General features: G+C 48.4%; 5 protein-coding genes, 2 long non-coding RNA genes and 1 pseudogene across 20 annotated transcripts; 4 read left to right on the top strand and 4 right to left on the bottom strand.

The window, feature by feature from the left end:
* Nucleotides 1–24,298: 24,298 nt before the first annotated feature.
* Nucleotides 24,299–25,999, bottom strand: HELT (helt bHLH transcription factor; the record flags this gene model as incomplete). The annotated part of the gene is made up of 4 exons (XM_084880225.1): nucleotides 24,299–24,768; nucleotides 25,133–25,229; nucleotides 25,420–25,524; nucleotides 25,973–25,999. 4 exons carry the CDS (start codon nucleotides 25,997–25,999, stop codon nucleotides 24,299–24,301), a joined length of 699 nt encoding a protein of 232 aa, XP_084736351.1.
* Nucleotides 26,000–41,834: 15,835 nt separating this feature from the next.
* On the bottom strand, nucleotides 41,835–44,946 carry LOC311619433. 2 transcript variants are annotated; one of them, XR_014794500.1, is made up of 3 exons: nucleotides 44,151–44,946; nucleotides 42,537–42,660; nucleotides 41,835–42,259 (listed from the first exon to the last, which is right to left on the bottom strand). It is a non-coding gene; the product is annotated as an uncharacterized lncRNA (long non-coding RNA). The 2 variants fall into 2 exon arrangements; XR_014794501.1 differs by lacking the exon at nucleotides 41,835–42,259 and having other exon boundaries at nucleotides 42,536–42,660.
* A 63,635-nt stretch (nucleotides 44,947–108,581) lies between these two features.
* Nucleotides 108,582–168,473, top strand: ACSL1 (acyl-CoA synthetase long chain family member 1). Of its 8 annotated transcripts, none has more exons than XM_084877762.1 (21): nucleotides 108,582–108,736; nucleotides 129,297–129,518; nucleotides 140,043–140,157; nucleotides 143,516–143,580; nucleotides 146,374–146,475; nucleotides 147,380–147,479; nucleotides 148,284–148,462; nucleotides 150,094–150,126; nucleotides 150,276–150,327; nucleotides 150,855–150,928; nucleotides 153,017–153,094; nucleotides 156,003–156,137; nucleotides 157,436–157,570; nucleotides 158,146–158,241; nucleotides 159,267–159,339; nucleotides 160,689–160,777; nucleotides 161,650–161,766; nucleotides 165,066–165,209; nucleotides 165,329–165,430; nucleotides 165,994–166,065; nucleotides 166,980–168,473. In XM_084877762.1, exons 2-21 carry the CDS (start codon nucleotides 129,324–129,326, stop codon nucleotides 167,118–167,120), a joined length of 2,097 nt encoding a protein of 698 aa, XP_084733888.1. In that variant the 5' UTR covers nucleotides 108,582–108,736; nucleotides 129,297–129,323; the 3' UTR covers nucleotides 167,121–168,473. The 8 variants fall into 8 exon arrangements, with proteins under 8 accessions (XP_084733888.1, XP_084733881.1, XP_084733882.1 ...); XM_084877755.1 differs by lacking the exon at nucleotides 153,017–153,094 and adding an exon at nucleotides 152,871–152,948; XM_084877756.1 differs by lacking the exon at nucleotides 153,017–153,094 and adding an exon at nucleotides 152,871–152,948 and having other exon boundaries at nucleotides 108,586–108,740; nucleotides 129,300–129,518.
* Nucleotides 168,474–178,362: 9,889 nt separating this feature from the next.
* Nucleotides 178,363–198,297, top strand: CENPU (centromere protein U). 2 transcript variants are annotated; one of them, XM_084879633.1, is made up of 13 exons: nucleotides 178,363–178,478; nucleotides 179,845–179,893; nucleotides 181,466–181,583; nucleotides 184,650–184,755; nucleotides 187,937–187,997; nucleotides 188,697–188,843; nucleotides 191,817–191,883; nucleotides 192,417–192,525; nucleotides 194,332–194,410; nucleotides 194,628–194,675; nucleotides 195,165–195,226; nucleotides 196,268–196,424; nucleotides 196,467–196,582. In XM_084879633.1, the coding sequence occupies exons 1-13, from the start codon at nucleotides 178,438–178,440 to the stop codon at nucleotides 196,485–196,487; spliced, it is 1,065 nt and encodes a 354-aa protein (XP_084735759.1). In that variant the 5' UTR covers nucleotides 178,363–178,437; the 3' UTR covers nucleotides 196,488–196,582. The 2 variants fall into 2 exon arrangements, with proteins under 2 accessions (XP_084735759.1, XP_084735758.1); XM_084879632.1 differs by lacking the exon at nucleotides 196,467–196,582 and adding an exon at nucleotides 197,805–198,297 and having other exon boundaries at nucleotides 178,364–178,478.
* An 87-nt stretch (nucleotides 198,298–198,384) lies between these two features.
* On the bottom strand, nucleotides 198,385–230,002 carry PRIMPOL (primase and DNA directed polymerase; the record flags this gene model as incomplete). Of its 4 annotated transcripts, none has more annotated exons than XM_084879628.1 (13): nucleotides 229,905–230,002; nucleotides 226,260–226,498; nucleotides 222,294–222,391; nucleotides 220,254–220,383; nucleotides 218,418–218,565; nucleotides 215,308–215,604; nucleotides 207,361–207,523; nucleotides 204,652–204,740; nucleotides 202,625–202,714; nucleotides 202,439–202,547; nucleotides 200,684–200,766; nucleotides 200,558–200,604; nucleotides 198,385–198,633 (listed from the first exon to the last, which is right to left on the bottom strand). In XM_084879628.1, the coding sequence occupies exons 2-13, from the start codon at nucleotides 226,437–226,439 to the stop codon at nucleotides 198,385–198,387; spliced, it is 1,683 nt and encodes a 560-aa protein (XP_084735754.1). In that variant the 5' UTR covers nucleotides 226,440–226,498; nucleotides 229,905–230,002. The 4 variants fall into 4 exon arrangements, with proteins under 4 accessions (XP_084735754.1, XP_084735756.1, XP_084735757.1 ...); XM_084879630.1 differs by having other exon boundaries at nucleotides 202,625–202,711; XM_084879631.1 differs by lacking the exon at nucleotides 229,905–230,002 and adding an exon at nucleotides 229,719–229,832.
* A 175-nt stretch (nucleotides 230,003–230,177) lies between these two features.
* Nucleotides 230,178–248,736, top strand: CASP3 (caspase 3). The gene is made up of 8 exons (XM_084877767.1): nucleotides 230,178–230,319; nucleotides 238,334–238,401; nucleotides 240,456–240,586; nucleotides 244,708–244,836; nucleotides 245,285–245,460; nucleotides 245,747–245,867; nucleotides 246,994–248,275; nucleotides 248,460–248,736. Exons 2-7 carry the CDS (start codon nucleotides 238,349–238,351, stop codon nucleotides 247,221–247,223), a joined length of 840 nt encoding a protein of 279 aa, XP_084733893.1. The 5' UTR covers nucleotides 230,178–230,319; nucleotides 238,334–238,348; the 3' UTR covers nucleotides 247,224–248,275; nucleotides 248,460–248,736.
* A 16,141-nt stretch (nucleotides 248,737–264,877) lies between these two features.
* On the top strand, nucleotides 264,878–269,812 carry LOC311618537 (large ribosomal subunit protein eL15-like; annotated as a pseudogene). The gene is made up of 3 exons: nucleotides 264,878–264,883; nucleotides 267,223–267,851; nucleotides 269,705–269,812. The product of its transcript is annotated as a large ribosomal subunit protein eL15-like (transcript).
* Nucleotides 269,813–273,171: 3,359 nt separating this feature from the next.
* LOC311619432 lies at nucleotides 273,172–280,329 on the bottom strand. The gene is made up of 4 exons (XR_014794499.1): nucleotides 279,490–280,329; nucleotides 279,125–279,257; nucleotides 277,684–278,482; nucleotides 273,172–273,417 (listed from the first exon to the last, which is right to left on the bottom strand). It is a non-coding gene; the product is annotated as an uncharacterized lncRNA (long non-coding RNA).
* Between the last annotated feature and the right edge of the window lie 4,779 nt (nucleotides 280,330–285,108).

The following is a 285,108-nucleotide window of genomic DNA, read 5'->3' as shown; positions in this document are numbered from 1 at the left end:
GGTCAAATTGTCCATCTTTCTGATACAAGGAAGGAGTCTGAGACTCAAGTGACTTCCTGAGGTCTCTGGAAGAAAGATTAATGTCAGGCATTAACTTTTATATGGATCTAAGTCTTTTTCTTAGTCATTTAATATTTCTAAGCCTAAATTAGCAATACATTTGCACCAGAGCCTAACTACCAACCCACACTTAGTCCACCAGTCAGAAAGCCTTATTTTAGAACAGTTCTTCCTGAGCACATGGACATACACATTATCTGTCCTACACGACCACCACCTCCCCACTGTATGAGCATAAAACCATCAAATTGTTTCATCAAACGTATTCACTAAATGTTATCTGCACAGAATAAAAATATAACATAATGATTGTGTTCATTGGAGAACACGGGGAAGTGGTCACACAGTAGGACAGAGCAGGTAATGAGACTAAGTCTGAATACACATAATTTAGACTTAGAAAAACCACAAAGACATGATATATATTTACCTTATATATAGTCAATAAATACTGTATTTTTAAGAATTTTAAGGCCTAGCCAGGTGCTTCAATTGGTTTGAGCATCATTCTGATACCCCAAGATTGTGGGTTCCATCTCCAGTCAGGGCACATACAAGAATCAACCGATGAACATATAACAATGGAACAATAAATTGGTCTTTCTCTATTTCTCTCCCTCCCTTCTTTCCTCTCCCTCTAATATAAATGAAAAGAATTTTAAGGAACTGCAATTGTTTGAGAGTTTCGTATTGTGAGAGAATTGTTTTTCTGATTAGATCAGCATTTCAGGAAGAATTGCACTGACTTAGCTTTCACCTTATGAGAAGTCTCTAATCTTTTGAAAAGTTAAGTCAGATTTAGGAAATGATCATGTGTGTGTGTGTGTGTGTGTGTGTGTGTGTGTGTGTGTGTTTGCCATTTGCTGCCTCACTAGGCAGCAATCATTAAGTATAGTTCTAGAAATCCTATTATTGGGATGACTTCCAGTATAGCAGCTGTAGTTGTTGTTACCATGGCTACTGAGTATCACTGTATCCCCTCTGCTGGCCTCAGTGCCATGTTGCTGACAGCTCTGGAACTTTACTTCCCTGCTTTCCTGTCTCTTCTCATTCCTTAAAGGAGAGTTCATTTATCTCAATATCCAAATCATTTATACTTACCAAATCGTGACTTTCTGATTCCCAGAACAATTCCATTGGATTCTCATGTTAGACAGCGTGTTGATTAGGATAAGATTCTGAGTCAATAATAGAAACACGGCCCCTGTGTGTTAAATAAGGTAGAGGTGTGTTTTCCATCCCTCAAAAGGAGGATGGAGCATGTAGCCCAAGGGCTGATGAGGCATCTTCCTGGTATTATCAGGGGGCAGGCCGCTCACCCATTCTAAAGCTTGGTTTTCATGTTAAAGGTTACTTCATGGTTCTGACACTTGTTGAAGCTCTGGCCTGCGTGTTCTAGTGGCATGCCTGAAATAGGGAGAAGGCAGAAGGGGGTTCCTTTCACCTGAGTCTGTTCACTGTAAGCAACATTCTCAGAAATCTCACACACTTCTAATTATAACAAGTGGCCAGAGTTCAGTCACATGGACAGGCCCAGCTGCAAGGATGCCTGGGAAATGTAGTCTTTTATCCTGCATAGCAATGTGCCCAGCTAGGAAGGAGAGAGTGAGGAGAAGCAGATAGATGTTGTGGTAGATACCTAAGTCTCTACCACAGGTAATTTAGGTGGAATATTCTGTCATTTCCATGACGTCTTAATTGCTCATAAGTAGTGGTTACTACTTTACAGAAATAGTATCTGTGGATATGTGATAGATGAGATATGTCATATGAGCATCCATATGTCATATGAGCATATCCATAGTCAGTGTTTGCTCTTTATTAGAATACTTTCCATTACAGGAATTCAAATAAGACAAAGTTTCAAATAGAATCACAAAAATATATCCACTACCAAATACTTAACAGAATCTCAGGAAATAAATAAATCTTAAGGAAAACTGGGAGAAATTCAAAACACAATAAAAGGCTGTAAAAATAATCAATGGCTCCTTGTGAAAGGAGCACCACAAGTATGACTGCATAGGATAACCCCCCAAATAAGCTTTTGTTAAAAATTTTTAAGGAGGTTGAAGAAGTCTAGTACCAAGTTATATTCTACTTGTACTTCTTTGCCTAGGTTTATTCATCATAGCTCTTTTAAGATAACTTTTCTTGATATTTACCTACTGTGTGATTTTAAAAAACCATATTTATTGAGATATAAATTACATATTTACTCATTTAAAAATTTAATCATTTTTAAAAAATATATTTTATTGATTTTTTTACAGAGAGGAAGGGAGAGTGATAGAGAGCTAGAAACGTCGATGAGAAAGAAACATCGACAAGCTGCCTCTTGCACACCCCCTACTGGGGATATGCCCGCAACCAATGTACATGCCCTTGACCAGAATCGAACCTGGGACCTTTCAGTCCACAGACTGATGCTCTATCCACTGAGCCAAACCGGTTTCGGCTAAAAATTTAATCATTTACAAACCCATCCACTGTAAGCTTGTAACTCAGTGATTTGAATAAATGCATTGAGTTGTGAACTATCACCACAGTCCAGTTTTAGAACAGTTGTATCTTCTCTCTGTATCTATAAATTCGTTCTTTCTAGACATTTTCTATAAATGTGATCACGTAATATATATATTCTGTGTCTAGTTTGTTTTACTTAGCATAATGTTTTTCAAATTCATCCATGTTGTAGCATGTATTAAGAATGAATTTCTTTTAATTGCCAAATAGTATTCCAGATTATAGATATACCATTTTTGTTTATTCATTTATCAGTTGATGGACATTTAGAATGTTTTAAGTTTTTTGTTGCTATGGATAACAGTCCTACGAACATTTGTGTACATGTCATTGTGTGAACATGCCTTTTCATTTCTCTGATAGATTTATAGGAGTGGGATTGCTGGATTGTATTGTAAGTTTATGTTTAACTTTTTAAAAATATATATTTTATTGATTTTTTACAGAGAGGAAGAGAGAGTGATAGAGAGGTAGAAACATCGATGAGAAGAATCATCGATCAGCTGCCTCTTGCACACCCCCTACTGGGTATGTGCCCGCAACCAAGGTACATGCCCTTGACCGGAATCAAACCCGGGACCTTCCAGTCCACAGGCGACACTCTTATCAATTGAGCCAAACCAGTTCTTGCTATGTTTAACTTTTTAAGAAATTGGACTGTATTTCAAAATGGTTGTGCCATTTTACATTACCTCTAGCAATGCATGAAGGTTTCTGTTTCTCTATTTCCTCTCCAACATTTGTTAATATGTATCTTTTTTATTATAGTCATTCTAATGGATGCCTAGTGGTATTTCATTGTGGTTTAATTTGCATTTCCCTAATTATTCTTTAAAAATATGTTTTTATTGCCGAAACCGGTTTGGCTCAGTGGTAGAGCGTCCGTCTGCGGACTGAGGGGTCCCAGGTTCAATTCCGGTCAAGGGCATGTACATTGGTTGCGGGCACATCCCCAGTAGGGGGTGTGCAGGAGGCGGCTGGTCGATGTTTCTCTCTCATTGACGTTTCTGGCTCTCTATCTCTCTCCCTTCCTCTCTGTAAAAAATCAACAAAATATATTTTAAAAATATGTTTTTATTGATTTTTAGATAGAGAGGAAAGGAGAGGGAAAGAGAAACATCAATGAGACACATCGATCAGCTGCCTCCTGCACTCCCCCTGCTGGGGATAGAGCCTGCACCCCGGGCATGTGCCCTGACCTGGGATCAAATCCGGGACCTCTTGGGTCCATGGGATGCCACACCAGTTGGGTGATTTTGAGAATCTTTTTGTGCATTAATAGATGTAGGTATAGCTATCAGCGGGTGTGAGCCATTCACTTGTGGGAGCAGTGGTGGCAGGAGTGGGGCTGCCAGCAGACAGGGGACAAAGGATCACAGTGGGAGGGGCCAGGCTGGGGCATAGAGGATGGGCCAAGACCCACCACTGTGCCCACTGCAGCCTCTCAGCCCACAGTTCCTTTCAAGGTGCATGAACTCATGCACTGGGCCCCTAGTTAAATAATAAACATGATACAGAGAATGTCTGATAAAATCTCCTCATTTCTTCTAGTAGTCACACACGAGTCTGTATCAGGCATGTGCAGGATCAAGTATCCATTAGACCTTTTTCATTTTTTGTACTTCTGTGGGGTTTAGTAGAACTCTAGAAGTGCTGTGACCTTTTAAAAACTAAATTAAATTAGCCAAAAAGGGAAAGAAGACGAGCCTGCATTTTCTGGAGTTCCCCCAGAGGCTTTTTATCGGTGTGGATGAGGCAGGGCTTTTTCACATATTGACATAAGCATTCATTTGCTAATTTGGTGGACATGAAGCCGCATGGAGCCTTCCCCAGAATCTTGAATGAAGTGAAATCCTGGGGTCCTCCGGGCTGCTCTGGTCCTGCCGCTCCGTCTGCACACAGCCGGTCCCCTCCAGCTCCGCCGATAAAAGTCAGTGCTGATCGCCTTAAGGAAAGAATGAGTTAAATGGACCAACATTCTGGGCCTGGATCTGAAACTCCTGGCCCTTTCAGAGGCGCCCGAGCACCTGCAGCAGCAAGGTCATTTGCACATACATACATAAATAAATTAACAATGAATAAATAATTTAATCCCGGCCACACAATGCCACCTTGCAGATTTGATCCCTGGCAGCTCCCAGCGAATTTGTCCATTTCTAATTCTTTTTGATAAAGTCCTCAGATACTCGCTGACTGTCAGCCTTGTTTTCTTATTGTTTTCACTTGATTAGTTCTGTGTGACCTAAGGTCACCCTTAAAATCCACATCTCTCAGGAAGACTCCAAAAGGCCCTCTTTTTAGTACCAGAGAGGGTGGAAAGTGCCTGCCTTTCTCCGTACAATGGCCTGCAAAGTTTTTTGTCCCCAGCCTCCCGAAGCAGCCCTTAGGTTACCCAAGCGCAGAAATAACTCATTAAGGGGCACCATGTTTTCTCAGCCGCTTTGTCCAGTGCCCTTGGCCGTGCCCCTGTCGGCTCTCCCGGGTCCTGGAGGAAGGGGCCACCTCCCCTTGAACCTGCTAGGCAGCCCTGGCCGTGACAGCACCAGGCCGTGGCGTCTGCCCGCCCACCCCGGTGCCCAGGCTGTGCGCCACGTCCATGATCTTTGGGAAAAGATGCTGGCCTTCTTTGGGGAAGTGGGGGGCGCGGGTAAGAGGGGGGACTTTTTTCCTTCCTTTGCTTTTTAAGCTGGCAGGAAGTTGCTGCCACATCCTCATTTTCAGGCCACACATTCAGTGTAGGGCCGGACCCAACGGCAGGAATCCTTTCGAATGCTCAATCTCTGTGATCCCCATCTCCAGGCCTCCTCACACTGTGTCAGCTCTGCCCACCCACTGCTCATGCCCTCCTCCGCCAAGGTAGCTCCTCGAAAGGGAGGGAGAACGAGACCCTGTCTTGGCTGACTGGAATAGCCTTAATGAATGGCCACCAAATTCCTGGCTTCTGTTTTCACTAAAAAATTTACAGACTGTTTCCACAGTTCTGATAAAGCTTTCCATGATTCCTGACTGCCAAGTCTTTGGGATTTTCAAGGAAATTTTCTTTGTCATACTTTTCTCCTTCCTTCTTCTGGACCATCAGCTAAAAACTTGCTGTATGAAACAGAGTCTTGCGATACTTAGTGTCCTTTGAGGGGGGGGGTGTCCCTGGGAGCTGTAGTCCCACGTGGAAGTCTGAAAAGCAGGCTCCACAGCCCACATGGAAATGGACTACACGATTATGTTTTAGAATCTCATCACATACTCCCTTTTACCTGATACTGTTTTAAGGTGGATTTTTCTAAATTTGGGAGCCTTTCAGCAGTTCTCCAGAAGGACAGATGACCTAGGCTGACCTGTCAAAGCCCTCCAAGAGTTTGGTTCCACCATCTGAGTTGTGAAAAGGCAGAGTGTCTCGGCCCCAGATGAAGTCAAGAGACGTTGTCAGCGAGACCCTAGCGCAGGCCCTGAAGGAGCATGCTGGCATGCGCCATGCCCAGGGGGTGAGCTCTCTGACCTCAGTGGTGTTTGTGTGCCGACTGCGCTCTAGCTCTAGCAACCTCCAGGCAGCAGGCACCAAAAGTGATGAATTTATATCCATGTGTGTCATATCTGAGCCACTAAAGCAAAACTTGCATCCTCCCAAAGATCCATCACCTGGGGATGTGACGGCAAAGAGAAAACGCAGCTTCAGATGCTGGTGTTACCATGTGGTGGGCAGTGCTCATGGCCCCAGGTGTGCTCTCTGGACCCTGGGACAGTTGAAACTTTGCTACTGACGAAGGAGGGAGGGGCTTTAAATGATTGTACCTTCTCTGTATGAGAGTTATCAGTCTTTTTAATGAGAACTCTCTATTGGAGGTCAGAGCTCAGGAGAGCAATTTATGAAAAGCCAGAAGAGCAATTTATGAAAAGCCAGAAGTGTCTATACTCCCAGCAAGAAGACTGCCGTAAGAGAGACCCCCCCAAAATAGGAAAACTGCCACACACGTCACATGCGAGGTCATAACACAAGTCTAGCCTTTCCTTACCTTGGAAGTTAGGAAGCATTTCAAACTTACAGAAAAACATAGGGAGTAGCATAACAAACACTTGCTCACCTACTACCCAGATGCAATAGGTGTTAACTCACTTTTGCTGTGGTTGCTTCAGCTCTTTCCTTGGAAAGGTTTAGTCCTCCTTCCTGGTCACAGTCCCTCTGAGCCACCCCAGAATACTCTCCTGTTGTTGTCTCACAATGTACCTGACAGAATGAAAATATAATCTCAAAAACAAACATATTGCATACACTCAGAGCAGAGAGTGAAGAATATACGTGAAAAGATTAGCAGTTGATTTTTTAAAATAATTTTTAAAAATATATTTTATTGATTTTTCACAGAGAGGAAGGGAGAAGGATAGAGAGCTAGAAACATCGATGAGAGAGAGGCATGGACCAGTTGCCTCCTGCACACCCCCCACCGGAGATGTGCCCGCAACCAATGTACATGCCCTTGACTGGAATCGAACCTGGGACCCTTGAGTCCACAGACCGATGCTCTACCACTGAGCCAAACGGGTTTCGGCAGTTAGCAGTTGATTTTTATAAAATTGTTTTTTTTTTCTTCTTTGTACTTCGCACATTTACGTGTTCTCGTTGATGACATATTTAAATGATGACAAGTAATGATAAAGGATGAAGAGCAGTATGCAGCTTGTTAATGCTAAAGATCGATGCCTGTTGCCCAGGAAGGTTCAAAGGTCAGCACAGCAAGTTGTACCAATGTCACTTGTGATTTCTCCCCAATAGGAAATGCTTTTCTGTTCATGTTCTCATGTCACTCCTGTGCTCACAGGAGTCACTTCTTATCCAAACCCCAACTTCCTGCTTTCCTCACTCTTTGCAAGGCCTATATTTCATATATTTTCATTATTCTGTGGTTTACAACCCATTTTTTTAAAAATACAATTTAAGCTGTTCTTCAAAGAGAATTTCACAGAATGTTTTAAAAACATGTTTAGAAAATGTAAGCACAATCGTTTTGAAGACAGCTTCCTAGAAACTTTGATACATAAGAAAGATGGTAAGGGTTCAGTGCAGTGACGGGGTCTTGGGCACCTAGGGATACACTGGGTTTGGGGTAAGGATAGTCGGAGACTTGGGTTTGTAGGTTTGAGCTAAGGGTTAGTTTCTATCAGTCCTTTGTTATACAATTGATTTTAGCCATTTTTACTTTTCTTTGGAAGACATTCTATTTTATTATTCTTTTCTTTTCTTTTTTTCTCCGTGTTTGGGTTCCTCTTGGTACTGTTCATTTTATACTTAATGCACTGTTTTTTGGAGGGAGCCAGAGGCTGGTAATAGCTGCCTTAAAAACCTCATGAGCGCCCTCTGCCGTTACACAGTTGACAATACAGGCCCTATTCAATGATAATTCCCAGAAGCATACAAGTACATAAAAGAATTAGAGACTCCCTTGTAGATTTGCTTGATCTAAGAGGCAGATAAATACTTGTTAAATTCCCCGAGAATATTTACAAAATAAGAAAGGAAAGGAAGGCTATTTTAGCATTTTATCTGGGCTAACACTCAGATTAGCACCAGGCAACTGTACCCCTCATTTGATGTAAGAAGCAGGTGTGTGCCACTTTTGAGAAACTACCAGTGAAGAATGAAGAAATATATCACGAAGTTAATTAGATCTCAAATGGATTGACTAACACTTGGAAGATGGGTTTCTAGTCATTTCATTTTGAGCTGTAAAGTTTCTTGAATATGTTTTTGTTGACTTTAGAGAGAGAGGAAAGTGGAAGAAGAGAGAGGAAACTAGAGAGAGAGAGAGAGGGTGAAACATCGATGAGAGAAACATCGGTTGGCTGCTTCTTTCATGTGCCCTACTGGGGATCGAGCCTGCAACCCAGGCATGTGCCCTGACCAGGAATTGAACCAGGGACCTCTTGGTGCATGGGACAAAACTCAACCAACTGAGCCACACCAGCCAGGGCATGATCTGTAAAGTTTTGATCTGAAAAAAATAATATGCTTTCAAAATAAGCCATTGATACAATTTCTGTTGTATTTAATATTAATACTTATTGAAACTGTACATGGGATTTGATTTAAATTATATGCCATAATTGAGTGAATTTTCATGCTAAAGATATATAATGAAACACATAGTTACTAGCCCCAGTGAAAGCAGTGGGGATAGGAATGTGAGCAAAACAGATGGTATAGCTCAGTGGCTGAGCATCGACACAGGCACCTAAGGTCGCCATTCGATTCCCGGTCAGGGCACATGCCCGGGTTGTGGGCTCGATCCTCAGTGGGGGGTGTGCAGGATGCAGCTGATGGGTGTTTCTTTCTCACTGGTGTTTCTATCTCTCGCTCCCTCTCTTTTCCTCTCTCTTTACAATCAGTTTCTTTAAAAACAGAGGTTTCTGCCTTTGTGTAAATTACAGTCTATTATGATAGACATTTGTGATATAAAACATTCAGATGAGTCTATAATTAAGAATTGTAAATTGTTTTTTGGATATGGCATCAAAAACACAGACAACAATAAAAAATAAATTTGGCTTCATCAAAATTTAAAACTTTTGTGTCTGAAAGGACACAGCAACAGAGTGAAAAGACAACAGAAGGAATGGGAGAAAGTGTTTGAAAACCATATATCTGATAAAGGGTTAATATCCTATAACTCAACAACAAAAAGCATATAAGCCAATCTAGAAATAGGCAAAGAATTTGAATAGACATGTCTCCAAAGATATAAAAATAAGCACAGGAAAAGATACTCAGCATCACTAACCATGAGAGAAATGCAAATCAAATCCATAGTGAGTCACTACTTCATACCTATTAGGATGGCAATTATTAAACAACCAAAACAGAGACTAACAAGTATTGGTGAGAATGTGGAGAAATTGCAAGCCTGTGCATTGCTGGTGGGAATAGAAAATGATATAGGTGCCATGGAAATAGTATGTGATTCCTCACAAAATTAAAAATAGAATTACCTTATGACCTAGCAGTTCAGCTTTTGGGTATATACCCAAAAGAATTGAAAGCAGGGACTTGAACATATATTTGTAACCCAAGTTCATGGCAGCATTTTTTTTACACAAGCCGAAGGTGGAAGTAACCCAAGTACCCATCAGCAGATGAATGGATAAACAAAATGTGGTGTGTACATGTAACCGAATACTACTCAGCCTTAAAAAGAAAGTTTTAAGGAAATTCTGGCGCATGCTACAACATGGAAATAAGCCAGACACAAAGGACAAATACTGACTGATCCTGCTTTCATGAGATGGCTAGAATAGTCAATTCATAGAGACAGAAAGTAGAATCGTGTTGCTTGTGACCAGGGCCAGGGATTGAGCTTACAAACGAGGTACCTGCCCTTGACCGAAATCAAACCTGGGACCTTTCAGTCTGAGGGTCGATGCTCTATCCACTGAGCCAGACCAGCTAGGGCAAGAATGGGGAATTATTTAACGGGGACAGAGTTTTAGTAAGTTCTGGAGATAGTTGCACAGCAATGTAAGTGTACTGAATGACACAGAACTGTGCACTTTAAGATGGTTACAGTGGTAAATTTTATTTTCTGTATATTTTACCGCAATTTAAAATAATTATGGTAAGTAATTTGAAGAGCGAAAACCACCGGCAGCATACTAGGGTTCTTTTAACTCCACATCCTCCCCAGCACTTGTTTGTTGATTTATTGATGGTGTGAGGTGGTACCTCATTGTCATTTTAATTTGAAAAACAACAGATTTTTTTTTTTTTTTTTTTACCACTAGTGTTTAGGGAATGAGGGAGGGACAGTCTGAATGAAGAGGGTGGTCCAGGAAGCTAGTGCTGACAGTAGAGTGAGGAGTGCACGGGGCAGAGTATTGGGAGGCCCCTAGGGGATGTGAGCTCTGAGGGGAGACCAGGTGGTTTGCGCATAGATCCAGGAGAACGGAAGGCAGTGAGGTTGGAGGGGTTGGTAAGAGCCTGGAGCAGAGTCTTGCTGACTATGGTAAGTGGTTTGGATTTTATTGCAGTGATGACAGGTTATTGAAGAAATTAGTGGAGAGGAAAATATGATCTAAATTCTATTTTAACAGCCATGCAGACTGTTGTGGAAATAGATTTTGAGGAGCCGGAAGTATAGGCTGAGACACCAGTTAGGAAACTGGTAACACTGCGGGTGAGAATAGTGGTTTGGACTAGGAGTGAGTCTGGGACATGAGGAAAGTGGATCTAAGAATTTGGTGATGGATTGTATGTGAAGGTAAGAAGGAAAGTACCAAGGACGACTCCCTAATTAGATGCTATGCCACTGCCATGCTAGGCACAAGTGGCCATGTGACTCAGTCTGATCTGAAAAATAGGATCCAGTATTTCACCTCAAGACAAGTGAAGTGCTAAGGGACTTTTAATTCTTGAAAGATTAGTGCTCCATAAATTTTGATTATTAGAATGGCCATTCTGAGCTATCCCTTACAGGATCTAACTTATCATAGCATGCGATGATGGCAGTGCTGGGTAATTATCGTATTGTTTTAAATGACTTTGGGCTAGAAGTGCATTCAGAAGATAAAAGCTGACAGAAAGCTACACTTCAGAATTTTAAATGAGGTCTCACTGGACCAGTTAAACTTTAAAGATAGTTTTTTTCCTTTGATGTGATTGAGAACACTATTTGGGCTACAGATGGGGAAGAGGCCGAGGTCTGAGTGAAGGAGGAATGTCCCTCCGTCCCATGTCCCTTTGTAAGTGTCAGTGAGTAAACTGGACTGGAGACTCCAGCGCAGCGGGCCAGGGAACTCTGCCTCCACAGAGGTGCCCGTCACTCTTCTCCGGGTCAGAGGAGCTGGTGAGCTCAGGGACTCTTAGAGCCCAAAGGAGGGCGTGTGCGCACACAGGAGCATCTCCATGACTGCCGACCATCTCCATGACTGAGGGCCTGTGCGCACACAGGAGCATCTCCATGACTGCCGACCATCTCCATGACTGAGGGCCTGTGCGCACACAGGAGCATCTCCATGACTGCCGACCATCTCCATGACTGAGGGCCTGTGCGCACACAGGAGCATCTCCATGACTGCGGGCCGTGAACAGAGCCGACAGGCAGAGCCCAGAACAGCTCTGAAGGGGTGCATGGTGAAATGTGAGACATTTCATTCTGACTTTGAAAAAATGCTTGATTTTGTCAAAGGAATCAAACCTGAGTCTGATCGAGCCTCTGGGTCCAGCTGCAGGACATAGAAGCCAGAAGAGCATGTTGAGTTGCACATACATTTACCACCAGCAAAACCCAACCTCTGCAAACCTCCTCAGGCCAGATAGCCTGGATTTCCCAACAAATTGTCAGGGAAAGGGACGGAGGGGAAACTGTATAGGTTAAAAGAGACTTAAAAGCATTTTTAAATAAGCAAGACGCAAGCTAAACACTGTTGCCCAGGGTTGCACATTTGGGTGACAATTTTTATTTTATTTTTTTAGAAATCCCAGGAAGTGGTTACTGTAAAAGTCTGGATAGTGATCACTTAGTTGGGGAGAAAGGGACTGGAACTGAGCTGAGGCTACAGGAGATGGCAAAGTTTTAGTTCGTGATCTGTGTGGTAGTTACAAGAGTGTTCACCTTAAACTCAGTCATTAAACCAGTATTTGTTTTATGTGGTTTCTGTATCTTTGTTTAATTTTATAATAAAACTAGAGGTCTGACGCATGAAATTTGTGCAAGTAGGTCTTCACAGCCCCTGCTGCCTCATGGCCCCACCCCCCACCCACTGGTAGTTCCAGAAGGTCATTTTGGAAGGTGGTTCTGCTGTCTGGTCTAATTAGCATATTAGCTCTTTAATATATAGGAAGATTTGTAAAAAGCGTTTTTGTTTTTTTTTTGTATTTTATTATCTTTAGTCTCTTCTCTAACATTCATTTTTTTTCTTAAATAAATTTTTATTGTTCATATTATTACAAATGTTCCTTTTCCCCCCTTCCCACCCCACCCTCTACCCTTTCCCCACCCCCCATTGTCCTCATCCATAGGTGCACAGTTTATGTTCAGTCTCTTCCCACATCCCCCTCTCCTCTTTTCCCCAAGAATCATTAGTTCACTCCCCTTCCATACCTCTGATTCTATTATATTCAACAGTTAATATTGTTCATCAGATTTTTTTTTAATTTCCTTGGTTTTTAGATTCACTTGTTGATAGTTATGTATTTGTTGTTCATAATTTTTATCTTTATTTACTTTCTCTTCTGAAAGAACCCCCTTCAGCAATTCATATAATTCTGGTTTGGTGGTGATGAACTCCTTTAGCTTTTTTTTATTAGTGAAGCTCTATCTGACCTTTGATTCTGAGTGATAGCTTTGCTGGGTAGAGTATTTTTGGCTGTAGGTTCTTACTATTCATCACCTTGAATATTTCTTGCCATTCCCGTCTGGCCTGCATGGTTTCTGTTGAGAAATCAGCTGACAATTGTATAGGTGCTCCTTTATAGGTAACTACCTTCTTTGCTCTTGCTGCTTTTAATATTCTCTCTTTGTCTTTTGCTCTTGGAATCTTAATTATGATTTGTCTTGGTGTGGTCCTCTTTGGATTCCTTTTGTTTGGAGTTCTGTGCGCTTCCTGGACTTGTAAGTCTAATTCTTTCTCCAGGTGGGGGAAGTTTTCTGTCACTATTTCTTTCAATATGTTTTCGATATCTTGCTCTCTCTCATCTTCTGGGACCCCCATAATTCTGATGTTGGTTCGCTTGAAGTTGTCCCAGAGGTTTCTTACATTATCTTCAATTTTCTGGATTCTCTTGGCTTCTAGCTTCTGCAGAGGAGTGTCTTCTGGCTCTTTATGTTCCAAATCTTTGACTTGATTCTTGTGATCTTCTATTCTGTTTTTAGGACTCTGTATAATATTTTTTATTTCAGACAATGTATTCTTTATTTCTTGTTGATCCCTTTTCATATCCTCATAGGTCTCATTTATTTTATCGGCCTTTTCTATGAAACTCTTGAAAAACCTTATAAGTGTGGTTTTGAACTCTATATCCAGTCACTTTTTGTCCTCCATTTCTTTCATTTGTGATCTATTTGGTTTAGGCATTTTCCCAGGCAGATTTCCTGATGGGGCAGGGTTTCAGGGTGGAGCCTACAGCTTTGGCTTCCGTCAGCCCCACCCTATGTGACTCCTGAGACTCAGGGTCCTTCAGTACTTGTTGCAAGTGCCTCTGAGAGAAAGGTGCCCCGATTTTCGCCTGCTACCAAACAGTGTAGGCTCTCCCCCACTGGGGTTCAGTTCAGTTGGAAGTGGAGTTGGAGGTGGCGTTCAGAGCAGTCTGAAGCCCCTGTCTCCTTCCCGCTAGGGCAATCCCGAGGCACAGCCGGCCGTCCCTTCTCTGTACGCAATGTGCGCACCTCCGGGACCTCCTTTCACCGCTTCCCCAGGGTTCCGCCTTATGGCCCAGCTCCCTCTGTGTGAGCCTGGGTCCCCGGGGTCTGGCCTAGAACTGGGGTTCAGAGCAGTCGGAACTGGGGCCCAACACAGTCGGAGCTTTTATCTCCTTCCTGCTAGGGAACGCCAGCCAGGCACTCAGCCTCCCTCCTCTCTGGCTCCGTCCTCTCTGCGTGCCGCGTGTCTCCGTACCTTAGGCTTTTACAGCTCCTCCGCGCTTCCTTCTGGTTTTCTCCTTGCTTCTCGTTGTAGAATTTCCAGTCAGTCGACTTTCCTGTAGTTCTGGGTAATGTCCATTTTATATTTTCGTTGTATTTTATCGAAATTGTTGCGTGCAGCTGCGGCTAGGTGCCTACCCGAGCAGCCATCTTGGATTCTCTCTCTTCTCTAACATTCATGATTCTGTCACAATTTAGTAATGCAATTGGGCATGTTTGCATCCATCAGATCGATATTCATTCGTACACATACCACACACTATTGAAACCAATACTAATTTCCACATCAAGCATTGCCTTAAAGATCCATTTTGGTGGCTGTCTACAGACACCTCAGCCTGTGATTGGATCTTTGGGGTGCTTCCACATTGTAGGTAGTACTTGTAAACTGTAAGTTTGAAAATCAGTGTTTGCTTAATAAAGATGCTGTTGTTTTAATGAAATAATGCATTAATAGGAAGAGAAAGATACTCCACTTTGTGTTGTTTTACTAAAAAAAAAAAAAAAAAACCAAAAAAAACCCTAATCTTAGAGCTTAAGCTACTCTGAGGAAGTACTACCATTTGTCTTTTGTAGACATTTCTCACACTCTCTGCTAACCTCTGCTAGGTTCTGGTGCTAAAAAGATGAATGTAATGTAGTGACCTTTTTAAAAGCTCAGAAGTTAGTCAGCAATCAATAACAATGCAGAATTATAAAACTCTAGCTGTTATTGGGCTTTTTAAAATTTATTTGAGAGAGGAAGGGAGAGGGTAAAGGAGAGAGAGTTAGAAACATCAATTATGAGAGAGAATAATTGATTGGCTGCCTCCTGTGCAACCCACACTAGGGATTCAGCCCGAAACCCAGGCATGTGCCCTGAATTGAACTGGGACCTCTTGGTTCGTAGGTCAAAGCTCAACTGCTGAGCCACACCACCAGCCAGGCTGGACTTCAACTCTTTATAGGGAAATCCTATGTAAATGTTCCAGACACAGGTCCCTCTCTTGCCAGTCTTCCTCCTCTCCCCACTGAAACCAGAATGGTCTTCTAATTAAGTCTTAAAACAGTTCCCTGGCCATACAGACAGCCATTGATTTCTCAAAAGCTCCTGTTTCCTGCTTTTGAGCCTTCACACAGGATGTTTTCTACCTGAAGCTGTCTTCCTTTTATTCCCCACTTCACCTGGTTAATTCCTGTACTTCCTTCAGATGTCAGCTAAATGTCACTTTCACTGCTCCTTTGGACCAGTTGGGAGGCTCTGCTCTGGACTCTTTCCCTGCCCCCACCCCCAGCGCCTGGAATGTTTCTTTTTAGCATTTATCAGACCTTAGTAATTGCTTCCTCATTGCTTCCCATGTGACTATATGACTGCTATCAGGATATCACGAGGCTCACCCCCCATTTCCTCAGCCCCTGGCATGTATAGGCACTTCATTGGTATTTGTCCAATGGATAATAGGGGGTTTGCACAGATGCAATGAGTAACACAGAGAAGTGCCTGATGATATTGGGGGGGCGGGGGCTGGGAAGATGGAGGTATCAGGGAAAGCTTTCCAAAAGAGCCATGCCTACATCATTCAGGGGAAGGTGGGATTTGCCAGGTAAGGAAGAGAGGGGAGGCAATTGGGATGGTGGTGGAATGAACTAGAAGAAAGGAAAGAGCCTATGCCAAGCAAGGGAGAGCTTGGCAAGTTTAGGCAATGACAAGCATTTTGGAAGACAGAATTGTAAGGGGTCAGAAGAGGCAAGTTAGTTAGACCCAGTAACCCTTACTGTGCAGGAAGGCCGAGTTTACAGGAAGGGTGTTGTACATACGGAGAGCGGTGATGTAGCAGCACACGTCTCGAAACACGGGTAGCCCCGCTGAAGACTCACATCCCAGGCTTCCGATTCTTCTCTTAGGGGGGCAGTTACGGGATGATGAGGGAAGAATTCAGGAACTTGATGCCTCTCACGCCGCATGGATCAGCAGGGCAGACGTGAAGGCGCTTTGATTGGCCTGTGCATCAGCCTGAATGAATGTGGCGGGAGAGCCGGGAAGCAGGTGGGAGGTGAATCAGCTGTAGGGACTAAGGAGAATGAGATACATGCTTGTGCTCACTCCTACCAGGACCCATGTTTTAAAAAGAGGAGATTAAAAATTACTCAGGTTGTGTGTATGCCTGGACTGTCTTTCAAAGAGAACATTTAAATACTGGAAATGGTGGTTGTTTCCTAGGAGGGGCACTGGGTGGGTGGGCAGAAGGGGCAGGGGACTCCTCACTACGGACCCTTCGTACTTCTAACATTTTACACCATATTCATGGGTTAGTATTTAAAACTTGTTTTAAATAGTGTGTCCATAGAAAGGTTTTAAGGAACACATTCAGAATCTTAGAGCTGATATCTAGATGGTGGGATTATAGGTGCTTTTGTATTCTCTTTGTACTTTTCATTGTGTTTCCAACTTTCTCCAGTGAGCATATACTGCTTCTGTCATTAGTTTGTGACAGTTATTTTTTAAACCTGAATTTTAGGGACTGTATTTTGGGACCTCCAACTGTCCAATTTTGAGGTCCTGGAGGACCTCAACTTTATACAGGTAGAGGAGAGTATTCCTAAACTTGGATCCAAACCATATGTTCTAAGAAAGTGTGAACATATTCCTGATGATGGCAGCTGTTGCCTAGGAGGAGGGGAACTGGACTTAAAAGCAAACATATTCTAGTTCAAATCCTAGGCCTGCCAGAGTATAGTCACATGACTTTGGAGGAACTCTCAGTATGACTGATGTGCATCTTGGGTGGTGTTGAGGAACGAGGCCTGAGAAGTATGCAGTGGGAAGACCTGAAAAAGAGCTCTGCCTTTGTCCTGAGAGTAATGGGCAGGCATTGAATTATTCCAAACAGAGGCCTTTCAGATATGTTGTAGGAAAAAGCCACCCTTGCGGCTATGTTGAAAATGAATTCGAAGAAGCAAAATGGAGGCTGGCGGATTGATAGGAAGCTGAAGAGGGACATTGGCAGCCTGGTCTGTGGCAAAAGAGATGGAAATGAATGGATCCAATAGATAGGAGGTAAAATCAACAAGACGATGACTCTTTGGATATGGAGTTTTGGAGAAGGGAGAGAGGCTGCTCAAGGGATAGGGGTGAATCAAGGAGTGGCAGATTGAGTCCACCTGGAGTGAGGATAGATCTGGAAATAAGGCCACAGTGGTTTCCTTTCTATTGCAGTGGCATGGCTTTGCCTCGATTAATGGCCCCAAAAGAATCCTTCAGGATAACTGCAGCCTAACCTAAAACAGAGAGAAAAAAGCTGGTGATTAGGTGAAAGAGAGCAGGTAGAGAAAGGAGAGAAGGTGAGGAAACATTTATGGTTTGATTAATTTATTTGGGAAGGAGGAGTTTGTACAATAATTTTCTCTCCTGTTAGCACCAGAGGGTTTTTAAGAAGCTAACATGTCGATAGTAGTGGCTGTCTTTCCTCCCCAGAATTCAGGTCAGCGCTTAAGGTCAGCCAAGTCCTCCTTTATGACGATGAGGCTTATCAGGACCTGTCAAAGTATGGCCAGAAGTTAGATGGGAAAATAGACCCCAAATCCTTTTTGGAAAGAAGCTTGCAAACCACAGCCCATACCTGATGCCCCAAACCTCTACCAGGTGCAAACAGAAGGCCATCATATTAGTATATCCTCTTTACCTCAATCACTTGGTTATTCTCTGCAGAACTGTCCTCATAGAGAGTCATTTAATGCTTTCTGGGCATACCTGTTTCCTAAACCCCATTATCCAACCCAGAGCACCTTCAGCCTTCCAGTGTCTCTTCCTGTCACTCATAATTGGAAGGCTTTGGCATTGTGGTCTCACTGTTGTGTGTTCTTTTATACCAAGGAACCAGCTATAAAATCCTACTTCCGGTAGTTTTTAGAGATTACCTTTCTTCTTTCAATTATAGTTTAAGAACTTCTTATATCACCTTCTTCCTTCTGGAATTCATGATACAGCGATGACATGCCTTTCCCCGCAGCCTCTCCTCACCACACATATTTGGGCCATCATCAGACTCAGGTTCAGGTTCAGAATAATTATTATTCAGTTCTAATTTGACAGTTCCAGGGCTTCCAGAAATATGGTAGTCAGAACATCTCATTATAGTCATAAAGCTTGAAGTAATATATTTTATTGACTCTTGCTTTTAAGCTACACATAATAAATGAGGCTAGTTGGGAATAGAGAGAGCGAAAGGTGCCCAGATGCCCATTTCTTTTGTGGTCCTTTCACCTGGCACCCTCTCCGCATAGCTCAGCCCAGAGTTCCTGCTCCAAGTTCCCACCTTCTATGGTTTGGGTGACTTTCCTGCTATCTCCCCGATCCCATAACACTGTCTGCTGCCTCCCTAATGCTCTGCTTCAGCTCTTCCTACGGGGAGAGGCTTTGTCCAAGTTTATAATGGGACAGATGTGCAGACCTTCATCATGACAGCTGCCCATCTTCCAAGCGAGCTGGAAATAGAAGGGTCCCTCGAGCTATAGCCTAGCAGTGATTTTGTGTGGGCAGCCCTTTCCTTGGCCTAGTTTGTCCATCATGTGCACACTTGTGTACACTGGCAGGCATCCTGTGCACACACACATGTAGGCAGTCCTGGACCTGTGCCACCTGATGGATGCAGGCAAATGCCTGTGTCTTCCTCCCAGCTGCACACGTGTAGGCACCCAGGTCCTGGGGTTTAGGATATTCAATAAATAAAGTAAATTTTTCTCCCGTCAGTGCTTAGAATTATTAGAGATGTAGAAATCAGGTGGAGATAAAAATGTCTATTTTTGCGACTGAGTGGGGGCTGTGACTTCACTCTGCAGAGAGAGAGAGATTGCAGCATTTCATGTCAGATTAAACGCAATCTTAAAAAAGCACAGGAAGCTGGAAATCTCCCCAGCAGCCCAGAGGGAACTCTTGCTTGCTTCCTGTGGGCAGGTTCGCACCCAGAGAGGAAGGGGCCGAGGTGAGCATGCCTGGGTCTGCCTTCTGAACACCCCAGTCAGGTAGCTGAGGAATAGAGGAGGGCTGCTGAGGGATGCTAAGAGTTATTGCTGTAGTGATCTCTGTCCACATGGGACACATACAACTACATGGATAAATCCCTACACCAGGCCCCAGGTACATGGGGAATCAGGTGTCTGGAACTGAGCAATCAGAAATGAGTTAGAATCAGAGCTGAAGGCCAAGCGGAAAGGGAGTGAGACTTAGGGGACAGGCTCCGGAGCTGGACTTCTGCAGCCGAGTTTCACCCTCACCAAGACTTGGGTCTAGAGCCCAGAGTGGAGCAGCCAGCTGATGAATGGAATAGATAAAAAGGACCCGAGTGGGGGAAATTGAGAGAAAGCTGAAAAGAGCATGCAGCTGCCATAGGAAGTATCATTAGTAAATATTGAATTAGTTCCTTTACTCCATCCTATATAATAAAAGCCTAATATGCTGAATGTTTGGTCATCTGGTCAGTCGTTCAGCCAATCAAAGCATACTATGCTAAGGCAGCTCAACTGCTTGCTGTGATGTGCACTGACCACCAGGGGGCAGACAGTTGACCAGTCGGCCAGCTGACCAGTCACTATGAATGCACTGACCACCAGGGGGCAGATACTCCGACTGGTAGATTACCTTGCTGCTGGGGTCTGGCCAATCAGGACTGAGCGAGATGGGCCAGACTCACTCTGGAGCCCTCCTGTGGTCCCTCCCCAGCTGGCCAACCTCCCATGGCCCCAATTGTGCACTGGTGGGGGTCCCTCGGCCTGGCCTGCACCTTCTCTCAATCCGGGCTGAGAGATCTCCCCCACACACATGCTCCCCAAGTGCATGAATTTCGTGCACTGGGCCTCTAGTGCTTCAAGAAAGAATTTGCGATGGTCAAGATTTGTGTGTGAAAAGGGGAGTGGTGGATGCGGGAAGAGACTGAACATAAACTGTGCACCTATGGATGAGGACAATGTGGGGTGGGGAAAGGGCAGAGGGTGGGGTGGGAACCTGGTGGAGGGGGGAAGAAATGAGGAACCTTTATAATAATATGAACAATAAAGATTGATTAAAAAAAAAAAAGATTTGTGTGTGAAAAGGCATTGGAATATGTACCCAGAGAGAGAATGTAGGAGTGCAGGTGTATGAGCTAGTGCCAGATAACATGAGGCCAGGTTCCTGTATGAGAAAGAGTGGGGAGAGAGCCTCCCACAGTACAGAGGGGCTCTGACGACCAACCATCACTTGGAGGACGAATTGACCTGGGTGGAGGATGAAGTTAGAGTTCCCAACCCCCACTTGCCTTGGGGGTGTAAGAACAAGCCCTGAGGTTTAAAATTTTTTCATGATTTGCCTTCGAATTTTGTTTTTTAGTTTGAGGTGGCTCCAAGGATCTGACTCTTTGGGAGAAGGGAGGAAGAATAGATAATTATAACAGCTAACATGTATTGAACATTCACTGTGTCTCAAGCACTGTCTAGAGTGCTTTGAATGTCCCAGTTCACTTAATCCTCGTAGCAACCCTATCAGGTATATGTGCTTTTAATAGCTCCATGTTATGGATGTTGAAACAGACATGAAGAGGCTCAGCAATTTGCCTCATGGCACCCAGCTAGTACCCAGCAGAGCTGGTACAAACCTGGGCATTCTGGCTACAGAAGCCACAGGTTGAACAACTAGGGTGGCAGAAAAGAGGGTAGAATCAGCCCAGTCTTGGATCTTTCCCATATGAAAGGATCTGAGCCCCCATCAGGCTAGTTCTGAATTCACATCCTATGGTTGGGGTCTCTATTTCGGTGGGCCTGCACCTTAACCGTGCAGGCCAAGCGAGCGTCATCTCCTGCTCAGAACACGGGTGGATGCTGCAGAGAGAAGCAGGGCCGCTGCTCCCTCTGACGACAACTCAGAATGTGCAGACTGTTCAGCAGATGACTGGGTGGCTGCACGAGTACTTCCCAGTCTCTGCTGAAGAGGGGAGGGAACAGAGGCCAGAAACAAGAGGTCCACGGGAGATGCAGGATCCTAAGCCCAGCACCACTGGGCACTGTATTCAGCCGTTGCACAAGTCTATTTATTGGGCTCCTAACTGCACGCCCCTTCTCTCCTTCCCTTTCTTGGTGTGTTACTCTGTGCAGACACCCATCCCAGGTTTCTGGGAATCCGTACCTGTGGGGGGTCAGGTAGGCACTTACATCCCTGCTTCTCCACCTTCCTTGCCTGGCATCTCGCAGCCTAGACCGGAGGCCCCGCCATATGCGATATGTGCGCTGTGTTTGTCCAACACGCTTGGAAGCGCAAGTGAGCTCTGTATTACTGCCCTTCGGCCCGCCCTCGGCTGGGGTGCCTGGCAGCGCCTCCTCCTCGCCCTGCGGAGCCACAGGACACACCCAGAGCCAGCCCTCTGCTTTGTTCCTCCGGCCCCCGGAGAAAACCTTTGATTTCATGGGGCGATTATTTTTCTTCCTGCCCACTCAAGGATGAAGCTCAAGAAGCAAGAGGTCGCCCCTTTCAGAGGCGCCACAATGGTCACCTCCAGCCAAAGCCAGGGTTTTTGTTAGTTCTGGGTTCGGCGGAGCCTCTCTTGGAAACCATTACTATACAACTTACTTAAAAGAAAGAGTGGAGGGATTGGGCCTGAGAGACTCAGACGGAGGGGGAGGAGCTGGGGGGCTTGGGACCGCAAGGCTGGAAGCAATGTGTTGTCCAAGAAAGTACAGGAAGGACACGTTAAAGCGTCTCCAATTTGAATCAAGGCCGTTTCGTAGTTACATTTTGAGCCTTTTGCAAAGTAAAAGTACTTCACGTTTGACTTTTAGGCAAGCCTGGAGAATTGGAACTTTGGATGAAGGTTTCAGAAAAGGACAACACACACACACACACACACACACACACACACACACACGAAGGGGGAAGGAAGGGGAGGGAGACTTTTATCCTAAAGTCATTGTAAATCCAAAGCAGGGTTTATCCTCCACAGTTAAATGAGAAAGAAAAAAAAAATCAAGAATACCAACATTGGAGGTACAAAGACTGTCATGGGCCAGTGGAAGTTTGCAGAATTATATGTAAATGGCCCCAGTTTCTTACTGTGGTGGCCTGTGCGTTTCCAGAGCTAATCCCAGAGAGAAAATCTACTTAGCAAAAGGAAGTTTTGTCTAATTTGGTTAACAGTTGAGAAGTGACAAAAATGCTGAATATATTAATAATTTATATTTCCAGGGTAACACTATATCGGTAATGCTTCGCTGCCAGGGGAATTCAGACGGGCTTAATGCTCAGAGGAGAAAAGCCTGAGAGGCCCTCCTCGGATTCTGTGCCCCGCGCCGAGGAAAATGGGTGTAAGACATGTGTCCCAATAATAGGCGCCGAGCATGCTCCCGTTTTGCTGGATCTGTGTCCGCCCCATATTGCTCCATGTGTGTTTGTTATCCAGAAGGCCTCCCGGCCTTACACTCACTGTCGGGCTCCAGCTGTATCAGTTCACGAAGGAGGAGATATTGGTTTGCACATCACAGTTTTTAGGGAAGTGCTGCAGCGACATGGAGTGTGTGGAAGGACAAGAACCACTTATAAGACCTTTTCTAAAGTTTATCATTTCCCCGCCCCGCCCCCAACAAAAACAACAACAACACATACACTCTTAGGTTTCAGTGTATGGGCAAAGGGGTGTAATGAGGCGGTTTGTTTGGTCCTGCCTCTGTATAATCAAGGTTGATGGTTTACAAATTGCAGGTCATCCTCTTCCATGACCTCAGTAAACAGCGCAGGTCAGAGCTCCCTTAAGCCCTGTCCACAGAGACGGAATAATAAGCTAATTATCGTCCTCCAGCTAATCTGGGAGGAGACGGACCATCCCAGTGGAGCTACATGGCCCCTGGACACAGGAAAACCTGCTACATCATTTCGAATTCTTTATGTAATTGGCATCGAAGCTGAAGCTAACGGGGACAAAAAGAAAAGATGGAACAAAGAAAAGGATCAATAACAGGGAAACATTTAAACAAACACAACTCTAGCTGATTGGGCACCTTATTGAATTCTGTCCATTTACATAAAACCACAGCCAGGCTTACTCTGCTTGGCTTAGAAAAATGTGATCCTATTTTGCTATTTTAGACGAATCCCTGTTTTGTGGGTGAGGTGTAGATCCAACTGGAATTGAAAATCATAATCCCTAAAAGGTATATACTAACCAAGTCTCCCCCAGAAGGTCTAGTCCCAGACTTGCCAGTGTTCTGGGTGGAGCGGGAAGGTTAAATCCCCCTCCTCCCCACCCCCCTTTCTCTCCCACTTTGCTTACAGGCCTGAGAACCTGAGCCCCAGGCCGTGGCACAGAGGGGGGATCCACATGGTGGGGTGTGCAGAGGGGACAGCCCCTGGGAGCTCAGCTCCCAGCCTAGCGGTGCTGGCCTCTCCCTCCCCTCCGCCCCCCAATGCCCAGCTCCCTGGAAGCGAGCCCTCTGTGCGTAAAAGGCAATGCCAGCTTCCCTAAGCCCTCCGGAGCAGGGCTTAAAACAGCGAAACAAAAATCTTCCTTGGATGTTGTAGAGACGGGTTACGGCTGTAAATCTCGTCGCCCATTCAGGGGGCCTGGGTGTCACCACTCTCCGGACCAGCGGGTGCCTACATCCAGGGCCTTGTCGTGGGGTGGGCAGGGCGGTCAGTGTGAGCTGGGCCAGTCCCCCAAAGCCAGTTCGGGGAGAGTCCTTGGACTTGCATTACCTGAGAGCCCAGTGCCCTGTTACTGTGTCTGCCCTTCTCCTCAGCAAATGCCCAGGATACATGTGGGGTGGGAGCGGTCTGCAGCCTCAGGGGAGCCTCAAAACCCAGTCCCCAAGCGACACCTCCATTTACCCCCACCCCCCAGCTTCCCAAATCACTGAGGGCCATCGCCTTGGCCCCTGGGAGTCCCACCTCCGAGGATGGGATTGTGGAGGAGCAGGAGGTAAAGAGATCCATCTCTGTGGGCTTTAACAGAAAACGTTTATTGCCAGGAGATCTTTAGAAGACTTGTTTGCCCTTGGCCTTCCCCATCCCGTTTGCTGGCGCCCTATATACATCTGTACAACATGCAGCGTCTCCTGAGCTGCACAGCCCGGGCCCAGGGAAAGGGGCGGGGCTGTCAGAGAGCCTGGGGGTGCTGGGGCGGGTGCAGGCTGAGGCCGTTGGGGTGCGAGTGGCCGATCAGGCTGAGGTAGTGGCGGTCCAGGCCCTGCCCCGGCGCCAGGAAGGGGCTGTGCGGCTGCGGGGGGCTGGGCAGCGCCGCGGGCGCGCCGGGCAGGTAGGGCGGCCAGGGGAGGGGCGCCGGGGCCGCCCCCTGCGGGAACGCGGCGGCCTCCCCGGGGCCGTGGCCCCCGAGCTCGGGCCCCGCGGGGTGCAGCGGGCAGGACAGATCGGGCTCTGGGAGGGGCCCCGGCGGCGGGAGGGCGGGCGCGGCGCCCAGGCGCGCCTTGGACTGCAGGAAGCCGAGGATGCGCGCGTACTCCGTGTCCCTGGCCTCCGGGCGCTCCACCGTGGTGAGGTAGTGCACCAGGTTCCGCATGCACTCGCGGTAGCCGTAGTGGAAGTAGTTGGCAAACTCGGCCAGCAGTTCTGCCGGAGGGGCGGGAGGTCACAGGCAGGAAGGACACTGAGCAGCCCCTTCCCGGCCGGGAGCCCCGGGCGGGCGCAGGCACCTCCCGCCACACGGTCTGGCCAGAGTCCCCATGGGTGCGCCTCCTCCCGCTCCCCCGTCCGGAGAAGGAAGAGAAGCAGCGGAGGCCTTTCTCCTGAGTCCGGCTCTTCCTCTCCACCTGAGAGGAGGCCACGGGAGCCAACCAGCCCAGAAACTCCAGCCCTGCCCGCTAGCTTCTGCAGGACCCGCCGCTCTGCTCCTGCGCCCTCTGACTCCTCCCGCCTCCCCGGGTGCGTGTGGCGCGCTTCCTGCCAGGCCTGGCTCTGCCCAGCCCGTGCCCACCTTTCTCCCTTCCCCGGGGAAAGTCCGCCGAGTGCAGCGCCCGCAGGTACTGGACGGTCATCTCCAGGATCTCCGCCTTCTCCAGCTTCCCGGAGGTCTGCAGGGGAGAGGGGTTCACCGCAGGCAGGCGCAGGCCGGCCCGACGGCGCGGGTCGCTCCGGAGAGGACTGGGAGGGCCCGGGAGGGAGGCTCCCGAACAGGCCCCCTCTGTCCCCGACCCCGGCATCAGGTGGCGGGCGGCCGCAGCGGGTCCCGGCCTCTGGTGCCTGCTCAGTGCCATACGTTACCTGCTTCGCCAGGGCCATGGGCACCGTCTTGCCCAGCTCGTTCAAACAGCGGTTAATGCGGTCCCTCCTCCGCTTTTCGATCACTTTGTGCGAAACTCGGGTTCTCTGCGAACAGAAGTTTGTGAATCTCCGATGGCGTTACCCAGGGAGTGGGGATCCTATGGAAACCCCCTGACCACCGTCTGCCCAGCTCCCCTGCTGCCCAGGAGCTCGCCCCGCCCCGGGCGGGTCCCTGCCTCTCACACTGGGATGGAACGAGCTCTGCCCTCTTCCTGCACCTGTGTGGGCGCTCCCTTCCAGCCTCCCTGCTCGCCGGGCTAGCCCGAGCTGAGGGCCAAGGCTGTGGGGAGGTGGCCACTAGGCCTGGGCTCTTCCCTCCATCCTCATCCCCTCCCCAGACCACTCAGAATTTCTCTCCAGGAGAGGTCACGCGTGGTCTGGTCCCTGCCCTCCGCCCAGCCGGGTGGCCACCCCTGCCCTCTGCCCAGCCAGTGGCCGCGGGGGAGCCAGTGCCTGGCATCGGAGCGCAGGAGCCTCAGCCGCAGCCACTCACTCTGCGCTCCTTGAGCTGGTGAGACATGCTGGGGAGCGCGCTCTGGAGAGGCAGGCCGGGCGCACCGGCCACTCTCCCCACTCTCCCCACTCCCCACTCCCCACTCTCCGCCTCTGCGCCTCTCCGGGCCCCCGGTGGACTGCCGCTCCCCGCTCCGAGGGGCTGCTTATAAGGTGGCCCTCCGGGCTCCCGGCGCATTCACAGGATTAGGGAGCTGCGTCGGAGGGATGTATGCATTCAAGATCAGTTTTAAAGAAGTTAAGGAAAAAAAAATTAGCAGCCGAGGGGGGCCAGCTGGGGGTGGATCAGCTTTGTTAATCCACGTGGCCCTCCCAAGGACACGTGATTGGCGGGGAGTGCCATTTGCATGGCAGCAGCGCGGCTGGAAAAGGAGGCGGCGGCTGGTGAGCGCCGGTGGCCAGGGGCGCGGGGCGCAGGGGCGCAGCCGGGGGGTGGGGACCCGCACACAACGGCGCCCCTCCTTCCGCCCCGCCGCCGGGGCTCACACCACGGCCTGTTTGCACATCCCGGCGCGCCGTGAAGCCTGTCCAGAGCCATTAGAGTAATTAAGTAAGCCTTTAATAGGCTGTTCCGCTGGGCTCCAGGCGGAGCCCCTGGAGACGGAGGCGCCCCGTTTGTTCCCAGGCTTTTCTCACACGACTCGGTGACACGGCCGTCGCCCCCCTTTCTGAGGACGCCGCTTTATTCGCCCGGACGCCCCGGCAGGTGTGGCCGCGGCTGGCACACGAGGCCCGGGCGCCGCCGCCCCTCCCGTCCGGTCCGCCTCTGGCACGCGGCGCGCCCCTGCTCCCCGGCCCGGTCCCCCGTCCCCCGCTTTCTTTCCTCCCCTCTTCGCGGGGATGGGGGCCCGGGGGAGGGAGAGGAACAGGCTCAATTTGTAGCCTCTTATCCTGTACGAAAATGTCCATTGAAAAGTGTGAATGGTTTCCATCGGGCTCCATTTTAATAATGCCCGAGGGCGGGGGAGGAGAGGCGGGCGGGCGGGCCTGTGTGTGCGGTGGGAGGGGGGTGGGGGAGGATTGGGGGGCAGCCCAGAGCAGGGGAGGAGGCCGAGAAGAAAAGGGGGCACGCAGCTGGCCCGCGCGAGCATTATGCGACGTCACCTGCGAGCGGGGGCGCCCGCAGACCCCTCTATTCATTTGCCTAATTTTGGTCAATTTAACAAACTTGAGGAGACATGGTTGCGGCTTTGTCAGGGAGGGCGAAGCCTTCTGATCGAATTACCAGCGTGTTTTGATCCGGTAAATGTCATTAGAAAGGAAGAAACAATCGCGCTCCCAGGGCTCTGAGCCATGCGCCCAAGTGGAGACGCCGGAGCGCACGGCTCCCTTTGTGAGCCAGGGGCTGCCACAGGGAAACTTTTGTGCCCGCCCCTCGCCCACGTTTTTGACACAAAAAGGCATTATTTCATACTTGAATACGTCTAATCCAACGATTGTCTATGTTCTGCAAACATATTTTCGCAGCATTGTTCACTTTTTATGTCCCCCTTGCGCGGGCGCCTCTTCTGAGCGTTTGAGGGCCGCGGAGCGCAGACACTTTGGGCATCAATATTTGTCACCGCAAAGGGCCCCGCGGACGTGGGGACGTTGATCTCTTTTTTATGGCTTTAGAGAGCGCCTCCATGGGGAGGGGGGCGGAGGGAGGCACCGACAGGAGCCGGGGAGGGCCCAAGGGGAGGGAGGGGAGGCTCTCTGGCTGCGCCTCCGCCTCCGCCTCTGCAGATCCTCCGCCAGGGGCCGGCTGGCCCCCCGCCGGCAGGGCTGGCTCCCAGGCTGCTGCCTCGGAGCCGCATTCTGGGGGCTCCCAGCTTGCAGTGAGTGTGTGTGTTGTTGTGGGGGTGTGGGGGTACGGGGGGGGGCTTTCTTGCAGATGAAAGCTGTGAAAATGGCTTTGGTTTCATGACCTGACTTGGAGCCTGGGAGCTCTCGCGTCTTTCTAATCGCTTCCATTTGAGAAACCAGATATCTCCGTAGACATTTCCCCCTGCTTTTCTGCTCTCCACCTCCCCTTCAGTCCTCTCTGCTGCTGACGGAGGGCCAAGCCCAGGCTCTCCCCTGAGCGTGGTCCGTTCTTTGCAGAGTCTGGTTTGGGGGAGCTCCCAGAGCGCAGAGGCCACCCCGGTGCCATGGCGGGCGCTGGGCCAGCGGGCATCCTGCCTGCCTGCCACCGGCCCGGGCATCCTGCCTGCCTGCCACCGGCCCGGAGGTGCTGGGCCCAGTCCGCACCCCAGGGTGCCCTCTCGGTCTGGCTTTCAGTCTCCTGGCGCAGTTTCTTTTCTCCTCGGTGCCAGGCCGGACACACCGCACCCTTCCGCAGGTTGCTCTGCCCGCACGCCCGGGTGCCCGCTCAGGGGTTGTCCGTTTCTGTGTATTCACTGGCACACAAAGGGATTAAACCGGAACCCCTATCGTCCAAATTAACCAACGTGAATGGGTAAAAGGGAACGCGCACGCCTCACCCCACCCCCCTGTGAAGCCAGCGGACGGCCGGGGCGTTGATCCTCTTACCGCTGGTGTTAACCGCCAGCTGCAGGCACCGTCCATGCCCACGTCTCATTCTGTGCAAACTGGTTAATTTCCCTGTTTGCTGGGAGCTGGGCTCCGGGCTAGCCCAGGGCTGCGAGTCCCCGTGTGTGTTTGGGGCTCAAGGGAACAGAAGGAGATGTGTGGGCGGAGGTGGGGTGGAGAGGTGGGTGCCCTGGTGATGGTGATGGTGATGTTCTCTGGGGCTGCGGCTCTTCCTGGGGGACTGAGGACTCCCCCTCCCGGGCAGGTGAGGGGAAGCGTATTCCGTTTCTCCCTCCCCAGCCTGCAGGCTGAAGCCACAGGCAGTGCCGCCAGGGTCCCTCCTAGCCATCTCCTCCTTAGCCCTCCTCCTCGGATGGTGATAGTGTTCCCGACCTTAACCTTGTTTCCGCCCCAAATGAGAGCAGAGCAATGAGGAGCGGTTCAAATTCCAGCTCCACCACTTACAGGGCGAAGCTTTGGGCTGGTCACTGGATCTTGCTCTGCCTCAGTTTCCTCTTCTGTAAAATGGAGATAATTACTGTACCTACAGGTCACAGGTGGCCACTGGCATGAAGTCAGCAAACATAGGCAAGACACCTAAAACCAGGTGTCCCTGCTCAACCAATGGTGTTATTTTGCATGGAAATCTCTTCCTGTTACATAAGCGGCTCTACTAGAGCAGTATCTGTGGGGTTTTCAGTGTTGTATGGTATTTTCATATTTTTGAAGAAATATTTCTATTGATGTCAGAGAGGAAGGGAGAGAGGGAGAGAGAGAGAAACATCAATGATGACAGAGAATCATTGATCGACTGCTTCCTGCATGCCCCACACCAAGGATAGAGCCTGCAACCGGGGCATGTGCCCTCACCAGGAATCGAACTTGGAACCCTTCAGTCTGCAGGCCGACGCTCCATCCACTGTACCAAACCAGCTAGGGCTATTTTCCTATCTTTATCTCATCACCAGGAACGCTTCACTCTCCCTGAAAAAGTCACAGTAATTTCTTAAATTGACCAAAATCGGGCAATGGAGCCTCTGGAAGCCCTTCCACTGGTGCCATCACCCAGTGCTGGCTGGCCAGCGGCGTTCTCCCAGCGCGAGAGCCTGAGGAAGGCTCTCTGTGTAGCCTCTCCCCAGCATGGTCACCTCAAGTGATTCAAACGATAAGCATCAATGCCAAAGCGAAGCTGGGAAGGAAGACTACGTAGAAATTAGACAACGCTGATGAAACGTTAGTCAGCGTTTACACTCCTGGAGAGACGTGCATGCAGTTGTTGCTTTTCTTTTCTTCTTCTTTTTTTTTTTTTAATGTTAACATCACTTAGAAGTATTGCATTCTGGAAGGGGCCGTGCCATAAATCCCTTGTACAGAATTGGAACAAGCAGGGCCAGCAAGCCCTCTTGTTGGGGGAAGCCTTTCAATGAGGCAGTTAACCCATCCCACTAGTTCAGCCCGGAAGTCCGCACCTTGGCTCTCTTGCTGCCATTGCGGGATGGCCATTCCCACCTGGGATTTGCCCATCAGGTAGCCATCAGCTGTCCAATGCCAAATGGCGGCCTCCAGCTTTGGCTTGAGCAGGGCTTTTCACGATTTGAAGTACCTGAATCAACCGGGGATCTTGGTAAGTGCAGATCCTGATTCCCCGAGGCCACATTTATGCAGCTCAGTGTGGTTGTGCTGAAGGAAGGAAAACGGGGACCAGAGCCTCCAGGATTGTCTGGGCAGCGATGCTGGAGCTAATTCAATAGGAGTCTCCCACATGGCTCCTTCGGGTCATAGTTCGCCATTTACTTTTGGACTTTTAATGAACGAGGGGAGCCCCCCCCCCCCCCCCGGCGTGGTTCAATGGCTGAGCATCAACCTATGATCCAGGAGCTCATGGTTCGATCCCCGGGCAGTGCCCATGCCTGGGTTGCAGACTTGATCCTCAGTGGGAGACACGCAGGAGGCAGCTGATCAATGATTACCTATCATTATTGATGTTTCTAACTGTCCCTCCCTCTCTGAAATCTATTTTAAAAATATTTAAAGAACTAGGGAAGTGTAACTATAACCACTGAGAGAAAAAGAATACTCTCACGGAGATTGCAGGATAGATGAAGGTCTTGCTCCCCCCCCCCTTTTTTTTTCTTTAATGTTAACATCACTTACAAGTATCGAACAGATGCTGTGAATGTCCATAATGGGCTCTGATTATTCTAGGCACCTGGCTTTCTTTGGGAGCTGATAATCACAGCTTTTGCTCTGTGCTAATCTGCGTGGCCATCCAGAAGTGATCACTGAGGAGTTTTGGCTTAGAATTAAGGGAAGTTCTTTTCACAGGATACAGGTCTTATCTGCTTTCCAGGGGCAAAGTTGCACAGAAAAATGGATATATGTTACCGAAAAGAAGAGGTAATGGCAGTAAGTAACACAGACCGTGGGGAAGAGATTCATGCTGAGGAGAAATCTAAGTTGCAGGAATGTTAACAGCAGGTTCCCCTGTTTGGGCAGCGAGCAAGGTCTGACAGGCACCGATCTGTGTGCGCAGGTGTGGCCAGGCTCCGCCCCTCGGGCCCTGCCATTCTCACTCACTCACCCCCAGATTCATCGTTTACTCTGTGCCCGGTGGGGCACTGGGCGGGCAGCACTGGAGCCCCTGAGGAAAATCCCAGAGCTTTTGGAGAATCTCCAAGTTTCTGTGAGTGAAAAAAGAACCTGGCTAAGGGGGTGGCTCTGAGGCCTGACCCGCACCCTCATTTACCTGTTTGCTGGCTCACCTCCCTGAACTTGCCCCCGTGGCTTGGAGTTTTAGTTCACGTTGTTTCTTTCTATGAATCTGAGCAATTAGACATTAATCCAAGGGTTGGCAAATCCTCACCTTTAAGAACTGTGTTGCCTCTGTGAGCACGAGGGGCTCTCGTTGGGCTGAATCGGTATAACTGGTTTTGTTCCTCTTGAACGCAGAGGAGGCAGCCAAGGAGGCAGGGTTTGATTAAGATGGAGTAAAACCGGGTGTATTTGTCTCCTGGGACTGCTATAAAAAATTACCGTAAACTTGTGGCTTAAGACAACAGAAATTTCCCTCTCACAAGCTGGAGGTCGGAAGTCTGCAGGCAGGAGCACGGGCTGCGATCAGGTGTCTGCAGACGCATGCTTCCTGCGGGGTGAGAGGAGAATCCGGTTTTGTCTTTCTGGCTCCATGGTGGCCAGCGTTCCTTGGCTTGTGGGCGCCTCCCTCTAGTCCCTGCCTCCGCAGTCACATGGCCTTCTCTTCTCTGGGTCAGATCTCCTGCTTCTTGTAGGGGCGCTTGCAGTTGCATTTAGGGCCGTCTGGATAATCTCTCTGACTCTGGGTACTTCCCTTCGTCAAATCTGCAAAGTCCTCGTTTGCCACATAAAGTAACGTGTCTGGGTTCCAGGAATGGGACCGTGGATGTCTTTGGGGGACCATTATTTTTAAAAATATATATTTTATTGATTTTTTACAGAGAGGAAGAGAGAGGGATAGAGTTAGAAACATCAATGAGATTCATCGATCAGCTGCCTCTTGCATACCCCCTACTGAGGGTGTGCCCACAACCAATGTACATGCCTTTGACTGGAATCGAACCTGGGACCTTTCAGTCTGCAGGCCGACGCTCTATCCACTGAGCCAAACCGGTTTCGGCGAGGGGGACCATTATTTAGCCTCCCACTCCTGGCTAAATGCCACAGTGGGTGCTCAGACAGCACCTCTGTTGTGCACTCTCTGATGTCTTGGCAACGAGGCGGGCAGAGGCCTGGGCAGGAGGAAAGGGGAGAGTAAAAGGAAAACATGTTCTGCTTCCCAGCTTAGCAGAGCTCTGCCCCCAGCCCTCCCATACTCAGTTTTCTTCCTTCTTTTTTCTGCTGCTTCCCCTTCTCCTTTCTTACCCCCTTCATCACAGGGCCCCTCCTCGCAGGCCTCAGAATTGAAGTTGCTGTGATACATTAATGCCACATGATGAGTTAATTGGGTGTTTGCTAACCTAGGACCCTCATTTCCATTTACACACACACACACACACACACACACACACACACACACACTGGCTCTGTCTCAAAACTAGATAATTAAGCCAGGCCTGCATGGCTCAGTGGTTGAGCATTGACCCAACAAGTAGGTCTAGGTTTGATTCTTGATCAGGGCACATGCCCAGGTTGTGGGCTCTATCCCCAGTGTGGGGAGTGCAGGAGGCAGCCAATCAATGATTCTCTCTCATCATTGATGTTTCAATTTTTCCCTCTCCCTTCCTCTATGTAATCAATACAAATATATCTAAAAACAAACAAACAAACAACAACAACAACAACAAACTAGCTAATTAAGACCCCACCTTCTTCCCACTCTTACCCAATACCCCCTCTTCTAGTTGGCTACCAGTCTTTTGAAAATGTCATGCTCATGCTTACTGGGACCTGTGACTTAGAGAGCTCTGGACATAGATGCTAACTCTGCTAACGGATGGTCTTGGGCAAGTTGCTGCCCTCAGCTTCTGCCTCTATAAAACAGAGATGATGGTTCCTACCTCCTAGGCCTGCTGAGGGGATGCAATGAGGTAATGTGTGGTAGTCCCTGGCATGATGTCCACACCATAGGAGGTGCACAGGGGATGAGATCTTAATGCGTGGGTGTGGATATGCACCTGATCCATTCCTGGAGCAGTGCTCATATTATAGTTGGGAACAGAACCCCATGTGCTGTCTTTTAGGAGTTTATTGAGTGAGACAGCGTCAAACAGGGAATCCTATGTAATAAAAGCCTCATATGCTAAGTGTCTGACCATTCTTTAGACCAGTCGCTATAACATGCACTGACCACCAGGGGGCAGCCACTCTGACTGGTAGGTTATCTTGGGGCTGGGCAAGATGGGCTGAACACACACTGGAGCTCTCCTGCAGTCCCTTCCCATCCCTATAGTGCACCGGTGGCGTCCCTCAGCCTGGCCTGCACCTTCTTGCAATCCAGGACCTCTCAGGGGATGTCGGAGAGCCAGTTTCGACCCGATCCCCGCAGGCCAGGCCAAGGGATGTGCACCAAGCCTCTAATTTTATATAAGCTGACAGGGGTGTGATGGCAGGAGAAACTCGGGAGGACTGCCTGGAGGAGATGATGTATCAACCAAGCCCTGAAGGATGAGTGTATCAGCTCCCTAGGGCTGCCATACCAAATTACCGCAAACCCAGACCCCTTAAAACAAAGGACATTTATTTTCCCACGGTCTGGAGGCCAGAAGTCCAAATCAGGGTGTCAGCAGAACCAGGCTCCCCCCTAAGGCTCTAGGGGAGAGCCTCCTGCATGTGCTCTGATCAAGGCTGCAAACATGGTACATGCTCTAAACCAGAATCAAACCCAGGACCCTTCAGTATTTGAGCCAACACTCTATCCACAGAGTCAAACAGGCCAGGGCCTGATCTGTTCTTAATAAGGCCATCTGTGGCCCCTTTTTGGATTATGGTACTTGACTCCCTCACCCCTACCTTCTTATTACTTTTCCTGATTTGCGAGGCTCATTTTGAGAAGGTAAAAGGTATTCGTGTTATGAGTTTGGGAGCAGTGCAATCCCCCTAGCGCTGACTCTCCAGGATGTGGGAGGACTTGGAGGGATGGGGGTTGGCTGCTGCCCTCTAGTGGATAGAAGTGTTCAGCCCCTTCTCAGACTTGAGCCACTTAAAAAACAAAGTGGATTCAGTTGAATTTACTGTTTGGAGACCTGCTGTGTCTTGCCTGGGCGACTCACCTCTCTGGCTGCAGCATTCTTATGTATACATTGGAGGGTTGGACAAAGATGTCAGTGAATGGGGCGTCAGCTCGTCCAGAGGGCTGCGTGAAGCGGAGGCAAGGACACAGGTGTGACAGCCCCACACCATCACACAAGACGCTCCCCTGGGAGACCGGGCCTCGGCACCTGGCACAGTGCAGAGTGGACAAGGTGTTCTGTAAACGCTGTTGAAGGAGGAAGGCAAAGGGAGGGAAGGAAGATTGCTGGACTTGCTTCTGTTGGCTCAGGAGGTGGCAGATCAAGATTGAGTCCTGTGAAGTGGGCGGGTGGTGGTGGGGGGGGGCACTGCAGCCTTTCACGTCGGAAGCCTGGCTGAGAGGTGAAGGCAGAGCTGCTGTGGGGGTCACGCTGCTCCCCCACCTCCACCCCGAGGGTGAGGAAACACCTGGATTCTGACTCCAGAGGCTGGAACCTCCTGAGTTCTTTGACTCACAGTGTGAGCTGGTGTCCTGGCTGATGGAGCTGGGCAGGGGTCAGCGCGACATGGTTTCCCTGTAGGGAAGTTTGTGGGGAGGTGCCTGCCAGGGGCCTTTTCTGACTCCTAAGCCAGTGCCCGAGCAGGTCTCCTTCCCCACCAAGCAGGAGGCTGTGTGGCCGATGGCCACAGCCAGGGGCTATTGCCCACCTACCTCCTTGTGAATCTCTGTATTGAGGGGATCCCAGCTTGTGAGGAACCACAGGGGAAAGACACACATAAGGAAAGAAAGTGAAAGGTTTGGGAAGGGCATTAAAAGGAAAGCCAACTAGGGAAGGAGAAAAGAGAAGAAAAATAGTGTAAGATTAGCATATTTTATTAACTAGAGTCCCAGTGCACGAATTCATGCATGGGTGGGGTCCAGCCAGACCGGCCCCAATCGTGGTGGATTGGGGTCGAACCTGTCGGGAGGAGGAGATGGTGGGAGTTTGGCTGGCTGCCCCATCCCAATCCGGGCCCAGGCAGGGCTGGGCTGGCTGGTGGGGAGGGACCATGGGCATTGGCTGACGGGCCCCACTACCAATTGGGGTGGGGGGGGCCAATTGGTGGGGCCAGTGGGGGGGAGAGGCTTCAGGCAGTAGCCACTGGCCTTGCCCCTAATTGGAGTGGGGGAGGGCCAATCAGGGGCGGAGCTGGCTGAGAGGAGGGGCATGGGCCTATTGGGGTGGTGGAGGCCTATCAGGGGTGGGGCCAGTGGAAGGAGGGGCTGAGGGTGGTTGGCTGGCAGGCCCTGCCCCTGATCAAAGTGGGGGTACCTATTGGGGGCGGAGCTGGCTAGGGGGAGGGGCCATGAACCTATTGAGGTGGTGGGGGCCCATCAGGGGTAGGGCCAGCCAGGGCAAGGGGCCACAGGAGGTTGGCCACTGGCCCCACCTACAATCAGCTGGTTCACTGGCTCAGTGGGCGTCATAGTGACGGGTCATTCTGGTCATTACAGCGTTCAGGTCACTGGCTTTTTATATATATAGGTTCCGCAAAAATTTGCCAAGCACCTCTTTTTATTTGTGTGAAGGTTAATTTTATGTGTCAACTTGGTTAGGTCTTGGTACCCAGATGTTTGGTCAAATACTAGTGTAGATGTTGCTGTGAAGGTATTTTGCTAGATTTCATTAACATTTAACTCTGCATACTTTGGGTAAAGCACATTATAGGGTAATATAGTCCTTTTGTGAATAAATGTATGTAGAATCCTGTAAAGCAGACTCGGAACCCCAATTTCAGGATTTTCTATGTTAGCTTTTTAGCATTTTATTTTTTGTTTCTTCATTTCCATCTTTGTGGTTATGGTATAGATTTTTACATCTGAGGCAGGAATCATATAGTCTTTTGTAGTAATACCTTGGACATCACCACTTTGAAAGGTTTTACCAGGTGTACCGGTTAATAATGCAGATTTTATAATCAAAGAAAACACAATAATTTCAAGAGTGAAATATGGTAGCAATCATATTTGAGTAAAAACTGCTGTTTGAATTTTAACCTTGCTATCTGACTTCGACCTTTGATTACTTGCTTAAACAATAGGGTAGTTACAGGAGATTGATTCCCACTGACTCAGTAGCTTCAGGGGTAGAAACTGTAGATAACCTTTAGTTCTGCTTTTGTATTATGGGCAAGATAGGGCCACATTCCAATGTTCAGCAGGGTGTGACTGGGAACCAACCCTGCCTGCTGTCCCCAGTCTTTAGAATTTAGTCTTTAGGATTTAGAAACAGATATGGACGGCCAGTTCTTTGTCCTGAGGGGCCAATCAGGGTTAGCCGAGGCAGTGACATCACCACCGACCTGAGTAAAACCCCTGGACTGGGCGATATTCGCTCTCTTCCGCCATGCTGCCGGCGTGAGTGGGACAGCCCATGCTAGCATGGAGAAGGCTCTTTTGTTTATTGCATCGGACTCGGCTCCCTGGTGGTCCTTGGGGATCATGAATTCATCTGGAATCCCCAGCCAGGACCATGAGGGACCCCAATCCGGAGAGCCTGACTGGCCGTGGTAGGTGTGTGTTTGTGTTTTTGTGTGAGCACTCTGGAGGGACTGCCCCTCCATCGGGGCTCTCGCCTGGGTGTTTGCCGGCTGCTGCGTCAGCCAAGGTTTGAGCCCGGATTCGAATCTGTAATAAACTCTAGCATGCTTAATCAAATTGGCTCCGGTGGTCCATCTCTTGGGGACTCGCTTCGTGACAAAGAGAAACATCAAAAGTGCTTTATTCAAAGTAATGCTCATCACTAGCTACACATTTCCTCCATCTTTCAGGTAATTGGGTACTCTTCCAATGGAACTTTTCTTGTTTTGAGGCAAACCATTCAGAGACCCAATTTTGCACTTATTCGTACATTTTGAAGTGCTGCTCAGAAAGTGCGTGTGCCATCGATCGGAACAAGTGGTAATCTGAAGGAGCAAGGTCTAAATATGGTGGGTGGGTTAATACTTCCCAGGCAAGATCTTTTAATGTGTCTTTAACTGGTTTTGAGGTGTGTGATGGTGCGTTATCATGAAGCAAAATTACTTTGCTGTGCCTTCTGGAACATTCTGGTCATTTTATGACCAAATCCTGATTCAAATTGATCGGTAGCGATCAGTATTAACAGTTTCACCTGGTTTTAAAAGCTCATAATACACCACACCTTCCTGATCCCACCAAACGTAGAGCATTGTCTTCTTTCCTAAGCGATTTGGCCTTGCAGTTGATGTTGATGGTTGACCTGGTGTGAGGCCTCTGTCAGCATTGCCTGAGTTCAAAGACCTGGAGAAAGGGCTGACACGCAAATTAATACACAAGAAGTATAAATTTGGAAATTATGGGTGAAGCCAGTTGTGAACTTGGTTTGAGGGACCAAGTTCCACTGAGCCTCTGTTCCCTATGCCTTTTATTTACTAGAATACACAACTGCCTTTTAGTATGCAAACAGACATATCAAAGGTGATGTTTAGTAAACAGTAAAGAGATCATCAGTTTTGGGAGGTTGCCTTTGGCTATTGAGTCAGCCACAGGTAATAACAATGCAGACATTCAGCCTTCTGATTATTAAAAGCCCCTTTCAGTCTTCTGATGGACTTCTTGAATTTATATTAATTACTGCTGATCTTGGCTTCCGGCACCTGCATCAACCCATGATTTTGTGCGTTTGGGATTCTCAAAATAAATCCACTTTTCATCGCCAGTCACAATTCGATGCAAAAAAGACTCTCTTTTGTGCCGCTGAAGCAACATTTTACTGATGACTTTTCAGTTTTCCATTTGTCTTTTGTTCAGTTGATGTGGCATCCATTTTCCTTCCTTTAAAATCTTTCCCAATGCTTTAACTATCGGAAATTGTTTGCTGAGCAACGTTTAATCTTTCTACAAGTTGTTTTTGAGTTTGACAGGCAGCTTCATCCAATAATGCTTGTAATTGTTGGTCTTCAAACTTTTTCAGTTGACGTGGATGTTCTTTGTCTTTCACAGTGAAATCATCACTTTTAAAGCGATTAAAGCAGCATTCACAAGTATCTTGAGATGGAGCATGTTCACCATAAGCTTCCCAAAGTATTTAGCAGCAATTTTTGTCAAAATAAAGTAATGAATTAAAACTTCCCGAAAATGCTCTTTTTTTGCACAAAATTTGACATTTTTAAGCGTAAAAATATCTATGATGTTAACACCTTCAGAAAATTTGACATATGAATTTTTGAAGCTTGCTGTCAATACAACAAAATAACATACATATCAAATTGCATATATATCAACATATGTGTAACTCCACCTATTGAAAGAAATCCGCATTATTAACCAGTACACCTGGTACTTGTTCATAGTGCATGTTTCTGCAAACCATTATAAATCTCCACATCCTCATTGCTCCCTGTTAGAGACCAAAGCATTAGCATTTTAAAAAATTAACCATTTATAAAAACAACATAGCTGTTTGTAAAGTCAAGAATAAATTGTTGATGGTTTCAATGGCTTTTGAGTCCGTTTTATTGTTCTAGTTATCATTTAGTAATTTAGTTGTGATTTAGAAGTACGCATTTCACACCAGCCACTTTGTAGCCAGAGTCATTGAATGTCAGTTTCTTGTGTGTTTCACATTTTAGATTCTGGGAGACTTTTCCTTCTGGATCAAATACTAGTGTAAGCCAACTATTCACTTGATGAAATATTTCAACAAACGTACGAATCAAGGAGTATCAAAAGACAATTAAGCTGAAAATAAGAGAGAAAATTCAACTTTTCATTTATAGAATTCTGGATGCTTGGGAAATAGTCAACACTTGTAATGTGAAATATATAAGGAATTATTCCCCAGTGTGTATCCTAAATCCAGAAGACACTGGAATATACTGAACTTTGAGTGGGCTAGGGCTAGGGAGAAATTAAAACTAATCTAGAAACCAAAACCAAATTCATATTCGGGGAAAATTTTGAAGGCAGTGCAATCCTCTCATAAGAATGTTTTGATAAAGGGTGGCAGAGACGGCAGCTGTTCACTTCCCAGAATCCTCGGCAGTTAGGTGTGGCCATGGGCAGGGTCCTTGCCAGAGGATTGTGGGTCCCCTGAGACCCACCTGTGGGCCTGGCCCATGAAATGCCCTCCCCCCCCCCCCCCACTCTTTCCAGTTTCCCCTCTGAGTGGCTCCAATGGGGACCAGCTTCTTTGGAAGGAGGTTGTGACGATGTGGAGCCTGGAGGCGGAAGGGAGCCGGGCTCCTGCAGGGACCCCTTGGAGGAGGGCTGCCTGCCAACCAGGACATGCGCTTTCACTGGAACCCAGCGGAAACAGGCCTTTAGTGGGAGAAGCTAATGACGTGGGGATTGGTCACCACAGCAGTTGACTGCAACGTAAAGATTATAGGAATGATCCATTTTAAATGTTGTCACTCAGGGAATCATCCTTTAGCCTTTAGCTCAGTGGTCGGCAAACTGCGGCTCACGAGCCACATGTGGCTCTTTGGCCCCTTGAGTTTTTTAGCAAAGGTCAGCTTAAGAGCACCCTAATTAAGTTAATAACAATGTACCTACCTATATTGTTTAAGTTAAAAAAATTTGGCTCTCAAAAGAAATTTCAATCGTTGTGCTGTTGATATTTGGCTCTGTTGACTAATGAGTTTGCCGACCATTGCTTTAGCTCATCTTTGATAATAAAATAATAACCAACCTTTATTGACGTTCATTCCAGGAACTGTTGGAGCATTGAACAATGTCTAATGTTCACCATGGTCCTTTGAGGTAGGTCATATTTTTATCTTCTTTTCACAGATGAGGAGACCAAGGCAGAGATGTTAAAGTAGCTTGCTGTGGTCACAGGGCTTGCCCATGGGTGAGCTGGGTTCAAAGGCAGGCTCTGTAATCTCTCTACTGATTGGCTGTTAGTGACTGTGAGAGTTTCGCAGGAGACCCCTGCAGGTGGGTTGACAGGAAGAGCATCCCAGTGCTTCAGAAATCAAGGCTTGGGTATGGAATGAAGGGGTTTAAGTTGTGCAACTCAACACCCTCGTTCTGAAAGCCCCCCTAGTCCCAGACCCGGGGGCCTGCAGGAGGTGGATCCCTACCTTCTGTGCAGGGCTTTGTGAATGTGTCCACCCTGCAGGAGAAGCAGCAAAAGAGGCCGAAAGCCACGTCCTGAGAGTTGCTGCGCTGACATTATTTGCCCAGGTCATGTTTAATCCCGGCGGTGCGATTACATCTAGGAGGCCCGTGTGATTTTCACACTCTGCGTTAAACAATAATTAGCATCATCGATCTGTCTGGAGCTTGGGTAACTCACTGGGCCTTGTTTTTTCATTGGCTGAGCAGCATCACCAGGAGTCACCCCAGATGCCCACGCCCTCCCCTCTAGCACCCACTTTGGGGAGTGACAGGAAAACAGCAGCATGTGGCAGCGTTATCACTGAGCTGGGTTTGCCCACTTATCTCATTAAATGTTGCCCAATATCCTATCTTCAAAAATAGCAGCCAAGCCAGAGACGCTGTCTTCAGCGGCCTCGGCCTATAAGAAATTCTTTCCGCCGTGAGATGCTTCCTGATGGTTTCAGGTGAAATCAGGCCTCAGATTTGCTGGTGAGATGTCATGTTATGAAGTATCAGTGCAGGCCATGCAGGAATGAGAGCGATGTCAGAAAGTATTCCGGGACGGGTGGGAGAAAACACACCCTGGAAATGTGGAAATGCTGCAGGAGCCAGTGCAGCCCGTTCCCAAGCAGACCCAACTGGCTGGACCTGCATTCTGCCCATTGGCTAAGTTGTGATGCTGCCAAGGAAAACCCTCATTGGAGGCCGCACAGCGAGGTGTGGTGCCACACACCCACCCCTGCCCACTTCTTGCATCAGGGACAGATTGAGGACTCTGCAGGAGGCGCGGATGATCTGTCTGAGCAGGGAGCCCCGCCCCTTCTGCATGAAGCTGTGTCAGAGGGCAATGCTCGGAGGAGACCTCTGGGTGGCTGCGAGCAGTGTGGGGTGACTGAGCTGCCACCTGAGCCTGTCACACCACCCAGTGGAATGTGGCCAGCACTCACCTTATCTGGGTGGCACAACCTTCTCAGCGTGAGCTGGGATGTTTGCATCACCCTGGATGTGCATTAATTTCCTACTACTGCTGTAACCCATTGCCACGAGCGTAGGGGCTCAAAGCAACACAAGCATATTCTCTTCTGGTTCTGGAGGTCAGAAATCCCAAATCATTTTCACGGGAGCTGATGTCCAGGTGTGGACAAGGGCACTTCCTTCTGAAGGCGTCATCGGAGAATCTGCTTCCTTGCCTCTCTCAGTATCTGTGGACACTTTGATTCTGTGGCTTGTGGTCCCTTCCTCTGCCTTCACCATCATCACTTCCCCCTCTGCCTTCCTCTTAGAAGGATACTTGTGATTTCATGCAGGGTCCACCCAGGTAATACCGGGTAATTTCTCCCTCTCAGGCCTTAATGTAATCACATCTGTACAGTGCCCTCTGCGTATGCAGTGACATGGCCAAGTTCTGGGGATTGTGACACAGGTATCTGTGGGGGCCATTGCTCAGCCTTCACCCTGGGCCAGGTGGGGTAGAGTTGACCAGTTTTTAGAATGTCAACATGTGGGGAGAAAACTCAGTGGTTCATCCATTATTCATGTTCAGTAACAACATAAGGAACGTCTTCAATGTTTCGTTGCTGGGTCCAAGATTCCAGGGGGTGGGGCCTTCACCCCTGGTCAGACTCTGCGTCTGAGAAACAAATGATCTCGTAGGCATTGTCTCTCCCCTCTCTCTCCTGCTCTCTCAAGGACGTCTGGGCGTCTGCTCATGACTGACATGCACAGAGCAGTGGCTTTTCGTATTTGTCACATTTGTATGTTGTATCACATGACTCTTGTGAAGATTAACATGGAATGTTCACACTGCCCCCGGATGTGTTGGGCGATAATATCAGGAGTTTCTTCCTCTTGAGAAGGAGTCCCTCTCAGTGGACTGTTCTGACTTTGCAGCTAACCAGCTGTGATCTTGACCCCGTCACGTGAGTCCATGTGAGGCTGGTTTCTTTCCTGGACGCGGGTGAGTGTAGATTAGATGACCTGTGAAGTCCCTTTCCTTCCGCAAAGCCCTTGGTCTGCCCTCTCTGGCAAACAACATGTCCTTCCCAGCAGGGCTCCTCTCAGAGGTCAAACCAGCAATTAACACCCCCCACCAACACCCCCTAACTCCCACACACAGACTTTTTTGCTCGTAAAACATGAATAATTCATAAGTGGGCTTGCAAAGTGGGACTGGAGGTCGCTTTGGTCAATTCCCCTGTGGCCCACATGACCAGAGCTCACATACCAGAAAGGTTACCGAGGACAGATTCCAATTTCCTCTCTCGCTCAGCCTCTCTCTCCTAAGATGGCTGAAAATAATCCGACACATGATTGTGCAGGGTGGGCAGACGTGGCTCACAGCTGTTCACCTGGAAAACAGGACCATCATTCATTAATAATACAAGAATAAACTGTATTTATGAATCACTTTTGCCCCACCCTGGATCTCACCGATTCATCATTTTAGAGCTGGCAGGCTCTTAGAGACCCTGCAGTTCAACATCTTCGTCTGACAGCAGGAAGCCGGTCTGGGAGGTCAGTGGCTTGCCCTCGGAGGGAATGCGGGATGGGGCCGAGCAGGACCAGAATCCTGCCCTCTAGCTCCTGCTGAGGCCCCTTCCCTCGCCTCCTGTGGCTTCTGTTCTGCCAAGTGCTGACCCTGACCCTCAAACGATGAGTTGTCTCAAGATGTTTCTGGGGGAAGGTGAGGAAGAGCTTTGAAAGTAAGAAGTTTTTGTTTTGTTTTTAAAAATGCATTCATAGACCCAGGGCAGTTGAAAGGCCAGCCCATGTCCCTGAAAAGGGAAAACATTCCATCTTAAATGATACACTTTGCATACATAATATTCTCCTCTACCAGTCCGAAGTTTCTGTTTTGCAAGATGAATAAATAATTGATCTAATGTAAGCATGATGACTATAGTTAATACTGTATACCGCTACTTGAAATGTGCTTAGCAATTCTTCAATTACGGCTTCTCAACACACACACACACACACACACACACACACCAAAAGGACAATGGTAGCTATGTGGAGACAGTGGATGTATTAATCAGCTTGATTTTGGTGATCACTTCACAATGTGTATGTGCCAAAACATCAAGTTGTACACCTTAAACACACGCAGTGTATATATGTCAATGATACCTCCATAAGGCTGTTAAAAAAAAAAAAGGAAAAGGAATATTCTTATCCTTCACCGCTGCATTTCATCTCCTTCATCACTAGGTGGCCCCCTGGCTAGCAAACTGTGTGGAGAAGGCTGCTTTCCTGCGCATCCTTTTTGGAGCGAAGGTAGAAGGCAGGAGTGTGCCCAGATGCAGTGCTTTCCTGCCTCTGGGAGGGGCTGGGGGAGGCGAGGGAGGGGCTTTCCCAGGGCCCCTGTGTTCTGGCAGCACCAGTCCTGTGACGCAGAGGCAGAGCCGAAGGGACTGGCTGCAGTGAGGATGAGCAGATTAAGTGTGAAAGGGACACTGTCAACGCCTCATTCCACCCCCGGAAATGAGCGCGGCCCAGAATAGACGCGGAGCGGAGCGTGATTGAGCTCAGGGTGGGCCTCCGGAGAGAGGAGAGAGGAGAGAGGGAGAGCTGGTACCCATCGCGCCCGGGGCTGCTCCCGGGAGACGCTCAGGGCTGATGGATGGAGTGTCCTCTACAGGCGACACTTTACAGGATGGCGTGTCCTTTACGCAGAGACACAGAACATAGGAGTCTTCCCGGGAGGGTCCTGCCCTGACAGCCCGCCAGTCCACTGAGCTCACAGCGTCTGGAGGCCGTGGCGTCTCTCTCTGTCCCAGTGGCTTCCCCGGATGGCCAGTCCCCTCCCGCCAGCCGCTGCGCGGCCCGGCCCGCTGACCTGCGCGCTGTGATGTTGCAGTTCTGCCTTTTCCCACGTCACATGGACGGGGTTGGGTGTGCAGTCTTTCGCGTTTGGCTGCTCCCATTTTGCATGATGATTCCGAGGACACCGCGGTCCTGCGCTCACCAGTGGCTTGTTCTTTGCGTTGCTGAGCGGCATTCGCTGTGTGGACGTACCGGGCTTTGCTTTTCCATCTTCCCGCCAGGCGTTCGATTGTGTCCAGTGCTTAGTCAGCCAGGAAGAAAGCTGCCACAGACTTCACATCAGAGGGCATTATTGACAAAGTGAGCTTTCAGAAACAACCTAAGTGTCTAACGCCTAACACCTCATCCCCCTACGCGTAGCCACTGAAATCACGTTTTAGAAAGCTTACCCTGGGCCCAGGATGCTTTTACTATTTCACTTGTTAAGACTAAAAAAGCGGAACAAGACAGCATGTTTTCAGGATGAAAGCGAACAGTCATCATCTTTGGCTCCTGGAGGACGTTTGCTTTGTGCTGTTTACCTTTCTCTGTCGGACCCTGAGCTCTCAGGAACAACAACAAAAAGGTCCCTTACACACTGAGGCTTCCCGTCAGGAACCGTGGGGCAGCGAGGGGAGGGGAGCCTCGTGGGCACAGGAGGCTGGAATCGGGACCCGGGGGGTCAGGTGGAGACGGCGCCTGCTTAGGCTCTGCAGATGCCACAGGTGACCCCTCAGGGGCGCCACGTGTGCTTCCTCACGTGTCTGCCAGGCGGTCCACACTCTCCCTTTGGGTGACTTCCCAGAGCCCCTGGCACTGCTCACCTCATGGCACAGTCCCAGCAGGGGCCCTTCCCCAGGAAGCTAAGAGCCTAATGCCACTGGGTCCCTCTCCCCATAACTGTCTCTCTCCCCCTCCTTTCCCCCTACCTCCCTTTCCTCCTCTCTCTTCCCTCCCTCTCTTCCCTCCCTCTCTTCCCCTCCCTCCCTTCCCCTGACTGCAGCTAAGTTCTGTCTGCTCCCCTTGTGGCTCCTTTGTGGGCGGGTCCTGCGGTGTCCAGCTCTTCCTCCCTCCATCCTCTGCATGTCCTCAGGCCAATGCTGCGCCCACCCACGTTCACTCCTGGGCCCTCACATTTAAAGTGCCCGAGAGCATCTGACCGGCTCAGCAGTCACCGTGAAGCTGGCGGAACACACTGTGGTTTGGCTGCTCTTGAGGCAGGTGTTGCCCGTCCAGCAGCTGTGGCCTGGAGGGAGGGTGGGGGGACAGACGCTGAGCAGCCAGCACAGCGCACATATGTAAGACCCCCTGGGAACCACTGTGGGTTGTTCCCCAGTGTCACTTATGAAATTAGAAATGCTTTGCAATAGGCACCTGTTACTGTTAAAATTAGAGGTGAGGGGGAGAAAATAATATTGTACTAGAAAACAAATATTTCCTAAGAAGGATAACAAACACTGGTATGGTCTGACTGGTTATATAAGCCGCGGTTAACTCACTGTGTTGGCTATCCCCCGAGGAGCCAAGGGCAAGGCTGAGAGAGTGGGCCAAGGAACTTGGTCTGTGTAAAGACGGGAGAGAGAGAGAGAGAGAGAGAGAGAGAGAGAGAGAGAGAGAGAGAGAGAGAGAGAGAGAGAGAGAGAGAGAGACCTGGGAGAGAGAGAGAGAGAGAGAGAGAGAGAGAGAGAGAGAGAGATCTGGGACCCTGGGGGTGTTAGGGAGGGCAGAGCTAGGAGGAGGGTTGCCGCATAGACTGACTTCTTAGGTTCTTGTGCCCAGAACAGCCCTTAAGACTTGAGCCTTGGGGAGACGTGACCACACAGACCCTACGAGAGGCCACACCACCAGCTTTGCTTTATTCAAACAATTCCCTGTGGGGACTCACTCATCACTCCTCCCCAAACACACAACCCTTTCATGTGAAAACACCACCTATCAGCTTAACTCTGTTGTTTTTCATTCTTATCACTGTCTAAACATGATTTCCCATGGTAGCCATCCGTGAGTGTGTGTGTGTTTCTTTTCTCTCTTTATTCCTACCAGCTCTGCTATGTGCTGACACAGGCCATGCATTTATTATTTTAATGGCTCTATAGTCTTTCTAATTAATATATGACAATATCTCAAAGGCTGGGCATTAGGATTGTTTACTTTTTTTTGGCTATTATGAAAAACCTAATAATTTAGAAATTGGGCTTGTTCCTTTTTTCTCAATAGTGACTATTTGTCTTCTTTTATAATAAAAACGATCTCAATATGTTCATTTCCCCATTAGTTGCTGGAGACCTAGCAGTAGGCCTCTCCCTTCAGTTGACTAGTAATCCCAGGGCCAGAGGCTCAGTTCTTCCTCCCAATGCAAGAGGGATGGGATGTTGGAGAGTCTGCGCAGCCCCCGGGTTCCGGGTGGTCTGCTCTCCTTGTCTGCTCACTGGCTGGAGTGTCACTGCAGAAAACGGATTGGATCGCAATGGACCAGATTCCCACACAAGCAATGGTGATGCCTGCAATCAGGCGCTGAAGCTAATGCTTTAAAAAAAAAAAACACTTAGAAACTTAGCCATTGCTTCCGAAAGCGGGGGAGTCCCTGTGGTCTTTGCTTCCCGCAAATTCTGTCACTAAAGAAGAGACGGAAAACCCAGCCCATAAATGTCATGTCCTCTGCTGCAGCCGACTTAGGCCCGTTGCAGAGCTGTTCCAGCAGTGTGACAGTCTGGGGAGGGGATTCCAGAAAAGACCAGGGGGGTTGTCCCCCCATATCCAGGTCCCAAACGGTTGGGTGGTGTTGGTGTGTATTTCTGGCCATTAGACTCGAAAGCCTAGCGTAGCAGAAAGTGGTTGCTGCGAACGGGTAGTGTTTTTGACAACGTGCCCTTGAGCAGAGACCCGTGCCCTGGCACTTCCCCTTGCCCATTCAATCGGTAACATGTATTCAGTGCCTGCCGTGTGCTGGGCGTGGGGTGCAGGGCACACCACAGTAAACAGAACTGTGCCTGACTCCGGGCCACTTAGTGTTTTGCACCCAGAGGGGGCTCTTAATCGCATGGACAAATGCTGCAGTCATATCCCATTACTGATCGAGATAAATCCGAAGGGAAGAAGCACAGTTTTATACAAATAAAGAACCTAGATTAGAGTAGGATTCAGAAAGAGTTTGGATCTTACACCTTGAGAGGAAGATGGGCACTCAAACAAAAACAAGAACCTCAACAACAGAGCTATCTTTTCTTCAAATGAGTACTGACGGGTAATGTCCTGGTGGACCCTGCGGGAGGGGGAGAGGATGAGAACGGCAGAGGGTGAAGCAGAAGCGGGCCTCCTCCTCCTGCTCCTGCCCTCTGCGTCCTCTGTGCCCCTTCCTGGGGCCGGCACTCCCTGAGCTTCCTATGCTTAGGAGGCACGTTGGTTCTCAGCCGCTGGGAAATACTGTGTGCACTCCAAACTTTTCGTAATAGTATCTGCTCCTCGGGCTCCGCTCTCTATAAAGACTGTGATTTCACTGCTGTGTTGTTAGAGGATTGAACATCACTGTGAAAGCACCCTACTATTGTCCAGCCGGTGTGGCTCAATGGTTGAGTTGTCAACTTACATGAACCAGGAGGTCACGGTTCGATTCCCGGTCAGGGCCCCTGCCCCCAGTGGCACCCTACCATGTTCCAGTATTCTCAATGCTGTGCTGCCAAGTGAGGGTTTAGGAGGTACCAACCCACCCCGCCGAGCAGCTCCTGGAGGCGGGCAGTGAGCAGCCCCCGGGGGAGATGAGCATTTCTTTGAAGCCTGTGGTGCTGGCGCTAGGAGTGAGGCCTCCTGGTGCTCCTTCAGTCGTCCCCACCTCGGTGGCACCTGGTGACAGCACACCGTCCGAGCTGAGCGGTGGGACTGAGAGAGGAGAGAGTCCTTTCTGTGGGGCTGAGTGTGGGTGGCATTGAGCCCCCTGGGACAGATGCCACATAAAACGGCAGAGAGGAAAGGCTCTGTGATGGCCGCTCCTTCAAGAGGAAAGGGCGATGAAGGCCAAGTGGCGGGGCTTGGGACATGGTGAAGCGATGCTCTTGGGAAGCCTCAGATGCCCTGGCGAGCAGCCAGCCGTGAGCGCATGGCTTTATAGCTTGAATATTCAAGGAGAATTATTGCCGGCTGGTGTGGCCCCGTGGTTGAGCGTTGACCTGTGAACCAGGAGGTCACGGTTCTACTTCAGGTCAGGGTCTTGTGCTCCAAATGTGGGAAGCATCCATGTAGAGGGTGCCGTAGTTCTTGTCTTTGTGTGGCTGAAGTCAGAGCAGACATCGCGAGGACCCTATTCTCCTGCCTCCGAGCAGTGGGTCAGGAGCCGCTTGGAAGGAGATGCAGGATTCGGGCAAGTGATGGACTAAAGCAGTGGGTGGCAGTGGACAGTAAAACCATGGAGACGGCATGAGCTCCAGCGCCCGGCAGGGCTGACGATAAAGCGCCCACAGAGAATTCACAGCTTCTAGACCCTTCCTGGGGCCGTTAGACAGAGCGACCGTGAACCGCAAAACTATGAGGCTAATAGCTGCTTCCTACTCCTTGTTATTATCCCAACCATTAGCTATCAGCTCCTTTCTCTCTCCCCTGTGCCCCGGGAGATGTTGGCATAAATTATTAGCCCTCTTTTATGAGTGAAAACATTCGCGCCCAGAGATTAAACGACATGGCTGAGGCCCTAGAATCAGAAGACAGCTTAGATCCCCCGCTGTCTCCCAAGGTTACGCTGCTCCTTTGGATGCCGTAGGTATCAAACTTCCATCTCTGCCACCCTCACAGACATCCTACATCTCCGAGGCCTGCTGCTCTCTGGCCTGTTTCTGTCTCAGGTCAGCACATCTTTTGAGCGCCATCTCCGAGCCCTGTCTTCTGAGCAGTTCCTAACCACCTGAGGCCAGGCTGGGCCCTCTGCACACGGAGCCACCCTCATAACACCACCTGCACCCCACCACCCGCACCCACCACCCCCATCACACCACCGCCCCCCGCCGCCTGCATGGAGCACAGAGATGCGCTTCATGCTACTCGCTCGCCAGTGGAAGGGTGACTTTGCTGAAGAGTCGGCGCCCAGCTGTGTCCCACACGTCTCTGGTGCAAGTCAGGCAGGGACATGTGCCCGGTGAGCTTGCTGAGTGATGTGGGCACTGGGGCACTGCCCACAGCTGGGCGAGGCCCTTTGTCTTTAACCGGATGGCTCCCCTGTTTGTTCAACCCCCCGGCCCCCCTGCTCCTGTAGTTGTCACTGTGGCTGCGTTTTGTCATTTACTTACTTCCATGTTTATACTCCAGTGCAAACTCCAGGGCAGCAGCCCCTTCCTGCTTCTCCAGCTCCTGGGACGTGTCGCAGGCGTGCAGTGAGTGTCTGCTGTGAGATGGGTGAAGATCTAAACCGTGCTCCGCTCGGCTTGGCTGCCGACCCTCTGGCAGCAGAGTCACTGACACTCTCAACAATGCAGGTTCTGGGCTCAGCTCTGAGCCACCTGTTGGCCATCTGAAGCGGGACCTGGGACACAGCGACGCTGACTTTTATGTGCATTCAAGTTGAGAAGTGGCTCTTCCTTCTTTAGGTGAGAAAATTGACCCTCAGAGATGTGAAGGGTTTGTTCAGGTCACCATGTAGATGATCCCCTGGCTGTTTGTCAGAACCCAGACTTCGTTCTCAGGCCAGAGCTCGGCCACGCCAGGCTGCTTAAGCCACACTATTGGCAGCATTTCCCGAAGGACTTAGCCTATCGCTTAGATGGCCCTTTGATTTTCAAATCAGCCCCACGCGGGAGGCATTGCTGTCACCTTCAGCAAGACTAGGACTCGGGATGGCAGATGGCGACATGCTTGTTTAACGACCCTCAGCCTCCCGACCGAGTGGGACCTGGGCCCGGCTCTTGCAAATACACATCCCTGCTCTTGCCACGCAACTTTCCTTCCTTTCAGTGACGTCACATGCATTTCTGAAAGGTTGAAGGTAATGGAAAAGAGCTTACAGTCAGATTTTGTGACAGCTGAGACAGAGGTTTTCAGCTGGGTGCGCAGTAAGTGTGTGAGAAAAGGGAAGTAGCCAGGACCAGCAACACCCACAGTAGCAAACAAGCTTTCACTCACCAATTGCCTCCAGATGGCCCAGTGAGCGGATCCAGGCAGATGTGAATCATTGTGGAGCTGCCACAGACCGGGGGCAAAGCCTGGCCGGTACATCTGGGGCCGATCTGTTACGCACTCTGAGCGACAGCAGGGGACATCCTAGTGAGGGTTGTGCCCGAAGTGAAGAAGCGAGACCTGTTGGCATGAGATTTTATTGAACAAGGAACAGAAAGTCTCCCCTCGTCCCTTCCTCCTTCCTTCCTTCTTTGTGAAAATAAAATGTACGAAAAGAGACAACACAAACGACCAATATCAATACTGAGAATCTACCACTGTAGATTCTGCATATCTTAACATGGTGGTTCTCCACTGGGGGCTGCTCTCCCTGACCCCGGCCCACCCGAGGGCACTTGGCAGGGCCAGCACTGGCCTCGGGTCCGCACGGCACTCTGTCCGCTGCCTCCTGTGCTGTGTGCTTCGTCAGCATGTAAGAATGTTGGCAGACGACCCTGCTCTTCTGTCCAGCGCGAGGGTGGTTATTGCTGTGAGCACAGCTTTTTTGTTCCAGCAGGACCCGTGACATCTGGGGATCTAACGTTTGTGTTTCTCACTGTTTAAGGACAACCCTCTTATGAGAGCTCCCAGGTCCTGTCTCACCCACAATGCACCCCGATGAAGACAGAGCAATTCTTTCACTTCAGGGAAACCGGCGTGAGAGCTAATTCATTCTCTTGACATGCTGTCAGGGGTCCGGGGAGGGGTCTAGAGAAGGAGGACTTGTTGAAATTGGGGGTGCAGCTTCGTTCCCCGGGCCTCGGCTCCGTTTCTTGCAGTGGGACAGCAGGCCTTGAAGATTGTTCCGGGCAGAGGGGACGCAGAAGGTCTCTGGATTGGAGCAGGAGGCAGAGATGGAGGTGGGCGCTGTAGGGGAAACAGGGAGGTAAAACAGAGCATTCTTACTGGATTCTGAGGCCCAGCCCTCTCTGCTCGTAGAATCCTGCCCTGGCCCCGGGTCCTCGGGGTGGGAGACTGGAGAGTCCTCGGGGAATCGGAGCGGCCCATGAAAAAAGTCCAGAAACTGAGTTTCCCAGGGAAGCAGCCCAGCCAGCCCCCTGGCGGGAAGCTTGCTATTGCAAAGCCCCAGGCACTATTTTTACTTACAAGCATGTGATCCAGGGTTACCAACCACCTGGGAGGCAAGCCCTGGTGCGAAAGATCCAGACCAAGGCAGACCAACATAAAACAAACAAACAAACAAAAAAACAACAACACGAAGATATTCAAAGAGAAAAAGCTTTTTAAAAAACCTATCAGTAACATCTTCTGGGATATAAGAAAAGATATTTTGACCTTGAAACAGTGACGATGATAATAAAACATAATATGCTAATTAGACCAGACAGTGGAACAGCCTTCCTGACATCATTTAGAAAGGAGAGCTCTACACATTTAGAAACATGGGAACAGGCGTTTTAAGAAATATGATAGCTCTGGTCGGAGTGGCTTAGTTGGTTGGAATGTCATTCCATACACCCAGGGGTGGTGGGTTCTGTTCCCAGGGGGGGAACATGGTCAGGTTGTGGGTCGATCTCCAGTCGGGGTTCCCCATGCAGGAGGCAACTGATCCATGTTTCTCTCACATTGATGTTTCTCTCTGCCTTCCTCTCTCTAAAATCAATAAAGAAAAAAAAAATTAAAATTAAACATAAATTGGAAGATAAAATTGAAGAAGTCTCTCAAAAAGTAGAGCAATGCCCAAAAACTATGTAAAAGCAAAATAAAATAAAATAAAGAAACAAGGACTAATATTGCCTTGGGAAAGGGAAACAAAAGAGAAAATAAACAAACGGGACTACATCAAACTAAAAAGTCTTTGCACAGCAAAGGAAACCATCAACAAAATGAAGAGACAACCGACTGAATGAGAGAACATATTCGCCAATAATACATCTGAAAAGGGGTTAATATCTAAATGTTATAAAGAATTTCTAAAACCTGCCCTAGCTGGTTTGGCTCAGTGAATAGAGTGCTGGCCTGCAGACCAAAGGGTCCCAGGTTTGATTCCGGCCAAGGGCATGTACCTTGGTTGCAGGCTTCTCCCCAGCCTGGCCCTGGTCGGGGTGGATGTAGGAGGCAACCAATCAATGTGTTGCTCTCAACATCGATGTTTCTCTCTGTCTTCCCCTCTCTTTTCCACTCCCACTAAAAGATCAATGGAAAAAATATCCTTAGGTGAAGATTAACAACAATAACAACAAAAAGGAATGTATAAAACTCAACACCAACCATTAAAAATGGGCAAAGGACCTGAATAGACACTTTTCCAAAGATGGGCAATAGAGAGTAAAAAGATGCTCAACATTGCTAATCATCAAAGAAATGCAAATTAAAACCACAGTGGAGATATCACTTCACACCTGGCAGAATGACTATCATCACTAAATCAGCAAACAAGTGTTGGCAAGGATATGGAGAAAAGGGCAGAATGCAGATTGATGCAGCCACTGTGCAAAGCAGTATGGAGTTACCTCAAAAAAGTAAAAATGGAATGCTCTATGAGCCAGCAATTCCACTTCTGGGAATATATCCAAGGAAGCCTGAAACACTAGTTTGAAAGAATACACACACCCCCATGTTTATGGTAGCATTATTTACAATAGCCAAGATTTGGAAGCAGCCCAAGTGCCTGTCAGTAGATGAGTGGATAAAAAAGCTGTGCTACATTTGCACAATGGAATACTACTCAGATATATATATATATATAAATAAATCTTATCCTTTGCCCAGGTTGTGGATGGATCTGGAGAACATTATGTTACATGAAATAAGCCAATCAGAGAAAGACTGATTTCACTCATGTGAATCTAAAGAACAAAATAAACTAACAAAATAGAAGCAGATCATAGAGCAGGCTGACAGCTGTCAGAAGGGAGGGGTGGTTTTGGAGCTGGGTGAAAAAGGTGAAATGATTAAGGAAAAAAACAATAACTCAAAGACACAGAAAACAATATGGTGATTATCAGAGGGGAAGGAGGCTGGAGGGAGGTAGAAGAGGGTATGATGGGATAAATGGTGATGAAAGGAGACTTAATTTGGGGTGGTGAACACACAATACAATATACTGATGATATATTATAGGATTGTGTACCTGAAACTTATATTTTATTAACCAATGTCATCCCAATAAATTCAATAAAAAATAAAAGGAAATAAAACTAGAGGACTAGTCCAGGAGATCTAATTTATACTAACCTATACTAATAAAAGCATAATATGCTAATTAGACCGGACAGTGGAACAACCTTCCTGACATCATTCTGAACATCCTTCTGGATGAAGCTGTCGCAGTAGGGACTGAGGCAGAGGTGGTTAGAGGCAATCAGGCAGGCAGAGTGGTTAAGGATGATCCAGCAGGCAGGCAAGTGGTTAGGGGCAGTCAGACAGGCAGGCAGAGTGTTAAGGGCGATCAGGCAGGCAGGCAAATGGTTAGGAGCCATCGGTCCCAGATTGTGAGAGGGTGCAGGTGGGGCTGATGGGCCCTTCTACCCCCATGCATGAATTTTGTGCACTGGGCCTCTAGTATCTAAATAATAGGAGATTCAGAGAGAAAGGGAAAGAAGGAAGGAGAGAGAGGGGGAAGGAGGGAGGAAGGCAGAGAACATAAAAAAGAAGGGAAAGAAATCATTGACAAAACAATTTCCCATATAAGAATGGTTTAAGTTTCTAGACTCACTCAGTAGATAAAAACATACAAACCAGTATGTCATTGTAACACTTTAAATCTCCCAGGATAAAGACAGATCTTAGTAGAATTCAGAGGATCAAATTATAATACTCGATGGGCTCTGGCTGGTTTGGCTCAGTGGATAGAGTGTCAGCCTATAGACTGGAGGGTCCCTGGTTCAATTCCAGTCAAGGGCACATGCCTGGGTTGCAGGCTAAATCCCCAGTGGGGGGTGTGCAGGAGGCAGCGATTCTCTCTTCATTGGTGTTTCTATCTCTCTTTCCCTTTCCCTTCCTTTATGGAATCAATAAAAATGTATTTAAAAAATTTTTTTTCCTGGTTTTTAAAACAATGATACTAGAGGCTAGATAATTCAATACATTCAAAATGTTGAAGAAAAATGACTTGTACCTTAGAATTCTATGCATAGGTAAAACACCAATTATGTATGGGGATTGAATGAAGACATTTTAAAAAGGCAGTGTTTCAAAAATTGCATTTTTCCATGTGCCTTACTCAGAAAGCTACTAAAGGATATGCTTCACCAAAACAAGGGGGTGAACCAAGAAAGAAGACATAAGATACGGGAAACAGGAGATCCAACAGAAGAGAGGAGTGAAGGGAATCTTCTGGAAGGTGGTGAAGGACATATCAAGATGACAGGTCTACACCAGATGCTGAAAACAAACAGTCCAGACTGGACCAGGTCAGAGGATGTGGGAGACCCTTCTTCAAGATGAACAAATGGATTAAGCATGTGATGCTGTGAATGCTTTGAGAGGAAATTTATATAATTGAATGAGAGTTGGTGTTTGAAATAGTTTTAAGCAATAACAACGACAATACTAGTAATAATAAAAATTTTTATCCGGGGAAACCAAAAGTAGTTCAGGATAGGAAAAGCCATTACAGTTTACTACATGGCTTAGTTCAGAGTAATATTTATATGATCATAATGATAGAAACACCAAATAAAGATATAACAAAAATTATTATCTGTGTGGGAAGGATAAAGGGATGGGGAGGTCATGTGTGTTACATAGGGGTAAGGGAGGAGAGAAAGCCAAGTCCCTAACTTGAAAACTGGTGAGTCAATAGATAATGCCTGAAAATGAAAAATCAAGGAACCTGTGGAGGGTGGGGGGGAGAGATAATTTTCCCTGTGCTCTTCTGAGATCTTAGCTGAGACCCCTGTAATAAAAGGCCGATTAGCAAGAGGAAAACAAACAGAAGTTTATTAACAAGTATGCCTCAGATACGCATGGGAGACACCCAGGGAAAAAGAAATAACTCCCCAAGTGGCTTAGAATTTAAAATTAAATCCCATCCTCATAGGGAAAGGGGTGGGGATGTGGGCCCCTCAAGGGAGAGGAAATGATTTTTAGGAACGATGAACAGGCCCATAGGAGAATAGATGGGAGGTGTGATGGTTTCTGACAAAATGGTATTGACTTCTAGTCTCTTCTCTTCTGCTAAGTCTCTCTAAGTCTTCCCTGATGGATGAAACTCCTGGGAGGGGATTTATGGCAATTGAGTTCCCCTTGGAGGTTCTGTCTTTAAGCAAATAGGGAGCACAGAGGAAGCCTCTTCTTGCATTTGCTATCTTTCAAGTGCCTACAGCTCAAAATAATCAATATAGACCAGAGTGGCTTATTGGGGGGAGTAAGGGGTGGGTGTCCTGAACTCCTACAGTCATATTTCAGGGTGGCATATTCTACTGCCTTCAAAAGCAAAACAAATACTTTATTTAGAGATACAGAGGTTAATACTAAAAGCATCAGCTCAGCCTGGCTGGTGTGGGTCAGCGGTTGAGTGTTGACCTATGAACCAGGAGGTCAGGGTTCGATTCCTGCTCTGGGCACATGCCCAGGTTGCAGGCTTGATCCCCAGCAGGGGGCATGCAGGAGGCAGCTGATCCATGATTCTCTCTCATCATTGATGCTTCTTTCTCCCTCTCCTTTTCTCCCTCTAAAAAACAACAACAACAAAAAAAAAAAAACACTAACAAATATATATCAGCTTCAGACACTTGAAAGTGGTTCATCTGGAGAAGAGGCTGTGGGGAACTGTCTGTCTTCACAAATATTGTAGACTCAAATTAGCCTCACCTAATGCTGACTCACCCAACTCCTCCTCCCTTCTTAATCATCCAGCCCTTGGGACAGTGAGGTTCTGGTCGGCAGCCAGTAGCCTTAGAAACAAGGTCTACTGACTATTGAGACAGTTTTCAATTCAACTAAACATAACATCTAGTCTCAGTGGTGTTTTAGCTCCGGACCCGGGAGAGCAGATGGACCCCACAGAACAAGTCCTTGTGAGACTGGACAGAGCAGCGCCATGGCTGCCCTCAGGACCAAAGGCTAGGATCAGTTTCCCCTACCATAGCACCAAAGGATCCGCAGTCACCATGATTACTGCTCTCTCCTGTGTAATCCATGTCTGGGAAGCCATGGGGAGCCAGGTCTGTGAGCTGAAGCCACCTGTGCCTCAGGCATGGCGCCATGCCCTTAAGAAATCCTGACTTTCTTGGGGCAAACTCCTGTTGGTGTCTGATTGGGCTTTCATGCGCGCAGGCCGTTCGTACTGTTCAGCTTGGTAGCAGCATTACTTCAGTAACAATTAAAGTAAAAAAGTATAAACAAACAGAAAAGGCCCACATGGCCTGTCTCTCTGAACTAGTAAATTAAACTAAGTGATGAATGTTTTATAGCATGGTAGCATGTGATTCTAGCCAGTACTGCTCGAGGCACTTTGAGCTCAGAGCCAGAATGTCCTGTTTTTACACACGAAGGGAAGTTCAGCATGAGCTCACTGATGGACACTTCCCAGGGGTGGGAAGGTCGCAGCCACATAAGAGATGCCGTTCTTTTTTGGTGATGAAATTCCAGATGCAACTTGAAATTTCGGTTTTTCCTGCGCATATGCAATGATGCAGAGAAAGAAATCTTGAGAACCACAATGAGAAGATGATCGAACAATTCAACGGGCGTCAAAAGAGTAGCTGATTTTTTCTTAAAAGCGATGTATCTGCAACATCAAGTTTAAACTTCCTGGTGTAGAACCCAGCCAAAGATAACATCAAGAAAAACTAAGCACAGAGTAGCAACTTGAAATTCAAAGGTGTTGTTGACCTGTTAGTCACCTGTACCCATTGATATCAGCTTTTAGTTGCACACATTCCAGTCTTAATCATTGTTGATATACTCAGTTGAGTGGGTATTCAACAGTCACTGAAGAAACCTGCTGAAAGAAGACTCACGGGGTGGGGTGGGGTGGAGAGCAAACTATTACATTCCACACTCCAAATGGGCCCAAAGAATCAACTGCTGAATGTGAAATGGACACCTGAGCCCGTGAGAGCAAGCTGAAAACATTTTCAAGGAAACAGGAAATGAATTCAAATATTACAACTCATTCCCAAGCCTCTCTCTCTCTCTCTCTCTCTCTCTCTCTCTCTCTCTCTCTCTCTCTCTCTCTCTTTCTTTTTCTCTTTCTTCCCAAATCTTGTTTTGGCTTCAAGTTACCTTTCCACCAGTCTGTTCAGATTTTAATTTCATGGTGTGATCAGTCAAGCTTTGGTGAGCACCCAGCAATAATTTGAGCTGGCCAGTCAACACACCAAACCCGTTACAACTTCTCATTTGCATCGCTCCCATCTAAAGCACTGAACAGATCCAATGTAAAGGTAGTCCTTTACACACACAGTCTCAGGGAATTCCCCTTCCCACTACCCTTCGAGTAGAGTCATTATGGACATTTAAATTGTGAAAACCAAATGTGTAATTTATGCAATCACAGTAGTTCATTGAAAGGTGAGGTGTTCTGTGTTTTACTGACTTTATTTCCTGAAGTTTATTTTTAAATTTATATACAGTAAAATTCACTCTTTTTCAGTATAAACTTCCATGAGTTTTAACACACGGTCAACCTTAAAAATTGAGCAGCCAGTTATTTTGCCAGCAAAATGGGTTTATTAGGGAATAGCAGAGAATTGCAATTGGTACAAGCAAGCCATAGCAAAATTCACAGGCAAGTCCCATGAGCTAGGGAGAGGAGCATGATTTTATAGAGAGAAGGGAGGACGTGGGTGGGGTTGTTTGAAGGAAAGTCTATTGGAGGAAGGTGAGTGTTCAGGGTGATGGTGGTTTTTCACTGGCTGAGATGCTGGGCAAGGGAAGTAGTATTGGCATGTAAGTCTCCTCCTGTCCAGCTCTGTATCTGACAATTCTCCCTGTTGGCGTCTGTAATTGATGTCCAGTGGTAGTGCCTGTGGGCCCCCCTTTAGCCCCCCAACACTGTTTTAAATGAGGTTTCCCTTTATTGATCTCACATGTATAGATTCCTGTGACCCCATAGCGAACAGGACACAGAACAGTTCCATCATTCCGGAGTCCCTCGTGCTGCCTGGAAGCCACGAACTTGCTCTACGCCCCTGAAGCCTGGCCTTTTCCAGAATGCCATATAAATGAGCTCATTCGGAAAGCAGCCTTTTGTGCCTAGCTTCTGTCACTTGACATAATGTGTTTGAGAGTCATCCGTGTTGTTGCCTGCAGCATGCACGTGTGTCTACACATTTCATTTTAAAATAACTATAGAGTCACAAGAAGTTGCCAAGGTAGTACCAAGTGGTTTCCTGGATGCTCAGCCAGTTAGTTTCCTCCAGTGGGTGCACCTGACATAGCTAAAGGGCAGGATAGGTTTCAAGAAAGTGACACCACTGGCAGGTGTGCCATTCATTCTATCACATGCACAGACACGTGTGGCCACCATGTCAGCCAGCACACAGAGCTCTCCCCTTCCCTCCCCTCCCCGACAGATCTCCCCAGTGCCACTACTCTGTGGTCACCTACTCCTGCCCCCCTCACCCACCCCTACATCCTTCACCTGTGGCAACCACTGGTCTCTTCCCCGTCTCTATGATATTGTCATTTCAAGAAGGTTACATGAATCGTACAGTACATGACCCTTTGCAATTAGTTTCTCCCGAAGCACAACGCCCTTGAGACGCTGTTCATTCCTTCTTATTACTAAGGTGTATTCCATTGTGGATATGTGTCAGTTTGTTTACGTATTCACCTGTTGATGGACGTTTGGATTATTTCCAACGTTTGGCAAGTATGAACAAAGCTTCTATAAATATTTGCATATAGATTTTCTGTTTCTTTTGAATAATACCTTTGAGAGGAATGGCTGAGTCATCTGGCAAGTGAATGTTTATAAGAAACTGCCACACTGTTTTCCAAAGTGCTGGCCTCATTTGCATTCCCATCAGCAATGCATGAGGATTCTAAGTAGCTGTTCTTCATCCTTGCCAGGTGGGTGTTTCTTTGGGGGCAGAGAGAGAGTGTTGTTAGCCATTCTAATAGATGTGAAGTGGTATCTCATTGTTTTAATTTGCATTTTTCAGGATAGATTTGGAGAAGAAAAAAGGAAAACTCTGTTTAAAGAAACATTACTTTGATTTCTCTACCTCATAGACTTGTATTTTCTTTTTCTTTTTAAAAAATATATTTTATTGATTTTCTTACGGAGAGGAAGGGAGAGGGATAGAGTTAGAAACATTGATCAGCTGCCTCCTGCACATCCTAGGGATGTGCCCACAACCGAGGTACATGCCTTGACCAGAATCGAACCTGGGGCCCTTCAGTCTGCGGGCCGACGCTCTACCCACTGAGCCAAACCGGTTAGGGCACCTTCTGTTTTAAATGATTGACAACTCTGGTTGTCAACTAGTCCCTGTGCTGAGTGATAAAAGTTAATCTAGTCGCCATTAATTACTTCAAGTAATTATGCACAATGTATGTTACAGAGGCACTGTGCTGATACAAACTGCGTTCCTTGGACTCGTTTCCAAGGGCACTGAGAGCGCGTGGTGTCTAAGGACTCCCAGTGGCGTCGTTGGTTGAAAAGGCATCAGCAGGGCTTCGTGGGAAGGGCACGGGGTGCACATTTGAAAGTCGGATCTCCTCTGCAGAAGGATGGTTTGGGTTCCCTTCAACCTCATTCCCTGGTCCTTGGCGGGAAGGGACCCTGCCTCCACTGTCCTCCTCCGCCCCTCCCCAGGGCCAGCTGGACAGGGGTGGTCCCTCCTGTAGGTTTGGGGTTATTCCGTGGCCTTAGGAATTTAGTCTGGGGCGGCTTGATGTCATGAAGAGAGTGTCGATCAGGAATAAGAGGCCTAGCTGAGCTGTGGATTTCCTCATTCGTTAGGCAAAGTTTTCTTCTGCTCACAGGCACCGAGATTCCAGGAGCTGTTTCTGAGTTTGGGAGGGACAGCCGCATCCCATCCTAGACACAGAGGTGAGAGGGGCCTCCTCCCTCTTCTAGTTCCACATCGCTGGCCTGCCCTCCCCGCGCACCGGGCCTTGTTTGCAGGTTTGTGGGTGAGGAGACCAGCTGGCCGTGGTGGCAGCGTTACAGGGCAGACACCTTGGGATGGAGCTCTTGGGGAGGAATGGCGGGGGGGGGGGGGGGGGGGGGCAGAGCCAGGGGAGGCTGGGGAGGGCAGGGCAGTGCCGGGGGCAGGGCTGACCAGGCTGCCAAGGAAGTATCAGACACAGACAGACAGCTCTGGGCGGTGGGATAAGCAGACGGCGTGCCCTCACCCTCACCTCGTTATCAGGGGACGTCCCTCCAGATGGCTCGGCCCAGGAACTGGAAGGAGAGGAGAGTCTTGAAATTAAAACGGCACAGGAGGTGCCAGCGACGTTCATGAGAGGAAGGCACATTCCCATGTGACACTCCAGGCCGTGGCTGTCTGAAGCGGGTGGCACACAGCGGGCTTGTATTGGAAGAGGTGCCACAGCGCAGGTCACCGGCCAGGGAAACCCCCGCTGGCCCCCAGGACACCCACTGGTGGGTGTGCCAGAGGCTCTGTCTACAAGATGGATGAGATCTGGTTCTATTTGAGGAACTGAAATGCATCATTTAGTCAGGGACTGTGATACAAATAGCCCTTCTGTGGGAGCACGATTAAGAATAGGCATTTGGAGAAATTTTTCAGCTCTTGAGAGATTAATTGGTGTAGAGTTTTAAAAAATAGACCTTCCTTCCCTCGTCTTCCCATTGGTGACATGAGCGGGCAGACATGGCTGCTTTTTTGCTGCCTCCGCAGACAGAAGAGCACAGTGGGGCGGGAGCATTTCTCAGCTAACTGACCCCACCGTGCGGTCGTTGCATCTGTGAATGGTCCTGAGTGACCGATACCTGCCCAGACCCGAGTACGTTTCATTCTTTGAGTTTGGTGCCTGGATTTTTGTGTGAGCAGCAAGGAGCAGCCGAGTTCCCCCTTGCACCTTCTAGGTCAGGGGACAGAAATCTCTTTCCGTAAAGATCAGACAGCAGGTGTTTTAGGCTCCGTGGACCATCCATCCTCTGTGGCAGCTACTCAACTCTGCACGATGGTGGTGGGCAGGCAGCCACAGAGAGTATGCAGATAAAGGGCTCGGCTGAGGTTCCAATAAAGCTTTATTTACAAAAGCCGGTGGCAGGCTCACTTGGCGGCTGCAGTCTGCCCACTCCTGCTGAGGAGTCAGAGGGATGAGGACATTCTCTCCCTCTCCCTCACCGTTTCCAGGTGCTGCCTGGGAATAGTGTGTCCATTCCTGCATTCATTCAGCACACACTGCCTGAGCGGTCTGCTACTAGGCCAGGCTCTGTGATGTGGGTTCAGGAGAAAACAGGATATACAAAGGTTCCTGATTCCTGGGACTTACATTGTAGCAAGGAGACCAGTGTGGCTGGAGAGAAGAGTGTGAAGGAGGAGCCACTGGCGAATTTTGAACTGAGAACTACATGATCTAACAAGTTCTGTTGAAAATAAACATAAACTGTCTTGATAATAGAATAAAGACAGATGCAAGGAGACCTGTTAGGAAGGGAAAGCAGTAATCCAGGAGGGAGACGGTGGTAGCATGAACTGGAGTGGTGTCAGGGAAGACAGTGAGGAGTACTTGGATTTGGGGATATTTTGAAGGCAGAGCCCGCTTGATTTCCTACTGGACATATGTCTGAGATAAAGGAGTCACAGGTATTTGAGACCCAGCAATTGGCCAGTGGGAATACTCAGGGTGGAAGCAGTGCTGCGCATGCTAACTCTGACGTTTCTCTCAGTCACCCAAGAGCAGGGGTCTTCAAACTACGGCCCGCGGGCCACATGCGGCCCGCAGAGGAGTCTGATCCGGCCCGCCAGGTTTTTTGGGCAGTGAGCGCAGCTGAGGTGTTACAGTAGGAATTAGTAGTTCATATAGTCCGGCCCTCCAGCTCTCTGAGGGACCGTGATCTGGCCCCCACTTTAAAAAGTTTGAGGACCCCTGCCCAAGAGGATATATTCAAGCCTGGCATTTGGGAGAGAGGTCTGAGCTGCAGAGGACACATTTATATGTCGTCATCATGGGATAATGTCCTTGAAGTGATGGGATCAGGTGTGATCACCATGGAAACGAGATTGGATAGAGAAGAGAGGAGAGCCAAGACCCTGGGGCACCCCAGTATTAAGAAGTTGGAGAGAGGAAGAGCGACCTGCAAAGGGGATAGAAAGGGGTGATGAGAGAGGCGAGAAAAGGAAACCAAAAGAAGGCAGTGTCCTGGAGGCCAAGCGAAGAAAATAAATCAAGGAGGACGGAGGGATCTCCTGGACCAAATCCTGTTGTAGGTCTGGGATTCACTGTAAGATGAAGACTGAATGCTGACCGTTGGGTTTGGCAGTTTGGTGGTTCTTACTGACTTTGACGAGAACAGTTTATCAGTTTATGCGGAGGGGAAGATGGCCTGATTGGAGGGGTTTGGCTACACAGAGGAGCAACTTAATGGTGGGGGGAGGAGGGAAATAGGATTAAAATAAGTTTTTTTGTTGTTTTTTAAAAAAATGTTTCTGTTGATTTTTAGAGAGAGAGGAAGGGGAAGAGACAGAGATAGAAACATCAATGAGAGAGAAACATTGATAGGCTGCCTCCTGCATGGCCCCCACTGGGGATGGAGCCTGCAACCTGGACATGTACCCTGACCAGGAATAGAACCAGCAACCTCTTGGCGCATGGGTCGACACCCAGCCACTGAGCCATGCCGGCCGTGCTTTGTTGTTGTTTCTGCTATGGGAGAAGCAATGCATGTTTGTACGATGGAAATACTCCAGCAGAGAACAGAAGTTTGATAATGAGGGAGAGACAGGGAAGACCCGCCAGAAAGGGACCCTTTAGTAGGTGAGAAAGATGGGTCTGTGCGCAAAGGGAAACAGCTGCTTGGGGACTTTAGCTTCTGGCCATGAGGGAGCACTTGGTTCTGGACTCTCCATAGACAACTAGAAACCCAGGAAAGATGGTATGGCTTCCTGTTCCCTGAGGCCGCCCGCAAAGAGCTTCCGGCGGTCCCCACCATCACCCCTCCAGCGTCCACGCCCGCACGCTCTGCTGCTCTCTGGGCCTCGTCTAGACCAGCTTCTGGCTCCCTGGTTGGCTGCCTCTGGGCTGTCCCTTTTCTCTGTAGACTTCTGCTCTGATCTGTAATATTTCTCCTTTCTGGTCAGTTTTTTCTTTCTTATTTTTAGCTTCATAAGGTCGATGTTTAAATCATTTTTAGACTTTCTCCTTTTTAGTGTGTTACATTATACATTTCCTTCTAAGCACAAATTTGGCATCACTTCACAAATATAAATAGGTAGTGCTTTTATTTTTCAGCTGAGAGTGAGGACAGGGAAGATGGATGGGGGAAGAGGGCAAGGGTCACAGGAAGCAAACAAGCTGTGACCCGGCCTCTGGGAAGAGAGTGGTCTCAGCTGTATGCTCGCATGGCCCCATTAGGGCTCCCTTAGCTTTAGAGACCTTCGCGTCTGCTGCTTAATGATATTTAATAACATCCTTGGACAGTCTACAGGGTGGGCGTCATTGTCCCATTTATGGATTAAGAACCTGAGATACCAAAAGACTAAATGGCTACCCTGCGGTCATGACAGCGATTAGTGGTAAACAGAGGTATAGAGTCCTTACAAACACTGCTTCATGTAACCACAACTGAAGCTGTCTTGTAGGTGTGAAGGGATCTGAAGCTCTTAGAAGTTAAAGAGTGTGCCAAGCACACAGCTGATCCCCGCTGGAGCCCAACCTTGAACTCAGGTCTGCTAAGGTCAAAAGATCTTTTCACCTCACCCACCTCAACTGCCAGGAAAAGGATGCATGGAAATGTGCACGGTAAGCGGATTCAATGAAAACTTTTAAAGTTAGTTTTCATTCTGTATTCGTGGGACAGCTACGACTCTTTTGACCCAAGGAGGCATTTGTATTTCTCCAGTGGGTTCAAGCAGGCTAGTTTGATGGCACAGGCTGCTTTTCTAAATAAGGGCAACAGTTTGCTTTAGATCCTCCAGACCATCTTATAGAAACACCGACTCAAAACTAACCAGTTTACTAGATTGTTTACCCAGCCTGCTTTGTGCACATGCCCGGCCTCTGTGTGTGCTGTGTGCAGTGTCTAAAGGTGACATATGCAGATGGTGTACCTGCTGCAGAGCAGAGTCTGCGCCAGCTCCAGGGCGCCCCACATAATAAGTAACCCTCAGGTACTGGTCATTCATGTGGATTAATTAATCTCCGAATTGAAGTTTCTGATCCTGAAATTCAGAGGATGGTAGGTCCTGTAAGATCCATGAAGATCACAGTCATCTAGTTCTTTTAAAGGTTTAGGTTGTAAAAGTAACTTTTGAGGTTTTATGTGTGTGTGTGTTTTAATTTGGAAAATTTGGTTAATATTGTCTCTAAAACGAGCAATCTTTTTTTTTTTTTTAATATATTTAATTGATTTTTTACAGAGAGGAAGAGAGAGGGATAGAGAGTTAGAAACATCGATGAGAGAGAATCATCGATCAGCTGCCTCTTGCACACCCCCTACTGGGGATGTGCCCGCAACCAAGGTACATGCCCTTGACCGGAATCGAACCCGGGACCCTTGAGTCCGCAGGCCGACGCTAAAACGAGCAATCTTAAGAAGGCTTTAAAAAATGCCCATAGATCGCATTAAACGTTACAAAGGACTTTTAAAGCAAGCATGTGAGGTCAGTGTGTGACTCCCACCTTCTGGGGGTGTCTGAGGTTCGGATGAGAACTCCGTGCCGATCGGATGAGGGGAGGCCGGGACCCCACCGCTCAGCCCAGTGCCCTCATCACAGTGACACCCCTTTTCCAGAAGCACCAGGCCAGGCCAGGGCTCAGGCCAACCTGCTCTTCCAGCTGTTTGCTTCCGGTGAGCCCTGCTTTGTCAGCACGGCCGCCCAGAGCGGTCATTGGAGCAGCGGTCGCCAGCCTTTCGGACCTCACGGACCACCAGTGGGCTGCAGACCACCAATGGCGACTGCTGCATGGGAGCGAATTTGTCCTTTAAGAGAGGAAAAGCGATAGGATCCCAGCTGGTGTGGTTGAGGAGATGCCTCAATAAAATACGTCTCCCCAGCCGAAACCGGTTTGGCTCAGGGGATAGAGTGTCAGCCTGCAGACTGAAGGGTCCCAGGTTCAATTCTGGTCAAGGGCATGTACCTTGGTTGTGGGTACATCCCTAGTAGGGGATGTGCAAGAGGCAGCTGATCAATGACTCTCATCGATGTTTCTAACTCTCTATCTCTCTCCCTTCCTCTCTGTAAAAAAATCAATAAAATATATTTTTTTTAAAAAAAGAAAGAAAGAAAGAAAGATGAAAGATAGATAGATAGAAATACGAGTCCCAGAGGGGGTCTTTGGGTAAGTCAGACACAAACTGAGAGAGATTGGCCTGCTGGAAGTGCACCGGGACATCGGCCACTTAGGGTGGGACCATGGGTTCATCATCCCCACGAGCCCTGCTCCGGCCTGGCCTCTGGCGGTCCGTGGGTTTGTGAGGCTCAGACGACCCTCCTCCACGGAGCACCTGCCAGCTCTGCCCGGGCTGGTGTGCAGCGTCAGGTCACGAGCTGTGGATGCGAGTCGTCTGCGTATTCGTCAAAAGGCCAGAGCGGCTCACGGAGGACGGCTGGTTGCCCTGGCAACCTCCCAGCCCTGTAGACAGGGCTCCGCGCAGACAAGAGGGAGGACAGCAGGCGGCGTCTGCGGGATGGTGTTCTGTGCCCCAGCCGGCCCTGGCAGCCATCACAGCTCCAGCCTGGGCAGGGCAAGCCGTGCTGGGAGCCCGTGTGTCGCAGACAATCCCGAGCCAATCCCGTGTGACCGGGTCACTGCTGCTCTTCCCGGACACGGCCCACCCCCTCAGGCTCCGGGGCTGCCCGGAAACCAGGGACACAGCGGAGCTGGCCCGGCCGGCGGGTGCTTGGTGCCTGGAGGGGAGGGGCTCTTGACTCCCCCTGCGGCCACCATACTCCGCGATTTTAGGGCAACGACCTCATCCTGCCTCAGTTTCCTCACCCGTCACGTGTGGCTGAGGACACATGCTCTTGCTTTATAAAGGCAGCTGTGAAAAGCAGGTGTGTGTGACAAGAGCGGAGGTCACAGGTACAATTCCCCAAACACGCCGTGATGCGACATCCTCTGGGCACAGAAGCGGGGACCCGGGATGACTGCGTTTGCGAATTGTGAGTTGAAAACATTTCATGCTCCCCACCCCCACCCCCACCCCCTCGCCGGTATGACTGCAGGGATCAGTTCTTCCTCCTGTGCGAGGGCTTGCTGTGGATAGGTTAGCGTATCGCCTCAGGCCGAGGTCAGCGGAACGATTCCAGCTTGCAAACCAAATGATTCGACTCTGGCGTGTTGTGGTTGTTTTGAAATTTGAGTTGGCTGATGGCAAAAATCCAGATTTTTACCTTCGTTCATAAAAAATCAGAGATCATCGCCACCTGCAACAGCTGGCGGGTACCCCAGCAGGCTCCCGGGCCCCCAGCTCCAGTTTGTGGCGTCTATACAGCTCCTTCCTTTCAGCCCTCTCCGCCCTCTCACCGGCCAGTGTCAGCGTCATGTCATAAACGCATCCGCTCCCTCAGACACCCTGGCTGCCGAAGCCTTTTCAGTCTGTCCCTCGTACGAAGCCTTTTCAGTCTGTCACCTCGTATCTCTAACGCGCCAGGGAAAATCCTGCCCGTGGCCCCGATGCCCGCGGCCCCCAGTGCGGGGGGCCGTGCAGGTCCGTCCCGAGCTGAGGTCTGGGAGCCTGAAGGGTATAGGCTGCTCACAGTCCTGGTGACCCAGCTCTGCGACATCCTCAGGTGCCCTGGGAGCACCTGCTGCGTCCAGGCGGCCGGTGCCTACAGCACACACCTCTTCCGCCGAGTGTCTGAAGCCAGTAACGTCTCAGAACGGTCTCTGGAGCCCTGGCTGTTTCCTCCCGCCTCCTGTTCCTGGTCGTAACCAACACCTGGTCTTAGCGCTGGTCTTCTGGTCTCTTTTCTCCGGTCTGTCTGTTTTACTTCCCACAAAACAAACACAATCTGCTTTCCCCTCCGCCCGGAAGGCCCTGCTCTGCAGAGGATGAGGTCAGAGCTGATGAAGGGGTTTCCATCGAATGTAAAGCACCGCTCCGTCCCCGCTCCCGCCCCACCGGGCGGCCTCCCAGTCCTCCACAGACCCTCCCCGGTCCCCCAGATGGCCTTGGCCTTCCTCAGCCCTCTCCTCGGCCCGGAACGCACTGCCCGGCTCGCAGACCAGCTCTTAAATGTGGGTGATGGGTGCTGCTGCCTTAGGCCAAGTAAGAGAGGCTGTAAGTTATAGTAACGCCGTCTTTGACCACCCTGATTTCACCAGAGAAAGGAAAATGGCAGCACTTCACCAGTGGAAAGTGTGTCATCTCAAACCACAGCTGCTTTCAGTGGGTTAAACCTCGCTCTCTGAAAAACGTACCCCCTTATCTCTCTCATTTCCCCTCGGATCACTGAAATCTCACCTGTGCCTCTCCCGGGCGTGCTTTTGAGACCCCTGCCCTCCCCATCTCTTTCTTTCTAGCTACCCCCACCCCTCCTTCCAGGTCAGTGTTGCTCGCTGGTGTTTGAGTGGAGTCTTCCGTGACGCCCCACGTTCCCGGTGGCCCTCTCCCCGCGTGTGTATCCTGTGACAGTGACAGACACAGAGGTTTAGTGGGAGCTCTTGGGCACATGGAAAAGGGAGTGAGGCCACAGACCTGAGAGCCTGCTGAACATCTTCTTAAATTACCCCTTCTCCCAGATTTCCATCCCCGGGCAGCTGTGCTCCCCTCCATTTTCCTTTTTAAAATTTCTCCTTCGGCCTCTCCCAGCCTCCCCCTGCACCCTCACTGCCTACACGTGACTGGGAGAGTTCAGTCAGCCCAAATCTGCCCAATCCAACCATGTGCCTCAGGCAGTGCTTGAGTCCAGCTGGCCACGTATTTATCGACACAGAGTCTTCCAATTTTATTTTATTTTATTTTATTTTATTTTATTTTATTTTATTTTATTTTATTTTAAATTGATTGGGGTAGCATTGGTCAACATGAACATATAGGTTTCAGGTGTGGGTTTTTGTTACAAGATTGTTTATTGCACCATGTGCCCACCACCCCAAATCAAATATCCTCCTGTCGCTTTATATCATATTATGACCCCCTTTCCTCCCCCACCCCAACTCCCTTCCCTCTGGCAGGCATCACACTGCTGTTTATGTTCATGAGTTTCAGTTTTGTTTGTTTTAATATAGTTTATTGATTTTTTTTTTTTTTATAGAGAGGAAAGGAGAGGAAGAGAGAGTTCGAAACATCAGTGAGAGAGAAACATCGATCAGCTGCCTCCTGCACACCCCCTACAGGGGATGTGCCCGCAACCAAGGTGCATGCCATTGATCAGAATCGAACCTGAGACCCTTGAATCCACAGGCTGACGCTCTATCCACTGAGCCAAACCTATTAGGGTGAGTTTCAGTTTTATATCCCACCTCTGAGTGAATTTATATGGTTCTTAGTTTTTTCTGACTGACTTATTTCACTTAGCATAATATTCTCAAGGTCTATCCATGTTGTTGCAAATGGCGCTATTTCATCCTTTCTCATGGCTGAGTAGTATTCCATTGTGTGTATGGACCACATCTTCTTTATCCAGTCTGCTATCTCAGGACTTTGGTTGCTTCCATGTCTTGGCCACCATGAGTAATGCTTCTGTGAACATAGGGGTGCATATATCTTTGCAAAGAAATGATGTTGAAATTTTCACATATATACCCAGGGAGGAGGATTGCTGGGTTTTACGGTAGCTCTGTTCTCAATTTTCTGTCTACTCAAAGTCTTATGGCCCCACATAAACTGATAAACTGTGATATACTCAGGGTAGAACGAAGTCACCTTTGCATGCTTTGCCTTACACACACACACACACACACACACACACACACACACACATGCACACATTTCTATAAACAAAACAATGAGCAAATAAAAGTTCTGTGGTCAGTAGTCACACAGCCCATGAGGGACATCCCTCATATCTTCTCTCATTTGACACATTTCTTGTTCCTAGAACCACAGCCCGCATCTTCTTTAGAATGAGGAATCAAACGTTTTTAAGAAATTGGGGCCACTGCATTGGAACGCCAGCATCTGGCAGCCCAGTGGTTACAGGAGATACGATGCTGAAACACAGGTGAAAGCCATGCTCTCTGGAGTCCCAATCAGGGCGGGGGTCTCTGACAGTGGCAGGGAATGGCCCCGGTGTGCTTGCCAAGTGGGCTCAGTGTGCACAGGCTTGTAGCAACTGCGCACATTGCTTGTCCCTGTGACCCCTTGGCAAGCTTCCTGGGCCTGGCTGGCAGTCCCGTCTGAGAATTCGGAGAAGAGAGGCCCCGTGCTGGCACCAGCCTGGGACCTAGCAGATCAGCACACCGTACCCTGAGCTTTCTAGAAACTGCCTTCAACTTAGCCAGATCTGCTGTGGGCAGGGTCTCATGCCAGCCACGTCCAGAGCAATGAAATTTGGGGAAGAAACCAGGCCCTCTGTGCTCTTTCCTCTTTATAGAGGAGGTTCCCTGGGGCCTCCCTCATTACACTGCTGGTTCCCTGGGGCCTCCCTCATTACACAAAAACTGTTCCTCATTGGGTGAAGGGATTAAGCAGAAAAAGGGGAAAAAAGGGCTCATAGATAGCAGGATGGTGATTTCCAGAGGGAGGGAGGTAAATGGTGATGGAAGGAGACTTGACTTGGGGTGGTGAGCACACAATACAATATACAGACGATGCATTACTAGAATTATACACCTGAAAACTGTATCTTTTTAAATTATTACTTATTTATTTGAGAGAGTGAGAGAAACATTGATTGGTTGTTCCACTTACGCATTCATTGGTTGATTCTTGTATGTGCTCTGACCGGGAATTGAACCCACAACCTTGTCATATAGGGGAAATGCTCTAACCAACTGAGCTTCCTGGCCAGGGTATGAAATCAGTGTCATTTTATTAACCAATGTCATCCCAATAAATTCAGTAAACATTAAACAAACAAACAAACAAAAAAACCCTGCTCTTTATCTGCCTGAGGACAGAACTGCCAACACCATGGCATGCGACGCGTGTGACACTGTGCTGAGACCAGAGGGAGCAGAGCCCACAGCCTGTCCGAAGGCTCTGCCCACCGACTACCCCTCACGTGGCTCCCTGCCTCCTGGGGCCTCCTCAGGGCTGCCCACAGCGGCCGTCTGTCCTCAGGGGGCTGAGAGAAGACATGCGTCCCCCGTTAAGAACAGCGAATTGGCCGAAACCGGTTTGGCTCAGTGGATAGAGCGTCGGCCTGGGAACTGAAGGGTCCCGGGTTCGATTCCGGTCAAGGGCATGTACCTTGGTTGCGGGCACATCTCCAGTGGGGGGTGTGCAAGAGGCAGCTAATCGATGATTCTCTCTCATTGATGTTTCTAACTCTCTATCCCTCTCTCTTCCTCTCTGTAAAAAATCAATAAAATATATTTAAAAAAAAAAAAAAAAAGAACAGCGAATCTCTCCCCTGGGGTTGTGTGTACAAACCCACACATGAGCAGGAGCATCTTTTATCTTCCAAACAGGATGAGACCGTAGAGGAAGCACCGTGTCTGACGGCGACTGGAGGGTAGTGTCCAGGCCACAGTGATTTGGATGGCAGAGATGCTGAGGGTTGATAGAGGCCATGCTCCCTGTGGAAGAGCCAAGATTAGATCTCTAATGTGCCAGATTTGCTGTTACCACTTGTTTTTCTTTGTTTGAATGGATAAAGGGAAGAGAATTGAAGGATCTTTAGTTTTTATCAAAATTAAAGCCACTGAAATGACATAGATAATATAAACCCAATTATGTGACATACATATACATACATATTATATATACAAATACGTGAAAGCAGGAAAGAGATGTATAAAGTATAATTTGCCTTTGAGAGATGGATTGAGAAATGAATTTGTCTTTTTAAAAATTTCCATGAGCTTTTGTTGTTACAGTAAGCATAACTAGGGAAAAAGCACCTTATATGTATGCATTAAAGCAAAATATACACATCTGTGTGTATATATTCTGTTTTCCAAGAGGTCTGTGTGTATATATCTGGCCAGAGAATCCCAGGTCATTTTATACTCAACCTTGATGGTCGCCTCTCTCAGGGTTGAGCCAAAAAGAACCTTCACAAAACACATGCTCTGCCAATCTCTGCCCAACCCAGTGCCACGGAGGAGAGGGAGGAACCTTGTCACTAGACAAATAGGAGTGGCGCCTGGCCTAGCCAATGTGGCTCGGTGGTTGAGCATCAAGCTATGAACCAGGAGGTCACAGTTTGATTCCTGGTCAGGGCACAGGCCTGGGTTGCAGGCTCAATCCCCAGTGTGGGGCATGCAGGAGACAGCCAATCAATAACTCTCATCATTGATGTTTCTATCTCTCCCTCCCTTCCTCTCTAAAGTGAATTTAAAAAAATTATATGTATATATAATTATATATATACATCTATATATATATATAGATGTATATATAATTATATATCTATATATATCTATATAGATATATTGTGTATATATATATATATATATATATATATATATATATATATATATATATATAAAATTATATAGGCTGTGCCCATACTCACAGTGACCATTTTTTTCTGCTGTTACAAGATCTTTAAAAATGTGCTTAACCTGTCTTCTCAATTATCTCCTCTCTGCCCCTCCCCACTCCACTTCCCTTTGGGGGAAGGTTTTCATTGTTTGTGTTGAAGGAAACCTGTTGGTTAGGCTGGGTCCCCTTGTCTGGCTCAAAGGAGATCCCCTTTGAGACCTGTCCCTGTGGCTCCCTGGGCGGGGAGCTGGGTGGGAGGTGTCACCGCACCCTCTGGGAGAAGAACCCGGTGTTGTCAGGGGTAAAAGCAGCACAGCAGAGGCCGGCAGGGCGCTGTGGGCCCCTCTCTGGGTGCAGCAGGAGTGTGCTTCCTTTTCACGCTCTTACGTAGGCATCTTGTGCTTCATTAGAAAAGGCTTTGAGATTAAATAACAGCATTCATATTCTTACAGATTTAGAATTTTGAGTTTACCATCATTTATACATTGATAAGTGTGTTGTTTTTGTTTTGAGGAAAGGAGGAAGGAAATGATGGAAGACCAAATCAGAGAAAAGGGAAAATGGAAGTAAAGAAGGAGATCAGAGGGAAAGCTCAGGCAGAGACTGTGTGTGGAGAGGTCCTGAGGGGTTTCCAATACCGGGGTTGGGGGGGAAAGGTGGGGAGGGAGCAGGAGGACAATTCGGCCAGAGCCCCTTATGAGTTAAAGAGGCTCCGGACAGCAGACTCCTTTTATAGCTGGCTCAGCGAGGCGAGAACCAGGAAGCAATCTGGCTTTATGGTTTAATCATTTTAAAGTGCTGCTCAGAGATCCGTTCCTGTGTGGAGACTGGTGGTGGAAGATGGCAGCTGAAAAATGGAAAGAGACTGAGAGCTAGAATCACAGCTGGGGCGAGGGGGGGGGGGGGAAAGCTGCCCACCCACCAGAAATTTCTATGAACAGTTGGGAGTGTGTGTGTTACAGCAGTTAACCTGTCCAAAGTAATACACCCCGAGAAGGGGACTTAGGATTGCATCGATGGGTTTCATTGCTTTTTTCTATGTTTGCGTACCCTCTCTTCAATGAGACTGCAAGGTGCTCTGGAACACATGTAAATGGCATTATATCCCCAGGGAGCCTAACATAGAGCCACGTACATGGTGAGCCTTCAGGAGATGCTGAATGATTGATTCGACAAGCTCCTCAAGGGATGAAACTGAGGTTCTGTGGCCTGTCTCCAGTAGTAATTAGTACAGGGCTATGTGCTACTGGCTACTTGTAATAAACACTCTGCTATTAAGGAATTTGAGTCCTAGTATATTCCTAGAGAGTGGGGCTCTGGGGAAAGAAATAATATAGAAATGCCCCCAAAATCCACTTACAATTTCACTGAGAGATATTTATCGCTTTAATCCTGAGGTTATTGAATGTAACGGAAGCTTCAGAAGAATGGAAACAGAACTGTGATTGGGAGGAGGTTGGGTCTCTTGGCCCAACAGCCACAAATGGTGTGACTTTCCATTTCCTTGCCTAGGAGAGGAAGCCAGTGGTTCCCAATGGAAATTCTATGCATTAATGGCACGCCGGCTTTCATTCGATCACATATCTATTACTAGTATGCACTCCATGTGGTTTTGATACACAGCCAGATTTGGGAACCACTGGACTAGGGTATTCCTAACTCATGAGTCTGCCTTTTATAACACGGAAATACAATTTTATTTTTCTGGCCTAAGGTTATAGACCTTAGACCTGAAAAGAGACATAGGATTGACCAATCCATCTCTTGGGGGCAGGGGTGGGGAGGAAATGAACAAATACAAAAAGAACACCTTTCGGTAGTCCAAGAATAAGATGGAAAGGTAAACACGATTTAAGATGGTTGGGTAGGGGACATGCTTTCTTTGATTGGATATTAGAGAATTCGTCAAGAGTTATTAAACAGAGAAGGCAAAGGCTCCACTGCAAGGAATTTAATAAATATTTGTTATTTCACCAATCGGTGTGCTCATTCAAGCAGAGAAGGAATCTGTTGCTGTTTCAGAGTCAGAACTTCCAATTGCCCTATTCAGGATAAAAATATGCTTTGTGTTCACCTGAGCAACGCAAACTATCTACTCCCTTATCCAAATACCCAGGAGGATTTAATGTGTTCTTTGGCAACCAAAGGTAGGACTCCTATCAGACAGCTAGTAACGGTTACTGCTAGTTATTGGGAAATATTACATTATCCACATCCTATGCTCGATAAAGTAGGTTTAAATCCTGGACCCTCAGGCATTTCAGAACTCCTTCTCTTTGGGTGGCCTCTGTACGCTTTACCATACCTCTCTCCCAGTGTTGGCATGGTGCCCTGGCATCCGGGCCCCTATTCTGGATCTGCCTGTCCCTGGGAGGGTGTCCAACACTAGAAAGTTAGACAGTCAGCCCCTCTGGCACTGAAGAGGTTGGCAACAGACAAAACTATATATTCAAGTTTAAGAACCAGGACAGAACCCAGCTATTGGGTCAAACAGGGGAAAGATTGGGGAGAGAAGCGAGAGCAGGGGCTAGAAAAGGGTGTTGGCTAAAACACTGGGCTGAGGGCAGGACTGGCCCCCAAGGCTGGACTGAGGTTGGGCCTGGGGACTTGGGATGTTCAGAGGGGATGGTGCAGGGACAAAGGTGAAGGCTGCTGGTGAGCAGACTGAACTTCACACTGACTTTTAGCCCAGTGTCCTTTTCAATACTTACCTGTTGTAAATTCTGCAGATCAGGGGACTCACCACCCTTGAACCTGAAAAATGCAAATGAAAGGAAGGCAAAAGCTGTGATTGGCTCCTGCTCTTTCGGGGAAAGCAGTTGTGTTTACCCAGATTTGGCAATTGCATGTTGGAGAACTCAGGCAAAGGAAAGCCACAGCTTTCCCTCAGACAGACTCTCCAGGGCCGGGTTTCCAGTTCTCCATAAACTCTAGGAAAATGGGCACTTACATAGGTGTGACACAGGTCATCCTTATAAAGTCAAGCAGAGCACAAAAAGTGGGATTCAGTCAGAGAGGTAACTTGCGAATACTCATGCAGGACAAGGAGGGTTGAGACCCATCTCCAGGCAGGAGAGGTGGGGCAGGCGGGGGTTGGAATACTGATCTCAGAGTCAGAAAACCTGGGTTCTAAGCATAACTCTGCTACTGAAGTTGCTCTAGCCCAGTGTTTTTCAACCTTTTTTGGGCAAAGGCACACTTGTTTCATGAAAAAATCACGAGGCACACCACCATTAGAAAGTGTTAAAAAATTTAACTCTGTGCCTACATTGACTATATATAAAGTAATTCTCTTGAATAGGAATCAAATAAACACAAAGAAAGTATTTTATAATTACTTTATTATGAAATATTAAGTAAACAAAATAGTGAAAAATTATAAAATTCTTGTCTTGTCTGAACCTACGACACACCAGGCAACATCTCGCGGCACACTAGTGTGCCGCGGAACAGCGGTTGAAAAATGCTGCTCTAGCCAGTGTCCTCGTCTATGACCTGGCTGCGACAAAACTAGATATTCAATAGAATCATATCTTTGCAAGTTCACGGGAGAGAGTTGCAGAGAATCTTCTCCTGTGACTGAAGCCCACAACCCTTCCTTCTCCCTCAGCCCCTCAGATATTCTTGGCTGAGTTGAGGGGTAAACACTCCACTTGATTTGGCCAGTATAGACTGAGCCTGGTGACTAACTCCACTGTCCCTCCGGAGCTTGGTGGCTGGTCCTCTAGCTACACCTCACCTAGTGTCTAATCGCACCCCATCTGAGAGCTGTAGAGAGAGGCAGTAAGAGTTACATGGAAGGGGCGCTTCCTCTTGGCCAGCAAACAGCCTGCTGTGGCAGAAAGTGGAAAACGCAGACCCTGTCACCCCATCTGCCTGCTGCTGACGGGCGTGGAGAGGGCCTGGGGCCAACAAGGCAGGACGCGGGCCTGACGCTGAGGAGCAGGGGAGCTGCCTGCAGTTGCTGGGCACCGCAGGCCAGCATGTTGGTTCCCCCTCTACATCCTGGCCCTGTGGGGCGGGCTAACCACTCCACCACCCAGGCCCCCACAGCGTCCCCTGCAAAGGGAATTTTTGGAGCAGGGCTTGTCCACAGCCCCAGTGAGCACTCCTCGTTCTGAGCCATCCTCGGAGCTCTCACAGCGGCAGAAGGCGAGAGAAGAGGACATCTGATTAAACCGTGAAAACACTATCTATCAAAAGGACTATTACTTTGCAGAGCCCGACTAGATGATGAAAACGCTTCGTACGTTCCCCCCGAGCTGGCTTTTTGCAGCATTTATTTCTGGCCTGGGCTGATGTCACGGGTGGGATGAATGGGGGGATGAGTCAGGGCCTGTGGGAGGCAGAGCCCTCAGCGGCGGTGACAACATAAAGCTGGTGTGGCCTCTCACGGTCCATTAAAAAGCAGAAAGGGGAAGGAAGCAGCCCGGAGGAAGGTCATTTCGGTCTGTCAGGGAATAGATTGGCCGAGAGCCCAGCCCGTACACGGCTGGAAGGCTTCCTATGGGCCCTGCCGCCTCGGTCCCAGCAGAAGCACGTGTCCGCTGTGTCCAGGGCTGTACATGATGACGGGCTTTGCACAGAGCGCCTCCCGGCAGCAGCCCATGTCCTGTGGGACAGCCGGGTTTGGAAACAGGATCGCCCGCCCCCGAAACCTGCGCCCGCACTCTGCAATCAGGAAAGCGTTGAGCAACCCAAGTTCAAGCACTCACGGCCCAGAAATGGGGGTGTGTTTGGGGGAGATGCCGCCACATTAGCCTGGACATGACACGGCTATTACGTGAGCTGGAAATAGGGACGTTAGAGGTCATGGGTGGGAGCGTCCACTCAACCCAGGAAGTTCATTCGACATAACCTGCTCCTTCCCGGGCGACAGGCCCTGGAGACACAAGTCAGGTGATGTTCTGCGCTGAAAGCTCACACTTTGAGAGGCACTGTCTGGGAAATACGACAACAACAGGGCACCTCGCCTCTTTCCCGAACCCAGTCTGGCTCCCCGGACCTGCCCCCCAAAATCCTCACATAGTAATGTTTTGTTCCAATAAGTGATTTCGGTTTTTAGACAAATTCTGTACATCAAGTGCTTTTATTCCTACTCAGAGATGGCAGTATTTTGCTGTCTTTATTGCTCCTGTGGCCTGGCGCATGGGCGAGAGCACAAGAAGTCGGGGCGGCTGCCTGTTAATAGTTATGCTGGGTGCAGTGGTTAGGTGTGTGGCCTCTGGGAAGCAGTGACCCATCATCACCCTTCTCAGACCCTGGGGGCTGAGGTGAGCTAAGTTCATGCCCACAGCCTACGGGGGGAGCGGCCTCGCTGGAGTAAAGGAAGCTAAAAGCCAGGCTAACGCGTGAGTGGAGACTTGTTCAGGCTGTGGGCCTAGGGCCGCTGCGGCGGAGGCATCCGAAGTGCTGGTTTGCCCATGTGTCCCTCTGAGTTTCTCCAGTCTCCGTCATTGTGGTGATGGGTCATTGTCACTGCTGTCCATACTTTCTGACCAGAAGCCCGGGCAGGACACGCCAGTGCTCTGAAGGAACCGCCTCGCTCCTCTCCTCCTGATTCCTCGAGATTGCTTTTTTGGTTATTGTTCATTTACGGTCTCACGATTTTTTTTACATTTGTTTATTTGTTAGTTGTTCTACTGTTGACAGTATTACTGATGTCTCTCATTTTCTCCCTTTTTGCCCCCCTCCAACCAACCCCTGCCTCACCCTAGGCCAGTGGTGGGCAAACTCATTAGTCCACAGAGCCAAATATCAACAGCACAACGATTGAAATTTCTTTGGAGAGCCAAGTTTTTTAAACTTAAACTTCTTCTAACGCCACTTCTTCAAAATGGACTCGCCCAGGCAGTGGTATTTTGTGGAAGAGCCACACTCAAGGGGCCAAAGAGCCCCATGTGGCTCTAGGCCTTTCCCAGGCTATGGCCTGCGTTCATGGATTATGCGCATATGTTCTTTGGTGTTACTGTCTCATGGTTTTTAAAACACATTTTATTATGAAAGTTTTCCCAAGGATGAAAGGAAGGAACTGTAGTCGGTGATATTGTAATAGCTATGCAGGGTGTCAGATGCACGCTAGACTTAACCAGGGGGATCACTTCGTAAGTGATATGTTTCTAATCACCGTATTGTGTATCTGAAACTAATACAATACGGTATATCAACTGTAGTTGAAAAACTCTAATTAAAAAGAAATAGATGAAAGTAGATAGAATGGTGAAATAACTGCACGTGTCCATCATTGGCTTTAACACATCAACTCCTAACTCATTTTGTTTTTACTGTGTCCCCACTAATGTCTCCCACCCCTGGAAATCCCAGACATCCTGCATTTCATCTGGAAATATATGTGCCAAGTGCTCCTTCTGCTCCCGGAGAGGGGCAGCCCCGAGGGGAGGGGCTTGAGAGGCCCTGGGGTGGGTGGCCCCGCTGGGTGTAGCCGGACCGCCCCTGACTCTGCTCTGGAGAGTTCGTCCTGCGCACACTCCGGGGGCTCTCATGGCTCTCACGTTCCGGTCTCGGGAAGGGCTGTCCCTCCTGGGCTGCCGGAGGGCCAGACGTGAGAGCATTCGCTGAGGCCACACACTGGGCTGGGGAGGAGGACACATCCTGGTGTGGACACAGCTGAACTGGGGCTGAGGTGAAGTGCTTTGTTATGGTTTGGACATTTTGCCAGACTTTTTCCGCCCTTCAGCGGGTTTGGTTTCTGAATTTCCTCAGCATTTTGTCCTCACTCCCCTGCCCCCTGCAAATGCTTACTTTCAAAAAGCGTTCACTCCTCTGCAGGGGTACATGAGCCAGCAGGTTGCCTGTTGGATTCCCAGTCAGAGCACATGCCCGGATTGTAGGCTCAAAACCTGGTGGGGGTGAAAGAGGCAGCCAGTCCATGTTTCTATCTCTCTATCCCTCTCTCTTCTTCTGTCTCTCGGGGGGGGGGGGGGGGAGTAGAAACTTTTCTCCATTTTTTAAAATATATATATATTTTTTACTTTGTACAGAGAGGAAGGGAGAAGGATAGAGAGTTAGAAACATCGATGAGAGAGAAACATCTATCAGCTGCCTCCTGCTCACCCCCTACTGGGGATGTGCCCGCTACCAAGGTACATGCCTCCGACTGGAATCGAACCTGGGACCTTTCAGTCCGCAGGCCGACGCTCTATCCACTGAGCCAAGCCGGTTTCGACCTCTTCTCCATTTTTAAAGAAAAAGATGGCTATGTGCAGAATAACAATTTCTGTTTTTATAGAGAAAATCCAAGCACTTCATCGACTGCGTGCTACAATGCCACTTTACGCTTCTGTAGCCACGACAGGCTCTTGTTTGTGATCCTTCACGGTCCCCAAAAGCCTTCGGTCCTCTGTGCTACTGACCCGGCACACTGGGCGCATCCCAGACACTGAGCAAGCCAGGGCCCCCACCTCGTCGTATCAGTGACGGAGATTCCGAGTAAACCACACCCCACCGCAGGCCCTGAAAGAAGCTTCTCCTCAGCTCCGCATCAGAAAGTTTCCGCTGCGTTCTTCCGGGGGATGCGTGCTGATGGGATCGTGGTTGATCTTTGGTCCAGAAAGCGGAGGGCTTTTGCTGTTGGCACCGCTCTGCGTGAAGTTGGCAATTTCACATTCTGAGTCCTACTCTAACACGCGCCCCGTAGCAAAGGTCTCTGGGCATTAGGCAAACGCGGTGGAAAAGAGCGGTATTTCTTCAGCGTTAGGACACCGCTCTGCTGCTTGCGAAAGACCCCGCTTCCCACGCAAGGAGCAAAGGCTTGGGAAACAGGCTCCGATGCCCCAGCCTTGTCAGTGCCTTGTTGCTCCCCAGCCTCCTGGGTCCCCTAAGGGTAGAAGCTGTGGGTGAAATCAGCCACTGACCAAGGCACCCCAGGAAAAAAGGAGAAGCACCAGGTTCCAGTTTTCTGGTTGCTTGTTTGACAGTTTGATAAATGGGACCCGAGTAAATATGTGGAAAATGTAAATTATAACCTTTTCACCCATATCATTGACAAATACTTCAAAGAATAATACCCTAAAGAGCAATGGTAGGAAAAGGGGTCACTGATAATGGGAGTATAAGTTAGCACAACATTTCCTTTTGTTCTTGTTAATCCTTGCCTGAAGATATTTTTACTATTGATTATTTTTTTTTTTTTTAAAGATAGAAAGAAACATCGATGTGAGAGAGAGACACATCAATTGGCTGTCTCCTGCACACGCCCCAACAGGGGCCAGGGATCAAAGCTGCAACTCAGGTACCTGCCCTTGACTGGGAATCGAACCTGGGACCCTTAATCTGAAACACATACAGGAGAAGGTAGCTATGGAGTCAGGAGAGCTTCTGGGAGAATTCCAAGCTCAGAGTCAAGGGAGATGGAGAAGTAACTGAGGAAATAAGTAACTTTACAACAGAGTACCCAAGGGAGGTGGGTTCCTCCTCCTCCCCATCGCCACCTCTTTCCCCCCCCTCCCCTCCCCCGCCCCTGGGGGAGCAACAGTATCATCAGTTTAGTGCCAGCCGCAGCCTCTGGCCAGCAGGGAATGTTAACATAGCTTTGCTCTAGGCTTTTCTTTCCTGGGGGAGAGGAAGGGGTTAGGGAGACAAGTTTTGAGTCATCCTATCTAATAAAGAGGTAATATGCTAATCGACCCTCTCGCCCCCGCAAAGATGGCAATGCCCACAGCCAATAAGGAGGGAATATGCTAATTGACTGCCCCACCCTCAAAGATGGCCTCGCCGTGTACTTGCCTCTGGAGTCCCCCAGTTCCCTCAGCCCCCCAGCTGCCGAGGGCTGGCCTGAGGCGCAGGCAAACCTCGGATGGCAGCTGCCTAGCCATCGCCCGAGGTGCAGGCAAGCCAGCCTCGGTGGTGGCTGCTCAGCCCCCCAGGGCCGCTCAAGGCTCAGGTAACCAGGGCTGGCCAAGGCTTGCGCTGCCGGCAGTGGCAGCAGCAGAGGTGTGATGGGGTGTCGCCTTCCCCTGATCACTGGATCGCCTCCCGCCCCTGAGGGCTCCCGGACTGTGAGAGCGGGTAGGCCAGGCTGAGGGACCCTCCCTCCAATGCATGAATTTTCATGCACTGAGCCTCTAGTAATATATAGATGATATTCAAAGCCATGGGACCACATGGGATCACCTTGGGAAAGAAAGCAGATAAAGGAAGGAAAGGAGCCCATGACTGAGCCCCAGGAACCCCCAATATGGGGAGGCCAGGTTTTGTCTATGGACACTGGATTATCTGCTCCTGTGTGTACTTGCATGCATGTCTGGGAGTGTAACCAGCTGTATTACACATAGATACTGGCATGGAGATGAATCTGTATGCCTGTGAGCATATCTGTGTGCATCCATGAATATGTATACATCTCCACAGATATCCACAGGCACAACACATATGTGCATCTGTTACATATACCCTTTGTCTACCTATGAAAAACACACATTGAGATTAATTACCCTGTTTCCCCGAAGATAAGACAGTGTCTTATATTAATTTTTGCTCCCAAAGATGCGCTAGATCTTATTTTCAGGGGATGTCTTATTTTTCCACGTGCTAGGTCTTATTTTAGGAGGATGTCTTATTTTCGGAGAAACACGGTAGGAAGGGTAGTATGGAACACTGAAAGTAAAATTGCTTTGAGCAGCATTGGCAATTATAATTTAAGGGCATGATGCAACATTGTGTGTGCAGGAGAGAGTTCGCTTATTAAGCATGTAGAACAATAGTAGGAGTTTTAAAGAAAAAAGTTTCCCAAATTATTTCTTTCTAAATATGTGATGTGTTAACCTTGAAACAAAGTAAAATTGAGTTTAAGCTGAGAGCCTACATCTGAAGAGAGCATTATCTAATTTAGTGCTCAAATTGCCCTGTTATTTTCAGGGGATAGGAGGGAAAAAGAGCCTAGAGCAAAGGTATGTACTTTCTGATGTACTACTGGATCTAATTTGCTAGAATTTTGTTGAGGATTTTGGCATCTATGTTCATGAGGGATATTGGCCTGTAATTCCCTTTCATTGAGTTGTCTTTATCTGGTTTTGATATTAGGATGATGCTGGCTTCATAGAAGGAGCTTGGAAGTGTTCCTTCCTCTTGAATTTTTTGGAATAGTCTGAGGAGGATAGGTTTTAGTTCTTCCTTGAATGTTTCATAAAACTCCCCTGTGAAGCCGTCTGGCCCTGGGCTTTTGTTTGCTGGAAGCCTTTTGATGACTGCTTCAATTTCTTCCATAGTTATTGGCCTATTGAGATGTTTAGATTCTTCCTGATAGTTTTTGAAAGTTGTATTTTTCTAGGAATATGTCCATTTCCTCCAGGTTGTCCAGTTTGTTGGAATAGAGTTGTTCATAGTATTTTTTTTTTTTTTAAACAATCCTTTGTATTTCAGTGGGGTCTGTTGTTATTTCTCCTCTTTCATTTCTGATTTTGTTTATTTGGGTCCTCTCTCTTTGCTTCTTTGTGAGCCTGGCTAGATGTTCATCAATCTTGTTTATCCTTTCAAAGAACCAGCTCTTGGTTTTGTTGATCTTTTTTTTTTTTTTTTTTTTTTTTTTTTGTCTCTATGTCATTTATCTCCACTCCGATCTTTATTATTTCCTTCCTTCTGCTTACACCAGGCTTTTCTTGTTGCTCTCTTTCTAACTCTTTGAGTTGTAGGGTTAGGTAATTTATTACCATTGTTTCTTGTTTTTGCAGTAAGCTTGTAGAGCTATGAACTTCCCTTACAAGACTGCTTTCATAGTGTCCCATAGATTTTGGATTATTGTGTTTTCATTGTCCCTTGTTGTCATGATGTTTTTTATTTCTTCTTTAATCTCTCTGATAACCCTGTCATTGTTTAATAGCATGTTATTTAGTCTCCATGTGTTTGATTTTTTTGGATTGTTTTTATTTTAGTTGATTTCCAGTTTTATGCCACTGTGATCTGAGAAGATGCTTGATATGATTTCTATCTTCTTGTGTTTGAAGAGACTTTGCCTGTGACTCAATATATGGTCTGTCTTTGAAAATGATCCATGTGCACTTGAGAAGAATGTATATTCTGTGGCTTTGGGGTGAAATGTTCTGAAAATGTCAATTAATTCTATCTGGTCTGGAGTTTTATTTACAGTTCTTAAGATATTTGAAGGAAACCTCTTATTATTTCCTTCCATAGTAATTTTTAGGTCAGCTTTCAGAGTTTCTCTTAAAAGTTTTCATCTTTTTTTTTTTTTTTTTTTTTTTTTTTTTTTTTTTTTATACCAAGCAACCAACAGGGCTGCTGTTGACTACTATTATTGTCATATTTGGTACTTTATTTTTTAATTTTTTTCAGTAAAGCAGATCAGAAACTTTATTTTTTGGTCCAGGAATGGAGTAGCATTATCTTTTTTTTTTTTTTTTTTTTAATAAATCTTTATTGTTCAGCTAATTACATCTGTTCCTCTTTTTAACCCCCATAGCTCCCCTCCACCCAGTTCCCACCCCACCATCTGCCCTTACCGCCCCCCCCACTGTCCTTATCCATAGATGTATGATTTTTGTCCAGTCTCTTCCTGCACCCTCATATCCCCTTTCCCCCAAGAATTGTCAGTCCACTCCCCTTCTAAGCCCCTGATTCTATTATATTCACCAATTTATTCTGTTCATCAGATGTTTTATTCACTTGATTTTTAGATTCACTTATTGATAGATATCTTTGCTGTTCATAATTTTTATCTTTGCCTTTTTCTTCTTCTTCCTCTTCTTACAGAATAGCCTTCAGCATTTCATATAATAATGATTTGGTAGTGATGAATTCCTTTAACTTTTTATTATCTGTGAAGCTCTTTATCTGACCTTCAATTCTGAATGATAGCTTTGCTGGGTAGAGTAATATTGGTTGTACTTCTTGCTATTCATCACTTTGAATATTTTTTGCCACTCCCTTCTGGCCTGCAAGGTTTCTGTTGAGAAATCAGCTGACATTCATAGGGGTACTCCCTTGTAGATAACTGTTTTTCTCTTGCTGATTTTAATATTCTCTCTTTGTCTTTTACTCTTGGCATTGTAATTATGATGTGCCTTGGTATGGTCCTCTTTGGATTCCTTTTTTGGGGGTTTCTCTGTGCTTCCTGGACTTGTAAGTCTATTTCTTTCACCAGGTAGGGAAAGTTTTCTGTCATTATTTCTTCAAATAATTTTTTCAATATCTTGATCTCTTTCTTTTTCTGGCACCCCCATAATTCTGATGTTGCTATGCTTGAAGTTGTCCCAGAGGCTCCTTACACTATCTTCATATTTATGGATTCTTTTTTCTTTTTGCTTTTCCTGTTGGGTGTTTTTTGCTTCTTCATATTTCAAATCTTTGACTTGATTCTTGCAATCCTCTAGTCTGCTATTGGATCTCTGTATATTATTCTTTATTTCAGTCATATACTTAATTTCTAGTTGGTCCTTTCTCATATCCTCAAGGGTCTCACTAAATTTATTGACCTTTTCTAGAAAATTCTTGAAAAACCTTATAACCGTGGTTTTGAACTGTATAGCTAGTAGTTTGCTTTCCTCCATTTCTGTCACTCGTGACCTGTTTCTTTGTCTCCGCATTTTTGGCTGCTTCTGTGTGTTGATAGAGTGCTAAGTGTCCTGTAGGACCCAGTGGCTCAGCCTCTCCAATTACCTGAGGTGGACACTCTTGGTGCACCCATTTGTGGGCTGTGTGCACAGTCTTGTTGTAGGTAAGTCTTAATTGTTGTTGGTATCACTGGGAGGAATTGACCTCCAGGCCAATAGGCTGTGAGAATCAGTTGTGTCTATGATGGGAGAACTTCTGTGCTGGAGACACCCTTATGAGGCAAGACTTGCTTCAGTGGGACTTTGGTACTCACTGAGTCTGCCTCCTAGTGTGTCCCTTATGGATTTGAGGAGTTGTAATCTGGATGGTCCCACTCTGACCACTATGTACACTGGCTCTTGGATCTCCAAGGAGGTATAAATTTAGCTCTGCCTAAGGCCACCCAGCAGGAGAGATCTGCAGATCCTTCTTCTTTGTTTGGGGTTTGGAGATGCCCAGATGAGGCTCAACTGTGAAGCAATTCAGGCTGTTGTGAAGCCTTCTTTTGGATGTTCTTGGGCCTTCTTTTGTTTGTTTTGGGGCTCTCTGACCCAGTTGCAATTTGTTAGGTAATTTTAGATTGCAAAAGGCCAGGTCATTCATATGCAAAAGCCTCTGCGCACAGTTGGGGTGGGATTGTAAATTGGGTGGGTTATCAGGGAATCAACCGGGCTCTGGCCTTGCCAGCCATTATTCAATTTGGGATACACCTTAGGCAGGCAATTTCCAGGAACAGGCAGCCTATCTTATCAGTAAGGATTTATATTACTGTCTGGTAGGGAAGTTGCTTCAGCTACCATTGTCTAGACTAGGGGTGTCGAACTCAATCAGAGAAGGGGCCAAAATCTAAAATCCAGCCTAAATCGCAGGCCGAATGGTTTACTGAACAGTCATAAACTGACAATGTCATAAACTGACAGCAGAGTACAGTGATGACAGTGCGGTGCGGGCCACATTGCAAGGCCTGGCGGGCTGGATTTGGCCCGCGGGCCTTGTGTTTGACACATGTGGTCTAGACTAAACAGTGGGTACATAGCTCTGACCTTTGCCAGAGCTCAAGGGTCACCAGCCTTCAGGGTTCCTAGTCCACACCTCTCTGCTAGTAAAGACAACGGGCGGTTTCCCACACAATCACACACTTGGACAAAGACTATGCCCAAGGGTGTTACAGCCTTATTTACTATGGCAAAAGTCTGTCCAAACATAGAACAGTGAATCTATTGTATGCCTATCAGGAGACTACTACTCCATCAGATAAAAATGTGTCCCAAAATAAAACAAAAACATAAGTAAATATATAATAATTATAGTAATGATGTTTATTGTATATTTATAACACACAAATATATGTTTATGATATATAAAAAAGGAAATGCAAAACTGTATATACTGGAAAAGCTCAAATGTCCATCAATAAATAGATGAATGGATAAACAAAATGTGTTAGTATTCAGTCTTAAAAGGAATGAAATTCTGATATAAGTTACAACATGGATGAAGATTGAAAATATGCTATGGTAAGTGAAATATGCTAAATTAAATATTATGCTAAGTGAATACTGTATGATTTTATTTATATGAAGTACTTAGAATATGTAAATTCATTGAGAGAAAGTAGGATAGAGGTCGTCAGGGATGGGGAGAAATGAGTGATGTGCTGTTGTTTAATGGGTACAGAGTTTCAGTTTGGGATGATGAAAACGTTCTGAAAATGGATGGTGGTAAAGGTTGCACAACATTGTGTTGTGGGGTCGAACCCTGGGTTCAAAATAAGACCACCAGAGGCTGAAGATTGATTAAAAAAGCAGGCAAGGGTTTATTGAAAAACTGGCCAGGACTGCCACGGAGCACCAAACGCAGGTGGGCCCCACAAGACGGCACTGATCCAGGTGTAGGCAATCCCTTTTAAAGCTTCAAACCACAGGAATTTCCCTGTGTTCTAAATTCTAAAGGCTGGGAACATTGGAATGTGGCCCTATCTTGCCCATAATACAAAAGCGGAACTCAGAGATTAATCTCTAAAGGTTATCTATAGTTTCTACCCCTGAAACTACTGAGTCAGTGGGAATCAATCTCCTGTAACTACCCTATTGTTTAAGCAAGTAATCGAAGGTCAAAGTCAGAATAGTGGGGTTAAAATTCAAACAGCAGTTTTTACCAAAGTATGGTTGCTATCATATTTCATTGTGAATGTACTTAATGCCACTAAACTGTACATTTAAAATGCTTACTGATAAATTTTGTTAGGTGTATTTTGCCACCATAAAAAATGCATAGGAAAAAATTATATACACAAGTTTACAAAAAAATTCATGCTTTGAGATATAGGATAATATATAAATAGATATTAAAATGTAATCTCTGGACACTGATTGGTTCATTTAAAAACATAGATTCAAAAATATATGCAATGACTCATTCAGAAAAAGAATACTTACTATGTGCTAGTTACTATTCTAGAGTCTGGAGATAAATTTTGGTAAAAAGGCATATGGCCCCTCACTCTAGAGCAGGGGATAAGAGATACTGAGATGATAAGAAATTCTTTTTCTTTCTTCTTTTTTTTTACCCTTTCTATATTTTCCAAATTCTTTTCCATGAATATGCTATTTTTATATAGAGGGGAAAGCACAAGTGGAAGAAGGGAAATCATTAAGAAAAGCGATATTGACTTGAGACGGACTTTCTTCCTTGGTGTAAACTCATATCCATCAATACTGAGAACAGGCCTGATGATGATGGGGGAGGGGAACCTGTGGTGTGCGTTCAGTCTACCTTCCCCCTCTTTGCCTCGTTATGTTTTGGGCTTTCTGGCTTCCAGAAGTGTCTAGAATGTGGCCATTCTGTTAATCCACTTGCTCTATCAATGATAGTTTACATCGGTGTTCAAAAGATTAAGAGCTTTGCTTTCCTGGTGTGAGGATTTTATTTCTTTAAAAATAGCCCTGCAGTAACTTTTGAGTAATTGTTTTTGGCCCTCTCTCGACTCACCCTAAGCCATTACACGTCTTCTAGAGACTCACAAAGCTGACCTGAAAATACGAGGCAGAGGTTAGTAGACTTACTGACTCAGTGCCTCTCTGCCAAGAAATGGTTGCTCATCGTGGGCTTCTCTTACAACAGAGCAAAACTGAAACTAATTTCATGGCTTTTCAATGTAAAAAGTCCCCAGTTGCCTCATTTCTACACCCCCTTTCCACCCCCACGTAACTGGACCTGAATTTTTGTTCATTCTTGTTTGATCGGCTGCGATTGGAGGAGGGAATGCGTGGAGCTGGGCCTTCCTGAACCCCTGCTCTGTGCTTCCTTCTGTGATGACAGAGCAAGAAGAGGCAGCCCTCCTGTAATTCTTCTGTCACCTTGGCCCAGGGATCTGTTTTAGGCGGTCTTTTCCACAATCCCTCTGTCAGCAACCTCTAGCCCTGGCACTAGATTTTGAAGGTGTGTGAACCATGGTTTTTAGAGTGTGAATCTCCTAAAGGCTGATATCATGTTTGATTCCAGCTGTTCAGCGAATGTTTAATTTATAAGTACATGATGCATGAATAAAACCAGCCTTGATGGCTTCATTTCAGTCATATTCCCAAGACAAATTTTATTTTCTCTATTTTCCCCACAAAAACTACCCTTTTTTTCTCCTTCATTCTTTCCATCTCCCTCTCCCCCAAATCTGCAGGTATCAGTTCTTCCCATTGAAAATTCCTTCTCTACTCTCTGTTCCTACCTGTTCATGAATGACCTAGTACTGTAGCTTTATCTAGGAAAGACTGTGTGTTTGGTGGTTAGACAGATTCTGATCCCACCACTTGTTTGTAAGCTCTGTGGGCCTCCGTGTCTTCACCTGTAAACTGGGCCTAATGTAGAAACTACGTGATGGGGTAGTGCACGTAAAGAGCTCAGCATGGGACCTGACAGCTGAGGCAGGGTTAAGTAAATGTTCATTGTTAGCGATGTTGCCTAAATGGATTTAGGTAGGCGGTTCTTTCTTCGTGGTCTTTGTCCAAATCTAGACTTGATCATCTGAGGAGAAAATGGATAATTGGCCTGTGAAGAACAACCTGGAAAATGGGCTGTTTGCCCAAGAGAAGAGGTGACTGAGAAGGAGATGAGCTCCCACCAGCCCAGCACCTTTCCAGCTCTGTGAGTGCTTCCTGTGACTCAGCGCCGTGGCTCCCACAGCAACCTGACCTTCTGCTCAGAGTGTCCAGGCAAATCACCGAGATTCAGTGTCCCTCCTTATTAGCTATACCATTTCAATACAGGAGAAGCTGCAGCCTCGGTATACACACAATTTGTCCAGGGCCAGACAGCAAGTAGTGACAAAGCTGCGTTGAGATTCCAGTCTCAGGAGGTCAATCTAGGACCTTTCAGAGACAGAGAGCTGCTGGTTCTTTATTTCCACCTAATCCACCTGCTCTGGGTCCTTGCCTTCCTAATCAACGCCCAGCCACATCCTTTCCCACCCTGGACACAGTCCTGGACACCAAGGGAGAAAGCCAAGTGACTTTACCCCTCCTCACGTAGCTGGCGGGGCTTGAGAATAAGTCACCAGCCCAGACCAGGTCTGGCCACGGCTGTGAGGGACCTTGTTGTCACACCTAAAGAAGTGATGCCTCTCTCTCCCAGCTCTCATATCTAGCTGGCCACTTCCTCCCTGGGTCCCATCCCTTGCCCTGTGTCGTCTCCAGGCCATGGGGAGACTAGCCTGATTCGGAATCTCAGTTGTCCATGACCTTGGCACCCAGCCTGGCCCCAGCTCTTGGACTTTAGCTGACCCATGGTGTCATTTCCTCCCATAAACAGACAGATTTCAGGGAACAGAGCTTCCCCTTCTTGGCTTCTAAGCATTAGAAGGCTGCCTGCACTCCCCCACATGCCCCCCCCCATCCCCCTCCTCCACCCCTTCTCCCCGCCCCCCCCCCCCCCCCCGCCCCCGTCCTAGACCTTGACTGTGTGGTTATTGATTCTCTTTTCTCCACCACTTCAAAAACAAGAGCCTACCTTCTTTCTTACTCCCCACCACCCATTTCATCAAAGGGCCTGTGATATTTTGCACCCAAAGTAGCCTTGATTTCAACACAACCTTGAGATTGCTAATGCTTCTTTATGGAGTAGAATTGCACTATCTATTCCAACTGTGACATTGGGCAAATCATTCTACTGCTCTGAGGCTTTCCTTCTAGTTAAAATGGGCGTTAAACTAGATGACATCTTTCTGACATAAAACTGTGAATTTAGAGCTGAAATTCTCTTTATTTTCTGTCACCTGATGACTGGGGGAGAAAGCATGGCTATAGGGCTAAGGACTTAAGTAAGTCTGGCTATCTTCCAGGAGGAGATTCTGAAAACTTTGTCCACCATGGACAAAGAGCAGGAGTTCTAGTCCTTTTCTAGTCCTTATTTTCAACTCATATCCCGTATGCTATTGCTTGAGAATGACCTTTCTATCTACATAAGCTATATTATACTGGTATTTGTGTGTGTACTTTCAAAACTACCTTTAATACATTTGTAAACCACCCTCAACTTTGTCCATTCAGCTACTTGCATGAAAAACATGCTAATTTATTTCAATCTGAAAGTGGTTTGAAGATCTACAACAATGACAGTAACCTCTACAATGCAATGTCACCTTGATGCTAATATGGAACGTTAAAGTCATAAGATTTCCACAATTACCATGTTGCCTCAATATATACTGTAATTGTTGGCTAAATGAATAATTTCTTTTTTTTCTTTCAGTTTTCTAGTTATTTCTTTATTTAGTGCCTGAATAGCTGATTGTTGTCATAAAGATTTTTTGATCCCCATTTCCCTTTGATATCTTCAATTACATGATTCTTAAGAAATTTCCTCAATAGTTGGATAGTCTGTTGCCTTGTTACTTCAGGACCAAAATTATTATTATTTCTTTTTCTTTTTTTTTTTTTTTTTTTTTTTGGCCAATGCAAAAATTAAATTACATACATGTTATTTTCAAAACTTGAATGTCAAGAGCAAAACTCTGGCTATTAAATAATAACAATGCCAATGAAAAACAACAAAATGAGAAGTCAGAATTATGGATATATTAATATTTTTATTTTTTATTTATTTATTTTTTTAAAATATATTTTATTGATTTTGTACAGAGAGGAAGGGAGAGAGATAGAGAGCCAGAAACATCGATGAGAGAGAGTCATCGATCAGCTGCCTCTTGCACACCCCCTACTGGGGATATGCCCGCAACCAAGGTACATGCCCTTGACCGGAATCGAACCCGGGACCCTTCGGTCCCCAAGCCGACGCTCTATCCATTGAGCCAAACCGGTCCCGGCGATATATTAATATTTTTAGCTACTAAATGAGTCTCCTTTGTTGCTGGTGTAGATTTACTCAGAGTCCTTGGACCTGCTGCACAAGACTTTGCAGAAGACTGGAAGCTAACAGATGCTAGCATGAGCAGGAACATGATTAAAGAAGCAGCTTCCACTTCAGTCTTTAATTTCTTCAGAGGACTCCATGCTGGCACCTCAGTCCCTTGCGTAGCTTTCAGTTTTCTTCTCCCACTTTGCTGTTGTCTGGGCAACTCTCAGTCCTTTTGGGTGAAAGGACACAGGAGCTTCTCTGAGTCCATTGTGATGACGGACATAACACTCTGGCACCCGAATTGGTTGCATTGCTCCTTCTTTCCTTTTATTTTGAACCCAGGGTTTGACCCACAACACTCTGGGCCTGGCTGCTCCGGGCCTGGCTGCTCAAGGCCTGGATGCTGCTGCTCTGGGCCTGGCTGCTGCTGCTCCGGGCCTGGCTGCTTCGGGCCTGGCTGCTCCAGACCCAGCTGTAAATGATTAATTTTCATGGTTCCTCTCTCATTTAAGCTTCTTAGGTATCTTCCACTATAACTGTATAGAAGCTTCATTCATTTAGTAACACACCAATTCAACAAATAAACTTTTGCAATCCTCATTTACTCCTATGCTTTTTTTAAAATATATTTTTATTGATTTCAGAGAGGAAAGGAGAGGGAGAGAGAGATAGAAAAATCAGCGATGAGAGAGAATCTCTGATCAGCTGCCTCCTGCATGCCCCCTATTGGGGATTGAGCCCGCAACCCTGGGCATGTGCCTCTGACAAGAATCGAACCTGGGACCCTTTGGTCCGCAGACTGAGGCTCTATCTACTGAGCTAAACCAGCTAGGGCTTACCCCTATGCTTTTACCAAAAAATGAGACCCACATACCTTTTTGGTCTTCACAACACAGAGCATCTGTTTGACATGGAAAATTAAATCATCCCGTGTTTATAGGCATGTCAGTTGGTAAAAAAAAAAAAAACAAACACACACACACACAAAAAAAACACAAAACAAACAAACAAACAAACAAAAAAAAACCACCTATGAATCACTGCTTAGATTTCTTTATCCAGATTAATACTATATTCTCTTCTACAGAGGTTGACTCACCAATCCTAGGAACACAACCAAATTAATTTCCCGCTCCCTGCTGCATCTTGGGGAGGCCCTCTGACTAGTTCTCAGCAATGGAACATGGAGCAAAGATACTTCCACTGAGAAACTAAGAAGTTCTCGTCCCATTTCCCCTTCTTGCTGATTGGCTGGTAATGCCAGGATGATCTTGAGACCTCGTGTTGAGACGGCAGAACTACATGAAAGGAATTATCCCACAAGGCCACCTGCCTAACACCTGCTTGGACTGTGCGGACAGTCATGTGAGTTCTGGATTGCCTGACACAGAAGCTAGCAAGCCTGGCTAAATGCATTCCTCTTATCCTGTCAGTGAACCAATTAGCAAGTACAGAGACCCTAGCGTAAGGAGGTGGCTACATGGCACAGCCAGAGACGAGGCCATGCAGGTGACTCAGGAAACTTCCTCTCACTCTGCCTTTACTGTGAGTAATATAACTGCCATCCCCGGCAGAACAAGAAGGGGGCACAGAGCCATGAATGGACACTCTCCTTTCAGGCACCTTCGCTGCTCACCCCCGGGGCTGTCCCACCTGCCAGAGCTCAGGAGCCTGCCCAGATCTCTCTCTGTGTTGGCGTTTTTGAATGCAGCACGAGGGCTCTCCCGTGTGACATAATCTCAGAACCAAAACAAAGCCTCCCTATCTGGCCTGTCTCGCTTCTTTCAGACCATTCAGTAAACAGAGCCTGGTTTCTTTCAAAATAACACAGTTATCCAATTTTCTCCATGAGTAGCGAGGTAAGCGATGCTGCCTGCTCTCCATGACCCAGTTTCCTGGGTGCATTTAAGGCTTTTCCTCTCGCGCCTGTTTCAGCCACAATCTCACTTCTCCATGTGGCCTCTGGCTCTTCTGTTTCATGCGCTTCCTGTTTTTTCTGTGTTGCTTACAAACGTGAATGCCTGGGGTCCTCCCCTTCACTGCGTCTGGCCCATCGCATCTTCAATCCCATCCGGGCCTCTTTCCCTGCGGCTCCCTGGAAATATCACTGGGATCTTTCCTCTCGGATCTATCTCTTCTCTAAGAGAAGGGTTCAAAGAAAGAGTGCAATAATCCCGAGGCCTACCGTTTCTCTTGCCTTTACCACTGTTGGCACCGGATGTCTCTCTGAACCTCCCCTCCTAGTCCACGCCTCTTACAAGATAATCCAGACACAGACCTCTGGTTGCTAAATCAAATCAAACAACATCGTAGCCAGTTTTCCTTTATTTTCTCATACTTCTTCTAACGTTCGAATTTCTCCACCAGTCAGTTAATAAATCACTTTGGAACACTTTTCCAGGAGCTTTGAGATGAGAGCAGAAGAAATACTAACAAGCTCACAAGTGAGCCTCATTTATATGAAACCGTTGGAGAATAAGATAGTGTATAATATTAGCCACCGAGGGCACATAAAAAGCGCATTCCGAATTGTGGAGGGGAGAGCCCAGTGCGCTGGAGGAAAGGGAGTGTTTCATGAAGATGGGCCTTGGCCTTTAATAACTGTGAGGTTAGAGCAACAAGAAGGACACGCATTACACATGAGGGGAATATCGTGAAAAAGGCAGAGAGGCCGAAAAAAATAGGAATGGCCACAGTGGGTCCTATTTATTGTGCACCTATTATGTACCTTGCGCCATGCTGTGCTTCCTGTAATCATTATGTTTAATCCTCACAACAATCCTGGGATTGTGCGCTGGGTATTTCGCAAGTAAGAGGACGCAGGGCTAAAGTACACAGGTCAGGCTCATGACTCAGTGCCGCGCTCCACCCACTGCTCACGGAGGTGGGGCCGTTAAGAGGAAGGGTACCACTCCGGGCAGAAGGAGGCAGTCAGGTGGGCGGATTGGTGTAGCTGATTTAGGAGACACTGGGTGTTGAACAAGGATGCTGGACCTGAGAAGTAGGAGGAGACTGCTGTTGGTTTTTTAGCACGCATGCAGCACGATAAACATCGGAGTTGACTAGATATGAGTTCAAGGCCATATTCCACGTTAGCTGTATGACTCTGGGACGCAGAGGTAAACTTGCTGAGATTCAGTCTTCCCATTTGTGAAATGTGTTTAACGGTAGTGTTGATTCATAGGGTTGAGAGGCTTACGTGAGGGAGTGTATTTAAAGCTTCTACTAAAGTACCTGGCATATAGTAAGCACTTGCTTTAGGAAGCTACTGCCACCACGGCAGTGTTTAAGGAAGATAATTCAGAGAGAAACAGCTACCAGACTCTCCCCTGGAGAGATGTGATGAGATGGCTTTCGATTTTTGCGATGAGAAGAGACAGATAGGAATGAATTTACGCACATGGCAAGGATGAGTCCACAGGACTTGGTGACTGATGGAGGGACAGAAAAGCCCACTGGCACACATTTAGGAGGATTTGAGAAGTGTGACGACATGACCAGAAATAAGGAAGTGAGGGACGATGTTAGGCTTGTGGGGGAGGGGGTAAATTAAGTTTTGGGTATTTTGAGTTTGAAATGATGACAACACATCAGGAGCATATACTAGAAGCTTTGGCAAAAACGGTTGGCTTTTTTTTGAAATGTAGCTTTGGGGATTCTTTTAGTAAGTGTATTTATTGGAAAAATAAAAGTGAGCTGGTGTGCCCTAACCGGTTTAGCTCAGTTAGTGTGCCCTAAGTGTCAACTTGCAGACTAAAGGGTCCCAGGTTCAATTCCAGTCAAGGGCATGTACCTTGGTTGTGGGCATATCCCCAGTAGAGAGTGTGCAGGAGGCAGCTAATCAATCAATGTTTTTCTCTCATCAATGTTTCTAACTCTCTATCCCTCTTTGTAAAAAAAATCAATAATATATATATATATATATATATATATATATATATATATATATACACACACACACACACACACACATATATATATATATATTGTATATATATATATTTTTAAGTGAGCTGGTGCCCAGTATAAAGCAAGAAGACCAGAGGACTTGGACTGACACCTGGGGTGCCCACGTCAAGAAGCTTGAAATGGGCGAGGAGTCATGGGAAGTCATAGGAAAGGAGCAGAGGAGAGATTGGGCAAAAACGTAGATCACAGAAGTCATAACAGGGAAGGGACTTTCCAACAGGAGGAGGGACCCACCAGGCCCAGGGCTGCTGAGGGCAGAGGAGACTGAGGGGACTGGGAGGGCACTTCTGCGTGTGACTGGCATGGGACCCAGCCTGGGAGGCACCAGCGGGAGTGAAAGCCAGCAGGCAGTGCCCGTTTATCTGAGATGTAAGTACCTGGGAGAACCAGGCTGGGCTGAGAGGCCAGGACCACCGGCAGCCCTCTGAGGGAGCTTCAGTTCAGACCACCCTTCCCATGGCCCATTCGTCACCGACAGGCCTCCTTCCCATGATCACTGCCACAGTCTTGGTCTGACCTCCATTAACCCTTGTCTTCTCCTTTCGGTTTCACTGTGGCTACTACACTCACCAGCCTGACTCATTGAACCTCAGCCCCACCATTTCTGATGATGTCATGGCCCTTTCACAAACACAGCTAAGAGGCTCTGTTTCTCTTTCAAAGGCGTCGTCAGGAACGCAAGTTATTTTACCTTGCATCAACAAGTAAAATGGATTTATCTTTTTGTTTGACACAGGTATCTAACAGATGACAGTGATTATTATTATCCCTGTGGGTTTCAGGTCACTCACTCCTCACTAACGCTAAGTTCCTTCATCTCTTCGCCGCAATTCCATCATGAGCCACACCCAGCTGTTACTTGGACCGGGCACGGGAAATAGCCTCCCTGCCCAGCCCAGTCGAGAATCAGCCTTCCTCCACGGAGCCTGTCCAGGTGGGTTCTTCCCCTTTGCCCTGGGTAAGCCTAGGACTTCCACAGTTATTTCTCTCTCTCTCCTTCCCAAGCTTGCTCCCTGCATTCCACCTCCTCCAGCAAATGCTGTGTGCCAATCAACGGAGTAGATACAGGTGCTGCATTGTATAAGTAATGCCTTCTTTTCCTTCTTTTGTTGGTTCTGCCTGGTAAGTTGGCCTGAGTTAACTTCATTTCACATTACCTCATATCATACAGATGTGACACCCTGTCTAATTCCATGCGTCTAACTAGCGGTCACCCTCTGCACGCCAGTATCCCCACAGTGTCCTGGGAAACTTGGGGCTTTATAAATGCTTTTTGTTGCTGAGTTGGTCATTGGGGTCACAAACAGCCTCATTTTTCTCCCATTTCCTGCAAACACATCTCAGGTAGCAACTTTCTTCGCTGTGAGCAGTTCCGAGTTCTACTCTTCCTTCCCGAGAGTTTCAGGAAAGAGCCTCTTTCTTAATAGCTTGTATCATGATGTCTTCCTGCTTTCCTTGCACTCACTCTGCCTTTGGGCAGGTCCAACGACTACATCTTGATTGGAAGAATTCTCCGCAGATAGCTTCTGGTGAGACACATGCCAAACTAATTCATTCTGGTTCCGTATACCACAAGATGTAGTCATGTCACAATGTGACCTCTCGTCCTGGCCTCTAGCATCGCAGCGCTGGCTGAGTCAGCCAGGAAGCCAGAGCAGTATTCTTGGAAGTCACTTCCACCTCGGGATGCCCAGTAATAGCTTCACTGTCTGCTGAAGTTACTGAAAACTACACCAGTATTTCCCCGTCCACCAGGAATTGTATCTTGTGACTTCACTTCCCCTTCACAGGATCTCCAAAGTGCCCATCACCATTCCAATGACACCTGACACAGGAGAAATGTGATGGAGGGGAGGTTGAAGTGGTAGAGCACAGTAGACTTAACCAATTGCAGCGAAGCTATCTTGCCCCTGGGAATGTACAGAACGTGTTCACGTGCATATGAACACTTTCTGGTCCCTGCTGGTGCCTTGAAAGAAGGTGTCATTGCTAGTGCGGGGCTCTAAAGCAAAAGCTACATTAAATACATAGAAAACTCCATCTCTTTCATTAAATACATAGAAAACTCCATACCTTTCCACTCCATCTCTCTAAGCTCTGTTGCCTCATCTGCAAAAGAAGAGTGATGTTTGCTTTGCCTATTTGAAACTAATGAAATCATCTAGTTTTTAAAAACCACTTTATCTTATGCTTAATGCATCACTAGGGCTTGCTGTCACATATATTTACCCAAATTGACTTAAACAAACAGTTTCTTCTTACAAAATACTTTGCTGCTCCTCCCATTGACAGGTAGATTCTCTGATCCCTGCCTTTGTGTTTGGGTGGGCTTGTGACCACAGCAGAAGGGGTAATCTGACTCTCAATCCTAGGTCATAAAAGGTGATACATCTTCTACCCGGCCCTCTTGGGATGCTTATTTTTGCAACCCAATAGCTGTGAGGAGGCCCATGCTGGAGAGAAGGCCACATAAAGAAGAACAGACAGCTCGGCCAGAGTGGCTTAGTGGTTGAATACTGATCTATGAACCAGAAGGACATGGTTCGATTCCCACTCATGGCACATACCTGGGTTGTAGGCTCGATCCCCACTGTGGGATCAATGATGTTTCTATCTCTCTGCCCTCTCCCTTCCTCTCTGAAATCAATAAAAAATATTAAAAAAGAAGAAGAAGAAGAACAGACAGCCACCTCCAATTTCCCAGCTGGATGATGGCGGCATCTTGAAAGTGAATCCCCAGTTCCAGTTAAGCTGACAGTGAGGAGAGGCAAGCTATAGATTCAGGAGCAGGATAAGTGACTGCTGTTGTTTTAAGCCTCTACAGTCTGGAGAGGTTTGTTCCACAACAATAGATAACTGATACACCACCCGTCCTTCCCCTCTCTCCGGGACCACACCTCACAGTTCCTGCCTCTGTGCCTTTTCTCATCCCATTCCTTCCATCAGCGTGTCTTCTCCCCGTTGAAATCTTACGGCTCCTCAAGGTCTCATTCAATTGGCACTTCCTCTAGGAAGCTCTCCTCGTTGCTCCAGTTGGTTGTGATCTCTTCCCCCTCAGAACTCTTGGGAAACTTCGTTTCTACCACTTGTATAGTACTTATTGCCAGGATTCATATCCAACATATTTATCAACTGGCTAAGCCACGTACCGACCAATCAGAAGGGAGGCCTCCTGAGTTTGCAGCCCTGTGATTTCCTTGCCCTGCAGCCAGGCTGGTTCCACACAGACTCAGCTCCTCTTCCAGCCTGTAAGGCGGGGCACTCATCTCTGTAAGTGTCCCCTCCCACAAGGGTCTTTCATGTAATATACTGTATATATTTATTATTGTATCAGTAAGTTGTTGAGACTTAAAAAAAAAAAAAAAATCTGGCCAAAACCGGTTTGGCTCAATGGATAGAGCATTGGCCTGTGGACTGAAAGGTCCCACGTTCGATTCCCGTCAAGGGCATGTACCCTGGTTGTGGGCTCATTCCCCAGTAGGGGGTGTGCAAGAAGCAGCTGATCGATGTTTCTAACTCTCTATCCCTCTCTCTTCCTCTCTGTAAAAAATCAATAAAATATATATATATATTTTTAAAAACTGAAGGTTCAGAGAGAATACCTAGGGAGCAAAAGAAGTTTAAAACTTTAAAACTACTGAACAAAAACTGTGCACCTATGGATGAGGACAATGGGGGGTGGGGAAAGGGCAGAGGGAGGGGTGGGAACCTGGTGGAGGGGAGCAATTGAGTGGGGGAGGGGAGAGAAAAAGGAACATTTGTAATAATCTGAATGATAAAGATTTATTTTTTAAAAAAACTACAAATAACTGAGAATTAAGGCAAATCTCCTCAAACCAGGGCTATGAAGCCCCAGGATCTTTGGTCTGAGAGCTTTCCGATCCCTTCATTGGTTCTCACACTTTGGTGTGCAAAAGGATCTCTTGGGGAGAATGAGAGTGGGTGGGGCTGGGGAGAGAATGTGCATTCTGGGTCCCGCCCCCTGACATTCTAGAGAAGTAGGTCTGGGTGGGGCTGACGGAATCTCCTCCCTAACCAGCTCTCCGGGTGGCTCTGATGCTGGCGTCTGAGGACCACACTTTCAGGAGCCCTGCTTCCTCAGACCCCCTCCGTGTCCCGCCTGTTCCCCTTGCTGTGGTCCTGCGCCCTTTGAACTGCAGCCCTGAGCCCTTTGAACTGGCTGTGGGTGCTGGACTGCTGAGAGTGGAAGAGGCAACATGGCTGGAAGGACAGAGGTTGGGAAAGCCACACTTCAGGGCTGTCTTTAGGGAGAATTGCTGCTGTAATCTTTGGGTGGTGGCAACACGAAACAAACACTGCGTGGAGATCAGCAGACAGACAAGGAGCTGGTTGGCTGGGGAGTCTTCTGTCCGGGGGCGTCCTGATGTGGGGTGACCTGTTTCCTCACGGATGAGTAAATTGTTAAGGGTGTGGCTCACTCTGTGAGTTCAGCCTCCACCCTCGGCTACCTGGTTCCTGCCAGTCCGACGTCTAATTTCATCCACTCATAAGCCCAGAGCTCACATCAGAACCACAGATTCTAGTATCAGATTATCTACTTCAACTCTTCTCTCCCCCCCCCCCCCCCCCCCAATAAAATCTAGACAGTTCTGAGTCCTTCAGCTATTTAGGAAGTCTTTCCAGTTTTGTTCTTCCAGCTTCAGGCTCCTCATCATCCTTCAGCACAGAGTGAGTCTGCCCTGGAATCTGAGTGTCGGATGAGGTCTCAGAGCCACTGCTTATGCCTGGGACCTCACCCTGGGATTCCTAAGAGGTGCTCCCCAGCCTTTGAAATCTCAGCATCTTCCAGGAATAGAAACTGAGAGGTGTTCTTTAACTAAACAGCTCTCCACCATCAGCATCTTCCCCTTTTAGGAAAGGAAGCAGTGAGCAGTGAGCAGGTACCACTCAATTGTCAACCTTGAATTATTCAGGAGCTGCAGAATATCTATCTTATGTAAGCTTTTGGGCCTTTCAGAAATATTCTTCATCTTCCTCAATCTTTGTGCATTGAAAAATTTTTATAAATATCTGCTTAGAACATAATTTTAAAATCTGACTTGCCTTGGGGTGGTAAACACAATGCAAATGATGATGTATTGTAGAACTGGATACCTGAAATCTATATACTTTTATTAACCAATGTCACCATAACGAATTCAATTAAAAACCTAACATTTCTGATGTGGTTGAGATGCTGTGGAATTCGAATGCTGGAATAGTGTGCAGTGTTGTTCAAACGGAACCACAAAGATGGACAGTCCTATCATTGCCACAGACTTTCCTTATGACAGAATCCAGACTTCCTGTCATTGGTCTTCCATAAAGGTGCTTTGTTAATTTTGTTCACAACGTGAGCATTCGTATCAACATTGTACAAAGTACGCAAGTTCATTTCCTTCTACACAACACTGTGAGGCAGGCTTGTGTTTCAGATCTGCCTCACCATGGAAGACCAGTTCTTTCTGTTTGACCTTCTGTAACCCTCTTGTTTCCTCAAGACCTGCTCTTGTTGACCTTGGCTCTACATGTGAGGTAGAAGAAGCAAGCAGCTATGATGAATACTGGCTAAAGAAACATCTGTGTTGAGTCCTCCTGAGAGGAGATGTCAGAAAAGGCATTATCTGTCATTTGAAGAAGGAACCAATTTCAAAATCATATCCCACACTTTCTCCTCCCCTGAGTCATGGAGCAAGCTTACCGTTCCTGTGCTCACTCACTGAGCACGTACTGAGCCCTGCAGTGCCCGGGGGCTGGGATTCAGAGAAGACATCCTGTCCATGGAGCCACTATCACACGTCAGGGAAAGAGGGCAACAGGGGGCATCTAGGGAGACTCTGGGATTGAGACAACTTGATTCACCGAGCACCAACTTCTTTTAAACTTTGCCAATAAATTTATTTACCACAGTGGCGGTGCTCTCATTTTAGAAGCACATAGCAATTACCTTGTGGATCCCTAATTAACCCAGGTGTGGCCTAGGACAGCCAGATGCCGATCGGGGCGATGATGGCACCTGCATCATCAGGCTGCCTTTGCTGGCCCTCAGGTTGTGTGGACGGATACTGGGCTCTGGGGCTGTGATCCTGAGATTCCCCTTCACCATTCTCCAGCTCCCCGGAGCTCCAAATGGTCCCCAGCGTCTTGAGATGACCCGTGGGGCAGAGGGGATGGGTTTGCCCCTCAAGAAGCAAAGTTGCATTACACCCTTTAGACTGTCCCGTCCAAGAGCCATATGGGGCTGTTGAACACTTGAAATGTCATTAGTCTGAACGGAGATGTGCTGTATGTATAAAACACAATGGATTTTGGAGACCAAGTTTTTAAAAAAAAGAATGCAAAACATCGCTCTAAAGTTTGGATATGGATTGCACGTTGAAATGTTATTTTTGGACACACTGGGTTCAATAACATATATTAAAATTAACTTCATCCGCTTCTTTGTATTTTCTTTGTAATCTGGGCCATTTTAATGACTGCAGACTTGTGCACCATTTAATGACTGCAGACTTGTGCACCATTTAATGACTGCAGACTGTGCACCAATCAGGAAAGCACCTGTACTGTGGTGTTTCTGAGTGATAGCACTCAGAAACACCACAGTACAGGTGCTTTCCTGATTGGTGCACAGTCTTTGATAATTATAAGGAGTTACTTGCAGTCAAACCAGTAAGACGGCATTTATGCATCCATCATTTTCGGGACTGCTGGTAACCCAGGCATATTTTCATGTCACAAGGCCCAACTGCTCACCTTCACCTTGAGGACAGTGCCTTTGCTAATAACAGCCAACGTTGTATAAAGTGGGGATGAGGGGTTCTTCTTTACATAAAATGCTGGCAGGCAAAAGGTGGCCTCCAGTGTGTGGGCTTAATGAATCTTTCATATTCAGGTGGTTTTCAAGGAAAGCCATCTCCAACAAAGCAGGCCTTGGTAACCAGCCTCTTCGAGACTTTCTTTTTTCTCTTTCCTGTTCGAATAACTTTTAATGCCCAAGTGTTAACCTAGAGCAGTGTTTCCCAACCTTCTCTCATGATGAGAATCACCTGGTGGAGCTGTTAAAACACAGATTCCTGAATCCCAACTAAGAAGTGCTAAACTAGGATTTTTGGGATCATATAGGTAAAATTGTATACTTAACTAGTGCTCTAAGACAGATTTTATATACAGAGCACTAAGTTAGGTATGCAATTTTACCTATATGTTCCCAAAAATCCTAGTTTAGCACTTCTTAGTTGGGATTCAGGAATCTGTGTTTTAACAACTCCACCAGGTGATTCTCATCATGAGAGAAGGTTGGGAAACACTGACCTAGAGAATCACAAATTAATAAGCGACGGTGATTTTTTTTTTTTTTATGCAGTAAAAGCTAATCAATCTAGGGTGCATCTTCCCATTAATGATGTTTTACTATTTTGAAGGGTAGAATTTATTTTCTCTCTCAGGGATACATAAGATAATGGTGCACCTTGCAATTGATTGTGATTTAGATTGGATGCAATACAATATTGTACTCACTTGGCAGGTAAGAAAGCTAGGGATTAGAGGGGCTCTTCCCCTAGCTCTGTAACCTGAGAGATTGGAATGTGAATCCAAGCAATCTGACTCCAGGACTTGGCTCTTAATCTGCAGGTAGTTCTATCCGGCTGGAGAGGTGTGGCTGGAGAGTTGGCTGGTGAGGAAAGCAGGAACAAGTAATGAAGGACATCCTAGAAATTCTCGTAAAGAGTTTGAATTTTACCGTTGACATTGAGAAACTAGTTGAATTGGAAGGCTGGCAGTACTTATAATTTACTAGAGGCCTGATGCATGAAATTTGTGCAAGAGTAGGCCTGCCTTCCCCCGGCTGCTGGCACTGGCTTCCCTCTGGCACCCAGGACCCGGGCTTCCCACCCACCTGCTGCAGTCCACTGATTGGGCCTCCCTCTGCGGGGTGATTGTGGGGTGATGGCCAGGCCCCCAACCAATCACATTGCACTCGCCTGAGCTGGCCTGGCACCAGTTGGTGTCATAGTGTGGTTCAGCTGTTCAGCTGTCCGGTCAATTTGTGTATTACACTTTTATTATATAGGATATCCAACATCGACTAAATAAAGTCATATCATCTCAAGACACAGAAAGTCAGGTGTTGTGGGGGAGCAGGATGAATTCTGGAATCCCTGACTTTATCCAGCAACTATGCTGGAGCAGCACTGCATGCTGGGAGAGGGCCTGACCAGTGAGGCTGGGAGAACTCATGGACTCCATTATAAAGTTAATGAAGCCAGTGGATCAAGTGCACTTAAAAAAGAAGAAGGATGTGAGAAGGAAGTGCCATAGCTTAAATATAGAAGACCATGTGATAAACATCAGTACTTACAAAAAAGTGTTCTTTTGTTGGAAATATCCTTCTTCCTTATTGCTAGATGTCTGAGAGCTCTAATAGCAAATCTGAGCAGTAGTACAATAATGCTGAAAGAGTCCTGCCGACTATGGATGCTACCATAGCTTCACTGGGGCCCTCATTCACCAAAGGTTCTAGCCACATATTCACATAAATGTTTCCACAAAATTTGCAAAAGATAATTTAGCTGTAATAGGTTTACCTGTTGCCATTCTCTGCTCCAAGACCCCTCTATCACCATCCCCCCCCACCCGTGGTAGTGCTAAAATGGCCAGCTCATTTTTTTTTTTTTAGAACCCAGCTAAGGGAACTGGAGTTGGGAATGTATTACTTTGGGGTTGGGGAGATATATTTATGGGCTTTCCAATTCTTGCATCTATATTTCTAACTTCCCATGTCCCCAGAACTACCTCTTGAATCTCAACTCCCCAGCATCTCATGCCAGAGGGCCTGCAGTCATATCTCCTTATCAGCCTGTCCTAAGGCATCTGGAAGTATGTGGGGAGTAAAAGAGAAACCGGAATGCAAGGTACATAGTCAGAAGTTATATGATTGAAAATTCTGCTGATCAGCACTTATTTACAGTGAAAAGCAATGGATTCAGTTCTCATCAATGTCTTATTAAAACCGTCCATTAAAAAAATTCCATCAACCCTATGGAAGGAAAGAATGCATTTTCCTTCTCTTCTCTCTATAGAAAATTGTAAAAATGTCTTCCTCCCAAAAATCCATACCCCAGGCTTATCGTGAGAAGAACATCAGTCAAACCCCATTAGGACATTTTACGAAATTAAATGTCCAGTAGGTACCCTTCTAAGCGGTCAAGCTTCCCCCAAAACAAGGATAATCTGACTAACTGTCACAGCCAAGAGGAGCCTAATGAGATATGACAACAGAATGTAATATAGTGCCAGTAAATGTAATATACAGTGTTTCCTCGAAAATAAGATCCTCCGAAAATAAGACCTACTTACAGGGTTCCTTCTGAGTGAAATATAAGGCATCCCCCCCGAAAATAAGGCCCCCCTAGGCTAAACATGAAAGATTTGGTCCACTGATTCTGAAAGAAATGGAGTCATAAGAAATTCACCAGGAAATTCAGGAATTGGATTGTTATGATGATGTTCCAGAAGATGATGACATGATTGTCACTGAATAAATGAGTAAATTCTTGATACTGTAGGATTCACAGTTTGTCTGGTTGTGTTGACAACTACCTTACTACTGTACCATATACAGATAATAAATTTCCTTTATTTTCATTTAACAATAAATGTGTACCATATTCTTCTTGATGGAAAAATAAGACATCCCCTGAAAATAAGACCTAGTGCATTTTTGGGAACAAAAATTAATATAAGACACTGTCTTATTTTCGGGGAAACAGGGTAGGAACAGTAAAGGATATTAGGTAAAAACTTATTTGGCTAACGAGATGCTTGGATAAAAGAAAGTAGGAAAAGGGTTTACTTCTTTCCAAGTCCCCACAACGGAATCCCCCCCACCTATGGAGTCTGGAACCTTCATTAATGAGAACATTGAGGCCTTGGGCTGTCGGTCCTTTCAACAGCCTTCTGTGTTAGGTTATTATTATAGGAATAAGACTATTATTATAACAATACTAAAACTATTATATTATCCCTGTCTTACAGAGGATGAAGTGGAGCTTACTGCAAAGTAGCTCAACTCCCACACCTGTGTTCTTAACCACTGTGCAGTACTGCTTCCCACCATACCCTCTGTCTGATGGTCACAGGACTGTGAATCTGCCGAAACTGGCTTGGCTCAGTGGATAGAGTGTCAGCCTGCGGACTGAAAGGTCCCGTGTTCGGTTCCGGTCAAGGGCATGTACCTGGGTTGTGGACACATTCCCAGTAGGAGGTGTGCAAGAGGTGGCTGATGGATGATTCTCTCTCATTGATGTTTCTAACTCTCTATCTCTCTCCTTTCCTCTCTGTAAAAAATCAATAAAATATTTATATATTTTTTTAAATGACAAACTGTGAAACTTCTGTACATATAAAAGGCTGATATGCAAAGTGTCCCCCCAGGAGTTCGACCGTGAGTTCAATCGCTCACTATGACATGCACTGACCACCAGGGGGTGGCACAAAACATGGTGGGCAACCAGCAGCAGCAGTGGCACGTGCGTGGCGAGGGAAGGAGGTGGCGGGGAGGCGGAGAACCTGATCAGCCCTGATCCCTGGCCATGGCCAGGGACCCTGCCCATTTTTGAATTTCGTGCACTGGACCTCTAGTTTTGAAATAATGAGGGAGAAACGTGTGTGTTTTTTTAAAGTGTTAGGCCGAAAGGAACCTGAGAAAATATTTAGTCTAGCCCTCTATTTCCAGAAGAGGAACCAAGCCTCTGGGGAGTGAGGCTGCCTCCCAATGCCAGGACGGCTCTGCCGGAGGGGACAGAACCCAGCCCAGCTGCAATGCCTGGTGGTGTGCCTTTCCCACTCCAGAGCTGCCAACCACCGCCCTGAGGCTGAGCCCAGGGAGGCACGCGTTTGGGAGAAACGTGTTTTGGAGGAGGGAGGGGGACAGGGGGAGAGCCAGTGATGGTTGTCACTGTTGGGAGTTGAATTGTGTCCCCCTCCTGTCCAGATTCATATGGTGAAGTCATAACCCCCAGTCCCTCAGAATGGGTTCTTATTTGGAGACAGAGTATTTACTGAGGTAATCCAGTTAAAACGAGGTCCTTAGGGTGAACCCTAATACAGTATGACTGGAGGAATCTGGACACGGACACACGCAGAGGGGAAGCCATGTGAGGAGACGTAGGGAGAAGATGACCATTTCCCAAGCCCCAAAGAGATGCCTGGGCCAGATGCTGCCCACACGGCCTTCCGAAGGCTCCACCGTTCACGCCTCCATTTTGAACTTGTGCAATGACAGTATTTTTCTGTGTTTAAGCCATCCAGTCTGTGGTCCTCTGTTAGGGCCGCCCCGCAAACTGATCCAGCACAGAACTGGGGAAGTGCCCGAGGAGGCAGCAGGCTGCAGGACTGGTTGGAGAGGAGGAAGAAGGAGAGGCTAACATGATGAAACCCTGGGCGGGGAGAAAGAGACCTGGGCAGAGAAACCAAGGATTAGCCAAGTGGAAACCAATCAAAATGGAAGGTGAGACCATTTCTTCTTTTATTTTTTAATTTTTTAAAAATAATTTTTATTGATTTTTTACAGAGAGGAAGAGAGAGGGATAGAGAGTTAGAAACATCGATGAGAGAGAATCATTGATCGGCTGCTTCTTGCACGGCCCCCCCCTCCCCCCGCACCTGGGGATGTGCCCACAACCAAGGTACATGCCCTTGACCGGAATCAAACCTAGGACCTTTCAGTCCGCAGGCTGATGCTCTATCCACTGAGCCAAACCGGTTTCAGCCATTCCTTCTTTTAATGGATGCGTCTCGATCTGGACCATCTCCATTCACAAGGGGATCTAGGAGAACACAGCTGTTACAGAGGCCATTGGCGTGTGGGCTGCCCTCACATTCACGGTACCATGGTGCCAGCACACTGAGGAGGACACATGTACTGCCTCCACGTCCAGATGTTCTCAGAGGAGAGGAGAGCCAGGGGAAGTCCTTGGTGTCTTGCAGGGTGGAGCCAACTTGAGTGTGCTTCCTGTCTCTGTGAGCACAGTCGTTCTCAGGTACCCGTGGGGGATTGCTGCCACTGAGGATACCAAAATCTGCGATGCTCAAGTGGCATGGTGTTTGCCTAAAACCTGCACACATCCTCTCATCTACTTTAAATCACCTCTAGATGACTGATAATACCAAATGCAATGGAAATGCTATGGAAATAGTTATTATGCTGTATTATTTGGGGAATAATGACAAGAAAAAAACGTCTGTACAGATGCACCCATTTTAGGCCTAACCACACAGTACGCATCAGCAACATAATTTTATTCTCCCAAAATATTTTTTTAAATATATTTTATTGTTTTGTTTTTGTTTTTTTAGAGAGAGGGATAGAGAGCTAGAAACATCGATGAGAGAGAAACATCGATCAGCTGCCTCTGCACACCCCCCACTGGGGATGTGCCAACAACCAAACACATGCCCCCGACCAGAACCAAACCCGGACCTTTCAATCCGCAGGCTGACACTCTATCCACTGAGCCACACCGGTTTTGGCCCCCCAGAATATTTTTAATCCATGGTTGACTGAACCTGCTGAACCGCTTACACCAAGGCAATATGTTTTCTTTTTTATTCATCATAAGAAAAAAAAATAAATAAAACTTTTATTATACTTATTTTACAGTTTACTATTGCTTTTATTTTGAAACACAAATATATTTTCGGGGTTATTTTCTATGTGCATACTCTGGAGGCAGGTTGCCTGAGTTCCAGGTGTAGCTTTTCCCTCACTAGCATTCAATCTTTCTGTGCCTCAGTTTTCTCATCTGTAAAAGGGGAATGATGACAGCACCTACTTTGTAAGATTATGAAGATTCAGTGAGATAATGTGAGTGAAGGGTTTCAATAAATGGAATCTGCCATTACCAGAGGCGTTTATTATAACAAGAATTCCTCTTAAGACTCAGATTCAAAGTGCACTAGATAACAGCCCTCTGCCCGATGCTGGCCACAAGCATCGCTGAGACTGGGACCCCCGTGATGAGAGGGTAAGGCTACTAGCAGGCCTCAGGCGCCAAGAGGAACAATAACATTTGGGGTCCCAGCCTGAAAACACATTGCATTGGCCTCTGAAAACCCCCAAGTAGGTATCGCATGGACATAGAACCCGTGCAAACCTCACAGCCAGGAAGAGGAGAGGAGGGTGGAGGGACCCCAGGAACTTGGAGGGTGAAGACTGCTCTTGAGCAACGTCGTCAGCTCTAACTATACCCCCGCTGATACGTCGCCCAGGGTTGCTTCATGTCCAGGGCGTTGCAGAAGCCCAGACCAGTCCTCCTGGCCAGCGGCTGTGTCAAAACCCTGCTGGGGGATGTGGTGAAATCGGGTTAAAAGGGGTCGTGCACGTGGGTGCCAAAGCAAATAAGGAAAGGAAAGCTTCGGGGCCCCCGCCAGGGTCCCTTGTGCAGAAGTCAGGAGGGCACGCCCCGGTGGGTGAAAGATGCGCAAGAGCTCTCCGCCCCCCCATTCCCCCCCCCCCTCCCGCAGACCCCAGAGCTGGCCGGGCTCCAGTGCCGAGGCACCACCATTCTCCTTTTCCCCTTTGCCCTTCCTCGGGTTCCTTACGTAACCGGGCAAGTTCAGGGGACTCGAGCGCACCCGCCCGCCCATTCCCCCGCACCCTCCCGCCGGCCGCACGCCGGCTGCCTGCGCGACACACGCGCGCCTGCGTGGGAAAGCGGGCACGCGGGGGGCGGGGCCTGGGCGGGGCGGGGGCTGGGCCCGGGTCTGGGGCGGGGCCGGGGCGGGCGGGCGCGGCTCGCGCAGCCCCAGCAGCCCGCCCCCGCGGCAGCAGAGGCCGGTGCGCAGCCAGCGCGCAGGGGTGACGGCGGCGCCTTTAAATAGCATCCGGAGCAGGCGCGGGGCAGCCAGTGGTCTGCGGTGACAGCCGGCGGCGCAGCGCGGGCCAGCGAGAGGTGAGTGCTCCCGCCGCCCTCCCGCCGCCGGCAGCTGCGTGCGCCCCGGCCGCGGCGCCCGCCGTGGGCTCCTCCGGGAGGTGCGGGCTCAGCCTCAGACCCGCCCCGCCGCCCGAGCCCGAGCCCGAGTGGCGGCGGCCGCCGCGGAGACGCGGGAGCCGGCCGCTCGGCTCGTCTCGTCGGGACGTTCGCTTTCACGGCCTCTGCCCGGCGGCTGCCCTGCCCGCGGCGGGCGGAGGAGGCCTGGGGCCGTGGGGGCCGCCGCCGCCTCCGGAGCCTGAGGCGGGGATGCCCGCCGGGCGAGGCGCTGGTGCCCCCGGGGTCCGGTGACGCGCGCCGCGGTCCGGCCCCGGGTCTGTGCGGCGGCGGCGGGCACCGGCCCGGCCTGGGCGAGCCCGGGCTTCAGGCGCAGGGAGCGGATCCCGAGGCGCAGGGAGCGGATCCCGGAGGCGCAGGGAGCGGATCCCGGGAGGCGCAGGGAGCGGATCCCGGAGGCGCGGGGAGCGGATCCGGGAGGCGCAGGGAGCGGATCCCGGAGGCGCAGGGAGCGGATCCCGGAGGCGCGGGGAGCGGATCCCGGAGGCGCGGGGAGCGGATCCCGGGAGGCAGGTGCCGGCGGTCCCTGGGCCGCGCCATCCCTCCCTCCTGCGGCCGGGGATGCGCTCGGGCCCGCGGGGAGCGCCGCAGCCGGAGCCCGCCGGGCTGCCCGCCTCTCCGGCCGCGGCTGCCGGCCCCGGGGAGCGCCTGGGAGGGTCACACGCAGCATCCAAGCCGGCTGCCATGTGCAGCACCGCGCGGCGTCTCCGAGGATGCGGGAAGCCCTCATTGATTTAAGGAGTCTGGCTTTTTTTTTTTTTTTTTTTTTTTTCCTTTTTTTCAAATTAACTACCAAGCAGAGATGATGTTTACTCCACGGCATCGCGGACGGAGGGTGCTGATGGAGGACTTGAGTGAACGGAGCTAGCACCACCTCCAGCCAGACAGGCGCTGGGGTGACCGGGTGTCATGCATAGCAAGCCCCTTCCCACCCACTCACGTTCAAGGTGACGGCGCTTAATGAAGGCTATTGTCCAAGTGCCCTTTGTCTCCTGAAGTTAAGACCGAAGGGCCTTTTGGGGCAGAGCTATCCCAAATGTCCCCGCTGAGTCAATACCCTTCCTTTTATTTAGGGACCTTTGCCCGGCATGAGAGAAGCTGGTTAAAGCTCACAGTGTCTGACACAGATCTCACCTCTGTTTTCCCCAGTGTAAACAAACACTTATTCCTAAACACACAGCCAGCCTTCTGGTTGGTTCTGCAGGTGGAGGCGGAGGTGGCCGGTTAGGGTGGCTGAAAACTTAAGGTTGGAGTTGACAGTCTGCTTTGGGTGTGCTTGAGAAGGTGGGGAGATGACAGGGAGGGGCTTTTTAAAGGAACCCCGCTTCCCTTCCTTCCCTTCAGTGTGGCTGTCTGGTCCTGACTCAACTGGGAGAGGCCCTTCCCAGCCTGAATCTCGGCTCCTCGTTTGTGAAAAGACGAATGTGCATTAGACCGACGTCCTTCAGGAGCTGAAATTCTGGATTAGAAAAAAAAAAATAATCCTTAAAAGCAGCACATCTCACCTCCATCCCTTAAAATAATATAGATATATTATAGGCCATATACTATAGACCTCTATTTTCTGCACTTACTGTAAACAGAAAAGACTGAAAGAAAGAAAGAAAGAAAGAGAGAAAGAAAATCACCCTTCCCCCAGAGTTAGAAGTATTTTGGTATATTTCCTTCCTGTCTCTATGAATGCCTGTTTTTATTATTATTATTACAGGCAGCCCGACTAGAGAGAAAGCCCTTGGCTTTTTAGATTTTGGCGTTTAATTGACGGACAGTCGTGACATACGCAGGGGGACAGGTGTCTGGTTATACCGCACAGGCAGAGTGTCCATGGCTGTGTCCGCTTTTGGATGAAGCCTGGAATGACTGAAAGGGAACCAGCTGGCCACAGTGCCACGGTGAAGGCCCAGGTCTTGCCACGTCTGTCTTTTGGGTGTTGCTGTCCCGTGGACAACATCTGTGTGTTTGAGGAGGGCTTTGGGGAAAGATCACATGGTTTTGTCATTACAGCCGGGAATTTCCCCATCATCTCTCTCCCTTCACGGTTTCACTTTTCTGGAAAGAGCAAGGCTATAGGGATAGGAGTCATTTCTAGATGCTGATACCCTATAACCTTAAGAGAAAGGGATATTTTTGTCCATTATTCTTTTGCATTTACTGTCTCTTCTGACCCAATCCTGTTGTGTTAGAACGCATTTACAGTATTTTAGGAATGGTCTCTCTCAGATGATGCCATGAACTAGAGAACTGTGCTACAAAACACAAAAGAACATGGTTGTTGTTTTTTAAGGCAACTCAAAGCGGTTGGTATGCTAAGGCCATTCAGGCCTTCGTCCCTGACAGGTGTGGTTGGTCAGGCGGTAGGTTGAAGGTGCCAGAGTTTTTACTAAGCACTGTAGTCCCACTGGCGGTCAGACAAACACATGGGGTCACTTTGACACTTGCGCCGGGAGACCAGGTCTCAGCGGACAGAGCTGCTGGTAGCTGAGTTTCCACATTCTAGTACTTGAGGGGCTTCTGAGGGCTTTTAAAGAAATACAAGCCCCGAAGCAGTAGCTGGACTTTGTGAACTATACGTAGAGGCAGTTTTATCAGCGTCTGTGGCCACGACTCTGAGATTGTCATTGTACCTGCACTTCCTTACCCGACATGCTGGATGCCAACTCGGAAAGTTTGGGCTGTGGAAGGCCAGGGTGACACACGCTTTGAAACAACTGCTCATACCATAGTGACCGGAGAAAACTAGCACAAAAGCTCAGTTGCAGCCATTTCTCTGCTTTTTTACCTCCTGATCTGTAGAGGTTCTCGAGTGTGGTGTGACCTTTGTGGAGTGTAGAGGGGAGAAATGCGATGGGGCGGTCCTGGTGGCGTGGCTGGCAGGAGGGGTGGATGCATGTTCTTGGGACAGAGATTTTGGGGGGGTGAGGACCCCACCCCCCTGTGCTGCCTGCCTCCCGGGAAGACACACGGCTGGAGGCACACGTCCTGTCTCCAGAACCTGAGATCTCAGAACCCGTGGCTCGGGCTAGGGATCCTGGCTAATGCTCTCCGTGAATTAGTTGCCAGTCTTCTCTCCACATTTTAAATAAAAACGTGAACACTCCCCATTATCTAAATCAAAACCATTTGCCTCAGAAAAGCTACATCTAACATATAATTTTATATTACATACATTTTAATAGGAATCTATGCTTATTATAGAAAATTGGGGAACTATAAAATTAAGGTCTTAAAGATTCAATACTATTAACGTTTCTGTGTATTTCCTTTTTGTTTCTCTAAATATATTTTTTTAATTTTAAACATATATTTTATGTTGAAGATAAAATTTTGACAAATTAATTTTAATGGCCTAAAGTGTATTGTGAATATTTTTTTGAATGTTTTAATCTATCTTTTAGAAATTAGGGCACTTTCTGCTTTAAAGCTGTTGAAATTGACTGTTTTGAACATTTTTTTTTATTATTATTAATGAATGGTTTTTATGTGCTTTTGGGTTCCTGTGTTCTAGTCAAAAGCTGTGAAAATAAAGCTTTTCTTTTCATGGTTTGGAAAGATAAGTAGTAAGAAGTGAGGGCCTCATAGGAATTGCCTTTGCACCATTTCCTCTCCCCGGAGGGATTTCTGACACATGTATTACCTGTGCACTTGCACAGTCTGGCTCTTGGCCCTCGGGTTTGTTGAGGGAGCCATGTCCCTATACATAAGGCTGATATGCCCTGAATACGCCCTTTGCTTTATTATCCAAAAAGGGAAAGTTGCCGCAGGAGCTGGTTTCTCCCTCAGCTGACCGACACGGTGGCCACAGGCCGAGCCTGGGCAGCCCGGGACAGGGCAGGTGGTGATAGCACAGACCGTACCAGGTGCTGTGCGCGGGGCTTCCGAGGCGCTCACGCAGGGACTCAGTCCTGTCGGTGGGTCCTCCTGTTGCCCATCGTTTACAAAAGGTAAAGGAACAGGTGCAGAGGCCAGATCGCCCCACCCGGCTTGGACCCCGGTGTCCGGCTTCAGGTTCTTCCTGTGAGCCGGCAGGCGGCAGGACTGAGGACGGCTGCCTCCTCCCTGCCACCGCCCCTTGGCTTTGCCGGCCTCGTTTGCACCCTGTCTTGGACCACGAGACGGGTGTGACCCACCCCCGAGGTGGACCAGCTTGGTTCTGGGAGGGATAAGATCTGCTGCACGCGGTTTACTTTCTGGGGAGCTCAGGAGGGAAGGGCTGGGCCTGCCTGGGAGTCGGTCCTGGGAGGCTGGAGGCCGGCGGAGACCGGTGATGGATGCGTCGTGTGCGGACGGAGAGCACGTGGCTGGGAGCAGGGCCCCGGCTTGGCAGGGACGGAGGAGCGTCGCTCACTGACATAGGAGATCGGCCCTGCCGTGCACATGGGATTGCTTTCTGCTGCCTCCCTTGGGGGGAGTTTTTGTTGTTGTTTTGTGGTCAAATATTCAAATATTTATTTATTTATTTATTTATTTATTTATTTATTTATATGGTACATATCTTACCATTGCCCCCACTCCACTCCTTAGGTTTGTTTGTTGTTGTTGTTGTTGTTGTTGTTTACCAGAAACAGACCTTCTCAACTAGTTGTAAGTCATGCTGAAACGTCTCATAGTGAGAGCCGGGACGGAGAATCTCCCGGTTTAAAGGTAGGGTGGTAGGGCCGCTTTTCCCCAGTGCCATTCTCAGCAGAACCCGGTGTGTGAATAAGTGAAGGTGGGGCTGGGAGCCCAGACCACACGGACTTGGGGCCACTCAGGACAGCCCGACTTCCTCCACTGAGCCGTCCCTGGCGAGGGGCCGGGGGCCTCAGCCCATCTGACACGGCCGTGTCCCCCGGGCAGGACACAGGGGCGGTTGTTCCTGAGCCTGGTGACTGTCTGAGGACTGGCTGGACCTGGCGTTATCTACCTATCTATCTATATAACATATATATTGATTTATATATATATATATATAAAATATATAATATATATTTATTTTATATATATATATATTGATTTTTTACAGAGAGGAAGATAGAGCAGTGTTTTTCAACCTTTTTTTGGGCAAAGGCACACTTGTTTCATGAAAAAAATCACGAGGCACACCACCATTAGAAAATGTTAAAAAATTTAACTCTGTGCCTATATTGACTATATATAAAGTAATTCTCTTGAATAGGAATCAAATAAACACAAAGAAAGTATTTTATAATTACTTTATTATGAAATATTAAGTAGACAAAATAGTGAAAAATTATAAAATTCTTGTCTTGTCTGCACCTACGGCACACCAGGCAACACTAGTGTGCCGCGGAACAGCGGTTGAAAAACGCTGAGATAGAGGGATAGAGTTAGAAACATCAATGAGAGAGAATCATCGATCAGCTGCCTCTTGCACACCCCCTAGTGGGGATGTGCCCACAACCAAGGTGCATGCCCTTGACCGGAATCGAACCTGGGACCTTTCAGTCCGCAGACTGACGCTTTCCCCGCTGAGCCACACCGGTTTGGCCTGGTGTTGTCTTTATTTGTGCCCGGACACCCAGCCCGTCAGCAGGCTCTGCTCATTCTCGCTCGCGCTCTGCACCAAACTGCTGCCTGCACGCCCCCTTCTCCCTCTCGTCCTCAGGGTCGCCATCCTCCACCAGAGTCTGTCACTTCTAACAAAGGCCCTCAGTTTCAGTGCTTTTCCACGCAGAGCTCCGGTCAGACACCGCTCTGCACAGAGCCGCCCAGGGCTCCTGTGAGGCCCCACGTCTTCAATGAGCGTGGCGGTCGGGGCTCTACGTTTAGTTCCCTTGCTTCCCAAACCACCATATCCTGGGCCTTTGGAGCACGGAGTCTCCAGCACAAGGCCCGCCAAGGCCTCTGCACCCCTGGGGGTCTATCCCTCCCCCTCCCCCCCAGCCTTCCTGTGTCCTGGAAGGGCCTCCCGGGCCCTGCGTGCCCACCACCACCTGTCAGCAGGGCCGTCCCGCATTGCGCCTCATTCGGCCTCCCAGATGGCCCAGGTGAGGAGCTGGCAGGACCTTACCTGCCATGCAGTCCCATCAGCCACCTCACCGAGGATGGCACCGAGACCCAGAGGGTGTGGTGAGCCGGCCAGGAACAGGCTAGATGGCGAACGCAGTGCCAGTCTGCTCTCTGCTGACAGAGTCAGAGATGAACGCCGCCGCCCAGGCCAGGGCCTCGCTAGCATTCAGGCAGTCTGATGATGCTCAGCCCTGAGGCCGGAGCTGGCGCTACGGGGTCCCCGGGGCACCCCTCAGCCGAGGCCAGCCCCAGGGCCGCGGCTCTCCTTCCCCCAGAGCATCCACAGGCCACGGGGGCAGGGGGCAGGCACAGGCAGTGTCCCGCACGCTCCCCTCCGGGCTGGGGCAGTGCCGAAGAGCTTTGTCCCCTCTCGGTGGAGAGCCTGTTTGCAGGCCTTGGCGGGCGCTGCTGCCTGCCCAGCTAGCGGTTCTGTGTATTATGGCCGTGGGGGGAGCAGCCAGAGACTAGCCAGGCCAGGGATCAGAGAGGTTGCAGGAGATGGGGGCCATCCCTACAGTGGGGGGATGAGGGGTGCCCCCAGTGGGTAGGGGTAGACCATCCATTAGAGTACAGGGTGGATATACTAGGATTTCTATAGATCCTTATTTTTTTAGCTTTCTTTTTAAATTTATAGTTTATAGAAATATATGTGTATAGTTTATATGTAACTGCACTTATATATTAGGGATGCATTTTACTTATTATTTTGGGTGCACTGTCAAAAGTTTAGGGAATCAGAAAATTACCTCCTTCTCTACTATTTTTCCAAGAAGACTCAGTTTGTCCGTTTAGGGCCGTGGTCGGCAAACTCATTAGTCAACAGGGCCAAATATCAACAGTACAACGATTGAATTTTCTTTTGAGAGCCAAAAGTTTTAAACTTAAACTTCTTCTAACACCACTTCTTCAAAATAGACTCGCCCAGGCCGTGGTATTTTATGGAAGAGCCACACTCAAGGGGCCAAAGAGCCTCCTGGGGCTCGCGAGCCGCAGTTTGCCGACACGGCTCTAGGGGACACAAACTGCTCTGTGAAACTAGGCTGTGCTCTTTGTTCGTGTGGTCTCTGACCTTAGGTGAGTCAGGTGACATCCAGAGTGTGCTTTGCTTTTGGATCCAAAAACTTGACAATACGGAAGCCTCATTTGGACACGATTGTTTTTTCTGTGTTGACACAGACTGGGAACTCTGTAATATACATATTTGCAGTGTGAATACATGGACTTTTTCTTAGATGACAATGAAATGCCAGGCTGGTTGGCCATGCTTAGTCAATATTTAAGTTGGCTTTCTTTGCGTAGACCTTCAGGCAGCTGGTGGGAGGCAGAGTGTGCACTGGTCCGATCTGCTCCCCACAGGTGAGCGCTCAGCTCGGGCCGTGGGAGCCTGGAGCTGGAGCTGCCTCAGAGGTAATGATCGGATGTTTGGGATTTGCCTTAAAACCCTTTTTTAAAAATGGATCAAGTGAAACAATATTAGCAAAATGTTGATTTTTTTAAATATATATTTTTTTATTTCAGAGAGAAAGGGAGAGGGAGAGATAGAAACATCAATGTTGAGAGAGAATCACCAATCCGCATGCCTTCTACTGGGGATCGAGGCCTCAACTCAGGCATGTGCCCTTGACCAGAATCGAACTCGGGACCCTTCTCTGCAGGTTGATGCTCTATCCACTGAGTCAAACCAGCCAGAGCAAAATGTTGGTTGTTATTAAAGCTGAGGCCATGGCTGCATGGTGGCTTATTATACTGCTCTGGCTCCTTTTTTGAATAGATTTGGAAATTTCCGTAATGAAAGTTTTAACCAAACATAAAGGAAAAGAGACTCCAACTAGTGTCACCCAAGTAGGTAACAGCCAGACCGGATAATCTCTTTTTCCTCCTTTAAACAAACACTGGCCTATTATTCTATAACTCTCTCCGCTGAGTAGACCTGTTTTGTGTTAACGCCCCCCCTGGGGCCGGCCCCGTCACCTTATAGTTACCTGAACGCTTAGTGTAACCCTAGCTCCTGTCCCGTGGTTGTCACCAGCGCCTCCCTTATCCCTGCTCATACAATGAGCTAAACCCTGGCTAACCTCTCCTCCGCCCCGCGGCCCTCCTCCAGCGCCTCCGAGGGCCGGGGCAGGGCTGCTGGGCTTAGAGGTCACCGGTCCAGGCCCCGTGGATCCCGAGGCGCTGCGCAGCCTGAGGAGACTTTGTGGGTCCCGTTCGCCTCTGCTCCTTAGGGTCCCGGCGGTCCCCTGCTGCAGCTCGCCGTCCTCCCCGGCGACAGGTCTGTCTGTGTGTCCTGCCTCCCACCCACCCTGCTCCCCCGAGTCCCTTTCTCTGGGTTTCCAAGCCCGCTGAAACCGCGCTCTATTTTAAGAGGTGCAAGTAACCCTACCCAACCTGTGTCCCCTCAGCCTCCTTACCCAGGTCACTGACATCTGATCGTGGCCACTTCTTCCAGCCCCGAGGACTGGGTCTCTTCTCCGCCTCCCGCACAGGCCCGGCCCTGCCCGGGACCCTGTGAACGGCCAGCCTTCTGCTGCCGGCTGCGCCTCAGCCTGTGGGCAGGGCGCTGTGCTGGGAGAGAGGCGGGCTGTCCTTGGCCTCTGGCTCAGGACACAATTGTTCCTGACCTCCTCCTCCCTCCCCCGCCCCAGGCCTCCTCTTTGCTCCCCGCACCCCCACCTGCCCCTGCCGGTTCCCACCTGTCCCGGGCCTGCTTCCACGGGCTCTGCGGCCAGCCCTCCCTGCCTCTGCTTCCTGCGGCTCCTTCAGTCCTCACGGTCTGTCCGCACAGGTGTCTGTCCTCACTGAAGGCAGAGGGCCCTGCCGGCGCTGTGTCCTCACACTGATGGCCCCCTGCCTGCGAGGGACTCGCTAGGCGAGGTTTCGTTCCCTGGGGGTTTTCGGAGTGTTGTGTGATTCTCTGCAGTGGGACCCTCACGTGGGAGGTGCCCACATCGCAGGGCAGTGGCGGCACCAGGGCCCAGCGCAGGGCAGAGGGTGAGAGCTGGATGTGCGCTTGCCGGGAGGGGCCCATTTCTCCTGCTTCCTCTGCTGGGACAGGTTGCCGCCCGAAGGCCTTTCGAGCAGGTGGCAAAGATGTAAATACCAGAAGAAACGGACTGACCTAGTTAGAGCTTCTTTATCTTATTTATGAAAATATAGCAAAGTTTGCCGAAACCAGTTTGGCTCAGTGGATAGAGCGTCGGCCTGCGGACTGAAAGATCCCAGGTTCGATTCCGGTCAGGGGCATGTACCTTGGTTGCAGGCACATCCCCAGTAGGGGGTGTGCAAGAGGCAGCTGATCAATGATTGTCTCTCATCGATGTTTCTAACTCTCTATCCCTCTCTCTTCCTCTCTGTAATATATAGATATAGATATAGATATAGATATAGATATAGATATAGATATAGATAGTATGTATATATGTATATATGTATGTGTGTGTGTGTGTATATATATATATATATATATATATATATATATAGCAAAGTTCAAAGAATAATGAAATCACAAAGCAGCTACCATGTGCCCACCACATCGAATTGATGCTTTTTAACATGGATGGTTTTCCCTCTGTGCCCTGCGGTCGCCCGTGGGTGCTGGGTGTAGGAGGGATCCCGGGCCAGGGCTCCCGGCCATCCCCCGCCTTCTCCAGCATCGTCCCCGGGGTGCCCCATGGCACTGGGGAGGGAGGAGGCTCCGCTCCCCTCAGCGCCCACTCCTGTCTCTCCCCGAGGCCCGAGCAGGCAGCAGCAGCGAAGCTGATCCAAGATTCTGTAGCTCGTCGTGGTTACTGCCAGTTCCTAGAACACAAGTCGAATGCTTTGCATTTGAATCTAATGTTCTCTCCATCTTTCTGTGCTGTCTCTCTGTTCACCACGGGAAGGGAGCAGCTTTGGACAAAGTGTCCGATGGACCCAGGCTCGGTGCCTCCTGTGTGTGCAGCTTCTCAAACCAGCGGGCCCACGCCCCTCCGTGGAGAAGGGTCCTGCCTCCCGGCCCAGCTCTGGCCCCCGGGGAAGGACACCTGTCCCCTCCCCTGTGAGGTGCTTCTCCCTTCTCTCGTGGAGAAGACTCTTGCGCTGGGGTTGACTTTGGTTTCCCGCTGCCCGGGAAGGCTGTCTCTTCCTCTGCGTGGCCGGCCTTTTCTCTGCGTCTCCAGCGATTACCATAACAGGCTCTGCCTGTGCTGCCCGCGTGTCACACGCAGACCTGCAGGTGCGCGTAGGGCTCTTCCTGTGCCGCCTGCCAACGGAAACACCACGCCCCTCGGGACCAGGTGGCGGGCAGGCAGCTGCGCCTACAGCAGCCTCTGCAGAGGGTGGGGCCCGCCTAACCGGCAGTCTCTCATCCCCATCCGATGGAGCAGAGCCAGCTGCCCTCTCCCGCTCTTACCAGCCACATCCCTGCCTGTCCCGACATATACGTACAGAAGTCTCTTAACAGTATTAAACCCCTGGTGAAGGACCCATGGAAACATCTTGTTTCTCTCTGGAATTTCCTTGAGTGGGACCCTCTCTAAAAATCAATAACAAACATATCCTCAGATGAGGATTAAAAAGACACACACCCAGGATTCAGTAACTAAATAGATATAAATGGGGAAAACAGACGAAATTGGAGGGCTCAATTTTTGAGCCTGGGAGAATGGCGTGGAGCAGTGATGAGGAAGCGAGGGCAGACAGGAAGGAAGGAATTCCATCCTCTCCCCCGGTTCTCTGGGCACACTGGTCAAGGTACCTCCTCACCCCAGCAGTGAACTTCAGCTCCATGGCAGCGAACTTCAGCTCCGTGGCAGTGAACTTGAGCTCCGTGGCAGTGAACTTGAGCTCCGTGGCAGTGAACTTGAGCTCCGTGGCAGCGAACTTGAGCTCCGTGGCAGTGAACTTGAGCTCCGTGGCAGTGAACTTCAGCTCCGTGGCAGTGAACTTCGGCTCCGTGGCAGCGAACTTGAGCTCCGTGGCAGCGAACTTGAGCTCAGTGGCAGCGAACTTCAGCTCCGTGGCAGCGAACTTCAGCTCCGTGGCAGTGAACTTGAGCTCCATGGCAGTGAACTTCAGCTCCGTGGCAGTGAACTTGCAGTGAACTTGAGCTCCATGGCATGAAATAACCTGCTGTCCCACTCAGAGGCCGCTCCGTGCTGTCGTCGTCAGGCGTGTCCTGACTATAATTACATCTCCCCAAGTGGATGTCCAGGACAGGCCCTCATGTTTGTGTTGAAGAGAGAAGGCAGGAGAACCATAGGGTTGGGTTTGTCCCCCGGAGAATGTGGGCAGGTCTTGTCCTCCGCATTCCTTGCATCTCCAAGTGCCACCCACCACCCTCGGCATCCCTGGAGCCCTGCCTCTGCCCGGCTCCCGGGCTGTGCGTCTGTTTGGAGGAGTCTCTCCTCTGACATGAAAGCCTCGCTCCCAGAAGCGGGGGGCAGCCCCGGGGTCGGGCTCTGGGCTTGCACCCTTCTGGCATCTGCTGTTCCACTTCAGAAAGGCACTTGTCCACGCTGTTCCCTTCCCCGTGGGCAGGCGTGGTTTGTTTTAAACCATCCCGCAGACAGAGGTCTGAATGTACGTCTGAATGTCTGCTAAGGAGCAGAGAGGCCCCTTGTCCTTGGATGGCTGGGGCTATTTGAGAAATAATGGGGAGAAGGCAAGGCGCTATGTTTTTAAAAAATATATCTATATTACTAAAAGTATCGTGCCTGTCCCCCTCCCCGCTGAATGACACCGTCTTTATGTGGACTTCTGTCGGTGGAAAGAAGGAAAACCTTTTTTCCGTCCCCGTCACCGAGGGGTGCGGAGGAGAAGGCCGAGGTTGAGGGATGCTTCGGATTCCCCGTCCTCTTTGGAAACTCCGCTCTATAGATGTGTCCTCCCGGGCTCACAGTGGGGAGTCGGCCCGAATCACAGAGGGCCATCCAGGACTCAGTGAAGGTTTCTGAAGCCCAGTCCGGGCAGTGCTATATAGTAATGTGATGAGTGCCCAGGGCACGCGAAGGCAGATGGGAAAGGCGCTGGCCCTGTGGGCAGAGAGGCATCTCCCTAGAAGCAGACACGCCCGAGTGTAAGGTGGGACGAGTACATGCCCAGTGAGGAAGGACTGGGCGCTCTGGCCGGGGCCTGTAAGAGGCGATTACAGAGAGTGGCCTCTGGCCTACTTGGGGAGGGTGTGGGCCTGCCAAGCAGGCCAGGGCACGGAGCTGCCGTGAAGGACACACGGAAGGTGGAGGTGGTAGTGGGGAGTGCGGGGCGCAGGGAGGCCAGGGAAGAGCAGTGGACGTTGAGGGAGCGCGGGAGCTGGGAGGGAGTGGAGGTGGTGTGCACCCAGGAACCTGCCTCCGTGGCCGAGGTGAGGCCGGGCCTTGGCTAGCTCACCCAGAGAACCAGGGGAGAGGATTCAACTTCTCCTCAGGCACAGAGGATGGAGCTCCCTCCTGCTGGTCTTCCCTCCCCGCCTCCCCACTGCTCCCCGCATTCCGAGTGCCACCCACCACCCTCAGCATCCCCGGAGCCCTGCCAGGCTCAAAAATTTAGCCCTCTGATTTAGTCTGTTTTCCATCTATATTCATTTAGTTACCAAATCTTGGTGTATGTGTGTCTGTGTGTGTGTGTGTGTGTAATCCTCATGATGATATATATTTTTTAATATATTTTATTGATTTTTTTTTTTTTTTTTTACGGAGAGGAAAAGAGAGGGATAGAGTTAGAAACATCTATGAGAGAGAATCATTGAACAGCTGCCTCCTGCACACCCCCTACTGGTGATGTGCTGCAACCAAGGTACATGCCCTTGACCGGAATCGAACATGGGACCTTTCAGTCCGCAGGCCGACGCTCTATCCACTGACCCAAACCGGTTTCGGCATAATGATTTTTTTTTTTAAATTGATTTTTAGAGAGAGAGAAAGTGCAGAAGAGAGAGAGAGGGAAAAACCGATGTGAAGGAGAAACATCAATCGATTGCCTCCTATATGCTCCCTGCCAGGAGGAATCACATCAGGGCACATACCTGCCACCTGGGTACTAGTGTATGCTCTTCCCAGGAATTGAACCTCAGCCTCTTGATGCCGGGACGATGCTCCAACCATCAGCCACCTGGACAGGGCCTGGTGTGTTTGTTATTTTTTAATTGATTTAAAAAATGTTATTGTGGTAAAATATGCGTAACATAAAATTTGTCAAGTTAACCATTTTAAGTGTACAATTCAGTGGCATTAAGTCCATTCATTCCCAGTGTTAGATAGCAATTACCACTTTCTGGTTCCAGAATTTGTCATCATCCCGAGGAGAAGCTCTCTCCCCGCCCCCACCCCTGGTAGTCCTATCTCTGTGGGCGTGCCTACCCCAGCTCCCTCGCGTACGTGGAATAGCATAATGTTTGTCTTCTTGTGTCTGGCTCCTTTCACTGAGCATTACGTGTCCAAGGTTAAGCCATGTTGTGGCAGGCATCCGGATTGCCTGTTTTTTTAAAGGCTGATTTCTATGCCACGGTCTACATTCCACGTGTGCGTGTCCCTTTGTCTCTGGATGGGCCCAGCGCTCACCATGCGTCTTACCACTGCGAGCCGTGGCTTTGGGCCGTCCGGCGTGTCACCTCCCATCTCTGTCTGGATGGAGCCACCGTGTGCCTGGGTTGTGCACTTGGCATTGAGCTTCTGGGCGCCAGTTCCTGATCCTTGAATTGAAGGTAGTGACACCTCCGCCAGGGAGGTCTCCAGTCCTAGTTCTTGTAAAGGCCAACTACCCGAATTTTACTGTTTCTAAGGCAAAGCAGTTGAATACCAGCTGGCTACTCATCTCTGGGGGGGTCTGACTTTACGAAGGCAACTGTTGGGTGTGACTGTCAAAATCTCTTAGAAATCAGTTTAAAAGGCAGTGAAGTATGTGGCTTATGTGCTATGAACATGCACCCATAGGACACGTTTTATAACTGTCCTAACATTATTCAACTGTGTTCCTGGGACTTGGGAGGCTTTTTCAGTGGCAGCCACATGTGTGACTTCAAAAGTGCTTAGACAGCGTAAGTGGAAGAGAGAAATGTGGAGAGAGGCCACAGAAAACTGTCCACCCTCTGCTGAGGTGGCCTTAGAGAGGCCGCAGACCCTGTCTGAAGAAGCCTGTTCAAAGATTTGAATACAAGACTGTAGTAATGAAATTCGGATAGGAAAAAGGAAATACTTCTAAAATAATCTGCATTGCCAAAAGACTTAAATGTATCTGCGGCTTCATGCGTGCAGGAACTATTTCACGTAGACATTCGACCATTTCGTCTAATCCCTAGTAGTTTATCTGCTCAAATTGGACTCCCTATATTTGGAATCTATTTTTGTTATTTATTTGTGGCCCGTGGCCAGCGTGAATGGGCGAGGTACGGCCCTGATCTTGCTGGTTAAATTTGGTCTAGCCTTATCCGTGCCCTTCAAAGCGTTGTGTCTCAGTCTGTCTGATGGCTTTTGGGGAGAGAGGCAGGGAGTGGGTTAGTGTAGACGTGTTCACCTTGACTCGAGTCGTCCCTGCTCTGTTTCTCCGTGTAAACACATTCTTGGAAGTAGACGTGGGGGCCCATAGGATGGCTGCACCGGAAATGCAGTGGGTTGGAAGAGAGCTCGGGGCAGTGGGAGGGAGTCACCAGTCCCCTGCGAATGCCTGCCCCCTGGGCACGGGATCCCAGGTCAGCCACATGGCCTTCCTCTCCCAGGCCCAGGTGAGGCGGTGGTCCCAGGGCAGCACCCGTGTGCGTGCTCGGGAATGCCTGTCTGGGACGGGGTGGGGCGGCGGCCTCTGCTGCCCTTTCTCACTGGTGGCCTCTGGCCTCCGGGCGTCTGCGCCTCCCTCTCTCCAGGGAGAGCCTTCTGGAGCAAGGGGGGATGGCTTAAGCAAATCCTGCTCTAGGTCACTTGCCAGCCAGGGCGAAGGAGCACGGCTCCGGCCGCTCGGAGTGGCGCGCTGAGAGCACAGCACGCGGGCTGGCTGCCTTGCTCCCTTTCCCCCCCGAGGCCGAGCTGGGCCCGGCCAGTGCGGGACAAAGGGGGCGCTTTCAGCCCCTGTAAAGGGCCCATTGTGCCAGGGGAAGGGGGCGGAGCAGGGAATGGCAGCCTCTTGCCAGCTTGGCTTGCTGTTTTCAGCAAAGATGTCAGGATTTCTCCATCGGCTGCCACCGGGGCAAGGGTGCTCCTTATGTGGGTTTGTTCGAGGGCGTCATTCCAAGTGACGTTCTCTTTCAAGCCGCTGGTACTCGGCTGGACGAAAGCTTGAGGGGCTCCAGGAGGAGACAGACACCCCAGTCACCCGCTCTCTTGGTTTGCGCATGGCATGAAGAACGTACAGTGCTCCTGTGAGTATAAGTTTGCAGAATGGCAGGAGCCGTGTGTGTGTGTGTGTGTGTGTGTGTGTGTGTGTCCATCCGTGTGTGTCCCTGGTCCTCGGAGAATGATGCCCTTCTGGGTCACCTCTGGCTTGGGCCACTTCTTCTTGGTGCCCACAGCATGGTAAAAGGGGAACCTTTGTGCACAGTGGCCCTGGAACCCACAAGCTCAGAGGTCAGGGTGAGGGATAAAGGGTATGGTGATGTAAGGAGAGGAGAGTTAGATGGGTTTCAGAGGCCAGTTCTGAGTGCTGGGAGGACCTCAGAAGCCATCTGCTCCTGCCGGTCCCTAGGCTGGCGTGGGCTGCAGGGGACTCCTGAGCCCCACATGCAGGGAATTGTGTGGTGGTTCTTCGTGGTGAGGGTCAGCGGCCCTCCGGAGGTTAAGAATTGTCCATGTGGAGGAAAACGCCTGAGTTTAGAGCCGGATTGGCGTCCCGATCTTGGAAGACACCTGGGGGAAGCCTCTTCAATCTCCAGCCTTGATTTCCCCACCCTCATTTGTACTGTGGCGTTCAGCTGAGACACCGGATGTGAAAGCTTGCTAAACGCCAGATCGATGCTCATTATGTCATTAGCTGTCTTTCTCCAAGTCCGGGCAGCTGGGAAGCAGGCTTCCTGCTCTCCGACAGCCACGCAGCCCGCTCCTGCTCCCTGCCCGGCGTGCCGGCTTCTCTCGGGTCTGTGTAAGCGCGGCCTGTGCGCTGTGCTTCGCGCTGGGCCTCCGCCAGGTCTCCCTGCCCCTGGCCACGTTCCTGTCAGTCTGTGGTTTTAGACTCCAGCTTCATCGGAAATGCAAACTAGCAAATCCTCTGTTTGTGGGTGCAGAGTGGAAGGAGTGCAGGAGTAGCTGAGGGGAAGGAGAAGCTGGCTGCCAACAGCCTCCTGTGTTCCAGCCAGTAAACGCTGGCTACTGTCTGCGTAAGCCTTTAAGCTGACTGAATTGTCTTCTGAGCGCCAACAGCATGATTATCTGCCTGGGCCGTAAACTTCCCAAGACGATGGTGTGCACATCTGCTGTCCAGAGAACTTTTAAAAGATTCCAACAGAACAGCGTTTGGAGTAAGAACTGGTTCTGAGTTTTAACCACCGGTTAGCAAGTTTGTGAGTCTTGATACTTCTTTAAGACCAACTATTGATTGAGACGGTCCTAAAGCATGTTCACCTACAGCAGTGGTGGGCAAACTCCTCAGTCAACAGAGCGGCAAACTGTGGCTCACGAGGCTCATGCGGCTTTCGAGCCACGGTTTGCCAACCACTGACGTACAGCATTTGAAGGCAATTCTTGTGGCTCATTTTCTTTGAATGTACCGTGTTTCCCCGAAAATAAGACATCCTCCGAAAATAAGACCTACTTACAGGTTTCCTTCTGAGTGAAATATAAGGCATCCCCGAAAATAAGGCCCCCCTAGGCTAAACATGAGAGATTTGGTCCACTGATTCTGAAAGAAATGGAGTCTCAAGAAATTCACCAGGAAATTCAGGAATTGGATTGTTGTGATGATGTTCCAGAAGATGATGACATGATTGTCACTGAATAAATGAGTAAATTCTTGATACTGTAGGATTCACAGTTTGTCTGGTTTGTGTTGACAACTACCGTACTACCGTACCGTATACAGGTAATAAATTTCCTTTATTTTCACTTAACAATAGATGTGTACCGTATTCTTCTGCATGGAAAAATAAGACATCCCCTGAAAATAAGACCTAGTGCATCTTTGGGAGCAAAAATTAATATAAGACACTGTCTTATTTTCGGGGAAACAGGGTAGGTCTGCCTCCATTTCTAACGATCCCAAGTACCTTTCCTTACTGCAGTAAAATAGCAGGGGAAAGGTTTAAAACGCTCTCGGTTCTTTCCTCGGATCTAAATGAGGTCTTGGCGTGGCGCTCCCCTGCGCGGGCTGACGCTCCCTTCCCAGAGCACGGACCAGTCGGGTCGGTGCGGCCGGTTCGCAGCTGGTTACTGATTGCCAGCCAGGAGGCGGGGAGCACTGCGGCTTGTCTCCATCACCGGAGATCAGCGTGCGGCTGGCCGTAAGCCCTCAGCACGACGGGTCAGGACCCGACGAAATGCTTTTGCACAAGTGCTACTGTACTTCCCTGAAGTTTTAAAAAAGCTTTCTTTCCTAGACGTTTCTAAAAATAGACTGCGTTCGTTCTTAGTGTGACGCTGTCTGCAGCTCGGCTATTGCTAATGCTCACACTAGGAAAAAACCACCCGTTTAGGACTGTATGTGTGTGTGTGTGAGGGAATTATCGAGTATTTTCACATGGGGATGTGACTGTAGAACGGGTGGGGAATGTCCTGCCTGAGGGCCGTGCGGGGCCCAGTAAGTCATTAGGTCTGGCTCTGCCAAGGCATCGGGGTGAGTGAATTGGGTGTTGGACTACAACAGGCTAATTCTGAAGTTGACCATTTTGTGTGGCCCTGGAACGATGTTATGAATATCCGAATGGGCTTTGGCAGAAACAGGTTCCCCAGCCCCGCTGTAGGACAACCCCTGTACGTCCACACGATCTAGGCTTTATTGCAGTTACCTGGGTAAGGGGTGGGCGACTCCCATTCAACTCACAGTGCTGAGGCGGGTAACGAAGACAAGTAGCAGGTGGGTCGATCAGAGGGGAAGGCAGGTGCACACGCCAACTGCAGAAGGTTGCTCTGCTCATGTGGAATTGGGGTGCTGCGTGGAGTTTGACAGCTCAGTGCCGAGAGGACCGACTCAGTTTGCCTGCTTAGCCTCAAAGTCTCCCGTGAGCATCTCCCTCAGAGAGGCCCAGCCTGATCACTGGATGTGAATGGTGGTAACACCCGTCACATCTTGTAGATATTAATTTTGTACTGTATCTCCCCCGCCCCCCCCCCCCCAAGCTGGTTGGCCCACTGAGCACCCGGCCCAGTCTTTAGCGCTGTTCTCCAGCTCCCCGCACCCGCCCGGTGCCCACTCGATGCTCAGATATGTTCAGGGACTGGAGTCGTTTAATTCCTATGAATTCATCTAGAATAAAATGTGCTGTGAGTGTATATTGACAGTCTGTTTCTTTCCTGGTCTGCCTTGTGTTGGTTCAACATACCACCCAACATCTGATCATTTCGGTGGCTTTTCAAAATATGCCCATTGTCTCTCCCTATTGGGGAGCCAAGCAGAAAGAAAACAATGTCTGTTTTCAGAGCTGGCACTGGCAGTGACACTGACTGATGCCCGTCCCTGCCCATGGGTGGAGCAGTGGGGTGACTCTGCACCCAGCTTCTCATTGGCCATCCTTCACCCCTCTTCTCCTGGGAAGTCAAGTATGGATTTTGCCTGCTAGTTACCTTTAGCCCAGTGGGCAGCAGCGCAGGGCTCAGCATGTGACTAATGCCCTGAGGGACCTTGGCAGGGGGGTAGGCACCAGGCTGAGCTCCTCCGCCCCTGCCCCACCCCCACCCCGCCGCCTTTTCTGGGTCTGCAGTGGTGTGTCACCTGCACTCAGCTGTTGGTGGCACAGATGGTGAGTGGTTTTGTAAGTACTGGTGTTTTCTCTCCAGAATTCTGACCTGAAGAAATGTGCTTATCTGTTCCTTCTTTGTTGTCATGTCAGAGCTTGAAATTTCCAGTGTGTGTGTGTGTGTGTGTGTGTGTGTGTACGTACATATGTACTTACACCTACACAGAGCTGTTGTAGCATAAGATTGCATGATCTGAACAAATTCATTCTATTGGCCCATGTAGTATCAGTGGCCAATGAAAACACTTGATATGCTGCTACGCTGTAAAGAAAAAAATACAGAAGCCCAGATTGAAATTAAAGGAGGATTTCTGTATTTGAAAAAGGAGGATTATTTTCAGTCTGTATAAAAGAACATATAACAAGTAGCTCACAGATACCTGAATTTCAAGCTAAATGAACCCTTAGTAGATTGCCAGGAAATTTTCGAGAAAACTCTTTCAGATCACTTACTGTTCTTTCCTTTCCTTTACTACCAAACTTACTATAGAGCGGTTATTCATCAATAACTTCCTAATGAGAATTATTCTTCTATCTTATCTGTACTTCACATTTTTATACTAGTGTATATGTAAGTTGTAACATGCAATTTGAGGCTGTAATATACTTTAAGTTCATCTAATTTTGGCTTCTAAATTTTGTTTACAAACTTTCATTACCTCTGAACCTTACCGTTCTGCACGCAGGACTAACCGCAGAGCACTGGCAGAGGACACACCGTAATAACGATGCCTCCCATTTATGGAGCACTTTCGGTGCCTCGTACCATTCTGAGTTCTATGTGAATTACTTAGTCCTCACAAAAGCCCTCCGAGATAGGTTAACCTTTCCCACCTCCATGTAGACACGAGGAAACGGAGGCACAGAGAGGCGAAGTCATTTGCCCCAAATCACACAGCTCGTGAGCCGGGAAGGCAGGGTTTGGTTCTAGAACCTGGGATCTTAAGTCCTATCCGATACGTTTTCTCAAACACTGCGCTGTCACCTCTCTCCGAGTGTGCGGAGGTTGGTGTACGGTGTCTGCGTGCTCACCTGTTAGGATGCGTTGGCTGTGCTCCGCTGAGGAACACAAAGGAAGTTCTTTAATCAGGACAGCCAGCGGTGGCTCCCCAGGCGCCTGCTTCTGCTGCCGCTTCCAGGTGCAGGGCGGGGGGCGGGAGACACACAGTGACACTGGCTCAGGCTGTTGGCCAGTTGGGAGCTGGTTGTGGGGCAAGTGAAAGCCGGCGGCCCTGGGTGGTTTGGGCTTGTGTGTGCCTCTTCGCTCCTCTCCCCGGGGCCGTGCTGGCGGCCGTGACTCTGTGGAGGGGAGCAGAGGTATCCTCTCAGGGGAGGGGAGGGTGACTTATGCCTCTCAGCTGAGCAGTTCACACCGCTGGGCACCGCTCACCTTCCCCTCGCGTTTCCACCGACCGAGGGAAGGTTCTGTGCGTACACATCTCTCAGTGTGGTTCGTGGAAGCCGGCCGCAGGCCGACAGGCAGAACGCTTCCTCGGGGGGCGTACAGAACGGGAAGCACAGCGGGAGGAGGCCGGCGGGTGGCGCGGGCTCTGGGATCGCGGGGGTCCCGCCCGGAATGAACATGTGTGTGTCTGTCTCTCCCCACAGAAGCCAGCGTAGGGCAGCGCCGGGACGATGCAGGCCCACGAGCTGTTCCGCTACTTCCGGATGCCGGAGCTGGCCGACGTGCGGCAGTACGTGCGCACGCTGCCCACCAACACGCTCATGGGCTTCGGCGCCTTCGCCGCGCTCACCACCTTCTGGTACGCCACGCGGCCCCGCGCCCTGAAGCCGCCCTGCGACCTCTCCATGCAGTCGGTGGAGGTGGCGGTAAGTGGGGGGCTGGCCTGCCCGGGTCCCCCTGCCCTTCCCCAGCGAGTCAGACGTGATGGCGTGCAGGGCGCTTGGTAAGGGGAGGTGGACCCAACAGACAACTTTGCCGATGACTGTAAGTGGAGGTGCAGGCCAGAGTGTGGGGCAGAGGGACAGATGAGGGGTGTTGGCTGGGGGGTCTGCCCATCGTCACAGTCCCCGGAGCCTCTCCCCTGCACTGGCACTGCGGCCGCCCCAAGATTCTGCGACAGGAGCCACAGGAGGGACAGGCAGAGCCCCAGCTCTCGCAGGCCTTGTGTTCCCGCAGAGAAGGGGGTTGTCCCACGCATGTGCAGTATCTGAAAGTTAGAACACATCCCGCAGCCATTGAAAGGGACTCTGGGATCTTAAATAGAACTTGCCAGAATGACGCGGCCACAGCTTTGATAGGACCTCCGGGGCGTCTGCGGTTGCGCTGCTGAGTGCCATGGCTGTGTGTCCCTCGGGCAAAGGGAAGGTCAGGCTGTCATTGCTGGAAAACACACCGGAGCGTGCGCTCCATACGGCGGCCGAACGGTGGGATGGCCGAGGACATGGGAACGGCCTGGCTCCCTCCCAGCCTCTGCTCCTTCCTCCGGCCTCGAACCTTCCCCCGGCCAGTGGAAACGGGAGGGGAAGGTGAGCGGAGCTCAGCGGCGTGACTCCTGCCCCGCTCTCCATGCTGTTCTTTCTCCCTCTCCTGCCCGACCCCGGTGCCTGTCAGATGCGCGGGGCCTTCGACTTATATGAGAAACGGTTGTAAACGCAGGATTGCCTCACGCCCTGCCTCAGATGTAGGTGAAAAGCCTCCTCCGGCAGGCAGGTCTGTGGGGGAGGGAGCGTGCCCTTCTAAATATAGCTGCTTCTTACTTACAAGACTTCAGTTCTTTCAGATAATCTCTTGGGTTTGTTAATGTGACACTCATAAAATAGAAAAGATATGCCAGTTTTATTCATGTCAAAACATAAGAATAGGAGTGAGCTGCTGAGGAGAGATGGCTCTAAGATCCTTTATTTCTGTATAGAAGGTCAGCTTAATAGTTCACCTCAGCTAATGATGTTCCAATGGTGAGTAGAAGCTAATGCGCTCTGACAGGTACCAGTGAGGTCTGGGGCACGCTCTCTCTCCCGGCAGCGTTGCCCTCACTGTGAGAAGAGGGCTTGGCGAGTGCAGATTTAAGATGTTTGTAATTTAGGCCGGCCGGCGTGGCTCAGTGGTTGAGCCTTGACCTACAAACCAGGAGGTCAAGGTTAATTCCCGGTCAGGGCACATGCCGGGGTTATGGGCTCGATCCCCAGTGTGGGGTGTGCAGGAGGCAGCCTATCAATGATTCTCTCTCATCATTGATGTTTCTTTCTTTCCCTCTCTTTTCCTCTCTGAAATCAATAAAAGTATATTTTTAAAAAGAGATGTTTATAATTTAGCAGTAACTGTAAAAATTACCTAAGTCTTATTTCTTGTATGAGAAATTGTGGAAGCACTTACAATGTGATTTTTAAGTTCCAACTTAGCATGAAGTCACTGAGTCTTACTGAAATACTCATACATTTTCACTGTAGACCAGTTTAAAACTACAGATAAGCAGAAAGAAAATTACAATCTGTAATTTCACTACCTCGTAGATAGGCTTCCTGATTTTTCTTAGAAATGGACTTAGCTCAGATGTTCAGAATTTGTAGGTTTACAGACTTTGCTTTGCATTTCTAAAAGGTCATCTTAAAATAATGGATGTGAGATTAGCCTCGGATGATACTTAGTAGTTATAAATGCTTGTCTGGAGCGCACTCATCACATGGGCTTCTGTGGCAGAGAGAGGAACTTAATTCATTTCATTAAGTATTAATCAGGAGCTTGTGTATCTGGCAGGGCCGGCCGCCCAATGAAAATGTTGTCGCTTCACTCCTACTTGGAAAACAAGCGAGCGCCCTGTGCCAGTCCCCACTCTCACCCCACGTCCCCTGTCACACCCGCGGTCCGCACCCTCCGCTCCCCGTACACTCTGCCGGGTACTAACATGAGGAGCGTCTGCTCTTTGGGGTTTGGCTGCGTCTCCTCCCTGCCCACCCTGGCTGTTTTTAAAGCAGCAGCACTGAGGTCTCTTATAAAAGCCACAGCTGCTGACATATCCTTCCACACATCTGGCTCGTACAGAGGACGTTAGCCCTCACGTCTGCACCTGCACAGGAAGGCGATAAGGACATACACTGTAGAATGGACAGGATCGCTGGTGCTAGCAACAGAATCCAGTGTCTTTAGATAGATAGATAGATAGATAGATAGATAGATAGATGGTAGATTTTTATTGATTTCAGAGAGGAAGAGAGAGGGAGAGAGAGAAACATCAATGATGAGAGAGAATCATTGATCAGCTGCCTCCTGCACGCCCCCCCCCCCCCCCCCACTGGGGATCTAGCCCGCAACCCGGGCATGTGCCCTGACGGGGAATCAAATGGTGATCTCCTGGTTCATAGGTCAACACTCAGCCACTGAGCCACCCCAGCCGGGCACTTCGCTGCCTTCTTTAAATCTGTGAGCGAGGCCTGCTCAGCGTCCTGTGTAGAGAGCTGTGTCCCTGCCTCACCGGCAGCTCCCAGGCTGCGGCAGGGAGGTGAGGGCCGGCCTTGCCTGGGTCAGGGAAGGGTCCATCTTCCAAAGGGAGTTTGCTGCTGCTGCTGCATGACTGCGAGCAGACGACAGAAGCGAATCGCTGTGCTTGTCCTTCCCCCCAATCACTTTCACACGTGGGCATTAGCTTAGCTGGTCTCAGCCTGTTCTCTGCGATTGTGGTCCCCGTGCCCTCCTGTGAAGATGATCTCCCCTGGGGTGACTGGGAGCCATGAGGGACTGGTCAGGGCCCAGACCGCGGCGGTTGCGGCAGGCACACAGGAGAGCATGTTGGAGCTGGAGGGGAGAAGGCCGAGGCCGGACCGCCGCTCTGCGTGGACCAGGCAGCCGTGGGCAAGTGCTCCCGCCTCTTCTGACCTTCAGTTCCTCGTCTGGGAGACGGAGTGCCAGTGCCTCCCCCAGCACGTTGGTACGAGGACCCTGTGGAGATACGCAGAGGTCTCCCTGGCCCCCGCACGTCAGTGCTCAGTGAATGCCAGTTTTCTTCTGGAAAGGTCTCCTCGTTCACCCTCACATGTGCATGAGAGAAAACAATCATCTAAGGAGGGAGCTGCTCCGGCCAGCAGCTCGGTGCGCAGCCCGGTCTGCTGCCTCCATCGCGGTGCGGTCATGTATCGCACCTGTGGCCGGAGGGGGCGAGAAATACATGGGACCAGAAGGAACGTTTGGGTCTTTCTAGATAGAAGGATCTGAAGGATCGGTGGCTAGAGCTCTCGATCCTAGGAGCAGGCTCTTCTGAAAATGGATGCGCAGGGAAGTGAACCCAAAGGTGGTGATGGAACTGAGAGGAGGAAGGGGGGGTGCTTAGATCAGAGATGGGGTCTGGGGTTCTGCACATAGTGGGGCATGGGATTTGAAGCTGTCAGGAATGGGAGTGAGGACGGGGGAGGGACACAGCTGTCCGAACCTGGGCCGCAGCAGCAAGAGCTGGGCCCGCGAGCTTCTGCCTTCTCCTCACCCCGCACCTTCAACAAGGCAAGCCGGGAGCCGGGGGGCTGCAGAGGGGGTATTTAGGGGAGCTTTTGCTTAGATGTGTTACTCTGGGGGGTGCAGACATCGGCACTTTTATACCAGTAGTGACTTTTGCACCTTTTCTAAAACCTGGGGCTTTTTAATAACTATGAAAACCTGGCTAACTCACTTTTTCTTTTCTTTTTCTTAAATATATTTTATATTGATCTTTTACAGAGAGGAAGGGAGAAGGATAGTTAGAAACATCGATGAGAGAGAAACATCAATCAGCTGCCTCCTGCACACCCCCTACTGGGAATGTGCCTACAACCAGGGTACAAGCCCTTGACCGGAATCGAACCTGGAACCCTTGAGTCCACAGGCTAACGCTCTATCCACTGAGCCAAACTGGTTTCGGCTAACTCACTTTTTCTTACTAAACTCATGTTGTAGGGAACAACTGGGTTTCCGTGTGTTGTTGGACTTGGCCGCTAACTCGAAAGCGACTAGTGTTTCGAATGCGGTGGGAGAGGGCTTGCTGGTCATGGGAAGCGGCTTTGGGGGGATGGGCTCCTAGGGGAGGGGTGGGCAGCGCAGGGAGCTGGGGAGGAGTTTCTGAGCTGGGTGCCATGCCTGGCCACGGAAGTACCAAGTAGCTGCCTTCGGGAATTCCAAGCAGGAAGGGGGATTGTTTTAGGAAAAACATCCTGGGTTCCTCTAACCGGGAAGAGACGCCCCGGTCACTGGATGGGAATACGGTGAAGCAGGTCTGAAAACACAGTGTCGTTTTGTAGAAATGGTGGCACTTCCCGGCCTCAGCCAGCCGGGAGCACGTGTGCTCTCATGTGGGCTGTGATGCCCGTTTGTTTTTTGGTTAATCCTCCTCCAAGGATATTTTCCCATTGCTTTTTAGGGAGACTGGAAGAGAGAGGGGGAAAGACAGAGAGAAACCTGGATGTGAGAGAAACACACCGATTGGCGGCCTCCTGCACAAGCCCTGACCAGGGCCAGGGTTGGGGAGGAGCCTGCAACCAAGTACATGCCCTTGGCCGGAACTGAACCCGGGACCGTTCAGTCCACAGGCTGACGCTCCATCCACTGAGCCAAACTGGCTAGGGCTGTAATGCTTATTCAAGTTTAAAAATAGCCTCCCTGAAGCAGGTTCAGCTCACGCCAAGTGGAAAACGATGGACATGAATGTTCCCAGCCTCTGGACACAGATCCCGGGTTACGCCAACCTCTCACAGGCCGCGCTGGGCTCTGGGCCTGCAGCCTCCGCTTCGGGAGCGAGGGACGCCTCACCCGTTCTAAACGGCAGGTGTACGGAGGGGCCCCGGGCCGGCTCCTTGTGCTGGGACAGCGTGTGTGTGTGTGTGTGTGTGTGTGTGCGTGTGTGTGTGAGTGTGTGTGTGTGTGAGTGTGTGTGCGTGCGTGTGTGTGTGCGTGCATGTGTGTGTGTGTGTGAGTGTGTGTGTGTGTGAGTGTGTGTGTGTGTGTGTGCGTGAATTTGGGTTTTGTGGCTCTAAACTTCCTCCCCTTTCACAGGGTGGGGTACTGTGTTCCCTTCTGAGGGTGGTTGAGACTGAGGTGTGTGTAGCAGCGCAGAACCAGTTTAATCCTGCCAGCCTCCCCAGCCCTAAGGGAACCCTCTGATGGGGACAGTGGGAGCATGGGGAGTGGGGAACGGGAGAAGGAAGAGGGAAAAGGCTCGGAGGATCTGGGGAGAGCATTGAGGAACCAAATCACCAGGCAGGCAGCGGGGTCTGGGCCTGGCTCTCAAAGACGAGATGACCGAGGCGCGGCAGGTATGCTTTTAATGTCCTGTCCACTGTCCTTCAGGACATGTGGCGGGAGGGTCACTGTGGGCTGGCCCTTCAAGGCCCTGGCTTGACTTTCGGAGATCCAGAGCTGCCGGGCATGAGACCTGGGGCCGGAAGCCTGGCTGCAGGTCCTGGGGTGGAAAAGGAGGGTGTGCCTGTCTGTAGCAGGTGGTGATGGTGGTCTGGCCATGAGCGTCGTATGGATGTAAGTGCTGGAGGAGTCTTTGCACAGGGAGGATACTGGAAAGAGGAAAGAATTAGTTATTTTCACTCCCTGGGACTGTGGTTCCACCTGCTGCTTCCGTTACACCCCCCTTCCCTCCTCTTCACCCCCCGCCCCCCCCATCCCGCCCTAGATGGATTTAACATTAAAATCCAGCCAAGTCTTCCACAGTCTCTTTAGAAGTTACTACTGGGTTTTTCTCTTCCTCCTCCTCTGCTCTCTCTTCTTCCCCTCCTACCTCTGCACCTGTGTCCCTCTTCCTCTTCCTCTTCCTGCCCCGCCCCCACCCCTCTCCTTAGGGAGAAGAGCAGGGTAAGGAAAAGGGGTAGTTGTGGCCCGTAGATGGCTGGCCGTTTTCTAGATGGAGACGCGTGAGACACAGTTTATGAAGCGTGGGCCTTCCTGTCCCCCAGAAGCCTTCAAGGATGTGGTTTGCTTTTGCGTTTAAAGTGGGAGTGGCCCCAGATGCTCTGTCCATCCAGTGCTCCTTCTGCCAGAGGCTGGCTAGCGCTCCAGTCCGGGAACCGCTGACACCCGTGTTCACCGAGGCCTGCCCTTCTGCCCCCAAGGGCAGTCTGACCTCTCACTGCCTGAGCCAGCGCGGGGAGCTCGGGCCTCAGCCTGCAGAGCTGGTCCGGGGCATTCTCCCGGCCTCTGCTCTGACTGTAGGGTTTCACTCCTCCATCTTTTTTTTTTTTTTTTTTTTTTTTAAACAAAAATGGAAAATTATATAGCCACATGGAGGAAGTGCACAGCAGAAGAAATAAAAGGCCCCATAACCCTCCCTGACTCGCAGTCTTATGATTTCCAAACATGTGATTGGGGTTACCTGCTCCGTTTATCCTGTTTCTTGAGCAAAACTGACACCCCATCCCTACCCCCAATCTGCAGATGATATCAGAGGTCAGGAGGCCACATTTGAAGTCCTTTAAATTTATGTAAGTGGCGGTCCTATAAAAATAGGCGCACGTGCTTGAAAGACCCAACAATCAAATCCCAGGCTTTTGAAATGGCCCGATTTCCGGGGCACACGCCGATGTTTTGAGTCCAGTGGCTACAGACGTGCTCCCCACCGCTCAGCTGCAGCCCCTCGCCCGAGTGGGGGTGACCAGGGTCCTGACACCTAGCCTTTATACTCGGCGTTTTAGCTCAGGAAGAATGGCCACATGTGTGCACATCGAAAACGCATCTTCGCCGGAACATGCGGTCATTTCAAGAGCAACAGATTTCAAAGCTCAGATCGTGCTGCTCGGCCTCCGCCACCCCTGATTCCTTCCGTCTCTTCTCCTCGTGAAGTTACGGAGCTTGCCCCACGGTCAAGGGGCAATTCGGCCTTTCCCCCTTTGCCCCGGGCCTTAGGCTGGCAAAGAGCCCATGCATGCTTCATCCTCAGACTGCAGCTAACTCTCCTAATTGCTAACTAGAATAACGAGAAATGCCCTGTCCCCAGGGTACGTTGCTGAGAGGATGGCTTTCCTGGTACTCGGCATATAATTAACTCCTTTAACCTGGACTTGACTGCTTCACCTCCATGTTTCCCAAAGTCCTGAGGATTACATACCAGGACTTGACTGCTTCACCTCCATGTTTCCCAAAGTCCTGAGGATTACATACCAGCAACACATTAACCTCCCCAAAGGATTCTTCAGCCGGAAGTTTGCTATCAAATCCTATCCTACAGCAGGGATTCCCAAAATGAACTTTGGGGGGCTGACCTATCTTGAAGGGATATGGTTACCACATATCAAAAGCTAAGCTTCATCTCTTCTCTCAAACCTACCCCCAGTTCCTAGTCTTTTGTTTTTAAAAATATATATATTTTATTGGTTTTTTACAGAGAGGAAGGGAGATAGAGAGTTAGAAACATCCATCAGCTGCCTCCTGCACACCCCTTACTGGGGATGTGCCCGCAACCAAGGAACATACCCTTGACTGGAATTGAACCTGGGACCTTTCAGTCCCCAGGCTGACGCTCTATTCACTGAGCCAAACCGGTTTCGGCTAGTCTTCCATTTTTTATAAAACGGACACACTGTCTTCTCAGTCCTCCACCTCTCCCTTCTTTTCTCCACATGCATTTGCCTGCCAATCCCACCCACTGGGCTCCGTGCTCCCAGTGCCCACCTTCTCCCCATTCCCACGTGGTCCGCCCTGGACCAGACCCGTGGGGGTGGGTTTTCCCAGTCTCTCCCTCCTGCTCGGCGCACTGCTCACGCTCCTGTGGATTTCTCTCCCACACATCACCCACCGTCACCACCTCCCTGCCGGGGACCTTCAGGCCTCCCACCCGCGCGTGGATGTAGGACTTCTCGGAGGGCTTGCTGAGCCCCAGCCCCGGAGTTCCTCATCCAGGGGATCTGGCCACGGGCTGGTAATGTGCTTTTCTACCAGGACAGTGCGTCCCCTGGTCATCCTTCGAGGCCTCGGCTCCAGGCTGCTCCTGTCTGCTCGCTCTGACTTCCTCCCTGCTCTCGGCTCAGCTGTGCTCGCTGGAGCCCCTCAGGTCACGTAAGGACACGCGCCAGGCTTCTCCGGAGCAAGCTCTGTGTCTTATCCCCTGATTCCCATCTCGCAGTTGACAGGTGTGGTCACGACGCAGCAGAGGACACGGGGGTGCGGGGGGAGGGGGGAGGCATGGCTTTTGTAGACAAAACTCTGAGCAGCGTCAGCAGGCCCTCCCCGTGGAGGCAGGCCCCGCGGTGCAGGCAGCGCAGGCAGCGTGGCCAGGAGGCCTTTGTTCACGCCGAGGGCTCCTCGTCACCAGGCTTTTCATGCCTCTTCCCCTTCTTAGCCTTTTCTTCTCCCCGTTCCCTGGCATGTCATTTCCGTCCCTCTTCTCTTCCTGCCTCGTCACGATGGTTGAAGAGGTTTCTGAATCTTACTATAAAGCCACAGAATTGCTTCTGAATTCTAACCTGAGCATCTTTTGTAGCAAAGATACGGGAGAAGAAGGACCGTTATTGTATTGGGGCATGCTATAGGGTGTCTGAGTCAGAGTCTACACGTTCATCTTTTACAGGAAACAGGCACGTTGTCGTTCAGCTAAAAATAACCCTGGGCACGGACACATGGTAACCCCATTTTACAGACGCGAAAGCAGACTTAGCGCTGAAGCAGTGATGGCGCATGATTCTGTTTCCATCTTCATGCACACGGAGAATGACTGCTTTGCTTTCTAAAGCTGCATGCTGTAGTTACTAACTGTATCTGGCACCGTGGCTGCAGGTATGAGGGAGTTTCTGCAAAGTTAGAGCAAAGCGTGTGAAGATAGGAAATATGCCTGGGTGATATTTACTCCAGGAAATTATTAGCCGTTTTAGATGAAGACTTAAATACCCATGTGTAGCGCCTAGTGGAGACTGAAAAAGACACACAAACGTAAACCCACAGAAAAAAGCCCGGAGAGACTCACCCCACTGGGAATGGGGCCAGTCGTTTTGTCCTTGGTGTTAGCCAAAACATTTTTACTCTGTGTAAATGATAACTTGGAGGGGGAGGAAGAGAGCATGTGGGAGGAGCCGAGAAGAATTATAATTAAAAAACAACAAGATGCCCTAGCTGGTTTGGCTCAGTGGATAGAGCGTTGACCTGCGGACTGAAGGGTCCCAGGTTCGATTCTGGTCAAGGCCACATGCTGGGGTTGCAGGCTCAAACCCCAGTGGGAGACATGCAAGAGGCAGCCAATCACTGATCTCCTGCCATCATTGATGTTTCCCTCTCTCTTTCCCTATCCCTTCCTCTTTGAAATCAATAAAAATATATTGAAAAAGATAAAATTTTTTAAATGTTAAAAATCTTTAAAAAACAAACAAATAAAAAACAACAAGATCCCAGCTGGTGTGGCTCAGTGGTTAAACATCGACCTATGAACCAGGAGGTCATGGTTCCATTCACATCAGGGGCACATGCCCAGGTTGTGGGCTCGATCCCCAGTAGGGGGCGTGCAGGGAGCAGCCAATCAGTGATTCTCTCTCATCATTGATGTTTCTTTCCCTCTCCCTTCCTCTCTGAAATCAAACATACATATATATATATTTTAAAAACACAACAAGAAAAGGAATCCATCCAAACATGCCTGGCCCTCGTTACCTCAGGGAGGGTCTCCTCGTGGCTCTTCCCACCAGCTCGGCCTGCACAGCTGGCCTGCTCTCCTTCGCGAAGGCCTCCCTGCCTCCTTTCTTAGCACCTCCAGCCAGCAGCGACTCCTCTCACCTCTGAACAATCCTTTCTTGCTGGCCCCGTCCATCTCATTTCCCTGGCGTTGCAGCTGGGAAGGCCCCTGTCCTGAGTTAAACAGAATGGCAGGCTCTGGCCCCACAGGAGCTGGCCTTGGACTCCTCAGTGCCTGTGTCTGGACCCCCTGCGGTGTCTGTGGCCCCGAGGGCGAGGGCGCAGCAGCTCACAGGGTGAGAACAACTGCCCCTCAGGTGACCAGGCTGCTGGGCAGGTGTGCTCACTGCGCCAGCGGGGAAGACGGCCAGAGGAGGGCGCCCTGCGGCATCCGCTCTGCGTGCTGTGAGTGTGCGGACACCGTGCACAGACGGGTCTGCACCTCCTGCGTCTGACAGCCATGATCGCAACTGGCAGATGCTCTGAGAAACCAGAGTTCCCAGCCAGCAAAGGGAACAGCGGGAATGACCTCAGAGAGAGTATGGTCAGCTATACGTCGTAAAAAACACTTTGGATAATGCGTGGAAGCGAAACTGAACGTCGTTTCCCTGCGAGCTGACCCGACGGGTCCTCTGCTCGCCCTCCCTCCAGGGCATGCCGCAAGCACTGCTGGCTCCCCTGCTCCCCGGGGCTCTGGGATGGAGGCGGGCACGTCAGGCGGCTTGTTTTCAACGCCTCCTCCTAACGAGCTGTCCGCCTGCCTCTTTCCGCAGGGCAGCGATGGCGCGCGGAGGTCCACGCTCCTGGAGGGCGACGAGCCCATGGCGTTCTTCTATGACGACGTCAGAACGTTGTACGAAGGTTTCCAGAGGGGCATCCACGTGTCGAGTAAGCACCGACCGAGTTTCTGTGCAGATGCTGATTCCATTCCGGAGTGGCCTTCCTTCCTTCGTGTCGCTCAGGCCTCCCTCTCCTCCCAAGACTCCTCCAGAGTGAGACCCCGAGCCCACGGCCCCTCCAGACGCTCCCCGTGGCCGCGGCGTGGGTGCCCTGTCCAGACGTGTTCAGCACGCCGTGTGTTCCACAGTCACACGCACACCCGCTCGCTGTGGGCCCACGTTCCCTGCAGCCACCAGACCCGCCTCCCTGGGCCTGGTCCGGCATTTCCCAAAGCTCTCCACCAGGAGACTCATATCTTAAGAAGTAAATGCTGGCGTCCCGAGGAAGCAGTGTTCCTTCCGTCAGGGGCACTGGGAATGGGGCGGCGCTCAGTGACTGACCGTGGCCGCAGAGACCCCGATGGCCCGCCCCTGCCCTCCCTCCCAGCCCTCTGCGTCCCAGGACGCCAGCCTCTGTGCCTGCCCTCCCCACCCATCCCTGAGCCTGTTCCTCCCACCTGCCTGGGCACTTGTGTGTTCTTACTAACCCTCAGAATTCAGGCTGCACTTCTCCTTTTCTGTAACCCCTTCCCGGGCTGTCATCTCCCTTCCCTTCCTTCAGGCCGGTGTGGCCCGCCCCCTCTCAGCATCCGCACCCTTTTACCGCCTCCGTGACCAGGTCTGCCGTCTCTTCTTCCCACAGTGACTAAGCCTGGCACTCCCACCTCTGTGCCCCCGCCCCTCCTTCTGCTTTAGTCTCTTCGCTTTGGCTTGCTCCGGGCTCCTCTCCAGAAGCGGTCCTTGGCGTCCACGCTTTATTTAAATCTGCTGGCGGTTAGACTGTAATCTCCTTAGGTTACTGACTGTGGCGCTATTGTCCCCCCTCCCCCGTCCCCCACATGCTGCCTTTGATGTGTGCTCGAGAGGTGCTTTTCCTTGACACCGGCAAGTTGGACTCTGTGTTCACCGTCGCCCCGGCAATCCTGCAGCACGCTCATTAAGCCCCGCTATAAAGGGAAAGCGAGCGTACCTCTAGATTAGGGGTGTCGAACTCAATCAGAGAAGGGGCCAAAATCTAAAATCCAGCCTAAATCGCGGGCCGAATGGTTTACTGAACAGTCATAAACTGACAATGTCATAAACTGACAGCGGAGTGCAGTGATGACAGCGCAGTGCGGGCCACATTGCAAGGCCTGGCGGGCTGGATTTGGCCCGCGGGCCTTGTGTTTGACACATGTGCTCTAGATTATTGAATTGACAGGTTTCTTCAGAGTTAGTATCAGGGTAAGGGTTTGTCTATTAGAATAAATAGAAGGTAGATCAGCCTAATTAAGGGCACATGAAAAATATATATATATGCCTGTGTGTGTGTGTGTGTGTATCATTTACCACCACGACAAAGCACACATGTGTGTAAATATACATACATTTTCCCCGTGGTTAGCAGAGGATGAGATTCATCTAGGAGGACACTTCTGAGTGTCCCCTGACGTTAAGTCACGTAACTTTGGGGGGTCACCGTCTCTACTTGGGAAATGAAGGACTTACATGAATGTTTCAGAGACGTTGAAGAAAAGTAAGTTCGGTGATTTTCGCTTATACTGACTGAAGAGGGCTGCTTTACAGGTTATTTTATTCTTTTCTTTTTCCCCAGAGGAGCTTTTTATTCCAAGCTTTAGTTTTCCGAGGCTGCCATAGATGGACCTTCTGTAGGAGAGCGAGGCCAGCATCTGGATAGGTGGAGGTTGCTGAGTGATGGCAGAGCCAGCTGAGAGTTTTCAGACCTGGTGTTTGAAAGCTGTGCCGGGGCGCGGTTTGCAAAGATTGCGATCCCTGTTCAGTGGTTCCCATCCCCAGCTGCACTTCAGGGTCAAGCGGGGGGAGAGGGAGGTGTGTGGAGCTTTTGGAAAATACTAAGGCCCAGGCCCCATCCCTGTCCGGTTATGTCAAGAACGTTGCTAGCAGGGCCTGGGTATAGTGTATATTTTAAGTTCCCCAGCTGAGCTTGGGCTCACTGCACTGTTGAGCTAGAGCCCACGAACTTCTCCTGTGAAGGGCCAGATAGGGGATGTTTTGGGGTTTGGGGCCATCAGGTCTCTGTTTCAACGATTCGGCTGCAGCCTTAGATAACATGTAAAGGAATGAGTGGGCTGCGTTCCAGAAAGTGTGTTTACAGCGCAGGGGGCAGGCCTGATTGGCCCTGGCTGTGGATGGCCTACCCGTTTTCTTGAGGAAAAAAGAAATATTATTTCTTATGGCCACTGTACTTTCTTTCCCATCCGAAACCACGTCTGGTGGAACTTGTCGTGGTTGGCGGGTCTTTTTCACTTTTGGAGATGACAATGTCATACAGCATTGTATCAGTTTCAGGTGTACAACACAGTGACCCCACAGTGAATAGTTCACACCCATCACCACACAGAGTCGAAGACTGTGCTGTTTTCACACACAGAGAACTGTGTGGTTCCCTGTGCATCACCCCCAGGACCCACTTGCTGACCCCGGCAGCCGGGCCTTCATCGCAGCCCCTGTGGGTGGAAGAGGCTCTGAGGCCAAGGCCCCCTGGCGCTCTCTCCTGCATCGGTCAGGTCGGCCTCGGAGCCAGGCCTCAGGACGGCCCGAGGCCTCACCACTGAGGCTGGAAGCCACACGCGCACCACACCTCTCAGGGCCCCGGAACAGCCACGCTCTGCTTTTCCTCCCGCTTCCTCCAGGTCAGATGCTCAGGTCTCAGAGCGGAAGTGTAGAGGCCTCGGTCAGATGGGAGGTGATAACCCTTCCAGCTTCATTCCGATTCCCGGGAGAAGGAGCAAGCAGGCCCAGCACGCAGAGCTGCCGGCAGACCTGGTTTCCCTGGGACACATTCCTGTGTGCGGTCACCTCTGACCGCCTGAAAGTGGCAGCTTCTCCCCCGGTGAACCTAGCCTTTCCCTCCAACAGCTACAGCGGAGCGTGAAGTTCGCTTGGGATCCATCTGTAGAAAGGAACGTGTGTCATTCCAAATGTAAATGACTTGGATTGTATTTATTAATGAGCTAGCCGTTAGAAGGAATAATTCATATGATTAACATGGGTCTTTCTTTCTGCTTATTAGGTACCTAATTTGGAGTCAGGACACATCCTGATATTTCCTAACTTTTGCATATGCCTTCTCTCATTTTCCTCCTCTCCTGCCCCACTTAAGGAACAAAATAGAAATAAACAAGAAAAGAAAAAAAATCAAATCAAAACCCAGGGAGAATTATTTCCCACCTGAACTCATTATTTCTAACCTGAGGACCACCAGAGTCTCCCGGAGCCTGTAGAACGAGGTGGACTACCCCCTAAGATGTTGATACATGTTACACCATTGCTTTCTCCTCTTTCAGATAACGGCCCTTGCTTGGGCTCTCGGAAGCCAGACCAGCCCTATGAGTGGCTTTCCTACAAGCAGGTGAGTTTTGGGGCTCGGTGGGCGCCTTGCACAGCTGGAGTGGCTCTGTGTGTGGGTTCTCGGAGCCCTCCGCAGAACGTCTGTGCCTGACCAGCTCAGAGCTTTAGATAAACATGCAGCATCTGCTGGGGAAGTCTGACACACAGATTTGGGGAAAACCAGTGAACTGATTTAGCTGGTGGTTCAAAGTATTTAATTTTTATTGATTGATTGATTGATTGATTGATTTAGAGAGAAAGAGAGAGAGAGAGAGAGAGGCGGGGGGGAGGGAGAGACAGACATCAATTGGTTGTTCCACTTACTGATGCACTCGCTGGTTGATTCCTATATGTGCCCTGACCAGAGATGGTACCCACAGCCTTGGTGTATCAGGATGATGCTCCAACGAACTGAGCTCTCCAGCCAGGCCTTCAGCACTTTGTTTTGGAGCCAATGGATGCATTGTGGAGTAGAGTATAATTTTGAACATAAAATTCTAGAAATGTGTCGAAGCAGGTGACTAGACCCGTGGAGGGATAGGTCTGCCCCCCTCTGCCGTGAGAGGTTCTGGGAGAGGCGAGAAGCCCCAGCACAGAATAACCCTCATTTGTAGATGAGCAAGACGGGTCCCAGGAAGCGATGGGCTCGCCATGGTCCCAGCTGGTTAGTGGCAGAAGCCTGGCCAGAAGTGGGGTCCGTGCCATCTGGTGTGGGGCTCAGCAGTGTGTCCTGGCCAGCGTGGGACCCCTGCGACATGTGACCCGGGGCCACCACCCACAGCCGCACGGAGACACACCCTTGCTCATCACAAATATCAAGGACGCGGGGATCTGGCTGTTGTCACGCGTGTCCCTCCGCAGCCCCGCCTCGTCCACGTGGGCTGGTCAGTAGTGGTTTGTGAATGGTGGGTAGCAGAGCAGGAGGACACTGCCCTTTAGTTGTCGTTTGATGATTTCGATGAGTCCACACGCGCGTGCTTCTCCTCGGTCCCGGTGGAGCTGCGGACCCGCGGGAGCAGCTGGCGGCGGCGGCCAGGCTGCCTTTGTCCCCGGCGCAGCTGCCAGGAAGTGCTCCCTGCTCCAGGGGCGGGCACCGGGCCTCCGTGCGCACTCAGCTTCCTCCTTCCAGGCTGTGAGTGGGCGTGTGGCTCGCAGTGGCTGTCGTCCGGGTGTGCGTGTGGAGGGGTTGTCATTAGGAGCCACAAAGCCAGCTCGGGAGCCAGGCTTTCTGTCTCCCAACACCAGCACTCAGCATCCTTCCCTTCCCTCGACTGAGCAGCAGCGGGTCCAAGGCTTTGCTTGGGTATCTTGAGAGAGAGGGCAAAGAGGCGAGAACCACAGCACGCCTTGAGTGGAGGCATGACTGGATGGATTTTGCTGTTTTGTTTGCCTTCCCAAAGCCAAGTAATAGTGTTCAAATAGTAGTTTCTGAGATCCCTCCTTTTTGCATGTGGTGCAAAGACCGTGGGTGTTGCATGATGGTCTCAGGCCTCAGCATCCTTGGGTGTGTTCTGGATCACCTGTGCTGCATTATGTTCAGCAGTATTTTCCCACATTGCTTCTCACATGTCGGCGGGAAGCAAGAACACCCCACTGCGGGCTGGGATTTCTTTTTCTTTTCTTTTCTTTTTTTTAAATATTTTTATTGATTTTTTTACAGAGAGGAAGAGAGAGGGATAGAGAGTTAGAAACATCAATGAGAGAAAATCATCAATCAGCTGCCTCCTGCACACCCCCCACCAGGGATGTGCCCGCAACCAAGGAACATGCCCTTGACCAGAATCACACCTGGGACCTTTCAGTCCGCAGGCCGACACTCTATCCACTGAGCCACACCGGAGCGATCCTGAGAAGCAAGGAGAGAACTCCAATTTTAAAGATTTCAAAAGCTTTTTTAAGTTAATCTGGGCAGGAATGGAGAGAGGATGGGGCAAGTATGTAGTCCTGTCTCCTTTTTTATACATCTACCTATTTTTATTTGGATGTAATAACAGTATGCATTGATGTATATTTTCACTTAGGATGGTCGCACACATTTCTAAGTTTGGTGTGGTTTCCGTAACTGTAATATGGACGTGCTGTATGGCATTTCGCAGCCGTGGCCCTCGTCCCCTGGAGGTCCTGTGACTTTTCATGGGTGGGGAACCTCCAGCCTGCAGGCTGCAGAGGCCCACGGGACCATTTGGTGTGGCCCTGCCAAGACCAGATGATTAGTAAATTAAACGTTTGCCCAACTACAGCAGGCTGATTCTTAGACTGATAATTGTGTATGGCCCGCACATTATGTTATACATATCCAAATGGCTGTTGGCAGAAAAAAGGGTTTCCCGCCCCAGCAGGTAATTGTGTGAAATATGTGTCTTTGTACATAAACGTTTTTAAGCCTCCTTTTAAAAATCGAATTATTTCCTAAGAATAAAGTCTCAAGAATGGAAGTGGAGAGCCCAGTGAGAAGAACTTTCTTCCTTTTTTAAAAGATCTTCCCCAAACTTGCTGTTTCGGTGTTGATACCAGATGACAAGTTTTGGCTGCTTAGCTGCTCTTTATAAATACAAAAAATAAAAAACCCCGCGTCCCTGTATGCTTTTGTAATGTGACGGGTTCTGTGAACCTGAGGTGTGAACGGGCCTGGTGGGAATTCCTGCCGTGGCTGCCGCCGGGGCTCTGCGGGAGGCCCGGGAGGTCAGGAGTGGGTCCTGGTGAGGAGGCCGTGCTGTTCGGGACGTGGCCCGAAGGTTCCTCTGCTCTCACCTCCTCTGTGCGTGCTCTCCCCCCGGGGTGGGGCCTGAGCGGCCACTGCTTCTCCTCCCTCCAGGTGGCGGAAATGTCGGAGTGCGTGGGCTCGGCGCTGATCCAGAAGGGCTTCAAGGCCGCCCCCGACCAGTACATCGGCATCTTTGCCCAGAACAGACCTGAGGTAAGGCCCCGCAGCCCCGACCGACCCACCGACCGTCCATCCGTCTGTCCGCGGCTCTGAGCGCTCTCCGGTGGAAGAGCCGGTCAGCCCACACCCGCCCCCGCTGGGGACCAGATCTTGTGGCCGGATTTCTCCTGAGAATGTGGCTCTGGGTCCCACCTTAGGAAGTTACACATGTAAAACCCCACCCCAGGGCGCCCCCGAGCATCCCGCACATTTGCCTGGGAGTTCGGTGAGCTGCTATGTGGCTGCCGAGTGTGGAGACCAGATGACCAGTTCCCGCTTCACTTCTTTACGTCGTTCCTACTCTGGGGAGGTTTTGTCAGAACAGTTTTCCTGTTGGACAAGTGCGTCCCTCCTTGCCCCGTTCCCACCCAGTGCACGCCTCAGCCAGGCTGACCTTCCTCTGTCCACAGTCACTGTTTCGCTGAGAAGCCCCGGAGGCTGTGCCTCGCCTGGGGGCCGGAGCCAGGCGCCTCCCGAGCCAAGGCTTGCCCCGGCCCAGGGCAAGCCTTCTGGTCCCCACTCCCTCGGGGACCTCCAGGCCAGCCAGCGGCTCACTGACCTCCTTCCTGCTTTGAACTCTGCAGTCCCCGCTCTCGGGATCTCCTTCCTTTCTCTCCATCTGTCCACAGGGTGCTGCTCTAGCAAGGGGCACCCCGGTTACTCCCCCAGAGAGGTGGCCCTCGGGGCTCCGAGTCACTGGCTGGTCTTGGTGATTGCCTTGCACAGTTGCCTCCATCCTCCCAGCAGATGACACCTGCTTCTCAGCAGGGGCGAGCGTTTGGTCCTCACTGTGAATCCCTCGCGGTGCCCGGATGTGCTTTTGATCCAGTGTAGGTCTCCGTGCAGTGGCTCCATGATGACGTGTCCTTTTCTCTCCCAACCCTCCCTGTCTGTGCAGTGGGTGATCATTGAGCAGGGATGCTTTGCTTTCTCCATGGTGGTCGTTCCCCTCTATGACACCCTGGGAACCGAAGCAATCACTTACATAGTCAACAAAGGTACGTGTGGTCTCCGGGTGGACACCGGCCTCGTTGTTAGATTCTGTGATTGACATTTGCCTATATTTGATTCGAAATGGATTTTATATTTAAACTAGAGGCCCGGTGCATGAAATTCGTGCATGGGAGGGCGGGGAGGGTGTCCCTCAGCCCAGCCTGCACCCTCTTACAATCTGGAATCCCTCAGGTAGGGTCCCTAGGCCTGGCTGGCAATCAAGGCCTATAAGGGCCTTCCTTCCCCCAGCTGCCGGCAGCTGCCCACCCCCCACCCCCTTCCCCTGCCACTGGTTGCCTCCCTCTGCAGGCAACGGGCATGGGTGCAATTGCTTGGCTGGCCTGGGCCTCCCTCTGTGGGGGGATTGATCACGGGCCCCCAGATCGATCGCCCCGCAGAGGAAGGTCCCACCCACCCATCGCAGAACTACCAGCCAGTGGCCTGGGATTCCCTGTGTGGGGCAGTGGATCATGCAATTGATCTTCGCTCAAAGGGTGGTCTGGGCCTCCCTCTTTGGGGTAATCATGGAGACTCCCAGCCCCCTCCCCCCGCCCATCGGGCTGCCCTGCAGAGAGTGGCATGGGGCAATGGCAGGGCCCCCTGACCAATCGCATCACACCCGCCTTGGCTGGCCTGGCGCCAGTGCACGTCATAGCGAGGTCGTCCGGAAGGTCCGGACAGTCATCCTGCTGTGCAGTCAATTTGCATGTTACAATTTTATTATATAGATGTCCATCTACCTTTTTTAAAATTATGCAGTCAAGCTCGTTTTCCAGAGCATCTTGCTCATTGTACCTCTTGTTTTCCAGCTGAACTCGCCCTGGTTTTTGTGGACAAGCCAGAGAAGGCCAACCTCCTATTGGACGGTGTAGAAAACAAGTTGACCCCCTGCCTTAAAATCGTGGTTCTCATGGACTCCTATGGCAGCGATCTGTTGGAGCGCGGCAAGAAGTGCGGGGTGGAGATCATCAGCATGAAGGCCATGGAGGTGAGTCCTGCTCTGCCCAGGTCTGGAGGGGTCCCCAGGGTCATCTAGGCTCAGGCGTGGCCTCCACTGGGCCACACGGGCTCAGCCCCGGCTGGCTGCCTCAGCCATGAGTGATACGGAGCAGAAGCTCCTGTCTTGTGTGAAAAGAATTCACGTGCACCCAGAGTCACCGTCCCCTCTGACAGTCCTCCCCTCCAGCGAGCTGCAGTGCTCACCCGTTTATTACAGAGCCGGACACGCCGCGCCAGTGAAGGCTGGGAACTGTAGTTCAGTTGCAGGCAGGGACTTAACTTTGTGCCTCTTTAGGCTTCAGTGCCTTTTGCTCTCTGACTTGTATCTAAAACGGAGCCAGGTGTGGACATCCGCCGCCCTATTCTTTCCCCCCAAATTGTTTTTGTAGAGGCCTGGTGAATTTCCAGCAGGGATGTGGGATTTGGTTTATTTTCATACTAAATTTCTCCAAGTTCACATTCATTGCAACGTTAAAGGTAACCATTCTGGGGGAATGAGTGCGGCTCGCACTGAAATCAGCTGTTCGGCGTCAGCTCCCGTGAGGCGCTGATCCTCCCCGTTGGCTTGGAAATTAGAGTTCAATCCCAAGCTGCAGGCAGGAGGGGGACCTCGCATGGACACATCATAGCAAGAGACAGGCTGCACAGAGCCAGCCGTTCCCTTTCTGAAAACCTTACGTGCCTTCCTGGATCTGTTATAAATAGGGCTTAAAATGTATGCATGGTTTTCTATAAAGCATCGAGGCTCTATTAGTAAGGATCTATCAGCCCTTTCCTGGGGAAATTCAACATCAGAGAGAAACTGTCATTTGTTGTAACAGAGCCTCCTGCCTCACTCACAGACACACACACACTCACAGTCACACATCACACACAGTCACACATCACACACATAGAAACATACACTCAGACACAACATACAGTCATTGAGGTATATGCCCTTCACCGCAATCGAACCCAAGCCCGTTCAGTCTGTGGGTCGACATTCTAACTGCCCAGCCAGATGGGCCAAGGCGAATCCGTCCTTCGTAGCCTTCACGCCCATTCTGGAGCAGCCTTACACCTTCCATCCCAGCCTGTTTGGTAATCAGAGGTTCCCAAGTCCTGTCTCCGCCCCCACGTGGGCTTCCGAATGGCTGGCATTGACATCTGCAGGCTGGCTCCCTCTCCCCGGGTGGAGGTGTTCGATAGGCTGAATTGGGTGAGCAGGTGCCTTGCTGTGCTCTGATTTGGGGATCTGAGCATCTACAGCCAGCTCTTTGGTGACAGTCAGGAGCTGGGTTTTGTGAAAGGCCAGAATAGGGAGTAGGGGCCAGGAAATGGATCGTGAAACACTCTGATTCCTGTCTTTTGAATAAATCTTATTGCAAAGGCCACCCTGATACCACTTACAGAGTCTGGTGTCAGAGAGAGGTGTCCGGACAGCGGCTTCTTGGAGCAGTGCCTACGTTTTTTGGTTCAGGTTGATTTGAGTTGCCGTAGTTAGTGTCATAGAAATGTCTGCTGTCTTTGAGCAGCCGTCAGTGAATCCACAGCGAAGTCAGGCGGAGGGGCTTGATGTGACCTTCTTCTTTGCATTGAGAAAAGCGTCCATGTAAGATGTTTTTCTCTTTTCTTCAGGACCTGGGAAGGGCCAACAGGAAGAAGCCCAAGGTAAGACTCTGCCAGGCCCACCACAGTCCCCTGGCGTTTCACTAGCTGGTCACCTCGGAGACCAGCAGGGGTGGTAGGTGATGGGTTACGGCTCACAGCTGTCTGTTCTGACTTATGCCGCTTCCTCCTTCTCCTCTTACGTGCCGCAGCCTCCAAAACCTGAGGACCTTGCAGTCATTTGTTTCACAAGTGGAACCACAGGTAAGTTCTGCCATGGACTTGCCTCTGAGTGGCCTGCCAGTGTGTACTCCCTGCCTCCTTTGAGGACGAGTTCCTTGGGCTGTAGATGGACCGAAGGCAGAAGAGACGGAAGTGGTTCAGACACTGTCTTCGCATCCCTCTGAGAGACATTCTCAGAATCTGAGTGTCACATATTTCCTCAACCACTTATTGAAGGTGACACTCCATCCATCATCCTGAGACACCAACCCCGTATCACTGACTTACAGAAATACAGACTCCTGTCTTTTCTTCTGCAGTTGCCACACACCCTCCAAAATTTGCCCATCATAGTAAAGATTGTTTATGATACCGAGTTTCCTGGAAAGGCCTGCAGATCGCTCAGGAATTTACGTGACTTGACAGTTGGCTCTCCTGGGTGTACCTGACCCTGAGGCCTCTGAGGCCCTCACCGTGGAGGGTTTTTGGGCGACCTCCGTGTCTGTCGTTGGTTTTTGGGTGAAGTTTCTGTCCTCTGACTTTGTTCTGCTCACATGTGTGTTCCTCAGGCAACCCCAAAGGAGCAATGATCACCCATCGAAACATAGTGAGCGACTCCTCGGCGTTTGTGAAAGTGACAGAGGTAAACCTTTGGGATGTTGCCATCTTCCTTCATGTTCATTGGTTGGCATTAGGCCTTGAGAATGAAAGTGGTAAAGGCCGGGGAGAAATGACTCTGTTGTGTTTTTATAGTATCTCCTATCCCAGTGGTGGGGAAATAACTCCCTTAAGTTGGCAATGAAGCGTTAGATGCTGCTGAAGGTTTTGAGTTATTATTACTTTTATGGTCAGTTTGACGTCCATTTTATCAGAAGGACTAAAGCCTCGAACTTCAGTTACTATCCAAGTGTCTTAGTCTGCGTGGGCTGCCATAACAAAATAGCCCAGACTGAGCAGCTGAAACGGCAGAGTTCTGGACGCTAGAAGTCCATGATCAAGGTGCCAGCAAATTCGGTTTCTAGTGAGGGCTCTCTCCCTGGCTTATAGACAGCCGCCTTCTTGCTCTGCCTCTCATAGCCTTTCCTCTTGTGCACAAGGAGGAGAGAGGCCTCTGCTGTCTCCTCTTCTCACAAGGACACAGGTCCTTTTGGGTCAGGGCCCCACCCTTATGACCTCATTCAACCTTAACTACCTCCCAATGGCCGTATCTTTCGGCCTATGAGTTTGGAGAGGCCACCATCAGTCCATGACACCAAAGGTACATTTCAAACCTGCGCTTTAGGAAGTTGCTAGTGACCAGCGTGAGCCTCTCTCTCAGACCCTTGGCACGGTTTGCATAATTCACGCTCGGTCTCTGTGGGTTCTGTCTGTGGCAGGAGCCTGCGCCTCTTGGTTTGGGAGAATGGGCATCTTGCTTGTGTAGATGGTCCATCTCACTGGCACTTAAACTCACACCCTCTTAGTCCCAACCCCCTCTCTTGGTGTATACTTCCTACACCCTCACTGAGTCACCTCTCACTGCCTGACCAGAGCGCATCTTTCACTTTCTAACGGGCCTTCAGAGAAAGCTCCAAGCGCACCGTGGCTCGTGAGACAGACGGTTACAGAACTTTGTTTAAAACCCTGTATTCCTGGGGCATTCTCAGCTTTGTAAAAACCTCTGGCCATACAGATGATGTATTGCACTAAATCAGAAAATCGAAAACTGTAAATAGCATCTAGTCTGGTTTCTTATCGTATAGCCGTTTCCCACAGGGAAGCACTGGTTTGGATGCAGGTCATCCTGGCATGAAAGTGATCTCAGGTCGGGCATGTCCAGGCTATCCCACGTGCCCTGGGACTCCTGTGCCCACTCCGGACCGGCTAATGGCACGAGCACTCGGTGCAAACCCTCGCTGTGCCGGCCACGGGAAGCTGGGCATGGAAACCAGATGTCCCGACTCAGCCCAGATACAGATCTATTGCCCTCCGCGCACCCGGGGAAAGCAAATCCCTGGTGCCAGCCCAGAGCTGCATTGAACAAACCGGGATGTATCTCACGGGTGAGGGGGGCTTTATGGTAAAGCTGTCAATCAAACTAAACTACTCCAGATGCGCTTGTGCTGTAGATAAAAGGAGCCTGGAGCTCCAGTTTATCTTCCCTCCTCTCCCGCTTCCCCTGTACGGCATAACGTGCTATCTTCCATTGGACTGGGTCTCATATTTCCACAATATAGCACGCTGCCTATGTTGTGCCAGATCTTGGGTTTCTTACCGTTAGATGCGATTGAGCTTGCTGGGTCCTGGGGTACTGTAATTTTGAATAATTAATGACTAGAGCACACGATCCCCTACCATCCCAATTTGGACAAAATACTTCTTATTTTGGCTAAAGTTCTGAGTGCATTCACTTTGTCACTAGAAATGACCCCCACCCAGTCTGAGTGGCTGAGGGGTTGCTTTGCACTTCACTCCTCAGTGAGAAGTAAGCGCAGACCGTAAGCCCGAGCCTTCCTCCTGAGCGCTGAGGGATCGTGTGCTCTCAGGGACGTGGGAAATGACTGGAATCTTAATGCCACTCTGCCTGCCGGTGTCTTTGCTTACAGAACTTTGTCAATCCCACTCCAGATGATACTCTCATCTCTTTCTTGCCTCTTGCCCATATGTTTGAAAGAGTTGTCGAGGTAAGGCACTGTGTTTTGTTTTCCTTGCTGGCTTGTTTGTTTGTGTTCTAAGTCGTTGTGTTTTACAGAAGACACTTGGCCTGAATGCCAGTGACACACACATTTCGTTCTTACCACTTGCACACATGTATGAGCAGCTCATGCAGGTAAGTTTGACCTCACACTGTCACCCGTGCATAGCTCTTTGCCGAGCCCCATTTTAGAAATGGTGCTAATTATTTAAAAGAGTATCATTTTTTTTTTCTCAGTCTGGCTACTTGAACTTGAATCATTCGTTTTAAAATTAGAAGCTCAGACTTTTGAAGGATATGAATGTGGACATGGTTCCAGAAAGATGGACTATAAAAGTAGAATTTTTATGAATACCATTCTGTAAAGACCTCTGCTCTGTGAGAAGTCTCGGGTTTTGTTTTTTTTATTGTGCTTGTTCACAAATGCACAAGTTGGCTTAGGACTGATTTTTTTTTTTTTTCCATTAAAATTCTAAGTGATCTTGGGATGATCTTGACCTTTGCCTGGGCTCCCAGTACCCAACTGTGTGACTAGTTTAAAAACTGGCCAGGAGCCATCGTTTTTCCTTCTTAGATAGTTCTGGATTGTATTCTGTTGTGTGTGTGTCTTTTTTTAAGTGTTTATTAAAAAACCTTTATTATTGAAAGTATTACATATGTCCCCCTTACCCCATTGGCCCTCCCCACCCGCCCCCTCGGGATTGTATTAGAGGGGAAATGAGCAGCATTCCTTTACTTAGCAAGTCTTGATTAAGCAGACCCACGTGCCACACCCTGTGAGGTGTCGGTGACAGTACCAAGGCTCCGCCCTTCGGAAATGCCCTATTGGACTTTCTCACCCCTGAGGACCAGGGAGCTTAGCTCCCATCTTCCGGTCTTCCTTCCGCCTCCTGCACAGGAGAGCTGTGATCCTAGCACGTGAGGTCAAATGAGTTGATAATGGGCCCTGTGTACCGGAGGTAGTGTTAGAGGTGTGCCTGGGAGGCGGGACACAGGGACACAGCCTCTGAGCTTTCATCTTTAAGCAGTGCGCCCTGGTGTGCCTTTCTAGTGGTTTCTGCTTTCAGGCTTGAGCCATTTGACCTTCAATTGCGTCATCATTTTATAAATTTTACTTACTTTTTTAATTAATCCTCACCTGAGAACATGTTTATTTTTTTTTTTAATATATTTTATTGACTTTTTACAGAGAGGAAAGGAGAGGGATAGAGAGTTAGAAACATCGATGAGAGAGAACCGTCGATCAGCTGCCTCCTGCACACCCTTTACTGGGGATATGCCCGCAACCAAGGTACATGCCCCTGACCGGAATTGAACCCGGGACCTTTCAGTCCGCAGGCCGACACTCTATCCACTGAGCCAAACCGGTTTCGGCGAGAACATGTTTATTGATTTTTTTTTTTTTTTTTTTTTTTTTTTTAGAGAGATAGGAAGGGGTGAGGAAAGATAGAGAAACATCGATTGGTTGCCTCCTGTACATGCTCTCATGATGGGATGAAGCTCTAACCAACTGGGCCACCTGGCCGGGCTGTTGCATCATCTTTTTCTTTTTAAAATTTGAAAGAGGCAGACTACTTGCCAAGTGCACGTGGCTTGCCAGTACAGTTTGCATCCAATAGGAAAATACTTATGCAATAGGTTGTAGCTGAATAACAAGCCATACCGGTGTGAGATATTCTAGTGTCTCAACTGCAACATATTCAGTAGCTTTTTAGAGATGTTTTAGTTATCCTCCTATATTATAAAAGGCTAATATGCAAATTCACTGAATGACAGAATGACTGGTTGCTGTGATCCACACTGACCACCAGGGGGCAGATGCTCAACGCAGGAGCTGCCCCCTGGTGATCAGTGCGCCCCCACAGGGGGAGTGCTGCTCAGCCAGAAGCCAGGCTCATGGCTGGTGAGCGCAGTGATGGTGGTAGGAGCCTGCCCTGCCAATATGGCAGCCCTAAGGAGCCCTCAGGGGATGTCCGGAGTGGGCTTAAGCGGCAGGTGGACATCCCCCAATAGGTACTGGACTGCGAGAGAGTGCAGGCCCAGCTGAGGGACAACCTCCCACCCCCAGTGCATGAATGTCATGCACCGGGCCTCTAGTCCTCTCTTATAAAGAGGGAATATGCTAATTGACCCACACGCCTTCACAAAGATGATGGCACCCACAGCCAATAAGGAGGGAATATGCTAATTGACTGTCATGCCCTCAAAGATGGTGGCATCCAGTCACCTCAGTTCCACCGGGGCAGCAGGCACACGGCAAGGCCAGACCAGCCCTCAGGTGGGCCGGGAAGCTCTATGTACCTGCCTCCGGAGTCCCCCCAGTCCCCTCAGCCCTCAGCCACCTAGGGCCGGCTCGAAGCACAGGCAAGCCTTGGATGGTGGCTGCCCAGCTGCCCAGGGCAAGCCCGAGGCTCAGGTAACCAGGGCTGGCCGAGGCTTGCGCTGCCGGCAGTGGCAGCAGCAGAGGTGTGATGGTGGCATCACCTTCTCCTGATCGCCAGGTCACCTTCTGTCCTTGAGGGCTCCCAGATTGTGAGAGGAGGCAGGCCGGGCTGAGGGACCCCCCCTACCTCCAGTGCATGAATTTTCATGCACCGGGCCCTAGTATTCAAATTTTTAAAAATGAGACTCTGATCAAAGATTAGACTGTAGGAAAGTAGCCAAGTTTTTGTTTTGAGAATAACTTAGACGGAAAGTGCCTGGAAGACTAAAAGCACTTGGATTCTTTAATACCATGTCATTCAGTTAACATAGCAGAACCTCTATGATCCTCAGCAAACCAACATACCCTGGTTTCTGTTAGTTCCTTATCTTCAGGATGATCCGGAGAAAGGCTCAATTTCCATGTTGTACAATCACCGAAGAATGCAAGAACTGATTTTAAAAAGCTGCCCTAAATGTAGATTTCTGGAAACTGCCCTGAAACGCTACAACCATGTGTGTGTATGTGTGTCTCTGTGTGTGTGTGTTTGTGTGTGTGTGCACAGGCACACAACCCCCCACTGGGGTGCTGCAGTGTGGTCACGTGTGCTTCCCCCTCCAGTGTGTGATGCTGTGCCACGGGGCGAAGATAGGATTTTTCCAAGGAGATATCAGGCTGCTTATGGATGACCTCAAAGTGCTTCAACCCACCATCTTCCCCGTGGTCCCGCGGCTGCTGAACCGGATGTTCGACAGAGTAAGTTCCAAGCACAGAGCAGAGGCCGAGGGCCGACCCCGTCTCCAGCTTGAGTCAGGCTTGGCCAGGCCTCTCTGTGTGACCGTGGACAGTCCAGTTCGGCTCACGAACTAGAGTTCACTCATCTGGAAGACCAGAATACACTTACCTCACAGAGCTGTTTTTAAGGAGAAAGTACATGTGAACACACTTATAAACATGCGGTGTAGGAATAAATGACCATATTTAATTATGGTCATTTTATTTCCATAATTAACTCTTGGAGCCTCTGTTTTCTCACCTGTACAATGGGCTGTTGCCTCCTCCACCTGCTGTCTGTCTCACAAAGTTGCTTTCTGTATCACATGAACACAGTGATTGTGAAACGGTTTTATAAGTTGGAAAGCTCCGTGCACATGTAATATACTACTCCGCCACCTGGAGAGGAGTGACTGAGCCAAACGAGGGGTGGAGAAAGCCAGCCCCCTGCAGGGCCCTTACCGCGAGGAGCACGCGGACAGGGCAGGGTCAGCAGGTGGCGGTCCGTCTCCACAGTGCGTTTGGACTGGGCAGTGTAATGCTCTTCACTTTGAGGCATGGCTCCTGCCATCTATGAGAACCTGCTCCTTTTTTAATGGTTCTTCTAGAAAAAAAACTTTTAAAAACAGCTCTACACAATTTACCCACTTAAGGTGTATAGTGCCTTCACGGAGTTCTCTGACCATCCCACACTCCCCCTCAAAAAAAAAAACAACCCTTTCCCTACCCTTGAGCTATCATCCTCCACCCTGCTACCCGCCTTTACCCCTAAACAAAAAATAATCTGCTTTTTGAATCTATAGATTTGCCTATTCTGGACTTTGATATGACTGGAATCATGTGATGTGTGTTCTTTTGTAACTGGCACCTTTCACTTAACGTGTTTTCAGGGTTCTTCCAGGTTGTAGGGTGTATCTGTACTGCATTCCTTTTCACAGCCAAATAACATTCCGCTGTATGGATGCAACACATTGCACTTGTCCATCCATCCATGGTTGGGCATGTGAGTGGTTCCTCCTTCTTGGCTGTTACGAATAGGGCTGCCACGGACAGCTTTCTGTGGCAGGTGTTTCCGTCGCTCCTGGGCGGATACCTCGGAGCGGAATTGCTGGGTCATGTAGCGCTCCTTTGACCTGTTGAGGAGCAGTTTTCTAAAGCTGCACCATGTTCCGTTTCTACCACGGGGCCTGGGGCCAGTGTCCTCACACCCTCACCAGCACTTGTTCTCTGACTTCCCGCTTCTCGGAGTTGTGACACCTCCTTCTCTCCTGACTCCTTAGATCTTCGGGCAGGCGAACACCACGCTGAAGCGCTGGCTCCTGGACTTCGCCTCCAAGAGGAAAGAAGCGGAGCTGCGCAGCGGCATCATCAGAAACAACAGCCTGTGGGACAAGCTGATCTTCCGCAAAATACAGGTGGCCGGCGACTCCCGACACCGGTCCTGGGCTGAGTGGGCCTCGGGGTCTCTGTGAGGGCTCTTTCTGAAAGAGAGGTGTGACGCCAAGAGGGAGAAGGACGCCTTGTTATCAATTCTGGCACGTGGCTAACAATTACAAAAAGCTCAGGATCCAAGATAGGTCATCAGTAGGATTGTAGCTGTGAACATGGGAAAGGAACCAGCATATTGTAGCCTGCCTTATTCTCCATTTGGGTTTACTTTTCTGGAACAAGTATGTCACTCTTAAGGTCACTTTTAGGCATGAGTGACAATAAGTTATGTCCAAAAAATAACAAAAATGTGGGTGTTGCCACAGATCCATCACATTCTTGTTCTGATCCCTTAAGATGCCAGCAGGAGGGGGTGTCGACTTCCTTCCATCCCATTTGAGAGCAAACGGTACAGTGTGGGGTGGAAAAACACTCCACCCACCTCAGCAAGCCCTGCGGCCCACAGAGAGCTGGGGGCTCGGGGACGGGTGCCGTGGAAGTGTCTTTGAGGAGCCCCCCCACTCGCAGCCCTTTAACCCTCTCTCTCTGCCTGTCTTTGAAGTCGAACCTGGGAGGGAAGGTGCGGCTGATGATCACGGGGGCGGCGCCCGTGTCTGCGACGGTGCTGACGTTCCTGCGAGCCGCGCTCGGCTGTCAGGTGAGCGGCTCCCCGCAGCCCGTGGTCTCAGACCTCGTCCTGCCTGGGGGTCTTCTTTCCAGAGTCAATTCGAGTTCTCCCGTGGGTGCCTTCTTTAAAAAAAAAAAAAAAAAAGTGTGTGTGTGTGTGTGTATATATATATATATATATATATATATATATATATATATTTTTTTTTAAATATATTTTATTGATTTTGTACAGAGAGGAAGGGAGAGATATAGAGAGTTAGAAACATTAATGAGAGAGGGTCATCAATCAGCTGCCTCTTGCACACCCCCTACTGGGGATATGCTCGCAACCAAGGTACATGCCCTTGACTGGAATCGAACCCGGGACCCTTCAGTCCCCAAGCCAACGCGCTATCCATTGAGCCAAACCGGTCCCAAAAAATATATATATTTTTATTGATTTCCGTGAGGAAGGAAGAGGCAGAGAGACGGAAGCGTCAACAATGAGAAAGAATTCTTGATCAGCTGCCTCCTGCACACCCCCCCACGGGGATCGAACCCACAACCCCGGCATGTGCCCTGACCGGGAATTGAACCGTGACCTCCTGGTTGCTTAGAGAATGAAGTGGGTATGTTTGGCCCAGGCGGGGGACGTGCCCTTGTGTGCACACTGTGGCGCTGTCTGGGGGTCAGGCAGGAGGGAGGGGGGGTGGTAAGGGAGAGCCGCTCGCACACCAGGCAGAGCCTGTCTTCAGGGGCGGGGGGACAGCAGAGACCGGCTGACACAGAGGACGTGGGGAGGGGGGTGGCCTGAGCTGGTGAGTGTCAGGGTCCTCCTTCCCCTTCCGCGGTCACAAAGCAGGAAATGAGCGTGGATGGGGCTGGCTCTGGCGTGAGGGTGGGGACATGTGGACGCCATAAGAAAGCATGTCGTCGTATCCAATGAATTCACCAAACAGGAAATGCCGAGAGGTTTCACCCCGGGGGCCGTTCTCGGGGGTCAGGGGAACTTAATTTCTGTGCTCGTCCGGCCAAGGCGCCCCCTTCTAACCCCGTTTCCTCTCTGTGCCCCAGTTCTACGAAGGCTACGGGCAGACAGAGTGCACGGCCGGCTGCTCCCTGACCATCCCGGGAGACTGGACGGCAGGTAGGTGACTGGCAGGCCGGGCCTTGCTGACACCCTGCTGTTCCGAGCGGGATCGAGTTCATCACTCATTGTTCTTCCCCCTCCTTCCCCATGTGCCTCCTTCCCCAAATGCTGTGTCTCAGGGCGCCAGAGCTAGGCGGCAAGGGGGGAGACTCAGCCAGATCCGGAAGGCAAACGGGTTCAGACCACCAGAGCTTGCCAGGAACCGACCGGTGGCGGGTTAAATGGCCCGTGTGTGCGGTGCCGGGGGTGAGGCTGCAGAGAGAGGCGCAGGCCTTGTTCCCAGAGGGACCGGTGGCGGCGCACACACACAGCGGGCTCGGCCCCGGACCTGGATGCGGGTCTTCGTTGGGGCTGAAATGTACATGGCGTGTATCTCATCCCTGTGGGGTGCATCCTGCTCGCTCAGGAACAACGGGTCATGGGTTAAAAGCACGTAAATGACGGGTAAGAGCTGGCACCACAGGGTTCCCGCCCAGCCTGGTCACCGCCTCCCTGCGCCCCTGCCTGCCCTGTGCGCTCTGCACTACGCGAGCCAGGCCCTGGCCTGTGGGTGTTACCCCGGGGGCACCAGGTACGGCAGGGACTCAGCGTCAGCGTGACCCAGGAGCACAATCTGCTCGGTGGGCGCCCGGGCTGTGACCTTCTCCATGGCGTTCACGGTGACCCCTGGTGCCCTGCGGCTGCTGACTTTGGAGTAGGGGTCTCTGTGAGCTGGAATTATTCACGTGTCGGGAGAATCACTCGCGGTGCTTGTGCACATATCTAGTTCTGTCACTTCCGCGTGGGGGTAAAGACCCACCCACCAGCCTCTGGCAAAGCAGTTCCGTTCCCTGTAAAGTGAAGCATCGTCCTGTCTCCCTAAACTTCCACATACAGCCTGGCCCTCCACACTCAGGAAATGGGGGTCCAGAACTGGGCAAGGGAATGGGGCCGGAGGAGGCAGCGGGGGGAGGGGGGGGGCGGTGAGAGAAGAACCACGGCCGGCCCAGCCCCCTGGGTACCGTTTGCACAGAGAGCGGGCAGAGGGCCGGGGCCTCGGGCCAGAGGGCCGGGGAGTGGGCGTGCACAGCTCGCCTCCAGGTGTCCTGCGGACCCTGAGGATCAGCACCCACATCGCTGGCACTTGGACAGAGTTGAGAGTTACACCTGGGACAGGCCCCCGGGGACGTGGGCGTTCCCAGCGGCCTCTCTGTCGGGGGTGACTGCCTAAATGAGCCTGCCAGGGGAGTCCGGCTGCAATGCCGGGAGCGGAGTGCGTGCCCGCTGGTCTTCGGAGCAGCCTATGTCACACGTGGTTTGGCCCAAGGACACTGCAGCCCCGGACTGACCATCCTCTCTGCACACAGGCCACGTCGGCGCCCCCATGCCCTGCAATCTGATAAAGCTTGTGGACGTGGAGGAGATGAACTACCTGGCTGCCAAGGGCGAGGGCGAGGTGAGCGAGGGCCCATGTCCCTCCCCGTCCTTGCCGTTTCCGGTAAAGCCGGTGTGACCAGTGCAGTGCCCCTGCCTGGCTCCGTGTCACCGGGGCCTCTGAGCCACTGAGCGTGGTCCCCCTGATGGTCCTGGGCCGGACGGGCTTCTTTCTGAAAGCCCACTTACGTTTAGCTCCCGGGAGTGGGCGGGAGGGCCCGCTAATGCCTCCTCTGCCAGATATGCCGGGGACGGGGCCCACGGGCTCGAAAAGGCTCCGTGGCCTGAGTCCTGGCACAGCTCCTGTCTCGGTGCCCTGGACGCCTGCCTATGGGAGCGCAGCCGCTAGGCTGGGGGCTGGGGGCTGGGGGTGGGGGGCTGGTTGCTCCAGAGGGATCTCCTCCCCTCGGGCACTCTCCAGCAGCTCTGAGCAGAGCCCAGAGCAGCATTAGTCCTGCAGCTGGAGGGCAGCTGAGGCTCCTAGACAGGGAAGGGGGGCCCTGGAGGCGCTGCCAGCACCCTGGGGTCCTGGAATCCAGGGCTTCTTGCTAAAGGTCAGGGCATGCGTGTGCGCACACACACACACGCACACACACACACGCACACGCCCCAGTTCTCTCTGGAGAAGCCCCTGTGGATGCCACTGACGGGCCACCTCCCGGGTGTTGAGGTGTGGCTGACACGGGCGGCAAGTCTGCCGTGCACAGAGGCACCAGGCCCTAAGGCAGTGTCTCCTCCTTGGCCGGGGCTCCCGGGCCTCCTCTCTGAGCACCTTCCGCACACCTCCAGGGGGCGCTGTGGTGCCTGCGGCGCGTGTAGTCCGCACTGCTCCTCTCACCCAGAGCGTGTCCCTCCTGACCCCTCCGTCTCCCGCCCACCCCGTCCTCCCCTCAGGTGTGTGTGAAGGGGCCAAACGTCTTCCAAGGCTACCTGAAGGACCCGGCGAAGACGGCGGAAGCGCTGGACAAGGACGGCTGGCTGCACACGGGGGACATCGGGAAGTGGCTGCCGGTGAGCGGTCGGTCGCATGCACCTGCCACTCCAGGGCCCCCGCTCTCCCTTCCTTTGTCCCGGGGTGGGGCAGGCTGGCCCTGAGCAGGTGCAGGACCTCACGGAACCGGGCGGGCAGGTTCACCTCGGCATGTGCCACCGGTTCCGGCTGCTTCCTGTTCGCCATGCAGAGAGCCCGTGGCTTTCCGTGTCAGCCTGTGCCTGGCGGCGGGCTGTCCGTGAGCAGGTGTCCGTGGCTGACCGCCAGGAAGGAGGGCAGGATCCGAACACCTGGGTTCTCGGGTTCATCCTCTTAAAGGGACAGGCATCTCACAGCTCAGCCCGCCTCCTCTCCTCGGTGTCAGAGCCGTTTACCGTAGAGAACTCCCAGGCGCCACTGAGGCCCGGGAGGCTCAGCAGACGCAGGTTTGGCCAGTTTTGCTGCTGCAGGAGCAGCCGCTGCTTCTGAAAGGCATTGACAGTGTTTAACTGCAATCGCTGAAATCGCTAATGTAATTTTTATGGTGTATTGTTTGATTCTTACAGATCCAAGGTGCTTAACACTGTGACATTTGTATTGATTTGAAAAAGGCCTCCCTAATTAATTCAGATTCCAGATACCCACGCTCTGTAGGAGCAAATTAAGTCCCTCTTCCCGGGCTCAAGAGGGACTAAGCATCCGTTCTCAGCCTGGCCCTGCCTCTGGCTCTAGCACGCGCAGCTCCAAACCTCTGCGCCCTGGAGGCACCTGTTGAAAGTGGAAGAGGAGGAGGAGGAGGAGGAGGAGGGGGGGGGGAGGGGGAGCAGGGGGAGAAGGAGCAGGGGCAGGGGGAGGGGGTGAGAGCCTGAAAGTTTCCGGCAGGCCTTTCGGAAGCGGCAGTGGCCCCAGTGGGGATGGGTGGAAGTCCGGGGCACTGCTGGCATTCGGCTGGTCTGGCCAGAGGTTCCAGATGCCACGGTGGTAGGGGTGCAGGTGAGCGCTTCCCGAGGGCTGGAGCCCTGGTTCAGGGGCAAACCCTGTCGTGTGGGAGGCATTACTGAGCCCTCACTCTGGGGGCGGGTAAGTCTGCGTCTCCGGAGCTGAGCTGGGCAGGGGGGGCGGGGGGGCCAGCGGTGTGTCCCTGGTTCAGGAAGAGGCCACACCCACAGCAGCCCCCGTGGGAGAGCGTGGGCTCCCCTGGATCGCCCCTCTCCCCCGCTTGGCTCAGTGGCCTTGGGCAAGTCCTCAGTCTCTCTAAGCCTCAGTTTCCCTCTCTAAAATGAGACGGTAACCGACCCCGCGGGGCGTGAGGGGACGGGACGAGGGTGCCATAGAGCCCCTGTGCAGTGTGCGGCCCTGTGCGGTGTGTGACTCTGTGCGGTGTGTGACTCTGTGCGGTGTGCGGCCCTGTGCGGTGTGTGTCTGTGCGGTGTGTGACTCTGTGCGGTGTGTGACTCTGTGCGGTGTGCGGCCCTGTGCGGTGTGCGGCCCTGTGCAGTGTGAGGCCCTGTGCGGTGTGAGGCCCTGTGCGGTGTGAGGCCCTGTGCGGTGTGTGAGGCCCTGTGCGGTGTGTGACTCTGTGCGGTGTGCGGCCCTGTGCAGTGTGAGGCCCTGTGCGGTGTGAGGCCCTGTGCGGTGTGTGACTCTGTGCGGTGTGTGAGGCCCTGTGCGGTGTGTGACTCTGTGCGGTGTGCGGCCCTGTGCAGTGTGAGGCCCTGTGCGGTGTGAGGCCCTGTGCGGTGTGTGACTCTGTGCGGTGTGCGGCCCTGTGCAGTGTGAGGCCCTGTGCGGTGTGAGGCCCTGTGCGGTGTGTGAGGCCCTGTGCGGTGTGTGACTCTGTGCGGTGTGCGGCCCTGTGCAGTGTGAGGCCCTGTGCGGTGTGCGGCCCTGTGCGGTGTGTGACTCTGTGCGGTGTGAGGCCCTGTGCGGTGTGAGGCCCTGTGCGGTGTGTGAGGCCCTGTGCGGTGTGTGAGGCCCTGTGCGGTGTGTGAGGCCCTGTGCGGTGTGTGACTCTGTGCGGTGTGTGACTCTGTGCAGTGTGAGGCCCTGTGCGGTGTGTGAGGCCCTGTGCGGTGTGTGAGGCCCTGTGCGGTGTGTGAGGCCCTGTGCGGTGTGTGACTCTGTGCGGTGTGTGACTCTGTGCGGTGTGAGGCCCTGTGCGGTGTGAGGCCCTGTGCGGTGTGTGAGGCCCTGTGTGGTGTGAGGCCCTGTGCGGTGTGAGGCCCTGTGCGGTGTGTGACTCTGTGCGGTGTGCAGCCCTGTGCAGTGTGAGGCCCTGTGCGGTGTGAGGCCCTGTGCGGTGTGAGGCCCTGTGCGGTGTGTGACTCTGTGCGGTGTGCGGCCCTGTGCAGTGTGAAGCCCTGTGCGGTGTGTGAGGCCCTGTGCGGTGTGAGGCCCTGTGCGGTGTGTGACTCTGTGCGGTGTGTGACTCTGTGCGGTGTGAGGCCCTGTGCGGTGTGTGACTCTGTGCGGTGTGTGACTCTGTGCGGTGTGAGGCCCTGTGCGGTGTGTGACTCTGTGCAGTGTGAGGCCCTGTGCGGTGTGAGGCCCTGTGCGGTGTGAGGCCCTGTGCGGTGTGTGAGGCCCTGTGTGGTGTGAGGCCCTGTGCGGTGTGAGGCCCTGTGCGGTGTGTGACTCTGTGCGGTGTGCAGCCCTGTGCAGTGTGAGGCCCTGTGCGGTGTGAGGCCCTGTGCGGTGTGAGGCCCTGTGCGGTGTGTGACTCTGTGCGGTGTGCGGCCCTGTGCAGTGTGAAGCCCTGTGCGGTGTGTGAGGCCCTGTGCGGTGTGAGGCCCTGTGCGGTGTGTGACTCTGTGCGGTGTGTGACTCTGTGCGGTGTGAGGCCCTGTGCGGTGTGTGACTCTGTGCGGTGTGTGACTCTGTGCGGTGTGAGGCCCTGTGCGGTGTGTGACTCTGTGCAGTGTGAGGCCCTGTGCGGTGTGAGGCCCTGTGCGGTGTGTGAGGCCCTGTGCGGTGTGTGAGGCCCTGTGCGGTGTGAGGCCCTGTGCGGTGTGTGACTCTGTGCGGTGTGCGGCCCTGTGCGGTGTGTGAGTCTGTGCGGTGTGTGGCCCTGTGCGGTGTGAGGCCCTGTGCGGTGTGTGAGTGTGTGTTACCCTGTGCAGTGTGTGGCCCTGTGCGATGTGCGGCCCTGTGCGGTGTGTGAGTGTGTGCGGTGTGTGGCCCTGTGCGGTGTGTGACTCTGTGCGGTGAGTGTGTGTGGCCCTGTGCGGTGTGTGACTCTGTGCGGTGTGTGAGTGTGTGTTACCCTGTGCGGTGTGAGGCCCTGTGCGGAGTGTGGCCCTGGGCGGGGCAGCTGGCACTCACACCTCCTCCCTGCGGACAGAACGGGGCCCTGAAGATCATCGACAGGAAGAAGCACATATTCAAGCTGGCACAGGGGGAGTACATCGCGCCCGAGAAGATCGAGAACATCTACCTGCGCAGCGAGCCGGTGGCCCAGGTGTTCGTGCACGGGGAGAGCCTGCAGGTGGGTGCCCGAGCCGTCCGGGCGAGGGGACGGGGGACGGCTCTCTCACTGACCTCAGTGTCCGGGCCTGAGCTGGGACAGGGGGCCAGGCCGGCAGTCACCGCCCGTCTATGTTACAGGCCTTCCTCGTGGCCATCGTGGTCCCCGACGCGGAGACGCTGGGCCGCTGGGCGGGGAAGCGGGGCCTGTCTGGGTCCTTCGAGGAGCTGTGCCGCAGCAAGGTGAGGCAGGGCGGGCCGAGGGCCCGGGGAGGGCGGGCTGAGGGCCCAGGGAGGGGGCCCAGGGCCCGGTAAGGGGGGGCTGAGGGCCCGGGGAGGGGGCTGAGGGCCCGGGGAGGGGGGCTGAGGGCCCGGGGAGGGGGGGCTGAGGGCCTGGGGAGCGGGGCTGAGGGCCCGGGGAGGGGGCTGAGGGCCTGGTGAGGCAGGGCGGGCCGAGGGCCTGGGGAGGGGGCTGAGGGCCCAGTGAGGGCGGGCTGAGGGCCGGGGGAGGGGGGCTGAGGGCCCGGGGAGGGGGCTGAGGGCCTGGTGAGGCAGGGCGGGCCGAGGGCCTGGGGAGGGGGCTGAGGGCCCAGTGAGGGCGGGCTGAGGGCCCGGGGAGGGGGCTGAGGGCCCGGGGAGGGGGCTGAGGGCCCGGGGAGGGGGGCTGAGGGCCCGGGGAGGGGGCTGAGGGTCCGGGGAGGGGGCTGAGGGCCCGGGGAGGGGGCTGAGGGCCCGGGGAGGGGGCTGAGGGCCCGGTGCAGGCGTGGGGCCTCCCCCGGGCTGAGTCTCATCCTCTGTCTCCTCAGGAGGTCAAGAAGGCCATCCTGGAGGACCTGGTGCGGCTGGGGAAGGAGTCCGGCCTGAAAACATTTGAGCAGGTGAGGCTTCCCCGGAGGTGCCTCCGCTCTGTAACACACAGGGCGGGGAGGAGGGCACTGGGCGGCGGGTGGGGGGGTTCTCTCACAGAGGGGAGGGAGGAGGGCACTGGGTGCGGGTTGGGGGGGGTTCTCTCACAGAGGGGAGGGAGGAGGGCACTGGGCGGCGGGTTGGGGGGGTTCTCTCACAGAGGGGAGGGAGGAGGGTACTGGGCGGCGGGGGGGGGTTCTCTCACAGAGGGGAGGGAGGAGGGCACTGGGCGGCGGGGGGGGGGTTCTCTCACAGAGGGGAGGGAGGAGGGCACTGGGCGGCGGGTGGGGGGGTTCTCTCACAGAGGGGAGGGAGGAGGGCACTGGGTGCGGGTGGGGGGTTCTCTCACAGAGGGGAGGGAGGAGGGCACTGGGCGGTGGGTTGGGGGGTTCTCTCACAGAGGGGAGGGAGGAGGGCACTGGGTGCGGGTGGGGGGGGTTCTCTCACAGAGGGGAGGGAGGAGGGCACTGGGTGCGGGTGGGGGGTTCTCTCACAGAGGGGAGGGAGGAGGGTGCTGGGTGCGGGTTGGGGGGGTTCTCTCACAGAGGGGAGGGAGGAGGGCACTGGGCGGCGGGGGGGGGGGTTCTCTCACAGAGGGGAGGGAGGAGGGTACTGGGCGGCGGGTGGGGGGTTCTCTCACAGAGGGGAGGGAGGAGGGTGCTGGGTGCGGGTTGGGGGGGTTCTCTCACAGAGGGCCACTTCTCTTCCTGGAGCTCAGGGAACAGTCCTGACCTCTGTCCTCTTCCCTTGGGGAGAGGTTGGGGGCCGGAGGCGAGAGGGGGGCTGGGACCAGCATGGGGGCCTGACCCCCTGGAGGCTCAGGTGCTTGTGGGCCTGGGGTCCCCCGGCCCCTCCTCCCCTAATAAACGGCCTTGCTGATCGGCAGGTCAAAGGCATCACGCTGCACCCCGAACTGTTCTCTATCGAGAACGGCCTGCTGACCCCCACGATGAAGGCGAAGCGGCCGGAGCTCCGGAACTACTTCAGGTCGCAGATAGACGAACTGTATTCCACCATCAAGGCCTAGGAGGAGGAGCGCCGGGCAGAAACCACACCTCCGCCGTCCTCTCCCGGTGGCCTTCACGGGGCGATCTGACTGCGGAGCATAGGGGGGCCGTGTGACGTGTGCGCTGGGTCTTGTCATAGGAAAATTAGAGGTCGCCGGGCGTGGCAGGCCGTGCGCCTGCGGGGCACGCGCCACCTCCACACGAGCCTTAACGTCGTCCAGGGAAGCGTGCCGTGGGCTGGGCTCCTCGCGGCTCCCCGGGGCAGAAGGCCACGAGGTCCGTCTCCCCGCGTGTCTACCCGGGGGAGAGGCCTTGCTCTTTCTGACCGTCTGCTGCTTGCTGCCCGCCCCGCGGCGCCCGGAGGAACTGCCCCCGAGAACAGCCGTCGGCCAGAGACTGTCACACGTGGACCAGAGATTGTGTGATCCCCGTCCCCTCCCCCGTCCACCCTCCCCACACACACACACACACACACACACACGCACGCACGCACGCTCTCGCCCCTCGGACGGAGGCTTCGGAGCACCTGCTCTTCCTCCCGCTCCGTCGTGCCTGTCGGCGCAGGACGGCGTGGACGCGGAGTCTGGGGCGCGGGCACTCCCAGGGCGAGGGGCTCGGGCGCCCCCGGGGCAGGAGCAGGGTGCTCCCGGGCTCCCTCTCCGCCCTCCCCCGCTCCCTCCGTCCCCGGGGCCCTGAGAAAAGCTGCCTTACCCTCCACAGTGAGGACAAGCATTTCAAGAAGGAAAGACTCACCCGGCAAGACCACGCTCAACTGTGACCCTCAGCACCTGTCCGCCCGCCCCCACGGGCACCCTGTGTGTGCGGCCGCGGGCCGGTGCGGCCCCCGTGTTGGACGTGCACGTGTGATTCTCCGGCTCCTCCCCAGAGCGAGCTCGGGCGAGGCGTGTCCCGGAGGCCGAAGGGAGTGGACAGGCGTGGGCGCGGGCGGGAACGGACGGCAGTGAGCTCGCTCTCCTCCAGCGCGCGGCCCGGCTCCTGTGAGATGCTCCGGCCGCACCCTCGGGTGGAAGGCTGACCCTGGCTTCCGGGAGCCACGGCCCCGGGCCTTCTTCATGTTCCTTTGGGAAAGGAGCGGCGTTTCGCCGGCCCTGCCGCCGGCCCTGGCCCCGGGCGCCCGGAGTCGGCTGTCCGGCCCGAGCGGCCGCTGCTGGGTGTGGGCCCTCCGGTCCCGCCGTGTGACACTCTCCGAGCTAACCCGAGTGTGTGCTCCTCCCCGCACAAGCGTCCGTCACTGTCACCTGGGGTTCGGAATGTTGGCTTTAAGTGTTGGCTCTTTCTATGTTTTATAAACCAAAACAGAATTTCCAAAAACAATGAAGGAAACCAAAATAAATATTTCTGCATTTCACGGGCGTGGTGCGTCTGTTTCCAGGGCGGGAGTGACATTGGGGCAGCAGGCGGGCCCTGGGCCTCTAGGGACACTGCCTCCTCCCCCCCCCCACCTCCTCCTCCTCCTCCCCCTCCTCCCGCCTCCTCCTCCTCCCCACCCCCCCCACCTCCTCCTCCTGACCACCTCCTCCTCCTCCTCCTCCCCCTCCTCCCGCCTCCTCCTCCTCCTCCCTCTCCTCCCGCCTCCCCTAATGCGTTGCGCACAGCTCGTTGCAGGCCCGCGGGGTGTGGAGAAGCAGCCGTGGAGGGGATAAGAAGCATCACCCTGGAGATGCTCTCTGCTGGGAAGCCCCCTCGGGAGATGCCGCTGGAGGGGCGGTTCCGGGCTGTGCTGGGCCGGACTCTGCTGTGCGCAGTCAGCCCGCCTGTCCTCTCCCCGGCCTAGCACTGGTTTCAGAGCAGCAGCCTGGCCTGTGTCCCTCCTCTATCCCTGTCCCACCCACACTTGTCCTTGGTGTGAATTAAGCAACCCTCAATTTCTCTTTAAAACTTTTCTGTTTTGCTTTTTTTTTTTTTTTTTTTTAAATTGATTTCAGAGAGGAAGGGAGAGAGATAGAAACACCAATGATGAGAGGAATCATTGATAGGCTGCTTCATGCACACCCCCGATTGGGGATGGAGCCCACATCCTGGGGATCCAGCCACTGACCCCACTGAGCCACACCACCAGGCTGCCCTCGATTTCTTAGCCTGTTGTGTATAAACCAGTCTCCCCCTTGGAATTTATATACATATATATATATACATATATATATATATAAAATTGATTTTTACAGAGAGAAAGATAGAGGGATAGAGTTAGAAACATCAATGAGAGAGAATCATTGATCAGCTGCCGCCTGCACACCCCCTACTGGGGATGTGCCGGCAACCAAGGTACATGCCCTTGACCGGAATCGAACCCGGGACCTTTCAGTCCGCAGGCTGACGCTCTATCCACTGAGCCAAACCGGTCTCGGCTCCCCTTGGAATTTCTTAGCGTGTTGGGTGTAAGCCAGCCTCCCCTTGGCCCCGTCCACCGGGGTTTGGTGTGATGTTCGGCTTCGTCCTCTGAAGCGCGGGAGCTCCTGGTCCCTCCGCCCTTTTCTCTCAGTGCCAAGACCCTCCTCTGGTCTGCTCTCCCCTCGCTCCCCTCTCCCCAGTGCCTTTCCTCTCCCCTCTCACCCAGCACAGCACTTGGAAACGACCAGGTGTTCATTAAACAAGTCTTGTTTGAACAAAAACCTGAATTTTTTCAGCAAAATCCCTCTGTGTAATGAAGCTGATAGAAACATTTTTTTTTCCATTTAAAAAACATACAGCAAAATGCACATAATACTTACCCCTGAATCATTTTAAGAGGCATGAAGTGTGTTCACACCGTGGTGCAGCCAGCAGGGCGGTCCGTCCATCCCCAGCGCTCCCTCCCTTCGCCTCGCAGGACTGGAATCTCCTTCCTCCTCCCTCTTCCCCCCTCCTCCCTCCTTCTCCCTCCCCCTTCCTCCCTCTTCCTCCCTCCCCCTTCCTCCCTCTTCCTCCCTCCCCCCTCTTCCCTCCCCCCAGGCGGCCACGGGCTACTCTGCCTCCAAGACTGGCTTCTTTCAAACAGGGTCGCTCAGCCTGTGTCCGTCAGTGACCTTGGTGACCGGCTCCCTGCCCTCGGCACAGCGTCCCCAGGCTCCCTGTGCTGTGGGACGTGCCAGCATTTCCTGGAGGAGGCTGAGTGACATCCCAGTGTGTACACCACGTCTTGTCAATCCATTCATCATTGGTGGGCACTCATGGTTCCCGCCTTCTGGGTATTGTGACAGGCACTGCTGTGAGCGTGGCTGTGCCCGTGCCGTCTCAGCCCCCGCTCCCATTTCTTCGGGGATCCGTCCAGAAACAGGACCATCGGGTCAGGCCGTGATTCTGTGTGGACTCTTCCTGAGGAACGGCCGCACCGTTTTCCACGTTTCACATCGGCAGTGCGCTGGGGTTCCAGTTTCTCCACAGCCTCACTTACCCGTGTTGGCTTCTGCGTTTTGTTGTTTTTCAGTACACACAGCGGCCGTCCTAACGGGCGCACAGTGGGGTCTCATTGTGGTTTCGATGCATTTTCTTGGTGACGCTAAAGTTGAGTGTCCGTTCTGTGCTCATGGCCCATCTGTGTGTCTTCTCTGGAGAAATGCCTAAGTCCTTTGCCCATTTTAAAAATTGGGTTGTTTGTTTGTAGGAGTTCTTTAAATATTATGAGGATTAATCCCTAAAATACTTCCCAATTCTTTTTTTTTTTTTTAACACTTTTTTCTTGATTTCAGAGAGGGAGGGAGAGAGAGAGAGAGAAACATCAATGATAAGAGAGATCATTGATTGACTGCCTGGGCATGTGCCCTGACCCAGAATCAAACCCTGACCTTCTGGTTCACAGATTAATGCTCAACCACTGAGCCACGCCGGCCGGGCCCTTCCAGGTTCTTAACTTGCATGGTGCACTGTTGGGGCAGGGCCTGCTCCCCTACAGCGCCATGATGGTCCTCCACCCACCCCACCCCCCAAATCAGAACTGCGCCCCCAAAGCCCGTGGTCTCTGTCTCGGACCTTCTCTCCAGCCAGGACAGAAAGCGGAACGAGGCTCCAGCCAGGACAGAAGGAGGAAAGAGGCCCCGTGTGTGCTAAGCTCCTTTGAGGAACTGCCTCTCAGCTGCCTGGGCACAGCCTGAGCCCAGAGGCCCAGGTGGGAAGTGCTGATGGAGCCGAGGTCGCCCTGCTGTCTTGAGCTCATCCCTGCAGCCCAGCCACGACACACCCTCACATTCTCGGCTCCAAAACACGGCTGGTTTTTGAGTATAGTTGGCATTGGGTAGTCACGTATTTTAGTCTCACTCTCAGTTACCAGATTCCTCGGAATAGGACCCAGAAGTAAGAGGCGTAGAGGTGGCTGCACCAGGCACCATGCTTACATCTTACACAGATGCCCCGTGTCGTGTTACCACCCTCCGAGCCAGACGCGACCACTGTCCCATCTCACAGACGAGGTCATCGAGGCACGCCAGCCGTCTGGCCCGTGTGGGCCTGGGAGGGACTGGAGCCGGGCTGCCTGGCCTGGAACAGCCGCGGCCTCCGGCTGCGGACGCTCTGGTCTGCCTTTGGCCGTGAACTTGCTGACAGAACGGGTGGCTGGGCTGCTGTTGGTGCCAGTCGTGCTGCTGAGCTCCCGGCACGGGGCCTGGGCTCCTCAGGATTGGCCTTTGTCCCCTAGGGGCTCTGACCCCTGCATGGACTTGTGGTCCGGCGTCTGGCTCATCAAAGTGACATGGGGCTGCGCTCGGAGCCATTAAGGACCCAAACTTGGGTAGGACCGGCTGCTCTGCTTCCGGGGGAGGCCGCGGGCAAGCCGGTCACAGACACAGCAGGTTCATGAGGTCCCTGGGAGGGTCTGAGATCGCAACACGCTGCCCCGCAGTCTGCTTAGGTGCCCGTGTCCTTCTCGCCACCACTAGGAGGGGCCGGGCCGTCAGCCGGACGGGGGGCTCCGGGACATGTGGGCAGGCAGCAAGAGGGTCCCAAACAGAGCTGGTGCCCTTGGTACTTGATCGAAGTTGAAGGAGGAGCCGTGGCACTGAGTAGGACTGCCTGCGGGAGAGGAGGGGACCCGGGTGTGCGCTCCCCGAAGCCCGGAGAGGAAGGTGCTCAGGGAGGGGCCGGGGTCAGTTCCGCCCCGCGCCCCCATGCTGGCGGGAGGGGAAGGCGGTGGGGACAGGAGCGGCTGCTGGGCTGGCAATGCTGGTGTCATGCTGGTGTGGGCAGCGCGGGGAGCCCAGAGCCGGGGCGGAGTGAGCGGAGGCAGAACTGGAGGACGGACAGCTCCTTTTTTGTTGTTATTTTTTGTTCGTTTTGTTTGTTTTCCTGTGAAGGACATCAGAGGAAGGGTCGGTGCCCTGAGAAAGATGGAGGCTGGGAGGCTGCCCCTGGTGCTGGTGCAGGTTTTTAAGACGGGAGATGGAGAACAGCATCACACTGTGCCCATGAGAAGGGTCCTGGGGTGTGTGTGGGCGGGAGGAGGGGAGAAAAGGGGAAAGTTCAGAAAAGAGGGGAGGCTGCCCTGGGACGGGGAGAGCACAGAGATGGGCCGATAGGGACCCCTCCCGTCACAGAGTGTGTGTGTGTGTGTGGGGGGGATGTGGAGGTGCATACGCACAGGTATAAGTAGATCAGGGTGCCCGGCGGGAACAGTGGAGCCTCTATCTTCCCACTGAAGTGCTGTCCTTGCTGTGGACCAGGAAGCGGAGCCCGAGATCTCGGTGTTGCCATGAGTCTCAGGGGCAGCCGAGCCCTCCGAGGCGAATGCACCTGCTCCCCGGCCAAGCCCTGGGCTAGTGCAGATGCCCAGGCTGCGTACGGACTCACTCCACCGAGCGTGGGCACCAGAGAGCGGCCCCCGCTGCTCCCCGCCCGCACAGCCAGCCCAGGAGACGGCACAGCCCGGCCTCTGGTCCCCACACGCACCCAGGCTCAGATGGGCGTGCTGCTGGGGAATTCTCAGCCCGGTCCGGGGGTCAGAGGGCTCTGTTCTTGGCCGGAAACAGGTGGGGTTTCAGCAAATATAAATACATGCCCCATGGACATTCTTGGCCACTCTGCAGCTGAGGTGTTTCAGTGGACGAACTCCTGGCTGTCAGATCTCCCTGACAGGACACGTCCTTGCTGACCGTTAAGGCCACTGCTTTCCCCCAAGAACCCGGGCAGGCTCCTGCTCGGCCTGTGGCTTGTTGGGATGGGAGGGGGAGGGGGTGTGCCTCAGTGCCAGCTGCAGGGACGCCCACGGGCGCAGGCCACACGGGAGGCGCGTGTGAAACCAGTCGGCTCACATGCTGCAACGTGCAGGCGCAGAGGAACCCCGTTTCTGAGCCCAGGTTCCCACACCCCCACACTGCTCCCTCGGCCCGCCCCGCCCGCCAGCTGCCCGGGGCGCCCCAGGGCTTCACACAGCGCCTCTGCCTGTCTCCTGGCCAGGAGCTGTGCGCTGCCCTCTGCCGTGTCCCCGGAGGGGCGCTGGCCGGGTCTCCCTGGGCGGCTGCACCGGCCTGGACCAACCTCCCTGTGTCCTGATGGGTCCCAGGAGCTGCCTCCCGTTCCCAGACTCCAAGCAACAAGGGGTTTTCTGAGTCACGGTCTTGCCACGGGGTCCCCTGCTCTGTCATTCAGAGGCTTCCGAGAGCTCTGAGCCAGAGCCGCTGAGGTCTTGGGGGGCGGGGGGGGGGGGGTTCCTTCTCGAACTTACTGTGCGCCCACCCCGGGACCGGAGAGCCCGGGTTCTGATCCAGTCATTCTGGACGCAGGCCCGAAATTCTGCACTTCGAATAAGCTCCAGGTGATGCTCACACTGCTGTTTCTCTACCAGTGGTCGGCAAACTCATTAGTCAACAGAGCCAAATAGCAACAGGACAATGATTGACATTCCTTTGGAGAGCCACATTGTTTAAACTTAAACCTCTTCTAACGCCACTTTTTCAACATAGACTCGCCCAGGCCATGGTATTTTGTGGAAGAACCACACTCAGAGGGCCAGAGAGCCGCGTGTGGCTCTCGAGCCGCAGTTTGCCGACCACGGCCCTAGCCTCATCGTTTGCTGTGTCCCCAGCTCCGTTCCAGCCACACTGACCTTCCAGCTCCCAGAAGGCTCCCCGCTCCGGCTCCCCGCCAGCCTGTGCAGCCTTCCTCCCAGGAGCACGCCCTCTCCCTGGCCCGGGGGCTCCTCCTCCATCGCAGGGACAATGTGGGGGTCGCCTCCTCTGGCCTTCTCTGACCGGGCAGCTCAGCGGTGAGCGGTGGAGGGGGAAGAGGGTAGCGATCCCTCTACCTGTGCCAAGGTCAAAGGGGAGAGTCGGGGAGCCCGGGCGTTTAGGGCAGAGCGGGAGGGTGGGGAGCTCCGTCCTCCTGGAGGTCACCCCAGGGCTCCCTGTCCCCGGGGCTCGGGAAGCCTGTCTCCCTGAGCCGGTCGGTGTCCAATGGATCTCCCACCGCTCGGGTCTCGGGGAGCAGGAAGGATCCCTGAATGAAGACAGCAGCTGCCCGGGCCTCTGCACCAGGCCAGCCGCACCTCTGCCTGCGGCCTCAGACCGCGAGAACGGGTATCCTGGGAGCAAGGTCACTGAAGGGTGAAAACTTTTAGGAGAGTTCTCCACCACAGCTTGAGTGAGGGTCGTGGAGACGCGTCTCTACCGGAGAAACCTTATTCTGGGACCCCTCCTCCCTTCTTTTCTTTTCTTCTTCTTCTTTTTCTTTTTATTAATTTATTATCTGTGTACATATTATCTGTGTACATATCTTTTCTTCTTTCTTAAAAATATACTTTATGATTTTTCACAGAGAGGTAGAGAGAGGGACAGAGAGCCAGAAACATCGATGAGAGAGAATCATTGACCAGCTGCCTCCTGCACACCCCCCACTGGGGATGTGCCCGCAACCAAGGTACATGCCCTTGACTGGAATCGAACCCGGGACCTTTCAGTCCACAGGCCGACGCTCCATCCACGGAGCCAAACCAGTCCCGGCTTCCCTTCTTTTCTTAAGAAAGTAGTTTAAAAGGGCTGTCCTTTTATTTTATTTTCTCCGCTCACTGGAGCTGTGAAGATACTTCCCATGCAGGCTGGAAGTCAGCTACTCCCTGGCTGGAAGGAAAAGTCCTGGAATTTGCTGGAATGCACCTGCCGGACCCCGGTAGGTCCCAGCCTCAGCCGCAGCCCCCGCCCGGCAGGGAGCTGGGAATGGAATCTGAGACATGTGACTGAGTCAGACCGATTTAGCCATGTGATCTCAGCTTGGCAGGGGCAGTGCCAGCTGGGTCTGGAAAAAGTACATTAGTTACAGGGCAAACAAGTTGACCGGCCGCTCAGAGCCAGGGAGATGGCAGGAGCATGTGACCTGTGGAGGCATCTGCGTCTCGTGTCCCTGCGGTTGGCCACAGTGGAAAAACCTGCCCCCAGTTTCACGGCCACCGAAGAGGATGGCCTTTCTGAACTTCCTTTCCCCTTTCCTTAGAGGGGACCTCCCGGGGCAGGGCTCCTTCCCGGCCTCACCCTGGCCATCTCCCTGGCTCTGAGCGGCCGGTCACCCTGGCCCGCCGGGGAGCGGGGTCTGTTTTGCTGCATCATGATCACCGAGGTTGAGCCGTTGGTCTGCTTACAACAGATAATGCCTTTCGTTTCTTCCTGAGGAAGACTGCCGAGTTCGGCGGGTTATTCCCACGTGCCAGTAATTAGTTGGTTCTGTAGAAAGTTAAAAAGCAACGTCGAAAAAGCTGAGAAGTAGCCCTAACCAGTTTGGCTCAGTGGATAGAGCGTCAGCCTGTGGATTCAAGGGTCCCAGGTTTGATTCCGGTCAAGGGCATGCACCTTGGTTGCAGGCGCATCCCCAGTGGGGGGTGTGCAGGAGGCGGCTGATCAATGTTTCTCTCTCTCTCATTGATGTTTCTAACCTCTATCCCTCTCCCTTACTCCCTGTAAAAAATGAATAAAATATATATTTTTTTAAAAAAGAAAAAGAAAAATCTGAGAAGTAAACTGTTCTCTTTCATAGTAGAAAAACCATACTCTTTTTAAAGGAAACTTACAGGAATGGATTTGATCAGTTAGGGAAGAGGATAATGCACCAGAAGGAGGGGAATGAGTTGAGCAAGGGCATTGAAGACATAGAGTCTTGTTCATCTTGAGTTGACTTTGAACTAATATTTACAATGTCTGGTCTCCAAATACATTTTCAAATCTCCTGTCCCGTTCTTTATCTGCCCTCTAGTGGGCACATGCTGAACAGAAAATCCAACAGGAGAGCTCGCTGGGAAAAAAGCAGAGGCGCAATAAGAAATGATAAGCCCTTCCATATAGTAGTATCTAGGGGAGGCAACTAATCAATGTGCCTCTCGCACATCGGTGTTTCTCTCTCTCTCTTTCCCTCCCTTCCACTCTCTCTAAAACTCAATGGAAAAAATATCCTCAGGTGAGGATTTAAAAAAAAGAAAAGATGACCAACTCCAGGGAAATGCAAATTAAAACAAACAAACAAACAAAAAAACCCAAGAGGTACTAAGTCAATTCACTAGTTAGGTAAAAATTTGAAAGTCTTAAAAAGTTCTAGGTATCAACAAGTATATGGAACCAAGGGTACTTTTATATACTGCTAGTGAAGGTGTAAATTGTTGTCTACACAACCATGTGTAAAAATTGGCATTATCATGTAAAGCTGAAAATGCCTTTAAATAACGAGGTGAAGTATTAATACTGAGTCTCTCCCTACAGGAATTCTTAGACATGCATCCTGCAACACACAGACTGTTTAGTGCTGCATGGTCGTAACAGCAAAAAACAAACAAAATACTGAAAACAACTGATATAACCGTGCCCAGGAGAATGGACACCTACAATGTAGTATATTTGTGTAATGCATTACAAAGAGTGAAAATAAACTACAGCCGTGTGCAGCAATGTGGATAAATCATGGCTTTGAGCAAGAAACTGGTTTGGCTCAGTGGCTAGAGCATTGGCCTGCAGACTCAGGGTCCCAGGTTCGATTCCGGTTAAGAGCATGTACCTTGGTTGCAGGCACATATCCAGTAGGGGGTGTGCAGGAAGCAGCTGATTGATGTTTCTAACTCTCTATTCCTCTGTGTAAAAAAATAAAATAAAATATTTTTTTAAAGAAAGAGCACTTGTAGCATACACACCAAGTATTCATATAATGTTTAGAAACATTCAATAATTAACACATCATTTAGGGGTATAAGCTTGATAGATAGAAAAGCCTGGGAGTGATCAGATTTATCCTGGGGAGGAATGATAATGATTTATTTCCTAACCCAGTGGTGAGTACATGGGCGCTTCTTTTTATATTTACATCATGTTAGATTCTTCTGTATGCATGAAAGATGTTCATCATTTTCTACACCGGCAAAATATACCTAACGTAAAAATATACCTAACGTAACATTTAGCATTAACCACTTTTAGCATTTTAACCACATTTAGATGTACTTCTGCACCTTCACTCACATAGTTCCACAGCCACCCGCCGCCATGACTCTCCATCATCCCATACGGACGTGGCCCGCACATCCAAGCAATCCTGGCTGAATCACCTGTCACCGGGCTGTGCCCTGGGCTTTCCCCTAACAGCGCCATCCTTTTAGCGCCCACTCTGAGTTCATTTTTATCTATGGTGTGATGAGGGCCCAGCATCACTGTTTTGCAAGGTCCTCCCAAGGACAAATTAAGAAACACACCCAGACGAAACCGGTTTAGCTCAGTGGATAGAGCATCAGTCTGCGGACGGAAAGATCCCCGGTTCGGTTCAGGTCAAGGGCATGTACCTTGGTTGGGGGGGGGTGGAGGGGGGGCAGCTGATCGATGTTTCTCTCTCATCGATGTTTCTCTTATCTCTCTCCCTTCCTCCCTATAAGAAATCAATAAAATATATTTTAAAAAAGAAAAAAGAAACACCCCCAGTTCACGCCCTGGTCAAACCCAGCCCATTCTGCACCACTCTGCACCAGACAACTGCGCAGGCGCCCAGCAGCCGGCACTCCAGCCCAGGGTTTGGACCCGCCTCTTTGCCAGAGCCCTTTGACTTTCCGGCCCGGGGTCCTCCCGCTTCCGGTTCCCGAGCCGCGGAGCCCCGAAAATTGGCGCAGGCGCGGGTGGGAGGGAAAGCTCGGCAGATCTTCGGCGTCGGGGCCGTCAGCAGCCGGTTGTAAGACGTGGACTCCAGATCCGCGGATTGTTGGATGCCAGGCCGCATTTTCCCTCGCGCTCGAGGACGGGGCGGGGCCCTGGGGGGCGCTGGTAAATAAAGCTGGGGGAGGGGCGTGGTACTGCGCGTGCGCGTGCGCTCTCCCCGGATTGGCTGCTCGGAGCGGCGAGGGTGTTGGCGGGAGGTTCGCGGGCTCCGCGGGCCGGGAGAGCGGCGGCGGCCGGGATGGCCTCCGAGGGGCGGGTGCGGGCCCGGCGAGGCGCGGGGTAAGTGCTGCGGCCCCTGGGAGCGTGGCCCGAGGCCGGTGTTATCCTCTCTCCTCCCGCGGTGTGTGCCCCTGGCGGCTCTGCCGTCGCGTTAGCTGTTCCGTGTGGCTCCGGGCCTCGGTGTTCCCGTCTGTAAAATGGGAATAATGACCCCCACCCCATTGGGTCAGCCGTGGACCTTCAGTGGGGCTAAGGCAAGAAGGGTGGCCGGCGTCAGCGTGACCCTGGGTGGGGGAGTGTAAAGTGGACTCAGAACAAACTGGCCCGCAAACACGGCGTGCCTGCTCCCGGCCAGGCCTGTCATTCTCGCGGCGTGTGCTCCGGCTAGTGGTCAGGATTCTTCTTTCCGAAGCCCTTGCTGTTTGTTTTTGTAACACAAACCACGGACCTTAAAGCTGAACCACATCCCGGCGGGGTTGGGTAGGGGAGGGGACGTCAAAGCTGCCGCTTTTTATATAACGTCTTTACTTATATGTTACATATACACCATTTTATTTATGTATTTATATGTAAACATTATTTTCCGCTTTGAGACTCACGAAATCTGTTCATCCCTCCTCCCAAAATGCACTGGTGTGCCTACAGCAAGACTGTTACATATAGTATCCCTGGGGATTCCATTTTTTTGAAATCTTGTCCCCCGCCCCCCTTTGCCGAAGGAAAGAAACGACCTTTTTGGGGAGCACAGTTAAGGCAAGAGGCAGTGGAAAGAGTGTAGGTTAAGAAGCTACATATCTGGTTTCTAGGCCTGTTTCTGTCAGTCACTCAACTCACCTGCACCCCCACATCGTTAAATATCACGAAGTGGACCCCTGCTCTGTCCCCTTTGGGTCTGAAAACAGCTAAAGCAGTGGTTCTCCAGGTGGGGCTCCTTGCCCAGAGGCGTGGCAGCACCGGGAGCTTGTTAGAGAGGCACATCTCAGACCCATCCCAGACTGGGGATCGGGCACCGTGGGGCGGGGCCCTGCCGCCTGGTGAGCAAGCCTCCAGGTGAGCCTGGTGCTGGGGGTTGAGAACCACAGCTTTAACCAGTTCTCCAGCTTGTTGCTGACTTCCATTAACAGGAACATCACAGCCAGTTCGCACACGTGCTCATATATAACCCAAGGGGTGTGAGCACGCCGTGTCCGGCGCGGTCTTATTCTCTCTCGTATGTCCTTTTTAAAAATGACGGGGAGATGGGGGCTCTGCTTTCCAAATCGGTGTTGTCATCACCTGAAGTCCATCGTGTGCACGCTGTGAATGCCAGGAGTGAGAAGTGGAGTTTGGGAAGAACATGTTTGGAAAGAGTTGCAAGTTCTACAGTGTTTTCCCGGTGATTTTAAAACCATTGCCTAACTTTGGTGTGTGTTTTGCTGTTTAACAGTGCGAGAGATTCCAAGAACACTGCGGGAAGACCACGTTCCACGGGAGATGTAAGTAACCTTTTTCTATTTCCGTGTGGGTTTCCTCGTGTCGGACAGTACAGATGGCTGTGGGGGGACCCTCGGCCACGGAGAGGTCCCGGGAGAGCTCCGCCATCTGCTGTGGTGACTGTTTTCCTCTGCCTGCGCTGCTTCCAGTGGAACGGAGAAAATGGTTAACGCTTTGAGTCTTCTCCCTGACCCAGCTTGGTTTTATTTTCACTTGGATAACTGGCGCTGTTTAAAAGGAGACAGCTTTCCGTGTGTTGCTGTTTTCCTTCGTGGCCATTTCTCTCTGTATTTCAGTTTTAAACTGTGCATGGTTTCACCGTGTTCCACTGAGTCCTCATTATAGCTTTACTTTCCGGTAGGGTCTTAGACTAAGTCAGATAAAGGCAGGGACCTTGCGTTCACGCCCTTGGAGCCAGTTTCAGATGACTTCCCAGGGTTGTCCATTGGCATTGGCCATGCACGTTAACCCATAGGAAGGTGCCTGCTTTCAGGCTGCCGCTCAGGGAGTCCTCTCTGCTCTCTGTCCCGCCCTGGCTGGCTGGCTGGCTGTCCTGTGTGGCCTCCTGCCTGCTGCCCCGAGGCCCCCACAGAGGGGTGCTCCTGCAGGGTGCCTGGGCTCTCCACTCGCAGCAGCCCTGGGTGCTTGTTCTTCGCATGGATCTCTCTGCTCTCTGCCCCGAAGTCCAGTGTGCGCTGCCACCTGCTCCCAGCCCCCTAGCTGGAGTCCCAGTGCCCTCCCCTCCTGTGGGAGGAGCTGTGCGCTGGGCCCCTTAGCCTCAGGATGGAGGATCTGCCTCTTCTCGGCATTCCATCCCAGGCACCCCTTGAATAATTTGGGGGGAGGGAGGGTGTCAGTGATCAGGTTTTTGTTTTGTCAGCTTTACTCCATCTTTATATCTTCCAGAATTTTCTCATCTGTTTTCCAGAGCTACTGTGGAAGTTTTTCTCATTTTCTCTGTTGGGTCTTTCGTGGGGATTTTGGGTAGCAAACTTGATGGGGCTTATTATAGTATATTGAACTGCAAACCCTGACCCTGCTTCGATGTGGAGTTCTAATCCTGGGCATCCTCAGAGCTGTTGATGACCCTTCAGACCCGTGCGGGTGTTTTGGGTCGAGGCTTGTCACTTTCTGTAGACCAGGAGTTGACAGCCCATGGACCGTGGCCCCTGCTGGTTTTCACATTTCCAAACGGTCGCAGTAAAGCAGGAAATGGCCCACGGCATGTGAAAATGGTGTGAATTCAGACGTCAGGGCTGATAGTGAGGTTTACGGCCGCCGGCCACGCCCACTCTCCTGCGCTGCCCCAGCTCTCACCGCCGATGGCTGCGTGGTCACTGTCACAGGGCCCCGTGGCCAGCCTCCTGTCACCACCTCTGGTCTCTTATGGGGAAGGGTGCCAGTTCCCGCCTTAGGTGCTCAGAGGAGCCTGTGTGTGTCTCCCTCCTCCCCCACCCCTTCCCAGAAGCGTGAAGAACTGCTTCTTTAGGCCTCAGCGATGCTACTAAGTCCATCAGTTTTGTGCTGTTCTTGTTCGTAAAGCCAATTCAGTGACCGACTCCATTCCCTTTTAGAAAGCCGGCCCGCCCCACCAGCCCACTGACGTGTATGATTTTTCTGAGAATTCTGGAATCTCGAGCATGGGCAGGATGAGCGACAATGAGAAAGATGAAGAACCTTATGAATCCTTTGGTTAGTATTGCAAGCCTTTATCCTAAAAACTTCAAAGTAGTTGAATGTGTCACGCCAGCACAGCCAAGGGTTCGGTGGCCTGAGCAGGGACGACGGAGGATGGAGAAGAGACAGACAAAAAGAAAAAGTGGGTCCAGGCGGATCTTCTGTGCCTGGCTGAGGCCACAGAACAGATCCAGACTGCAAAGCTGAGGCTTTATTTATAGTCAGGGGCAAACAAAGTAATTTATAATGTTCTTATAAGTTTCACTTGTTTTGGCAGCACTTGCTGCCCCTCACACAGCCCACTAGCTACCCAGGAAAGATCTGGGGAGCAGTCACAAGATCAAGCTCAGTTATGCTTAGAGGGCTGTGCCCTCCAAGCTGGGACTTGTTTGCGACTTTGCCACCAGGTCAGTCAGAGGCTTAACCTTATAACCGCTCTCTACAGTTGAAGCAATAGCATAAAAAGAAATATCTTCAAATATAAAACTCAGTTGTCTGCATATGAATACAATGTTCTGTGCCGTGTTGGTGATGTGAGTGAATTTTTCTCACTTCTGAGTACATTGGAACTAAGAACTCTGTTAGACATTATCAAAGTAGAGGCCTTCTAGCAGCACCTGCTCAGCCAGGCGTATCCGGTAGCCCCGTGTAGTGTCTGAAAGGGACTTGGGTTTAGGGAGACGAGGGGGTGCTTTCCCCGTAGACACAGTGAGGCAGAGGCAGCTGCAGAGCCAGGGAGAGCTTCCTGTCCTGGCGGGGGAAGCGGGCTGGTGCCTGGCTGCCCAGCAGTGTAGCCAGAGGGACAGCTCTGTCCACTCACTGCCCCCTCCGGAGGCCAGAAATGGCACAGAACGTGGGGTTGTCTTTTCGTGGTTCGTTCTAAGAGTCCAGTTTGGATGGCTGGTTCCATAGGGAGATTCAGGATTGATCTATTTCTCCTTTTTTCCTTGTTATCCCCAGCAGTAAATCCCTTTGCCTAGTGGGGGCCAATACAAACTATATTGCTCACTTGAAAATTGTGCAGTTGATGATAAGTTCATTATTTAAGCAGCTGTTTGAAAAGACATGCAAATTTGCACTGTCACGCTAACATGTGAGCATGAAGAAATGGCGGCTTGGCTGTCAGCAGCATCCTCTTGCCGCCATCAGCTCCTCTCCCACGGCCCCCAGCTTCTTCCCAGAGCCCCCTGCCCTGAGCCCCGCCCGCCCTCCTGGGAGCCTCTGTCCTGAGCACAGTGTCTCCCTCCGTGCCTTTCCACATGGCCACTCGGTCTCCGCTTCCGTCTTCTCATTCGGGTTCACTTTTTATGTCAGCTCAGGGCTGTAGCAATGTGGGGGGCGGAGGGGAGGGAGGCAGGACTGGGGTCCCTCCTGAGGGCCATCAGTCACGAATACTGAGCGGGCACTGGGCCTGGGAGCTGACAGTGCAGTGAGCATGGCTCCATCCGGGAGGAGAGAACGTCCGGCTTCCTGTGTGTGGCCATCTTTCCTCTCTCTGGGCGCTGTCCTGTGTGTGGCCATCTTTCCTCTCGCTGAGCGCTGTCCTGTGTGTGGCCATCTTTCCTCTCGCTGGGCGCTGTCCTGTGGGTGGCCATCTTTCCTCTCGCTGGGCGCTGTCCTGTGGACGGCCATCTTTCCTCTCACTGAGCGCTGTCCTGTGGACGGCCATCTTTCCTCTCGCTGGGCGCTGTCCTGTGGACGGCCATCTTTCCTCTCGCTGAGCGCTGTCCTGTGTGTGGCCATCTTTCCTCTCGCTGGGCGCTGTCCTGTGGACGGCCATCTTTCCTCTCGCTGAGCGCTGTCCTGTGTGTGGCCATCTTTCCTCTCGCTGGGCGCTGTCCTGTGGACGGCCATCTTTCCTCTCGCTGAGCGCTGTCCTGTGTGTGGCCATCTTTCCTCTCGCTGAGCGCTGTCCTGTGGACGGCCATCTTTCCTCTCGCTGAGCGCTGTCCTGTGTGTGGCCATCTTTCCTCTCGCTGGGCGCTGTCCTGTGGGTGGCCATCTTTCCTCTCGCTGGGCGCTGTCCTGTGGACGGCCATCTTTCCTCTCACTGAGCGCTGTCCTGTGGACGGCCATCTTTCCTCTCGCTGGGTGCTGTCCTGTGGACGGCCATCTTTCCTCTCGCTGGGCGCTGTCCTGTGGACGGCCATCTTTCCTCTCGCTGGGCGCTGTCCTGTGGACGGCCATCTTTCCTCTCGCTGGGCGCTGTCCTGTGGACGGCCATCTTTCCTCTCGCTGGGCGCTGTCCTGTGGACGGCCATCTTTCCTCTCGCTGGGCGCTGTCCTGTGGACGGCCATCTTTCCTCTCGCTGGGCGCTGTCCTGTGGACGGCCATCTTTCCTCTCGCTGGGCGCTGTCCTGTGAGTGGCCATCTTTCCTCTCGCTGGGCGCTGTCCTGTGGACGGCCATCTTTCCTCTCGCTGGGCGCTGTCCTGTGTGTGGCCATCTTTCCTCTCACTGGGCGCTGTCCTGTGTGTGGCCATCTTGCCTCTCGCTGGGCGCTGTCCTGTGGACGGCCATCTTTCCTCTCACTGAGCGCTGTCCTGTGTGTGGCCATCTTTCCTCTCGCTGGGCGCTGTCCTATGGACGGCCATCTTTCCTCTCGCTGGGCGCTGTCCTGTGTGTGGCCATCTTTCCTCTCTCTGAGCGCTGTCCTGTGGATGGCCATCTTTCCTCTCGCTGGGCGCTGTCCTGTGTGTGGCCATCTTTCCTCTCTGAGCGCTGTCCTGTGGACGGCCATCTTTCCTCTCGCTGGGCGCTGTCCTGTGTGTGGCCATCTTTCCTCTCGCTGGGCGCTGTCCTGTGGACGGCCATCTTTCCTCTCGCTGGGCGCTGTCAGGAAGCACAGTGACACCGGCGATCACTGATACATGCCAACCGACGGCTAATCTGATGTCTGTCTATGTCTGAGATGGTTTACGTTTTTCATTGTTGAGGAGTGAGATCAAAAACATTTGGGAAGTGGGTGGTGTGATTGATTTTGTTAGCCATTTAAACAAAATCGCTCTGTGCTCCGTTGTAAAGGAACAACCTTAAGCCTGCCAGGCAGATTCTAACGCCGCGCTGTGATGACCTTTGCAGAGCCGCCTCTGCACAGCACTGCGATCTACGCCGAGGACGCCCAGCTCTCCGAGCACTCCGGCTCCTTCATCCCTCCAGCCCCCCGGGGAGGAGCAGCAGAAGGAAGGTGAGCCTGTGTCCTGCACTCGTGTGCTTTACTCATGGCCAGTGGGATTGCCGAGCTCTTTAAGATGTCCCTTACCCCCCACCCCCAAGATTCATCGGTCTGTTCCGTGCTTCCATGTCTCTGGGGAATTATGTGGGGTTTTTTAATGTTTTTTACTCATTGACCAATATGAATAGATTTACTGTATTAAACCATCTTTCCATTCTGGGATAACCTGTTGGTTTGACCTCCTTTCTGATATTAAAATATATTTTTTCTTTTTTAATTTTTTTTTTTGTTTGTTTTTTTACTTAGTATTTTGAAACTTTGTGTCATTTTTGGGAGTCTATATCTCTGGAAAGAAAATAGCATTGAAGTAACGTTGTTTGGCTTCTTTTTTTAAAAAAAATATTTTTTAAAATCTTACTTTAGGGACCCGTTCCCCCTCCCGAGCTGGGAGTCTGTGCTGTGAGATTCTTTCCCTCTCCCCACGTGGGAGTCTGTACTTGGCCTTCAGTGAGTTTCCACCTTTGCTATACCAAAAAAAAAAAATCTTACTTTCCTAAGAACACGTCACATGAGATCTGCCCTTTAACAAATCTGTGAGTGCAGTGCAGTGGGTTAACTGTAAGTACAGCACTGTCCAGATCTCTAGAACTTACCTGTCACTTTGTGCCACTTCCTGTCCCAGCCCCTGGCAGCCGCCGTCCCAGGCTTTGGTTCTGTGATTGTCCTGTTGTGGGTCCCTCATGTGGGTGACGTCACGCAGTATTTGTCCCTCTGTGGCTGGCCTGTTGCACTTAGGATCATGTCAGCTTCAAATGTCACACATGCACCCCCTCAGGCCTTCGCGTGTGCCAGGCCCTGTGCCTGACTGCGCTTCCTCTGTGCACCTGTACGGCTGTGCACCTGAGTTGGCACCAGGTGGGTGAGCAGTGGGAGAGGAGCAGGTGCAGGGGCTCCTGTGCTTCCCTGTAGATCTCACGTGTCAGCACAGCGGTCTACTTGGGTAAAACTCAGAAAATACCACCTTTCTTCACCGATACGTCGTCGTCTTATAGAATTATCTCTACCCAACCAATATTTTATGTTCGTTTTTAAATTTGTTCATTGTCTGTGTCTCCCCAATAGGAGGGTCTTTTTTAAAGAAGCAGGATGTCTTTCTGTTCACTGCTGTGCTCCGGGTGCCTAGAATGTGACTCTGACACGCGATAGGCAGTCAGTGAACGTTTGGATTCATTCCCTATTCTAGTATCCTGGTTACGGTGACGGTGCCTCAACCCCTTGGCTGGTTCAGATCCTTATTCTGCCGCTGGGAAGTACTTGGCCTTGGGTCCGGCATTGCCTGAGACATTAACTTTAGGCTCTTTCCTTAGGAAAATGGGATAACAATGCAACCTACCTCACGATTGTTTCAAGATCGGTTCATCCTCTCTGGCTTTTAAAACAGGCTGGCATACGATAAAACGTTTTGCAGTATTATCTCATTTTTTAATTTTTTACGAATATATTGCTTGTGTAAAGAGATTGGACAAGCATACACTGAAATGTTAGCTTTATCCTCACGTGTAAGAAATTCTCTGACCGTGGTTCAGTGGTTGAGCATCGACCTAAAAATAAGTACCGTATTTTCAGGCGTATAAGACGACTTTGAAATGAAAAAAAGTCAACCGAAAATTGGGGGCAAAAGACCAAAATTGCACAAAAATTACCTGCAGATCTTGACGGCAAAGTAAGTCTTTTCTTTGAAGTGGGGGGTAGTCTTATACAGTGAATATAGGCCTAAACCTATGTTTTAACTGTAAAATTAGTGGGTCGTTTTATACGCCGGAAAATACAGGTAAATAAATAAAACAGGTTGGCAACTTTCAAATGGTAACTTTTTATGTTGGCATTTTTCCAGCAAGCATTTATTGAGCACTGACTAAATGCCAGGCTCTGTATTAATAACTCAAAACGGGCATAATCCTGTCTTCATGGAGCTGAGGGAGCAGGAGGTACTAACCAAGAGTTGCTGGCAGTTCCCTCGGGAGGGCATGGCGCTCTGAGTTGGCATCAGGTGGGTGAGGGTGGGGAGAGGAGCAGGTGTAGGTGGGTCCTGACGGCATTGCCGCTGCCGGCTGTTGACCAGCTGAGGGCGGTCTGAGCAGCACGCGCTGGCTGCGTGGCCACCTCCCCGTCACATTGTTAATCTCTTCCCTGGCATCACCTTCTCTGTCACAGCACATCGGTGAGCATGCCAGCTGTTCACCACCATGCTTTCCATTGACTTTTCCTGCCACTTTGAGTACCCTTTCCTGTATTGCTCAGCCTGGAAAAGTACTTTCAAAAAGTCCACTCAGGTGTCAGAGCTGTGATGTCTCTCCTCATCCCCAGCCATCTCTCCTCGTCTGCTCTGGCCATCGCTTGCTAAGACATCTCTTGGCATTATCTTTGGTCTTCCTGCCACACCGGGAGCCTTTAAAGGAAGACTCTGAATGTTTACAGTAATTCTATTATCTGTACTCTGCTTACTGGGATGGGTGTTAAATGTTGGTTGTGTTGAATTGAATTAAAAAAACAAAAGAATTCATCTGTCACCCGAAGTGTAGAGTTACCTTTCTCAGGACAAAGGAGTGTCCCGCTTACCTCACCCAACGATGGGCCTGGTGTGCGCAGGTTTGCTTCTATACAAGTGCTAGACCTGGGCGCGCTAACCTGGAGGAGGGTGCAGTTCTCAGATGTGGCCACAAGGTGCCGCTGTAATGGACACTCAACAGTCCTTGTCTACCAAGGACAACTGATGTGGCACATGACAGGTACATATTGGAAGGTGGCGTCCCACCCATGACAGGCGGGAAGTTTCACTAAATGGAGCTTATCTTCTTTTTGGGCAAGCAACTTAAAACACGTGAATGAAGCCAGCACCGGTTTGGCTCAGTGGTAGAGCGTCGGTCTGCGGACTGAAGGGTCCCAGGTTCGATTCCGGTCAAGGGCATGTACCTTGGTTGCGGGCACATCCCCAGTAGGGGGTGTGCGGGAGGCAGCTGGTCGATGATTCTCTCTCATCGACGTTTCTAACTCTCTGTCCCTCTCTCTTCCTCTCTGTGAAAAATCAATAAAATATATTTTTAAAAAAAAGAGTAAACTTTTTTTAAAAAAAAAACCATGTGAATGAAAATGAAATGTGAGCAGGATACTGATGGCTTATTCTTTGGTGCAGTTCGAACACTTCTGAAATTGAAGAAAGCGAAAACGAGTCTGTAAAAATTAGTGCAAAAAAGGTATGTCAGTGCTCTCTTTTCTACCTTAATTTTTAAGATAGTTTATATCCTACTTAGATTGGATGACAAGAGGGGAAATGTTCCATAAAATAGTTCATATCCTGTTTAGATTGGATGCAGATAAAAATATAGAGTAAGAGTATTGTTTTAGAAGGTCCTTTTTTAAAAAATATATTTTATTGATTTTTTTACAGAGAGGAAGAGAGAGGGACAGAGAGTTAGAAACATTGATGAGAGAGAATCATCGATCAGCTGCCTCTTGCACACCCCCTACTGGTGATGTGCCCACAACCAAGGTACATGCCTTTGACTGAACTCAGGACCTTTCAGTCCGCAGGCCGACACTCTATCCACTGAGCCAAACCGGTTTCGGCTAGAAGGTCCTTTTTAAATAAGTGAAATGTTTTTATATCTGAAGTGTTTTCCACGACAGAGGTCTCATATCTCCATGTACCTTGTCAGTTTTAACGTTCATGTAATGTGTTTAGGTTGTGACTTACAAAGGCAGACCGATGTGCTGGGAGTATTTGGAGCTTTCTTCCCTCGAGGTCTTTCCTGTCTTACCCCCGATCATGTCATCTCCCTGTTCCATCTTGCAGTTTAGAAAGGGGAAGTGTGGGTTGATGGTTGGCTACTGTTACGATAAGAACGATAAGCATTTGTCTTTTCTAAAGCTGTAATGCTGTTTTCTTGGCATAGCGAGGAAGAAAACTCAAGCCCATCAGTGAGTCGGAAAGCTGCAGTGAAAGGGATAAACCAGCAGAGAAAACAGGTAGTCAACGACCTGAAGCTGCGTCGTCTTCAGAACTTTCAGAGGAACCAGCCGAACTTGGCACTTCTAAAAAGGTAGGGCCTCCTGGTGCCGTCTCCTCTGTGAGAAAGAGACCTGGCAACAGAAAGTCGACCGGTACGAGTGCCTGCCATTTTTTTTGGCGAGAAAGAAAAGTTGACTGGAAATGTTTCGGAGGGTCCTAGCTGGTGTTGCTCAGTGGATAGAGCATCAGCCTGAGGACTGAAGGGTCCTGGCTGGAATAGAGTCCAGGCAGGGTGTGTGGGGTGTGTACAGGGAGGCAACCAATCGATGTGCCTCTCTCACATCTCTGTTTCTCTCCCTCTCCCCCTCCCTTCCCCTCTCCCCAAAAATCAATGGAAAAATCCTCAGGTGAGGATTAACAACAAAAAATGTGGAGGAGGAAAATAAAACATTTCTCTCTTTCCTCCAGTTTTTAAGAGAGACTTTTTATATATTTCATTATAAAACTATTTTTATTTTAGAGTATTTATAAGCTATAGAAAGGAAGATAAAATATCCTACAATTCTATCATCCAGATTTGACCTTCAGTTACTAATTTTCTCTCATTCTAAGTGGGACCATGTTCTCGTGATTCAGTGTTCTAGAATATTGTTTTAATGAGTGCATGCCATTGTATTCATGGGAGGCCACAGTGTAGTCAGTCTCTTTCTAGTGACTGGTTACCTTTTTAACATTGTTAAGTGCTTTGATGAATTTGTAGCTAAACCTTTGTGTGCGCCCTAGATCATTTAAAAAAATTGCTACAAGATTTCTGGGACATGTGTTCTCTTTTAAGATTTTTGACATGTAATATCTTTTTTTTTCTTTATTGATCAAAGTATTACATATGTGTCCTTATCCTCCCATAGTGCCCCCCCCCCCATTCATACCCTCACCCCCTAGTGTCTGAGTCCATTGGTTAGGCTTATATGCATGCATACAAGTCCTTTGGTTGATCTCTACCCCTTACCCCTACCTTCCCTCGGAGGTTTGATGGTCTGATTGATGCTTCTCTATTTCTGGATCTGTTTTTTTTGTTTTGTTTTTAATATATTTTATTGATTTTGTACAGAGAGGAAGGGAGAGAGATAGAGAGCTAGAAACGTCAATGAGAGAGAAACATCGACCAGCTACCTCTTGCACACCCCCTACTGGGGATGTGCCCTTGACTGGAATCGAACCTGGGACCTTTCAGTCCACAGACCGACGCTCTACCACTGAGCCAAACCGGTTTCGGCTGGATCTGTTTTTGTTCATTAGTTTATTTTATTCATTATATTCCACAAATGAGTGAGATCATGTGATATTTATCTTTCTCTGACTGGCTTATTTCCCTTAGCATAATACTCTCCAGTTCCATCCATGCTGTTGCAAATGGTAAAGAAGTTTCTTCTTTTTTATAGCAGCATAGTATTCCATTGTGTAGATGTACCACAGTTTTTTTTAATCCACTCATCTGCTGATGGGCACTTAGGCTGTTTCCAAATCTTAGCTGTGGTGAATTGTGCTGCTATGAACATAGGGGTGCATATATCCTTTCTGATTGCTGTCGGTATCCGAGAGATGCAAATCAAAATGACAATGCGGTACCGTCTCACACCTGTCAGAATGGCTATCATCAACAAATGACAAGTGCTGGCGAGGATGCGGAGAAAAAGGAACCCTCGTGCACTGCTGGTGGGAATGCAGACTGGTGCAGCCACTGTGGAGAACAGTATGGAGTTTCCTCAAAAATTAAAAATGGAACTCCCATTTGACCCAGTGACCCCACTTCTAGGAATATATCCCAAGAAACTGGAGACATGTAATATCTTTTGATTAAGCTCTCAATGTGCCGTTGCCAGCACCTTGGTTTTGGCCCACTGAAATTGATTTTGGAACTGCTGGAGAATAAGGCACTTAAGTTGTGGTAATTTATTATAGCCGCCACAGAAACTAAAACACCAGCCAAGCACCTTTTCCTTTAGTTATGTGCTTTTTGGTTCACTTTCTGAGTTTCTGGGGGCTTTTTTGCCCAGTGTCCAGTGCCTAGATAAATTGCTAACCCCGCCCCCATTGTATAGTTGTTTATGGCAAAGCTGTTACTCCATCATAACCTGGAAGCAGTTGATTCCACGAGTTATCTTAAATAATAAAAGTTCAACTTCCTCCAAAGCAGCCATTGTTAAACACCAGCTGGAAGATTGTTTTTGGGGGTTTGAGGGAGACAGCTTCATTTCTTTCCGTGTTTCCTTGTATCAATTTAGATAATTTATATAATTCACTAATATTAACTTAGAAGTAAATAAGAATTATGGCTATAATAGTAACTGACAGTGTTTGATAATACTGTCTTAATCCTCTTAAGAAAAAGAAAACAGCATTTATGAACTTGCTTCCCAGCAATTGTCATGAGCTTGTCTCAAATTTTTTTTTTTTTTAATATATTTTATTAATTTTTTACAGGGAGAAAGGGAGAGGTATACAGAGATAGAAACATCAATGAGCCGAGGCCGGTTTGGCTCAGTGGATAGAGCGTCGGCTTGGGGACTGAAAGGTGTCCCGGGTTCGATTCCGATCAAGGGCATGTACCTTGGTTGCGGGCATATCTCCAGTAGAGGTTGTGCAAGAGGCAGTTGATCGATGACTCTCTCTCATCGATGTTTCTAACTCTCTATCTCTCTTCCTTCCTCTCTGTACAAAATCAATAAAATATTAAAAATAATAATAAAATAAAAAAATAAAACATATCCCTCCCCTCCCCCATTAAAAAATTATTAAAAAAAAAAAAATCAATGAGAGGGAAACATCAATCAGCTGCCTCTTGCACACTCCCCACTGGGGATGTGCCTGCAATCAAGGTACATGCGCTTGACTAGAATCGAACCTGGGATCCTGCTGTCCTCAGGCCGATGCTCTATCCACTGAGCCAAACCAGTTAGGCTCAAATAAATCTTATACTCATATTCGCTTCCCCCACTCCTCCCCCCTACAAAAAAAAAACACCTTTTCTTAAGTAGAATTCTTTGCTGTGTTATTTTTGTAGAAAACTCAGAAAAAGAAGGCATTTCATGGCAAAAGAAAGAAATCAAGAAGCGAAGCTCTGGACTCAGGTACAAAGAGTGGGTTATGTTTGACAGCTACTCAGTAATTTCATTAAAAATCCTGAATTCCTTATAGTAGTGAAAAACATGTGCCTTTGGAATAACTTTCCCCCCCAGCATCTATCATGAAAATTTTCAACAAACAGCAGAGGTGAAATATTTTACAATATATATTCATATGCTCACCACCTAGATTTTTCTACTAAAATTTATTCTTTTTGCTTGGTCAGCTATCCATTGATCCATTTTCATACTCACTTCAGACATAATTTAGTATGTGATTTTTTTCTATAAGACTTCCTTCATTTATTGATAGCATAACTTTTCTCAGACTCATCCATTTATTTTGCATCATTTTTATTCACCCAAAAAGCTTATTGAAAAATGTTTCAGAGAAAATAAAGCATTTTCTATTTATTTCAGTTTTTTTAAAGGAAAAGTTATATATTTTTGTTATTAAAAACCATTATTTTAGAAAATTTATATAAGAAAAATAAAATCATCTGTAATTCCATCATCCCAAAATAACTACCATGTTCTAGGCATGGCTGACTGTGCACATATGTGGTGTCTGAAAGGAAAGAAAAGCAGTGACATCATGGACTTAGATGTTGTTTTGTCAGCATTTGAGAAAATCCTCCCCGAGTATAAGTAAGTGTTGATGTGATATATGTACCCCGTTTCCCTTGAAACCACTTTTGCTTATCCTACAGCCTTTAATACGTAGTATTCTCATTATTCAGTTTCACAGATTTTTACACTGACCTGATAATTTTTCTTTAACCCTGTTATTTAACATATTATTACTTAACATATTATTGAGTAGTATGTTTATACCTCAATATGTGCCTTTTTAATTTATATTTTTGTATTAACCGTCTATTTCAAATATGTTGTCAAATCTCCTGGACTGGTGATACCCATTTTTTAAATAGTGAGGCTTTTTTGTTGTTGTTGTTAAACCTCACCTGAGGATATTTTCCCATTGATCTTTAGAGAGAGTGGGAGTAAGACACAGAGAGAAATATTGATGTGAAAGAAACACATAGATTTGTTGCCTCTTGCACACACACCCCCCCACCAGGCCGGGGAACAAGCATGCAACTGAGATACATGCCCTTGACCGGAATCGAACCCAGGACCCTTCAGTCTGCCAGCCAACGCCCTCTCCACTGAACCAAACTGGCTGTGGCTGTATCAAGATATTTTCTACTTCCCGTTGGTATTTCTTTGACCCATTAATTGTTCAAGACTGTGTTGTTTAATTTTTATATATTTTTTTAATTTTCCAGTTTTCCTTTTGCTAATGATTTCTAGTTTTATTCCACTGGTATGGAATAAAAAATACTTGGTATGATTTAATCTTAAACTGGTGGCTTATTTTGTCTCCTCATGTGTGGTATGTCACGTGTGGTATGTCACGTGTGTGTCACGTGTGGTATGTCACGGGCATGTTCTGTGTGCGCCACAGAATGCGTACTCTGCTGCTTTTGGGTGGCGTGTCTGTAAAGGTTTCTCAGGTCCGACGGTCAGGGTTGAAGTCCCCTGTGTGGTTACCTGTCATTATTTAAAGTGTTTCTGTGTGCTGTTCTTGAACTTGCCAGGCACAGAGGGACTTTAGTGGTTTGGGGAATGCGCATAAAGGCTGTGCGGCCTGATAGAGCTGGTTTCCCTGTGGGGAATGAGGCCTGGGCTTCCTCTTTCACTGTCTCTGATGTCACTGGAAGTTCTTGTTAACACGCATTTCATGAGAGCTTGGATACAAAGATCTGTATGAAAGATGCTGGCCTGCTCTGTGCACTCGTCGCTTCTGAAGAATTACAGGGACACTTGACAGTGTCCTGTGTGCCCAGGCCAGTGGTCGGCAAATGGGGCTCTTTGGCCCCTTGAGTTTTTAGCAAAGGCCAGCTTAGGAGCACCCTAATTAAGTTAATAACAATGTACCTGCTGTATAGTTTAAGTTTAAAAAATTTGGCTCTCAAAAGAAATTTCAGTCGTCGTAAATTGTGTAGCTGACCACATCCATACCCGAGGGTTTAGGGGGAAATATTTCCTGTTCTTTTTTTTTTTGTTGAGACATTTCCAGTATTTTTTAAAATGTAATTTGACTTTTTACAGAGAGGAAGGGAGAGGGATAGAGAGTTAGGAACACCGATTAGCTGCCTCCTGCACACCTCCTACTGGGGATGTGCCCGCAACCAAGGTACAAACCCTCGACGGGAATCGAACCTGGGACTCTTCAGTCCGCAGGCCGACGCTCTATCCACTGATGGCTCTAACCAGTTAGGGCCTTTTCCAGTATTTTTAAGCCTGAGAAGGACTGATCATGCCATCCTACATAGATATAAAATGCTGTTTGTAAAATTGTGTTGATGTGATAAGCAAATGAAACACACTTTCACAATCCTTTTTTTGATACCTAGTTTGATCTCTTTTTTAAAGAAAAATCTGTTACAGACAAAAAATAGAATCTAAAATTTGCAAGGAAGCAGTCGGCAAATTTCATTCTAGTATGAAAGAAGAACTCATCAAAATGGTAAGTTCACTGCCACATTTTTTTGGCCTAAATCTTTTTTACTAGTCCCGAGGCAGCGGACAGATACTGTGGAAGGGCTGCATTTGCTGGCAGTGTGGGAAAGAATTAGCAGTAATTAGAATTAGCAGTATTTCACATGTTAAAGTAAATGTGATTATATTGTAAACTGACAAACATTTAATTATGGAAAAGTCACGCAGTATTTTGTTTCGTGTAGCTTGCGGAAGTCCAGATGTTGAAAACTCTGAGGAGGAAGAATGCTAAGGTAAATCACTTGTGATTAGAAACTCAGGTAGCGAGTGGACTTGCCTGGGTTTTATGACCTTTTTTGTGTAAGATTTTTATCTTTTTAGTCAGGCTTTTATCTGCTCCTGTGGTTGAGGACTGTCGGTGCACGCTAAGGGAGGGACATGGCTGTGAAGCCCAGTGGGTGTGGGGAGATGCATGTTTGCCCTTTTGTGATGTGAAAAACAAAGCCTGTAGAGGGGAGAGCTGTCCCACGTCCGGGTGATCGGACAGCCTGGGAGAACGGGTGGAGGGTCAGGAGAGTTCATTTCCTGTCCCGCTTTCCTCAGAGCACGTGTCAGAAGTTGTAATCACATGCTGTTTGTATGTACCGTCTCTTTTCCCGAAAAGTTCCCTGATGGGAAGAATGGGGTCTTGTTTCCCACTGTATTTCCGCTGTACCACAGTGTGCTTGGTGGCACTCAGATATTTATTAACTTGATTTAACAAAGGCATTTTTGTTCCTTAGACGATTTCAGACATTGAAAAGAAAAGGCAGCGTTTGGTTGAAGTCCAGGATGAACTGCTTTGGTAAGAGAACATCAGAAGCCTGAGCACTGACCTGGAAGGTTGTGACATGTCCTGGGTTAGGAAAGCTGCTGCTGGGCTGCCAACATCCCCGGTTTGCCTGGAGCCTGGGAGCTGCAGACTCAGAGATGCTTTCAGCAAAGGAGAATCTGGCACTGATCTCTCTGCCATCCGATCTCAGCTCCGGCTGCAGAGACTCTAGAACCAAACTGCTGGGTGTGAGTCCCGGCTCTGCCACTACGGGCTCGCAACCTCGGGCAGGTTACCTACCCTCCCAGGCCTCTGCCATCTTTGTAAATAGTGTAAGACCTGCACCTCACAGAGCTGTGAGAACTGAATGAATGAACGAACGAACGAACAGGCAGGAAGTGCTGGTGTTCACGGTTAATGTCACCGTCGCAGCATGTACCTGGTGACACTCGTGCAGAGCCGCTTCCCAAGGCCGCGCAGTTCATCTAGGCACTGGGGTTCCCCACCCCCACCCCCTTTGTTTTTATGGACCTTGGAATGGACAAGGTTTTGATAGAAAGGGCAAAAAGAAGACTTTCTGTCCATGCTTTTGCCCGTCTATTCCTGCCTGAGGCTTTTAATCCCATAGTTCCCGAGACCCTAAAAATGAGTTTTCGGCTATATAGGGCAGCGGTCGCCAACCTTTTGGGCCTCACGGACCACCAGTGATCCGCAACCACCAGTTGGCAACCACTGATATAGGGCATCCTCTTCTGTGGACTTCTCTGCGTATCGTATTTCAGTTTAAATAGAAAATCTAGAATCTTCCTTACATTCCTAATTTCAGAGCCAAAGATGCCTTAAACTATCCAGTCCAGCTCCCGTTTTTTCTAACCGGTCAGTACACTAACCTGGCAAAGCAATTATGTCCTCTCAAACTACTGTCCAGTCAGACTGGTGACACGGCCACACACCAGCCTGAACAACTAGACACGTTTCCTTTCTCACGTGTCCGGAGTGTGGCTGCAACAATAGGAGCAGCTTCGGGAGGCATTAGGAGCCTGAGCTGTGTGTTTTTTTCTTTTCTCGCTTTAGTTTAGAACCACAGCTGAAACAACTGCAAACACAATACGATGAACTTAAGGAGAGAAAATCTTCTCTGAAGAATTCAGCGTGTTTCTTATCTAATTTAAAGCAACTTCATCAAGATTATTCCGACATTCAGGAGAGACAACCAAATGTAAAGGAAACGGTAAGTTCAGTGTTTACTTTCCACTGTGCTTCAGAAGCAGAGTACCAGAATCTGAGAACTTGAGAAAGAAATGTAGATGCAGCATACCAGTCTACTCAGAACAGCATCACTCTACATCCTTGAAAATGTGTTCGTTCATTGCTGCTTTAGGAATTAAGGCTAGAGGAGTAGAGAAGACTCCTGAAACACCTATTTTATAAAGGCACTAGAGGCCCAGTGCACAAAATTCATGCATGGGTAGGGTTCTTAGAGCTGCAGTGCTGGCCAGGACCTACCTTCATTCCACATCGCCCTGCCCCCTGGTGGTCGGCGCATATCATAAAAAGCGATCAAACTCCCAAGGGGACACTTTGCATATTAGGTTTATATAGATAGATAGATAGATAGATAGATAGATAGATAGATAGATAGATTTACATTTCTGAGAACCAAATCCCATTCAGGGAAGTAACCTGTTTGTACAAATTTCAAATGAACAACTAGGCTTTATTATAATTATCATTGTAAGATCACCCAGACATGTTTTAAAGACAGGCCTATGTTTGTAGTATGTTTATCTGAAAAAACAAGTCATTATCTCATAAAAGCCTAGGTATAATATTGAAAAACACAGAAAGGAGGAAGTGTGATATTGTTTTAATAAACTTTATAGTTGCTTCTGGATTTTTGCTGCAGATTTTGCTGTTATGAGAACCAGCTCATATTAATAGAAATGTTTAAGTTTCAGAAAGAAAATTTATATTTATGATATACATATAGCTGATGATCATATTTTATTCTTCACTTCTAAATCCAATTTTAAGGTGTTTCTTTTTTTAACATTCTCATTGAGAATATAGTCATTGATTTTTAGAGAGAAAGGGAGAGAGAGACATCAATCAACTCCCTCCCTTATGTGCCCCAACCAGAGATTGAACCTGCAACCTTTTGGTGTATGGAACGAAGCTTCTAGCAATTAAGCCACCCAGCCAGGCTCAATTTTAGCTAGTGTCACTGTCTAAAAGTTAATTCTCCGGAACCTAAGGTTTATTTATAGGTTAGAGAACTGGAAACAGGACGTTCTTATATATTTTCTCCTGTGACAGTACCAAACTAGTCCAAAGTTTGTCACTTGGAGTTGGAGGTTTACCACAGGATGAGATCTAGCGACTTGTTTCCATAATTCAAATGCCACAGTTCTTTGAACAACTCAAACCTTACAGAACAGTTCCCTTGAAACCTGTTTATCAATTATGTCCTAAGAAAATGGGTTAAAACAAAATTAACAATTCTACCTCAAAAGAGGAGAAGGAGTTAATGGCTAGCTCTAATAAAATCAGCATTTAAGCTATGTGGAAGAAATAGTGATTAGTATTTGTTAAATTATTTTTCCTTCAACAGTATGACTCATCCAGCCTTCCAGCGCTGTTATTCAAAGAAAGAACTCTTTTAGGAGCTGAGAGCCACCTGCAAAATATCAACCATCAATTGGAGAAACTCCTTGACCAGAAATGAGACCTGTCTGCTAAAACGTGCCTGCCTGGCTAACGATGAGTCCCACACCCCTGCTGCCTTCCAAAGCTCATCCTTGTTGCAGCCACACTCTGGACACATGTCAGAAAGTGAACGTGTCTAGTTGTTCAGGCTGGTGTGTGGCCGTGTCACCAGTCTGACTGGACATAATTCACTTGCCAGGTTAGTGTCCTGAGTGATAAGTTAAAATGTTGACACTAAATCCCAGTACCATAAAGACTTTTAACCTATACATACACAAACTTAAGCTGATGTGCATACAAACTAATTCTGGTTAATCAGTAAGAGATTTCTACTGAATTTAAGTACAGTGAGTCTAATTTTCAATAAAAATCAAGAATTGGAATGCAAAGTGATAAAACTTAGTTGATGTAAACAGATTTAACAAGTTACTGTAATTTAATGTCTTGAGGCAAATTACAACCTGGTTATAAGTGTCCGTAGCTAATTAGCTATTCTGTAATACTTCCACAATTACTTCGTCAGGAATTTCATCCACTCCACCATTATAACTGGGAAGACTGTTCTCTGCAGCTTCTGCTAACTCAGCATCTTCAGTCGCTTCCAGGAAATAAGTATCGTCGAGGTCACTGTCCCAGTCAGGGTCAGAGCACACACCTGACGATGCACTAGAGGATGGCACATGCGGGACCTGGGTCCCCTCGTCCATGGTTTCGTGTGTTGTGAACTCTTCTTCCTTTAGTTCCAAAGGGAGAGGAGAAAGCACTGTCTTAATGCAGAATATGTGATGATTTCATGGAGCAAACTGTTGGATTAAGGTATAAGGCCAGTACAGCAGATATTCAAGCAGATATGCTACGTGGTGTTGTCTCTGAAACCGTCACCTTGAGAGTGAACTCATTGGTTCAAATATTGCTGTCACCGTTGCCCAAACCCTGGAAATGCCTGCGGTACCTCCTATTCACTGAAACAGGCAGATGAGAGCAGGGGTAGGCGGATGTTAAGTGGTAGCCCAGCTGACGGCACATTGAAAGTAGAGCTGCTGTCTGAACAGACTTATTTGTCTATTTAAAAAAAGTTCAGGCGACTGTCAAAATGTGACTGGCAGGCGACTGTCAAAATGTGACTGGATTGTATATCAGAATACAGTATTGTATCAACATTAAATTTCTGAATTTAATAAAATGCCTTTATTCTCCAGCTACAAGCTTAAATATTAATAGATGAAGGGTTCGATGCTTGCAGCCTCCTTTCAAGAGATTTGTTAAAATGGGCTGTTATACCCTAGCACCCACATGATGGTATTTAGAAGCGAGGCCTTCGGGACTTGATTAGTGCCCTTATTAAGAGACCCTGAGAACGCTCCCTTGTGCCACGTGGGACGTAGACACAGGTGCCACATAACAGCTGCATCTCTGACCGGGAAGCTGGCCCTCATCAGGCAGCACTTTGAGATTTCCCAGCCTCCAAAACCGAGCAGTAATGTCTGCTGTTTAGAAGCCCCCTGGTCTGTGGTTACAGAAGCCCCAAATGACAAAGTTTAAAATGGAAACAATTTATACAGCAGGGGTAATGCTGTACACCAACTGTACTTCCACCTGGCATTTCTGAGGTTTTACTAGATAAGCAGACCCACTGAAACCATACACTTCTTCAAAATAATATTCCAGGTAAAACAAGGATGATATTTTTCCTCTTAGAGGCAGTTTATTTTTTAAAAATTTATCAGACTCTGGCTACCAGCTATTTAGTCCAGCTTCTAGAGACCAAGAATGAGACTACATTTCCAAGCACTTACTTAGCTTATATTGGGTAACTTTTATTCTAACCATAACACTCAAGGACAAGGCTAATAGATGGGGGGTGGGGAACCAACCAATAAAAAGTCTAGAAGACCACATAGAAAAAAAGTGGACAGTTATAGGCAGTCTATTAAATCTGAAAAAAAATTAAACTTCATTAATAAATTAATGTAAATTAAAACAACTAAAATACCATTTTGCATAGTAGGTTGGTAAAGATTAAAAGCAAAAATGTAGGGTAGCAGGTGCTCTCATAACCTGAAGTGGAGAGCAATTTGTGATATGTGTTATTGAAAATATTTCTGATAGGAATAAAAGCTTACAAAATGTGTACGTGGTATGTGTATATGTATGTGTGTATTGTGTGTTTTGGTATATATATATATATGTATACCAAAACATTTACATCAGCTATATGCTATATGTAACTGAGGATGATTTTCCCTCTTTTGATTTTTATGTATTTTCTATTTCCTACAATGAATGTAAATTATTTTGGGTAAGAAAGTTTTAAAAGGAAAATCGTTGGTTTGGCAATCTACCAAAATTTAAAATGCATACATTCCCTTTGAAATAATTCAACTTCTAGAAATTCTTCCTATGGATCTAGTTTAAAGAAACACAAAGATGAGTGTTTTTGTATACTTTGTAGAGAAACACACTTTTCTAGCAGAGGGACTGGTTAATAGCTATCTACAACTTTGTATGGAGCAGCGCAGAAGGACGGGGTGCACTGAGGAACAGTCACAACCACTCATTTCCCCACAGTGCATGTAAAAACTGGACACTACTCACAGCTCATGTATACGCTGAGCCCAGGATTAGTCAATTAGGAGAGAAACTAAAATCTGCACTTACCTCTTTGAGAAGAGACAGGAGGCATATTTCAGCAGGTAAAGGAAAACCTGAATCGGAAAGAGTGAAACTGTTTTACATAGACATCTAGTCTTCACTTTGTGCTAAATGTCAAATTTAATAACTCACAGTCAGATTTGAAGTTTTCTGCTTTACATACGGGGTCATGACATTTTTGATACCAAACTTCATTTTTCAGATCAACCAAAATCCTTTATGGTAAAAAAAATAAAGTTATTTAATAGAATAGATAAATAAAATTCAGCTACATGCTCTTTATAAGAGTTATGGTGATTCTTAAAGATGGAGAAAACTTAAAAATTCAAAAAGTGAAAAATATAAACCAAGCAAAAGAAAACTGATTGCCAAAAATATCATACAAAAGTGGACTCAAGGGGGGAAAATATATATATATCCCAAGAAAAAATATATTTTCAACTCTGTACCCACCAATTAAGATAGTGCTGTCCCCCTTCAGCCCCAATCACTGGCCAGGCTGAGGGACCCCACTGTGCACGAATTCATGCACTGGGCCTCTGGTGTTATGAAATTATGCTGTTTATCTACTTACTGTCAGAACTGAGACCTCTGTATGTCCAGCACATACAGCCCATGTACCAGACATGAGATAGTGATTGGTTGGCGAGTCAGTTGTTTGGTCATTTTGTCGTTCTGTTGCTTAGACTTTTATATAGAGAGATAACTACTGGGTTTCTACTCTATCCCTGTTCTAAACATATTCTTTTATTATTATTTAAAATTCTTTTCTGGTTTTACTTCATCCTTAACTTCCTGTCCTTTGCCAGGGGATTAAAAAGAAACTAAAATTGAAACGGCCTGGCATGGACAGCAAGCATTCAGGAAATAGTGGTTTCCTTCTATACTATTCTTTGTCTTGGACACGTAAACATAACCTTCACTCCAACTCTCAACGCTGAGAAGTTTCCTCCTTGTCCAAATTTGTTCCATTGAGCTTTAGACTCCGTAAGGTGTCAGAGGCCAACAGCAACAGGAGAGAGACCTCCCACCATTGTTCATCATCTACTATCTCGTTTCTTTTAGCCCCAGTGCATCCTACCTTAGTTTTCTCAAGGTTATGCCATCTATGAGGTTATTTTACCAAATACAGTGCAAATGAAGAGGATAGGTTCTGGGTGGAAGGTTGTAATTAAAATATTCAAGTTACATGTTATATCCAAACTAAATATAAACTGAATTACAGGTAGTCCTTGGGTTACATTGGAGATCTGTTCCTACAGCGCAATGTAACTGATTTTTGCCGTAAGTCAGAACCCACCTACATAAGTATATATGTCACTCACACGAAGCACATACAATAGTAATGAAGTGAAACAGTAAAAAAACATTTAAAAGAAAGATAATCCCTGACCTTTACTTGGGTAAATAAATAATAACAAAGCACATAAGTATGTCAAAATGACAGAATTTTTTTTTTTTTTTTTTTAATAAATACTGTAAATGGGAGATGGTGACGTAACCACAAAATGATGTAAATCAAGTAAGATGTAACCTGAGGACTGCCTGGTATAACTACACTAGTGGCCTGGTGCATGAAATTTGTGCACATGGAAAGGAAATTAATTAGAAGAAATATTTTAATATCACTATTCGCCCTTTCTCTATCATAGAAGTGTCAACCAAATTCACGATCGACAATGACAGATCTAAACACATGCATGTGACTGGCACCAGTGAGAGCTTTATATGTATCGCGCATGCACGAGTCAATTTAGCCTTTTATATATATAGGTTATATATATAGGTTATAAAAACAATCATTTTTATATTTCCAACTTTAAAAATTATAAATATTAAAAATATTGGTTAGAAATGTAGAACTTATGAATAAACAATATTACTTACATGATATTATTACTCTTGTGGGCTCTTCCAATGTTTCCACACCAGCGATATTTACAAATGTCATAAACCAATAATTCTTCTGGAAAAAAGTAGTTCCATCGCCGAATCCCTAAAATGCAAATAATGTTTATAAGGGCATTTTTACTCTATCATAAAACAGTTAATAAAGAATATGATTATCTTTACCTCCTTTAATGCCATTTTTATTCACCAAAGAACGAACGAACTGATCAATTTCAGGGTAGGGCGAGCCCTGAAAACCTTCAATGCTTTCTACTGCAACAGAGAGAAAAATTAGTTATAAATGATAATGGTTAAAGTTGAGGTTTTGATTTAAGTTGTCTGGTATAATTTTGATTACCTCCTCCCCCTTGGTTCCCACTCTCCCTTTTTTTCATTGTTCCTCCTAACCAGTCATGGATTTTTATTATCATACAAGGAAGCAGGTAAAATTCAAACCTCTCAATTAAGCCAAATGTCAACTAATTATTACCAAAAGCATGTAATAATCATATCAATTCCTTTCTTGAGTCTGATAAGGGAGTGAAGTCCCTTCCACCCAGGAGCTGGCCTGGTCTTCTGAGATAGGCTTGAGTGTGGCTACCAGGTGGCCAGGTATCTCAGCTCAGCCCTTGTGTTCGCTCATCACATACTATTTCACACAACTTCAGCATCAGATGCGGTCATTCTGTGGCCATGATGATTCAAGACAAAAATAAACACTCTGAAACCACGTCTGAACACAGACAAAACGAACGGATGTTTTCCAAGCCACAGAAATGTTCAAATATAACCTTATCTTGTCTAATATAATTAATTGCTGTTTCTTAACCAGTTACAGCGTTAGTCTCCCTGAAGTCTGTCTTCTTTCTAGGTAAGATTTCTCAAGATATCACAGAACTCTCCCTAACTCAGGCCCGAGTCCTAGCACCCTTCACTGAGCTGCCCATGGCTCCCATGGTGTGCGTTCTCCATTGCTGTGACCAGTAACAAACAGCTTACTCAACACAATGTGTTCTCTGGTGGTCTTTAGCTGCAGGGCACTGACAATTCAGCTACAGTTTGTATCTAAAAGTCTACTGGAATAATTTAAATAATTTATTTACAATCTCATTCAACATTTAAAATAGAATAATCTACTTTTCTAAAAGTCTGTATTTCAGTTACAAAAATAATATACATGATTGGAGAAAATTTGGAAATATATTAAAGCAAAAATAAGAGAAACAAACTCCAAAACAATGTCTAGAAATAAATGTTAGTTATGTAATATTCGTCTTTTAAAAAAAAAGTTGTGATCATACCTCAATATATAAGCGAGTCTACTTTTTCTCAACATAAGTGGATATTTTCCATATTTTATAGACTTTATAAATTTTAATTAAATGACTTCAGAAAATTTTATATTATGAACCAATCCCATTTTGTTGTACACTTAGATTGTTTCATTTTTTTCACTATTATCTATATATATATATATAGAAGGCTAATATGCAAAGTGTCCCCTTGGGAATTTGACCAGGAGACTGAGTTTGATTGCTTGCTATGATGTGCACTGACCACCAGGGGACGGCATGGAACGAAGGAAGGACCCGGCCAGCAGCTGGCAGCTGGGGAAGGAAGGCCCTGGCTGGCAGCTGGCAGCCAGAAGGAAGGCCCCTGCCAGTAGCCAGAAGGCCACAATACGTGCACAAATTTCGTGCACCAGGCCTCTAGTAAATAATAGCCCCAAATATGTATATAAAAATGTTCACTGGAGAGTTTATGTAGGAAATCTTAGAAAAACCACTGTATGTTCTTCAGTTTAGGAATCAAGACTATATTTTCATGAGAAACTGCAGCCATTAAAACAATGAGATGCTCTCCCTATTCCTGGAAATACAGGAAAAACCCTCCTGGTTAGATAGGAAGCTACCGACAGTGGTCATCCCTTTGCAGACAGAAGATGAAGCGAACCCGTGTTTTAATATGTGTTCATTTTATACCAGCAATATATTATTTTGGTAGGGTTTTTGTTTTTTGTTTTTTTCCCAAAATGATATACTTCCCAGTGAATACGCTTTTTAAAATATCTCTTTTTAATTTTCATTTTGGATAGAAACTTGGTCATTTTAAAAGATCAATAAATATGAATATATAAGACTTAAAATTTTAAAGTCAAAACAGATTTAACATCCTTAAATTTTCACAGAAAATTAGTTTTGTAAAATTACCTGAAGTGCTGGTACTATTTAAATGCCCAGCCTGTTTCTGTTTATTCTCGGATGCATCACATCTAAGTACTCGTAAGGTATCTGAGAATCTGAAGAAAATATGTTCAAGAAACAAAATAATATTATTAGAATTAAAGAGACAGAGCTACAGAAAAGAAACAATTTCAAAGAATTCCATGTTAAAATCCTCTATTCAAACAGCTGTTATGCCAGGACATTTATGCCACATTTGCCCATAAGAGCACCAATCCTACCCACATGAAAAGAGAAGTGTGGTGACCACTTAACCACCTTCCTGCAGAGTGAGCGAGGACGGCAAGGCTGCCGAAGCGATGGGCGAAAGTGTAACTCCTCAGACAGACAGAGCCTCTGAAATGTTGGTTTCAATGATGTAAAAGTGTGAATAAATGGAAGAAGAGAAGGAAAAGGCAGGTGACAGCAAAGGAAAAATGGATTGAAATGAACAAAAGTAAAAGATACATTCATAACTGTAAAGAATTTTGCTTTTAATTTCAGAACGAAATCCTCTACTTGGATACACAAAAGACAACAAAGGAAGCCCTAAGTCCGTAGAACTCTGCATTTCTGTGAAATTAATATTGAAGCTACAAAAGAAATGGGGTGCCTCAGGCTGTATCTATCTCAGGTCCCCTATGTGGCTTTTCCATACATGATAGAATGTGATCTTATTCTGGTGCCATCAACGGGGGCAGCAACTGTCATACAGTTTCACACTACTCTCACACGACTGGATCGCAGAACCTGCCACCACTACTACAACATTTACTGAGCAGATACTGTGTGCCAGGCACTGCATCAATATTTTATTTTCATTTATTTTTTTAAATATATTTTATTGATTTTTTACAGAGAGGAATGGATAGAGAGAGCTAGAAACGTCCATGAGAAAGAAACATCGACCAGCTGCCTCTTGCACACCCCCTACTGGGGATGTGCCCGCAACCAATGTACATGCCCTTGACCGGAATCGAACCCGGGACCTTTCAGTCCGCAGACAGATGCTCTACCACTGAGCCAAACCGGTTTTGGCAGCATCAATATTTTATATGCAGTTTTTTAATTTCCAGGGGTCCTCAAACTTTTTAAAGTGGGGGCCAGATCACGGTCCCTCAGAGAGCTGGAGGGCCGGACTATATGAACTACTAATTCCTACTGTAACACCTCGGCTGCGCTCACTGCCCAAAAAACCTGGCGGGCCGGATCAGACTCCTCTGCGGGCCGCATGTGGCCCGAGGGCCGTAGTTTGAAGACCCCTGAATCCTAACAACTCCGTAAGACAGATGCAAATATTATTTCCACTTTAAAGGTGAGGAGACTAATACTTTGACATCACTTCAGAGATATGTCATGGAAGAACTCAGCCCAGAAACGTCTGAAGACAAGCAGCCGTCTCCCCGCCTTCCTGGGACTGCTGTACATTAACAACCAGGGACAGTCTTCCCTGCGGCAAATGCTTCACACGTTTTATTAAATCCATTTCTGTGGATTTCTTTTTAAGTTTGTATCTGGGAAAGGCAAAGGAAGAGCAAGTTAAAGTAATTTAGTTCTTTGGACTAACAAAAATTGCAAGCCTAGAATCAAGGGGATTAAAGGCAAAAAAATAAATACACACACACACACACACACACACACACACACACGTATACACACAGTATATGTATATTATTTTTAAATTTATTTCAGAGAGAAGAAGGGACAGGGTGAGAGAGAGATAGGAACATCAATAATGAGAGAGAATCATTGATTGGCTGCTTCCTGAATGCCCCCTACTGGGGATTCAATTTGCAACCCAGACACAAGCCCTGACCAGGAATCAAACCGTTATCTCCTGATTCATGAGTTGATGCTCAAGCACTGAGCCACACTGGCTGGGCTAATGGCAAATATTTATATTGAAAGATGTCTTTCACTTTAAAAAAAAAATTTTTTTACAGGGAGGGAGAGAGAGATAGAGAGTTAGAAACATCAATGAGAGAGAATCATCGATCAGCTGCTTCTTGCACACCCCCTACTGGGGATGTGCCAGCAATCAAGGTACATGCCCTTGACCAGAATCAAACCAGGGACGCAGGCCGATGCTGTATCCACTGAGCCAAACCGGTTTCGGCTCACACTTTTTTAAATGACCACAACATATAAAATTAAGTGTTCAACAATAAAACTAATTAGAGTATATGAATACAATGGAAAATTATATAGGTATAAAAAGTTTTACTTATAATTAACTGCTGGCAAACTATTAACTTGGCAAATATTCAGAATATGTTGAGTGGATAAAACAGGTGACATACCATATAATCTCAACAAATATTTTTTAAATGATAGGAGTTACATAAATTATATATGTTTGTGCATATCTGAAAAAAAAGAAATGTTAATAGTAATTATATTTCTAAATGCAATAAAACTTTCTATTTTCTTTAGAGAAATGTTAATCATTTTAGAAAGACTGGAAAAATATATAAAACATAATTATAAAAGGACACAGAATACTCTGTGGTTAGAAAATAGATTTTACTATTATGTTTCAGTTAATAGACAAAAAGCAGTAACCTAGAATTTTAAGAACTGACTTTCTTGCTTTTTAAGGTAGAATGAGTCTACACAACTTACATGTCAGTGCTGTGCGATGCCCTTCACTGTGTAAAATTCGTGAACACACACGGGTTTAGTTGTGATACCACACACCTGACATTGCTGACCAGGGAAGACAGGAAGTACTGTTCCTCTTCAGACGCGCGCTCTGGCTCCCTGAGAGAAAACCTGTTATCTTCCGCGGCCTCCAGCACCGCTGGCTTTCCTCTCTTTGATGACTTGTACAGCCGGAAGTTCCTGTTTCGTGTGTAAACTCCTATATATAAAAAAATTAACACAGCAGTATGAACGCATGCTTTCAGTTGTTTTTATAGTCAGCAAGTGTGAAATTAGTTGCATAGCATTTTTAGGAGAAACAATAGTTCTGATTCATCCTTGGCAACCTAGAAAGACCCTGAACTCAGCCCTTCCTGTGGTCACAACGAACTCAACTATAGATAGAAAAACGAACTCTGGAAAAAACCTAGAATCTGGTGGGAGTCCCCTTCACAGAGAGAAAATGAAAGGAGGCCACATCAAAGCAGGTAGGAAAGGCTGAGACATTCTCACCCTGGCAGGGTGACCCACCACATGGGGGAGGGGAGGGTGGAACCCTGAAATCCTCCTGGGGATCCCCAACTTTTAAAACCAGCAACTGGGAAACAAAACCTCCCAAACACCTGGCTGTGAAGGTCACCTGGGGTGCACACCAGGGAACCCTGCGGGCCCTGGCCAACAGGCCCGGAAGCAGCCCTTTGAAAAGCACCGGACTTGATGTGCAAGAAACCCATTTGCTGGTTTAAAGTGGGGGTCTGGGGAGGGGGGGGCCTGCTCACACACCCTCTGGGGATGGAGGCTGGTGGGCACCATCTTCCTGCCATCCCTCTGCATACAGCCACTGGCACCATCTTTTCTTCTGTGCCCTTTCTGCTTTCTTTCTCCAGCCGGTGCCAGCTGGGCGCGCCCTCAGCCTCCCTCCTCTGTGCTCTCAGGCTGAGTCCAGAGCACCACTATCTCCCAGAGGGGCGCTTCGACACTCGTCTGATGCCCCCTTGCCACTCAGGGGGCACCCCTTGATTGCCTTGTATTTTGGGTCCCATAGGACTGTAAGCTCTTGGGCACTGCACAGACTGCAGGCTGAAACACAGCTTTTCTATGAAAGAATCTTAATTGCTTGCCTTAGAGCTTGCCCCTCGGTTGCAGGTTTCAGGTTTGGCACACGATTTTGAGGCCACAGAGCTCCTCCCAGAGAAGGTAAGCAGGGACCCTATCTTTGCCCTCTCCCTCCACCTCGCTACCGCTCACTGGCATGCCCCATGAAGGAGCTCAGACACTGTCCAGCACCTGAGTTTTGTGCCTCCTGCTCAGGAAACACCTCCAGATGGCCTGGCTCTGGCAGCCCTGGGGCTCACCCTTTCAGCCCAGAGGCCAGGACTGTGTCATCTGCATTCTTTAAAAGCCGCAGCCTGAGGGACGGCTTCCAATCAGCATCAATCTAGGTGCTGAGATGCTCCCTTCTGGGACATAGACTGTTTCTGGCACACCCTCAACTCCTAGGAGTTATTAGAGATTAATAATAATAATAATAAAAAAGCCTGCTTGGACAATCATGAAGGCTTGACAAGAGCCAGGGTTAAACAGAACGTTAATCTCCTACACAAAGCCAGCCCTTCAAGACTGGGAGAGGTGGCGGTTTCATCTAATGCATAAAAACCAACACAGAGAATTAAGAAAAATGAGGAGACAAAGGAATATGTCCCAAATGAAAGAACCAGATAAAACTTAGGAAAAAAAATTCTTAATGAAATTAACACATTGCGGACGGATCACGAGAATTCTCGTGTTTTCTGTTTTAAGGCTGTGGCCAGACACGGGAATTCTTTAACAAGATTTTAATTAGTAAGAACATGTAATAAATAACTTCAAAATGAAGTGGGTATTTAATTTTAAAGCGCGCCTTTAACATTTACATAAAACTTTTTGTACTCATTCAATAGAAACTTATCTGGCCACTGGGTAAAGCTAGCAATAAAAGTACTGGCCCGCAATGTGTCAACTAATTTATCCAATACAGAGTTCAATGTACTGATCATAAAGATGCTCAACAAACTCAGAGGAAAATGGATCAACAGTGAGAACTTTAACGAAGAGATAGAAAATATGAGAAAATATCAGACATAATTCACAGGGCAGAGGAATACAATAACTAAACTGAAAAAGACTCTACAAGGGTTCAATAGCAGAGTAGATGAAGCAGAAGAGAGAATCAGTGAACTAGAGACAGGGCAGAGAATGAAATCACTCAGAGAACCAAAAAGAGAAAAGAATGTAAAAGGTGAAAACAGTTTAAGGGACTAGAGGACCACACATCAAGCAGACTAACACATTATAGGAGTCCTAGAAGGGAAAGGGATAGAGAGAGAGGGAGAGGAAGGAAAAGAGAGGAGAGAGAGGAGGAAGGAGAGGAAGAGGAAGAGGAAGAGGAGGAGGGAATGATACTTTGTTTTCTTGCGAGTTTTATACAACTACCCATCATCTGGTTTAAAAAAACAAAAAAACAAAAAAAAAACTCTGGCCTGGCCGGTGTGGCTCAATGATTGAGTGTTGACCTATGAACCAGGAGGTCACAGTTCCATTCCTTATCAGGGTCCATGCCAGAGTTGTGGGCTCGATCCTCAGTAGGGGGCATGCAGGAGGCAGCTGATCAAGATCAATGATTCTCTCTCATCATCTCTCTCCCTTCCTCTCTAAAATCAATAAAAGCCAAGCCAGCGTGGCTCAGTGGTTGAGTGTCAACCTATGAATCAGTGAGAACTTTAACAAAGAGAAAATACAAGAAAGTATCATACATAATTCACAGGGCAGAGGAATACAATTAAAAAATCAATACAAATGTATTTTTAAAAAGGGAACTCTGTCTTGGGAGGGGTGTGGATTTTTCCTAGCCCGCCACCACCGGGAGCCACCGCTTTGCCCCTGTATGTGTTTCTCCTATTAAAGCTTTTATGAATTTGAGTAAGGCTCTGTGTCAGTTCCTCAGAATCCATCCTGAATTTAGACTTTTGGGGCTTTCCCCAACACTGGCGAAGTCATTCATATTAAAGGGTAGTTTTCCAGACAAGCAAAAGTTAAGGAGTTCATCACCACTAAACCAACCTTACAAGAAATGTTCAAGGGACCTCTTAGAGCTGACCCACGAGCACTAACTCATAATAGGAAAACATATGAAAGTATAAATTACACTTGTAAAGGTTTATGTCTAGTAAAAGTAGTGGATTAATCACTTATAAAGCAAGTATGAAAAACTGCTAAGTATAATAATTAGCTAAGGGATCGAGAAAATAAAAAAATGTAAACTGTGATATCAAAAACATAGATAGTAAAAATATAGAACTTTAGAATGCATTCAAAGTTACAAATTTGCTACATATTGTTATGTTGTTATATGTAAACCTCATAGTAATCACAAAGCACAAATCTAGAGTAGATACACAGAAGATAATGAGAAAGAAATCTAAACATACCATTAAAGAAAATCATCAAACCACAAAGAAACAGAGCGAGAGCAGAAAGGAATAGAGGAACTATAAAACAGCCAGGAAACAACAAAATGGCAATATGTATGTATTCATCAATAATTATTTTAAAAGTGACTGGATTGCCGAAGCCGGTTTGGCTCAGTGGTAGAGCATCGGTCTGCGGACTGAAAGGTCCCAGGTTCAATTCCGGGCAAGGGCAGGTACCTTGGTTGCAGGCACATCCGGTAGGGGGTGTGCAAGAGGCAGCTGATCAATGTTTCTCTCTCATCGACGTTTCTAGCTCTCTATCTCTCTCCCTTCCTCTCTGTAAAAAATCAATAAAATATATTTAAAAGTGACTGGATTAAAAACTTAAATCAAAAGAGAAAGCAATGACTGAATGGATTCAAAAACAAAACCCATCAAAGATTATGGTGAGACAAAGCAAGGCATTACATAATTAAGGGGTCAATCCAAAAAGAAGATAAAACATTTGTAAATATTTATGCAACCAATGAAGGAGCACATAAGTATATAACGGAAATATTAATACACCAAAAAGAAGAAATATACAGCAAAACAATAATAGTCTGGAACATTAATACCCTCTTACATAAATGTATAGACCCTCAGGCAGGCAGGCAGAGGTGGTTAGGGGCAATGAGGCAGGCAGGCAGGCGAGCAGTTAGAAGACAGCATTTCCGGATTGCAAGAGGGTGCAGGCCGGGCTGAGGGACCCCCTCACACATATCTGTGCATGAATTTCATGTATCAGGCCTCTAGTATAAAATAAAACAGCAACAGAAATCTCAAACAACCTAACTTTACACATCAAAGAACTAAAAAAAGGAAGAAAAAGCCCAAAGTTAGAAGGAAATACCAAAGATCAGAGCAGATGTACTAGTAAATGAAATAGAGACTAAAAAAATAATAGATAAGATCAAAGAAACCAAAAACCAGTTCTTTGAATAGATAAAGACAACCTTTAGCTAGACTCATGGGTTGGCTCGGGGGATGGGGAGGAAGGTGGGCAAGGAGAGACTTAAATAAAGTCAGAAACAAAAGAGGAGATGTTATAACTGATTCCACAGAAATATAAAGGATCATAAGAGACTACAACAATCACATGCCAACAACCTAGAATAAATAGATAAATTCTTAGGAACAGTCTTCTAATACTGAACCATGAGGAAACAGAAAATGTGAATGGTCAATTACTAGTAAGGAGATTGAAGCAGTAATCCAAAACCTCCCCACAAAGGTCCAGGTGACTTTAAATGTGAATTCTACCAAATATTCAAACAAAAATCAATACCAATAGTTCTCAAAATCTTCCAAAAAGAAAATAAAGAGAACACTTACAAATTCATTTTACAAGGCTAAAATGATAGCAAAACCAGACAAGGATTCCACAAGAAAACAAAATTACAGGCTAATGTATCTGATAGCATAGATATAAAAATCTTCAAAATAGTATTAGCAAACCAAATTCAACAATGCATTATAAGAATCATACCCCATAATCAAATAAGATTTATTCCAGGGATGCAAAGATGCTTCAATATCCAAAAAACAAACCATATACCACATTAACAAAATGAAAGATAAAAATCATATGACTATCTCAATAAATGCAAACAACAGCAACAACTGACAATATTCAACATCCGCTTATGGTTAAAACTCTCAACAAGGTGAATACAGAGGGACTGTACTTCAACATAATAAAGGCCACATGTGACAAGCCCACAGCTAACATCATACACAGGAAGTGCTAAAAATTTTCTGATAAATCAGAAATTAGATAAGGATGCCCACTCTCACCACCCATTCAACAAAGTACTGAAAGTTCTACCCAGAAATTAGTTAAGAAAAATAAAAGGAATCCAAATTGGAAAGAAAGAACTCTATTTGCAGATGGTGTGATATTATGTGTAAAAAGCTTTAAGGATTCCACCAACAAACTACATATATACAGTAACCTCCCCTTTTCCGAGGTTTTAGTTTCTGTGGTCAACCATGTTCTGAGAATATTAAATGGAAAATCCCTGAAACAAACAATCCATAAATTTTAAATTGTGTGCTGTTCTGAGTTGATGAAATCCCACGCCATCCTGTTTCAGCCTGCAAGGAGCATGAATCATCCTTTCCTTTCTCGCCCATTTGTCATTTATAACCATCTTCGTTATCAGGTCATCTTGCAGAGTTGCAGTGCTTGTGTTCAGCTGACCCTGATTTTATACTAGAGGCTCGGTGTATGAAGATTCATGCACTCTGGGGGGGGCTCAGCCCGGCCTGCACTCTCTCATAGTCCAGGACCCCTCGGGGGATGTCTGCCTGCTGGCTTAGGCTCTCTTCCTGCAGGAAGCGGGCCTAAGCTGGCAGTCAGACATCCCTCCTGTAGCCGGGGAGCCCCTGCTCCTCACTGCCCACCTGCTCGCTGCTCCTTAGCGCTGCCTCAGAGGCAGAAGAGACTCCTGCCACTGCTGCTGCGCTCACCCGGCTTCTGACTGAGCAGTGCTCCTCCTGTGGGTATCCTGCGTTGAGTATCTGTCCCCTGGTGGTCAGTGCATGTCATAGCGACTGGTCGGTCAATTTGCATATTAGCCTTTTATTATATAGGAGGATAATATTGACCCTGAGAAAAAGAGCAGTAATACTGGCAAAAAAAAAAGTCAGACAGTGCTTCATTTAAGTGGAAAGGTGAGTACAGTACAGTACTAAATAAATAAAAGCAATCTAAATTGGAAAGAAAAGAACTTTAAGAGTAAGAGAAAGACTACATTCATATAACTTTAGTATATTGTTATAATTATTCTATTTTGTTAATTATTGTTGCTAATCTTTTACTGTGCCTAATTTATGAATTAAATTTCATCATGGGTGTGTATGTATAGGAAAAAAATAATATACATAGGGTACAGGATTACCCACAGTTTCAGGCATCTACTGGGATCTTGGAACATATCCCCATCAGATTAAGGGAACTACTGTACAATGGAATTTCATTCAGCCAAAATAAACAAAGAAATGCTATCATTTGTGACTATTTGTATGGATTGGAGGGTATAATGCTAAATAAAATAAGCCAGACAAAAACAAATACCAAATGATCTTACTTATAGTGTGAAATCTAAAAAGAAAAACAAACCCAAACCAGCTCATAGATACAGAGAACGGCCACTTCTCGGTTGCCTCGGTTGGGAAATGGGCCAAGTGGGTTAAAGGGGAAGTCAAAAGATAAGCACTTCCAGCTCTAAGATAAGGAAGTCCTGAGGATCTAGGTACCGCATGGCAACTCTGGTTACTAATACCATATCGTGCCCTGGCTGCTTTGGGTCAGTACACAGAGTGTCAGCCTGCGGACTGAAGGGTCTTGGGTTCGGTTCCAGTCAGGGGCACATGCCCAGGTTGCAGGCTCAGTCCCTAGTAGGGGGTGTATAGGAGGCTGAGCAATGATTCTCATTATTGATGTTTCTATCTCTCTCTCTCCCTCTCCCTTCCTCTCTGAATAAAAATATAGTTTTTAAAAAATGCAGTATCACATATATGAAAGCTGCTAAGAGAGAAGATCTTAAAGGTTCTCATCACAAGAAAGAAAAATTTCTGTAACTATGTCCAGTGATGGATATCAACTAGACTCACTGTGGTGATAATTTTGCAATATGTACAAATATCAAATCATTATGCTGCATACTTCAAATTAATTTTGTACACTTCAAACTAATGTTGTATGTCAATTATATCTTAATTCAAAAAACCAATAAAATGAAGGTGAATAAAGTCACCTTCAAGGACAAAAATACATACATAAATACTATATTTTAAAAAAATACATTTTACATTTTACCAGATGTAAGCAAAAGCAACACAGAAATTAAAATAAATTGGAGATGGCAAGAATGCCGCATCCAGAAATAGCAAACTAGAGTATTTTGGAGGCAATCCTCCTAGTAAATAAGTAGAAAGGCTGGACAACGTGTTAGGGGAAAAGTCAGACTATGAGAGAGCTTTCAAGATGGTGATGATTTGTGGTGCTAATCTCAGAAAAGATCCCTCCCTCGCTCCTCCCTCCCTCCCTCTCTCTCTCTCTCTCTCTCTCTCTCTCTCTCTCTCTCTCTCTCGTCTCTGGTATTAGAGGGTAGATGAGAGATTAGCTCTGCGGAGGAGTGGGTAGTGCCTGGAAGGGGATGGAGGAGGTGCTGGGTCCTGTCACCTTCTATTTCTTGTCTTGGGTGATGTGGTGACAGGAAATGTCCATTTTGTGGGAACTCACTGACCTGTACACTCACAAATCATGCGTGTTTCTGTCTGAATGTTATACTTCAATAAAAGTGTTTTCTAAAAAAATGTTGCCCTGTCCTATTACGCCTGGTGTTTACGTCCCACGGGACCTCCCTGAGATCTCTGATCAGCAACCCGAGCTCCCTGCCTCCGTCCTGCTGGTGACCCCACGGGCACTGGGAACAGGGCGGCAGCAGGCACGGACTCGTCCTCACGGAAGGGCACAGGACGGTCTCACAGAGCTGCTGATGCTACTTACCTAGATCTACAAAGAGCCGCCTTTTCCCTGCAGGGTCCTTCACAACGAGGAAGGAAAGGTCAGGGCCGATCCGCTCCACGGACCCCAGCCTCCCCGGGGCCTCTGAATTCCATGTCCGGCTCTCTCCAGTCTCCGTGTCTGTGGACATTTCACAGCAGGAAACTCCTTGGTTAATTGGTGGTTCAGAAAAAGGGGAAAATGCTTGGCCGGTTGTCTCTGGAATCCCACCATCATCTTCATCATCTCCACTGGCAATCAAATGAAAAGCAGGCTGCAGAATCTTTCTCACAAAATTACCTAAGGAAAAAAATCATGATTAATCTAATTCTTCTTTTTCACAAACTGAACTTAAGATCTAGGCCCAAATCTACCCAATTTTTCACAGCAAGCCTCCTTTTTATTTTTGGTTTTAGCACTGAGCTGTTACTATAAATTGGAACATGCCTCTCCTGTTACTTTCATGTAAATAAGATTAGAGAATGCAATGCTGTAGAAATGTTTAATTTTAATCTTTAAAACTCGTATAATCTGAGTTTGTCACTTTAGTTACCATATAGCATAAACCCTAAGTTATATAAGATGTACATGCTTTAAATTAAAAAATCTTTCTACAAATTAGACTTAATTACCTCCTTACTCAAAGAAATAAACCCACTGTCTTATAAACACTAAACATCAAAATGAGGGCAAAAGCATTTGATCCTTGCAATCATATACAGACACGATTATTTCTGGATTAGGAGAAATGAGGTAAATTCTGAGTGAGGTGAAAGCATATGTCAAAGGACGACAAAGCAATCTATCTAGATACATAAATAACCAGCAACCAGGAATGCCATAACACCTGGAATGACCAGTCACTATGACACCTACTGCGGCCAGCAAACCAGCCCAATTTGGGGGGGGGGGGGGGGGGGGCGGTGACATGACACAACCCCCCACGGCCCTTCCCTCTCCAGGCCGGCCCAGTTCCAGATCAGCCTCTCCCACCTGGATCAGCCTGCAGCCCCTCCCCGACCTGGCCTCGCCAATGATGGGCCCCCACCACCCCAATCGGCCCACGGCCCCTCCCCACAGTCAGCTCCACCCCTGATCAGCCCTCCCACTCCGATCAGGCGGGAGGTTGGCCAACCACCCAAGACCCCTCCCCCCAGGCTGCTGGCCCCTGATCGCGCCCCCCCCCCTAATTGGGGGCGGGCCCACTGGCCAATCACCCACAGCCCCTCCCCTGACCTCGCCCGGCCCTGATTGGGCCCCAATCGGAGCAGGCAGGCTGGCCAACCTCCCGCCATCTCCTCCTTCTGACATGTCCACCCCGTAGGGCCAGCCGGTGGACCTCCCCTGTGCACGAATTTGTGCACTGGGCCTCCAGTACAAATATAAAAGGACAGAGTTAATTTTCCTGGAAACGCAGAATGACACCCCCCTGAGAGTGGGCAGCGCTAAGAGCAGTGGGGCCCTGGCTCAGAACCAGGTGCCAGGGCAGCGTGCAGGAGGCCCTGCGGGCCTTTGACCTTGGGCAGGGAGCTAACAGGACCAGGATATGCTGTCAGGTGTGGAGAGAGTATATCAAGCATATCAATAAGTTATTAAATGCCTACTAGTACTTATTATCGTTGCCTCTGCTACTATCCCATTATTAATGTTATTGATAAAGATATTATTATGTAATAAGCTCTAAAAACACTCTCCCTGCCCTCCAGAAACATTAGGCGGAGTAGACACAAACACAAGCACCAGGAAACTGCCTCAGGAAGTGGTGATTGCTCAGCGCTGGGCAGTCCCGTGACCCAGAGGACACGAGCCCAGCCTTCAGGCTGCACAGAAAAGGCTTCTCTGGTGAGGATTTCTACGCTGAGTCTCAACACACCTGGCTGGAGGCAGGCCCCTTTGGACAGCAGCAGCAGTGACTGCAGAGGCCCCGGACTGGAGAAAACAGGGCCCGTGGGAGTCCAGTAGAGCGAGAAGAGCCAAGTGTCGAGAGATGAGGCTAAAGCACAGGGATCTCACTGTGAAAACTAAGATGGGGGCTTTTTCCAGAAGGCAGCGTGTTATCCGTCAAGGGCCTGAGGCCCTCCAGGGGCATAAACAGATCACTCTAGCTAGCCAACTGAATAGGACACTGGACTGCGTCTAGAGGTCAAAGGTGACACCACTTCCACTTGGGTAACTGGATGGATGGTGACACCACTCACAGATATATCCACCACAGGAGAAACAGCAAGTTCTAGGGGTGAGGGGAGGTGTTTGGTCATGTGCAGTTTGAAGCTGACTGTGTGAGTCTGGTGTCAAGAACAATAACCTTGACTGAAGAAGTAGTTTTGAGAGTCATCAGCACAGAGATGGTAACTGGAGCCATGACAGGGAATGACCATCAAGGTTAACAGGGGACAAAGACAGGATCTACCATCACTACCACTGAGGAATGAGAGACCAGAGAATCAATGTACAGCTAAGCTAACAGAACACACGGGAAATAAGGAGCCCGGGCACCTCGGACACTAGTCTTGCATACAGACCAGTGGTTATGTGACTAGGCTCATGTCTTTCACCCTGGAAATTGTCAGGCACTTGTCGATCTGAAATGGGTACAAGGTCCTCGGACTTCAGTCAATGGTCTGCTGTTGGAACTTAGGAATACCTGCCTGCTCTGCCCTGTCGGATGAACAATCAGGGTTGTGACTTCTATTCAGACCTTGGTTTTCTGTGTTCCCATTCTGCCCACTTGTTCCCCTTTGGACTGACTTCATTTTACACCTGGGACTCTGTTTCTATATTTACCATCCTGAAACAAGTACGCTGGTTACACTTTCAGGTTTACACATCTAGATTCCTTATGAGCCCTAAGGTGTGGTCTGGGACAATAAATAAATAAATAAATAAAAACAGCTCTAACCGGTTTGGCTCAGTGAATAGAGCGTTGGCCTGTGGACTAAAGGGTCCAGGTTCGAATCCCGTCAAGGGCATGTACCTTGGTTGCGGGCACATCCTCAGAAGAAGGTGTGCAGGAGGCAGCTGATCAATTTTTCTAACTCTCTATCCCTCTTCCTTCCTCTCTGCAAAAAAAATCAATAAAAAACAGTAAAAATAAATAAAAACAGTATACTTACCCACATGAATGTTATCTTTAAACGCCACATCATGGAGTTGAAATATCAAATGGCGGCTAAATTTCTCATCAGTGCTAGAATCTAAGTTGAAAACATCTTCAGCTGAACAGTTAACTCTGTATAACTCTTGAAGTGCTTTACAAACATGCTAAAAACACAAGAAACAAATGTTTTTCATGAGCACAATTAAAATATCTTGGTGCAAATATTACTCACAATCCAGGACTGCTCATTCCCAACTGCTCGCCTGCCTGCCTGCCTGCCTGCCTGCCTGATTTTCCTTAACTGCTTCTGCCTGCCAGCCTGATCACCCCCTAACAGCTCCCCTGTCAGCCTGATCAACACCTAATTGCCCTCCCCTGCTGGCCTGGTCACCCCTAACTGCCCTCCCCTGCAGGCCTGGTCCCCCCCAAGTGCCCTCCCCTGTAGGCCTGGTCCCCCACAACTACCCTCCCCTGCCGGCCATCTTGTGGCAGCCATCTTGTGTCCCCATGGGGATGGTCATCTTGTGTGTTGGAGTGATGGTCAATTTGCATATTACCTCTTTATTATATAGGATTATTATATAGGATATAGGATAGTAAGGCAACAAGCTTGGGTCAGGAGCACAAGATTTGAAGTCAGAAAAATCTACGTTTGAATTCTGGCTTTGCCACTTAACAGCTCTGTGACTTTGGTGAAGTGCAAACCTTACAGTCCTCAACTGCAAAATGGGATATACTAGACCCTAACTTTCGGGACTGTTGCAAGGAGGAAAAGAGAAAACGAGGGTAAAGGGTTAGCACAGCGCCTGGCACGTGTAACAGAGAATTAGCCATGTAGCCAAGAACCAGTTGCTTCTCCTGAAGCCTCAGTCTTCTCATTTGCAAAAACAGTTAGTACTAAAACATGCAGGGTTAAATGTTTGTAACTGCCAAGCACCCTGCTACCAAGAGTCATGCAACAAACTGTATTTATTAATGCTGTTCTGGCACTATTATAGCACCCCCAGCCCACCCCAATGCTCTCTGATCCTACCCTCTTCAGTAAATTCTCACTTTGCCTAATCTTTACAAGAGCCACCTACTTATAATGTAAGCCAGAGAATTAAAAACAAAAACAAAACAAAAAATCCAGAAAATTCCTCAACTGCCACTTTGTCCTCAATGCTCCTTTTTTTACTGGATATAGTAATGTTAAAAAATATATGAACCAACATTGAACTTACTCCTTTTTAGAAGTTTACTCAGAGAAGCAATATTAAGAGATAAATGTCAAAAGTAAGAGGAGGAGAACCACGGAACCTACACAGGATGTCCAAAAAAAGTATACACACTTGGAATGATTATAAAATCAGTGTTTATTAGCATACAGTTCATTTAAAAACTTTATAAAACTTTAAAAGAATGTACAGAAATGAATAATTTTTCTGTCAATGCCTGTTTTCAAACTGATGACTGTTCTGGTCCAAGCACTGCTGATAACACGAAGCAATGGAATCAAAAACATCAAAAATAATTTTGTTTGGTATTTGTGCACCTTCATCAGCTATTACCAAGTTTTGTACCATAAACTTTATCTTTTATGTGTCCCCATAAAAAAATGTCTAGTGGCACTATAGGATAAATTTTCTTTGTTCAAAGCTTAGTCTAGCTTCACTCATTATTTCAAATCAGTTAAACCTGAAAATGAGTGAAAATTAAGTTAGTTATCAGCTGTTAGAGTGTGTATATATTTTTGGGGGACACCCTATATATTACATAAGCTAGATTCATCTGTCTCTATTTTTATTCATTTTAATGAATAAAAATAGAGACAGATGGATGTAAGGAAAAAAAAACAGAGCCTGTAAATTACCTCAATGAGTAATGCAACCATCTTTTTTCCATCAGCTCCAGGATTGGCAAGTTTGTTAAATTCCAGATCAAAATAGAGCTTGCAAACAGCGTTTTCAGGAATGACTTCATAGCAGTGTAAGAGATGTTTTCTAAATTGAATAGTTCATGATTGTTAGCCTTGTATCTGATACTTTTAAATCATAGAACTTGATCTTATACCTCAAGATACCATATTAGGTGTTTTAATTACATATATCTATATATATATATAAAAGCATAAGCAACGGGAATGACTGGAACTACCAGTCACTATGACATGCACTGACCACCAGGGGGAAGATGCTCAATGCAGGAGCTGCCCCTGGTGGTCAGTGCACTCCCACAGCCAACCTCCCCCAGCCGATAGGCCCCAATTGGGGGCCAGCCCCGAGGCTGGGACAGGGAAGCGGGGGTGAATAGTGGCGGACCCGACCCCTTTTCCAGGGGTCTGAGGGCTGGCTCCCTCCTTGGGGCCGGCAGCCCACCTCCCGCGCTCTGTCCTTCACCCCGGCCAGCCAGCAGGCCCCACTTGGCCTGCCACCCGCCCACCATGATGGCAGCGCAGTGGTGAGGGAAGGGGGAGAGGTGGGGAACCACATGGCACCAATGATGGCGGTGTTGGCATTTTCCGTCAGTTCCTTCCATGCCCAGTCTGGCAACCGTCGCCTCCTCTCCAGCCTGGCCCTGATTGGCCCAGCCCCAATTAACCCTGATCGCCTGCCAGGCCTAGGGACCCCACCCATGCATGAATTTCATGCACCAGGCCTCTAGTGCTATAACAAAAACATGATGAACTGAACAACTCACCATAAGTTTATCGACCATAGTATTAAGAGTTTCCAACAAACAAAATGTAACAATCACATTCTTAACCCTTTGCACTCCGCTGTCCCGAATTCTAGCATATCACTCGGATGTCCCCTCTCAGGGGACATTGCAGTTTATTAGTGATTACGGGGAATTGAGTTAATTCAACGCACGTTTCGCAAAGTAGCGTCGAGTAGCTGGTAGCCAATGTCCAGAATGGTTCGGAGTAGCTGGTAGCCAATGTCCAGAATGGTTCGGAGTGCAAAGGGTTAATATTATTTAACTGGAAAATATGGCCCACTTCATACTGTTTATTTACATATGAGTTTATTTTATGTAACACTTCTGTATTTGTTTTTGGTGTCACCATGAAGCTAATTTTGTTTGGGAAAAGAGCTTTCTCACACTGGAATCCCATAATTACATATTCTTGGGATTCCATGAATTTTTTAATAGGATTTTTAAATTTACTATTTTCATTAGGAAAATAATATTTTAAAAATTAGTTTAAAACATTCAGAATCAGCTGACTTGAATGAGCTTTCCGTGCTCATGTTTGCAGTTAACATCCTTGCTGGCACCCACAAGTTTGACTTTAACAGGGTTAATAACATGCTGAGCCCTGCCAGTGTGACTCAGTGCCTGAGCGTCAACCTATGAACCAGGAAGTCACAGTTTGATTCCAGATTAGGGTACATCCCTGGGTTGCAGTCTCAATCCCCAGTGGGGGGCATGCAGGGGACAACTGGTCGATGATTTTCATCATTGATGTTTCTATCTCTCTCTCCCTTTCCCTCTCCCTTCCTCTCTGAAATCAATAAAAAATATATTTAAAAAAATAATAGATGCTGACTTGATAATGAAAGGATAACTTGTGCTAAATGAAGTGTGGATGGTTTCCTACACAAACATAAAGTTTGTAGTAATCTGAACAAGGAAAAATGATGAGGGGAATTGTGTCATCATGGGGCACATGTAGAACAGAACCTACACACACACACACACACACACACACACACTCTTCTCCCAGCACCTGGTGAGATAATTCAATGTTGTGACACGGAAGCTCCACAATTCAATTCTAATAGTAAATGGATAGTAACTAATTATGTGATTGAGAACTATCAAAGCCAATTCAGTCTGAATTCATTTCACAAACATTACTAGATGCAGGAAATGTAACTTAACGTGCTGGACTTTACAAACTGCTTACCGGGATTTATAATGAAACCAAAGTTGAACATAGCTTGTTACAAGGTAAATACGTTGTCCATCGCCCACTTCGCATTCCAAAGCAAATACATGAACATCCTTTGTAAAAGCAAAAAAAAGTAAAAAAATAATAAAATGAAAATCTAAAGTCAAGTACAGCTATTAAATGTCCATAAAGAGTTGTACTATTCAAATTGTCAAACACTGGAATTTGAACGCTTTATTGAACATTCTAGAAGCCCAATGCACGAAGGTTTGTGCAAGAATAGGCCTTCCTTCTCCTGGCTGCCGGCATGCCGCAGGCTCACTCAGGCAGCCTGTGCAGTGGCGGTGGTGGTGGCAAGCCCTGCGCACTCCAGCGCCGCTTCCTCCTCACCCTCCTTCTCAGGAGAGTTCCTCTGTGCAGTGCTGGGAGAGGTGGGAAAGGGAAGAGGTGGGAGGAGTGAGGCAGGCGGGAGGACTGGACAGGTTGGGTGTGCTAGCAGGTTTCTTTCCCATTGTGAAAGTGGGATGCAACTGGCCCCCTTCCTCATCCTCTTCCTACTCCAACCCCTGCTTCCCACCCACCCCCCCTCCCTCCACACCCATCGCCCCTCCCCTCTGGATTTGGGGAGATAGGGAGGAGGGAGATCTGATAATTTGGGTTACTGTGTAGGTGGCCTCCTTGATCTATTCAAAACAAAGCTGAGCTGCCACCATCGCCCCTTGGCTGGCCCGGGGCTCCTAGGATGTGCTAACTGTGCACCAAGGGAGCTCCCGTGTGTGTCTGCACCCGCAGGGCTGCTCCAAGGCTAGAGTTTTGTTTATCAGAACTGCAGGGCAGGGGTGGGATAGAGGGAGACACCATACACCAGGAGCTGTGACCTCAGGCACCAGAGGGTTGCCTCTGAGGCTGGGGGCTGGGCCACAGGGAGACTGAAAGGACAGTTGACAGGTGTGGAGTGCAACTGAGGAGGCTTGCTGCCCAGAGTCCTGAAGCGCCTGGGGGGCGGGGCCATCACCATCTTTGTTAGGTTAATTTTCATACTCATTCCTCATTGGCTGTGGGTGTCACGAAGTGATGGTCAATTTCCATGTTTCTCTTTTATTAGTATAGATTATTAAAAACAAGGAAAATAATCACTAGATCTATGCCAATCAAAATCTAGTTATTTGTATTTACTTATTCTTAGTCACTCAAGTAATGCATATTTAAGATAGAAAAAAAGAGAAAAATCAGTCTAGTTTTACTTCCTATTATATTTGCTATTTTATGAAATTAAACTTATTTTTTAAAACTAAACATTATAAATTATTTGGGATAAAATTAATAATTCTTTAGCACATATAAAAACATGGAAAATAATTTTTAAATGTAAGTTAATCTTAAAAGCTTAAAGGAAGTTTTAAAATGCTTAACTTTAACAAGCGACTACAAATTGTCTTTTCTATGGGAAACCAATCTTTTTTAAGTTAATTGCTGTGGCACTTGGTATAACTGTTTGTGTCTGCTGCCATATAGAGTTTCTTCCAATAAGGAAAACTCAAGTTCCTCTGTCCCCTTTTAGCTAACGGTAGCTGTTGTACCTAAAGAAACTAAACTGCCATTTTCAGAAGTGAGAAATCATAGGAGGACTAAGTGGCCTCAACCTATTAAAAACTTTCTGAAATAAATTTTATAGATTGTTAATTAAGGGCAGCAACCATAATCTCTATATGTTTTTTTAATTCAAGATCAAATGAATCTGTTATTATTTAAACTTCTGACACCTGAATTTGGTTTACACAGAATAAGCATGAAAAGTGTTTGTTTCCCAAACTATTCTGCTAAGATCTGAGTGAGCTTCTCTTTACAAGGCAAAGAAGGGGCCTTGTCTTAAACTTTTAGCACTGAGGTTTTGGTTTTTGTTTTGTTTTAAATATATTTTATTGATTTTTTACAGAGAGGAAGGGAAAAGGATAGTTAGAAACATCGATCAGCTGCCTCCTGCACACCTCCTACTGGGGATGTGCCTGCAACCAAGGTACATGCCCCTGACTGGAATCAAACCTGACAGTCCACAGGCCGATGCTCTATCCCACATGTGTCAAACACAAGGCCCGCGGGCCAAATCCAGCCCGCCAGGCCTTGCAATGTGGCCTGCACCGCGCTGTCATCACTGCACTCCGCTGTCAGTTTATGACATTGTCAGTTTATGACTGTTCAGTAAACCATTCGGCCTGCGATTTAGGCTGGATTTTAGATTTTGGCCCCTTCTCTGATTGAGTTCGACACCCCTACTCTATCCACTGAGCCAAATCAGTTAGGGCTAGCACTGAGTTTTTATATAGCATCAATGATCAGAACCACAATATATTTATGCTAGATTTCATATATGCATCTTTTCATTACACAGCTGACCTTTAAACAATGCAGGGGTTATGGGTGCCGACACCCAGTCAAAAATCTGTGTCTAACTTTTTTCTTTTTTTAAAATATATTTTATTGATTTTTCACAGAGAGAAAGAGAGAGGGATAGAGAGCTAGAAATATCGATGAGAGAGAATCATCGATCAGCTGCCTCTTGCACACCCCCCACTGGGGATGTGCCCGCAACCAAGGTACATGCCCTTGCCCAGAATCGAACCTGGGACCTTTCAGTGTGCAGGCCGATGCTCTATCCACTGAGCCAAACCGGTCCCGGCTGTGTCTAACTTTTGACTCCCCAAAAACTCTACTAATAGCCTACTGGTGCCAGAAGTCTTACCAATAACAAAAACAGTTGATTAACACAGATTTTGTAGATGTACAGGCACACCTCATTTTATTGCACTTCAGATGTGTGTCTTACAAGTTGAAGGCAACACCCTACAGCAGCAAAAAGATTACGACCAGCTTTATTGAAACTCACTTTATTGCGGTGGTTTAGAACCAAACCCGTAATATCTGAGGTATGCCTGTACTATATCCCTTATTCTTACAACAAAGTAAGCTAGCAAAAAGAAGATTATAAAGATGAAAAGTGCATTCACAGTGTATAGTGAAAATAATCCAGGAACAAGTGAGCCCACACAATTCAAACCTGTTATTCAAGGGTCACCTGTACTTCTTTATATTCCCCGCAATGCCCCTAGAACTAATGATGTGCAAAGCACATCTGATTTGGGTTATTTTTGAGCAGCACATCCTGGTGAGGCTAGCATATTGCAAGCTCTTCTTCCCACTTGCCCCATGTGCTGGAAACTGTCACGATAAACCCACTCTACGACTCCCAAGCACAAACTGAGATAGCAGAAAGAAACACACGTGTACTTTGGCACTAGGATTTACATTCCAGAGCTTATTAAATATAAGCTATAATATCTGAGACATTTTCATTTCCTCCTGTTTAAATTCAATTATCCTTTTCCCCAATTTTGTCCTTAAAAAATCTCATACGCCACTCATTCATTTTCTTGTATTTCTGTGAGTATTGTTTTACTCTTAAAATCCCATTCTATTACTTTTCAGTCTGTAAACATGGCCACTCTTCCTCAAAGCACCGCTTCATTTACATGTCATTAATCTTTAAAAATTGTTACTAGGCATGTCATTCCTATAAAGGAAATGGCTAATGACTCCATGTTTTTCCTAAATCACGTGATACTAAGACCACAATTAGCCGAGACCAGTTTGGCTCAGTGGATGGAGCGTTGGATTGTGGACTGAAAGGTCCCGGGTTCGATTCCGGTCAAGGGCATGTACTTTGGCTGCGGGCATGTCCCCAGTAGGGGGTATGCAGGAGGCAGCTGATCGATGATTCTCTCTCATCAATGTTTCTAACTCTCTATCCCTCTCTCTTCCTCTCTGTGAAAAACCAATAAAATATATATTAAAAAAAAAACAAACACCACAATTAAATTCTTTTGGTTGATATGTGGCCAGAAATAAAGATAAACTTGATTTTTTTATTTATTTTAGAAATCTTAAGTCATCGTAGCTCTAAAAACGAGGAAATGAAAATATTACCTCTTTGCAGCTTTTAACAAAATTGAAAGCTTGCGTTTGGCGAGGAAACAGTTTCCAAATAGAGGGTGGCTCTTGTGGCTTTGACAGCCTGGGCCTGTACACGGAGGACAGGGGCTTCCTTTGGTAACGGGATGCTCGCTCTTCAATCTGCTTCAGTTTTGCTTCCCATCTTCTCTTCATCGGTTCAGAAGTGTGGGCAGACCAAGTCCTGTCCCATGTAAGATGGCTAGCAATTACACCTAAAACAAACAAGGACACCAATGTCTTGGTTTAGGACATACAGTTTGGTAAAACTTCAAAACTCATTTCCTACTCTGCTTTCTATCTGATGTCTTGCGTGAAGTTTTCCTGTAAACGAGAACAGCTGGTCATGAGAAACCTTTAGATCCTGGCCCTCATATCTGACAATGCGATGGTTTTAGACAAGCTCCCTGAATCTTCCTCACCTGCAAATGGGAACCAATCTCCTTTTTAATCTTTTAGGTGGTTACCTTGAGGACAGAAACGAAAGACTTAGGAAAATGTTTTGTAAATTACAAGGCCACATGCAGATGTGTTTTTGTATCATTATGGTTTCTATTATGATCATTTTATTGTATCAAGTGCTCTCCTCCCTTCCCAGCTGCTTGGTCATCATCTTTGTGCTGTGGTTAGTGTAGAGCTCATTCCCAGGCTCCACTGTGCCGTTCTCAGCTCCCTTTTCTTCTGTTCTCTTCAATGTTCTCAACACATCTGTTCGTTGGGAGGATAACTCAGTTACTAGAGGCCCGATGCACAAAATTCATGCAAGGGCCTCCACCCTCACAGCATGGGCTGCCTCCTGGCCCCACCCACTCTTCCTTCCAGGCCAGTTTGCCATCCAGTCTAATTAGCATGTTAGCTCTTTATTATATAGATGCCCTCATGTTCTTTGCACACTTTGAAACTTTTAACAGCTGGGTGGAGGACTAGAAGACAACTGGGCTGGAATATTCCCACACGCAGGAGGCTGGAGGGCTCCAGCAGAGCCCACGGGGAACGGGAGTGCATCAGGCATCTGGTTTTGGATATCGCATTCCTCATTCCTACCCTCAGCGGAACCATTTCAGAAACACTTGTCATTCCTGGTGGGGAGAGTTCTGTTTTACTTGTATGTCATGGTACAGCAAAACCCCTTTTCACATAGGGACCGTGACTATTTTTATTTAGGTTTCCAAGTTCCAAAGAAAAGTATTTGTTGAACTTTAAAATGGTAAGCTAAGCCGAAACCGGTTTGGCTCAGTGGACAGAGCACCAGCCTGCGGACTTAAAGGTCCTGGGTTCGATTCCGGTCAAGGGCATGTATCCTAGTTGTGGGTACATCCCCAGTAGGGGGTGTGCAAGAGGCAGCTGATTGATGTTTCTCATCGATGTTTCTAACTCTCTATCCCTCTCTCTAAAAAAAATCAATAAAATACACACACATACACACACACACACACATATAGATATACACATATATATATATATAATAGTAGGCTTTAAGAGCTCTGTTATTTATTTCTACACACTGCACCAGAGTTTTCATTTAATCGTGTTCAATGCTGGTTTTACAACGAAAGGTGGTCAGGCTTGGTTCAAGGCCAGCTTATGCTAAAATGATTAGAGGAACTGCAGGTTCAGGAGAAGGGGAAGTGGGGAGTGAGGTGGAGAGAAGACAGATAAACAAGCTAAACAGCCCGGTTTCCCTCGGTTTATGCCTAGACTTGCCCGAGGTGCCACTGGATGGCCTGGTACCCAGGAAAAGCTGGACAAGGGGGCGCGGGCTTGGCTCTGAGGGAGATCTGAGGCCGGCCTTGCGTGACTCTGCCCGGCCCAGTTTTCCTGCTTGTTTGTTTCATCACAAGCCAGTCTTATTCCCCAATTTACATCAGTGTTTTGTGTTTTCTGGCATTTATGTTCTAGGTCTAGTACGTATTTAGTAAGGTTCTGGTATTGGGTAATGTTTTCTTCATATAATCCTTTTAGGGCCTTTTGGAAAACATTTATGTTGTGTCTCCCACGGCTAAACTTTTCAAAATAAAGTATGTGATTAAAATTCACTCACACTAACAGCATTATAGAAATTTGCTTTCCAGATGAATAACACCTTAAGAAGTTAAGTGGAACTAAGTCACTGACTCTCAGGCCTTCCCCACTTCAACTGCTTCATCTGTCTGTGCTTGAACAGAACCCATACATTTCCAAAAAATCTCCTATAAGAGATACAACATACTGTCCTTTTCCAGTTCCTTCTTTCCACTCTCTCCAGAGGGTCTCCCATCCAAAAGCCCACCTCTTCCACACTCATCACCCTCACATCCATTCTCAGAACTCTGCCGAGGGACATCCTTCCTGACCCAGAGCACCACCCAGTGCACAGCTTGGTTTACGGCAAGACGACCAAACGCCAGAACCTCGCCCTCAACCTGTTACCCCTTTTTCGTCTTGTTGCCCAGCCTTCTCACCTAATAACTGAGAATGGCCTCTCACTCCCAGCACCTGGCCACTCCCAGGCTCCCGGGCCTGTTGTGCTCACCGGTCCCGCCCACTTGCTTTCCCCAAAGTCTTTCCCTTCAAGTCCTGCCACCTGCGGGACCCTCCGTAAAATGAAATGACTGGCCATCAGCGGGTGCCTCCAGCCACAAGACCCAGTCCATTAGTATAATTTACGGGAAAACAGAAAGCCGCTGCAGCTGCTGTAACTGGAGCATCGTTTTGGTAAGAAAGCTGAGCGCGGGCAGGGTCTGGGCACAGCCAAGGGCTCCTACACCGGCGCCTTCCTTGGGAATAACGGTGTGCGAACCGCGGTCAGGAGTGGGCGTGGGCCCTATCCTCAGGGCTCACTGCAGCACCATTAGACAAGGACAGCCAAACACACCATCCTCTCTCAGCTTGGGAGAGACTGAGAAAGCCCTGACGGTTATTCCTGGGGCCCCGAGTGGAACTCCTGCAACAAAAAGCCAACCACTTCACCTTTCCGAAGCCCCAGCGGGGATGGGATTGAGGAGTGCACCCCTCCAGGCCTTGTTGAAAGAATAAAATAAGAAAATGTGAAACCGGTGTGGCTCAGTGGATAGAGCGTCAGCCTGCGGACTGAAAGGTCCCAGGTTCGATTCCCGTCAAGGGCATGTACCTTGGTTGCGGGCACATCCCCAGTGGGGGGTGTGCAAGAGGCAGCTGATCGATGATCCTCTCTCATCGATGTTTCTAACGCTCTATCTCTCTCTGTAAAATAATTTTTTAAAAAAAGAAATGTGTGAAAATGTAAGAGCACAGAACAAGCACTCCACAAGTGGTAGCCATGCACCGCACGACCAAAACACAGGCCCCGACTTGGGTCGGAACAGGCAGTCCCAGCGCCGGGCCGGCTGGTTCTCAAACGCGGGAGCCCTGAGGTATCAGAAGGCCCCGAACCCCCTGGGTTTTGATGCTGAACTTCGCTGTCTAATGCGCTGGTACCTTCTTCGGCGAAAACAACTGCGCGTTGGCACCGAGGTCGGGAAGGCGTTCCAGACGCAAACCTGGCGGGAGACCCGGATGCCAGGCGGGTCGGGGTCCGCTCCCGGCCTCCCGGAGTTCAGCCCGGGCGCCAGGCCCGCCTCGCTCCCCTTTCCTCTGCCCCGGGGCCCGACGTGGGCTCTTTACCTCCGAACCCCGCTTCCTGGGCGGAAGGCCGTGCCTCCCCGCGGCCGGGGCCTGATTTCGGCCTTCAAATTGCGCGCGGGGCCCGCATCCGGGGCAGGAGGGCGGGGGGCGCTCGAGCCTATGAGAGCGGCGGTGGCGGGCCGGAGGGGCGGGGCCTAGGAAGAAGGCGGGGCCCAATGGGCGGGGGGGCCGACCGAGCCGGAGGGGCGGGGCTGAGAAATGAGGCGGGGCCCGAGGTGGGCGGGGCCCGCGGCCAGCGGGGCGGGGCCCGCGGGATATCTGGGCGCTGGTCTCGCGGCGCCGCGCGAACCCCGCGGAGACGGAGCTGAGGGGCGGCCCTGCGGAGGCTGGGGCAGTGCGCGGGCCGTGCGGTGGCTCTGAGCCGGCTGTGCGGAGGCTGTGCGCGGGCCGTGCGGTGAGTGCTGCCCTCGCCCCTCCTCCGCGGGGCCTGCAGTCCTGGGCCCGCTCCCTCCATCCTCCGGAGCCCAGCGCCCGCTCTGGGACCAGCTGGGCCTGCAGCTGCTCCGGGAGGCGGAGGCGAAGGGCTCGATCGGGGCAGCGGGCCTTTTGTTCTGCCGCGACGGGGGTGGCGAGGGCTTGCACCGAGGCCCAGGGAGCAGGAGTCCGGCCTGGGTGGTGGGTAGGGGGAGGAGACCCGGCTGGCCGGACCGATAACTCAGAGGCCGGGCCAGGAGCGGCCAGGCCGGTGGTGAGGGGTAAGGAGGAGGCGGGCGGGAAGCCGGAGGCTGGACCCAGGCCTCGGAGGCCGGGCCGGGGGCCGAGGCCGGGGAGCAGGAGGCTGGGCCCGGGGCGGGAGGCAGCGGGATGCTTGGGCAGTGAGAGTGGCCGGGGTTGCGGGCTGAGATTTGGATGGGGAAGGGGAGATCCGGATGGGGAAGGGGAGATCTGGATGGGGAAGCGGAGATCTGGATGGGGAAGGGGAGATCCGGATGGGGAAGGGGAGATCCGGATGGGGAAGGGGAGATCCGGATGGGGAAGGTGCGGAGGAAGACGCGCGGCCGGAAACAATGTCCAGAGGGCAGGAGGCCTCGGGCAGGAGGCAGGTGTGGTGCGGCTTATGCGGCGCTGGCTGCGGCCTCCCTTTATGGGACTGGGGCCGTGGTCTCAGATATTTTCTCGCGGTAATTGTGTGGCTCAGTTTTCCCGCGAAGTCACTGGAAGCTTTAAACTCCTATTCCTTTCGAGACCTCGTGCACCCTTCCAGCTCGTCCATCCCTGTGGCTTTGTATCCAAGGCCAGGGTCACCGGGGAGCGCTTTGAACCCCACCCCCATCTCCTCTCACCCCCTCCCAGGGCCGTTCTGGTTAAAGTGCGCCTTGTTCTCAAGGCAGCTGCTGCTTTCCTTGTGACACCCAAACCAACAAACCAGTAACCAATCTTGGAAACTCTTTCTCAGCTCCTTTCCCAGTTAGCCGCCAAGCCACCTTGACCTCCTGCGAGCCCACTAGACCTGTCTACTTCTTTCTATCACACCCTAGGCTCTCTCCCCTGGTTACAGGCCTCCACACTTCCAGACCTGCTGCCCTCCCCACCCCACCCCCTATTCTTGAGAGCATGGGCTGAGGGGTCTTGACAAAATAAAAACCTAGAAAGCCATTCCTTTGCCCGAAATATAAACCCAGTTTCTTAACAAAGCCAAGCCCAGGCTGGCTCCTTGGTCCCCTCCCCCGCCTTATCTTTCCATCTGGGCCTCTTCACTTTCTACATAGCCAAGCGGATCTTTTGTTTTGTTTTTGTTAATCCTCACTTGAGGATATTTTCCCCTTGACTTTTAGAGAGAGTAGAAAGGAGGGGAAGAGACATACGCACCAATTGGTTGCCTCCCACAGCCCCAACCAGGGCTGGGAATCTCGCCTGCAACAGATACAGGCCCTTCATGGGAATTCAACCGTGGACCAACAGAGGCTCTATCCACTGAGCTAAACAGGCCAGGGCAGCCATACGGATCTTCATACTTGTTCTCTGCCTGCTACACTTGGCATTCCCTCTCTCCCTCCACATCACATTTGCTTGAGGAACCCCTATGTATGTTTCTATTTTTTTTTAATGTATATTTTTTATTGATTTTTTTTACAGAGAGGAAGGGGGAGGGATAGAGAGTTAGAAACATGGATGAGAGAGAAACATAGATCAGCTGCCTCCTGCACACCCCCACCTGGGGATTTGCCTGCAACCAAGGTAAATGTCCTTGACCTGAATTGAACCTGGGACCCTTCAGTCTGCAGGCCGAGGCTCTGTCCACTGAGCCAAACCAGTTAGGGCTATGTTTCTATTCTTACTAAAGACTTCCAAGTTTTCTATTTAATGTGTCGCTTTTGCATGTGTCACTTCCTAAGAAACAAAGTCATATCCTCTGCAGTTGCTTGTTTACTGGTTTTTTCCCGTACCCAGGGCCTGGAACTGTCCGCCCAGCAAATTTATGTGTCCTAATTATTACGCCCCATCCAGAAAAGCTTTCTGTTTCAGGATTACTTAGCAAATTAAAAGATGTGGGTCAGAGAGGAATGGTAGAGGTGAAACTTGGGGTGGCTGTAACAATGTGAGTGTGCAAGATTGTAACCGGTGCTAAGCACGGTGGTTAGACCAGCCTGTATGGAAGTGTCTCAGGGGTACTGATTTTATTACTGTCGTAAACCCCGATACTCTCAGGGTTTACTACAGAACTCTGCACACATGTATGTACAACACAAAGTTTGAATGTGTTGTACATACATGATCTCTAAGAATGAAATGTGAAGCTCAAACCATTCCTATCACAACCTGATTGAACTTTGGTTTTGTTCTGCTCTTTTGCAAAAGAAGGCTGTTGAAAGCTACCATGTATTTTAATGGATGGATGGACAGTTTATTGGAGTTTGGCAGTAAAACCTGTTCACAATAAAAAAAAAAAAAAAAAGATGAAACTCTGTACTTCATTAAATCGGTTTTGCTTTCACTATCATTATCCTGGAGAAAAGGCCTTGCCTCCTGTCTTTTCAAAGACTGCTATCTTATCTGATAAAGACATTTACAATGCTTCTTTGCTGTTCTGCTTTCAAACCTAATTTAACACAATCTCTTACTGCTTCATCCCCCTTCTAATGCTAGAAAGCAATCTTTATTGTCATGAATGGCATTGAGTCCATTCTGGTGCCTACTGTTAGATAGTTTTTTAAGTTGTGCTTCACAGATGGGAGCACTGACTGCTGTTTGTGGGACTAGGAGACGTGTGGGAACTCTTAGACGGTTAGATCCTGTTTTGTACACGTTTAACAAACAGGAATGTAATGGGGAACAGGTCCTCTGTAGTCAGAGGACCCGAGGCCGGTTCCCAAGGGCTGCACTTACCAGCTCGTCCATAAATGAGGCATAAGTAATCTCCATGCTCCATGAGGTGGTTGTGAGTATAAAACGTAGTATCAGTGACAATGCTTTGTAAGTGTCTCTGTAAATTTCTCTGCCTATATTGTTCTTGCCTTCATATTGCTAATAGAGATTCTGAATCAGGGTGGAGTAAGGTGACATTATCTGACACAAGCTTGGCCTTGCCTGGCCTCTGTCTTGTCGGGCCACTTTGGATACCAGTGAGCATTGTCTAAGCCCACATCGCGATAGGATCCTGGTCTCTCCCGTGACCCGATAGTCTCAGGGTTCGCTCCAGAACTCTGCACACCGTTGGTGTTCGGTCGGTCATTATGGGACAAATGAATCAGTACCCCTGAGACTAACTTCTCAGTTTCAGACGTGCTCTGGCAGGCAGGTGGCTGTAAACTGAATCAGCTCCTACTACGGAGGAGTGGTTCTCATCCGGGCCTTATCGGAGATCTGTGATTTTTTTAATAAAAGATATCCCAGGTCCTCCACTCCGCCTCGTTGTCATACAACATATTTAGGTCTGCAAGGACTTTCCCATTTCCCCCCTGGTCCTCCAAAAAATACTGTCTTAGGGCCTCAGAAGAGGGGAAGACAGACCCCTTGTAAGGCTGTGGCTCTGAGGTGGGGAGCACGCTAGTCTGTCTGTCTGGGTTTTGTTTGCATGGCGCAGCTAAAACTTCATTTTGTTGTTTTTAATTTTATTTGCCGGTGGTGTGTTTTCACCTTCATTATAGAATATTAAAAGATCCACTTTGCAAGGCCCAGGGACAATATCCAGTGTTGGTGCTTCTTATAAGTCCCTAAAGAAATTCAGAGACCAGCCGGGACCGGTTTGGCTCAATGGATAGAGCGTCGCCTTGGGGACTGAAGGGTCCCGGGTTCGATTCCGGTCAAGGGCATGTACCTTGGTTGCGGGCATATCCCCAGTAGGGGGTGTGCAAGAGGCAGCTGATTGATGACTCTCTCTCATCGATGTTTCTAACTCTCTATCTCTCTCCCTTTCTCTCTGTATAAAATCAATAAAATATATTTTAAAAAAAGAAAAGAAATTCAGAGACCAGATGGGAAACAATTTCAACGGCACCTTAGGCACATGATAGCAGAAATCTTATCCAAACCGTTGTGCAGAGTATGTTCTTTCTGTTTCGCTTACTAAATCTGGAAGTGGGGCAGCTTTGAGACTTTGCCCCCTGGCAGGTAATAGACACAGTCCTGGCGTTTTTCATGTTCTTTGACAGAGGCATGGTCTTCCAGAAGTCCTTCTTCCAGAAGGTTCCTGTAGAGAGAAACCGAGATTGGAAAATATGTCTTCATGACTTTATACTGGCTGCTTACCATGAAGTTGGTTATTTCACTTTAAGTAACGCAGATGCATCAGAAGCACCCTAACCATCATTTCTGTTTTCTCTGTTAATTAAAGTAAGCCTACCATGTACTATTTTTTAAAATACATTTTTACGGATTTCAGAAAGGAAGGAAGAGGGAGAATAGAAACATCAATGATGAGAATCACTGATCAGCTGCCTCCTGCACGCCCCCTACTGGAGGTCAAGCCCAGAACTTAGGCAAGTGCCTTGACCGGAAATCGGTCTGGCTATTCATTTCAGTACCAGGGTTTTGTTTTTTTCCCTCCTGGTTCATAGGTCAACGCTAAACCACTGACCCACACCGGCCGGGCTACTGTGTACCATTTCCGTGACTCTGCAGTCCGTTTCTTCCGTGTAACTTAGGCCTTTGTCTCCTCTTGATCAGAGCTTCTCGTTAGGGATTTTTGTTTCCTTCCCTGGAAAAATTAATGGTGTTACCCTTCCTGTATGTGACTAAGCTGTGTGCCCCTTGAGACAGACAGATCCTGGTTCGCACCCTGGCTCTGCCACTTCTCAGTTGCTTAGCTGCTCTAAGCACCAGTCGGCTGAACTATGAAGTGGCAATCATGATGCCTCAGCATGGTTGGGAGGACTGACCAGAAATAGTAAATAAATAATCCATACGTGACTGGGCCCGGATGAGCCTGCCAGAGGGGAGCTGTTATTACGTAACACTTTGTTCCCAACACTCACGTGACATAGGCATTGTGGTTTTCCCACCTTTTCTTTGGCTAGTTTTGGTAAATCTTATAATTTTTTTTTTTTTTTTTGAGGGATCCATATTTATCGAGATGATTCAAAAGTGAGCAATGTTAGATCTTATGTGTCATTTTGAGATTTAAAACCCTTTAGGGCAGAGACCAGGCACCGGAACAGCCTATGTGGGTGACACGTTAGCCGAGTAGAAATCGCTCAGACTGGTTATACTAATTTAATATTATTTAATATCTCATTTTGAAACCTTTGCCATTAGAACACTTCCTAACTATTCATTTTAATACCAGGGTTTCGTTTTTTCCCTCCAAATTTTAATACTTCATCATTTCAAGTCAAAATTTCAATTTTGCCAAAAAAAAACATTAACTTTTATTCCTCTGCCTTAACTCTGTAGGTGATTAATTCTGCTTTACTTCTTATCGCACTGATTTTTGAAGCTCTGACTCTCGTGCCTTTAATGCTAAGTGCTGAAAGGATATAGGGACTAGAGGAGATGAAGATTCTAAGACCGGATTTCCAGTTGTCTTATTTCCATTGGTAGACATACTTAGAACTTATCCGGGACCTAATACCATCAATATCCTGATTTGGTGGAAATAATTATGCACAGACAGAAGCAGATAGTGTTAAGTCACTGCTGTGCCAGGATATTTTTTTTAAAACCACTGTAGTATATTTTCCTATAGATGTTTTGTCATCTGAAAATGTCCTAAGAACTTAAGCTCCTGTTAGCATTGAGGGCATTAAGTTTCCCCACGGGGGATAATTTTTTTTTCCTCCTAAGATGAGATCACGAGCCCCTGCCCAGCTTGCCTGCAGCCAGGCATTAGCTAATGGCCATGAGGTAATTCGGAGTCTGACACCAGCTCCTGCAGGCAGAGGGCCCTGCCCCCAGGGGTGCGGCTGGTGCCTCCATCGGGAAAAGCAGATGGTGACAGTGAGAGAGCAGATGTGTGCCTGTCTGATGCAATGAGGATTTTATTCACCATTACCTAATCTTTTCATAGTGTGTGAAGGTCCACTGACTCTGTTGCAATATACACTGAGTGGCCAGATTATATATATATATATATATATATATATATATATATATATATATATATATATATATTATTGATTTTTTTACAGAGAGGAAGAGAGAGGGATAGAGAGTTAGAAACATCGATGAGAATCATCGATCAGCTGCCTCTTGCACACCCCCTAGTGGGAATGTGCCCACAACCAAGTACATGCCCTTGACCAGAATAGAACCTGGGACCATTCAGTCTGCAGGCTGATGCTCTATCCACTGAGCCAAACCCGTTTCAGCTGAGTGGCCAGACTATTATGATCTCTGAACACATAATAACCTGGCCACTCAGTGTATATATTACTCAGATACTAATAATGAAGGGACAAAGTATATTATGGTGTTTGTTCCTGAGAAATCCCTCTCAAATAATTAGACTCTCTTTTAAATTCTATTCTGAAGGAATTCATGTTATTTTATTTTAGCCACCAACTACCTTCCTAAAACAAAACTGTCTATCTCTGAGATCAGAAAGTATACATAGGACACCCTAGGAAACCAGACAGTCCACTGAAATCATATCTAGTCATTTTCTTTGTCCATTTCCAAGTCTTGGACGGTTTTTCCCAGCAACCCCACTGTACACATGACTTTAAGCCAATGGTCTCTGACCTCTTCTGAACTGACCTCTTGGCAAGAGCTGAAGCAGCCCAACCCTCCTGGGAAGACTTCCACGCGCTCTGGTACCCCACGTTCACCTGATTCCACCGTCACCACCACCACCACCACCATCCCCCCCCTGGCCTACTTCCTCCTGGAACCCTCTCAGTACCAGAGTGCCCGTATTTCTCCAGCCCTGAGCTGTACCTGAGATCCAGCCTCTTATCCACCTTTATCCACTGTCCAACTCCAGGTCAAACTCACATCACCACTGGCCAGAACTATTCCAGAAGGCTTTTCGCTGGCCTGTGCCCAGGCTTTACAGCTGCTGCCCTCTGCTCCGCAGCCAGGACGGTCTTCGGGAAGCAGGCTGTCCCTCCTGTGCTGAGAGCCCTCCATGGCTTCCCCTGCAGCCGGGGCAGAACCGGAGCTGCCCTGGGCTCCGAAGGGCCTGTGTGACCTCCCCTTTCCTGCTTAACCTCTCTTCGCGCCTTCCCTCCCTTTACCGTCTGAACTGGCCTTCCTGACCATGAATACACCAGGCCCTGGCAGGACCTCTGTGCCTGCTGGTCCCTCCGCCGGCCAGGGCAGCCCCTACTGGTAGCCTTCATGTCACTTAGCTCTCAGTGTAAAACTGTAATTATTCTTCCTCAGTTAAGAAAGAAAAAGATGTTGAGGAAGTCAAGGGCTGCATTACACACACCCTTACAAAGGATTATTATTATTCTCAGGTCTAATTCACGGAAACCTTTATCGGTGCAGAGGAAGCGGAGGGAGGAGCGTAACCTAATGGGGAAATGTCCGTGTTATGTATTAACTTGAGAAATCATCTTTGGAATAATGAATTGTGGGAATCTCTTTCACGTCCCGCGTGGAAAGGGTTCCAATTCGGGGTTCAGGTTCTGGAGAAGGGCCGCACACAAATGAAGAGACTTGAAGAAATTCAATTTGGCGATATGGGGGCCCAGGCGGTAGTCCAACCTAGGGGTGAACTTACCCCCTGCTCTGGCCCTGCCATCCCTTTATTGAAGCTCTGGGGAAACATCTTAGGCAACATAAACAGAAATTTACATGTAGCCCTTAGGCAGGAAATAACAGACACTTACATGGGACAAACAAGGTGGAGGCTGCTTCAGCTAACAATGTCTCAACTAAAGCGTGAGTGGTTAGAGCAATTAAGGTTGTTGGCCAGCCTTCCTGGCTTCCTGACATCTCTCTCTAGTGAAACATTTGTTTCCAGCAATGACTAGAAGGCAGTGATCAGATAGTGACTGACTTTGACTATTTTCCTTATATCCTAGTTAACAGAAGGATCCATGGAGAACAGTGAAAATTCAGTGGATGCTAAGTCCATCAGGAATTCGGACATGTGAGTATTCCCAGGGGACCCGTGTAAGGAGAGGAAGACGGTTGTGATGGAGTGGGGGAGCAGAAAGAGGAAGGGGCGCAACAGAGAGACCAGCTCTGCCTTCTACTCAATCGCTGTGTGGCTCTCCGCATGCTAACCTGTCCCCCGAGTCTCCTCTTTAAAACAAAGATCTCAGGACTGGGTAACACGGAGGGAAAGACCAGATCCATTTCTGTGCCCCTACTTGGAAGCCCTGTCCCAGAAGCAGAGGGACCTCACAGGGGAGGCAGGACTCAGAGGCTCCTGTCCCTCCCCAGACTGCTCTGCAGAGTGAGAGGGTGCATGTTGGGGGGGCAGGGGGTGAAGGGGATGTGTTTTGGGGCTCCTGTTTATTTAGGAGTTTTAAGGCTAACATGAAATACCAATTCTTAATCTGGAGAAGAATTGCCTAGTTATAGATTATCTTTTACCCTTTATTTTCTCATTCTTTCTGTTTGGGATATTCTGTGTGTTAATGCTTCCAATACCCAGCAGATAGAGAAAGGAAAGAGATAAAACTCAAACACTCTTTAATTCATGTCTTTATTATCTGTTTGGCATCTCTTGTGATACTTTTCATTCTAAAAGTTTATTTCTGGGACCCAGGATTATTATTCCGGACCATTTAGGGAATTACAGGCTAATTCTAGTACTAAATAGTAGTATTACAACAGTACTACTAACAGGTTGCCCATAAGAATTTAGCTATGATTGTTTAGTAAAGGAATTTTCCTAGAAATTAAGCTTTGGAATACGAGCTCATTTTAGAGGATTTTAATTTCTTTTTAAACCCATTCAAAATGATTTACACATTTTCGTATTTTTTTATATCATACTAGAACATAATTTAATAGCAAATTGCATGGGAGCCCAAAATAGATTTAGGTCTGTTTTAATTTTATGGTATGTATGTTTCATCAGGTTCCTAAGCCTTTTTTGAGTCTCTGCTGCTGATCAGTATGTCCCCTACCAGTCCTGCTATTTTATTATTGCCTGTGCAGGAGCATGTGCCCTAACAGGCAGCAGGAGGTAGTGGGGAATTAATACCAGGATCCATTATCTGTGTGACCTTCAACAAGTCACTCAGCTCTCAGGGTTTGAACTTGCTTATCTGTAAAATTCGGGATCTTCGCCTTTAGTTAAATATAACTAATCGCTTGTTTTTGACATTGACTTCCTTAACTTACAACTTACGGTTCTATTCTTTTTCCAGCTACTTTTTCAGAGCTGTGTGTAAGGTACAGTGCCCTCAGATAAAGTGCAGAGTGCAAGGACTGTAGATAGCGATGTTTGTCCCAGACCTGTTGTTTCCTGATTCCTCGTCTAGACCAGGGGTCATGCTTGCGCCCTTGGTCAAGTCTTATTCGAACATAACCACACCCATTTGTTTAAACATCGCCCTGGGCTACTTCGACCAGCAGAGTGGAGGAGCTGCCACGGACCCTGTGTGGCCTGCAAGCCTGAAATGCTTAGTATTTGGCCCTTTTGAGGGAAAGTTGACTGGCCCTGGTCTGGATAAGAGGTTTTTGGATAAGTGGCCTTCAGACAAGTATTTCCTATTATTTGCAATAGTGAGTCTATGTATTAATAAGTTTTTAATTTGTTCAGCTTAGAGGTTGTAAGGAACAATTTAGAAATTGTGATACATGTTGTGCTTTGAGTCATATCTGCCTTTTGTTGGTTTCCTATCATTTCAGGGTAATTTTTAAGATCTTACTCTTACCTTGAAAGAGAAACTATTTCACAAAGTTACAAAAAAATTTTTAAAGTGAAAAATGTATTTGATGGAATTTCAGTAAAATTTAGAGGAAAGCAGAGTATAGAGATTCAAACCCTGCACTCTGAAGGCCAACACGTACCTTCTGCCTTGGCGCTGGCACGGCATCTGCGTGACCTTCGGCACCTCACTCAGCCTCGAGGAGGTCATTTCCTCTTCTGCGAAAGGGATTCTACAAATGCTCGCTGTACTTATGGGCCATACGGTTGTATCCATGACAACAGCGACCTTTGTAAACTGTTGTTTGATTTCCTAACAGAAAGCCCTTCCATGGCAGCAAATCAATGGACTCTGGAATATCTTCACAAAATGACAATACTTACAAAATGGATTATCCTGAAAGGGGCTTATGTATGATAATCAATAATAAGAACTTCCATAAAAGTACTGGTATGTATCATGACCTAATTTTTTTAACTCTTCAAATATTTGTACCATTTATATTTGGTGCAATGTAAAAGGTAGTATTGGTGTTATTACACTACTGGAGGCCCAGTGCACAAATTCGTGCACAGGTGGGGTCCCTCAGCCTGGCCGGCAATCAGGGCTGATGAGGGTGGGGGGACGGCCAGCGGGGCTGGGGTGGGGGACTGAGAGGGGTTGGCTGATTCCACGAGGAACCAGGCTCCCTCCTCCCTCCTGTCTGGGTCTGGGGTGCAGGTGAACCAGATTTGGTGCTCGCAGGGTCCCAGCAGCGAGGTCTGGGTCAGTGTATGTCTTAACTCCCGGCCTAGACTTTTATATACAATATATAGGTGACACAGAATAGCCCTGACGTGGAGATAGAGCAGGATGCTACAGGCTCTACAACACAGATGAACTCCTGTAGCTAATCTTCTACCACCATCAAAATCTCTCCCTTTTCCAATACCTAGCCTCCTAGCTGAGTGTTGGCCTCTCTTCTGTAACCCTTACTTCTTTATCCATCTGTCCCCTCCTCTTTTATGCTAATGAGAGGATCACAACAAATAGTAAGCAGTAGTGTGTTTCCTTTCCAGAAACTGCAGAGTACCTCAGAGGTATTGTCTCACCTAATTTTTACAGCAATCCTGAAAAGTAACCACACTTAGATGCTAAAGGTTAAGTTCCCTGCACAGAGTCCCACAGGTAACTTAGTGGCACCTGACCCAGCTCTGAGTCAACTTCCTGTTTCTTCACGTCCTGTGCCCTGTTGACTTTTTCCTCTTCCCGGCAAAGATGATAGACTCCCTGTCTCAATGAGACCTTTCTTTTGGCCTGCTTCCTCGTAAGTTTGGATCTATTTTCTGTCTCCTTCCCCGCGTTTTAAAAGCTTGTGCTTTCAGCTTGCCATCTTCACTTCCTTCCAACCCCCTTAAACTGGTGTTCCCAGTTTCCACCTCCAGCACGGAACTGAGACTCCTGTTAGGTTCACGTGGCATGATCACTGAATCCCCTTCTCGGCCTCTACGGTGTACAGTTTGAATCTAATCATTCCTTTCGGAATTTTTTAGGAGATTAGAACAGTAACTTGTTAAAAACTAAATTCCTCACAATCCTAAAAAGCTGATTAACATCGTGATATATTGCTTGCTATTTTTTTTCCTTGATAGTTTCTATCAAAGACTAATTTTATTCATAATATGCAAGCAACATTGCATCCTGCTTGTTCTACTTACTGTAATATAAGCATTTCTTATGGTGCCATATAATTTTTTTGTATCTGATATTTTAATGATTATATAACATTCCACACCCTAATATACCATTCACTTGATTTGCAAACTTGACCATAAGAATGAACAGTTTGGCTATTTTTGTCAGTTTTTTTCACCTATTAACTAATGCTCTGATAACTTTGAATTGGCATATTAAAGCCTAATAGAATTAATTTTTATTTAAAGACACTAGAGGCAGCAGATCCGGAGTGGTGGAAAATGGCAAGGAGTGAGATTACACTGGAAAGAGAAGCAGACTTTGATGTTAGGTTTGCCAAAGAAGTGAGGAGCGATCAATTGAAAATAGATGTCTAAACCTGAGTGGAACCGTATTTACTGCCTTCATTGGCTATAAATTGAGACGCCACATTCAGCCATTAGACGTTGTGCCTCACATTGCTAGTAATGATTCCCTGCTCCTGTAGAATTTTGTAAAATTCTACAGGAGCAGAATTGTTTTATAAAACAATTTTATGTTTTATAAAAAAGGTTGTCATTCCACTCTTTCCCTAAAAACACTTAGACCAGTAGCCTGATGTTAGCCTCAGGGTGAGCTTCTCTTCTGCTTTGAGATTTCAAGGACAGGTTTTCACAACAATCCCTGGCAGTCGGGTGTTTCTCTTCTACCACTCAGTGCCCACAGACAGGACCAGAATTCAGTCACCTTGTCGCACCGTGCATGTCCAGTTGGTTGGGCATTGTCCCTGGCACAGAAAGGTTGCAGGTTTGATTCCCAGGAAGAGCACCTGCTCTGGTAGCCGGCTCCATTCCCGGTAGGGGGCATGCAGGGCCCAACCCGTTGTTTCACTTTCATGTCGATATTTCTCTCTTCCTCTCCCTTCCTCTCTAAAAATTGTTAAAAAGCACCCGCCTCCTTAGCACAGTAGGCAGCGTGTCAGTCTCATAAAAATTGTTAAAAAGCCCCTTGGAAATTATAAAAATAATATATGCCACTGAAACCGGTTTGGCTCAGTGGATAGAACATCAGCCTGCAGACTGAAAGGTCCCAGGTGTGATTCCAGTCAAGGGCATGTACCTTGGTTGCAGGCACATCTCCCAGTAGGGGTGTGCAAGAGGCAGCTGATCAATGATTCTCTCTCACCGATGTTTCTAACTCTCTATCCCTCTCTCTTCCTCTCTGTAAAAAATCAATAAAACATTTTAATGAATAAATAATAAAAATAATATATGCCCATAATAGAAATTTCAAATTAGCCAATAATTCATAATTACACTACTCATGAATAGTATTTTGGACATAAAAATATTCTTTTTTCCATTCATGCTTCTTAATTTTAATCAATTCTAAGGTGAGTTCCCCCCAATCTGAGTGCTTGGTAGAGTCAAACGGTACGTTCATGGGGAAGGGGCTGCCAAAGTGTGATGAGAGCCCCGGACCCTGGGCCGAGGCCTCACACTGGCTGTGCTACTGCGGAAAGGGCCTGAGCTCCTGTGTGCTCGCGCCTCCATCTGGACAGGCGGAGCCAGTCTGGTAACTGTCCCAGGGTGGGTGGAAGAATTAAAGGAGATTGCCCATAGCAGAATGCTGTGAGCGGTATCATTTGGTAATGGTTTGTGTTTTCATTTCTTATTTCTTAAAAAGACATTGTGAAAGCAGCGATGTATATTAAAATTGTGGGGAACATAAAATCAAAGAAATACACTTCCTCTCAGTGTGTGAGGTGTGTGTATGGTTAAATACATATAATTTTTTTCTCTAAAAAATTATAAAAAAATATATATATATTATTGCCCTAACTGGTTTGGCTCAGTGGATAGAGTGTCGACCTGTGGACCAAAGGATTCCGGGTTCCATTCCGGTCAAGGGCATGTTCCATTCCAGTTGCAGGCTCCTCCCTGGCCCAGGCCCTGATTGGGGCCAGTATAGGAGGGCCCTGGTTGGGGCTAGTCTCTCTCACATTGATGTTTTTCTCTGTCTTTCCTCCCTGTAGGAATCTCTTTCACGTCCCGCATGGAAAGGGTTCCAATTGAGGGTTCGGGTTCTGGAGAAAAGGGCCGCACACAAATGAAAAGACTTTAAGAAATTCAATTTGGCGATATGGGGAGCCACGTGGCAGTCCAACCCTAGTGGGAGAACTACTCCTGCCCTGGTCCTGCCATCCCTTTATGGAGGCTTTGGGGAAGACATCTTAGGCAACATAAACAGAAATTTACATGTAGCCTTTAGGCAGGAAATAACAGACACTTACATGGGACAAACAGGTGGAGGCTGCTTCAGCTAACAATGTCTCAACTAAAGGTTGAGTGGTTAGAGCAATTCAGGTTGTTGACCAGCCTTTCTGGCTTCCTGTCCACATCTCTTTTAGTGAAACTGATTTGTTTCCGGCACCTCTCTATCTCTTTTTCTCTCCCTAAAGATCAATGAAAAAGTATCCTTGGGCAAAGATTAACAACTACTAAATAAATAAATAAAAATTTTTAAGATTATTCTTTAGTCTTTTATGGAATGACCATTTCCCCTGGCAAAATTTTGTCTACAGTAATTTTAATGGCAACACAGTATTCCATTATATAAATGAATCATAACGTATGTAACCAAATCACCCTTTAGGCATTTGAGTTTCTGTTGTCACTGTCTAGCAGCTATTATGAAAGACATCCTGGTGACAAAAGCACACTGGCGTCTGCTTACACTATGGCACACTGAAAGCTCACATGTCTCAGATGCTCAGAAATTAAAATGACTTTGTGTCACTGTGATAAGAATAATTAAATTTATTGTGGGTTGTGTGAATTGTTCAGAAGTTCATTTCACTTCAGAGCAGTTAATCTTTTTTAAAAAATCCAAATAAAAGTAATGCTTTCTGTTTCAAGGAATGGCACCTCGGTCGGGTACCGATGTCGATGCAGCAAACCTCAGGGAAACCTTCATGAACTTGAAATACGAAGTCAGAATCCAAAACGATCTTACCCGAGAGCAGATTGTGGAACTGTTGCGTGGCGGTAAGAAGTAATTAATAAAAGAATGCCTTCCTTGTCCAGTTTTATTCCAGGACAATGTTATTGTCCAAAGTCTAGCTGTCATTATACATATAATAATTAGAAGAATTGTAGGACTATATTGTGCATAATCGTACTCTGTGTATCTTATATAGGCAGGATCAGAGTTAATCGAGCCCCTTGTTGGGTTTAGATGATATCTTAGTTCTGTTCTCAGTTTCTTAATCTTATTCCCATACTAGAGGCCTGATGCACAAAATTCGTGCAAGGGGCTCAGCCCTCGCACCCCCAGCTTCATCCGGAAAGTCATTCGGAAGGTTGTTGGGCTGTCCAGCCTAATTAGCATATTTCACTTTTATTATTATTATAGATAGTATGTATGAGATTGTTGAATAGAGCTGTGTTGGTTTTTTTTGTTTGTTTGTTTTCTTATTTGTAAACATTTTTCCAGTTTCTAAAGAAGATCATAGCAAAAGGAGCAGTTTTGTCTGCGTGCTTCTAAGCCATGGTGACGAAGGAGTAATTTATGGAACAAATGGACCTGTTGACCTGACAAAATTAACGAGTTTTTTCCGAGGGGATAACTGCAGAAGTCTGGCTGGAAAGCCCAAACTTTTCTTCATTCAGGTAATCTATAGCTGAGCAACTTGGCTAAGGAGGATGGGTGCATTGGGGGTTGATTCACTCCATTGTGGATTAGCCAAAGGAACTTTCCCTGAAGCTACTGAACTATTGCTACTGTCTTATTCACTTTAACTACCACTAGGAGATACAGACGAATCTTAATTTTAGACTTGCATCAAAGAGATTCTGCATAATTAACATCAACTTTTACATAGCCTTTACATTTCTTAGAAATCAGGGATGTGTATACACATTTAAAAAAATTAAATGTTTTTTCTCTAATGGCTAGGCCTGCCGAGGTACAGAACTGGACTGTGGTATTGAGACTGACAGTAATGCAGATGATGACATGGGGTATCAGAAAATTCCAGTGGAGGCAGACTTCGTGTATGCGTATTCTACAGCTCCTGGTAAGCAGTCACAACCCCTGGAAGTTATATGTACGCTTTAAACCATGGAGAGTATGTTCCAAAGGCTGTCAGTGTATTGATATCCATAAAAAATAGCTCACTTGTTTGTGTTTTAGGGCACCTTGACCACAGAAAGGTCTCAAAAAATGGTTTTAGCCAAGTTTAGCTAGAAAATAGACACCTATAAGAAAGCAACTTACAGTGTCATTCATGGACCTAATACCAGATAGGTTACTGTATCGTCATATAGGTCAACTCGGCACTTCACCCACTTCGTGGAATAGGGGGGAGGAATGTTTTCCAGGAATTCTTTGGAAGATGGGAAGTTAAAAAGTTAAATAGGAGTCGTACTTCGAGGGTAGAAGTGGAATGAGGCAAAAGAAATAAAGTGATACATGAATAGGTTATTAGCCTCTGCTGTGTGTGTGTGTTGCACATAGCATCATGTAAATAACTGTTGTGCGTACAGTTATTTATTTATTCAACTAACTCAGATTATCACAGAGTTTTGAAGTACAGGATAAATATATTTTTAGAGTTACATCTTCAAATATAATTTTTTTAACCTCTAGGCATTTTTTCCAAGTAAAGTATTTCTAAATTAAAAGCAGTGAACCCAATAGGTAATCTGGAAAAAGTACAATAAATACACCATTTCCCATTGTGGACTTCAGTACTCTGTAATGAGTGTATCACACTGGATTCGGGTGCCCTGTAGACAAATTCAGGACACTCAGATGTGTGCCTACATAAGCAGTTTCCTTCTTGGATGAACCAATAGTCTGGTTGAAGTCCATGCTCCTTATAATGAGCCTTCTGCCCCTGCGTCTGTGTGTTCACCGTTCTTTCCTCTGGGAGGAAGCCCGGAAGGAGAACTTTCAGCAGCTCAGTGGTGAAGCTCATCCACGGACCTTCTGTTTCCTGGTCGAAGCAACGCTGTGTGCACCGCACGTGTTTCTGTTGTTGTTTCCTTTCCCCTCAGCATCATTTCCCCGAAACTAAACCTGCCATTTATTTACTTTTTTCCTTTGATGGCCGACAGAAGTTTGTGTGTGTTTTGCCTCTATGGTTAGGTGGTCATTTAGAGTCAGATGCCCATGGCGCTGTGGTTGTGTTTGCCTTGTAGGTTACTACTCCTGGCGAAACTCAAAGGACGGGTCCTGGTTCATCCAGTCGCTCTGTGCGATGCTGAAGCAGTACTCGGACAAGCTGGAGCTCATGCACATCCTCACCCGGGTCAACCGGAAGGTGGCAACCGAGTTCGAGTCCTTCTCCTTTGACTCCACTTTTCACGCAAAGAAACAGATTCCGTGCATTGTGTCTATGCTCACCAAAGAACTGTATTTTTATCACTAAAGACATGTATGCTTTTTCTTTTTCAGTTTGGGAAAAATGATTTTATATTGTGTCTCCCCTCATTTAAATCTATTCTGGTACTCCTGGGGGTACCTTCATAGCAATAGAGCCACTATGACGCTACCTCAAACTCAGAATCGGGTAGTTGGAATTGAATTGAATTAGGAATAAGTAAAGGGTAGCAGTACAATTGTAAGAAGTGATTGTAAATCAAAAGCTCTGATAATTAGCAAGTTTTAGAGGTGCTATGCTCTGAATTTTCAAGTAATTATGGAGTTAAACATTGAGTAACAATTTTTTATATTGATATGCTCTCATTCAAGAGTATGCATTCTAGTTTTCATCAAACTATTGCAATGATGATAGAATAATGTGTGGTGACGGAATAACCCGTGTCCTAGAATTTAGGAGCCATGTGCGTGGTCAAAGGCATGAGGATCTTGATTTTGGAATCGGTATCTTCGGATGACTTAGCTATGTGTGTAGGCCATTTATCGGAGCATATGGTAGTGTTTATGCTGAACATGTATTTGTCGTAAAAAATCATGTTTGCTGTTGAAAAAGAACCTAAATATTTCACTGGAAAGTGTGAGCAATCTAAGTTGATACTCACCAGTAGGAGAGAGAACTCTTAAGGTGCTCTTCCGCCCACACGTTCTCCTGGTGTGTCCCTGAGCGGGCCCTCTGTCATACAAGGAGGCTTGGGCCTGAGCGCAGACAGCACAGCCTGTGTGATGAAGGCAGGACCGCAGGCTCCGGCTCCAGGAACAGGACTGTGTGCGTGGAGACTGCCCCCGAGGATGCTCTCCAAATGCCCGAACCAAATCAGAAATGAGATGGAAGCTTCCAAAGATGGTGAGAGTCAGACAAAAACCGGAGCGCCCTCTGCAGTAAAACACCTGAGCGCGTTCTGTTCTGCTGAAGTCTGCAATCGAAGGGAAACGGTGCTGTTATCATGGCCTACGGCTCTCCCAAATGCAAGGGCCACGGCACACGGGACTGAGAAGGCATCCGGTCTCCATTGGCGCCCAGGAAACAAGGCGAGGGAGCAGGTGCGCACACACACACACACACACCCCGCCCTGGAGGCATCCAGTCTCCATTGCTGCCCAGGAAACAAGGCGAGGGAGCAGGTGCACACACACACATACACACACACACACACACACACACACACCCCCCGCCCTGGAGGCATCCAGTCTCCATTGCTGCCCAGGAAACAAGGCGAGGGAGCAGGTGCGCACACCCACACACCCCGCCCTGGAGGTGGGCTCCAGCTCCTCACTCGGGAGGCCTGGCTCTCATTCTTCTCAAGCTTCCTTTTGCTCAAAGAAAGCAGCTCCCACTTGTAAATGACAGGTTTTGGTGGGTTTTTTTTTGTTTTTTTTTACTATGTAACTTTTTCTAAGTAAACACAGCATGCAACCAGTATCTACAAGTGTGCTCCTATATGATGATTTTGTAAAGAATTGTTACAAATTTTTATTTCAAAATATAAATTCCAACAAAATTACCAACATGGTCAAGTGTCTTTGGTTGTTTTCGTTGTTGTGCCACTAGTTGAAGTTAAAATGTTTTCTGACTAATAGCTTCCATTGGGAGGGCCAGAGAGGATGCCGCAGGACCCTGTAGTCAGAAGTTTTGAGACGTGGCAGATGAGAGGTAGGTAAGCAGACCTCTGTTCTTCCGGCCCTCGCTGGACGCTCTGTTCCTAAAATGACCGTGGCCACGAGGGTGCTGGGTTTGCAGAACCACAACCCCTAAATATGGCCATATTTTTGTTAGTTTTGTTGCTTTGTGGAAAGGTAACAGTAGAAAGGATACTGCTGAAATGGAACATTTCCCATCACCTAAGTGAAGTATGGCTAGTGGACAGGGAAGTAGAACGTGGGCTACCCGCCAGAACCCATCGATGGTCACTGAGGGCCACCTCTGGGGGGCGGTGTTGTGACAGGAAAGGTGGTCCCTTTTGATTTTATGTACTTAGAAAAGGAATGTAAGAAAGTGTAAGTGTTGCCGAAGCCGGTTTGGCTCAGTAGTAGAGCGTCGGTCTTCGGACTGAAAGGTCCCAGGTTCGATTCCGGTCAAGGGCATGTACATTGGTTGCGGGCACATCCCCAGTAGGGGGTGTGCAAGAGGCAGCTGGTCGATGTTTCTCTCTCATCGATGTTTCTAGCTCGCGCTCTCTCTCTCCCTTCCTCTCTGTAAAAAATCAATAAAATATATTTAAAAAAAAAAAAAAAGAAAGAAAGAAAGTGTAAGTGTGGCCGAAACCGGTTTGGCTCAATGGATAGAGCGTCGGCTTGGGGACTGTAGGGTCCCGGGTTCGATTCCGGTCAAGGGCATGTACCTTGGTTGCGGGCATATCCCCAGTAGGGGGTGTGCAAGAGGCAGCTGATTGATCACTCTCATCGATGTTTCTAACTCTATTTCTCTCCCTTCCTCTCTGTACAAAATCAATAAAATATATTTTTTAAAAATCTTTTAAAAAAGAAAAAAGAAAGTGTAAGTGTGGTTGTTTTAAATTTCTTCTTTTAAAATATTTTTATTGGTTTTAGAGAGGAAGGGAGAGGGAGAGAGAGAAACATCAATGATGAGAGAGAATCACTGATTGGCTGCCTCCTGCACATCCCACACTGGGGATCAAGCTCGAAACCAGGGCATGTGCCCTGACCCGAACTCTAACCCTGACCTCCTGGTTCATAGGTCAACGCTCAACCACTGAGCCACACCTACTGGGCTTCTTCTCTATAGTAAATAGATATTACTTTGAAATAAAAAAACTAAAATTCTCCTGATTGGGAATAGGAGATTCCTGTTTCCAAGGAATCGGGGGGGGGGGGGGGGGGGGTGGCATGAATAACTTTTTAAAGACTTTTAAGGCTATAGTTCTGTACTGTGTTGAGAAAATTGAGCCTATTCTAATCTCTCTACTATATGAGAAGTCTTAGGTGTGAAAAATAAAACAACCAACAACTCAATAGAAAAATGGACCAAGATGTAAACAGGCCAAGTGTCCCTTACACCCAGGTAAAGAGCTTAAGCTCCATTGTAATAAGAGAAAAATGCACATTAAACTAAGGTATCACCTGTCATCTATTAGATTGGCAGAAATCCTCAAGTTTAATGACATTCTGTTGGCAGGTGGGGAGTTAGGGGTCCTGGTAGAACACAAAACATACTCGGGAGCCAGGCAGCAAGGCAAACTATTTACTTCTACGTAGAAGGGTGTGCACACATGATCTGAAAGCGCGTGCACACACTGAGCAGGCTGTCTGCTCGGGTTTATAACCCCTGACGCACATGACCTGTCCTTGGCTCTTGATTGGAGCTCAGGCTCACAGTCTTTTGCAACTGGCTAATTCATAGGGAGGGATTGGCCTTTGCTGTTTCAAGATGGCAGCCCCCAGGGTAGCTGCAAGCCATGTGGCCAACATGGCGGCTGCCAAGTCACACAGTTCAACATGGCAGCTGTCTAAACTGTTCTTTGACAGAAAAGATGACTTGTTCATTCTCACAGGGGCGAGTGGGAAGGATGCATTGTGCCAGTGGTGGGAATGGAAATGCTGCAGTTCCCTGGGGAGGAGACTCTGGCAATACCTATCAAATTATTCACTCTCTGAAGTAGCAGTCTCACTTCCGGGAAAACAAAATGCCCATACACCTGCACATGTGCAAAATTGCATGCACAATTACTCATCACAGCACTGTTTTAATGCAAAAAAAAACAAAAAAAACCTAAAAACATGTTAAATACCAATGGTGCATGCACACAGTGGAATAGGATTTGCTGTAAAACAGCATGAGGCGGATCAGAAGTTGCCAGCATGCATGGTTAAGCGGGAAACAGAACGCTATAGAGAATATGCTGTATTTTGTGTAAAAAGGGAGTTGGGTGGAGGGAGAGAAGGTGTGGATAAGACGATGTATTTGCATAAAGAAATACCAGAAGAATTTAAAAATATATAAATGGAAATGGCGACTGCGGGCAGGGTGGAAGTGAGATTTCTCATGTTTGCTTTTCTATATCATTTTGACTTTTTAAAACCTTGTCGGGTGTTAGCTGTCTTCAAAAATGGAGTTAAAATCAAAGCAGAAGAGGGGATTGCACAAAACTATCTCAGTAACAAGAACTTGGGTCAGCACAGGGATAAGGGTGGAGAGAGTGCCTTAGTTTCCATCAGCTATGTTACGGGATTTTGTTTAGATTGTTTATTCCATGTTTTACCTCATCCTCTACAGATGTTAGATGAGAAATAACTTTCTTAATAACATAACTGGCAGCTCAGTTGGTTATAGCATCATTCCCATATGCCAGCATTGTGGGTTCTCTCTCTCTCTCTCTCTCTCTCTCCTCTTCTTGCTTTCTCTCTCTAAAACTGATAAATTTTGAACTTGAGCTTCAAGTAATTCTCGGTATCACCTTTTTAGTTGAAGGAGCAAACCATAGTATCTGGTCCCTTAGTTTCTTAATTGATTTTTTAATTGTTCCATCCTTATTCTTTGCAATATGATTATAATAAATTATCACCTGAAGGGCAGCACAACAAATATCCACAAAGGGATTTTTCATGCACAGAATCTCTACTGTTTGCTACATTAATAACAAAAAAAACTGAGGGACTGACATGTTTAGAAATGTTCAAAAAAAACAAAGGCAAGCATATCCCTTTAAAGTTGTTTTTGCCAGATTTAAACTTGGAACAAAAGCTATTAACTAGCATGTTGTAGCTAAAAGAGTCCATTATCTACACCACCCTTTGTTTTGAGGTGACTTAAATGTCATCTCAGAGACCCCATAGCCACACGCCCCACACACCATTTCCTTAGAGGGAAGCATGCCTGGCCAATGTGTTGAAAGCTAACTCACTGATTTTACCAAAATAATTCCAAACACTCATTTCTGCCTGGCAGGTTTAAGGTGCATTGGGGAGGCCATTGTGGTCGGAGGAGAATCAACAAGAGGGAGAGCAGGTGAGGTTGAGGGGAGACGGTACAGGGTCTTGTAGATGCAGTACCTGGAGTTCCACCTGAGGAGAGAGTGCACACGTGGAAGGGTGCACACACATGGTCTGGAAGCACGTGCACACAGAGCAGGCGGGCTGGTCGGCTTTATAATCCCTTACACACGTGACCTGTCCTTTGCTCTTGATTGGAGCTCAGGCTCACAGTCTTTCCGATTTGGCTAATTCAAAGGGAAGGGTTGGCTGCCTTGACTGGTTTGGCTCAGTGAATAGAGTGTCAGCCTGCGGACTGAAGGGTACCAGATTTGATTCGAGTCAAGGGCATGTACCTTGGTTGTGGGTACATCCCAAGTGGGGAGTGTGCAGAGGCAGCTGATTGGTGTTTCTAACTCTCTGTCCCTCTCCCTTCCTCTCTGTAAAAAGAGCAATTAAAAATATATATTTTTTAAAAGAACAAAGGTAGGGGTTGGCCTTTGCTGTTTCAAGACGGTGGCCCCCAGGGAGCTACAAGCCATGCGGCCAACATGGTGGCTGCCAAGTCACGCAGTCCAAAATGGTGTCTGTCTAAACTGTTCTTTGACAGAAAAGATGACTTGTTTATTCTCACACCGGCAAACTATGTTCAACTGAAAAGGAAAGGAATGATTAAAGAAGAAAGGTTTCCTGTTCGTGCTATCAAGCTGAGCTATTCTTGGCTCTATGCAATAGTTACTGATTCCATCTTCAGATAGAGTCAGTCCATAATCATGTGTCCTTTGGTCAGGACGTCTGCTTTCCTGCAGAATTTAGACAATGATTTGTAGAACAATGTTGATTTTAGCTGAGTCTAAAAGTCTGGCTCAGCCAAAATATTCAAGGAACAAGACATGCAAGGCAGTTCCTCTGGAATAGCTGGGTTTATGTCATTTTTCATAACTACAACTAAGAAATAATTTTCACAAAACAATCCCAGTTCATTTCAACTCAGTTCTCCCATCCCCATCTCACCTCCCACATTGCACTGCCTCTGTTGGGTTTCATGTGGTTTGATTAGCATCAGCCCTGAAACTGGCTAACTAGCTACCTCTTTCCCAGTGTAAAGGCCAGCTTCTCTAAAATGGGGGCAATACGAAACCGGTTTGGCTCAATGGATAGAGCTTCGGCCTGCGGACTGAAGGGTCCCAGGTTCGATTCTGGTCAAGGTTATGTACATTGGTTGCAGGTGTTACGCCCAGACTTCGTGATCCCCAAGGACCACCAGGGAGCCGAATCCGATGCAATAAACAAAAGAGCCTTTTCCATGCTAGCATGGGCTCTGTCCCACTCACGCCAGCAGTATGGCAGAAGAGAGAGCGAATTTCACCCAGTCCAGGGGTTTTACTCCAGTCTGTGGTGATGTCACTGCCTCGGCTAACCCTGATTGGTTGGGTGAGGGCTAGGGTTCAGTTACAGAATGGAGGATAACTCCGCCCTGCCCCACAGTGGAGTCAGGAGCCCATCCTCGCCCCGCCCTGCCCTCTCACTCTCATCGATGTTTCTAACTCTCTATTACTCTCTCTTCCTCTCTGTTAAAAAAAAAAAAAAAAAAAAAAGGTTCCAGGCCCAGCTCCATTAGCATTGCTCAGCTGCTGGGGGTCTGCTCTTAGCACCCTTGGGATACGCTTGGTGTACACACTTGTTCTGGAGGGCATGCCTCAGACCCACTTACCATGCAGCCTTTTCTACAGCTGCCATGATGGAGAGGGCACTGTGGGAGCTTCTCTTTCAGGTTCCAAGCAGGAAACAGGGCACCAGTCCCTTCAAATTTATAGAACCCAAGACCTAGGTGCTGAGGAGTAGGGCCCCTTCTGAGACCCACACCTGTAGGAATCCCTTTCACGTCCCGCGTGGAAAGGGTTCCCATTTAGAGTTCGGGTTCTGGAGAAGGGCCACACACAAATGAAAAGACTTGAAGAAATTCAATTTGGCAATATGGGGGGCCAGGCGGTAGTCCAACTCTAGTGGGAGAACTACTCCTGCTCTGGCCCTGCCATCCCTTTATTGAGGCTTTGGGGATAACATCTTAGGCAACATAAACAGAAATTTACATGTAGCCCTTAGGCAGGAAATAACAGACACTTACATGGGACAAACAAGGTGGAGGCTGCTTCAGCTAACAATGTCTCAACTAAAGGGTGAGTGGTTAGAGCAATTATCGATAGGTTGTTGACCAGCCTTCCTGGCTTCCTATCAGCATCTCTCTTGTAGTGAAACTGATTTGTTTCTGGCACACAGCAATGACTCTCCCTGGTACTGTCCTCTACAGATCACCCCCTATCCCAAACCAGAGGACTCTGGTTTAGTGGCAGGGAGAGGGGCAAGGGAAGGAGCTGATTAGCCCTTTTTTTAAAAAATATATTTTATTGATTTTTTACAGAGAGGGAGGAAGAGGGATAGAGAGCCAGAAACAGCGATGAGAGAGAAACATCTATCAGCTGCCTCTTGCACACCCCCCACCAGGGATGCGCCCCCAACCAAGGTACATGCCCTTGACCAGAATCGAACCTGGGACCCTTCATTCCAGAGGCTGATGCTCTATTCACTGAGCCTAACAGGTCTCAACTGATAAGCCTTTTTTCCAGTGTCACACCAGGCCTTCAAGTGTGGGCCTCGTCTTACCACGGGGTGAATAACACTTGGCCTTCTGAGTCATCTCTTGACTCACTTGAAAATTGGCCAGGTGGTTTTTCTTCTTGCGAGATACACATATTCTGCAGAATCACAGCAGAAATTCCAGATGCCGCACCCTGAAAGAATACTATCCTGGGAAATGGTTTGCCCTGGAGTGAGCGTCTCTCACCATCTCAGACCCTTTCCATTCTCTGTCCTGCAGACATCTGAGCATTGTGATGTGCAAGCAGAGGAATGCAGGTCATACATGGCTTGAGGTCTAATCCTAGAAATGCTGCCAATCTAAATATGGGGAAATGAAGGCTCAGAACCAACTTGTCCGGTCCCTCCCTACTCTGGGCCTCTTGCAAGAATTCGTCTTGACTAAAATTTTCATGGACTTGTTGGGCCTGGCTGTCTAAGAAGAGACATATCAACTGAGTGGGATCTCTCGAAGGTGATCTAATGCATAGGTAACAACTAGAAAATGGAAGAAAAAAAATTAGCCAGTGCTGGATGGGTTGAGGCATTTTCCAGATAAAATTTAATTTCCTACATGACTGTAAAGAGGGCAAGATTGGTAAAAGTTATTTTCAAATTAATTGACTTGGAATTAATGGACTTCATCAAGGAATATTTATTTTGCATGCAGCCTTTTTTCTCATTTGCAATAAGAAACTTTTTTTTTTTTTTTGCTTTAGTATTAATAAGCTCCATGGGACAAACCACATTTTGTGAAAATAAGTTATTTACAAGTCTTTCAAGGCTCATTAGAATTAAAACCGCTAAAAAAATTAACTCATTCATTATTTCCTACCCAGATTATTGCTACCTGGCTGGTCTACTGGTCCCTACTACTTGACCCTCCGAGGGATGCTTGCTCCTTTCTGACAGCAGGCAGTGTTAATTTTCCCTTAAAGAAAGCCTGGGGTTGGGCTTGAGACAGACTTGCTGGATTCAAAAGCCAGAATTCAGAAGTCAGACGGGAGGAAGACCATTCTGGTGTGTGGGAGGGAAGATCCCTAAGCCTGTCCTGACCCAGCTCTTCAGTTCAAAGGGAATTTAAAGAGCCCAAATAGGCCCGAGCTGGTTTGGCTCAATGGATGGAGCACTGGTCTGTGGACTGAAAGGTCCCAGGTTCAATTCTGGCCAAGGGCACATGCCTGAGTTGCAGGCTCAATCCCTAGTAGGGGGCGGGCAGGAGGCAGCCGATCAATGATTCTCTCTCATCATTGATGTTTCTATCTCTCTTCCCCTCTCCCTTCCTCTCTAAAATCAATAAAATATATTTTGAAAATTGGTAAAATAAAGAGCTGAAATGGGTTGGTTTTGGTAAAAAGTGCCATTGGCTGAGCCTAGCACTGAAACCACGATAGTGATCCTCGCCAGGGCTGGTAGCATGGATCAGAGTCAGAGCCCAAGGCTATGGTGTCGTCAGAACCCTCATGCACTGCTGCTGGTAATGCAAAATTGGCCAGCTGCTTGGGAAACCTGTTTGTTAGTTTCTTTTTTTTCTTCTTTCTTTCTTTCTTTCTTTCTTTCTTTCTTTCTTTCTTTCTTTTTTTTTCCTTCTTTTTTTAAAAATATTTTATATTGATTTTACACAGAGAGGAATTGAGAGAGACAAAGAGTTAGAAATGTCTGAGAGAAACATTGACCAGCTGCCTCCTGCACACCCCCCACTTGGGATGTGCCCGCAACCAAGGTACATGCCCTTGACCGGAATCGAACCTGGGACCTTTCAGTCCGCAGGCTGACGCTCTATCCACTGAGCCAAACCGGTCCCGGCAGTCAGTTTCTTGTGAAGGTGAATATACACTTACTGTAAGAGCTTCTCATTCTACTCCTAGGTGTTTATTCAAGAGGGTGAAAATGTGTGCCCACCAAACGATGTGTACCTGAATGTTCACAGCACCTTTATTCATTGCTAGAGACCCAGTGCATGAAATCCGTGCAAGAGTAGGCCTTCCTTCCCCTGGCTGCCGGCATGGGCTTCCCCTCAGCAGCTGGCACCTTATAAACACACGCTTTAGTGATTGTATCTTTTCAGGATGGGTAGAAGAAACTCATATGCAAATACCTGTCAGCAAAGGTTGCCAAAGACTTTCTCCTTCAATGTTGAAATAGCCTTGTCCTTGAAGAGTAAGTGGGCTCTTTATCAGATGGTATGACACCAACAATGCCTCCACTACCCACATCACCCAGACCCAACAGGAATAGTAAGATATCAAAACGGCATTTTGAAAAATAACCTTTGCCATAATATGTGTTAAAATTGACCCTGCCCAATTACTAGCATAAAATCTATAGCTTATAAAAGATTGGCACGCTCCCTATGTGAAATATTAGTCTGTAGAACTTTGAGTCTTCTGGGCACTTCTGGCAGAATATACATGACTTAAAGGGTATTGTATTGTATCACAAGAATACATATGAGATGTAACATTTCATTCACAAGTAAGAGAGGCCCTACCAGTTGATCTGGATGATCATGAAATACCATTGTGTTTATCAGCGTTCACATTTTTTAATTTTATCAAGCCTCACTACCTAATATGGCTGTCAAGCACTAAATTCTTACATCTTAGACTCCTGCCTCCCACCGTGAGCAGTCCCACACGTTTTATAACTTTGCTGTTGATGTATCTCTTTCTCCTAGGCACAGGGGCTAGCAACCCACTCTCCCCAAGTTCCAGCTCAGTGGTGGCATCATGGTGTGTCCCGAGGGTGATCCAAGGACAAAGGACAGGCCGGCTCCTCTGACCTGGGCCTGCCAAGGAGCAAACTTCCTCCCACCTGTGTTCCCATGTTGTTCAACAGTCTTCCTGAACCGCAGGTAAGTTCATCCCAAAACAACTGGAATGATCCACGGAAATCTGCAAGGAGACATTGTTCAGCCTACCTGCTGTCAATAAGAAGTCAGGTGTAGGGACCATGACCAGTACCTGCAGCACACGACAGTGACCACACACACCGTGGTGTTTGCTATTTGGCTCCTCTGCTCCACTCTATCTTTCTGGTACAGTGGTCGGCAAACTGCGGCTCGCGAGCCACATGCAGCTCTTTGGCCCTCTGAGAGTGGCTCTTCCACAAAACACCGCGTGCAGGCGCGCACGTACAGTAAGATTGAAACTTCGTGGCCCATGGGCAGAAGTCAGTTTTCTGCTCTCAAAAGAAATGTCATAAATATAAGTACAATCAATGGACATAAAACTCTGGGGAGGGAGGGTATGTATGGGAGGCGGGGGGAATGTGAAAATATGTACACAGATAATAATTTAATTTAAAAAATGTAAAAAAAAAAAAAAGTCAATCGTTGTACTGTTGACATTTGGCTCTGTTGACTAATGAGTTTGCCAACCACTGCTCTGGTCTGGTCCATGAGTCATGACAGGGAAGTGTAGAGGATTCACTCTCAAAGTCTATTACTGTCCCTCTCTAGATGCCATCTCTTTTTTTTTTTTTAATGATTCTTCCTATATACATGTACATATATATTTCAGAGAGGAAGGGAGAGGGAGAGAGAGATAGAAACATCAATGATGAGAGAGAATCATTGATCAGCTGCTTCCTGCATGCCTCCTAATAGGGATCAAGCCCGCAAGCTGGGCATGTGCCCTTGACCGGAATCGAACCTGGGCCCTTCAGTCTGCAGGCCGATCAGCTAGGGCTAGATGCTGTATCTTGACCTAGTCGCTGTCACTGTGGTCTTGTCTTCAGGAACTAAAAGATACCAGTTTTTTCCTTATTGTCTTGTTAACGTACCAAATATTTAAATGCTTCTAAATGGAGAATCTGTTCTCATGTGCCACAAGGCACTAAGGGAAAGTCCCCGTAATATAAGTGTCTTTCACAGGAGATGCGATGTGTGACAGTTAAGCAGCCAAAGGTGAAAAAACAAAGGTCCCCAAATGTTATGGGTTAACACACTAGTCTAACTTCTCTTAACTAACAGTTGTAGTTTCCCTTTCCCACTCAGTGGAAAAATGCAGAGATAACTAGCAACTGAGAGATTGGCGTGCTAGCCACAGAGGAATCTGCTGTTAGACACCTGCACTTCATCCGGTCCTCGCTGCAGGAAAAAGCATCCAAACACTTGTAGGGTAGAAGCTGAATGCTTAGAAGAACGTGTGCTTCCCTCCTTTTAACCAAAGTTGCCCAAATATAAAGCAGTATTGCTTTTGTTCATCTACTAAGGATGAATATATTTCAGTTTCCTTTTTACTGAAATTTGTGAACGTATTCAGATCATTTCTATAGCCTCTCTTCCATCTTCCATTTTGAACAACAAAGACACCCAGAGCTCAGGTCCCCACATTTACTGGTATTTCCTCTTCACAGTGCTGCTTGCTAAGTTCTTTCCATTTGCTTTATTAACCATACTTCAAACTATTCTCTACTTAACTTGTAACTGGACCTATTTTTAAAGGATGCCCCTTCTATTGATTTGTCCTTACAATCCTGTAGTTTCCAGGTTATTTTTTTCTTCTCTGATATTGCTGATGTTTGATGCTATTAATAATATTAATGTAAAAAAAAAAAGAGCATTTGTTTCTTCTACACTGATATTGGGGAAATAATAAAGTGATGAAGTTGACAGGAGTTTTAGGCTAATAGGAAAGTATTTTGTTGTTGTGGTTTTGTCTTCAAAGGTTTTCACAAAGACTTATAAAGGTATATAGAAGACTAGAGTCCCAGTGCATGAAATTTGTGCACTGGTAGGGTCCCTAGCAGCTGCTGGCTGCAGGTACTCCCTCCCTTCTCCCGGGTCAGCCCCGCCCCTTAGTCAAACTCCCAAATGAACTCCAGATCGAGGGGATAATTTGCATACTACACTTCTATTATATAGGATGGGCAAAATTATATGGTGAAATTTGCATCCTATGACCTCAGGCAGGGGAAAGTGGGTTTGATAAAGACTTCCTACTTCTTGGGATGTTGGTGTCTTAAAAGAGGAGGCTGCAGAGGCAGCTATGGAAGGTTCGTGTTAGATGTCAGGGGAGGGAAGAGAGTATCCATATATTCCTCCATTTGCCTTTTGCTGCACCTCTGCCATCTGGGGGAATATGCAAAGGAAAAGATCCTTACACTGCCTATTACCGTGCACATCTCACTGAACACAGTGATGTGTGGCTTGTTGCTGCTGGGGCTGGAACCATGAGTTCCTCCAGCCAAAGGCCTGCAATAGTGTCTGGCCCATGGTTCATTTCAATAAATGCTTTAAAAAAAAAAATATATATATATATATATATATTGGGTCGGTAACTAAGTAATTGCGGATTTTTTAAAGAAAATCAAAGACAATTTTTTCATGGAACTAAATAACTTTATTCTGTAATGTATTGCCCATTTTGATCAATGACCTTTTGCCATCTTTCAGGCAGCATCATAATCCCACGTTCAAAAAACTTCTGGTTTTTATTAGCAAAAAACTGAATCAGGTACGATTTGACATCATCATCATTATTGAAATTTTTACCATTCAAGGAGTTTTGTAAAGATCGAAACAAAAAGTAATCAGATGGTGCAAGGTCAGGACTATATGGTGGATGAGGCAAAACATCCCAACCAAGCTCCATTAATTTTTGCCGAGTGACCAAAGATGTGTGTGGCCTTGCATTGTCATGATGGAATACAACACCTTTTCGATTTGTCAATTCGGGCCGCTTTTCTTCAACTGCATTGTTTAATTTCATTAGTTGTTCAATGTAGACATCAGAATTGATCGTTCGGTTGGGTGGTAAGAGTTCAAAGTAGACAATTCCTTTGTAATCCCACCAAACTGATAACAAAACCTTCTTTTGATGAATATCAGCTTTTGATGTTGTTTGAGTTGGTTCACCTGGCCTGCTCCACGATCTTTTCCGCTTCATATTGTTGTAAACAACCCATTTTTCATCGCCAGTTATCAGTCGTTTTAAAAATGGATCATTTTCATTACGTTTCTTTAGCAAATTGCAGCTGCTAATGCGTTGCGTTAACTGTGATTCTTTCAGTTCGTGAGGAACCCATGTATCAAGTTTTTGAACATAGCTAAGTTGTTTTAAGTGATTTTCAATGCATGTATGTGATACATGAAGCTTCTCTGCAATCTCACGTGTTGTACTGTGACAGTCCGAATTGATTGTTGCTTTGATTAGGGCGTCATCAACTTCAACTGGACGACCAGAGCATTTTTCATCTTTGAGTGAAAAATCACCAGAACGAAATTTGGCAAACCAATTTTGACACTGCCGTTCTTTTAAGGCTTCGTCACCATAAACAGCACATAACTTTTGATGAGCCTGCGATGTGTTTTCCCTTTGCGGAAATAAAAAAGCAAAATATGACGAAAATGTTCCTTTTGATTTTCCATTTTTCAACGAACGCCAAACGAAAACTACAAAACAGATCAAAAAACTTTTTTTACTGATTAACAGCTGAATAGCCAACTATCAAATAACAAAATGTGTTTTACATTTGTACTACGTCTGCAAACTAAAAATTCAACTGAAGCCATATATGTGTGAAACCCGCAATTACTTAGCTGCCGACCCAATATATATATATATATATATATATATATATATATATATATATATATATATATATATATATATTTTATTGATTTTTTACAGAGAGGAAGGGAGAAAGATAGAGAGCTAGAAACGTCGATGAGAGAGAAACATCGACCAGCTGCCTCTTGCGCACCCCCTACTGGGGATGTGCCCGCAACCAAGGTACATGCCCTTGACTGGAATCGAACCTGGGACCTTTCAGTCCACAGACCAATGCTCTACCACTGAGCCAAACCGGTTAGGGCTTTTCATTTTTTATTTTTTATTTTTAATCTGGAAGTTAAAATTTGATTTTTCAGTGCTTGTACATGAAAGGTGTTTATTCGTAACTTGAGGGATAACATTCTAATTTCTGAAGAGGAGGGCCTAACCTACGAGGCATCATAGCCTTGATCATAAAGAGGGTCCATTGTCTATTCTCTTGTCCGTAAATGTGTTCCTGGATGCACTAACCCCTCCTGCATGTGCCTCTTACCTCCACCACTGGGGGTCAGCACAGATGGTGAAATCAATGCCAGGAGTCCAGGTCTCACAAGATGGCTTTGCACCAGTCTTATGGTACAAAATGACCCCTGGCTCGTTGGAAACATTATTAAATAGCCACCATTTGGGGCTGTAATTTTCCCAAATCTATAGGAAAACCCAATACATTATCTTAGGCTGCAATCCCACGGCAGATCTCATCTGCTCAGTGAGGGCTTAGTCTAAGGCTCCGTCCAGCTCTAAGGTGAATGCTCCCAGGTTGGTCCTCTCTCCGCCACCCACCTTGATTTTTAAAAAAATGTATTTTATTGATTTTTTACAGAGAGGAAGGGAGAAGAATAGAGAGTTAGAAATATCAATCAGCTGCCTCCTGCATACTCCCCACTGAGGATGTGCCTGCAACCAAGGTACATGCCCTTGACCAGAATCGAACATGGGACCTTTTAGTCTGCAGGCCGATGCTCTATCCACCGAGCCAAAACAGTTAGGGCTTGATTTTGGTTTTCAAAGCGTGAAGATAAATAGTAGACAGCCAGCCTCACCTGCAGGTCAGGAGTGGCTGAAGCCTCAGGGTAGAATTAGGTGCCTGGAAGCAGAGGCCCTTGGCCCCAATCCGGCCTCTCTCATTGCATGGTACACTATTTCCTTCCTTTTTTTCTTCCTCTTTTTTTTTTTTTTTAAATATATTTTATTGATTTTTTTTTACAGAGAGGAAGGTAGAGAGATAGAGAGCTAGAAACGTCGATGAGAGAGAAACATCAACCAGCTGCCTCTTGCACACCCCCTACTGGGGATGTGCCCGAAACTCAGGTACATGCCCTTGACCGGAATCGAACCTGGGACCCTTCAGTCCGCAGACCGACGCTCTACCACTGAGCCAAACCGGTTTCGGCTTTTTCTTCCTCTTTTTAAAAAATATTTTTATTGATTTCAGAGAGGACGGGAGAGGAAGAGCAGTAGAAACATCAATGATGAGAGAGACTCTCTGATTTGCTGCCTTCTGCATGCCTCTCACCGGTGATGGAGCCTTCAACCCAGGCCTGTGCCCTGATTGGGAATCAAACCGTGACCTCCCTATTCAAAGGTTTGACACTCAACCACTGAGCCATGCCAGCCAGACTCCTTTTCTTTCTTTTTTAAATTTGCCTTTTTCACTCTAAGAAAATATATTTTATTGATTTTTTTTTTTTTTTATAGAGAAGAAGGGAGAGGGACAGAGAGCTAGAAACATCATTGAGAGAGAAACATCAATCAGCTGCCTCTTGCACACCCCCTACTGGGAATGTGCCTGAAACCAAGGTACATGCCCTTGACCGGAATCGAACCTGGGACCTTTCAGTCCGCAGGCCGATGCTCTATCCACTGAGCTGCCTTTCTCTTTTAATCTTCTTCCTGCTTCAGCTCTCAAGAACTTACCCAGAAATTAAACACAAGGAAGCTTGATGAGCCAAGGCAAGCAGGCCCACGAGCAGCAGGCTCCCTCCCAGAAGGGCCAGAGTCGGAGCCGGGGTCCTCCCTCAGAGCCTGGCAGGAAAAGCTGGTGCAGAACGAGGTGGTTCCAGAGGCCAGGAGAAGCCAGCTCCCAGGGGCCTTCTGCAGAGGGGGAATGGTGCTCGCTGGCCTGTCCAAGGGCTCCTCCCCATAGGCCTCCAGGACCTGGGAGCCTGGAGCCGGCAGGAGGCCCAGCCTGAAACCCTGGCCACAGAGAGTGGCCCGCGGCCTGCGCTCGGCTATGGACGGTCTGTGACTCCGTTTTCTGAAGCTTCAGTCTGGGAAACGGCCCGACTTAGAGGAACGTTTATGAATCCCATGTCAGCAGTTTGACATGGGGGTGGTCTGGGGCAATCTGGTAGATACCGTCCTCAGCCAAAGGTCAACAGGGGCTGTTGGCAATTGTCCTCGTTCACTGTAATCTTTGTTGTCAAAATGGGTAACCGCTCTTCGCGTCTGGTCTGCTTTCCTTCCTTGTTCATGTCCCATCAGCAGCTTCTCCCGACAGGCCGCAGTTAATTCGGGAAATTTTAACCATCAACGCAGATTTCATAAAGGGAATTCGGATGTTAAAATGGAGGAAAGAGCAAAGGGATCACCTTCTCAGATTAAAAAAGCAACAAACCAACCCCAAACAGATGTGTGGAGGACACTTTCCCCTCCAGGAAGTTCTTTTATTTATTAATTTTTTATAATATATTTTATCGATTTTTTACAGAGAGGAAGGGAGAGGGATAGAGAGCTAGAAACATCCGTCAGCTGCCTCCTGCACACCTCCCCACTGGGGATGTGCCCGCAACCAAGGTACATGCCCTTGACCGGAATCGAACCTGGGACCCCTCAGTCCGCAGACCGACGCTCTATCCACTGAGCCAGATTGGTTTTGGCAAAGAAGTTCTTAAGTGGCTGTAGATGGAGGACGCGGGAGACTGTGCCGGGAGGTGGTTGGATTGCCGCGTCCCCGGTCTGTCCCTTTCTTCCTCCCAGAAGCCCTCACACAGAGCAGGGACCTGGGGCGGTGCTCTATTTGGGAAGTGACTCCAGGATGCGAGAGCAGACGGCAGGGGCGGGAGAGGCGAGGAGGACACGCCGAGGGCAGGGCGGGGTGTGTTAGGGAGGCTGCTGCTGTGGGCAGTGGGCTTGTCTTCTGCCAGGATCGTAAAAGCTTTCCAGAACTGCCTGTGTGGAACAGTGGTAGGCTTGAGCGTTTGCCTGCCTGCTCCTGTCCTGTATGCATGGAGGGGTTTTTTGGGCTTCGTGTATGTGTGTGTGTGTGTGTGTGTGTTAGTGTGTGCCTGTGTGTGCGTGCGTGCTTGTGTGTGTGTGTTAGTGTGTGCCTGTGTGTGTGTTAGTGTGTGCCTGTGTGTGTGCTTGTGTGTGTGTGTTAGTGTGTGCCTGTGTGTGTTAGTGTGTGCCTGTGTGTGTGTGCCTGTGTATGTGTGTTAGTGTGTGCCTGTGTGTGTGTGTGTGTGTTAGTGTGTGCCTGTGTGTGTGTGTGTGTGTGTGAGTGTGTGTGTGTAGGGTGGTGGCTATGGCGGTAGGAGGAATCCTACAATACCGGGGGTGCCCTGGGCAGAGCTTGAGTGTGAGGTGGGATGCTGGCAGCACCAGGAAACGGCACTTGCAGGGAGCTGCCTGCTGCGGCTGAGACAAGGCGGGCGGTGGGCTGAGAGGGTTGAGCAGGTGACGTGGCCACAAGGACCGCTGCCTGCTCCCTGTGCCTCAGAGAGCACCTCTCTGGCCTTCCCCTGATGGCACCCCTTCCTTCCTGGACCCTGCACCTCTGTTCCGGGCCGCACTCCGGTGCCAGCCCCCGTCCCTGCGGCCCTGACCTGCATGGCGTCTCCCGCGGGCTCACCTTCAGAGGGCGGGCTGTGCTTGCTCAGAGGGGAGCGGTGACGGTGTGTGGCCGGAGGGAGCCTGGGGCTTCCGGATCCACACGGGGTGGGCGGCTCCTCAGGCGAGGAGCAGAGTGAAAGGGAGGGTGCTGGCCGGGGCTGGGGCCAGCTGTCCCTCTGTCACCACGGTATTGTACCGAGGAGTCTGAGAATTCCGCATTCAACCACAGCCTTTGGGAAGTTAGGAGAAGAGAACATTTTATATTTTAAAAAGATGGAGAGGTCAGGCATGAGAGAAGTTTGGAACCCAGTTTCTTCCTTCCTTCCCTCCCTCCCTCCTTCCCTTCCCTTCCCCTTTCCCTTTCCCTTCCCCTTTCCTTTCCCCCTCCCTTCCCTCTTCCTCCCTCCCTCCCTCCCTCCCTCCCTCCCTCCCTCCCTCCCTCCCTTCCTTCCTTTCTTCCTTCCTTCCTTCCTAAAATATACTTTTATTGATTTCAGAAAGGAAGGGAGAGAGAGAGAAACATCAACGATGAGAGAGAATCATTGATTGGCTGCCTCCTGCATGCCCCATACTGGGGATCGAACCTGGGACCTTTCGGTTAAGAACACTTTTCAATTAACAACCCGTTAGCTTGATTTAAAACTCATAGTTATTCAGACATCAGGCGAATGAGGGATGGGTGTCATTTCCCACCATGTTCCAGTTTTTGTGACCTTGAACTAGGAAAGAGACATCTTGGAAACTGGCTTTTATAGGCTTGAGTAATTTTCTAGAATTCCCAAGTTCATTAGCTTCTGTGATGATTCACAGTTGTTCCTAAAATAAACTTTCTATTATCTTTAAAAACCTAGGGATATTATCTAGGTCAGTCATTAGAAGGTGCTTGACTCAACATTTCTGTGAATGAAAGCGTATGAATGACTAAAAGCAGGAGGATTGTTACCTGAGGGTTGAGTCTCAGAATATTGCTTGTGAAGGTGTTCCCAGCGAGCATGCTGGCTGCACACGGGGCCAGGGGCACCGGAGGACATGCCAGCCTGGGATGGTAGGGGATGTGGAAGGGAAAGCAGAGGAAGATGGGCCTTTTTTAGGCAAAAATGTATCTTAGGAGAAGAGAAGAAAGTTTAGAAGAAAAGTGAAGGTGGACTGCGGAGGTTAAAGTGGCAACCACAGAAATTGAATGGCAAAGGGAAAGAACCAATTTAGCAATGTAAAAATACATATCAGAAATCGAAGCCATAGACAAAAATCAATTCACAGTGGATTAAAGACCTACATGTAAGACCTTAGCAATAGGGAGATTCATAAAAGGAGGAAACATTCCTGGTAATTACTTGTTTTTTCTTTTTAATTTTTAAATTCCTTTTAGTTTATATCTTTTATTATTTTATTTTTTCCATCATCATTTATCCCCGCCCCCCCACCCATGCCCTCTTCCACCTCCACCCATCCCTGTCCTCCTCAATCACCACACTTTTGTCCATGAGTTTTCTTTCTCTTTTCTTTTTCAATCCCTCCACACCCTCCCAGCATTCTCATCTGTGGAATCTAATGAACAAATTGAACCACCAAGCAAAACAGAGACAGACTCATAGATAGAGAGCAGGCAGGGGGGAGGGGGGAGGATAGTTTATAGCTTTTATTATGAAGAATCTCAACTACATATAAATTTAGACAAAACACAACAAGGTATCCCCAGGTCCTCCTCACTCACCCCCAAAACTAGCATCACCTGGTCTTTACATTATAAACTGAAAAGAAAAGGTTTCCTGGTGCCTTAACTGGTATGGCTAAGTGGATAGAGAGTTGGCCTGTGGACTGAAGGGTCCCAGGTTCAATTCTGGTCAAGGGCATGTACCTTGGTTGCAGGCACATTCCCAATGTGGGGCGTGCAGGAGACAGCTGGTAGATGTTTCTCTCTCATCGATGTTTCTAGCTCTCTATCCCTCTCCCTTCCTCTCTGTAAAAAAATCAATAAAATATATTTAAAAAAAAAAAAAAAAGATCCCCTGGCTCTTCCTTTCCCTCTGGCCGCAGCCACCAGGTGAACCAAGGTGGGCGCTGACGTACATTCAGGAGCTATGAAGGAAGAAGCAGTCTGATGTCATGTGCTTCCTTCTCAGGGTGCGCTGCTGGCAGAACCGCCAGCATTCTGCACTCCACAGCCTCTCCCCGCACCCTCCCCTCTCCCCGCACCCTCCCCCTTCCCCCCAACCTGGCCGAACAAAGCGTCCCAGCTGGGATACAAGGCCAAGCAAGGTTATGTCATAGGTTGGATTTGTGGTGGCCGAAAATGCCCTATGCCTAAGGCAAGCCTGTCCATCAGGGGGTTAACCAGCCGAAGTTTGCTCAAAGTCCTCAGTTTGTTGCCCAGGAGCAAGCTGGATGCCACTGTGGGGCTGAGTCCTGAATTCTTCCTGGGTTGGTGAAGTTTCCACCTACAAATTCTTTGAGGTTGTCCTGATTGACCCATTCCATATGGCTTTCAGAAGAAATCTTGACACCCAGAGGGTCACCAAGCCAGTGCATAAGGACATGGAGATGCAGCAGCCATGGCCTTGGGAAGGGCCACGAGTTTTAACACACTATTGGTGGGTCTCGCCAGTGCAGTTTGGAGAAGGCGCCATATTCTCCAGCCCACTGTTACCGCTAATATAAATAATGCTGTAAAATTCTCACCTAATAATCAATTCAGAACAGCTTCTTTTTGGTACATCTGGATGGCCAGCATCACTGCTCTGGCATTGGGGGGCCATTATTAAGGAAAATAAGGGTCACCTGAACACAACCTCTAAGGTAACGTGACAGTGGATCTGATCACTGCAGCGGCTGCTAACTAATAGGCGGGAAGCAGCTACAGATGGAGACACTGGGCAAAGCGATGATCATGTTCAGGGTGAGATGGCACAAGATTTCATCCTGCTCCTCAGAAGGGTGAGCAAGTCGGAACTTACACATTGTTTATTGCTGGAATGTTGGTAGCGTTGAAAGAGGTTCAACCCACTTTGTAGAGCAATTGGCAGCATCTGGTGAAGCTGAAAATATGTATTCTGCCAAGACCTGGCAATTTCACTCACCCGTAAATACCCTAGAGAAACATTGCATATTTGTTTAAGAATGTCGTAACAGTACACTTGCAATGGGGTAAATATCCTTTATCAAGTTAAATAATTACACTATCATTGTCATACAATGCAATAGTATAGAGAAGTTAAAATGAATGATTTAGAACTACAAGTATTGTGTTTTTTTATTTTTATTTTTTTATTTTTTAAAAAATATATATATTTTATTGATTTTTGTACAGAGTGGAAGGGAGAGAGATAGAGAGTTCGAAACATCAATGAGAGAGAGTCATCGATCGGCTGCCTCTTGCACACCCCCTACTGGGGATATGCCCACAACCAAGGTACATGCCCTTGATCGGAATAGAACCCGGGGCCCTTCAGTCCCCAAGCCGACGCTCCATCCATTGAGCCAAACCGGTCCCGGCAAGTATTGTGTTTTTGATAAATCTAAAAAAAAACAGGTTGCAGAGCAGTGGAAAAAGCAAATTGTAGAATGGTATGTACAGTACATATAACATTATTTGAAAATCACAATATGTACACATATGTATGTAGATATACACAGACATGTATACAACTATTCTGCAGAAAGTATATATATATATATATATGTGTTTGTGTGTGTGTGTGTGTGTGTGTGTGTGTAGATAGATAAATAAGCATAGTTCTCTGCAGAAGAAAAAGGACTACATATTTATAAAGGGATTTACCTCCCCTGTAATTATTTTTATTTAGAATGCAGGAAAGAAAGAGAGAGGGAAGGAAGATAGGAGGAAGAAAAATGGAAGGAAAGACCTCAATTAAACATGATGAAGCTTTGTGGTAGATTCCAGGGTGTTAAATTGCTCTTTATACTTTTTTTTTTTTTTCACATTCAAAGTATTTTATCCCCAAAAAGAACACTTAGCCCTTGTAAACATTTCAGAAACTACATAAAAGCGTGAAACAAAGTAACCCCTCATTCAAAGAATTAGCTTAACATTTCCTGCATATTCTTCCAGACAGACAGTGCTCTACTTTCACTAGCCTGCTGGCCATCTACATCATTTTTTGGTATCCTTCCTGAAGGTCAACATTTCTCAAAAATACCCTTCTGATTCATGAGGTGAATGATACTGTCATCTGTTCTTTTTCTGAGCCTTCGGAAGGGTTCCTTTCCTTGATTCTACAGTATTTCCTCATGGTTCCATAGTCCTGTTTACAAGCAGACTGTGTGGCTTGTCCTTTGCCCACTCTCCACGTGGGGGCTGACTCCATCCATCTCAGGTCTAGTTGAAAGAAGGCTGTGTGCACGCACACCAGTCTCAAACTAAGTCTCCCCGTCCGACAGGCATTCACGGAGAGCCCCCTGGTTGTCTGAAACAAGACATCTCCTAAATACACCTGACATCCTTAAAACAGATTATGTAATTGATGGGAAAACTACAATTCCCGTGGGGTTCTGCTCCCAGGTGCCTTCCCCGCTGCGCCTGCGCATTCCGAAGGCGGACTACAAGTCCCAGGATGCATCGTACTGCCCTCGGCGTAACTGTACTTCCTGCCGCGAGCTTCTTGGGTAATTGCGGCTCAGCGAATCCTGGGAAAGCTCGGGTGGGCGGGGTCTGTGGCCGCGGGGGAAGCTCTGAGGAGTAGCTTGTTTGTTTCTGTCTCCAAAAGGCGCAGGTCTGCCGGCGGCACACGGCTGTGGAGTTCTCTGTGGTGCACACTTTTTGCTTTTTCTGAACCGGGAGAGGGGCCGCTGCGCCGCCGTTCAGGCAGGCCCAGCACCGGTGGTTCGCGCTTGTCCTTGAAGTTGTCCGAAATCCCTCCCAGGGGTGAAATCGGCTGGCACCCTGGCCTGGATTGGAGTGGTGGACTTTGTTTTCTCCCCCACCCCACCCTCTGTCCCCCAAGACACCTGGTGGGGAATTAGAAGACTCGAGCAGAGTCTGCAAGTCAGATATTCTCCCCCCCCCCCCCCCAAACCCAGGCACGCGTCCTTGGACGATTGTCCTTGAGCAGTGTTGTACTTGGCTTTCGTTCGGCCTGGGATCCCTGTTGTATGATCTTTCAACTCTGATATTTACAGAGAAGAAGGGAGAGGGATAGAGAGTTAGCAACATCAATGAGAGAGAAACTTCAGTCAGCTGCCTCCTGCACACCCCCTACTGGGGAGGTGCCTGCAACTAAGGTACATGCCCTTGACCGGAATCGAACCTGGGACCCTTCAGTCTGAAGGCCAATGCTCTATCCACTGAGCCAAACCAGTTAGGGCCAGGCATTTTTCTTTTTAAAGTCTAGAGGAATATACACTCACATTGAACCTTATATATATCTTCTTGCTTGTATATAGGTACAAACAATTTCTAGGTTTCATCCCCTCTGATAAAACATAATTTTTCTTTTTCTAAAAATAAATATATATATATATATATATATATATATATATATATATATATATATATATATATATATATATATTTATTTCAGAGAGGAAGGGAAAGGGAAAGAGAGATAGAAACATCAGTGATGAGAGAGAATCATTGATCGGCTGCCTCCTACACACTCTCTACTGGGGATTGAGCCCACAACCCAGGCATGTGCTCCTGACAGGAATCAAACCCTGGAACCTTCAGTCTGCAAGCAGATGCTCTACCCACTGAGCCAAACTGGCGAGGGCCATAATTTTTCTGATGTGTGGATTATGTGCTTATCAGAAAAACACTTCATTTTTATAAAGATAGCATGGACTGGTCATTATATAACATCATATCTGATTTTAACTTATTGTGAGGAAATATAGGCAGGAAGCAAAGTAGATTTCATGTAGAAGAAAGATGAAGGCCGGATATTTGAGGTTTTGGTTTTAGTCTTTCTGCTTCCTGTAGTATCTGACTAACTCTAGTTGTAATGTTTCATGTTTATTTAAGGTGTAGGCAGATTGTAAAAAATAGACAGTTGGCTTCTATGTTCTGAGCTCTGTTTTTGTTTCTTGATTTTTAATTCTATTGTTATGTTTAAGAATGGTAGATTCTTTTAGTAGTTCTTTTTTCTTCTTCTTCTTTTTTTCTTTTACCTAAGGCCATTTCTTCACCTAGAGAGGAATGTGAAATTTGGAGTAACATTTGTTTTTGTGTCATCCAATTTAGGATGGCTGGACTTTTGTGGGAAAGAGTGGTGACCTTGACCTTCCTTTAAGATTACAAGATAATTTCTTGTCTAAACATTAGTGATGGGATCATAAAAGGCTCATTGTTCAGTGCTCTGTTTCCCAGGTGGAAAAATACTGATTTAAGCGGAATTACTCTCTGCTTTCCTGTGTATTATGTTTTAGACATGTTCATAATAAAGAAAACAGTACTTTCAAGTTTATTATTTTCAAATTAAGGATAATTGTTGTTGATTTAATTCATTGCCAAATTGAGACTAATTGATAACCTGTCCAAGGCATTAGAGTATCTTGATGAATCCTTGCCTAATAGGAATAGCCTAGGATAAATTAGAGTAAGACTCCACATATAACGTTGCTTTATTTTAATGGAGGGGTATCCAAATCTGTATCCTTTCTGATAGTTAAAGCATCTGGCAGAGATGGAAGCCTCAACCTCTGATATTAACCTTGTTTCATAGCCTCGGACTTTTTGTTACCCAATGTGGACCTGTCCAGAGTGGATCTATCCCCGGCTGGCATGTGGTGTGTGGGTTCTTGACGTCTTGCAGGAAAGGTTTCACAAGATGAGTCCAGGTGATTTTGAGAGAACATTGAACAAACCTGGGGCCAGTGAAACAAAGGAAGGACTTAGAGTCGAAGAAGCAACAGGGGAGAGCCTGGGTGGTGCTCTGCCCTGGCTCCCTAGAAATATTCTAGGAAAGAAATGAGCCAAGTTGGAGCTGCAGTTAGCTCCCTGGAGATAGCGTCAGGGAGTAAGCGTAGGATGAGCTGCTGCTGCCTGCTGCTCCCTGGTTGTCAGTCTCATGGGGACCCTCAGGGTTTAGGAGGAAGTAAAAAGTTCATGTCTGAGAAGGGGCCTGGGCATGCTCTAAAGCAAACCCGTGCTGATGTTTTTGTCTTGAGGGTCTTACCTCTAGTCTGTGGGTGAGAATCTTAGGGGAGGGTTTCAGCAAAATATTCATCAGCTTTTCAGGTAAATCAAATGAGTGTATAGGGGAGTTTGGGATTGTTCTGCTTTACTTTTATCTTGGGTCTGTCTGGCTCTAATTTTTTTTTTTTTTTTTGTTGTTGTTGTTATTTGTTTCCCAGACTTCATCTGTCCTTGGGTTTGGCTGCCACAAATGCATTAATTATATCTTTGCAGATTTTTTTCCCTCCATTCTATAGGTTGTCTTTTCACTGCCTTGATAGTGTTTATAGTAGCACAAGTTTTTAATGTTGAGTAGGTCCAACTTATTTTTTCTTTAATTGCTTGTTCTTTTGGTATCCTATCTAAGAAATCATTGCCTAACCTAAGGATGTGAAGATTTACACCTACATTTCTTTCTAAGACTTTTATAGTTTTAGTTCTTATATTTAGATCTTTGATCCATTTTGAGTTATTTTTTTGTAAATGGTGTGAGGTAGGGTCCGAATGCATTATTTTACACAAGTGTATCCACTTGTCCCAGCATCATTTATTAAAAACACTATTTCCCGCATTACATTATCTGAGCAGCATTGTTGAAAAGCAATTGAACATTGATGTCTGCATTTTTATTCTATAATATTAAGCTACATCCTCATGCCATTATCACACAGTCTTGAAAAGTGTAGCTTTGTAGTATGTTTTGAAATTGGGAAGTATGAGTCTTCCAACTTTGTTCTTTTTCAAGATTGTTTTGGATATTTATTTATTTTTTATATTTATTTATTTATTTTTCAAAATGGCTGGGGCTAAATCCTCCATTTTTTAAAAAAATATATTTTATTGATTTTTCACAGAGAGGAAGAGAGAGGGATAGAGAGTTAGAAACATCAATGAGAGAGAATCATCGATTAGCTGCCTCTTGCACACCCCCTACTGGGAATGTGCCCGCAACCAAGGTACATGCCCTTGACCAGAATCTAACCCGGGACCTTTCAATCCACAGGCCGACACTCTATCCACTGAGCCAAACCAGTCCTGGCATGTTTTGGATATTTAGAATCCCTTGAAATTCCACGTGAATTTCAGGATCACCTCATACATTTCTGGAAAAAAAAAAAAAATGCCCATCAGGATTACTTACATTTTTAAGAGTAACACTATGGCTGTTATGGGGAGAACATATTATGAATAAACCAGTGAAGAGACTGCTTTAACAGTCCAGCTGAAGGATGAGGTTGGCTTGGTACAGAATGAGCTATAGAATTTGCAGGAGTAGTGGATTTTGAAGATGTGACCCCCCAGATTTGCAGATGGATTATAAATAGGGTGTGAGCAAAAGAGACAAACTAAGGGTAACTAAAGGTTTTGACATAGGCCACAGAATGAACACTATTGCCGTTTACTGAAATGGGGCATGAGGAAAGAGAGAAGGTTAGGGGACAAAAATCAAGAATTTGCTTTCGGACATGCTATTTGAGGTGCCTATTAGTAATCCTTATGGAAATGTCAAATAAAAATACATGCTTGTGTAAATCTGAAAAAGGTCAGAGCTGAAATATAAGTAAATGTACAGGTGATATTCAATGTCTTGGGACTGAATGAAACGAGTGAAGGAAGGAGTGTGAATAGAGAGGAATCCTGAAAACTGATGGTGGGGTAAGAATGAAGTTGAAGGCCTAATGCTACCCGACATCAAGATTTATTATGATAAAGTTACAGTAATCATGATGGTATGACATTGTTACAAAGACAGACAAATAGGTCAGTGGAATGGAATGGAGAGATCAGACGTATCTCCACATATAGACAATTGATTTTCAAGTGCAAAGGGAATTCTGTAGAGAAAGGATTATCTTTCAGTCAGTACTGCTACAACATTATATATCCCTACACCAAAAAAAACCAAACACAAAACAAAACAAAACACCAACGCAATACACAATATACAAAAATGGACTCGAGTGGATTATAGGCTTAAATAACAAACCTAAAATTATAAAAGATCTAGAAGAAAATATAGGTGAAAGCACTTATGACATTGAGTTTGGCAAAGATTTCTTAGCTCTAACACCAAAAGCACTACACACTTAAAATATCAATAAATTAGCCGAAACCGGTTTGGCTCAATGGATAGAGCGTTGGCTTGGGGATTGAAAGGTCCCGGGTTCGATTCCGGTCAGGGGCATGTACCTTGGTTGCGGGCATATCCCCAGTAGGGGGTGTGCAAGAGGCAGCTGGTCGATGACTCTCTCTCATCAATGTTTCTAACTATCTCTCTCCCTTCCTCTCTGTACAAAAATCAATAAAATATATTTTAAAAAATAAATAAAATAAAATATCAATAAATTGGATTTATCAAACTAAAACCTTTTGTCCTGTGAAGCACTAAGAGAATGAAAAAACAGAGAAAATATTAATAATATTCATAAATCATGTTTGATGAAGGACTTGTATCCTTCATCAGACATGAAACTCAAAAATAAAAATAAAAACTTTAAAAAATGGGCAAAACATTTGAACAGGTGCTTCACCAAGGAAAGCTCATGGATGGCAAATAAGCACATGAAAACATGTTCAACTGCATTGTCCGCAGGAACATGCAAATTAAAACCACAATGAGAAGCCCCAACTGCTGAAATGGCAACAATGTAAAGTCTGACTACGTATCAAATGTTGATGGGGATGTGGAAGACCCAGAACTTTCTCCCCCGCCTTTTTTTTTTTAAAGAAGTGTGGCTTTTTATTTATTTATTTTTAAAATATATTTTATTGATTTTTTACAGAGGGGAAGGGAGAGGGATAGAGAGCTAGAAACATCCATGAGAGAGAAGCATCGACCAGCTGCCTCCTGCACACCCCCTACTGGGGATGTGCCCGCAACCAATGTACATGCCCTTGACCGGAATTGAACCTGGGACCTTTCAGTCTGCAGACTGACGCTCTGTCCACTGAGCCAAACCAGTTTCAGCAAGATCCGGAACTTTCATACACTGCTAGTGGGAATGTCGAATCATACTAACACCCTGGAAAACAGTTTTGCAGTTTCTTAACATTTTAAAGGTACACTTGCCATATGACCCAGGCATTCCGTTCTAGATATTTACCCAGGATAAGTGAAAGCATGTGTTTATACAAAGACTTGTGCACGAATGCTCAGCAGCTTTACTGTAATAGTCCCAACTTAGAAATAACCCAGCGTCCATCAGCAGGTGACTGGGTAAACACACTGCAGGATGAATAATACTCAGCAATAAAGAGGAATGAACCATTCATGCATGCTGCAACATGCAGGGATCTCAAAATTATGCTGTGTGAAAGGAGCCAGACCGAAAAGAAAGAGAGTGTGTATTGAATGATTTCGTTTATAAAAATTCCAGAAAATGCAAATGAACATATGCAACAGGAAGCAAGTCAGCGGTTGGCAGGGTAAGAAGGAGGGATGTCAAAGGGGCACGAGGCAACTTTCGAGCATGATGAATATGCTAATTACTGAATGTGGTGGTGGTTGTGATGATTTCATGGGTATTTGCATATGCCCATTATACATATGAAATGCCTACAGCTTACGGTATCAATTATAGCTCAATAAACTTTTTTACATTAAAAAAGTAGTAAGAATAATACACATATTTGCACCCCTCAGCTTTAATAATTTCTGACCTTCTGCCATTCTTCTCCCAGGAGTTTTGCCATAAAGGGGAGCAAAGAAAGGGGCCATACCTAGAAGGGGATTTTTTTTTTATTGAGGGGGGATATGCTACAACGTGTTTATCTGCTGAGGAGGGGAGAGGACAGATGGATACAGAACGTAGGAGGAACTGACAGAGACTCCTGGAGTGGGCAGGCAAGGCCGGGCTGGTATCCTGTGTGCACGGGGGGCACGGGCTTTGGAGAAGAGGAGATCTCATCCATAAAAGGAGGAAGACAAAGACACGGAGAGGGTTGCTTAACACACCACACTGGCTCTTTGTCAGTGATGATGATCATATCAACAATGGCAACAATGAGAATACTGTAGTTTAGAGGCCTTTGTATTAATTAATAGATGAGTCACACATTCAGCAGCACTTGATTTTCTTGGATGAAGTTTTTGAGTAGGCACCAGGGAGTGTCTTGTAGGTGCTGTGCAGACTGCTAGGTACCTCCAGATGAGAAAGGCTACTTACTGCCTGTATACCAATTCTCCTTTGAAGCAACGCCCCCCGAGCCTGCATCGGAGCACGCAGAGGACGGAGCAGAGAGGATGTGCTCTTGCCTCTGAAATCCATGTAAGATTGTGTTGCCATTCAAGATTTTTAGTGTTGGTGGCATCTTCATGAGCAAAAATCTCTGTCCATAACGATATCAAGCAGCTGGAACTGTCATTCATTGTTGGTTTGTATGAAAAATTCTCATAAACGCAAGCATACACATACATTTTCTGTATGTGTATACCCGTTCCTATGTATTTATTTAACCAAGATAAAGGAGGACCTGTTCACACAAAGACCTACAGGTGAATGTTTCTAGAAGCTTTATTTATAGTAGCCCCAAACTAGGAACACTCAAAGGCCTGTGAATAGATAAACCAGCAGGGATATATCCATGCTAAGGAGTAGCATGCAGCCGTAAAAGGTTGACTATGGATGCCCACAACAGCATGGATGGAATAAAAAGCTTTATGCTAAGTGATACCAAAGGTTACAAACGATGTTATTCCATTCACACTACAATCTTTAAAAGGCAAACTGCAGAGGAACAATCAGAATGGGGCTTGCCACGGCCGGGAAGCAGGGAAGGGTAAAAGCTCCAGAGGAGCTTTGTGGGTGATGGAGAAGTTCTGTGTCTTGATTATGGTGGTCATACAACCATATCCATTTGTCAAAACTCATCAAACTGTGCTTAAAAGGGGTGCATTTTATTTTTATATACTATGCCTCTATACACTTAAAAAAAAAAAAGGAACTGGGAAAAAGAGTGATGACAGAAAACCAGTGAAAAGACTGAAGAAGGAATGAGGCTTACACTAGGCAGTGATTGCTATGTCAGAGGCACAGGATGTAGGACCCTGCTCTTGGGAATCAGACAGACCTGAGCTTGAATAATTGGCTTTGCCATGTACGAGTTGGTTGCTCTTGGGCAAGTTGTTTAACCTCTGTAGTCCTTTTTGTTCATCTATAAAATGGGGTGACAGTAATACTGCCCACCTATGAATGCCTAGTACAGCGTCTGCGGGAGAGATCACTGCTGTATTGTTTGAGTGGTGTTTAAAAGTAAGGTGGTGAGATGCGGTGTTGATTGGATCTCCAGTAGTAAGAGAGTAGAAGGAGGTAAGGATGACTCATGGGTTTGGATCTGGCTGAAGGACCACCACCAGCAGACATACAGACCTGTATTTGACACACCGGCTTTCACCGTGAGCCTGAAGAGCTGCTCTGATCGACATCTCGGTGAGCTGCCACTGACAGTTACATGGAGACGCCCGGAGCTCAGTTTACAGTGCAAGGCCATAGCCCATATTGGTCTACCTTTTAAAGCCAAGGAATTGAAAAAAAAATATCACAACAAATATCACGGGTTCTCCTTTTAATTCAGGCGCATGTTGAATCTGTATCTCTGGGCTCCCACTGACAGGCCAACGGTTCATTGTATTGGGCTGATTTCCAAGGCAACTGTTGTTATAACTCCTGTGTGGAAGAGCTGAACCTCGGCAGGCCCTCAGCAAATACCGTGCAGTGAGTCTCTGGGATAACTTCCCCTTTGGAGGTATTGGGGCTTCTAGATCCTTGGACTCCGACTGGGTAAAGGCGCAAACTCAGAAAGGCTGCGGGACTGAGGACCTCTGAGCTCCCGGAGGGACAGGAAGGGCTGGTGCTATTGCTCCTTGGCTGCGGGGACTTTGCTCCAAACACTTGGCTTCTCTCGCGCCAGCTGCAGCCCCTCACGTGCTCCCCGCCTGTGTGATTGCGCTGGCGGTTGGAACTGTGCAGGAAGGACCTGCACTTCCTCTGAAAATGTTTTTTGTTTTTTTTAACTTTCCTTTTGTGGCTTTGGCCACAGGTCCTGGGAGTGTCATAGGGAGAGTAAGTTTGAGCGTCACTGCTTTATGATAGAAAACCACTCGAGCTTGTCGTTACCAGCTCCATCCAGTTTAGGCACCAACGTCTATGTTCCCAATCATGCAGGAGCCTGTGAATTCAATTAAAACCCGGAGTGACTTCCTGACATCCACCGACCGGGATGACTGCATGCCCTTAATTCAATTGGGCAGGATGGCACTCGGCCCAGAGCCCGAGCTGTCTCTATCAGCAGCTCTTTCTGGCCACCACCGTCCAAGAAGGTAGCCCCCAGTCCGTGGGCGTTATTTCTGCGCGGACCCTCCACCCGCACCGGGTGTTTCTCCGCAGGCAGTGCGTGGAGCAGGCTGGGTGTGAATGTCATGGTTATTGAGCCAACCCGAAAATAGGTGGGCTTGTAGGAGTCAGAGCGAGAGGAGTAGCTGGGCCGGGGAGAGGAGTGGGAAGCTAACGGACTGCGCGAGGGATGAGTCACAGCGGCTCTGAGCTTCAGAAATAGCTCAGACCGGCCAGCTGCGGGCACTTGCCTCACCGTGTTAGCCAGCGCGCGGCCCACGCCCCCCACCCCACCACCACCACCGCGGCCGACAGGAATGAGCTGGGAAGTCCAGAGTGGGAAATCCCACACTCAAAAACTGTGCCTTCGCATCTCTGTTCCACTCAGGGGCAGTCTTTGAGGACCAGTCATCCATCCCAGGAGAGACTGGAGGGAGGCCCTGCCAGGAGGACCGGGCGGGAAGACACAGAACCTCACCTTTTCTGAGGGATGGTGAATGGAAGGACCTGCTGATGCCGCACACTCAGAACCGGGACAGCGCCAATGCTTCGTCACTTGGCTCAGTGCAGACACACAAAGTTTGCGCGTACGGTTATGCACACACCCTCACCTGTGGGAGGAGGAAAAAGTTTGCAATAAAAAGGAGCTGAAGAGAAGAGGCCTGGCAGTGTGGTTCCGCCTGTACCACCCCCAGACCAGGGACCTCACTGGAAAGAGGCTCAGAGGGGTCAGGTGCGGAGAGAAGAAAAGGTCAGTGGCTCCCCGCTGGCGGGGTTTTGTAAAGGAAATCCCCCCTGAAGTTAAAATGTTATAAAAGTTACGGGGTGCACTGTCTAACTCACCCAACTCACGTCGTCTGTCCATCATGTATACCACTTCTTTAGATACACACTGTGGGGCTGAAAACAATACTTCTCCTCCCGCCTTCTTAGTTCTCTCTGGGCTAATAGTCAAAGGAGCAGAGGCTGATGAACAGGAGGAAGTCAGTTTTTAATACATGCACACATGCAAGCCAGCTCCAGAGACAGGGAGGCAGCGTTGGCGATTGACAGTTTGGATGAGGAGGAGAGGGTGGGTGGGGGTGCAGGGCGGGATTAGATCTCAGAAGCGAGAATGAGTGGTTGACAGCGCCCTCCGATGGAGGCAGGTTCTTGGTAGCAATGGGGCAGGGGCGTCTACCCACAGACCCCTGGTCAGGCCTCCGTTCCCCACGCTCCCTCAGGCCAAGCTGAGGGCGCCGTCCCTGACGCAGGCTTCTCTGACTTGCGTGGGCAGGAAGCGGGGGAGGTTCAAAGGTTCCTTCTGAGTCTTATCAACAAACAGCTTAAAATCGGTCTCCGAACGGCTGCTTCACGGTGACACGGCTCCGGCCCCCTTCCTGACCGTTAGCAACAGCACGGAAAGGCCCCCAGGCTTCTCCTCCTGCCCGGCGGGAGGGAGGGTGCAGGCCGCTGCGCGCAGGTGTTTCCTGGTGCAGATGCTCAGAGAGGGCTGCAGCTGCTCCCGGGCAGTGCTCCGTCACCCCCAGATCAGCCTTTTCTTTTTCTCTTTCTTTTCTTAGTAACGCCGCTGACCTCTGCCTCTCACGTCCAAAGCTCACGCTGGCCAGGCGGGACTGGCTCGGCTGGTTGGAGGGTCATCCTGTTCACGGAAGGGTCAGGGAGTGGGATCCCTGGTAGGGGCGTGTCTCAAGGGCAACAGGCCGATGTTTCTCTCTCCCTCCCCTCCCCTCCCCTCCTCTCCCCCTAAAATCAATAAGCACGCACGGGGGTGAGGATTAAAAAGGAAACAAAAACGAACGGCCTCTGTGGGCCTGGAGCTTAATTGGAGAAATATTTCACATTCCGCTGACAGGTGGCCTTCCCGTTCCTGGAAGTGCAGAATGTTTGCTTCAGTCTGAAGCAGCGCCAGGGGCCTCAGAGCTGCGGGCTCTCACAGGAGCTGGAGAACATCCTTTATTTAAAACGAACTCTCCACACCTTCCAGCATCTGCAGAGGCGCCCTGGCTCCCGTGAACCGGGGCCTCCTGTGAAGCGGGAGGCGCGGGGACAAAGCCCTCCTGCCGGGGAGCACAATGGCCTGCCTCCCGCAGGGGCCCCAGGACCTCTCATTAAAGGGACCGTGCGGTCTCCTCTCTCTCCTCCAGGCAGGCACAAAGGTTGGCTTGCATGCACCTACTCCTGCTTGTGAAAAGGCAGGCCACGTGACAAACTGTAACTACTAACGAAGTTGCTCATTAAATAAAGGAACGTATATTGAGAACATCCCTGCTGCCTTTCCCTCCATTAGCATGAAAAGGATCTGCACAGCTGAGACCGGTTTGGCTCAATGGATGGAGCGTCGGCTTGGGGACTGAAGGGACCCAAGTTCGATTCCGGTCAAGGGCATGTACCTTGGTTGCGGGCATATCCCCAGTAGGGGGTGTGCAAGAGGCAGCTGATCGATGACTCTCTCTCACCGATGTTTCTAACTCTCTATCCCTCTCTCTTCCTCTCTGTAAAAAAAAAAAAAAAAATCAATAAAATATATTAAGAAAAAAAAAAAAGGAATGGAAAATGGACTAAGAGGTGAGAATAACTAGAGAGTTATACGGAAGGGTGCTTCAGTGCAGCAAAACCAGCCCCATCTGCCATCGGGTAAAAGCATTACATGAGCAGCTGTAATAGATGCCAAATGTCCGGATTTCTCAAAATATGGTCCAGTGGATTCTTTGGTTGGCACCCAGACTAGTCACTGGGCATTGGTATTGGCAGGTACTGTAGACAGCACAGGGGTAACATTAAGACCCTCACAGCTCTGAGATGAAGCTAACCTCTGGTGATACTGCTGTAATAACCTGGTTATTATCTAACAGGGAAGGCGTAAGAGGAGACTAGGTAATGGAGGCACGCCCTTTATACAGCTCTGCCAGGAAGCTGCAGTTAGCACTCACAAACCTCTTGGGGGAGGGACTGGACAATAGACACATGCCCAGTAAGGTCTGATTGACATGCTTATCTGTCAGTCACAGCTGGGAGCCAGCCAGTGGCCAGAATAGGTGTGGCCACGGCAAGGGTAGGATACGGTATCTGAGATACTTAATCCCTGAACAAAGGAACTTTCTTACTCCCTCTCTCTCCCCATCTCTCTCCCTCCCCCCTCTCTCCCTCACTCCTTCCTATCCTCTCTCCCTTTCCACTCTCTCCCTCTCCTCCTCTTCCTTCTCCCTCTCTCACCCTCTCCCTTTTTCCTCTCCTCCTCTCTCCCCCTCTACCCTCTTCCCTTCTCTCCCTTTCCCTTTCTCTCCTTCTCTCCCCTTCTTCCCCTTGCTCCCCCTCTCTCCCCCTCTCTTCCTGCTCCTCTCCCTCTCTTCTTTTCTCCCCCTTTTCCTCTTCCTCCCTCCCCCTTTTCTGCTCTCTCCCCCTCCCCCTCTTTCCTCCTTTGGTTGCTCGCCCCTGACCTCTGGCTTGCAGGGCCCTAACGCCCTGTCTTGCCCACATGGCCCACAGCCAAGTGGACTCCACACAATGGCCTAATGGACTGTGATTAGCCTAATGCTGTTCCGGCCTCAGGTCCGCTGCGGAAGGAACACCCTGGACACTGGCCCTACTTCCGGCTCCACCTGAGCTCCAGCTGCACCTTCTCTAGGACGGGGGTTAAGGGGCAGGGATTTGCAACCCGAGAAACAGAATTCCATGCCAACAAACACCATTCAACCCCCCGTGGGGGCCTCCGGAAATGCTCATTCCAGCGGGACCCCACTCATGTCGGGGAAACTGGGCCCACTGATCTCCCCAGCAGCACTGGAACTAAAAGAGAATGCAGAGAGGCAGACTAAAGCAAGGCCGGCAAATTATTGACTAAGGAGGCGGAGATGCCCTGAGCCAATCAGTGTTACATACGCCAGGACATCTGTACGAGCTTATCTGAGGCTGAGCAGTCAGTGTTATTCATCTGGAGAAAGACAATCCACTGTGCTCACTTCACCTAGGGAAGGATGACTGTAAATTGGAAGGGGATGGCTGACTGCCACCTTCCCAAGCAGGAACTCAGCAGGGGGGGGGGGGGGATGTAAGTGACAGTCACTGAGACCCTCCCCGGGGGTCATGCTCTGATGTCATGCTCATCGCACTGCCCCGGAGGCACCTGGATCGCCGGAGGGCCTGCTGAGGACGGAGCAATGGCCTTTGAAAGACCTGCCCCCGGATCATCCAAGATGGCTGCGCGCAGGTGAACAACTAGCCGCAGCCGCACACAACAATTTCAATAAAATACAACTAAAATATATAACGGACATTGCCCAGAACTACAGGAAGGTTGACTGACTGGAAATTCTACAGCGAGAAGCAAGGACAAAACCAGAAGGAGGCGTGGAGGAGCTGGAAAAGCCCAAGGTACGGAGACGCAGCGCGCAGCGTGCGGCGCGCGGAGAGAACGGAGCCAGAGAGGAGGGGGAGACGGAGTGCCTGGCGGGCGTTCCCTAGAGGAAAGGAGATAAAACTCCGACTGTGCTGGGCCCCCGACTGCTCTGAACCCCAGTTCCCCAGACCCCGGGGACCCAGGCTCAGCCATAGGGAGCCGGGCTGTAAGGCGGGACCCTGGGGAAGCGGCGGCGAAAGGAGGTCCCGGGGGCGCGCACACCGCGCGCAGAGAAGGGACGGTCGGCTGTGCCACAGGATTGCCCTGATGGGAAGGAGACAGGGGCTCCAGACTGCTGTGAACGCCACCTCCAACTCCACTTCCAACTGAACTGAACCCCAATACCGGGCTCATTGTGGGAGAGCATAGACTGTTTGGCAGCAGGCGAAAATCGAGGGCACCTTTCTCTCAGAGGCGCCAGCAGCGAGCACTGAAGGACCCGCATAGGGCGGGGCTGACAGAAGCCAAAGCTGCAGGCTCCACCCTGAAACCACGTCCCATCTGTAACTGCGAAATGCGACAACAAAATAAATCACAAACAAAAGAAATGGAGGACAAAAAGCATCTGGATATAGAGTTCAAATCTACGCTTATAAGGTTTTTCAAGAATTTCCTAGAAAAGATGGATAAGACCTATGAGGATATGAAAAGAGACCATCAAGAAATGATAAGGGAACAACAAGAAATAAAGAATACATTGTCTGAAATAAAACATATTTTACAGAGTCCTAAAAACAAAAGGGAAGATCGCAAGAATCAAGTCAAAGATTTGGAACATAAAGAGCCAGAAGACACTCCTTCACAGAAGCTAGAAGGCAAGAGAATCCAGAAAATTGAAAATAATGTAAGAAACCTCTGGGACAACTTCAAGCGAACCAACATCAGAATTATGGGGGTTCCAGAAGATGAGAGAGAGCAAGATATCGAAAACATACTGAAAGAAATAGTGACAGAAAACTTCCCCCACCTGGCGAAAGAATTAGACTTACAAGTCCAGGAAGCGCACAGAACTCCAAACAAAAGGAATCCAAAGAGGACCACACCAAGACACCTCATAATTAAAATTCCAAGAGCAAAAGACAAAGAGAGAATATTAAAAGAAGCAAGAGCAAAGAAGGTAGTTATATATAAAGGAGCACCTATACGACTGTCAGCTGACTTCTCAACAGAAACCATGCAGGCCAGAAGGGAATGGCAAGAAATATTCAAGGTGATGAATAGTAAGAACCTACAGCCAAAGATAATCTATCCAGCAAAGCTATCACTCAGAATCGAAGGTCAGATAAAGAGCTTCACTAATAAAAAAAAGCTAAAGGAGTTCATCACCACCAAACCAGAATTATACGAATTGCTGAAGGGGGTTCTTTCAGAAGAGAAAGTAAACAAAGATAAAAATTATGAACAACAAATACGTAACTATCAACAAGTGAATCTAAAAACCAAGGAAATTAAAAAAAAAAAATCTGATGAACAATAGTAACTGTTGAATATAATAGAATCAGAGGTATGGAAGGGAAGTGAACTGATGATTCTTGGGGAAAAGGGGAGAGGGGGGCGTGGGAAGAGACTGAACATAAACTGTGCACCTATGGATGAGGACAATGGGGGGTGGGGAAAGGACAGAGGGTGGGGTGGGAACCTGGTGGAGGAGAGCAATGGTGGGGAGGGGGGGAAGGAACATTTGTAATAATATGAACAATAAAAACTTATTAAAAAAAAAAACAAAAAAAAAAACAAGAACTGAATAAAAGTGGTAGGACACAAAAAAAAAAAAAAAAAAAAAAAAAAAGATCTGCCCCCTTACCAAGCGGACCCCGGATCCTGGTTTATCCAGTGCAGGTCTCCGGGGACAGCTGGTGTGATGCCACCCATCCTGGGGTTTCGGTCAGCAAAGCAGAGCCCTGGCCTTCATTTTTTATTTTTTAATCCTCACCTGAGGATGTTTTTTCCCATTGATTTTTTTTTGGGGGGGGTGGGGGGGAAGACGGAGAGAAACATCAAAATGAGAGAAACACATCGATTGGTTGCCTCCTGCACACGCCCTGACCAGGGCCCAGACCAGG

This window comes from Pipistrellus hanaki (assembly GCF_964339955.1).
Source record: "Pipistrellus hanaki genome assembly, chromosome: 3".
Lineage (NCBI taxonomy): Eukaryota > Metazoa > Chordata > Mammalia > Chiroptera > Vespertilionidae > Pipistrellus > Pipistrellus hanaki.
The sequence above is the reverse complement of the archived record's forward strand: the minus strand, read 5'-3'. Positions and strand labels throughout refer to the sequence as shown.

Bases quoted from the DNA above. Each gene is read 5' to 3' on its own strand.
- ACSL1 (XM_084877762.1), top strand. From the start codon at position 129,324: ATGCAGGCCCACGAGCTGTTCCGCTACTTCCGGATGCCGGAGCTGGCC. The intron at 143,581-146,373 runs GTGAGTTTTGGG...TCCTCCCTCCAG, and splicing joins AGTGGCTTTCCTACAAGCAG to GTGGCGGAAATGTCGGAGTG. The intron at 160,778-161,649 runs GTGAGCGAGGGC...TCCTCCCCTCAG, and splicing joins CTGCCAAGGGCGAGGGCGAG to GTGTGTGTGAAGGGGCCAAA.
- CENPU (XM_084879632.1), top strand. From the start codon at position 178,438: ATGGCCTCCGAGGGGCGGGTGCGGGCCCGGCGAGGCGCGGG. The intron at 178,479-179,844 runs GTAAGTGCTGCG...GCTGTTTAACAG, and splicing joins CGGGCCCGGCGAGGCGCGGG to TGCGAGAGATTCCAAGAACA. The intron at 181,584-184,649 runs GTTAGTATTGCA...TGACCTTTGCAG, and splicing joins AGAACCTTATGAATCCTTTG to AGCCGCCTCTGCACAGCACT.
- CASP3 (XM_084877767.1), top strand. From the start codon at position 238,349: ATGGAGAACAGTGAAAATTCAGTGGATGCTAAGTCCATCAGGAATTCG. The intron at 245,461-245,746 runs GTAATCTATAGC...TCTAATGGCTAG, and splicing joins CCAAACTTTTCTTCATTCAG to GCCTGCCGAGGTACAGAACT. The intron at 245,868-246,993 runs GTAAGCAGTCAC...TTTGCCTTGTAG, and splicing joins TGCGTATTCTACAGCTCCTG to GTTACTACTCCTGGCGAAAC.